The sequence below is a fragment of the Pleurodeles waltl genome, chromosome 3_1 (assembly GCF_031143425.1).
Source record: "Pleurodeles waltl isolate 20211129_DDA chromosome 3_1, aPleWal1.hap1.20221129, whole genome shotgun sequence".
In the NCBI taxonomy this organism is placed as follows: domain Eukaryota; kingdom Metazoa; phylum Chordata; class Amphibia; order Caudata; family Salamandridae; genus Pleurodeles; species Pleurodeles waltl.
In genome coordinates, this window is record NC_090440.1 from 968889805 (window position 1) to 969178162 (window position 288358).

At 45.0% G+C, this 288358-nt stretch overlaps 1 protein-coding gene across 1 annotated transcript; it reads right to left on the minus strand.

The window, feature by feature from the left end:
• Window positions 1-379: 379 nt before the first annotated feature.
• On the minus strand, window positions 380-198919 carry LOC138284835 (pancreatic secretory granule membrane major glycoprotein GP2-like). Its single transcript, XM_069224024.1, has 9 exons — window positions 198864-198919; window positions 161437-161557; window positions 143986-144087; window positions 142609-142814; window positions 137204-137346; window positions 126229-126474; window positions 25468-25618; window positions 24774-24824; window positions 380-934 (listed from the first exon to the last, which is right to left on the minus strand). The coding sequence occupies exons 2-8, from the start codon at window positions 161483-161485 to the stop codon at window positions 24804-24806; spliced, it is 918 nt and encodes a 305-aa protein (XP_069080125.1). The 5' UTR covers window positions 161486-161557; window positions 198864-198919; the 3' UTR covers window positions 380-934; window positions 24774-24803.
• Window positions 198920-288358: the final 89439 nt, after the last annotated feature.

The window sequence follows — 288358 nt, forward strand, 5'->3', positions numbered from 1 at the left end:
GCTCTGACCTGGTGCAGTCAGGATAAAACTGCAGGTGGTATGGTAATGCTCCATATTGTAAGTATCCCACCCTGAGATCTATACCTCATTTGGTTATTACAGCATATCCTGTTTTTACAAGGATAGAAATCTACTTTATATATCATAAGCAAGGCATTCTCTCACCCATAACACAAATAGGGAAATCAGATCTAAGACTTTACCATTGGGATCGGTAAAACAGTTTAGTAGGTTGAGCACCTGGCGTATAGATATGTCAAACCTGCTCCTCACAGGTCTGAATCGAGTCTAGTCCAACTTCTCATTTCATTTCTTCTTCAGTGTCTAATTGTTTCAGTGCTAGAACTTGTCTGTCTGTTTTGATGAAATCAAAAGTCAGTAATGTTACATTTCATTTTATAGGCAATGTCTTTTGAAAATACCGAAAATACTGCTACCTTTACAAATTTGGCAACCAAAAATTACTTTCGTATTGTGGGGAACACAATAAATGTTAAACTACATGAAGGTGCATAGATTGTCATCCCTCCCTCTTTTTTCACTTATAAACTTGAGGGTTATGCGTTTTATCCAGATTACACTGACTGTTATCATAATAGTTGAACTGTTTAGTTTTATATTAATGTCTTTTTAGAATGGCAAAGCAGACACTTTTAGAGAAAAATGTAGAGTGGTGACCCCACTGGCATTTTGACGTTCGTTGTTGGCATTTGAATGCATCCCAGATATATGTCAAACAATACGTTTCTGCCAAAGAAATTTAAAGGAAATATCGTTGTGTGAATGTTCTTCAACTCATGAGGTCATCAAAGCAAAAACGAAGTCATCATTTACAGCACGTCGATGTTTCTAACAGGTTCTTCTTTAAGGTACTAGGAAGGTTTTCGAGCAAGGCAGTCTTTTACATGTATCTGCAGCATCCCTGGTCCAGCGCCTAGCAACAAAACACATCCATAGTCAGACTCAAGTACAAAAGACATTCATCATCGCTGTGAGGCGAACTGTAGTGAAAAGACAGACAACAAAAAAAAAGACTATAACAATGATAACATTGGCTAGTGAGTAAAGAAGACAGCAAACATATCGACCATTGAAAAACGATCAATCACAACAATATCTGAATGGAGTCAAATACTCCCCCAAAATGTGAGAGATAGCCCTTGAGTGACAACAGCGTTCAATTAAATTCTACAAAAAGGCGAGGGACCTTTGTCTGAGTATGGATATTTTGAGCATGTGAGTTTTGCTGTAAAATATTATATTACATATGGCTTATATTTTTGTGGCTAGACATTATTGCATGGTTGGGGGGTGTGGCCAACATGGCGACCGGAGTGGCAGCATAAACTGCAGCTCCGCGCCCGGCCCTTTTTAATTATCCTGATTGTGACGCCTTCAACTCTTTTCGAGGCAGGCGTTGCTCTTTCGGCTGCCCAGAACCTCAACTAGAAGCGGCGCTTCACTTTGGACGCCGACGCTGCCCATCGCACCTTGAAACGACCGAGGCGCTGCTGTGCGAACACCTGCGAATGAGACCTGGGCGAGTCCCGTCCTGGGCCATAGGCCGGCTCCGCCGTCGGCGCACTAAGGCCTCGCGCGGATTCGAGGAGCACGGACGTGCTTGTGAAAACCGGCTTTGTGAGGGACCTGGGCTCGGAGCCCACGCAGAAGGTGAGCACTGGACCGGACTCCCCTTTCCGTGGTGCGGCGCGGGCTAGGCGCCGGACCCAGCTCGCGGTAGCGCTTTGCCCGCTGCTGAGGATGGACGCAGCCCGCGCGCCAGTGCGACACTGGTGTAAACCAGGCCCCAACTCCCCTTATTAAAGGGTAAATTAAATCCAGCTGAAAAGTCTCCGTAGCACCGGAACGGCGTGCCTGGCCAGGCTGTGGTCCGTGGTCGCAGTTGCTGAGGGACGCAACGTGTGGCCTGGGCACAGGAGAGGTGCGGCCACTTGGGATCCAACAGAGGCGAGATAACGATGAACTGACACGAGATCGACGCTGTACATGTGTTTGCGCTCTTCGGTGACATAAACCGAGTCGCAGCGTGTACAGGAGGCCCTGGCCCCCCTCTCGGTCAGCATACACGGTGCTGACAACTGCCCCTTAAAAGCACAGCAGTAACCACTTCTGATCCCCCTGGCTCCATAAATAAACTTTCTCAGGAACGAAATTTGCTTCAAGCTGGGCAGAGAGTCGGCACAGCCCTGTGCCCCTTTCCATCTCCTCTTCGTCAGCCCACTGGTGCCCTGACTGTCTGCTGCAATTATGCTGATTTGATCCTCTGAGCCAGAGTGACCCCATTTACGCCCACACACAGCACCCCCCACGCCGCGCCAGTGCTCCGGCATCGTGTAGGACGATGCCGCCTGTGTGGCTTCGATTGAACTACGTATTTACCGCTCGCATATGTAACCCGGATGCACAGCTGCAGAACTGGGCATCTGCACAATAATACCGCCAAGGACCTGGAACCAGATTGACTGATATACTAATACCAACACCCCCGCCTCGCCCGAGGCGGTTAGGAAACTGTCCCGGCTGACGCAAGACACTCCACCACACTGGCGCTGCAACTCCATCCTTTGCCTGGCACTCATGGTAATGTAAATGGACCCTAATCGACATAGTGCCACAGTTCTCTAACATTGCCGCTCAGCCTACGACATATCTAACCGGGCACACACCACTAGTAAACCTCCGGTGCCTCAGACACCAAATGGGCAAACCAAAAACCCCATGTGCACCCTCAGGGAACATGGATTCTAGTGCTCCCCCTTCTTCCGGGGAACACTCAACTACGCACCAGGCTCTGCAGAAGATGGAACTTACTCTACAGGCTCATATAACACAATTCGAAAAGATATTGCAAGCTAGCCTTGAGACCAAGTCCACCCTCAAAGCCAAAATAGTATCAGTTGCAGAAGATGTCAACTTATTGCAAACAGACCAACATGCACTGGCTGATAGGGTAGCGAAACTGGGAAGAGACACCGTGTCCCTTCCCTCGACTGTGAAGGACCTACAAGCGCAGATGACTCACCTGACAGCCGAAGTGGATGCCTTAAAACGCAGAGCTGGATACGCAGAGGGAAGATCACGCCGCAACAACATCCACCTAGTGGGGTTCCCTGAACGGGCCGAAGGTCCATGCACAGAACTATTTATAGAACAATGGCTCACGGAAACAATACTAAAAGACAATATCCCAAAGTTCTTCTCAATAGAACGCACCCACAGGGTCCCGGGCAGATGCCCTCCACCCAGCGTGCAGCCTCGCCCACTAATAGCAAGACTCCTCAACTACTGTGACAGAGACCTCATCCTACAACTATTCCGTAAATCAGGTCCTATACGATTTGACAATGCAGAGATCACAGCCTACCCAGACTTTACCGCGGAAGTGCAGAAGAAACGCAGCTCTTTTTACCGGGTTAAAGAACGCCTACACGAGCACAACATCAAGTATGCGTTGTTGTTTCCGGCCAAACTCCGCGTACAGGACGACTCCCGAGCCCTCTTTTTCACAACTCCAGAAGATGCATGGACCTGGTTGCATGCCAAGGGCCTGGTTGATCCAACAGACACAAGTAACCCTGCGGAAAAGTGGTCCTCCCCCGAGGCAAGACGCAGGCAACGCAAAAAACAAGGCATGAAACCCACACCCGAACAGTCTCAAACGGAGCGTTCTCTCCTCCTGCAGGCTACATCTCAATTTGTCAATGCATCACCAACAACCCTATCCAGCCACACAGACGGAGAACCAGACCAAGACGCAAACTCTGACTCCGCGGATTCTATCCGTTGCCCTTCCCTCACACCACACATGGCAGACGATATTTGCTAAACATTCAGGAGCTACACATCTCAGTGCCCCGCGCCATGACTAATTTGGAACGACAGGGCCCAACCCGAATATTAATTTAGGAACTGTTTGAGAGGACTTGAGGCCCTTTATCATCACACGCCACAGCAGACCAGTCACTTGAGGTCCCGGGCAGAATATCCAGCACTAAGGGCAACCCGGGCCGGGCATCCTCATGACTTGGAACCAACAACCTAAAGCACGCCCACTCCATATGGACTGTTCTCCCAAGCTGGCAATCGCTGGAACCTCACTAGCCTTGCCACCACTACAGTTAATGTTGTATACAGTTATTGATTTTATTTTCACTCAATTGTTCTCTCCCACGTTGTTTAATAGGGATCACGTTTACAGTAATTCACGTCACATTTGTTTAATCATTAAGATTACACTCAATTACACCAAGGGCACATACTGGCTAACCTCTGCGGGCACATGGCACATCACTAACACAAATGTAGCAGGGGCCACACACCTCCCTCGATTAATTAAACCCATAAATACCTCATGACCTCCCAAAACCAACAACATATCCCAAAATAGAAAGTACTCACATGGAACATAAAAAGTATGGCATCATTGCGCAAGAGGCAACAGGTTTGCACATATCTCAGGAGACACCAGATATATCTAGCCATGCTGCAAGAGACACATTTATCCAAGTCCACACTGGAAAGTACACGCGTAAAATGGAAAGGGCAATTACACGGAACCACATCCTCGTCATTCGCCTGGGGGGTGGCGATCTGGATCGCCCCAGGGGTCCCATTTATCACGTCCTGTACGCAATGTGATCCCAATGGGAGATATGTGATACCGGAGGGCTACCTTGACGGCTCCCCCCAGCATTGGTGGCGTTATATACTCATAACACAAATCAATGCGACTTTCTGAGTACACTTAATACTGGTAACCTTAGCGACCCAGCGTTAGATTGCATTTGGGGAGGTGACTTTGATTGCGTCCTAGACACCCACACAGACCGCTCATTTCCCCCGCTCAACACCGCTCCGTCCAATCGTGCTTCACTTGACCTAGCAAATTGGGTTTCCAATAATGGTCTGGAGGACATCTGAAGAACCGGACACCCCACACACCGTGAATCTTCCTATTACTCCTCAGTGCACACTAGAATAGACATGCTGTTCGCATCAGCGGTTGTAATTCAGAAAGTAAGCACATGCGAGTACCTTGCTCGCACCATCTCAGACCATAGCCCGTTATATGCAACTCTGGTATGGGGCCGCACAGCACACTCGCATACCCACATGGCGACTGCAGACAGAGGCTCTCACAGACCCTCCCTTCCATGCAGAATTGGCCAAGTGCCTGTCTGACTATTTCTCCCTGAATAAGAACTCAACCTCGTCTCGCGCCATCGAATGGGACGCCCACAAAACTGTGATACCCGGTCACTGTCTCGCAGCCTCAGTGGGAGTAAGACAGATACTTACCAAAGAGCTGCAAGTGCTTGAGATTAAACTAAACAGAGCTGAGGTAGCAGTATCCAGAAATGAGTCCTCGTTAGAGGAACTGAATTTTCTCAGAGCCAGCCACAAGGAGGCAGACACCAGGCTATGTAAGCATGATTACAGACATTTCTTGGCGCCACAACACGCAGAGGGAGACAGATCGGGAAGATTATTAGCATGGCTAATTCGCCAACCAGCGCTATCCTCACCTATAGGCGCGATTCAATTGCATTCAGGTAACATCATCAACACCCAGGTGGAAATTAATGAGGCCTTCTTTACTTACTATTGCTCCTTATATACGCCTCCCCTCCCCAACTGAACAACAATTGGCTGATCTACTGTCATTAGTCCCCCAACACTCACACATTACTGACAACGCAGACACACTAGATGGCCCCATCACCATAGAAGAAATACGCCTAGCTCTGTCACAAATGGCAAGTAGTAAAACCCCTGGCTCAGATGTCCTGCCAGTAGAGTATCTTAACTCCCTTGCTATTCACCTCCTGAAACTACTTCTAGAGGTGTTCAATGAAGCGCGTAACAGGATGCAATTGCCTGACTCCATGCGCAAAGCCCTGATAGTTGTGCTTCCAAAGCCGGGCCGCGACCCTCTAGATGTCAAATCATATAGACCGCTCTCCCTCCTAAATTCGGACTGCAAACTTCTAGGGAAAATCCTAGCAAATAGGCTGCTTCCCTACCTACCAAATTTAATACACTCTGATCAGTCTGGATTCATCCCAGGGAGAAACACCTTCTTAAATATCAGAAGATTACTCCGCATAATGCACAATGTCACAGAGGCAGAAGCGGTGGCCCTCTCCCTAGACATAGAAAAAGCGTTTGACACACTGAGCTGGGACTACCTCCTGTGCACACTCTGAGCATTTGGTTTTGGACACGGCTTCATCAGTTGGATCAAAACACTTTACTCCAAACCCACAGCTCGTGTCAAGACAGGTCAAGTTATCTCCGAAGCATTCTCTATAGGCAGAGGCACTAGGTAAGGCTGCCCGCTATCCCCCTTACTATTCGCAATAGCCATGAAACCACTAGCAATCAAGCTCCGCAGCTACGCCCCCACATGGGGCATCCCAGAATCCAATACACACCACATCATATCCCTATATGCAGACGTCCCCTTAATATACCTGCGCAATCACACCACTTCCATTGCGGGGGTAATGTTAATACTGGACAACCTCGCACTCGCCTCCGGTTTGCGAATTAACTGGTCCAAGTCAAGTATCTTTCCCCTCACCCCCGTATCAAATGAATTGCATATGGCATTACCCCAATACCAACTACCATGGTCACACACAACCTTTAAATACTTAGGCACACAAATTTACCACACAATGGTCGACCTGAAAGAGGGCAATCTTGACAGAATACTCAGAACCACCCGAGGCTCACTGACATTCTGGAGCTCGCTCCTCCTATCTCCTATGGGTCGGGTAACCATAGCCAAAATGCTCATCCTTCCGAGGTTTCTAAACTACTTCACCGCACACCCGATACTCCTGCCACGCTCGTTCTTTCACAAGCTGCATTCCCTATTAACTGACCTGCTCTGGGGTAAAGATAGGCGCAGAGTAGCTTTACCTATAACACAATACCCGCAAGAGGTGGGCGGATTGGGCATGCCAAATTTCAAACTATATTATGCTGCTGCTAGGTTGCAATGGCTAACTATGTGGCTCAGTGAAACACCCCTGCCAGAAAGCGAAGTGATGCGTGCACAGACGGCACCACAAACAATTCTAACCTCATTATTGGCTGGCCCTCCCCGTCCGACGAAAAAGTCTATACTGTTGGATGTAGCCAGATTCTGCTGGCGCAGATACGTCCAAGGTAGAGCCCCTTTGCCTCCTTACTCCCCTTTGCTACTGATGATTCAACTACTGGGAATCCAAGTACTCTCACTACATCGCGATACACACAACATGAGACCATTAAACGTGGGGGATTACTATTCAAGCTCCACAACATGTACCTTCGAGGAACTAGTGACCGCCGGGGTCACGCACCCTGGGGCCTTCCTGACATACAGTGCCATCAAAAGACTACTCAATAACCTATGGGGGCTCGGCAACGCTGAACCACGCAAATCTCATCTGCTCACTGCAATCCTTACTATAGGCAACACAAAAGGCATCATAACTAAACTATACAAAGTGCTCCTAGCAGAGGTTTGCTCGGACCTGACACATGCTAAATCCCTTTGGGATGCCGTCCTTTCCACACCATTACCACAGAAAATCTAGGTGGCAGCTCTTACCACGATCAAGAACGTATCCCGCAATACTAGATTGCGGTACACCCAATTCAACTACATTCACCACTCCTATCTGTCCCCGGCCCGCATCAATAAAATGTATCCGAATTCAAACCCTGTATGCCCTAGATGTGCCACCCCAGCAGCTGACCTCTAGCACATGGTATGGAGCTGTCTCCCAGTAAATATGGCCTGGCAACGAATCACGGATACCACAGCTGATATCGTCGCGCATACTCTCACACCCACTCCGGAATCATGTTTACTCGGTACACGCCATCATGTTAAAGATGACAAACACCTTCACAGATTTATAGACCTCGCATTTGTAGTCTACAAGCGCTTGATTGCCATGCATTGGAAGGCCCCACATGCTCCACCACACTCCACCTGGGTCCGCGACATGCACAGTCGCTCACAAGCAGAGGCTCAGACACTACTCCAGCTACAACACAAGGGACTGATACAGGATGGTGCTGAAATTTGGGATAACTTTGTGGTAAACATAGAAGCCATAGATGACACATACCCCCCCTGAACCAGCCATTATCCAGAGGTTGACTCCCTGCTTAGCTTCCACACTACACAACCCCCTGCGGCCCACCAAATACTCAGCCCAGACAGCTGCAAACTCAACTGCAGCACAGCAAGGCATAGCTGTGGGAGCTTCTCCCAGCAGCAACCCCATGGAATCAGCATATTGATTTGTTTCCTCCATTCTTTGTGCCATGGGCCCCCCACCCCAGCTTTGTCCCCTGTCCCATAGCTCACATATACAGCAGTAGTGCCATCCCCAACCCCACCACCTCTGTTGCCAGCATATATAATTTTAGTACTCAAACGTGGCTCTAATTATAAGTTGTATTGTTATAAGTTGCACTCCAGTACGTTAAAATGTAACCGCATTGTACAAGACATCATATGCATGCAGCTAGCTTGCATAATCTTTAATAGTAAAATGTACTACTGTTTGTGCATAATGTTTAATAAACAGATTTTTTTAAAAAAATTATTGCATGGTTGGCATATTGTAGATAAAGATTATACAACTAATTTTGGCAGGTTGCAATTGTATCATGGATATTTTAGAAGGTAGATGTTACGGCACGGCTGACTTTTTTGTAGATCAGTGTTACACAGCTATTTTCAGGTAGGTATTGTATGGCTGATATATTTATTTCTAGGGATTATTGCATGGATGACATGCATTAACGGCGGGAGGGAGGGTGACATTAAATTTAAAATACTTTTAAAAAGAGCATGAAAAGATATTTTGTTAAAATGCCCTAGCGCATTATGGGGCACTCCTTGCTAGGAGAGGTGAATAATAAATAGGCAGCTATTGCCGCTCATTTGTTATTCACTTTTAAAATATATATTTTGGGTGTCCTGGAGCTCATTTAGGACACCCAGATTACTTTTTCTTTGAGGGTTACAGGGGAAACCCCAGGGCCCTGACAGCCCCTTGCCAGCTCTCCATCAGTACCCATGCTCTCGTGGGCAGAGAAACATTGCCCTGGCAGTGAGCTCCCTGGGAAACATTATTTGAGCTAGCCCTAAGGCACAGGGTCACTGGGGTCTTACAAGCCTTGGGGAGGGGGTTGAAGGCCTCGTCCTTATTTAAAAAACCTGCCCTGGAGGGTGGGGTGTGTAAGGCCTTTGCAGGCTCGTGGAGGGGGGCCACATGCCAACCTTCCCTTTATGAAATAGCCACCCCAGTGGATGGGTGACCAGGACCTTTGCAGGCTCGGGCAGGTGGACCACATGCCACCCTTCCCTTAAAAAAATAGCAGACCTAGGGATGGGGTCTCTGGCCCCTTTACAGGCTCAAGGGTTGCTGTGCTCTCTTCCCTTTTTGAAACCAGCAGAAGAGGTCCCCAGGAGTTGGAAATGCTCAATGAGGAGGGGGCCGCACACCTCCCTCCTCTTTTCGAAATGCAGCAGGTTCAAGGGGATAGGCCCTGGGGCCTTACGAGGCTTCGGGCTGGATTTCTGACCCTATGATCACGTGCCCCACTCCCTTCTAAATAATATGACTGGCCTCAGGGGAAGAGGCCTTGAGGTCCAAAATCGGCTCAGTGAGGGCGGGAGGCATTTTGTTATTGCAGTCCTGCTGGAATACTGTAGGATCACAGCAAAACAAAAACGTTTCTTTAAACATTTTGGCCCCAGGGCTAGTGGGAGCAAGGTATGACTACCTAGCCCCTTTATGTTCTTTTTTAAAACATTTTCAGGACAGGACATAGGACTAAGTCCCAGAGTCCTGTAATAGCTGCCACAACATTTGTTTTCATGTTGCTGACAGCAAATCAGAGCACCCACGCTTGGAGGACCCTTACTACTGTAGGAGGCAGGTGCTCAAAGGGGGGAAAAAAGCCCTGTGGCCATTCATAATGCTCTTTTTTTTTTTTGAAAGTTGTGCTCCAAAGACTCTATTGGGACTCCCCCAAACTCAATCCTTCAGATAGACTAATATTTTTGAGCCTTACTTAAAAAAAAAAACTTGTATGGATTTAAACAAAATCACAAAAAACAGGCCTTCTAGACCAAGATCTACTTCCTGCCAAATACGGTGTGATTCCATACAGACATTTTAGCTGTAGTGCATTCCAAAAATCCCTAAAGAAATGGCATGGGGAAATTGCATTTTGGGACCCCCTTTTACTTGGCCCCCGCTTGACGACCACATAATGTACCTGGGTACCCCATCTCCCAGGGCCATCTCCCAGGCTATGTCCTGGGAAGCCCACCACCATGACATTGTGGTTTTCCTACCCATGCCACTGACACCCTTGTGTTTCCTCTGACTTAGTGGGAGTATTTTCAAAACCCTGGCAAGAGGGAGCAAACATCAAGTGCACTCCTAGTGGGTGGGAGCTTCGGAAATGTTCCTACCTGCTGGGAGCGGTCTTTAGATTAGTTTTCCTGCCTGCAGTGATGCAGGTGGGAAACAGATCTTGATATTGTCCCCTCCCGCAGTGAGTAGCCTTAGGAGCTACTCTCTGTGGGCAAGAGCAATGTCAGCTCCTGCTGAGTGCATGAAGCCGGCTGGAGCCTTGGGGGACTTGAGGCTGCCCTGGAGGCCCCCAGTGACACTATGGTGGGTGCCCAGAGTGCGCACCAGGGCACCCACCTTTGACTGCGCAGGCCCCAGGGCATAGGGTTCCTGTGGCTGAAAGCAGCCTGGGGGGGCATGTGCCTCCTGCCCCTTGTGAAATGCACATGGCCCCAGGGAATGGGGTCCCCAGGGCCGAAAGCAGCCCAGGTAGGGGGCCACGTGCCCCCTCCCCCCTGAGAAATGCATCCAGTCCACAGAGATGGAGGGCCCAAAATCAGCCCATGGAAGGGAGCTGTGTGACCCCTCCATCTAAAAAAAGGTTGCTGGACCCTAGGGGATGGGTTCACCGGGGCTCAAATGCCCGGGGAGGGGAACATGTGTACTTCTAGCTAAAAATGCAGCCAGGCCCCAGATGATGGGGCCCTGAGGCCGAAACCGGTCCAGAGAGTGGAGTCCCATGAACCCCTTTCCCATAAAAATAACACAGGGCCCCAGGAGATGGGGTTTCCAGGGTTGGAATCAGCCTTAGAAGTGGGGCCATGTACACCTCACCTCCCCCTCAAAATAATGGCATGCCCGGAAAAGATGGGGTCCCCAGGGCCAACATTAGCCTAGGGAGAGAGACTACATGCCCCCCCTTGCTAAAATAAATGGGCCCAAGGGGCCCCTTTCGTTTCTAAAAAATAGATGACCATGGGGATGAGGTCCTCATGGCCTAAAGAGGCTCAGGGCTTGTCTTATCCAGGTGACTGGTTGACACCTGTTCGGTTTAGGTCAATAAGGACGCTCAATGAAGGACCACACGCTAATTATGAATACAATTTAGATTTACTAGAATTTCAGGTGAATATATGTATTTAGCACATCAACAATAGTAGAATAAGCGCAGCAATAAAAAGCATCTATTTATATATGAGTACACTACAAAGAGCATCTATGCATATATATAAGCAAAGAGTTAATTGACAGATATAAGCTTTGATTAACTGTATACCAAAATGCATCATGCTGCGATGTTCAGGAAGCAAAATATAAACGAGTTGAATACTTCAGATAAGCTTTGATTTACTACACACCAAAATGCATGTTTCAATTACTGCAGGAGGCTCACACTACGGTGTTCAGCAAAGCAAAATATAAACAAGCTGAAGTCTTCAGATTAGCTTTGCTTAACTGCATACCAAAATGTATGTTTCAATTACTGCAGCAGGCTCACACTACGGTGTTCAGAAAGCAAAATATAAACAAGCTGAATTCTTCAGATTATAAACACAGTACAAGCATAATAATCAATCATAATAATAGAGCAGAGAAACAAAGGCCTTTCATCCCTGTGTGGAACTTAACTTAGTCCACGAAATGCTGGGAAGCCCTCTACCGCCTGCTTGGACCTCTCTCCCCCTCAAGCGTCACGGTCTCTGAACAGCAAAACAGGGAGGCAGCGCTGGGCCATGGCAGCTTTCACAACCCCATCTGCGAGCTTCAAATCCCTCACCCGCACTTCAGTGCTTAAATAACTTGAAGCTTGGATTCTATCTCTTTCTGGCATTTTCTAGCTATCTTATCAGCACTTGGCTGCTCTGCCCTTCCCCAGACTTTGTTTTCATTCCATCTTCTCCCTGTACTCTCGTTCTCAAGGTTGAGATGGAGTCTTCTAAACAAACAAGCTTGAAAATAATATCATGAACTTTTCCACGTTGTTCGGGGGTTTCAGCAGGCATCACGCTCATCTACACTGCTCAAGCTAATTAACCCGTCGCGTCACAATGTCTTCTGCACCTTTCCCTATACTGATCAGGGCTCAAGGCTCTTTAGGCATCCCCGTCCTCTTTAAGAAAAAAAACCTACGGGATGGGTCCCCATGGCAGGACCATGTGCCCCCCGCCCCCCAAAGCACAGCACAGCAGGGGGTTCCATTTACCCATGGTAATTAAATATTACTATACAATAAAAAAACTGGAAATTTACTAAAAAAAAACAAATGTTGAAGTACTTTTATAGTTAGGTGTGAAAAAAATATGTGTTTTCTTTTTAAAAAGAAACCTAGAAATATACTGAAAATTTTGAAGCACTAACTATAACTTGTGCCCCCACCATAACACTCATAACATGTTTAATGACATCACTGATATCTTAAGTTACATCATTGATTACATCACTAATGACATCACTGATGACATCATCCAAGCTTTATTTTCCCACATTTTGCTCTATAAATTATTATGGCATGAGAGACCTGGTAGTAAGTACAAAATCAGTCAGGAGAATAACAGTCATCATAACTGCCATCACAGCCACATCTCTCTGTTGTCAGACCTTCTTGGGCCCACTCTTGTCCTTCATTTTATCTTAGTTCTATATTTTATATTTCACACATTTTAGGCTATAACTTTTTAGCAATTATATTTAGCACTTTATGCCTGCACAATACTTTTCCGAGAACACATTGTACATGCTGCTTGTTTTTAGTTAGCCTTTCTTGGCATGTAAGCTCTACACTCTGTTCAAGGTTAGGAACATAGAACAAGATATCCTAGTGCTTGTTTTACCTGTTTGGAGACAGCTCCTAACTCATAGACATATCATTGCATCAGAACTGTGCCTCTAACACAGTGTGGGTTTGATTATATAAATGGTTCACTGCCCCAGACGGGTCAGGGGAGCACTCCAGCCACTAATGTCCTGGAATGAATCCTGTGGTTAACATGCAGCTCTGCTGATGCTGATCTTCCATCTTGCAGAGAAGGATTTCCAACTTCACTTAAGACCACTTAAGATTTCCAACTTCACTTAAGACCAGCACCCTGGCTCAGCTCTCCAGGTATGGTGGTCTCAGGCTATCCTCTCAGATCGGGCAGAGGGTATACCCACTATACTCTCAGATTGTAGATAGTGCTAGTTAGTAGTTGTAAGAATTACCATGACGGGCCTGTTTATTATTTTCACCATGTTAATACCACTGATTACAATGCTTTGATTCACATGCCTAATAATTGTAGCACATTCCCTCTATGCAAGAATACAATTGCTTCAATAAATGTTTGAAAACTACTATTTGTATCATTATTTTGTTTACTCTGGGCATGCTTGACCATAGCAATGAAAGGGCTAAGATCTATTTCCACAATTTACTTGGGAGACTGAGTGCCATATCCAAGGTTGCTGTAATCATCTGTTACCCTTAGAAGGTTGGGGGTTTAGGTGAGGCACTGTGAGCTAGCGATGAATTTGGTTGACAGTTCCTGATGGCGCAGCTGGATTTAGTCCTCTTGTCCAGAAGTTCTGCTGCTCTAATCCACACAGTCCTACCTTTTTTTGGAAACAGTATAACCTGGTGCCACCGATGTCTATAGGTCAGGTACTTATTTAACAGTTCTCTTGAGTAGTTATTGTGTGTGTCCAAGGTCCTCTATTCACCCTGAAATGGAGACGTCCGTGGTGTTTGGAATTAAATCCTCCTCAGCATTATAGGAAGTACCATTATTTGTCTGTAGGTTGTTCAAGCTTGAACATTTAAAAGGATACCCCAATGTACTATATTCCCTCTCTGAATTCCATTCATTAAAATGGCAAATGTAATTAATGTAGGAGGCTGGCCTGGCTTATAGTGGGTACCTTGTGGTACTTACACCTTGTGCCAGGTCCAGTTATCCCTTATTAGTAGATTAGTAGTGTTCTAGCAGCATAAGCTGATAGAGGTAGCTATAGCAGAGCAGCTTAGGCTGAACTAGGAGACATGCAAAGCTCCTACTATACCACTTATATCATAAAGCACTATGTCATAAGAAACACAATACTCAGAGTTACTCAAAATAAAGGTACTTTATTTTAGTGACAATATGCCAAAAGTATCTCAGAGGATATACTCCCTTAGAAGGTAAGTAAAATACACAAAATATACACACAAACCAAAATCAGGTAAGTAAAATACTTAGAAAAGTAGTGCAAACACTGTAGAACACAATAGAATGCAATTGGAGACAATAGGCCTAGGGGCAACACAAACCATATACTCCAAAAGTGGAATGCGAACCATGAATGGACCCCAGACCTAGTGTAGGGTGTAGAGGGTCACTGGGAGTGTAAGAAAACACTAAAGGTGTCCAAGATACCTCACCCCAAGACCCTGAAAAGTAGGAGTAAAGTTACCCTACTACCACAGAAAGACAGTAAAGTCGAGATAGGGGATTCTGCAAAGGCAACAATTGACTGCAATGCACTGAAGACGGATTCCTGGACCTGAGGACCTGCAAAGGAAGGGGACCAAGTCCAAGAGTCACGCAAGTGCCCGGGGGGGGCAGGAGCCCACGAAACCCCAGATGAAGGTGCAAAAGGGCTGCCTCTGGGTGGAAGAAGCTGAAGACTCTGCAACAATGGAAGGTGCCAGGAACTTCTTCTTTGGTCAGAAGATGTCCCACGGTGTGCTGGAGGATGCAGAGCTGTTTCCACGTATAAAGACTGCAAACAAGCCTTGCTAGCTGCAAGAGTCACGGTTGAAGGTTTTGGGTGCTGCCAGGGCCCAGGAAGGACCAGGAGGTTGCCTCTTGGAGGAGGAGACAGAGAGGGTGCTCAGCAACACAGAGAGCACACACAAAAGCAGGCAGCACCCACCAAAGCACCTGAACAGGCATTCAGGAAATCTGAGCATGGTGGTCATCTCAGCACAACAAAAGAGGGTCCCACGAAGTCGGAGATCAACTCAGCAAGTTGAGCAATGCAGGATGGAGTGCTGGGGACCTGGGCTGTGCTGTGCACAAATGAAGTCTTGCAAAAGTGCACTGAAGCCCTAGCAGCTGCAGATCACGCAGTACACAGGATTACTGTCTGGTGTGGGGAGGCAAGGACTTACCTACGCCAAATTTGGATAGAAGGACCACTGGACTGTTGGGGTCACTTGGATACAGCTCCTGTGTTTCCAGGGACCACGCTCGTCAAGTTGAGAGTGGACCCAGAGGACCGGTGATGCAGAAATTTGGTGCCTGCGTTGGCAGGGGGAAGATTCTGTCGACCCACAGGAGATTTCTTCTTGGCTTCCAGTGCAGGGTGAAGGCAGAGAGCCCTCAGAGCATGCACCACCAGGAAACAGTCGAGAAACCCGGCAGGATTAGGCGCTACAATGTTGCTGGTAGTCTTCTTGCTACTTTGTTGCGGTTTTGCAGGCGTCCTGGAGGAGTCAGCAGTCGATCCTTGGCAGAAGTTGAAGAGAGAAGTGTAGAGGAACTCTGGTGAGCTCTTGCATTCGTTATCTGAGGAGAAACCCACAGGAGAGACCCTAAATAGCCCTCAGAGGAGGATTGGCTACCTAACCAGGTAAGAACCTATCAGTAGGGGTCTCTTACGTCACCTGCTGGCACTGGCAACTCAGAGGTCTCCATTGTGCCCTCACACCTCTGCATTCGAGATGGCAGAGGTCTGGGACACACTGGAGGAGCTCTGGGCACCACCCATGGGGTGGTGTTGGACAGGGCAGTGGTCACTCCCCTTTCCTTTGCCCAGTTTCATGCCAGAGCAGGGGCTGGGGGATCCCTGAACCAGTGCTGACTGGTTTATTGAATGAGGGCACCAGCTGTGCCCTTCAAAGCATTTCCAGAGGCCAGGTGAGGCTACTCCTCTCAGGCCCTTAACACCTATTTCCGAAGGGAGAGGGTGTAACACCCTCTCTCAGAGGAAATCCTTTGTTCTGCCTTCCTGGGACTGGGCTGCCCAGGCCCCAGGGGGGCAGAAATTTGTCTGAGGGTTGGCAGCAGTGGTAGCTGCAGAGAAAACCCCAGAGAGCTAGTTTGGCAGTACCCGGGGTCCATGCTGGAGCCCCGGGGATGCATGGAATTGTCCCCCCAATACCAGATTAGTACCGGAGTGACAATTTCATGATCCTAGACATGTTACATGGCCATGTTCGGAGTTACCATTGTGAAGCTACACATAGGTATTGCGCTATATGTAGTTCACACGTGTAATGGTGTCCCCGCACTCAAGTCCAGGGAATTTGCCCTAAACAATGTGGGGGCACCTTGGCTAGTGCCAGGGTGCCCTCACACTAAGTAACTTTGCACCTAACCTTCACTAAGTGAGGGTTAGCATATAGGTGACTTATAAGTTACTTAATTGCAGTGACAAATGGCTGTGAAATAACATGGATGTTATTTCACTCAGGCTGCAGTGGCAGTCATGTGTAAGACTTGTATGAGCTCCCTATGGGTGGCAAAAGAAATGCTGCAGCCCATAGGGATCTCTTGGAACCCAAAATACCCTGGGTACCTAGGTACCATATACTAGGGAATTATAAGGGTGTTTCAGTGTGCCAATCGGAATTGGTAAAATTAGTCACTAGCTTGCAGCGACAATTTTAAAAGAAGAGAGAGCATAAACACTGAGGTTCTGGTTAGCAGAGCCTCAGTGATACAGTTAGGCACCACACAGGGAACACATATAGGCCACAAACCTATGAGCACTGGGGTCCTGGCTAGCAGGATCCCAGTGACACCTATGAAACACACTGGCAACATAGAGTTTCCACTATGAGCACTGTGCCTTGGCTAGCAGGATCCCAATGAGACAGTAAAAACACCCTGACATATACTCACAAACAGGCCAAAAGTGGGGGTAACAAGGCTAGAAAGAGGCAACCTTCCTACAATTAATATTCCTGCTAATTGCAGACCTGCTGTTACAGCACATTTAATGTAATATGGGCTACCTAATGAGGGTGGAGATGTTACCTTCATGGTTGAGGCTCACAATGCTTATAGAGATGAAGTATTTTACTAATGGGAAACTTTCCTGCAGTTGATGCTAATACAAACACATTCAACAAATGCACTGAAGCTGCCTTACCGGCCCAGTGTACTGCTTAGGATGGTTTAAAAATACGATTAACATTTGAGGAACATCAAAATTGGTCCCAAGGCACCTTACCACATGTTTTTGAAAATATTAGACTGGGTCCCCTAAAAAATGAGGGGCTACATGGCCATTCCTAGCCTGCTATACACCATATTCTACTATATAACTAAAGGGGGCCAAGTTACAGCAACTAAACAATGGTCTAGTGAGTCTATATAGACTTCTAACACAGTTTGTTATGCATACAATAACAAGAGCTCCAGTGAGGGCTGGTCAAGCTGTGCAGCTGCAGTTAGCTATGCCGGCAATTAGTCCAAAAGCAAACCAGCTTGAAACTGTTTCCCCATAAGGAACCCGGGCTAACCATAGAATTCTCACAAAGTGCTATTTACATGGGATGGTTCTCCCTTAAGAAGATTGTGCAACTTGTGGCTCAGTCTTTGCTGCAATATATACCATAACACATGGTACACCATTGCTTTCTGTTTTGCCTCAAATGCTAAAACACATTCAAAATGAATACGGGGCTGACCCTGACTTGGGTTTGGGCATAAAATGAATTGCCAATTTTTTCACAGTATCCTCAATTATATCAAGCAATACTAAAAGGGAATTTGTTGTGCTGGCAATTTGCCAATGCCTCGGGCAGGTCACGGTTGCAGGCAGACCAGGAGTGTGAACCACCAAAAATTATTGCTGACATCTATCCATCCACAGGCCAAGATAATTTGGGAGCCAGTCAAAATAAGCCACAGCTTAAAAGTAGTTCTGAAAAGGACAATACCAAACAAGCACCTGAGTTTTCTAACAAATGCTGGGACAAACATAACATTTTTAAAAAGTAAAATCACAGGGTGGATTTCTGCAACCAGTGGCCTCAGAAAAATGGTCTATTTCTGCAGCCATGATATATTAAAACAACCTGATTGGTATCCTTATACCTATACAAGCCCTTCTCATTCCTTTCAGGACTCATCGGACAAATGGTCTGAGAGGGTGGAGAGTTCAGAGCGCAGACAAGAAAATTATGTGAAACTGCAAAAGGACTCACAACACTCATCTGGCATCATCACAAAAAGGAAGATAAACTATTGCAGCTAAAATTCCAATTTAAAAAGAAAAAGGTTGCAGGCATTTCGGCTGAATATGCTACACATATTGAGAACACTCCTTCAGAACAGGTTGTGGGCGGTGGCTTTGCTAGCCAGTGCAGTAGAGGTCATGAAAGTTCACCAAAATCTTCAAGAGTTTTTGCATATTAAAGCAACTACTAGAAGCAGAAACCCCAGATCAGCATGTCAGCCCTCCAGCAAACCATATAAACAAAATATACAATTGAGGGTGACATAATGCAGACATAATGTGGACAATTAAAGTAATATTCTGAGAAAGTTTAACACTCAGCTATGACATTGTCTAGGCAGAAAGAGATTGGCCCCTGGAGTTTGTTAGAACACTCCGACGAGAAGATTAAATACTTCTGTCTTTTTCTGTCCTTGTTCCTGAAGGTGTTAAACAAGCGTATGCACAGAATGGGCTCCTGCACAAGTCCCAGCACTATACCGCAGCCATGTGGCTGTGATAAGAATTCACCTTATCATGTTATACCCGTAAGGTCTAGCCCCACAAGTGCAACCATAATGCACAATTAAACATGAAGCAAAAGCTCTTGTGAGGGAAAACCTCTCACATATAAGGTACCAGGGAGTAATTGAACCCTGTGCATCTCCTATGAATAACCCTGTTTTCCCTGTAGTTAAACCCAACCAGTGCTACTGCATAGTCTTAGATTACAGATATTTAAGCAGTTACACATAATTGCAATTCAAAAATCACATAGTATGGCTTTAATTAACAATATTGTTTGTAAAAAATACAAAACAACCCTGGATACTTCCAATGGGTTTTTCTTCCAAAATATAGCACCTGAAAGCAGAGATTTAACTTCCTTCTCTGCACTAGGCTCACAGCGTACTGGTCTACTTGCAGCCAGAGTAACATCAATTCAACATGATATTGATCCAGAAGCATTGTCCTATACTAATGATATACATCTCAAAGATGGTGACTTAAAAACACATTTAGCCAGAATAGAAATGTTGTACTGCTGCTACCATGCTGTAAATAGTTGTAGAGAAGAGTGTGCTGCTGATGCCCAGTGCACCCGTTTTGTGATGGCTGCTTATAATGATGATGGTGGACTGTACCTGTTCTGTAAGGGAGGGGCTTGCACTTCTGCTGCTGTGCTGTACCAATTTCGTGGGAATTGGACAGTATAACTGAAACTGTGGATAGAATGGCATACCTTTTATATGACAGAGTAAAGCTGCTGTAGCGTACTTGTTCTGTGAAGGAGCGAAACGTGCACAGCTGTAACTGTTGTATGAGGGATGCTTATATGACTGATGGGGTGCTGAACCCATCATGTGAGGTAGGAACGTTGCAACTGCTCTCCATTGTTTCAGAAGAATTAGGGAAACATGTTATGGTCTACCTGCCTGTTGGTGCCCACGGTGTGTATCTAGCTACGGGTTTTAAGCATGCAACCTTGACAGTAAGCATTAAGATTGTGCCCCCATCTTCTTTGAATATCTGTGGTACTGGCCTTATGGACTTCTACTAGGTCATTGCTCACTGCCCTCCCCAAGCCTAGCCTGCTCCTGTTAGCATGTTAGGTCTGTGATGGTGCCAGGTCTTCTCTCCTGCGCCTCTCACAGCTAAATTGCTGTGTGGAGGAACTGGACTGGAGCTCACCAAGACAACTAATCTATCTCACTGTAGCCCTGTGCTGACTTTCCCAATTTTTTTAAGTAACTAAAACTAAAGTTCCTAAACATGCCTTTTTACCCTGCCAATACCCCCAGTCTGACCTATTTGTGGGTACACCATGTTGCTTTTTGGGAAATCTCAAATTTACAACCCTCTAAAATTATTGCCTAAGCTACACCCCTGGCTATGTGCAGCCTTGTGTTTATGTGTTCATGCATTCGTGTGTGCATGACTGTGTGTATATTTACACGTGTGTTTAGCTATCCTTGCATTTGTTTGGGTTTGGCTACGCATGTTGGCATGACTATATCAGCATGTTAAAAAACATGTGTGATTGCAGGCCTGGTTGTGTTTGTGTGTCTGTTTTTGTGCTTTGTGTTTGTCTGAATCTGTTTTTCAGCATGCACCTGATATTAGTAAATGCAATACTATAAAGCGGGCTAATAGTAATACCAGTTATTTACAGTGCCTAATGTTGCACCTGGCCATTTCTGCAGTGTCATCCCCAAATTGTTCACCTTTTTCCTCCTGTTGTTGCTGACCGGTTATGTTGACTTTAGGACTTTGTGCACTTTACCACTGCTAACAAGGACTCCCTCCTTAAAACATGGTAGAATTGGCTTATACGCCATTGGCATATTTAATTTACTTATATGTCCCTATGAAAATGGCACTACATATGCCCAGGGCCTGTAAATTAAATGCTACTAGTGGGCCTGCAGTACTGACTGTGCCACCCATGTAAGTAGCCCTTTCAACATGTCTTTGGGCTGTAAACTGGCATTTCAACCTGGCAAACTAAACATTTTGCCACCACCAACCCTTCCTTTTTAATATATATGTCACTTCATGGTAGACCCTGGACAGCCCAGAGGGCAGGGTGAAATGCATTTTAAGCATAGGACATGTGCTTATAGGTTTTACATATCCTGGCAGTGAAAACCCCTACATTTGTTTTTCTCTACTGCAAGTCTTATCTCAACCATAGGATAACAGAGTAGTTGTCTCATTATATTTTATAAGAGTAATTTTCAACTGGGAAGAGATGACTGATTCATGTTTCGTGACTCTGCAATCCTAATTTAAAATCCTACCTTATAGTGAAGTTGGATTTTAAATAATAATTCTGAAAATGACACTTTTAGAAAGTAGCATTTTCTTGCCTTAGTTATTTGGTGCCTGTAGCCTGTCTCTGGTCACATGACTGGGTGTAGTTGGCAGTTGGGCTTTTTGTATTCCTCCCAGACAGCCACACACAATGGGAGACTGGATGTGATTGGATGGGTCATCACTGGCAGGACGGGAAGGAGGAGTTGGGCACAGCTTACTTCTGACTAGGTGGTGTCCTGTCCCCACACAAAGGTCTGCATACCCCCTGTAGTTAGTCTGTAGCCAGGCCGGGGAAGGCAGGACATCTGTATACTTCACTGGCATGCCTCTAGAAGCTTCCCCCATTTCAAAGGCACAACTGTGCATAAAAGAAGGAACTTAGACACCACCAAACCTGTGGATATTCTGCCAGGAAGAAAGACTGCTGGGCTGCTGAAGGACTGGCATTCCACTGGACTCCTGCTGTGCTGTGCTGATCTGCTGCCTGCTGCCCTCTTGCCTGAGTGAGAAGGACTGGACCTCCTGTATCTCTTGAACCCAGGGGCACAGTGACTCAAAGGGCTCGTTGGCTGGCCTCCTGATCTGAAGCCTCAGGGGACACAACAGGCTTTCAACAATCTTGCACCTGCACCTGGACTCTGCCATTTGTGAGTCTACCTGCCAAGTGGTGCCACCCCAGCCGTGGACCCTTGGAATAGGCTTAAAGTGCTTACCAGCCTCTGTGGATCTGGCTGAACCAATGCATCTCCTCCACTGAGCAGCGCAACACCAAACAGAACTGACACATTACCGCTGCTGCCTGCATTGGGCCTTTGGCAAAGGCTTGCATCATCCCCACAACCTGCATTGCTTTCCAAATCGCCACTGCATGGCTCATACTTAGCATAGACCCTCCCATACCTCGTCAATGGCAGCCTCAATGACTCTGGACTCAGCATCGCAGCCTCACAGCTCTTCAGAACCCATGTATCGTCTCAACGTGGTGCTGCATCCTCGACACCGGACTTCACATCAGAAGCCCCATCCACAGTATCCTCGAAGTCAACGCAACAGGACCTCATACCGCATCCTTGCCACACCTTGGAGCCAACACATTGATTTGGCAGCGCAATGCATCTTCAAAATGGATCTATGCAACGCTACGCAAAACCAGGATTTAAGGTAGTCTGTTCAGCAGGCCTAACTGGGTCACTGTAGCTGACCCATGCTCCATCTCAGTTGTCCTGACCTTGTGACTTTGTCTGGGTCCAGCACATTTGGGTAACTCCAGTAGGTGCTGTATGTCTTTTGGTGATATTCTCTAAATACCTTAAAATTCAATATCTCTGGTTCTACTAGTTTATTTTTATTGTTTTGGTCTTGTTCTATTTATTAAAAATCACTCTATTTTTCTAATACTTTTGTGGGCTCCTTTTGTGGTATGTTTCCACTGTGTTACTGTTTAAAGTGCCTCTAAGTTAAGCCTGACTGTTCTGTATGAAACTGCCAGGGGCTGTGCAGAAGTTAATTTGGGGCTTGTCTATGCCTTACCCTAAAGATTATGGTCTTTGCTTGACCAGGGCTCACACCCCAGTCAATCAACAACCCAATTTCTTACACCGAGAAATTGCAAAACCTGAATTTGTAAGTAATATATAGAAAGTATATTATACCTCATCTCCTAAAGAAATGTCCACTAGGCTGTGAACACCTAACCCTAGAGCACACACCCATCTGTGCAAACAGTATATATTTTCCCAAAACACCAAGAAAAATCACCCCCTTTAAATCTTAGCCGAAGGTTATGTTTGAAATGCACAGTCTTACTTTCCTCAACATGTACTGTCTCCAGCCCCCCATGCAGTGCTCACTGCAAGAAGACCCTGCCCATGCCCCCATACATTACCCTAGCCCTCACACATTGACATTGGTACTACACACTGACATTACTTCATACTTCTCTACTTTTGATCTACTTACTCCTATGCCATCCTTGCACCCCCCATTACTGCTACATCCATCTGCTCTCTCACCTTTCTTCCACCCAAACATGCCTTCACTCATACTTGCAATCATTAAACATTGACTCATTCTTACATTTGCTCATTCATCCGTGCCTTAATTCAGTCATTGACTCCTTCTAACATTTACTCACATATCCGTCTCATAACCACAAAAATACACTTTCCAGTCACTGAAGAAGCACTTCCACTAATGACAATTACTCTTTGGCTTCAATCAATGCATTGCAAATCAATTAAATCAATGTGTTGCAAATCCTTGAACGTTAATTAATTATAAACAATTCCAAAATCATTCAAAGATAGCCAGCCATGCGTGCACTCGCACAGGTGGCCCATCTTTGTATGATTTCTAGCATACTTTATTTATAATAAAGAACGGGAAACGCGTTGCCTGTGCGTATTCAGTATTATCAAAGCCAACAGCTCAGGATGCCTCCATTAGGCCAGACCTATTGTTTTTTTTCAGTGCTTGTTGCTGGTGACACCCGAATCTTCTTAAACTTTTGCTTCCTTCCCTCAAATCTCAAACACCAATTGGCCAACTGCATGACTGCTATTCAACAATCTCTGCCCATCTCCATCACCCCAATTCTTCATTCTCCTACTTCCATGTAGTTAACATTCAGAAAAGCTGTGTTCAGCTCAAGTTACACAATACTAAAACCTTAAGATCCTGGTCCTCAGCAAACTGGGCTACAGCACCCGCCTCCTTATGGCCTGCCACGCTACTTATTACCCTTCAAGAAGTCCTCCGCTTTTCCTCCAGGACCTTATTCAACCACTCCATCTTGTTCTTCATTCATCAGGCATCAGGCATTCTGTACACAACAGGACCATTGTGTACAATTGGCTCATTCATATTTTGCCAATAAGGCCTTAAACTCCAAATTACCACCGAAGGTCCTAAGCCTCATTATCCCAAACCAAGGTCCATCTACAGCAGAGTCTATGATGTGTTGGCCTACACTGAATGTCTTTGTGACATGTGGGCATCTCTCTCCTTCCCTAGCAATAAAGAAGCACTCGAAAGTCACCTACCCCTACTTTGGGAACCTTAATGGCTATTATGATGACTACATTCAGCTGCATTGACAAAAGCAGCCTATGATTGCCAGCATGCTGCGCTGGACTAATCCTGCTTACTGCTTGGTTCAACATTGCCCCACTTGTCTCCCTGTATTCCCCATATCCAGAATCATGTTTTATGCCACCAGTGTGCCTCCTTGTGCTCGTGTATCATTCTCAATGAAGCTTGAGTGCAGCATTTTCCATCGAAATGTATGAGAATTCAATAAAAAAATTACAGAATTCTGAGACATTTCATTTTCAAAAACAAATATGAACCTTTAAGAAAGTGAATGCACACTACCTTATACGGTTCAGCTTCTCCATGGAATAATCAGGCATCACTAGGGCAATTCTGTGGAAAAGACAAAATTAACAGGATTACATTTCTGTCAAACTATGTGCATGATACAGAGTGCCTGCAAGGGTGGTAAGGACCAAGTTTCAAAAGTCATGGTATCAGTAAACCACTTCCAAAAGTGGCCGATAAAGACGTCGAGGAAATAATAATTTAAATGAGCGGGATCTGCCAATCGGGATACAGGGGGATCACATATTACTAACAGCCACAGGATATTATCGTCAGAGGCGCATGTTAGGAACGAATGTTGATAAAAATAAAGTGTAACATGGTGTAATTGAAAGGCTAGGTATGAGTTAATATTGAGCCATTAACGGAAAGGGACGAGAACACAGACATAGGTCAAAACTGGGGAAGAAGTAGGATTGTGTACATAGTTCAGTGGAACTCTTTAAGTCAATGAAATAGAAAACAGGGTTTCAAAAAGACACAAGCAACTAAATCCCCCAAAATGCTGTACACCTAAATTCATCTAGTGTAGTTCCTCAGTGCCAGTATTTCCACTTGCACGAGACAGGGCATTAGATGATTTATGCATTTAGTATATTTTTCTCTATTTTAAGATGTATGTGTTTGTTTCTATTACTAAAGATCTGAGTCTTTAGATAAAGCTTAAGGCTATACAATGGATTCTTACCCGAGAGCAGCTACTCTCACATAGATAAAGATCGGCAAAGAGGATGAAGGAGTCGTAGTTCACAAACTTAAACATGCTCATCTCAAAGCTCGCAAATTTAGAGCGGCCATTTTGATGTACGACTAATTCGACTCCCAAGTCATTCGGGCATCTGCAAAGAAAAAAAGGAGAAGACATTAGAGTCAATGTTACATTTTATATATCAGTCTGAAGTTCAAATCCTAAATCTAAAAGGAGCAGGCCAATAATGCTACCTTTAGACACCACTAAAGGCATAATGTGTATCCTTGGTCCTATGGCCCTTAGAATAGTCCCACTAACCACCTTCTGCACATTTTAACTACATTTACTACATCAACTTGAAACAGCCCTTTCACTCTGCTCTCTATCTCAATCAGCAGTGAAGCCCTCTCACTCAACATTAGTCACAAGTCCCATTCTGAACTGCCCCCTCTCAATCTTGTTACAATAAGACCCAGCATGACAACCTTGATGTGGCTCTACAGCCTTGTTTAAGCCAATAGCATATCCGACCCGATTCTCCACAACTCTGGCATCTAGAAAACCCTCTACTCCCTGATTCAAACCTGCAGCCATCTATTAAAAGCCCATAGTCCTTAACAAAAGCCTATACTCCTGTTTCACCTCTTCAGCCCTTATGCTCAACACTGCAGCTCGCAGATCTAGAGCTTGAACTCCCCTCCAACCAAACGTTGTATCCCTGACTCAGCCCCAAACCCCTCGAACGTTATCCTGTATCCTTCTGGCTCACCTATAGGGGACTCAGCTCTGGAACACTCTAACTCAATCCTGCAGCCCTTTAACGAAACCCTGCATCCTTCTAAGTGAACCATGTAGCCTTTAAGTAATACACTGCAGCCTCCTAACCTAACAAAAACCTGTAGCATTCTAAAGAAAGTATTCAGGCCTCTGACCCAAACCTGCAGGCACGTCACTCAGCCTTAAAACACAGACATATATGGTATGAGAATGTACTTTTTAGAGTAGGAGACATTAATGGGCCATGGATCACCATATTTTCATAAAATACTGAAGGGCCTTTTGAAACAAAGTTTGACCGTTCTATGGACACATACAAACCTCAGCAAAATGCTCCCCGACTGGGGTCATTTGTAGGTGGTATGCAGAGCATTACTGTTAGACCTGACAGCCTTAGGGTGGTCTTCCCCCAGACTTTTTGCCTTTACAACCTGTTTTTGCTGTATCTTTTTGGTGGCCTTAGGAGTCTGAGCACTTTACCACTGTGGGCCAGTGCTAAAGTGTATGTACTCCTCCCCTAAACATGGTAATACTGGTGTATCCACAATTTACATATTTAATTTAGTTGTAAGTCCCCTAAAAGTAGTATACCATATACCCAGGGCCTGTAAATTAAATGCTACTAGTGGGCCTGCAGCACTGATTTTGCCACCAATATAAGTAACCTTCCAGACCTGTCTCAGGCCTGCTAATGCGCAGCCTGTGTGTGCAGTTTCATTGCAACTTCCACTTGGCTTTTAAACATCTTACCAATCCTTAAACTCTCCTTTTATTAAACATAGGGCACCCCTGAGGTAGGCCCTAAGTAACCCATAGGGCAGGGTGCTATGTAAGTAAAAGGCAGGACAGGTACCATATCCTGGTAGTGAAAAACTCCCAAAGTCGTTTTTCATTACTGTGAGCCTACTCCTCTCATAGGCCAACATTGGGAATTCCTTAATATACTTTAAAGCTGTAATTCCTGATCAGAAAGGAGTAGCCACTCATGTTTCATATCATTAGAATGGCAATGATAAATTATCTTTACTGGTAAAGTCAGATCTAACATTACTATTTTAGAAATGTCAGTGGGCATTTCTCTGCTCTTACTGACTGTGTGTGCCTTGCAGCCTGTCTCTAGTAGATGTCTAGGTTAGGTGATAGCTACACTTTGTGCATTCCATCTCAACAGCCACAAACACAGGAAGGGTTGGTGTGACAAAGGATTCATCTGCGTTCACCCTTCATTCTGATGGGCCTTCCTGGGCTGGAAGTGTGGAGGGGATTTAACACTTACACTTCAATAGGGAAGTGCCTCTCACCATGCAAAGGGCTGATTACCCCTACTGACCGTTTGGAGCCAGTGCTAGGAAGAAAGGATCTCTGTGTACTTCAAGGAGCTGCATTGAAGTCACCCCCACTTCAAAGGCACATTTGGCTATAAGTACTGGGTCTCTGACCAACCAAATCAGTACATTTCTGAACTTGGGAAGAACTCTGCCGTAGTAAAGACTGCTACGCTGTAAGGATTGCCACTTTGCCTAGACTGATTGTTCAAAGGAACTGCTTCTCGCTTTGCTGAGCTGACCTGCTGCCTGCTTATCTCTGCCCTGCTGAGGACAAGGACTGGACCCATCTTGCTGGATCCAGACTGACTCCAGAGCTTGCTAGCTTGCCCCCTGTCCTTCTGCAATCTCAGGGACATCAAAGACTGTCCATAACTCCTCTGATGATTCTGGACTCTACCATCTGTGTGCCCTTCCCTTACCTGAGGTACCCCCTCCAGTCTTGGGCTTCAGAAGCGTGTTCTGCAGCTGATTTATGCAAAAACAGACGCATTGCCTCAAGTGCATGAGAAATTCCACAGCATCACTCCTTCGGTGCCAACTAAGAGGCTGTTAGACATCAGTGGATTCACAGCCTGCACTGCCCGACGACGAGGCTCTACGTGGCTCGACAATTACATATTTCCTGTATTTCTGCACACAACTGCATGGAAAATACCACCAAATAGAGCCCTCAACGATGATGCTTTGCTTTATCAAAGGTACTGTTTCAGCCAACCCTGCATGGGTTCTGTAGCCGACCTATCCTCGATCGCAGTAGGCCTGAATTCTGGAGTTGCATCAGTCACTTGCGAACTCAAGAAGGGTCCCTCGTGACCTCAACAAACCTTTTAACCTCTAGCGATTTCTAAGCACTGTTTTCACATTTTGGGGCAGCTTTATGGAAAGTGGCCTTGCACTGAGTGCACCGCCACTTTCCCTGCACCCCTTAGCGCCCCCCTACCACGTGTGTGCCATATTTAAAATAAGGAGCACCATGGTGCAGGGTAAGGGGCAATAGCGTCATTTTTCATTACACTATTGATGTACTCTGCAGGAGTAGCGCTAAAATATTGGTGCTAGTCCTGCAGAGTTCATAGGAGCCCATTATAAATAATGGAAGCCCCCTTTTAACGCCTGCTCTGAGCAGGCATTAAAAGTGCTGTTTGAAATGATGTAAGGAAATCTGTTAGATTTCCTTGCACCCTTTTTTCACCCCCTCCCCAATGGGGGAACACCCCCTTTGCATACATTATGCCTGGCGCAGGCATAATGTAGTGCAAAGGGTTACAAAGTGGCTCAGTGCGTGCATTGCGCCACTTTGTAAATGTGGCTTTAGGATTTTGGCCTTGTTCGGCAACATTAGCATTTAAAAAATGATGCTAATGTGGTGCAAGGTGGCGCTAGGGACTAATAAATATGCCCCTTTATCTTTAAAAATTGATATATCGGCTTCTACTGATTGGATTTTTGTAATTTTGGTCTTGTTTTACTTAGATAAATATTCTCTATTTTCCTAAACATGTGTGGAGTCTTTTGTCATGTTTTCATTGTGTTACTGTGTGCGTATTGCAGAAATACTTTACACATTGCCTCTTAAGTTAAGCCTGCCAGCTCTGTTACAAGCTACTAGATGATGAGCAGCACAGGGTCATTTAAAGTGTGTGTCTGACTTACCCTGATTAGGATTGTGGTCACTACTTGGACAGGGTGATTACCTCTGCCAACTAGAGACCCAGGCCCATATTTGTACTTTTTTGTGCTGCATTTGCGTCATTTTTTATGCAAAAGCGGTGCAAACGTACAAAATATAATTGTATTTTGTAAGTTTGCACCACTTTTGCTTCAGAAAATGACAAAAAAGCAGCACAAAAAAAGTATAAAGATGGGCCCCAGTTTCTAACATTTGTGATCAGTGGTAAGGATAGGACTTGTGTTTGTGCAATGCCACATAGTAATTCAGGGTACACTACTACTCACACATAGACCAATTTGAATCCATTTTGTCTGATCCCCATTGGCATTTTTCTCTCATTTCTTCAATTGGCAATTTTTGAATTCTCCCTAACTGACATTTCTGCCTTTTACTCTAAATCATGTCTCTGGTTGGAGGTTCGGCATCTGGACCTGCAAGAATGGAGTTTGAGCTGGCCACACTTGAGGGTTACGCTATGGCCCAGCTCAAAGATTTCTGCAAGGATTTTGGGCTTCCTGTAAAGTGCAGCACCAAGAGGGTGGAGCTGAAAACGGCACTGAAAGTCTATTCAAGAGCCCATGTTGCATTAAATGAGACCTCAGATGAGAATGAGGCTGAGGAAGAGCTGGATGTGGAAGATGATTTGGAACAGAGTATAAGAGGAGGCCATGGGAGAGGAGAGCAACTTACTTCCAGGGATGAGGGCCCCTTCCACAGCAGGGAGCAGCGTGTCATCCAAAGGCCTGACCCCAGAGAAGCTGGAGGACAAAGGGGATTAGGAGGAAATAAAGAAATGGAGCTGGCTAAGCTCAAATTGGAGAAAGAGATGAGGCAAAAAGTTTGGCTATGGTGGAGAAGAAAATGATGTTTGCTCAGGATTTGAGCCTGAGGGAGCTAGACATCAGAGCCAGGAGGGTTGAGTCCAGTAATGATGGTGGTAGCATACTTGCAGTGGCCTCACAAGTCCAGATATCATATCCCAAAATATATGGTATGGTGCCCAATTATGGAGTGGGGGGTGAGATAGATAAATGGTTGGCAGCCTATGAAGTGGCTTTAAAAGTACAGTGTCCCAGAGGAGTTCTGGAGGGAAGTAGTCTTTGGCAGTATATGCACTGAGTGAGGAGGGACACACTCCTTAAATTAGAGGTGAGGGACCCGACCAACTAAATTGCCATGAAGACCATTTTAGTCAGTAAGTTTGGGTTGACACCTCAGAAGTATAGGCAACGATATATGGCTAGTCACTAACTCTCTACACAAACATGGGTGGATTTCTTTGACTATTCTGGTAAGGCACCAAGGGAATAGGTGAAGGGCAGTGAGGTTGATGATTTTGACGGGGTGTACAACTTAGTTTTAAAGGAGTACATTCTTGATAATTATTTTTCAGAGCTGTGCCAACACCTGGTGGATAGCAAGCAGACTGGCTCTGTGAAGCTTGCTAATGAGGCAGGTACCTGGGTCAGCACCAGAGTGTCCAATAAGTTATCTGGTTGGAGGACTACCAAAAGGGAGGTCAGGGATCCCAACAGAAGGAGGGGGGATAAAAAGGAGTTCTCCAAAGGCCCCAAAACAAGTCACAGGGGAAAGGGCCTGTTTCTCATTCCCAATCTGGTCATCAGAAGCAAAACTACCCTGACAAAGGTCAGCAGCCCAAAACGTTCAAGTGCTACGAGTGTGGCAAATATGGATTTTACAAGGGGGATCCCAAGTGCCCAAAAAGACCACCCCCTCCCACTGGAGTTAAGAACCCAGGAGTTGTTAGCATAGTGCTGGGAGGGGTTTGTCTCAGTTAAGGAGTGGGGTGTTAGTAGGATTACCATAGTGTCCCTGGGTGATAGTGAGATGGTTCCTAATATCCATGTGCCATCAAATACTACAAAGTATAGGCAATGGGTCACAATCAATGGGCAAGGTTTTGAATCTCTGAGGGACACAGGTGCCAGTATGACTATGGTAAGGAGTCAGCTGTTGTCCCCAGAACAGGTTATTCCAAATGCATTCCTCCAAGTTGTAGTGGCTGACAACAGAGAGGGTCACCACTGTCCAGTGTCCATGTTCCATTTGAGTTGGGGGGGAGTTCAAGTCTCCTGAAGGTAGCTGTGAGCCATGCCTGTGTACTGTTTGTTGGGTAATGACCTGGAGTCCACTATCTGGAATGAAGTGGAACTCAAATGTTCATGTGGAGGTGTTGGGGTTACCATGGCTGTCCGAGAGGAGAGTGAGAAAGGGCTGGAGCCTTGAACAATGGCCCAGTCAGCTGCTAAAAAAGGGAAAGACCGAGGGCATGGGAAACCAGCCCCTGAATGTACCCCCAGTGAGGTGGAGGGGGCACCTGCAGTGGCCACACTGGAGTCCACTGAGAAAGGCACTGCTTCCCTTCCTGTGATGACCTGCCTACTCTTGCTGGATGGCTTGTAGAAGGAAGCCCCACCAAGGAAGAGTTATGCAAGGCCCAACCAATAAGGGCATGAGAAAATAGGCTGAAGCCCAAGCAACAGGTGATGTCTCTGGGAACTATCAAATTTGCTGGAAGGACAACCTCCTTTACAGTGAACCTAAGGTTCCTTAGGCTAACATGGGACAACAAGGCCCCTGGTGACCTCCCAATGCTACAGAGCCTTCCTACCGGAGCTGGCTCATGAATGTCCCCTTGCAGGATACTTGGGTCAAGACAAGACCTTTGCAAGGCTTGGCCCCCCAATGCATTGGCCTAAGGTCAAGATTTCTTCAGGTGCGTTCTATAGAAACTGTGTGACCTGTGTGGCACGTGGGAAGACAGGACAGAGGATGAAAGCCCCCCAGTACTCTTTTAACTGTCATTAGCAACCCTTCTGAGAGGGTGAGCATCAATAGTTTGGGCCTATGGACACAGAGGCTGCTTCAGGCAACAGGTTCATACTGATGGATTATGCCACTCAATACCCAGAGACCATCTCTCTGAGAACCACCACTGCACTGGTGGTGGCAAAGGCTTTGATGGTGACTTTTACCTGAGTGTCTTTCCCCCAAGGAAGTAGTGTCTGACAGGGGCACAAACTACATGTCTGCAAATATGTAGTCTATTTAGAAAGAGTGTGGAGTAACTTACAAGTTCTCCACCCCCAAACCAATGGGTTTGTTGAGAGGTTCAACAAGACCCTGAAAGGTGTGATCAGACATCTGCCTGATGGCCTCAGAAAAAAGTGGGATATCTTCTTGCTCTGTTTGAGTTTGCCTAAAGGGAGGTATCACAGAAGGGAGTGGGCTTTAGCACCTTTGAGCTTCTGTACGGGCACCCGGTCAGAAGACCTCTCACCTTGGAGAAGGAGGGGTGAGAGCAAGCTCCCAGAAAAGTTCCCCAGGATGTAGTGAGCTACATGCTGATGCTGGCCTTCTGAAGCCAAATGACTAAGCTTTGGAACCAAGCTTATGACAACTTAGAATAAGCTAGTCAGGCTGCGTTGAAGGAGTGGTATGACCGTATGACCAAACTTCGACCACTGTGGAGTTACAGCCTGGACAAAACGCGTGGGTCATGGAACCCATGGAGCCCAGTGCCCTTCAGGACTGATGGATTGGGCCTTATGAGGCAATTGAGAAGAAGGGTAAGGACACCTATGTGGTGGATCTTAAGACCCCCAGGCAACCCCACAGGGTGCTTAACATCAATTGCCTGAAACCACACTTTGAGAGGTCTGAGCTCACCATGCTGTTGGTGACAGATGGAAATGAGGAAGGGGAGAGTGAACCTCTCCTTGACCTCTTGGCCTCCAAGGAGAAGGATGGGTCTGCAGAAGGAGTAATCTTTTACCCCACTCTGACTCCTGAACAGCAGAGGGACTGTCAGCAAGTGTTGGAGTAGTACTCTTCTCTTCCCCCCCCACTCCTGAGATTACTCACCTGTGTACCCATGATGTGGACACAAGGGACAACCTCCCTGTCAAGAATAAATCTTACAGGATGTCATATAAGGGGAGGGCCAGCATCAAGTGCGAAGACTTTAAGTTGCTGGAGTTGGGGGTGATAGAACGCTCCAGTAACCCCTGGTCCATTCCTGTGTTTCTGGTACCAAAAGCTGCCCCACCAGGCACCACTTCTGAGCTGAGGTCATGTGTGGATTATAGAGGGCTCCAATCTGTTACACAGACTAATGTTCACCCCATCCCCCAGGCAGCTGAGGTCATTGACAACTCAGGGGCTGCCCAGTACTTAAGTACCTTTAAATTTACATCAGGGCCCTGGCAGATTGCCTAAACGGAAGAAGCCAAGTAGAGGTCAGCCTTCTCCACCCCAGAGGGCCACTATCAGTTCAGGGTAATGCCCTTTGGATTAAAGAATGCTCCTGCCACTTTCCAGAGCTTGGTGACATTGACACTTTGCTCCATCAAAGGTACTGTTTCAGCAGACTCTGAGTGGGTTCTGTTGCCAGCCTATCCTCCATCATGGTCTGCCTGAACTTTGGAGTAGCATTGGTCCCTTGCGACCTCAAGAACCTTTTGACTGCTAGAGATTTCTAAACACTGTTTTAATCTTTAAAAATGAATATCTCAACTTCTTCTGATTGCATCTTTGTTGTTTTGGTCTTGATTTACTCAGATAAAAATTATTTGTTTTTTTAAAACTGTGTGGCGTTTTTGTGGTTTTTCATTGTGTTCCTGTGTGTGTGTGTGTGTGCTGCACAAATACTTTACACATTGCCTCTAAAGTTAAGCCTGCCTGCTCTGTGCCGGAGGGTGAGCACAGGTTAATTTAAAGTGTGTGTCTGACTTACCCCCACTTAGATTGTGGTACGTACTTGCAGAGGGCGCATTACTCTGCCAACTGGAGACTCAATTTCTAACAATTACTACAGGTGGTGACAAAAGTACGAGAGTACGTCAGAAATATGGACTGTTGGAAGTGCTAAAATTACTTTGTCACATCATCACACTCACATTGTCCCATTGTAGGCTTCACTACGATGGTGTGAGAAGCAATCCTCAGACTGTGGAAGCAGTCATATTGTGTCTTCCTCATCCACTCTCAAGGTTCACATAACTCTCCTCCTGTGAAGTTACAGTGACTGTCCTCGGACCTTGAAATGTTTGGGCATCTTGAACTTTCCATTAAAACGCACTGGTTTACATTTTTAGTTTTAAGATAGGTGAAAGTAGCATTTTGTAAATTCAAAACGAGGAAGAATGAGAATCAATTAGGAGCAATATATATTGAGCGTTCAAACAATAGCCCCAGTCACTTGGATGGTTTTGAGTGAGCAACAAGTGCTGATATTGCAGCTATATGACTTTGAGGTCCCATCCTAACTTTACTACACACCCATATAAGGGGTGGTAAAAGGTAAAAAATATAAAAAGTTAAGAAGTAGGGCTTTGAAATTAAAATTGTGAGACATCTGGTTTCAGTGGTTTGGGGTCTCTGAACACACAATTTAAAAATGCATCTTTGGGTGAACTTGGTTTTTAAATGATAAATTTGAAAATGCCACATTTAGAAAGTGGGCATTTGCTTGCTTAACCATTCGGTGCCTCTGCCTGTCAGTGTAATACACATCTGGTTCAGCATGACAGTTGGGCTGTTTGTGAATTCACTCTAGACGGTCACACAAAGGAAGCCGAGGTGTGCCCTGCATATCCTGATGGGTCTTCCAGAGCTAGAGTAGTGGGAGGAACTGACACTTGCACCTGAATAGGGCTGGGCCTGTCCTTACACAAAGCAGTCTCCAACCCCCTCCCCTTATAAATAAAATTCAGCCTCAGGGAATGGGGTCCCCGGGGGGCCCGAGAAGGCTCAGGAAGGGGGCCACATGGACCCCTCCCTTTTGAATTGCTTTTGGCCATGGGGGATGGAGTCCCAGGGGCCTAATAAGGCTCAGGCAGGGGTCTGGGTACCCATCCCTTTAGAATTTGGTCCAAGGGGATGGGACCACCCTGGACTTAACAAGGTTTGGGGAGGTGGGCCACGTGGTCCCCCTCCCCTTTTTTCTTAAATTCTGCCCCAGGGGAGAGGGTCCCTGTTGTGGGTTTTCCTGTAAAGAATCATTGGGTATGCATGTTCCATCATGAACTCCAATTATGTCATGGGATGGGGAGTGGGAGAGACAACTGGAGGAAGGAACGGTAGGAGCTGTGGGTTGAAGTTGTATTCCAGCTGTGTTTGTTGGTTGAATAAACTAATATAAAAAACATTGAGAATTGTGAATATGTTAACATAACAGGCCCCCAGGGCCACTATTGGCTTGCAGACTGGAACCATGTGCAGACTAGGCTCTGCAGAGAACCCTCTGCTGCACACTACTGAAGGCCGTGTGCAGTGTGGGGTCGTTGCGTACAGTTAGGGATGGCCACAAGGCCCTTCGGCTAACCTCCTGCTGTGCAGGGCTAAAGTGGATATTCTACTCATATCCACTTAATTTCTCACTGTAGTTTTGGTATGACTGTGAATGGTTTCATAGAGGTAAAGAGTATCCTTAGTAGGACATTAGTTATGCAACCAAAGTTGAGTATCTGGAGGAACTTGGTTTTCTCTCAAAAGTTGTTTACATATTAAAAACTGTCTACAGTAGGGGGGTTACCTTTTATCTGTGGTTGATTGTTAATAGGAACCCAGCTACCCATGAAGTATATGGTATAGGGTCAATGTTGCACATGCCACAAGCTTGCTTCTTCTAAGGGGGTTGTATCTGTGAGAGCATTAATGATGCTTCTTATGATTCTGAGCTATTTTGTACTTCCGTTCATGCCTCCAATGCCATATTCATTTATAGAGTAATCTGTGCTAAAGAAGCTTGGATGAGGTTCAGATGTAATGAGTTATGTCATGAATGATGTCATAGAACATTTCATGAGTGATGTAATATGTGAGGTCATAAATAGTGCATGTTGGGGGTACAAACCTTTGGGTTTTTTCAATAAAATTCTGTGTTTTTTAAATTAGTATTTCCTAATTATAATTTTCCTGTAACCTTTGGGTTTTTTAGTAAATTTCAGAATTTTTTTAAATATAAATTGTACTACAATTTCACCCACAAATTCAGTTTAGTAGTACAATTTCCACACATTTATTAATACATTTTATTCACACATTCATTTTTATACATTTTAAAAGTAACACAAATCAGGGCAAGGTAACTTATGTAGTCTTTCTATAAATGCAGTGCACAGAGATTTTCTCTCTTTGTTCATTCATTTTATGGATTTGCAGATCTGCCACAAAATCGAGACAGGGTCTGCTGACTATGTTGAAGGCAGATCAGTGACAGATCTGCGGATCAGTTCCCAACCAAAAGCACACTCTCACTACAAAACAACAACATATTTAATACAAACGAATCATATTGCAATTATATAAATATATCACTGCCTGTGTGTGGGAATAGCTGTGGAAGGGATTGTTTGGGTATGTACATAGCTGTCTAGTGCCTGTATGGGTGTGCAAGTGGTTTTCTGGATTCTGGATCTGAGAGTGCGTGTTTAAGTGCTGTAAAGGTGTGTGAGTAGGTGTGTGAGTGGTTATGTGAATGTGTAAGGGGTCCTGTGAGTGTATTAGAGGGTGTGTCACTGGCTGTGTGATCTGTAAGCGGGTGTAAAAGTGTGTGAGAAGGCTTGTGAGTGGTTGTGTGGGTGTGTAACCGGTTGTGTGACTGTGTGGTGGGTGTGTGAGTGGGTGTGTTAGTGTGGGTCTGTGAATGGGTGCATGAGTGTTCTCTGGGTCTGTAATTGGATGTGTGAATGACTATATGAGTGTGTGAATTGGGTCTAGGTGTCCGAATGGGTGTGTGACTGGTTGTATGGGTGTGTGAGTGACTGTGGGTGTGTGTGAGTGCGTGAGTAGGTATGTAAGTGCCTGTGTGGGTCTGTGAGTGGATGTGTGAGTGGTTCTCTGGGTCTGTTAGTGGGTATGTGAGTGATTGTATAATCTTTTTTAATGGATCTGTAAGTGGTGGTTTTCTCACTAAGGCCCTCATTACAACATTGGCGGTAAATGCCGCCTACCGCCGTGCTGATGGCCGTCAACATACGGTGCCCATGGCGGTATTCCGCCACGGATCTTATGACCCACACTGAGAATTCCGCCACTATACAGACACCTACACAAGTCCGCCACACCAAAGGTCAGTGATAAACTGGCGATAGCAAAACCCACACCTTTACGCCAACAGGAATACGCCCACAGTATCACGACCCACGAATCACCACAAAATACACACACACTAACAAAACTTCACCACATTTGACAATTCAAACTACACACACCTGAACCACATACACACACCACACCCACACACTCACACCGCTATAAAACACCCACCCACATTACCCACAACCCCTTACAGTGAAAAAATAGATATCAGGCAGAGAGAGACAAACCAGGAGCACCCACTCAATCAGAGCCACATAACACCATCACCATACACCATTCACGCACATCACAGCATATACCCCAACAGATCACCCCACACATCACCCCACACATCCTCACACATATCACTCGCACCACATGCATGGCACCCCAAAGACACCCCAGGTTTTCTGAGGAGGACCTAAGGGTCATGGTGGAGGAAATCACCCGGGTAGAGCCACAGCTATTCAGATCACAGGTGCAGCAGACGTCCATTGCAAGGAAGATGGAGCTATGGCGGAGAATCGTGGACAGGGTCAATGCTGTGGGACAGCACCCAAGAACCAGGGATGACATCAAGAAGAGGTGGAACGACCTACGGGGGAAGGTGCGTTCCGTGGTAGCAAGACACCAGGTAGCAGTACAGAGGACTGGCGGTGGACCCCCACCTCCTCCCCCACAACTAACAACACGGGAGGAGCAAGTCTTGGTGATCATGCATCCTCAGGGCCTCGCAGGAGTAGCAGGAAGACTGGACTCTGGTAAGTCGAATCTTAACTACTTTATCCCCCCCACCCTACCTGCATGCCATCACAAACTCATACCACTACCCTCACCCTATCACTCCACCACCTCACATATACCCCACTAACACAACCCACCCATCCCAAATACCGAGCCCTGCATGCAACAACAATGCATGAACACCCATCACAGACCTGCATGGACACCCATCACCACAGCATGGCCAGTAGAGAGACTCACCTAGCCCACAGTATGACCACTCACACAAAGCCAAGCTGACAGGGAAACCACAATCATACAGTAAAACACACCCAAGCACAAGATGGCACACACAGACACATTAACAATGCATTTGCATGTCCAGAGGACCCATACCTCACGTCACCGGAGAGGAGGTGCCAGCCACATCCAGTCCCCCACCTGAAGAGGCCCACAGTGACAACAGCAGGTCTGCACGCCTGGATCAGGATGACAAACTGGCCCATCCGGAACCTCTGGACAGTCGGTTCCCCTGCCACAGTCCCAACCCACCACAGAGCCTCCCCCCTCAGGAAACGCCAGCACAGCACACACCCAAAGGGCCCATGCCACTGTCCCCAGGACACGTTAATCAGCAGTATGTCCATCACTACAGGGACCCCAGGCAACCCCACAAACCCAAGACAATCTGGGGTCAGTGGCAGTGGGCACACGGTTCAGGGGACAGAGGCACAGCACAACAGGGAAACTGGGAGGACTGCTATGCGGCAGGGGGAGGACAGGCCCAGGGAACCCACTCTCCACGAGGCAATCTCCAACATCCTTGGAGCATATCACCATTCCCAGGAGACCATGGGGCAGGAGACCCAGCGGCTGCAGGAGGGACAGTACCTGGGGATCAGGGAGGACCTCAACCACATATATACCATCCTGGTCACCATTGTAGGGGTGCTGGCTGACATGGGCAAGACCATGAGGGAGGCAGTGGCACAACAATGGGCACCTGACACTAGCCAAACCGAGGAACAGCCTTCCACCTCTGACGCCGCTAGTGGACAGGAGGCCCTGCATTTGGAACAACAGGCCACCAGCACACCACCCCCTGCAGAAGGAGAATCACCCCGAAAACGGTCCCTGCGATCCAAGCAGAAGCCAGGGAACAGTGCCAAGACCCCCACCAGAAACTAAGAGTCTCCTGATTGTCACCCTTCTTTCCCACTCTGTCACCCTGTCCACCTTGAGCTGCCATTACTCCCCTTCCTATGCCACACTGGACAATGCACCTGTGATACCAAGAGACTGGACTTTACCCTGGACTTTCCTCCACCATCACCCCAGCCCCTTGCACATCTCCCTCTACTTATAAGCACCTAAATAAACACCGTTGGAACAAATACCAATCTGGAGTCTGTCACATGATTCACAAATGTTTTAGTACAACATTATCAAAGCATTGCAACTCAAATGTACAGTGAAACATACTTTAGGATGACCTTTGATGGGCAGCAGTACACATAACAAGAGCCAGAGTGGGGCACAGACATCTGAAAATAGAAATTCCAAAGGGAACAATCAATGGACACTGGGAAAGAGGCTGCCTTGTACAATGTCCAATAGATAACTGAAATGTAAAGTGAAGTTACAGTGTCTTACCTGTGTGTCACTGGAAGTACTGAAGAATTATATTGGTTCTGTTGTCCACATGTTCTTCCTCTGCCTCCTCTTCCTCACTGTCCACAGGCTCCACCGCTGCCACAAGTCCCTCTCTAGGCACATCCTCCTGCAGAAAAGGTACCTGGCATCTCAAGGTCAGGTTGTGTACCATGCAACATGCAACGATGATCTGGCACACCTTCTTGGGTGAGTAGTACAGGGAGCCACCTGTCAGATGGAGGCACCGGAACCTGGCCTTTAGGAGGCCGTAGGTCCTTTCTATAATCCTCCTTGTACGTCCATGTGGCTCATTGTAACGTTCCTCTGCCCTGGTCCTGGCATTCCTCACTGGGGTCAGTAGCCATGAGAGGTTGGGATAACCAGAGTCACTTGTAATTATCGAGGGATACCTGTTAACCACACACTCACCCTTAGGGACAACCCCATACCCATACACCAATTCATGCTGGGTGGGGACCTTTGCTCACCTATTAGTCACACTCGGTGCCTCTGGAGTTGGCCTATCACATATGGATGCTGCTATTCCTCAAGATAAAGGCGTCATGCACAGAGCCAGGATATTTGGCATTCACATGGGAGATGTACTGGTCCGCCAAACACACCATCTGCACATTCGGAGAGTGATAGGTTTTTCTATTCCTGTAAACCTGTTCATTTCTCCAGGGGGGACACATGCCACATGTGTACCATCAATGGCACCAATGATGTTGGGGATATGACCCAGGGCATAAAAGTCAGCCTTCACTGTGGCCAAATCCTCCACCTGGGGGAACACGATGTAGCTGCGCATGTGTTTTAGCAGGACAGACAACACTCTGGTCAACATGTTAGAGAACATTGGCTGATCCATCTCTGATGCCATGGCCACTGTTGTTTGGAAGGAACCACTTGCCAGGAAATGGAGCACTGACAGGACCCGCACTAGAGGGTGGATTCCTGTGGGCTGGCGGATAGCTGACATCAGGTCTGGCTCCAATTGGGCACACAGTTCTTGGATTGTGGCACAATCAAGTCTGTAGGTAATGACAATGTGTCTGTCCTCCATAGTCACAAGGTCCTCCAGGGGTCGGTACACCGGAGGATGCCGCCATCTCATATTCTGCCTCAGCAGTTGAAGCCTATGGAAGAGAACTGTGAGCAGAGGGTAATATCACAACACACCCTTCACGAGCAGTCACCACCCCCACAACCATGCACACGTCCCCTGTGTCCTCTCCCAGTGTGTCTGTGACCCCTCCTCCCAAAGTACACGAACGCAAGTTCCCACCCACCCAACAGTCATTCACCTCACAACAGCATCGAGCCCATGCACCTTCACCCAAACTCAGCAGACAGCCACTTCCTACAACCACTCCCTCTTCCTCCACTCCCAAACCCTCTGCACTCCATCTTCCCATCCCAGTGAGTCTAAAAAACTCTTCCTGGCAAACATTGGCCTGTTCCCTGCCCCGCTCCTCTCCCGTCCTTCCCCTCGGGCCAGGGTGTCCAGAACCCAGGCCAGCACCCCAGCCACCAAGTCGGCGTCCGCTGTGGTACCTGCAACTCCCAGAGGATCAAAGGGGGCACCATTCAGGCCACCAAATGTGCCACCGACCCCTGCAAAGGACCAAACCATTCCGCCACCTGCCAAGGTGAAGAAGGGGACAGCATGCAACAAGGGAAAGGAGCACGACCCACCCAGCAAGTCCTCCTCCAAAACTCCAGCTGCCAGAGCCAAGGTCCCAGCAGCATCTGCCAAGGTGAGGAAGGGGAAGAAAAGCCAAGGCATTTCAGGCCTCTGAGGCTCCAGGTGAGGGCCTGGTGGCCACCATCAGAACCGAATGTCCCGCCACCTGTACCACAGGCAGCATCGCCAGCATCTCCACCGCAAGAATCGCCACCTGCACCGCTGCTGCTACCACTACTGTCAGCAGCAGCATCCCCAGTGGGCAGCTGTCCGAGGCTGCAGGAGACGGGCTGGTGCCTCCCTCCACCACTGGGACACCGGCACCTGCACCACGGGCAGCACCGCCAGCATCCCCGCCGCAAGCACCGTCACCTGTACCGCTGACAGTAGGACCACTACCAGCAGCAGCAGCCCTGGTGTACATCCGTCCAAGGCTGCAGGAGACATGCTGGAGCCTCCCACCACCACTGGCAGCACCCTCACCAGCACCGGCACTACCACCAGTTTGCGGCCTTAGTCGCCGCAGGATGGAGTCTAGCCCTGCCTCCATGGAGTATCATGCTACCTCGTCCCTGCAAATCTCGTGCCCCAGACACCCAGGTGAGGGAATGTGAACTGCCACCCCCAAGTGCTGCATCACTTGGCACAAAGCCCCCTCCAGAACCAGTGGAGATCTGCATCCACTCACCCTATCCTTGGCAGGATGAAGCACACTGGGCACAAAGCCCCCTCCAGAACCAGTGGAGATTTGCATCCACTCACCCTATCCCTGGTAGGATGAAGCACACTGGGCACAAAGCCCCCTCCAGAACCAGTGGAGAAGCCATCCACTTGAGAGACTGTGGCCTTGCACTCCCCAGGACCAAGCAGTGGGCAACCCACCCACTTAAGAGACTGTGGCTTTGCACTCCCCAGGACCAAGCAGTGGGCAAACCACCCACTTGAGAGACTTGAGAGACTGTGGCTTTGCACTCCCAGGACATCACTGTGGGCATGGAGCCCGCTCCAGGAGCAGCTGCGTTATTCCATCTTCTGGCTGAGGTGCCCCCCCTTCCCTATCCCCCTGAGGTGCCTGTGTGTTTATGACCTGATGCCCCTGCAGTGTTCTCTCCGCATTGAGGCAGGAGTCAAGTGTGGGCTTGGCCCATGATTTTTGGCCCAGTGGCCCACGGACATTTGCAAAGGACAACGTACGGCCTTCTGTACATATTGTAAATATTTGTAAATACTGTTTTTATATTTGTTACGCATATCTGCCTATATCTAATATATCACTGAGTGGACTCTATTCCTTGTGTCCTTGCATTCTTCCAGGGGGTTACGGGGTGTAAATGTATTGTTGCTGCATGAGTTTGTGTGTATGGTGTTGTGGGTGAGGGTGGGGATGTTGCATGTTACATGTGTGCGTCACTCTCTTTTTCCTACCCTGTGTGCTAGGTGCAGTACTTTGATATTCCTCGTGTATAAGGAGGTAGACCATCATGGGAAGGACCTGTAACTCAGGCTCAATGGCGTCCTGGTTCTTTGTTGAGTGTCGAGAGGTGAGTGGTTTGCCTTGCAAACACTGTTTCTGCTGTGCTTTTGATGGCGTTGGTACCACCCCGAAAAAGCTGGCGGATTGGCAGGTTGTAATGGGGTGGGCGGTACATTGTCTTCCGCCTGTCTGTTGCCGGTGACCGCTGCGGTGTTTGGTGCTACCGCCATGGTGGTCGCAGTGTTAAAGTAGTTGTCTGTGTTGGCAGTTCCTGCTGTGGTCGTGATCCAATTTTTTTTACCGCCGGCCTATTGGCAGTATTACCGACATTTTAACACCAACCGCCACAGTTGTAATGAGGGCCTAAGTGTGTTAGTGGCTATATCGGTGTGTGAGTGGATGTTTTAAGGGTTGTGTGGTTGTGTAAGTGAGTGTGTAAATGGGTGTGTGAATGTCTGTGTGGGTCTTTGAGTGGGTGTATGAGTGGTTCTATGGATCTCTGAGTGAATCTATTAAGGACTGTACGGGTGTATGAGTTAGTGTGTGGTTGGCTGCATAGGTGAGTGAGTGGGTGTGAGTAGTGGTTTCTTGGGTTGCTGAGTGCTGAGTGCTCACTCAGCAACCGAAGAAACCACTACTCACACCCACTCATTCACCTATTAATGTGAGTGTGTGGTATGAAGGTGTATTAGTGGGTGTGTAAGAGGATGTTTGGGTCTCCGAGTGGTGGGTCAGTGGCTGATGGGTGTGTGAGTGGGTGTGGCAGTGACTTTGCTGTATGGTGTGTGAGTGGGTGTGTCAGTGGCTTTGCTGTATGGTGTGTGAGTGGGTGTTTAAGTGTCTGTGTCAGTCTGTGAGCGGGTGTGTGAGTGGTTCTGTGGGTCTCTGAGTGGATGTATCAGTGACTGTGTGAGCATGTGAGTGGATGTATAGATGTGTGAGTGGGTGTGGGAGTGGTTGTGTGGGTGTGTGAGTGGATCTGTGAGTGTGTGTATGTTTTTTTATTTGGGGTCTGGATCCACGGATTTGCTGCAGATTCACATGGGGGCAGTGTTGAGCACTGAGGTGGATCCATGTGCAAACCAATAAAAAAACAAAAAAAATTGTACGCAAAATCTTGCCCATGAGGAATCCCTCACAGACTCCTCCATCAGTCCCATGGAGTCAGGATACCTATATCCTACCCTCTTATATCCCATGTATTCTTTATTCCATACCCTCCCACGCAGCCATGTCCCAATTCACAAAATGGCAACAGCAACTTTTCTCTCAGTTTGCAGACAGCCAATTGCGATATTTCTGTTGGTGCAACAATCTACTGTGGTAGATCTGTGTCTCTAGAGATACATAAATCTTTTTTTTTTAATAAATCCAAAGCTATTGAACAGGCTAACACCAAATTACAAAAATCACTCTTTCTGGACCAAGATCTAGCTTTCTGACACATTTAGTGTAATTCCGTTCAGCAGTTCGAGTTGCAGTCATTTCTAAGATCCCTATGGGAAATTGCATGGGGAGACTGTGTTTTGGGACCCCCCTTTTTCTCAGCTTGATGAATCACCCCAAAGCTTTCCAGACAGAAGCTGAAGTGAGTGGCAAACTAGTTTTCAAAATTCCATTAAGATTCGTCAAACGTCGAGAAAGTTATTAGCAAAACAAAAAAACACTTTTCCTATGGAAACTAGGTCATAAGCAACTATAACTCAAGGCACAGTTTTCACATCAGTTATTCCACTGCAATTGTTAAAGAGATATTATCAATGATGTCATAGAAGAAGTCATGAGTGATGTAATATGTGAGGTAATTAATGGTGCATGGCAAAGACGTGAGTTATAGTTACTTGAGATAACTGAAAGTATAACAGGTGAATTTCTGTGGTTTTTAGAGTTTGAAATGTTACGCTGTTACTGAACATTTCACCTGACCATTGCATTACTTTAATTTTTGTTTTCTTCAGTGAATTTCTAAGGTTATATAATTATAAAGTAATATTTTATTACCATAAGTAAATGTAACCCCCACTCCCGCCATGCACATCTGCAGCCAGGCACTGCGGCCAACCACTTGCATGTACTCAACCCCATGCTATGCACAGCCTTGGTCTACAGCCAAACCCTGTGGCCAGCTCCCTCAAAGGCAGCCAACCCATGATATGCAGGGCCATTATTCATTCACAGTTGGGTCTGGCCAAGGGATTTGGCCTGCGGCCAAGCCTGCAACCAGCTCCCTACATGCATGCAGCCAACCCCTCCAAAGCAGCAAATGCCACGCAGCACATGGTGGGGGTTGGCCACAAGGCCTGACCTCTGGCCATGCCCCTTGGCCAACCTCCCCAGAGGCATTCAACCAAGGAGTGGGTATTCAGCCCCCCCCTCCCTGGCCCAAACTTGGCCTCAGGGGCCACATCCCCTGGGCTCCACTACCTTTTGTTAGAGGAGAAGTATGTGGCCCCCCTTCTCTGGGTCATATTTGACGGTGTCCATCATTTAAATTATGGGGAAGAGGACGCACAGCCCCCATTCCGCAAGCTGATTTTGGCCTCCTGTGGTCCGGCCACATTGTAAAGGGGAAGAGTGGCACGCAGCCCCTCCCCTGGATGACTTCTGACCCCGGGGACCCCATCTCCCAGCCATATTAACAAGGCATGCAGCTCTACTTCCTGGGTCATTCTTGGCCCCGGGACCCAATCCCCCAGGGCCGATGCATTGAATAATTGGGAGAGTGGGGCTGCGTGGCCCCCCTCTTAGTGCAAATTCAGCCTGATGACCCCATCTCCTGTGGTACGGCCACATTAAAAATAGTGAGGCTCCTTGGGCCAATATTGGCCTTGGGGACCCCATCCCCGGGGCTCAGCCATATAATAAAAAGGGAGAGGGCATGCAGCCTCCCTGCCTGGGCGAATATTGACCCCAGGCACTGCATCCCCTGGGGTCTCACTAATTATCAATGGGTAAAGAGGGACAAGCAGCCCCACTCTCCCAGCCAATTTTGGCCCCAGAGGCTCCATCCCCAAGGGACCAGATAATTAATTAAGGGGCCATGCAGCCCCCTTCCCCAGGTGATTTCGGCCCTAGGGACCTTATCCCCTGGGACCCAGCCAATGAAGAGTGTGCCCCATGGAACCCCCATGGTACCCACTTCACCCATTGTTGGGGGCACAGAGGGAGCCTCATGGCCCCATAGCCCCAGCCTCTTCCCCACCCACCTCCAGCAGGAGCCAGCATTGCTCCCACCTGCAGGGACAAGCTAAAAACGATGCTCTCTGCGAGCAGGAACAATTGTTTCCTTGCCTGATTCACAGTTGGCAGGGAAACAGATGAAAAGACTGCTCCCAGCGCGTAAGAGCATTTTTGATGCTCCCACCCACTGGGGGTGCACTATTTGTTCTTGCTTGGTGGGAACTTAAAATTGCTCCTACCAAGCGAGAGAAATCTGAGGTTTCCCTGGACTCACCAGTGCAGGCAGGAAAACTGCTGAGTCCTGGGGGTGGGCACACAGGGCCATAGCTGAGCCAGCCCTGGAGGATGGGGTTCCCAAAGCCATTAATGGCCCCCTCCCTTTTTCAGTGTATGGCAAAGTCCCAGGTGTTAGAGTCCACGGGGCCAAAAACAGCACGGAAAGAGGGCTGCATCCCCCCCTCCCTATTCTGTGATTCTGCCTGATCCTGGGGTATGGCATCCCCAGGGCCATAATTGGCCTCAGGAGAGGGGCCACGTGCTCCCCCTTTTCTTAATTATAAAATTATATTCCCTGGAGGAGCAAAATGAAAACAAGCACAGATAACGCCACTTTTTTAAAGTTTTCCTGTGGATTTGGGGATCCTCTATGAAATACTGAGAAAACTGAAAAAAAGGTTTCAGCCACCAGCAGGGTCCCTGTGGAACCCCAGCACCAGGCCTAGGGAGTCAGCGTATTCCAACTCTGCCTATACTGTTTTGTTTCCTTTTTTCTTGTGACTCGGCTGAGTAAGATGGCTGCCAACACTCCCTTGTTGATGTGTTGGCAGCCAATCATATCTCACCAGGAGATCTGTAAGATCCATAAACCCTCCGCATGCCTAACTATACATCTTTTTTCTTTAATAACTCAAAATCTACTTAATGGATTTACACCAAATTAGAATAAACACTCTTTCTAGAACACGAGCTAGCTTTCTGCCATATTTGGTGTAGTTCCGTTCAGCAGTTTGGGCTGTAGTCATGTTCAAAATCCTTAGGGGAAACTGCATTTTCACAGCCCCCACTTGATAAATCACCCGGAAACTTTCAAGACAGTAACTGAAGTCAGTGGCAAAATAGTTTAGAAAATTTCATGATGATTTGTCAAACATCACCAGAGTTATTATCAAAATAAAAAACACTCTGGCCCTCATCACGGTTGTGGCAGTCTTAAGACTGCCACACTCGCAGTTATCACCCCAGTCCTGGCAGTGTAGACCGACCACCGCATTACAAGTTTGATGGTTTGGCTGAAGTCATACTGCCCCAAAGCCGCCAGTCCCGCTGCACACCCGTTCTGACACACACACACACACACATGCTCCCACACATACCTGCACACACCACACGTGCACCTACCACACACACACACCCTTTCAGTCGGTCCACCTACCTGTCTGGGCCTCACAGCAGCCCATGTCAAGGTGGTCATCCGGGAGGGGGTGGATGTTGGCGGTTCCACTGCCAATGCCACACCACTGTGCAAGGACCTCTGTGCCAAATTACTTATCGCAATATGGCAGACGGAGTTCTTGTGTGGTGGTGCTGTCATTGGAACCATCTTTCACCCCCCGTCGGTCAAGCGACGGTGTCAGATTTCTGCATGTTTTATGGGTGGAAATCCATTGGTGAGACGTAATACGATGGACTTTTGGTGCCCACTTCGTAGTGGTCTTAGCAAAAGACCACCAAAGTCGAAATGAGCACCTCTGTCTGTGGAAACTAGGTCCAAAGTATAACTACCTATGGCGACTGGATATCTATCACCTAGTGGTGGTTGCCACTAGATAGTTTTAGTTAGGACAAAAAAATGTTTTTTGACTTGCTTATATCTGTGGCACCGTTAGATGAATCTTCACAAAATGTTCCCAAAAAGGTGTCAGGGTTGATTCTTGTTGCACATGGAAAGTTTCAGGGTAATCCGTCAAGCGGGGGATGAGAATATTGGGTGGACAAAAAAGTTGTGTTTTCCATGTTATTTCCCATAGGACCTTTTTAGTAACTACACCAAATTTGGCAGGAAGCTAGCTTTCACTATGCAGAATGATCTTTTGCTTATTTGGTGTAAATCCATCCATTAGTTTTTGAGAAATGTAGGGAAATCCAAATTTGTATATCTCTGGCCGCAGCATCTTTGTGAATAATTATCGAAAATCACGAAAATGCGCATGCGAAAGGAAGCACTGTAATTGGCCCACCACAACCTGACTAGAATGTTGTAATGTTGTAGCTGGCATTTTATTTCACAGGACACCGTCCCCGGGGGTGCAAATCCTCATTGAAAGTGACAAAGGGAGTCAGGGTGTAGGTACCATGAACCAAGGGGTGTGATAGAGGAGTGTTTTAGGGACAAATTATGAGTTTCAAATAATTTTGCGTTTCCATGTGTGGTATTCATGAAAAACCATGAATTTTTGCGAAATATTTGCAAATATGAAAACATTTGAAACAAACACCACTGACTCATCCATACAGTTTTTCATTAATTCCCTCGTACATGCACTCAGAGACTTATGTGCTCACTCACACACTCACTCAGACCCACTCATAGACTCACACACCCACTTTCAGACCCACTCAGACACTCACACAACGACCCACAGATCCACTGACAGAGACTGGCCCTGTGGCCAACCTGCGCTGTGCACGGCCAAAGGCCATGCGTAGTGTGGGGTTGGGTGGTTATAATCGCTTTACTGTAGGGCCTGACTGCAGGCCAGGCCTTGCGAACAACCCCCGATATACATGGCCGAAGGCTGTGTGCAGCTGGGGTTCGAATAACGTATAGTAATTAAAATTACTTTACATTAAAAAACATAGAAATTCACTGAAAAAACAAAGGTTACAGGGACGTTATAGTTAGGGTCACATTTTAAACACACAAAACCATAGACATTCACTTGTTATAGTTAGAGTTATTTCAAGTAACTATAACACGCATTCTAAGGTATCTATAACTCGAGCCCCCACCATGCACAGTTATGTGATAAATAATTTTAGCGCAGATGTTACAGTGACATTATTATTGATGTTATCACAGATGTCATGAGTGCTGTAATTTGTCGTGAAATTAGCATCTCCACAGGCAGAAAAACAGAGGAAACCTCCACTCGCAGTGAGGGAGAGCTGTTTGACAGCTCTCCCTCACTGCGAGCAAAGTGTTTGCTCTGACTTGGTGAGAGCTGTCAAAACTCCCACCAAGTCAGAGCAAACAGCTATGTCCAAGGATTGGGCACCCTAGGACATATCAGGAGCAAGCCCTGGGAGGTGGCCATCCCCAGGGCCATCAGTGGCTCAGGGAGGGCCATGCAGTCTGCCTCCAACTAAGATAGTCCTGGGGAGTTAGTGGTCCTTGGTGCTCAGGGGTCCGAAAAGGACCCCCTATCTGTTTTAAAAATTGTACCCCGGAAAAGTGGTGGTCCCCAGGGTGGGGTGGCCTGTGTGGCCCCCCCTGCATATCATATTACATTTGCCCCAGGGTGATGGCACCCCCGCATACCATATTATATTTTCACCAGTGAGGCGGCAGTCGCTGGAGCTGGGTGGGCTGGACGGACCCACTGCATATCATATTACATTTGCCCTGGGGTGATGGCGGTCCATGAGGCTGCAGGGAAACCGTGTGGCCTTCCATCCACACAAAACGTAATCTTTGTCCCGGGGAAGTTGTGGTACCCGGGGCTGCAGGTGGGCGTGCAGCCCCCATTCACAACATATTATATTGTTCCTGTGGAGGTGGTGGTCCCTGGGACTGTGGGGAGGCCACACTGCCTCCCCAAACACATATAAATGTTTGCCCCTGGGAGGTGGCGGTCCCTGAGGTTATGGCAAGCCTGGAAGGGGATGCCGTGCGCTCCTTTCTTATTTTTCACTTGCCTCAGGAACTTGTCCCACCCCTGGGCTTCATGAAAAGGGGCGGCAACCACCCCTGTTTTTTTAAAAACATTGGACAAATCTGAAGATCCTGATCCGTAGATCTTTCTGACATTTAAAGAATGCTTTTAATCTCTGGTGGGGCGTTAAAGCACCAGAGATAAGGGGTCAGAGTGTCCCTACCCTGGTCACTTTTTGTTTTGTCTTCTGGGACTCGGCTGAAGGTGAGTACGAAGATGCTGCAAACACTTCCTGTTTGAAGTGTTGACAGCCAATCAGATATCAGCACTGGGAACTGCAGAGGATCCATGTCCTTATATATCTATATTTTTAAAACTCTAATTTCTCCAAAACTACCCAATGGATTTACACCAAATCACAAAAAGTGTGCTTATGAGACCAAGATCTAGCTTTTTGCCAAAAAATTCCATTCAGCGGTTTGGACTGTTGTCGTGTTCAAACTTTTGAAAAATCCATTTGCCATAGAATAGAGAAAAAGTGTTTTAGATGGCTGAACTCACCAAGTATAGGTTTTGAAAATTTGGTGAAGATTCGTCAAGCTATTTGCAAAACAAAATATGTTCTGTCTATTGTAAAAAAAAGTCCTAACTATATACATATATATATATATTAGTATGCTGCAGAGTGGTAGTAGCCACTTTGAAGTGATAGTTAGGATGACCAGCGATAGGGATTTTCTTTTTGTACCTTTATACCTTTCCATTTCATTTAGGGAGAACTGAAATTTGTTGCTCAAATGTGGATTTACCTTAAAAAAGAAAAGAAAATTAAAGAGGTGTCTGGCAAAACAGGAACGAGTTGTTTCATTAAACATTACGGCCGGGAGAGCAGTTACCGAGGTCTGAGGACTGTCTCTCAATTTACATCAGTTTGGAGAAGGTTTTTATACATTTTTCTGAGTATCATAAAGTAATAAAAAACAGAATGCAAACAGTTGTCATGGAGTCGTAAAAATGGTTCCAGATAAAGAATGCAGGTGGGCCTCGACCATGTGTGGACATAATGTGGGCAAGTGGGTACGTGTCCAGATGTACAGCCTGTGTGTGCTGTGTTCTGACTGGCTAAGTGTTCCTAACTACATGCTGCATCTAACTTTATGGTGTTTTTGGAAGTTCATGCACCCCTCTGGCCATGTGTGTTTTATTGGGGTCAATCTCCGGAGACCATTGTAGTGTTGATGCTCCTATCTGTGAGATCTGATCTAAGCTTTCCTGTTTGCATGTTTGCCTGCCAGCTAAGTGTTACTCCACCTGTGATCTGTCAGTCAGTAATCTCAGGCCTAGGTGTCAGAGGCTGCCTGACCACATACCTATGTGCTGGGGTTGATGAAGAGCTCACAGCGGAGGGATCTAATAAAGGTGATGCAACTTCAGTCATGTAAATGTATCACTCTGTCATGTAAATGTATCACTCGGTGCTTTGACAATGATTACTTCAACATTAACAAAGTTTTGCGAGGTATGGTCAAGGGGACGAATAAAAGGAGGTTCCCAAAACAGGCTTCAAATCCAATGCATTTTTCATAGACATTTGTAATCCGTATAGGGCAAAAACTGCTAGCCCTATTTTTATTAAAATTGGCAGTATGACATATTAGGTGACACAGGTGATTCTGTGGGGAACTGCAGATAAGTACAGTTAAATTATAAGGTTTTCAACTTAGGGATATCTTGTAGCACAATACTTCTAAAAGTAACAAGGAAGCTCAAAAAATAAAGTAGATGGCATATGTAAAGTTTCAGATTTCCTACATGAGCAACTGAAATACCCTTTTATGGGCACATGCTAATGTAAACCTATAAACAAATATATAACAAATAGCATACATCTTAATCTACATAAGTATTCTTTGCATGCTCACTGGCTCACAAAATAAAGCTGTGTCCGACAAGCAAAACAAAAACCTTCTTCCCTGTGTACTTATATGCAACAAAATGGAAAAGTGACCTAGCAGTAAGCTTCCCAAACTACTATATGGAGGACATGATAATTTGCCATAAGGGAAAAAATTATAATCTTAATTTTTATAACAAAAATTATTGCCTATTATTCACTTTTGGCTTTATAGGTAGCGCAATTCCGCTAAAAGTACAAGGAAGCCCAAAAAATAAACTAGACTGCATACATAAAGTTTCAGAATTACTACAAGAACAACTGAAAGACACATTTGCCACATGATTATGTAAACCAATAAACTAACACATAACAAATCAAATGCAATAGATACAAATTAAAAGAAATGACATTAAAACTGATTGCCATTCTGTAGTAATAGTTAGAGTTCCCAGAAGTAGCAATACCTCTGATATTACCTCCCTAATACCTTTCCACCAGTTTGACTAATCACCGCAAAAACTTTCCAGACCTAAAGCATTTTCTACATTTCCAGATTATATAAAATATTTTTTTCCACCAATACAGTTTTCATCCATCGACTATTGTATTTGGTGTAGCACAGAAACGACTAAATGGATTTACATGAAATTTGGCCGGATTGTACTTTACGGTGCGGAGTATGCCATGCCACTGTAACCACTCCACTATACGCTATTCCATTCTATGCCACTCCATGCCTCTCCACTATACAAGACTTCACTCTATGTCATTCCCCTCTATGCTATTACACTGTATGCCAAGCCACTGTATACCGCTCCAGTCTAAAGGTGTCATTACAAGGCTGGCTGTCTTCAGACCCCCAGTCTCGCAGTGGCGGTCAGGACTGCCGCTGCTGTAGCAGTCCAATCGCCACATAAAGACACTTGCGGTCAGACCATTAGGGTTCCACCAGCACTGCCGGGTTCCATGATCCCGACGGCCTAGCAATGGCAGAGATCGTAATCAACTAGGGCAGCGCTGCATGCAGTGCTGACCTGCGGATTCCGACCTTGTTCTCCGCCAGCCTTTCCATGGCAGTTTAACCACCATGAAAAGACTGGCAGGGAACATGTGCAGGGAGCCACAGGAGGGCCCCTGCACTGCCCATTCACTTGGACAGTTAGTGAACATTGCGAGGGTGCTGGTGCACCGGATCAATTATGCTGTAGCCTGTTTCCCCGCTAGGCCAGCAGGCGTGAATGGAGGTTTCCATCTGCTGGCCTAATGGGACCCTTCTAATAGGTGCGCCAAGATGATCACCACCACAGAGGCGGCCATCCTGTCAGGAGTTTGGAGGATGGGCTTTCCCATCCACCAAACTCAAAATGAGGGTCCAAATCTCTCCACTCTATGTCACTCCACTGGACACTTCTCTACTATATATTATTCCACTCTATACCATTCTACTGTATGCCATTTTACTCTACTCTATTTCACTGTATGCCACTCCACTCTATGCCACTCCAGTGTACACCACTCCACTCTATGCCACTTCATTTGATGATAGTCATTTTACACCGCCCTACTATACACCACTCCACTATCTGATATTTCACTCCACCCCACTCCACTGTACACTACTCCAGTTTAAACCATTCCACTGTATGCCATTCTCCTCTATGCTATTCCACTATATTCTATCCTACTCTACACCACTCCACTGTCCACCACTCCACTGTACTCCACTCTAGGCTACTCCACTATATGCCATACTATTCTTTGTTATTACATTGTATGCAACTTCAATCTTTACAATCTTTATCTTTCTACTGTATGATATTCCACTCTATCCCACTCCACTGTATGACACTACACTGTATGCTATTACACTCTACACCACCCCACAATACACCACTCCAGTCTAAACCACTTCCCTGTATGCCACTCCACTATACACTATACACTACTACGCTATACTCTATTACTATTAATGCCACTCCACTATACGCAACTACATTATATGCTATTACACTCCACACTACTCCACTGTACATCACTCTAGTCTATGCTACTCCACTCTACACCACTCCAATGTACTCACCTCCACTCTATATAACTCAATTGTAAAAAACTCTACTACACTCTGTGACACTTTAGTAGACTCTACTCCACTCTATCCCTGTACACTCCACTGTCCAAATTGGCATTCAATTCCATGCCAGTACACTTTATTGTACAACACTCAACTCCGCTCTACCACAGTTTCCAACACTGTACAACACAGCACTCCACTCTACTGTGTGAGACGTCACTGCAATTTATAACAGTTTCCTCGACTACATGCTATACTACCTAAATGTACACCACCAGTCTATGCTAATTCACTGTACCCTACTCCACTCCATGCCGCTCCATTGTACACCATTCCACTTTACGCTATTACATTATATGCCCCTCCACTCTTCTAATTTCCACGGTACAGTATTCTGCTGTACGCTATATCACTATATGCTACTCCACTTTACGGTAATTCACTCTATCCCACTACAGTGTATACCACTACACTCTACGACACTCCATTGTATGACACCCTCCTCCACTATATATAACCCCACTCTATAAAAGTCCACCACACTTCATGGCACACTACAACATTCTACTCTACTCTATGCATGCACACTTCACTGTTCAACTCTATACTGCATTCTATGTCTGTACTTGCCAATGCACAATGATCTATTCCAATATACAACACTTTTCTGTTTTGCACAGCACTCCACTCTACAGTACAAGACCCCACTCCACTTCATAACAGTTTACAATCTACACTATGGCAGTATACTCTACTCCATGTCACTGTACTCTCTGTCACACCAATACACTCTATAGTACTTTACTCCACACTACATTACACCACTTCACTTGAATCTTCACCACTGTACGAGACTTAACTTCATTATACACTACTATACAGCAATTCACTCTACCCAACTCCACTGTTTCACACACTACTGTCATCTATGCAACTCCACTCTACAACACTCTACTACACAGAATGCCCTTCTCCAACACTTCACTCCACTTTAAAACACAATGCTATACTGTATATCACTGCACCATACTCCACTATACTCTATGACAATCTAGTCCACTTAACAACAATGTGCACAACTCTTTGTAAGTCACTGCTCCCTACTTTACTCTTACACGGTACTCCACTCTACACCACTATGCCACTGTACATCACTCCCCTGTATGCCACATAGTGTCATTTTACTCTGTAACACTGTATATCAATCCATTATCCCACACTCTACAACACTACGCTGCACACCACTCTGCTCCACAAAAATGAACCAGACTGTATGCCACTCTACTCTACAGTACTCTTCATCACTTCCAAATACTATATGACACCCCACTACACTCTACTGAACAACACGTTAGTCCAAATTGTGGCACTTTACTTGGCTGCATGCTACACCATGCCAACCCACTCTACTGTATTCCACACCACTATAGTCTGACTCACCACTCTGCTCCATGACACTTTACCCCACGTAAAACTACCACACTCCAGTGTACTCACCTCCACATTACTCCATTCTACTGCACTCCACTCTACCCCACTGTACTATTCTCCACTCTACGCACTTCACTCTCCGACCCCATACTCCACTGTATGCAACTTAACTCTACAACACTGTACTACATTCTATTCCACTCTGACACTTTATGATCATCCACTCTGTGTGACTACTACACTCTGTGACACTCAGCAACACACCACTCAAGTTCTCTCTATGATACAACATTCCACTATATGAAACAGTACTCCACTCTACTGCAATCTCCTTCACTATACTCTGTGACATTCCAATTGATGATACGCCACTCTATGACACTCTACTTCACCCTACTCCACTCTAAAACACTCTACTCCACTCCATGACAGTCATAAAACACCCTACTTTATGTTTGCCACACCATTCCACTGTACAACTTGCTGATCCATGCTAACTACACTTTTCTACGTTGTACAATATGCTCCTACACTCTGTTCTACTTTACCCCTTTCCAATCTGCAATACTGCAGTCTATGACAACAGACTTTACAACACTCTACTCCACTGGTGTATGACACTCCACATAACAAATCACCACGTGCAACACTAGACTCTCTGCCTTGAAATACATTTTTATTAAAAATGTAAAAAAACATTGAAATTCAACGAAACCAAAGGTTACAGCTTAGTTGTAGTTAGGAAAACATATTTTACCTATGCAAAACCAAGCTTAAACTGCACAAAATTCTAAAGTTTTAGTTAGAACTTTCATTTACAATTTATCCACCACCTTCAAATTATTAAAAGTAGCAGACCTCCTTACACACTAATTTTAGCTGGCTAACCAGACAACACTAACTGTAACTCCCACTCTACCATGCACTGTTGTGACAAATCATGTAATTTGAGAAGTTCTAAGTGTTGTTTTGTGCATGCTATGAATTTACATGCTATAAGGGATGTAACATGCAAAGGTATTTGATGGCAGTCCATAGCTCACTGTGCTAGATTATGATTGTAATTTGTGAAGTGCACAGTAACAAAATTATCTCTATGACAAAAGCAGTATCCCACTGATTTATGCACATAAAATAGTATTAACGATCCTCACTAACTTAGATGAGTCAAAACTGCCACTAGATAAAACTCCATCTCTCTCCAACAGGTACATAAATCACCAGAGCTATCTTGGCACTTTTATTTTTGGCTGAAAACTGTTGGATATACTAGGAACTCCGCAGTGCTTTTAAAACTGCTGACCTACTACAAAACCGGCCTCCTGTAACAAAAGCGACCCCCCACACTTTTTGCCTTCCAGAGAAACGCCCATGCCGGGTAGGACCAGTTCGGCCATGATGTAGAGCCCTAAAGTTACCAAGAGACATAGGTGCCGGTCAGACATGCTCACAACGTTGAGCGTTTCGTGTGAAGGGTGAGAGCACTTAAATTAAAAGTGCCTAGTGTGGCAGTCCAGCGACTAGACTGTGGAGGTGAAATTGCTAAAGAGGCCAAAAGCACACTCTGCACACCTGATGCTTTTAAGCAATAGTTCGTATTTTTGAAGCGCTTTCCCAAAATATACCGCCACCACTAACTGGTTGTTCTTAACAAAGGAACTGGAAACTTTCAAAACAACAGATTAGGCATAGCATAGCGGTTCTAAACCATATAATAAATAAATAAATAAATACTCCTTAGTATCAAATATATGAACCTGAAACTCTCCACCCAAGAAATCTGCTGCATCATCCCAGTATTTCATGCTAAAGAAGAGTTGTGCTGAACAATTCTATTTTTTAAAACAAAGTGCCTGTAGACTATTGACAGGCGCAATTATTCTTCAGACAGGTCCGGTAGCACAGCAGCATTGCTTTAATCTCCTGACTATAAATCCTCGGGTTCCGACACACGAAGCAAAAACCTTACTTTCCAATAAAAATGCGTTTATATCCAATTGTTAAATACAGCTGCAAACTGTGAATGGCCTTGCTGTGTTTAACGCGTAGGGGGCGCTGGCTTTCTTGCTTGATACATTGTATGCTTTTCAAATAATCCTCATTAGCAATAAATGAGAAATTTAGAGATTAGATGAGGATTACTTATTCTTCCGATGCTGGTTGAGGCAGAGGGGCGACGCTCCATCCCCATTGCGAGGGAGCCACTCCTGCACTACCTACATGAAAAAATATTCTCACTTCCATTCACAAAGGGAAGGTGTCGCAAATGGGTTACCACCAATTTGAAATGCAGTCACAAAACAATCATACATGCCACTGCGACTCGGAATTAGTAAGGGATGGCTTTGGAATGGCCCTTCCTAATTGTGAGTCGCAGTCCCTATTTTGTGAGCTGGTATTTGCATGCTGACTCACAAAATAGCAATGGTACATTTGAAAAGGCCATTTTGTGCTTGCAGTAGGCGAAATTTGCCTTTTATGACTGCAAAATCACATAGTACATCGGGCCCCTAGTGCTTAGAAGCCTCTGCATTCTTTGTTGGGGAGAAACTGAATAGAAATAAAGTCTTGTATACACACTCAAATCCATATATACATATTTGTGTATATGTACATATATGTACTTTAGATATAGTATAAATTACACTGAAACTGGTAGGTTAATTTAGAACTGGAACTTCAAAAATGTTACCTGACTTTGAAGCCGCACACACTGGCACAATAGGAGGGGTGAGGGCCTTTTGCTTATTGCCACATCATAGCTGGACAGTGCATCTTTCTGAGGGATGAAGAGCTGGGTGTACTGCAAACCGTGTATATTTAATATCTATTTATGTACAAGCTACGCATGTGATAGAGCGTGGACCCAGAGCGTTTACAGCACAAGGTCCTCCTTGAAGACTAGACACTTTCTACAGGGCAGGGTACTGCGTGGGATCGGATTTACTCATACCGCAAGCACTGTCAACACTCTGCTCGGCCCGCCATCTGTCGGGCCACTCAGCGAGTCGCCTCACACAGAAAAGTTTTAAAGCATGGCAAAGTGGGCTCTGGGTCAGGGCCCCAGCATTTTAGCAGGGTGCCCGGATAGAGCAAGCTTTATTCTTGATCAGATGACCTTAAATAATCCTTAAACAGATTGCTTTAAATACCGTTTCCCTTGATGTGTTCTTAATGTGAGTGATGTGTGATAGTCCATTATAGACATTTTGCAGATAAATGTGTTTATTTTCATGCAACATCCATAAAAAGATTTCTTTTAGATCACAATAGGATCTCACATATGAGAAATGGGAGGGTGTCACAGAGATTATTTGCAGTAGTAGTATAACATTATTTCGGTTACATATAATAACCATAAAAGTGCATTTAAAATTATTACATGTCCACAAGTAGGATCATAAACTATAAAAGATCACAATAGCATAATATTTATGTGTAATTAGGCAAGAGACAACTAGTAAATAGGTAGACATAAACTGATTATACAATTCAGAATATTTCCTCAAGATTGTTTTTTTTTCATTCTCAGTATCTAGGGGGCATCCAAGGTTTACATAGCCCCCCAAATGCCTACCTAAAGTGACATGTGTCATGACCAGTCAATGGGATCGTAAATGACACTCAGAAGACTTGCTATCTTGTGGCGATCTAAAATATATAACACCAGAGAATTCTCAAACTGAGACCCCTGCATAGAGAACAGATGCAGCTGTAAAGAGATGGATGCAGAATAATAAGTCCTTAGGCAGGGAAGGGCTGAGCCCCCCTCTGTCTTGGGAAGTTGAGGAGATTTAGGACCTCATTATGACCCTGGCGGCCAGCGGTAAGCTGGCAGTAACACTGCCAACAGGCTGGCGGTGTTCCGCCAGCTATTATGACCATGGCGCAATAGCCACGACCATACCGCTGGCCCCTCCACTTTACCACCAGGCTTCCGCCTGGAGGTCATAATCCCCGCACCGCTGCCCTGGGGATTATGAGTCCCCTACTGCCAGCCTGGCCACGGTGGTAAACACCACCATGGAAAGGCTGGCAGTAAGGGGGACTTAGGGTGCCCCTGGGGGCCCCTGCATTGCCCATGCACTTGGCATGGGCAGTGCAAGAGCCCCCAGGCATAGCCCCGTCGCGCATTTCACTGCCCGAATTTTGGGCAGTGAAATGTGCGACGAGTGCTACTGCACCCGCTGCACATCAGCATTGCCGCCGGCTCTATTACGAGCCGGCAGCAATGCTGATGTGACTTTTCCGCTGGGCCAGTGGACGGTAACACTGTTACAGTCCGCTGGCCCAGCGGTAAAGTCATAATAGGGAGCCAGAAATACCGCCAGCACTGGCAGTGTTCTGGCCCCCGCAGCCTTGGCTGTCTTTTGAAAAGACCGCTGAGGTTGTAATGAGGACCTTATATAAATGATAAAAAAATAATCTCCAGCTTGTTGAAACAACCTTCCATTCATTTGCAGGGAACATGTATTAATGGGGATAGAAAAAAGGGCAGACCTAACTTCTTTATAAGTGATCATTGAAGCAGGAAGTGATTTCCAAAGATCAAATAAAGAGTGGATCTTGGACAGAAGGGGGACAACATTTAAACAATAACTATCTAACACCATATCAGAATAGAATATCCCCAAGTACCATTTGAGATGCAAATTATAGTTTTGAATAACTGCTGAGGGTGGTATCTCAGCAGAGGTGTTAAACAGCTGTGACTCCATTTTTGATTCACTTATTTTATAGCCTTCCAGACAGTTGTACCACTGAATAGCTTGCAGCAATCTCTATATTCAATCTATCTGGGCGTAAGTATAGGGCCACATTGTCTGCGTATAATTTTATTTTTGTCAAACCCAGGAAAGGGAGATGGATGCCACCATGTGATCGTATATATTCAACCACGGGTTCTATGAATAAGGCGAATACAGTTGGAAAGAGCGGACAACCCTGGCAGGTCCCCGGACAGGGGGCACCACTCTAAAACCATCCTAACACTGGCATTATTTATTATTATTTGGGCAGAAGTACCTATATAAAGTCTGGCTTTTTACCCTGAGAGCTGGGCTGGGAAATTTCATTTCTCCAAGATTTTAATCAAAAATTCCCAGCTCATGAGGTAAAACAACTTTCCACATCTAGCAAGATTACTGCAGTGGGGAATTTTATCAGTGGTTACTACTAGGTCTATAAATTCTGACAGATAATAAATGTTGTTCTCAAACTACAGCCTTTTGTAAAACCACACTGATCAAGATGAATTAATAACATCATTACTACATTGACACTATTAGATAAAAGTTTTGGGAAGCGCATGTAATCAGTATTAGACAGTATAATGGGCATATACGACGATGTGGCAAACTCACCCTTTACCTTTCTTTAAAAAAGTTACTTAAACTCCTTTCTTAAAGATGGGTGGAATAGAGCCCCTACATAAGAAAGAATTAAACAAATTAGAGAGAGCATCAGCTAATAAAGTGCAAAAGCTCTTATAAAATTCTGCCCCAATACCATCTTTCCCTGGAGCCTATGACCAAGGAAGCTCCCTCATGATCCCTTTAACTTCTGGATGAATCATCAGAGCCGCAGCTTCGCTGCTTAACTCTGGTAGATGAACTTTCTGCACAAACGTGTCTGCCAGAACTGGGCCTCATGAGCCAGTGTTCACCTTATAAAGCAATTCGTAATGACATAGAAATATGTGCCCAAACTTCCTATTATCCCTTTCTATCTCTTTCAAGTTCGGATTCCTCATTCCATTAATTAAATGTTGGTTATTTTTTTCCTTGGTCATCCAGGCCAGGAAGTGACCTATTTTGTCCCCCCTTTTCATAGACCTGACAATTATAGGTGTGGCCATTAAGGATTGCCTCTCTAAAAAAGTCATTCAAAGCTACTCTCTTCTCCTGCCATAGATAAAAAGAATCATAGAACGGCTTTGTGGAAACTTGAAAAAAAGCCTCTTTGGCCTCTCTTTGGAATTTAGCCATCCCTTCTTTATCTTTCTTCCATTAAAAGGCAAGCAGGGAGATCATTAACCTCTGAAACATGGCTTTAAAACGTTTCCAAACAATAGCATTTCCACAGTGTGGGCATTAAATGAGAAGAAGTATTTGATCTCTATGGCCAGAGACCAGGCGTCTGAGTATTGAGTCAACAAGGACTTATCCATGACCCATCTCCTCAGTACTCTAGGATGAAACACAGCAAATCTTAAAGACAAGTACCAAGTGGTTTGAGAAGGCCCTGGTGTGATAACGTGAAGAGATATTTGAGAAGGTTAAAGAGGCTTAGAAAAGGCCAGTCCTTGAAGCAGTTCAATACTTCTTTGACTAATAGGAAAAAAACATTGATGTCAGATTCAACTCAGACCAGACATTTTGAACTCCCTATCTGGAGCACCTAACAAGAAAGACCCTTTCCAAATTGCACTTGTACGGGCCCCAGTTAGGATTTGAAGAATCCTTTCCTGGTGCAGGAAGAAGATACAAATTGCCTCCTATAATCGGTATCCCTGGAAGTTTCCAAAACCCCCACAACAATGACTGTAGAGGATAATTCTTGTCTGGAAATGGGCCATAAAAAGAAACAATGTAGTATTGAGTGTTAAATACCATGGTAGGAACTATAACCCGATAACCCCCCCACATCCGTCACAGGGGAAAGACATTGCACCTGAGTTGTGCAACTAAACACCACCACTGTTCCCCTGTGAGCTGAATCTGCTGAGGAAAAGAAACACCCGCTCGTTCAGGGGTGGCAAAGTTTATTACTCTCTTTACCTCAGACAAAATGTGTCTCTTATAAGAGTATAACCAAAGGATCATATTGCAAGAAACTAAATAAAACAGTGTTCTGTTTGTGTCTACTATTTAGCCCGTTAGACCATTACAATATCTGTGCCCTTGTTCGTCATATATTATCTGAATGCGGAACCTCCTTTACTGCACTACAAACATTTTCTGTATTTGACCCTGCAAAAGTATTTAAGCTGTGCCCAGCAGCTGTACTCAAGCAATGTTTTCCCCTTAAGAGCAGTGCCATCATCAACTATCAAAAAATGTGTTCCCTCCACCAATGAAATCAAGCAATAAAACAGACCAATATATCCCCAAAAGCCCCAAGCCAGTGATTCAACCACCAACCCCTGTCACTTGAGCACCTCCTGCAATGGCCCCTCCTGGCACCTTCATACTGTGACCACCAACCCTGCAACCCTCAGCCCCGCTGACCCTCCTGCAAAAACCAAAAAAAACCAAAGTCAAATTATAACAGAAAAATCGACTGAACTATCCCTTAGTAGAAATAGTCTTGAAGAACGCCTTTGCTTCATCGAGCAATGGAAATTAGTTAATCCGGCCACTGTGCAAATCTTCAATTTGACTGGATGGAGAATAGTGTCCTGAGCCCCAGCCTAGCAGAATAGCTTTAAACTCATTACTATGATGGGCAGAATCCATCTGAAAAAATACAGATTGAGAACTGCTTGTCAAATCAAATTATTTTGCCTATATGACCCTGCTTAAGATTTTCTCCTTGATCCGTAAGTCTGCAAAATTGAGCCAAACTTTGTGAGTGTATCTTGAACTTGTCGGCATCTGAGTGGGTACAAAATGAGCCCACGCTATAGTTAGATCTGCCAAATAGGCAGTAAGAGCATATTTCTTGATATGATTGTTCACAAATAGTACCAGCCACTGGGCATCCTTCTTGTGCTCCAGAATGCCTGTTATGCACAGATTGGATCTCTATGAGTGATTTTCTAGCTCCTCATTTTTCATTTTCAGGGCTGCTGTACTATTCCCATCATTTGAGTTATTTTGTCCTCACAGTCAGAAATACATTGTCCCATTGTTTACTTCCTGTCAAGAGCCTGGTAGAGTTTCCACTCCAGATTGAGCAACCAGTCAGCGACCTGTTTGGCAGTCATTTGCTGCATACATTTCTAGTGAGTTAATTTCCTCTAAGATCTCACTTAAGGTTCCTTGGGGGGCTGGGAGTATGGTTGTGACCAATAAGCTTTCAATGGAAGAGCCCCCCAAAATCGAATGAACAGGTTACAGAGCAGGTTCCAAAGGCAAGTGGGTGTCTTCCACACCAGCTGTGGCCCTAAGACTTACAGTCAACTCAACCCGTAGTGGTGTCTCTGTGCTGGGTTGTTGTAGGAGAAACAGGTACTGAACTTCGGGCCAGATGTAGGTACAAAAAAATTAGCGACTCGCAATTTGCGAGCAGGTGCGACTCGCAATTTGCGTGTCGCTAACTGGAATGCAGGTAGAATTTGTGGGGACAAATTGCGACTCGCACCCGGAGTCGCACCGCAGATAGCGAGTCCGCTGTTTGCGAGGTCGCTTTTTGCGACCACGCAAAAAACGGACTCGCAAATTGCGAGTGGGTGTCGCAAATTGCGACTGTGCTGAAAATTGAATGCAGGTGCTGCAGAACACTCTGGAAAACACTCCAGAACATTCTGGAAAACACTATCTGGCACATGATGATGACATCACAGCCAGGAAGTTTACAAATACACCTGGGAGGAGGGAGGACCACACCCTTTTTAACTGCAGCACAGCTAACAAAGCAACAGCAACCATGGCTGACACTCCCAGAAAGAGAAAGCTGAAGTTTGCAGAGAAGGAGCTGGAGGTGCTCACAGAGGAGTGCTGTCAGCACCATGATGAGCTTTTTGGGAAGGCAGCCCTCAATGTGCCAGACTCTGCCAAAAAAAGAATTTGGCAGGAAATTCAGGAGAAGATAAACTCCCTGGGGGTCAGCCACAGGAGTGTGGATAAAATAAAGAAGAGGTGGTACGACCTCCGCTCCCGGACCAAGGAGATGGTGGCAGAAAGGCTCCGGGAGATGAGAGGCACAGGACGGGGACCATCTTCCATACCACCACCCCCACCCCTGGAGGAAAGGGTGGAGGAGACCCTGGAGCCGGAGTCAGTAACTGGATTTGGAGAACTGGACACCTCTGAGCCCAGAACATCAACCGGTGAGTACCATGTGATATGCCTGTACCCCCATCAATGCCATACCCCCACCCACCATGTACACAGGGGCATGCACAACAAAGATAGCTCCATTTCAGAGTAGCAGATACCAGCATGATGCATTATGGGCAATGTAGTCAAGTAGGCAGTTAATAGGCAAATGTTTATTAGGAAGTGTGCAACAGATAGTAGACACTGACAGTGTTTTCCCCATGTCCCACAGGTCTCCCACAAGACACCACCACCAGCCACAGCAGCCAGGTGCCACTGGTCAGCCAGCCCCATGAGGAGACAACAGGAGCAGCCACCACTCCCACCTGCACCACCAACACCATCCCCTCTATGGCAACACCCACTACAACAGTGGTCTCGGAGCCTGCACCAGCAACAACCAGGAGTGCCACATCACAGGGCCTCCACCGCTGCACAGGCGACGCAGGATGAGGAGAGCAGGGCTGCAGGCAGAGACAGGGCTTCCATCCACCACACCGACGGAGGCACAACTGCTACGGGGTCAGCACCTGCAGAATCAAATGTTAGGGCGGATTAGTGGGGTTCTGCAGCGCTTCGAAAGGAACCATGCAAACAGCATGCAGCAGGTTCATGCACAACTGGAGGTAATTGGCAACAACACTGGTGACCTAGCCCTGTCAATGCGTGAACTGGTGGCTGGACTGCTTACACAGAGTGAGGGAGCGCGGAGCAGGGACCGCCAACTGCTCCAAAGGCTGGACAGGATGGCCTCCTCTATTTGCAGACTGGCAGTGAACACTACTGGACTGTCAAGGAGAACAGTCGGCCTCCAGGTTGAAATGGGCCACTTTGCGGGTGATGTGGCAAGGGACCTGGGCCGGATCACCCATGTGCTAGACCTCATGGAGGCACGGCAGGTGTCCAGGGGTACAGGGGACACCCCACAAGACAGTGAGGAGGGCTTCACTGTCAGCAGTGTCTCTGCTGGTGACACCAAGGTGCTAAGGAGTGGGAGTACGAGGCAGAGCACTGCTGAGCAACCTGGTACCAGCCAGGCTGGCAGAGGCCGCCGTAGGCTGTGAACTAACCACTGTCCCTGATGTTGGGGCACATGATGGCAATGTGTCCCATGCCAGGTGGACTTTTTAAAGTCCCTGAACAGTTTTTCATTGTATATAGTTTGGTTTTTGCACATATTAAATAATTTTTTTGTTCCACTTAACAAATGGAGTGTTTGTTCAATTGGTGAGTATGGTAGAAGTTGGCACGTACCGTCCAAAGTATTGGGTTGCAATGTGTTCCCGTCTCAGTCTGCCTTGATTTGCGATGCTCCTATCCCCATGATGGCGATGTGGTTGCTCTTGCTCTTCATCCTCCGAATCTGGGTCTGCAGGGGTGAGAGGTAGCCCACGTCGGGTGGCAATGTTGTGCAGGATAGCGCATGCGACAACTATTTTGAATGCCGTTATGGGGGTATACTGGAGGGCACCTCCACTTCGGTGAAGGCATCTGAACCGTGCTTTCAGCAATCCAAAGGTTCTTTCAATCAGGTTCCTGGTCCTCTTATGTGCACTGTTGTATCGCCTCTCACATTCATTGTTGGGTGTTAAGTACAGAGTCAGTATCCATGGCCGTAGGGCATATGCACTGTCACCTGTTGGGCACAAAAACTACACTGTTAGAAAGTCCTGGTTGGTGTTCACATTGATCTGTGTGCATGTCTACAAGGTGTATGCAGCTCTACCTAGGAGGTATCCGTCTCCAAACTCCCCACGTTCCAGGCGTTGGTATATCCCACTGTGCCTAAAAATGTAGGAGTCATCAGTACTGCCTGGAAATTTAGCTACTATGTCAATGATGACATAATGGGCGTCACAAACAACCTGAATATTGAGTGAGTAGGTACACTTTCTATTGCGGAACAGATATTCCAGGTTTGCAGGGGGGAATATTTGAATCTGTGTCCCATCTACACACCCTATGACATGGGGAAAGTTGGCAATCCGGTAAAAGTCCAACTCTGTGCTGTTGATTTCTGCCTCATTCCTGGGTAGGTATATGTATTGGGACATGTGTGTGAGTAAGGCATCTAGGAATGCCCTGAGGAACCTTGATAGTGCACTTTGGGATACCCCACCTGCCACAGCTATGACCCCCTGATATCTCCCCGAGGCCAAGAGGTGCAGTGAGCATAGCACTTGCACATGCGTAGGGATGGCGCAGCCGCGCAGAGTCTGGCGTTCTAGCTGTGGTTTGAGTATATCTATTAAATCTAGTATAGCTGCGCTGCTAAGTCTATATTTATCGTATATTTCCTCCTCAGTTTGCTGGAAGAGTGTCTGCCTTGTTCTGTAAATCTCCTCCTGTCTCTGGCTCCTCCTCCTCCTCTGCTGGGCTGCATGGGCTCTCTTCCTCACTCCTATCAGGTATATCTCCGCCATCTTGAGTAACAAAGATGCCTTCTGGGTCTCCTTTTATACCTTGGTAATGGTTACCACCTGCTCTGAGTTAGTGGTAAATTGGACATGCAAACTGGGCTTTTTGCGACTAGTCGCAATTTGCAAGTGGCTATTGCATTTGGTTTGCGACTTGCAAATTGTGACTTCCAATTAGCGGGTCGCAAAATGGGGTCGCAAATTTTGCGAGTCGGTAACGGCTCGCATCGCTTTTTGCGAGTCGGAAATGGGATTTTTACATCCCATTTCCGATTTTGCGGAGTCGCCATTAGCGATTCGGCCATTTGCGACTCGCAAAAGTTTGCTACATCTGGCCCTTAGTTCTGAGCTTGACATCAATGTGCTGCTGAGTGCACTATGCCTGTTGTTATTATTAAGAAACAAGGGTTAAAACTCAGAGGCTTTATTCAGGGTAGCTGAGTCCATGGACGAATATTTACTCAGTCCCACAGAGTTTGGCAGGCTCTTGATAGAGTTGATAATCTACTCTGTGTGAGGTAGAATATACTTTGAGCGGAAAAATTGATACTTAGCTCAGAATCCTTAATATTGAACAAACTGGACAGTCCTCAGAAACACCATTGTCCCCCTTCCATTTTGCAGTCAACAAATTAAGAAGGAGGGAACCAATTCTAAAGTGAAAGTATAATGTTTTAGCTGTATGGAGGATGATCTTGTCTATGTAGGATTCATATTTCCGTGAGCACTTGTGGACTAGGACCCTATTTATGAGGCCCTGCAGTCGTGATTCTCGCCAAGCTTGAATTAGAATGTGTTCCCAATATAACCTCTCTATCTGAGTATTCATATTACTTCCCAGATATTCTCAATTTTCCCACACTTCAGAATGACGTAATCAACGACAAAGGTCCTTAACCTCCTTAATCCAAGGTGTAGAGCAGTTCTTAGTGATGCCAAAAAGCTCCTTCAGAGCTATGCTGTATGAAGCCAATTCAGGTGTGGATCATTTTCTGATCCAATACTTTAGGATACTTAGGCCCATATTTAAACTTTGTTAACATCGCATTTGCGCATCTTTTTAACACAAAAGTGGCGCAAACTTACAAAATACAATTGTATTTTGTAAGTTTGCGCCACTTCTGCATCAAAAATGACGCAAATGCGGCACTAAAAAAGTATAAATATGGGCCTTAGATGGGCAATATGATCAAACCTCTTTATATTCAGGTCCCATCTCATCAGTAACATCAGGATACTACTTGGCAAGTTGAGTAGAGACCTTAAAAATCTGTTTTAGCTCGTACTAGAGGTTTAATACCACTAACTACATCCCAAACTTTCAGCCCCATACAGAGCTCCGCCCAGCACGATGCCTCCGTAGACCTTTAGAACTGGAGAAAACGTCCTAATGGAAGCAAATCTGTACTTTTTTTTAAATAACTGCAAATCAGTGTTGCAACAAGGAGTTACTTTTGGGGCATCCAAGAAAATTTGTTTGATAGTCTCACACCTAAATAATCAAAGCTCCTGACCCACTCAATCAGTGTACCATCTACCTTCATCTTGCTTTTAAATGCACTGTGGGGATATAACATCATACATTTCCCTGCATTTGTTTTGAGACCTCTCATTTTACAGAACTTTTTGAATATCTCCTAACAGTACTTGAAAACCCATAGGGGTACATAGTAAAAGTAGAGTGTCATCGGCAAACAGCCGCACAGGAATGCTGATGTTTGCTAATTTTGGGGCATCATGTTGGAACCTATTCAACCATTACGCCAGACCATTTATAAATAGACTAAAAAGGGTGGGGACTAGTACTCACGCCTGTCTAACTCCACTATCTATAGGGATTTTGTTTGAGAGGTCTCCACGTTTATTCCACCTGACATGAGCATAGGTACCAGTATGAAGTTTGATTAAAATAGTTAAAAGATTTTCAGCAATGGCATATTGTTTCAGAACATCCCACAGGCCTTTCCTGGCAACTAAATCAAATGCGGCCCTCAGATGCATGAAGGCCACATAAAGATGGTCTTTCCTTAGTGTGATATATTTCCAGCACATGGCTGAAAACTGAAACACCTGGTCCAGGGTACTTATTTTCTCTTGGAATTCAGCTTGGAAATCAGATGGAATCTGATGTCCTTCCGTCCAAGCCTGGAGTCAAAAGAGAACATGCCTGGCAAAGATCTTTTGAGAAATATCTATGAGACTAATAGGCCTGTAGTTTTCTGGTTTATCTCTAGCTCCTTTCTTGTGGATAGGGACAATGATTACGCCTCTCCACGTCTCAGGCAAGTCTTGTTCCCTTGTAACAACATTTGTAAGAGTATTAAGATGTGGGATCCAGACCACAGGTTTCGAATGAAACAAATTGCCTGGGATGCAATTAGGCCCAGTTGCCTTTCCCACTTCATTGAATATAGGACAACCTCAGTCTCTTTTAGTGAAAAGGTACACACGCAAGGTTTACTATCGGACATCTGTGAGCTCACAAAATAATGCTCTTGCGCGGTGTTAATTGAAATAAGTGAACTAGACATTTCACGCTCTTTACAAAGGGAGATAAAATTATGAAACCACTGCTCAGGCGGGACAGATGAATCGGGTTGGGAGACATGAGTTCTAGTTCCAACCACAATAATTCTCCAAAATGCTTGGGTGTCCTTCTTTAATTAAGGACTCCATGAGATCAACCCACTAAGCCTTTTCACACTCTCACTCATTGGCCCTCGGATTTTATTTATATTGTTTTCTAGCAGCGGTTAATGCAGATTTTAGACTCTTTCTTGCAGCCTCAAGCAACCTCTACTTAGCTTTTATAAACTCCCTAGTAAACCATGGCAAGATAGATTTGAGTTAGATTTACTTTTAACACAAGATGTGGAAATAGTCTTAATGTGGCAAAAAAATCAGTATGACACAGATCAAATGTACTGCCTACAAGGCAATCTGTGTCATAGTGGCTGAAAAAGTCAACAAAAGCCGGATATATTATACTCAACTTAGAAGTATCATTAACAATATCAGCCCATTTTGCATTCCTTTGGTTATTACGGAGTACCAAGGGCACTGCGTAAAGCTCAATTTCAGTAGCGCGAGATAGAGAAAATATCTCTGTTGATAGATCCAAGACCAGGGCATTGTCATCACTATCTGGGAGACATAACACTCAAAAAGCACTTAAATAACTCCACAGTCTAAGATGAAAAATAAATGAAATCAATGTAATTAAAAGATCGACCCTCTTAAAAGCGAAGTTGGCCGGTTGATTTGAGTTAGAGCATCCGTTGACAGCTTTTAACCCGTATTCGAGTGTAAGATGAAAAAGTTGTTTTGCCTCCTTTGACCATATGCTAAGGGGGATAGCAGAAATCCCTGGAATTCCCCACTTCTTATCTTCGCCTGACAGCAGAGATGAAAGTGTCTCGTTGGGTTCGAAGTGCATGTTGCAATTGCCGGCTAAAATCACTGGGCAATCATATTTGCATTAATATCAGTGATCTGCTGCTGAAATTGAACCATAAATTCAAGCCTGTTCTGAACAGGGACCCCCAAATCAGATTTGTCCCAAAAGACCCCAAAATCTTTAAGATGTCCATAGCCTCACACCCCTTCTTTAAGTGTCCCACCATCACACCACACATTGCTTGTCTTACCCAGTAAGTTGTGTCAGTGGCTTCGCTCCATGATTATTAGACTAGCACTTTTAGCATGCTTTTTGAAAGCAGCTCCTCTAACTTTCCAAAGAATACATAATTGTTTTGTCTCCAGCACTTTGATGCTCGAATGATGAGAGTTCCAACCATACCATGCATTGGTTTACATTAGTGAAGCACAGACATGTCAAAGTGACATTGACTTACAGCTCTATGCACCTTGTGAAGCCAGATCCACTTAATCCATGTAGTGATTGACATATGAAAAAGTTGTGAGGGAGAATGAGATCTACCATGCCCTGCACCTGTAGGCACCTGGCATCAGAGGCTGGTGAGTTGCACATTGTTTACACTCTGATACCAAACCTTAAAAGAAAAACAAAACAAAAAACAGCAGGGGGTGGGGAGATTAGGTGAATGTGACAGAAAAGTTTGATGTATACATGGACAAGCGGAGGGGGTTGGGGAGGTGAGGAATAACAAGAGTGAAGAGGGCGAGGGAAAGCAACACGAAGGAGCTGTAACAGTGGGAAGAAGGGGACAGGGAGTTGGAGTGCAGAGGCATGCATTCTATAGGAGTGCATGTTAAAAAGTGAAAAAAATGCCTACTGGAGCCTGTGGCCATTGGAAGGACACTGCCCACAGGAACCAATACTTGGTTCATGCTCTACAACAGGACGAACACTTCAAGCCTAGCAGGAAACCTGAGGCAAGGAGGAGGCACTGAACAATAGGAAGCAAGGAAACGAGTGATGAGGGAGCCAACCAATGGTAAGCAAAGGTAAGTGATGGATGGGGACTAAGCATCTTTCAAGATTTTTATTTTTGTTAACAAGCGATTTTGCATGCACAGTGCAAGCAAAACCTAAAAAGGCTATCATTGTAGCAAAGCTACATGAGCTCCTCCCACCAGCCCAGGCACAAATTTGCATTACTGGGAGAGAATAAGGAGATCACTCCCCTCATTTGTTTATAAAGGGTGTCTCCACATAGAAAGACGTTCTCATTGAGACAAATGGTAAGCATTTCTAACAGCATTTTAGTATGCTCGAGGAACTACAATGGTCGGGTCCTTAAGAAAAAATGTATAGCTTTCATTCCCTTCTCATGTGGTATACTTGTAAACAATGAATTAAGATCTAATGCTGTTAATTTCCCATGTCCTCAAAATATAAAAAATAAGGAGGCAGCTACGAGTATACTGGCCCCCTGAACCTTGCAAGGTGTCCCAGACCAACCCAACTGGCATCAAATTAAAAAGGTAAGTTTTTTGGGCTGCTGAGATCTCACTGGAGTGCCACCAGAACCAGCACTGCCCCCTGGACTCCAGTGGGAGTCCCATGGGAGCTACAGAGGCTTTGCTTCTCATGAATCATGGCCCCATCCCACACTAAAGAACAATAATAAAAAGCATATTACTCTCTGCGCATCTGCATGTATACTATACATGGCACGGCACTGAAAAAATGTGACCCAATAGCACGTTATTTGAAGCAACTGTAATGAAAGTGCACATTCACCCTTTTATTACTTCTGTTCAAAGATCAATTTTGAGTTTATTCTCAATGTGAGAAAAAGTGACATGAGATAAACACTTTTTACCGCTTCACAATTTGCATGGCACAATTACTTTTCACAGGAACCCTTTGCATCCTGGTTAAGTAAGTATCTTCTTTCACACAAAGTACACATGGACAATTTCTCGGCATAAACTACATATGCAGATGCGCAGAGTAGAATTTGCTATTAATTACAACTGTGATTAGATAGATAGATAGATAGATAGATAGATAGATAGATAGATAGATAGATAGATAGATAGATAGATATTTAAATTTTTATTTTTGTGTGTTCCTTGCTTGGAGCCAGATTCAGAAAACTTTATTTCGGCCACAGGTGCGACCATAAAGGTGAATACAATAAAAAACATCCCAGTATCAAGTAATACATCGATAAAAAAGCACCAAATGCAGTGTAAACATTGAGGTTCCAAATCAAGTACCCAGAAGTCCATCAACAAATAAAACCACAATACTAAAGATTTCCTTCAGCTGAGGGTACATCTCAAGAAAGAATATATATTCAGACAACTGGTGAGGGAACCCAATTGTGGTAAATATACCAAAGCTGCTCCAGCAGATCTGAACCCCTTTCTTCTGATAATCAGTATTAAAAACTGCATTGACAAATCGTTAAAAACGTACAAAAGAAAAAGTGCACGATGCTTTGCGGGGAGGTTTCTTCACATGGCATGAGAGTACCTTGGTGGATTCAAATTGCCCTAGAGAAATCCCCAGTGCTACCTCATGAAACCCAACGAGAACCTAGTGAGCAACACCTATCACAGGAGTTATCAGGAGTTATCCACCCATTCAACATAGGGCTTCATGGTGGGACAGAGATGGACCTCAACATAATCTCTGACAGATCGCTTTTCAAACTCACAACACTCCCTCGGTGAGCTTGAACTGTCCATGAAGGCGGTTTTAACCAACAATAAATCAGATTTCTGAATAGTGGCTGGACTAGTGAAAAGGAAGGGCCTGGCCAATTTAGATAACTTGGCTAAAATATAACCTAGCCACAGGATTTTCATACCCTTCTCACACCCCAGACAATCAGAGATGATTTCCTTATTTAGTACAGCATAAGAGCTGGCCCAAATGGAAGAACAGAGGAGCAGGAGAGCAAGCTTAACAGCATCCTCTGTGTACTCAATCCCATGTTCACTAGAATCCACATACCCCCAGATCCCAGCACCCTAAAAAAGGACAGGACGGCATTTCCTCATGTACACTTCCAATAGAGGAGCCACAGGCTTCTTGCCAATCTTTTTGGCCAGATTACAAACACAACCCACAGCACTACCAAATCTATTCCTCACCCTGATTATACATGGCCCCCAGCTTGACCTGGCATCCAAATACGAAACTCATTAACCTGGGCAATGGGCTGACCATTCAGTGCTATACCAGCTTGCTGTTATTCTTTGAGTTATAAACCATGAAGAAAGTTTTCACTTGGTTGGTATCCAAGCCTAAAGACTCCATGAAGGAAACAAATTCCTGGAATGAAATATGGAGACCACTGGGAGTTCTAGATGATAAAACTGCATTATGTGCATTAAAAAAAATAGTTTTTTCCCTAAATTCAACGGATACACCCAAAGCGACACCAGAAAAGCCTGCACCTAACCCATTTCTATACAGAAGAAGCAATATAGAGGCCAAAACACTGCCCCGGCTCACTTGCGTGGCCCAACTTGAAGCTATCCGTCCTCTCACCAAGCGGGTCATACCTCATGGATGCGGACATATCAAAATGGAGAGCTCTCAGACACAAAACCAAATCAGCCTCCACCCCCAAATCCAAAAGGATCTCCTGCAATTTAGACTTGACAGCGCTATAGAAAGCACAGGGTAGATCCATAAAAGCCAGGCAGACCAAGCCCTGCATAGCAATTTTGTATTTTCTAACCAGAAGATATAGGTTTAGGCGTTACTCAATCATGCCGAACCCCTCCAGGAACTTATGCTGCACGTCTGACAGCGTGCCAGTCGCCTTCAGCCGAGTAAGGAGGCATTCCAGGATTATTCTCCCTGCTAATTTAACTGCAGAGTCCAATAGTGATATCGGGCGATAACACCCTGGTTGTGAGGGGTCACCCTTCTTGAAAATAGGCAGGATAAAAGCAGAATGCCAAGGTGAGGGCTACTTTACAAATTTCATTAAAGGAATTAGAGAGGAGAGGGGCCCAGAAATCCGGTGCAGATTTGTACAAGTCCATTCGGACTCTGTCACAGCCTAGGGCTTTATTTGATTGACTCTAAGATTGCCTACTGAACCTCTTCATAGGTGAAACGAATGGCACCTTCTCCTCGGCATAACACTGATCGTCCCTCGAGCTATAAACTGCCCTAAAGTGGTCATCCCAGGCCTCCTTGCTGATAGAAGACATTACTATCATAGACTTGGCCTCTAGGGGCCTGGCCCTGTTAACAACATGCTAAAAAGCCCTGTTGTCATTCAACCTACATGCCTTAATCAGGTTACCCCAAGACTCATTTTGCAGCTCCTTGGTCCTATTCCGTAGTGCTAACTTATATTGAGTTCTGCAACTTTTGATATTATTTATATCCTGAGGGGACTCCTTTAGGGTCTCATGGTCTAATTTAGAAGCCAGCCTACAAGGCCGGCCAAACCACCCGGTATTTGCCTGTCCTGTTTTGCAGGGCTTCATAAGCTGCTGATTGAGTCCCACATTCAGCTGAACTAAAGAGCTAGCTTGCTCACTGTAAGCATTGGTTAGACTAAGGCAATCAAATACCAGTGAGGAATGTAAACAACACCAACTGGAGAAAAGAGTGTTCAAATTTGCGTTTTTCCAAGCTAACATCTAGCCTTGAGTCTTGACTGATAAGGTAGCCCGACCATACTCTTAAGAACCCTTCCCCCTTTTGAAATATGAGGACTTAGACAGAGGGGGTTGTGATCGCGGTGGATACTGTGAACTATCGCAGCTCCTTCAACCTTAGTTAGTAGAGTCCTGGTTACAAAAATATAATCAATAACAGAAGAGTAATCTCCCCTCTCCAAAGTGGCACTGGCAATGTAATTTATATAACAGATCTCAATAGCATTCACCATACCTAAAGACTCAATTAACAACAACGGGATGTTGCTCCTTCCATCTCTGTATAAGTAACCATGCTCACATTCAGGATCAATGCCCAAGCTAGGGTCCTCTTCCACCTGCATCAACCCCAGTCTGTCATTAAAGTTGCCTCCTAGGATGACTTCATACCCCTTACACTGATATGCAAATTTGGTCTCCAGGCCCTCAATGAAATCATGGAAAAAAATAAAATTAATAAAAATCTGATTCATAAAAACTATTATAAAAGGTAATGAAAACAATATCAAGATTATCAAACCACCTAATAAGAAGTGCTTATAATAAAGAACAATTAGTGGTAATCATATTACCTTTTCAGTCTAGCGTAGTTTTAATCCAAGACATAAGCCTCACCCTGGCTCACCCGGACAAGGAATGGACTGGAACGAGGAAGTTACTGCAGGAACATGGTAAAATTAATACCCATCTAGGCACAATACATCAGTCAACCACGATTCCTGAAAAAATATTATATTGCGGCCAGAAACAAACTGGACTCAGTCCTCACAACCCATTTATTTAGCAAGCCCTGCAATGCTCCAAAAAATAACTTTAACAACTTGAGCACATGACAGCAGCAATTCAGGGTTTGCCACATAACTAGACCGAAGCAATTCAGGGGAGTTAGGGTCAGACAATCCCTCATTTACATGTTGTGCGCATACTGAATCAGGGCCACAGGCAGATAAAAACTCAAGATATCCAATCTCCACTAGGGTCCAATATTACACCTCCTCACTAGGGACCAGTCAGTGGTTGTCTGACTGGACCCCAAGTGTGGGGGTGGGGGAATGGAATGATTATACACCGGTAAGTTTAAAGGGGTAGGCTGCACCAATTTTCTAGAAGAAAACGTCTCTCTGTCACCCACACACTTGGCCAAATCTCTATTAAAAAAAAACGCAAGGGGAGCAATTTTATCCTGCCATGCTTACTTTCTCGCGGAGTCTAAATCAACTCCCCTGAGACCTTAGGGTGCCTGAAAGCAACAATAATACAGTCACTATCAAATTCCTTTTGCAACTTCCCCACCCACCCCGCTCTCGTGGCCATGATGATCTCTTGAAAGAGGTTTACCGACCTCTAGCATTCCTGTGTAGCCATATTTATTAGGTCAACTGTAGACTCTTTGGCTTGGGGTTGTAACCCCAGGACATCAGCAAGGATGATCACATATGGGCTAGCAGCAGGTGGTGAACCACATAAGGTGGAGTTAATGTGAGCCAAAACTTCCTTATTGGGAGCCGATTCAAGGTGACAAGTGGGATTTGGGCCTCCTGCAGGAGAGCCTCTTGGCACAGGCTGAGGGGTGTTAATATGGATGCAGAGGGGACTTAACCGATACCTAAGGCATAGGGGCAAAGGGGATCCCCACCAGATGAAACAACAGATGCAGAAGCAGCCTGGCTAGGAACAACGCCAATCCCTATCCCCTCATTCCCAGCACCCGCTTCCAGAAGGCTGACCCTATTAAGGTGACTAACACTTCCCTGGTCGGAAAGATAGTTCAACTTAGCTTCAATGACTCCAGACAGGCAAAAATAGAGTCATCTTTTCTAGAAAAGGAGGCTTAAGGATTTTCAAACAATATTGACATTTTCCCCAGGAGCAAATCTTCATCAGGGGCCCCCTCTGGTGAACCAGGAATAAGACTAGTCACACAAGGCCTCTTGGTTCTGGAACCAGCAAGGGCTTTCATCCATTTCCCAGACAGAGACCTGGTAGCAATGCCTCCCTGATGGGTAATCCATGAGTCCCCCTGCTCCCAGCCTAGAAAGATTGCCTTCTCACATGCTTATTTGGCTGGCGCTGATGCCACAGCTAAAGTATCTGTCACCTTACAAAGCTCCCACACTCGAAAGCCAGAGCAGGACTAAAAGATATACCAGGCGAGGAAGAAAGAGACAAACAGTGTTCTGTCAATCCCATCTCTATCAATATAACCCCCACTGTCCGTACAATAAAGCCATCAGGAGTAGACCCAGAGGTAGTTGGAGGGCATTTACAATTTTGCACTTTCCAGTGCTGTTAGTAGGTAAATCCAGTAGAACAACTAAAAAAAGGCAAACACTGAACATTATAAAGAACAGAAAAAAGAGGATGGGGCCAGCCCAGCCTCATCCAGGTGTGGACAGGTGCAGATGTGCCCAATCTTGGCTCTGCTGCCATGGTGGCCCTCCCGCCACAAGGGTTCCTGGGGCTGAGAGTCCTTGCCCTCTGACAGCACACTCAATTGCGTCCCAAGCTATGGGAGCCTGCAGAGCCTCAAAAAGCACCTACGGGTATGCTGATGGTGTGGTGACCCTCCTGCCGCAATGGTTCCTGGGGCGAGAGTCCTTGCCCCATGACGGCACACACAACCACATTCTTTTTTTGTTGTTCCTTGCTTGGAGTCAAAGTCAAATGATGAAAATAAGTCTGGATACCTAAAAGTGAGTATTAGTGCCCAAAATCTATAACCATCGACACATATAAAGCAGTAGATGTAAGTATTAGAGATGCTCACTTGCAAAGATGCCCAGTATTTTGCAACTGCAAGGATTAGACACAATTATATATGCATGGTCTATCTCAATCACATCTGTGAAAATATGTAAAGCACTATTACATTTACATTTTCCCCAATCTACTCAGTATTAATTAATACAATTTAGGAATCTGGTAAGTGAACTAACAAGAGATAAGATTATTCTTTTTTCCCACATTTAAAGAAAGTATGAACTGCTGTAGTTAAGTACATTTGCTGCTGTGTTGGGAGAGATGAGTGTTGTGGGGCCCATTCATAAAAGCATTTATGATTGCGGGAAGCAGTACCGCAGAATTACTCATTTAGATACTCTTACATGTCTTTGTGATTCTGTACTGACAGTAAATGATTATTTCCTGAATGTTCTCATGTTATTGCCATTTCCTTAGATGAGTGACTTGCCTTTGTAATGGATGAGGAAGAAAGCTGTGTCCTAGCAATTCTAATCTCACTCTTATAATTTCTAAATGCTGCATTGTACCGACTCTTAGTTCCCAAAGGACTAGTCATGTCGCCAGACTCGTTTCAAAAGAGTAAATAAACCAGGAAGTAGAAGGTTTCATTCTATGAGAAACAACATTTTTAGTGGGAGCCGCCAGTCTAGAGATGAAGTCAGAAAGCACAGATGCGGTTATTATTGACACACTAAGGGGGTCATTCTAACCCTGGCGGTCGGTGATAAAGGGGCGGCCAACCCGCCAACAGGCAGGCGGTCCAAAAATGGAATTCTGACCCTGGCGGGAACCGCCAACACAGCCCGCCACTTTAACACTCCGATCACCACAGCGGGACAAACAAACAGCGCGGCTGTCACCGCCAACAGGCAGGCGGCAGACAATGTACCGCCCACCCTATCACAACTCACCAATCCGCCACCTTTTCCGGGGAGGGAGCCCCGCCGATAAACACGGCAGAAACAGACTACGAACGGGAAAACGCTCACCTCTACACACTCCACGAGGAATCTGGACAGCATGGAACCCGAATTAAACATCCTACCAGCTATTGTCTACCTGCTCTTCTACCAGGAGCACGAACGCCGGCGCAGACGACAACGGTGAGTACTGCACCTACGACACAGGGGAGGGGGGAGGAGGAAAGGTTACGGGCACACACATACGCGATACACCTACCCCCCCACCCCAAATACCTACACACCAATGCAGAGCAATAATGCAAAGACAAAATAAAATGATCATTAAAATAGAAGTATATTATAGCTCAAATGAAGTAATGGGAAATATGAAATATGAAATATACATATTAAATAATGAACATAGTTAAAAATATATACATAGGCTATAAGTCCTGCACATTTTGCCAAAGTTCCATTGTCCGTGGGCCAATGTGCACAAACACATGGGCAAAGCCCACACACGAGACCAGATACCATTGGAGAGAACACTGCTGGGGCATCAGATGATAAAACTGCAGGCACCTCAGGGGGAAGGAAAGGGGGGCACCTCAGCCACATGAGTCCACAACGCCAGATCCACGAGGGGCCTCCATGGCCACTGTACCATCCTGGGAAATGCAAAGCCACAGTCTCTCAAGTCGCTACAGTGGGTGGGTTGCTCACTGTTCCATCCTGGGGAGTGCAAAGCCACAGTCTCTCAAGTCTCTACAGTCGGTGGGTTGCCCACTGTTCCATCCTGGGGAGTGCAAAGCCACAGTCTCTCAAGTCTCTACAGTGGGTGGGTTGCCCACTGCATAATCCTGGGTAGTGCAAAGCCACAGTCCATCAGATGGATTACCGACTCCACTGGTCATGGAGGAGGCATGATGGCCAGAGTGCTTCGTGAAGCCCTGCTCGACACAGAACCGGCACTGCCAATGGGCCAGCGGTGCATGAGATGAAGGGCCCATCAGAGCAATACATAGACGGCGGTGCCAGGCGGAGCGGTGCTTGAGATGAAGGGCCCAGCGGAGCGGTGCCTGAGATGAAGGGCCCAGCGGAGCGGTGCTTGAGATGAAGGGCCCAGCGGAGCGGTGCTTGAGAGGAAGGGCCCAGTGGAGCGGTGTTTGAGATGAAGGGCCCAGCACAGCAGTTCAGAGACGGCAGTGCCCAGCGGAGCGGTGTTTGAGATGAAGGGCCCAGCGGAGCGGTGCTTGAGAGGAAGGGCCCAGCGGATCGGTGCTTGAGATGAAGGGCCCAGCGGAGCGGTGCTTGAGAGGAAGGGCCCAGCGGAGCGGTGCTTGAGATGAAGGGCCCAGCGGAGCGGTGCTTGAGAGGAAGGGCCCAGCGGAGCGGTGTTTGAGATGAAGGGCCCAGCAGAGCTGTTCAGAGACGGCGGTGCCCAGCGGAGCGCTGTTTGAGATGAAGGGCCCAGCGGAGCGGTGCTTGAGAGGAAGGGCCCAGCGGAGCGGTGCTTGAGATGAAGGGCCCAGCGGAGCGGTGCTTGAGAGGAAGGGCCCAGCGGAGCGGTGCTTGAGATGAAGGGCCCAGCGGAGCGGTGCTTGAGAGGAAGGGCCCAGCGGAGCGGTGTTTGAGATGAAGGGCCCAGCAGAGCTGTTCAGAGACGGCGGTGCCCAGCGGAGCGGTGTTTGAGATGAAGGGCCCAGTGGAGCGGTGCTTGAGATGAAGGGCCCAGCGGAGCGGTGCTTGAGATGAAGGGCCCAGCGGTTACGGTGTTTGAGATGAAGGGCCCAGCGGAGCGGTGCTTGAGAGGAAGGGCCCAGTGGAGCGGTGTTTGAGATGAAGGGCCCAGCAGAGCAGTTCAGAGACGGCGGTGCCCAGCGGAGCGGTGTTTGAGATGAAGGGCCCAGCGGAACGGTGCTTGAGAGGAAGGGCCCAGCGGAGCGGTGCTTGAGAGGAAGGGCCCAACGGAGCGGTGCTTGAGATGAAGGGCCCAGCGGAGCGGTGCTTGAGATGAAGGGCCCAGCGGAGCGGTGTTTGAGATGAAGGGCCCAGCGGAGCGGTGCTTGAGAGGAAGGGCCCAGCGGATCGGTGCTTGAGATGAAGGGCCCAGCGGAGCGGTGCTTGAGAGGAAGGGCCCAGCGGAGCGGTGCTTGAGATGAAGGGCCCAGCGGAGCGGTGCTTGAGAGGAAGGGCCCAGCGGAGCGGTGCTTGAGAGGAAGGGCCCAGCGGAGCGGTGCTTGAGATGAAGGGCCCAGCGGAGCGGTGCTTGAGAGGAAGGGCCCAGCGGAGCGGTGCTTGAGATGAAGGGCCCAGCGGAGCGGTGTTTGAGATGAAGGGCCCAGCGGAGCGGTGCTTGAGAGGAAGGGCCCAGCGGAGCGGTGTTTGAGATGAAGGGCCCAGCAGAGCAGTTCAGAGACGGCGGTGCCAGCGGAGCGGTGTTTGAGATGAAGGGCCCAGCGGAGCGGTGCTTGAGAGGAAGGGCCCAGCGGAGCGGTGCTTGAGATGAAGGGCCCAGCGGAGCGGTGCTTGAGAGGAAGGGCCCAGTGGAGCGGTGCTTGAGATGAAGGGCCCAGCGGAGCGGTGCCTGACAGGAAGGCCCCTGTTCAGCGGTGCTTCTCACGGCGGCCCCTGTTCAGCGGGGCTTGTCTTGGCGGCCCCTGTTCAGCGGTGCTTCTCACAGCGGCCCCCGTTCAGCGGTGCTTGTCTTGGCGGCCCCTGTTCAGCGGTGCTTGTCACAGCGGCCCCTGTTCAGCGGTGCTTGTCACGGCGGCAGCTGTTCAGCGGTGCTTCTCACAGCGGCCCCTGTTCAGCGGTGCTTGTCACAGCGGCCCCTGTTCAGCGGTGCTTGTCTTGTGTTTCTAGGGAACCAGACCTGGCCAATACTTCCCGCTCAGTCGCCATCCGACCTTTCGGTTGCGGGGCCCTCCTGTGATGGAGTCCTGGGCCCGTGGGTGTCCTCCGTCACACCCGGAATGGGGCTGGTGGGGCCCTCCTGGGCAGCTCGCCTGCTGCCGGACTTGTCCGCCCTGCTGCCCTTGCCCTCCTTTGCTGAATCTCTGGGGCCCTTGCCTCCCTTTGTTGATGTGCCAGGTGACGGGGCAAGGCTACTGTCCTTGGTGGCAGCCGTCTCAGGCTTGTCGCGCCGGCCCTTCGCTTTTTTGGTCCTCTTCCCAGGGGGTGGGCTGGCTGTCCCCTTGCTGCTGGCCGATGTTCCTGCCCTAAGAGCTGGTGGACTCCAATAGCCCTGAACTATGGTCCTAGTAGGTGCAGGGCTTGTGGTGGCTGAGGTGCTGTTTGGACTCTTACCAGATGGAGGGGGTGGGTCAGGTGATGCAAAGAGGTTAATTTTGGAGAGGAAAAGTTTTTTAGGAGCAATGGGAAGGGTAGGTGCAGTGGGTATGGGAGTGGAGGAAGAGGATGTGGTTGTAGGAGAGTCAAGTGTGCTGTCTTTGGGTGCAGGTGCTTGTGACGGAGGCTGTTGTGAGGTGGATGGCTGTTGGGTGGGTGGCTGCCTGCGTTTGTGTGCTTTGGAAGAGGGGGTGACAGACACACTGGGAGAGGACACAAGGGACGTGTAAATGGCAGTGGGGGTGGTGACTGCACGTGTGCGGACTGGTCTGGAGGGTGTGCTGGTGATGGAAGTACTGGCTGATGGGGGTGTGCATGCAGGTGTGAGTGGAGACGTCACAGGGAGGGAGGAGGGAGACGAGGAGGTGGGGGACACAGAGGAGGTAGTGACTGGTGGCATGTCTGCATCTGGATGTTGCTTGGGTGAATGCTTGTGTGATCTGTGGTGCTTATGTCTGGATGAGCTGCCCTTGGGTGTTGAGGTGTGTGCAGGCTGGTCTGATGGTGTGGATGGGATAGGCAGAGGAACAGGAGACTGGGACTGGGTGGAGGGAGTTTGAAGAGGGAGGCTGGAGACAGGGACAATGGCTGCCATCAGTGCTGAGGCCAGAGCGTTGAACGATCGCTGATGGGCAGCCTGACCCAAATGAATGCCCTCTAGGTATGCATTGCTCCGATGCACCTCCCTTTCTACCCCCTGGATGGCATTCAAAAGGGTAGACTGCCCAACAATGAGCGTCTGGAGGAGGTCAATGACCTCCTCACTGAGGGCAGCAGGGGTAACTGGGGCAGGGCCTGAGGTGCCTGGGGCGAAGGAGATGGCCGGCTTCCTGGCCGAGCGGGCACAGGGCGAACGCTGAGGGGCTGCTGGGAGGGCGGAGCTGGTGCGCTGGGTGGCGGCTGTACTTGTTGTGGCGGTGGGCACGGATGTTGCCGCCACCGCAAGGGAGCTCCCTTCCGAGGACGTGTCTGTGTCGCTGACGTCTCCACGGGTCCCCGTTGTGGAGCTCCCCTCGCCCTCCGTCTCACTGGTGTACTCGGAGTCGGTTGCATGGACCTCCGGGGCCATGTGAGATGCAGCTCCCTCGTGCGCCGATGCCACTTCTCCTCCGCCTGATGATGCTAATGCACACATGAACAGGAAGACAAAGAAAATGGGGGGGGGGGGAGAAATAAAGACAGGTTGAGTGCATGCATTGGCAACACCGTTGTCGGAGAGGACAGACACAGAAGCCCCCAGCACTACGCCGCGCAATCGGGGTACACTACTCAGTTATTGTGACTTGGCCTACAGGTCTATGGACGACAAATGCACACATAGGTGAGGCTGGACCATGGATATCTGTCCATAGCACCCTACAGAGGTGGGGGGCGGGGGCACAGGGCCATGCCTAACAGAGGGGCCTAGCCGACAGAATGCGTCCTGGCCTAGAGATAGCCACAGCCCTCCTCCCCCACCCAGACACCTCCACTGCGCGCAAAGAAAGCAGAATGTTCTGATACTCACCCCCTTGTGTCTGCTGTGATGTCCTCACGCGCCCATCCAAATAGGGGTAGGCCACCGCCAGGATCCGGAACATCAGGGGGGTCAATTGGCGGCTGGCACCCCTCCTACGTTGGGAGGCCATCCCCAGCAGAGCCTCGGCGGTCTTTCTGGTCCCGCGGCGGATGTCCTCCCACCTCTTTCGGCAGTGGGTGCCCTGTCTGTTGTGGACCCCCAGGGCCCGGACGTCCTTGGCGATGGCACGCCAAATTTCGATCTTCTGATGGGCGCTGAGCTATGTGACATGTTCAGGGTGGGAAAGGAAATACCATCAGTTTTCTGCATGGTCAATGTGAGTGGCCCCCCCCTCACCAACCTTGCCATGTGGCACATGCTCTCATCTGTCGTGCGTTGCACTCCTCATTCGCTCACCTCCCCACCATCTTACATTCACCCCACTCAACACAGGCATAGCCCATACAACGTGCACCCTGTGTACTAACCTGTTGGTCTGGAGGACCGTAGAGTAGCGCCTACTGGGGGAGGACCCCATCAACAAGTTTCTCCAATTCCTCAGATGTGAAGGCAGGGGCCCTTTCCCCAGTCGCAGCAGCCATTGTATCTCCCAGACTGAGGTCACAGCAGCACTTGCAGTATAGGTCCTCTCCTGTGGATGATCGGGTCTCGAGTGATTAATCAGATAGAAAATGGCGGTCACGCCCGCGGCGGTGCGTACCGCGGCGGTGCGTACCGCGACCGCCGGCGCACATCGTCATTGGCTCCTGAAACCCATAGGGTTCAATGTTAACCAATGCGGCTTTGCACCGCGGTCTTCGACTGCCTACCGCCTACCGCCATGGTGTGCTACGCCAGCGCATTGACCTCACATCCCATTGTCACACTTCACAGGTCAGGCAGCCGCCATTTCAAGGGCCCACATGGCTTAATTTCTACTGCGTCACACAGGCCTAGGCCTTGCATTGCCACTCATACAAGCCTTTCAATGCATAGCGAATTGTGTACTGTGCAAGCTGTGTGAACGTACCTGTGGGTTGCTTGACTCTGTGCTCCATTTTGTCCTTCCTAGGCACCGTCCACTGGGACTTGCGAGGAGAAGGATGAATCCTCCTGTGTACAGACCGCTGGTGGACCTGTCGACAATGGAAGAACGACATATCATACTTACATACAGGCTTGACAGAGCCACTATACATGAACTGTGTGCCCAGCTGGAGCCAGACCTGATGTCCCCCATCCGCCAACCCACAGGGATTCCCCCTCTGGTGCAGGTTCTGTCAGTACTCAATTTTTTGGCAAGTGGGTCTTTTCAGACAACAGTGGCCATGTCATCAGGGATGTCTCAGCCTATGTTTTCTAAGGTTTTGTCCAGAGTGTTGTCTGCCCTGATGAAATACATGCGGAGCTACATTGTGTTCCCTGACGTGGGCGATTTGGCTACAGTGGAGGGTGATTTCTATGCCCTTGGACATATTCCCAACATCATTGGTGCCATTGATGGGACCCATGTGGCTTTGGTTCCCCCCAAAGAAAGTGAGCAGGTGTACAGAAACAGAAAAAGTTATCATTCGATGAATGTCCAGGTGGTCTGTTTGGCTGACCAGTACATCTCCCATGTAAATGCCAAGTTCCCTGGGTCTGTGCATGACGCGTACATCATGCGAAATAGCAGCATCCCTTATGTGATGGAACAGCTACAGAGACACCGTGTGTGGCTAATAGGTGACTCTGGTTACCCCAACCTGTCCTGGCTACTGACCCCAGTGAGGAATCCCCGGACCAGGGCAGAGGAACGGTACAATGAGGGCCATGGGCGAACTAGGAGGATCATAGAAAGGACCTTCGGGCTCCTGAAGGCCAGGTTTAGGTGCCTGCATATGACAGGTGGATCCCTAATGTACTCACCAACGAAGGTGTGCCATATCATCGTGGCCTGCTGTATGCTTCACAATCTTGCTTTGCGACGCCAGGTGCCTTTTCTGCAGGAGGATGGTCCAGATGGTGGTGTTGTAGCAGCTGTGGAGCCTGTGGAGAGTGAAGAGGAGGAAGACGACGGGGACGACACGGACAACAGGGATACAGTGATACAACAGTATTTTCAGTAGCACACAGGTAAGAGTCAACCACGCCATTTAACATTTACTTTAGGCCTCCTGCCTCTCTACTGTCTGTGTTTCCCCCCAGTTCCTGTTAACTGATTTGTGACTTTCCCTTCCCTTTTCAGAGCTGTATGACCCACTGCGTGACTTCTGCTTTGTTTGCCCATGGACTAAAGCTGTATGACAGTGGTATGTTGTCATCACAATGTAACTGAACATTTTTGCACCGTTATGTCTAATACATTTGTTAAGAATACAAGCAGACTCCTGATTTTTTAAGTGCAATAAGTGATTTTATTACAGTTCTACATTTAGGTACATGATTGTAAAACGGTGATGGGTGGGGGTGGAGTAATGTCCATGGCAGAGTCCAGTTCTCAGTCTCACAGGTGCATTGTCCATATGCCTGTGGAAGGATGGAGCAGGGGCAGTTAAAGGTTGGACAGGGTGACAATGTGGGACAGTGGGATGACATCAGGGGGTATTGTTTGCTGGCGGGGGTCTTGGCATCCTACTCTGTCTTCTTGTGAGATCTCAGGTTCCGCTTGCGGGGTGGTTCTTCTTCTGCAGGAGGTGGGGTTCTGGTGGCCTGTCGTTGTGTGGGGGCCTCCTGTCCACAAGCGCCGGCGGAGGTGGTAGGCTGTTCCTGGTCTGGGTTAGTGACAGGGGCCCTTTGGGGTGCCACATGGTCCCGCAATGTGGTGACTATCTGGTTGAGGGTCATGACGATGGTCCCCATTGCGGAACCAATGTTCCTCAGTTCCTCTCTGAACCCCATGTACTGTTCCTCCTGCAGTGCCTGGATCTCCTGGAACCTGCCCAGTACCGTAGCCATCGTCTCCTGGGAGTGGTGGTAGGCTCCCATGATGGAGGAGAGGGCCTCTTGGAGAGTGGGTTCCCTGGGCCTGTCCCCCCCCCCTGTCGCACAGCAGCCCTCCCAGTTCCCCTGTGTTCCTGGGCCTCTGTCCCCTGGACGGTGTGCCCACTACCACTGCCCCCCGGTCCCTGTTGTTGTTGGGGTGGTGGGTCAACCTGGGTGCCCTGTAGTGGCGGACACACCGCTGATTGACGTGTCCTGGAGACAGAGGCATGGGCCCACTGGGTGGGAGCTGTGCTGGTGTTCCCAGAGGGGGTTAGGTCTGCTGTAGCCTGTGGCTGTCTGTGGGGAACCGACTGTCCCGAGGTCCCCGATGGGCCGGGCTGGTCATCTGGGTCCAGGGAGACAGAGCTGCTGTCATCACTGGGGGCCTCTTCTGGGGGTGGGATGGACATCTCTGGACCCATCGTGGCAGTGTGGTGGCGTTCGGGTCCTGCAGGGGTATAAGGGTATGGTTATTGCTTCTGTGTGTGGCATTTCGTGTAATGGGTGGGTGGCCGTGTACCCAAGTGCAGGCATTCCCTTGTGGGGGCTTTTGTGAGGGTGGCTTGTGGGGGTGATGTGTGTGTGCAGTGGGCATGCTTTGGTGATGGGTGTCCATGCTTTGTGGTCGCATGCAGGGCTTGGTGTTGGGATGGGTGGGTTGTGATGGTGAGCCATTTGCAAGGAGTTGGTGTGATGGGGGTGGGGGTGAGGGTGGGGGTATGTGCTGGCATGCAGGTGGGGTGGGGTGGGAAGAAGTAGTTAAGATTTGACTTACCAGAGTCCATTCCTCCGCCTACTCCTGCGAGGCCCTCAGGATGCAGGATGTGCAAGACTTCCTCCTCCCATGCTGTAAATTCTGGGGGAGTAGGTGGGGGTCCGCCGCCAGTCTTCTGCACCGCAATATTGTGCCTTGATACCATGGAACGCACCTTCCCCCGTAGGTCGTTCCAGCGCTTCCTTATGTCATCCCGATTGCGTGGATGCTGTCCCACAGCGTTGACCCTGTCGACTATCCTTTGCCATAGCTCCATCTTTCTGGCAATGCTGGTGTGCTGCACCTGTATTTCCTCCACCATGACCCTGAGTTCTGCGTCAGAGAACCTGGGGTGTCTTTGGAGTGCCATGGGGTGGTGTGGATGAGGTGAGGGATGTTGTATGTGTTGTAGAGTGTGATGTGTGTGGAGGTGTATGGTGTTTTGTGCGTGGTAATTGTGTGGGTGATGTTGTGATTTGCCTCTGTGTGATGGTCTACTCTAAGCAGTGCTGTCTCTCTCTGTCCTTCAGTCGCTATTGTGGTCGTAAGGGTTTGTGGGTGATGTGGCTGTGTGTTTTATATTGTATTGGGTGTGTGGGTGTGTTGTTTGTATGTGTATCAGGTGTGTGTATTTCAAATTGTCCAATGTGGTTGTGTTTTGTAAGGGGGTGTGTATTTTGACCGCAGCGGTGTGTACCGCCAATGGAATACCGCGGTTGAAAGACCGCCGCCTGGATTCGTCGGTCGGAATGGCAGGGGCGCATTTCTGTTGGCTTGACGGTGGAGGTTTGGTCATCGCCAGTTTTTCGCTGACCTTTGGTGTGGCGGACTTTTGTGGATGTCAGGTTTTTGGCGGTTTGCCAGTTGCGGGTCAGAATGACCCTGGCGGTTTACCGCGGCCGCGGCGGTGTTATGGCGGTCTTCTGACCAGCGGTAAGCGCCTTTTACCGCCGAGGTCAGAATGACCCCCTAAAAGTGTTAGAATGTAGAGTAATTGATTTCAGAAAACGTACGCTTGACCCTAGTGATGGAAGGAAGGGGCAAAAGAACGGAGTTAGGGTCACAGCGAATTAGAGAAAAAAGATGGAGACATGATCAGACTATGAGACAGGAGAATACACCAGATTAGATACAAAGTCCTCTGAGGGAAAAAAGCAAATCCAAAGTGTATTCAGCCTCCTGTGTAGCTTTAGTGACTATTTGGCTCAAAAGAAAGGTTGCATATGCCTCAAGGTGCCTATTAGTAGTTGGGTGCATCAGCGCGAGTATTGAGGCCCCCCCAATGCCACAAATGTAGTAGTATCCGGAACATATGAGGAAAATAAATTGGCAAACTCCATGCTGAAATCTGTGGGGTACACAAAGGATGATACACCAGGGTTAACCTGATATCCATCTGCCCGACCCACCAAAGAAGAGGGTGATTTCACCATCTTTGTTTTTAAAGATCTCTTCACCTCAACCATTTCCCCTTTACCTGAAGTAGACGTATTCAGCCTGAAATTAGCTTTGTCCAGCAAAAGCATGATTCATTTTATGTCGGCCCACAGGAGCAGTCACTAATTTTAATTATACATTTTAATACCTAGTGCTATTAGTGCAACCTTTGGCCAAATGGTGTCACCAAGACTCGCAATTATTACTAAGATAAAACATCAACCCATTGGTGTAGGAGACTGGACTGGCTTGTAGTGAGTACCAAGGGGTACTTACACTTGCACCAGGCCCAGGTATCCCTTATTAGTGTAGAGGGGTGTCTAGCAGCTTAGGCTGATAGAAAAGGAACTTAGCAGAGCAGCTTAGGCTGAACTAGGAGACGAGTGAAGCTCCTACAGTACCACTAGTGTCACTTGCACAATATCATTAGAAAACACAAAACACAGATATACTAAAAGTAAAGGTACTTTATTTTTATGACAACATGCCAAAAGTATCTCAGTGAGTACCCTCAGTATGAGGATAGCAAATATACACAAGATATATGTACACAATACCAAAATATGCAGTAATAGCAATAGAAAACAGTGCAAACAATGTATAGTCACAATAGAATGCAATGGCAGCACATAGGGATAGGGGCAACACAAACCATATACTCTAGAAGTGAAATGCGAACCACGAATGGACCCCAAACCTATGTGACCTTGTAGAGGGTCGCTGGGACTGTAAGGAAACAGTGAGGGTTAGAAAAATAGCCCACCCCAAGACCCTGAAAAGTGGGTGCAAAGTGCACCTAAGTTCCCCAAAGAGCACAGAAGTCGTGATAGGGGAATGCTGCAGGAAAGACCAACACCAGCAATGCAACAATGATGGATTTCTGGACGAGAGTACCTGTGGAATAAGGGGACCAAGTCCAAAAGCCACGATCAAGTCGAGAGTGGGCAAATGCCCAGGAAATGCCAGCTGTGGGTGCAAAGAAGCTGCCACTGGATGGTAGAAGCTGAGGATTCTGCAAGGACGACAAGGGCTAGAAACTTCCCCTTTAGAGGATGGATGTCCCACGTCGTGAAGAGTCGTGCAGAAGTGTTTTCCCGCAGAAAGACTGCAAACAAGCCTTGCTAGCTGCAAAGCTCATGGTTAGGGTTTTTGGATACTGCTGAGGCCCAGGAGAGACCAGGATGTCACCAATTGCGTGAGGAGACAGAGAGGGCGTCCAGCAAGACAAAGAGCCCTCTCAAAAGCAAGCAGCACCCGCAGAAGTGCTGGAACAGCCACTACAAAGTGGAGTGAATCGGTGCTCACCCGAAGTTGCACAAGAGAGTCCCACGACGCCGGAGGACAACTCAGGAGGTTGTGCAATGCAGGTTAGAGTGCCGGGGACCCAGGCTTGGCTGTGCACAAAGGAAATCCTCGAAGAGTGCACAGGAGCCGGAGTAACTGCAAAATACGCAGTTCCCAGCAATGCAGTCTAGCGTGGGGAGGCAAGGACTTACCTCCACCAAACTTGGACTGAAGAGTCACTGGACTGTGGGAGTCACTTGGACAGAGTTGCTGAGTTCAAGGGACCTCGCTCGTTGTGCTGAGAGGAGACCCAGAGGACCGGTGAAGCAGTTCTTTGGGGCCTGCGGTTGCAGGGGGAAGATTCCGCCGACCCACGGGAGATTTCTTCGGAGCTTCTAGTGCAGAGAGGAGGCAGACTACCCCCACAGCATGCACCACCAGGAAAACAGTCGAGAAGGCGGCAGGATCAGCGTTACAAGGTCGCAGTAGTCGTCTTTGCTACTTTGTTGCAGTTTTGCAAGCTTCCAGCGCGGTCAGCAGTCGATTCCTTGGCAGAAGGTGAAGAGAGAGATGCAGAGGAACTCTGATGAGCTCTTGCATTCGTTATCTAAGGAATTACCCAAAGCAGAGACCCTAAATAGCCAGAAAAGAGGGTTTGGCTACCTAGGAGAGAGGATAGGCTAGCAACACCTGAAGGAGCCTATCAGAAGGAGTCTCTGACGTCACCTGCTGGCACTGGCCACTCAGAGCAGTCCAGTGTGCCAGCAGCACCTCTGTTTCCAAGATGGCAGAGGTCTGGAGCACACTGGAGGAGCTCTGGGCACCTCCCAGGGGAGGTGCAGGTCAGGGGAGTGGTCACTCCCCTTTCCTTTGTCCAGTTCCGTGCCAGAGCAGGGCTGAGGGATCCCTGAACCGGTGCAGACTGGCTTATGCAGAGATGGACACCATCTGTGCCCATCAAAGCATTTTCAGAGGCTGGGGGAGGCTACTCCTCCCCAGCCCTGACACCTTTTTCCAAAGGGAGAGGGTGTAACACCCTCTCTCTGAGGAAGTCCTTTGTTCTGCCTTCCTGGGCCATGCCTGGCTGGACCACAGGAGGGCAGAAACCTGTCTGAGGGGTTGGCAGCAGCAGCAGCTGCAGTGAAACCCCGGGAAAGGTAGTTTGGCAGTACCCGGGTCTGAGCTAGAGACTCGGGGGATCATGGAATTGTCTCCCCAATGCCAGAATGGCATTGGGGTGACAATTCCATGATCCTAGACATGTTACATGGCCATGTTCGGAGTTACCATTGTGACGCTATACATATGTCGTGACATATGTATAGTGCACGCGTGTAACGGTGTCCCCGCACTCACAAAGTCCGGGGAATTTGCCCTGAACAATGTGGGAGCACCTTGGCTAGTGCCAGGGTGCCCACACACTAAGTAACTTAGCACCCAACCTTTACTAGGTAAAGGTTAGACATATAGGTGACTTATAAGTTACTTAAGTGCAGTGGTAAATGGCTGTGAAATAACGTGGACGTTATTTCACTCAGGCTGCACTGGCAGGCCTGTGTAAGAATTGTCAGATCTCCCTATGGGTGGCACAAGAAATGCTGCAGCCCATAGGGATCTCCTGGAACCCCAATACCCTGGGTACCTCAGTACCATATACTAGGGAATTATAAGGGTGTTCCAGTATGCCAATGTAAATTGGTGAAATTGGTCACTAGCCTGATAGTGACAATTTGGAAAGAGAATGAGAGAGCATAACCACTGAGGTTCTGGATAGCAGAGCCTCAGTGAGACAGTTAGTCATAACACAGGTAACACATACAGGGCACACTTATGAGCACTGGGGCCCTGGCTGGCAGGGTCCCAGTGACACATACAACTAAAACAACATATATACAGTGAAATATGGGGGTAACATGCCAGGCAAGATGGTACTTTCCTACAATTGGTTCTCAGCAAAACTTGGGAGGTCAAACGGATGTGCAAAAAAGAAGAAAGATGAACGGCGCCCTGACTATTCAGCTAACAAATCAGTAACCTTATTAAAAACAAATAAGAACAGCTAGGGCCAATTATTTTGCTCTACAAATAGATCTAGCCAATAATTCCTCAAAAGCCATCTTCAAGATAGTTTCCAATCTCCCAAATCCAGATTTTTACTGAAATCCAATACCTTACCCGCAAGCACTATGCAATGACCTCCCTTAAATTTTCAAAAAAACTCAGCATAATTTCTTAGTCTGCTAATTCTTTTTTTTTTAAAGATGTTTTTTATTGAGTCAAATACAAGAACATTAACTTAACATTGCCAGGACAGAGATATGCAGTTGTGAATATATATGCATAAGGAATATTGTACTTGTAAATGCATATTTAAACATGTATATGAATTAGGCATATACACCAATATAGTATCAAAGACTCCAAGTTTGAATAAAGAAAGAAAAAAGAAAGAGGGAGAGGGAGAAGAGCTTTAGGTATAGAAAAGGGAATCAAGTGATAGCCATGTGGAGAGAGAGGCAATAGGCATTAGTTACAGCGAATGTAAGATGAAATAAGTATATATAAGAAGAAAAACTGGAAATATATTTACATTTTTTAAAAAGGAGGAGAAAAATCAATTTCCTTCGCAGTGCGTGAGAGATAGTTACTTAATAGCAACCATAGCTGATGACGTTTGAAGAAAGTTCCTGTTGAATCAAGCTTGTAGCTGTCAAGTCTATGATGATAACATACAGAATTCCACCACTGTCTGAGAGTAATGTTCTCCGAAGATTTCCAGTTAGAAGTAATAATAGAGATTGCAATAGAAAGCAAAAGGTCCACCAATTTTCCAAGAGGCCTGAATGAACTCCAGATATTGTGTACGCCTCCCAAAAACAGTAGTTAATATGACATTGGTAAGGAGATCTGAGCCATTGCTGAAATGCGAGACCATATTGAGGACCAAAAAGAAGATTGGGATGGACAGGAAAAAAACATGTGAAAGTCAGTACCCTGATGAGTGTGGCAGCGCCAACAATTGTCATTTTGTGCAAGTTTGAATTTGTAAACGCGTACAGGAGTGTAGAAAAGTCTATTATAAAAAAAATATAGGGTCTGTGTGAGGCTTGCAGTGCGTGCAGTGGAATGTATCTTATACCATATTCTATCCCATAAAGAAGTTGGCCAAACAACACCAAGATCTGATTCCCACAATGTCTCAATAGGTGATTTGAGTCTAGGTGAAACAGACGTTCTTAAAAGTTTATAAATTCCAGCTGCCCTAGGATAATTAGAAGTTACAATCGGGTGTGGAGATGATGCAAGAGAAGAATGATTATGATGTATAAGTTTATTGAGGGCCTCTTGGACTAGAGTAGAAAGAATGATATATTGGGATTTCATACGAATAGGGAGATTATAAATTGCTGAGAGAGTAGTAAAAGGGATGATAGAGTCTTTATGATACAATTGGGAAATGAGAAGAATACCTTTAGTCATCCAAGTCTTCCAACACAAGGTTTTACCTTGTTTCCTAAGCGAACTATTGTGCCAAATAGGACTGTTAAAGAATTGATTAATGGGGGTAAGATGCAAAATAAAAAAAGGTTTCAGTAAGTTGACTGATTGGGATATAGTGCTGGGCAACCAGAATTTTGGGGGGTTAGACATAAATATAATGTGTTTATGGGAAAAGGGAGAAATAAATGTTTCTTCCAAAGAGAACCATAGCTTTTTAGGGGCATCATTGAGTGTAGATAAATAGGGATGTATTTCCTTAATGCCAAAAGATTTGTGATAAATTATAAAGTCAGGGAAATTAACTCCACATTGTACTTTAGGAAGTTTTAATTTCGATAGAGAGATTCGGGATTGTTTACCGTTCCACAGGAACTTGGATAGAATTTTATCAATTGAACTAAAAAATAGTTTAGGTATCTTAATAGGAAGCATCGTAAGGAAGAAGTTAATGATAGGGAGAAGCATCATCTTAATGATGTCCAAGCGGCCCCACCACGTGAGATATAACGTAGACCATTTCTGTGTGAGATCTACAAGCTTTGCCAATAGGATTTCTAAATTAGTCCTTAATGTATCCTTGAGAGTAGTGCAGTGCCATACCCCTAGGCATTTAATCTTAGAAGAATTCCAAGATGATCCTGCATCAAGGAATACAGAGCCAGTGCAATGAGCATTAAGTGGTAAGACCACTGTTTTGTCTATATTAAGTTTATAGCCAGATACAGCAGAATATAAGTTGAGCTCATGCAGGAATGCAGGAAGAGAAGTGTCAGGGTGAGTCATGAACAAAATAATATCATCAGCATATGCCATAAATTTGATGTGTGCATTAATAATTTGAAACCCCGTACATTGTTCAGACGTTTTTAATTGGTATAGAAAAGGTTTGAGAGCCAAAATAAATAGTAAAGGAGATAATGGGCATCCCTGACGAGTACCCCTTTTAAGAGGGAAAAAAGGTGATCGTATACCATCTGTTATAACCGAGGAACATGGTGAGGAATAAAGAATGGATATAAAATGTCGGAATTTAGTACCTTGTTCATGCCATTCCAATGCTTTCGACAAGAAACCCCAGTAGACCCTATCAAAGGCCTTTTCTGCATCCAATGATAAAGCTGCCAGAGGAATCTTAAGTTTAGATGCCTTGTTATTTAAAAAAGTACGGGAATTATCTGCTACATTTCTATTAGGGATAAAACCAGATTGATGAGAATCAATAAGGTCAGGTATATATGGGAGTAAACGGAGAGCTAAAACTTTGGCATAAAGTTTACAATCAGTATTAATTAAAGATATGGGTCTATAATTTTTACAGTCAGTCGCATCCCGATCTTTTTTGGGAATAAGACAAATCATGGGCTCCGTAAATGAGCCAGATGCAGAACCTGACATTATAAAATGATTAAGTAATTGAAAGAGTTTGGGGAAAAGAGACTTAGCAAACTGAATAAAGAATTCTACTGTGAAGCCATCTGGGCCTGGAGCCTTACCCTTGGGGAGAGATTGTAAAGCTGTATATAGTTCGGTAAGTTGTAGGGGTTGGTCTAAAGATGAGAGGTCAATCTACAATGGGTCCCTTGGTTTGAGATTAGAGTAATATTGGTTGAGAGATTCAACTGTTGGTATGTGTTCTGGAGTGTACAGCTCCTTATAGTAAGAAGCGAAACACAATGCTATATCTTTATCTCTAAAGTTTTTAACACCATTGTTATCTGTGATAGATTTAATAGTTGTTTTTTTCTTTTCTTTGTTTCAAATATCGAGCTAGAAGAGAACCAGCTTTAATGTTACCACCATAATATCTGGCATTTAATTTCAGGAGGGTGCTGCATGCTTGTTCAGTGGTATATTGGTTAAACTCCATTTTAGCTGAGACTAGTGCTTCAAGGTGTGATTTACTAGTTTTGTGAGTATAGTACTCATGTTCTAGGGACTTTATATTTTCAAGGAAGAAGTCGATTTTTGTTGAGCAGACTTTTTTTTTGAGTGAACGTAACTTATGATGAAACCCCTAGAGACTGCTTTGAATGCATCCCACACAAATTAAATGATAGTTGATCACTATCATTGATGTGAAAGTATTCTATAAACCTACTGTAGGAAGCGATAAAAGTAGCATCTGAAAGTAGAGAGTTATTAAACCTCCATGAAGATGTTTTAGAACCATTAAGAAAAAGATCAAGGTCGGTAATCACAGGTGCGTGATCTGAGATCAAAATAGCACCGATTTCAGAGTTGACCATATGTTGCAATAAACCTTTACTCAGAAAGATATAATCAAGCCTGGAATAGGAATGGTGGGTAGGAGAATAAAAAGAGTATTCCAAGAGGTCGGGATTGCATAGTCTCCAGGAATCAGAGAGAGAATGGTGTAAAATAAAGTTTTTAAAAGCTTTGTGGGAGGCATGTGGAATGAAACGTGACTTGGAAATGTCTGTCCAAAAATGGATTGAGAATTTGGTTGCAGTCACCACCTATTAGTAAATTGTTTGAGGAATGTTCAAAGACAATATGTGAAAGATTCTTCCAAAAATTTGGATCTGGATGTGTGGGGCCGTATATATTAAGGATAGTAAGAGATATATTGTCAATTGTAAATGTAACAAGTACCCAGCGGCCTTCTGTATCTTGATGCTGTGAAATTATGGTAGGTTTGAGAGATTTATGACAGAGTATAATTACCCCATTTTTGTTTGTGATGGAAGGGGAGTAGAAAATGTCCCCCAACCATTGTTTTTTAATCTTAATTGCCTCAGAGTTGTTGAGGTGAGTCTCTTGCAACAAAGCAATGTGGCATTTCAAACGAGCTAGGTGAGATAAGACACGCTGACATTTAATGGGGTGTTTAAGCCCCTTAACATTCCAAGTAACAGTTCTACGTTGCATAACAAGAAGTATTAATAAACAACTGCTGTAACAATGAAAAAACTAGGCATATCAATTTTGCAAAAGCAAAGAAATGAGGAAGAAACAAGATAGTAAAGAAAAAGAAAAGGAGGAAGATGACCTCCAGAAGTTGTATATACATGGATGTGGCAATACAGGGACTAAAGTCCACGAAAGCTAAAAAAAACAAGATAGAAAGTGAATACCCCGAAAGGTAGAGGGACAGCAGAAAACCTGAAAAGACAAGCAAGAGTGGCTTCAGCACAAGAAAAGTTATATTAGATATTAAAACATATGAAGGCGAGTTTCATGGAAGAAAAAAAAAACATACAAACGAAAAATGTACCATTCAGGAGACCAAATAACGTAATAACTACAGTAAAGGACTGTGACATGAAAAACAATAAAAATCAAAGCTTAACAGTGGAACGTGTAGGAGAACAGTTTGGATGGTGAGAAAGGGATACGGTTGGGAAAGGAACATGAGGATTGCACAAAGAACACTATCTAAAAAAAAAAAAATATATATATATATATATATATATATATATATATATATATATATATATGAAAATAAGAAGATGCAGAGATGGAAAACCATGGATATAAATATTAAACATAACCGTTACTATAAAACTGTCCAGAAATAAAAAAAGAAGGACATTAAAGACAAATTAAATTATATCTTCAAGTAATTGCAGATGCTCCTAGTTCCATTGCTTCTGTTTTGTGTTGGTTAATAAACGTTTGTAGTGCTGAAGGTTCCTCAAACGAGTAAGATTTGTCCTTGAATGTAATTTTGAAAAGGCATGGGTGAAGAAGACCATATCGAATATTCAAGGATTTGAGTTGTGGACGTAAGTCCAAAAACTGTTTGCGACGTGCAGCTGTAGCAGGAGAGAAGTCTTGTGTGAAAAATACTTTATGACCTGACCATAGCAAAGAGCCCATCTTTTTGGCTTCCGAGAGTATTTGCATCAAGTCAGTAAACTGGAGAAAGAGAATAATAATTCCTCTAGGATGTGCATGTGGGCCAGTTGAAGTCTGTGGACCTAAACGATGTGCCCGTTGGTTAGAGAGGGGAGAGGTAGGAGGCAAGCGAAGAATTGAAGGTATTGCTTTTTGAAGGAATGCAATCATGTTAGAGCCTTCAGAACCTTCTGGAATCCCAAAAAGGTGAAGATTATTTCTCCTATTTCTGTTTTCTAAGCTTTCAGTATGCCTTTTAAGTTGAGCTATGTCTTTAGAGATCTGAGGATTGACAGTGTTACAACCTTCAAGGCTACTGACTCTCTGTTCCAGAGTACAAATTCGTTGTTCGTGTTGGGACCATTGCTCCTCAATACGTTGCAAAGAGGCATTAGTGTCCATCATAAAGGGCTTTAGTGCACGCAATTCCTCCATTACATCATCTAGAGTAAGATGTGTAGGTGATTTTGAGGGAGAATCAAGGTCTTTTTTTGGGCGCTTGATGGAGGAGGTGTTAGATGTTTTTTTCGCAACTGCGCCAGCAGCATGAGATGAAGAGGCGCCACCCTTTAAAAAGACTGCAGCACTATCCATTGTTAAAGTTGATGGTAGAGAAGATTTAGTTATATGTGTGCGCACCACTCGAAGACGATTATTAGACTTGGAGAAAGATGATGACTGGCAACTCTGAGAATTATGTGGTCTCCCCATAAAAGCCAGCAGCAATTTGTTAATAGGAAGCCAGCAATGTGAGGTGTTGATGAAATTATATTACAATGAGAAGCTGCTGCCAGAAGTTTCCAACAACATAGCAAAATATAATAAAAAATATATAAATAGAAAATCCTAAATTATTCTCTCATAACAGGCATGACAGAATACCACAAGAGCAAAGCACTTTACTGCACATAGTCAAACAATTGGTGACTAGTTTTAAGGGAATCTTCTGAAAAGGAACAAAATCCCCTCTGTCAAAGGAAAGCATTTACCATGTTATGAAGAGCAATTTCAAAGAATTCAGTGAATACTGAAAGTTGAAAAACTCAGCTAAATGTGTTTGAAGAGAGAGGTCAAAAGTTCAGCTGGCTGTCAGATGGTAATAAATATTCCATTGCAGAGGAAACTAGATTTGTAGAATCACATCCGGAGTGAAACAAATGATGACACAGATAAATAATTACCTCAGGCACTCACATGAAGTCTCTGAAATGACTTCAAAACTTGATGTCTCTGTAAGATAAAGGCATATTTATGCAGCTGCAGTGCGGTGCTCAAAAATGCTGTAGAAATTAATAATTTTGATGTGAAAACATCTCCTTCTTTCCAGGAAGAGCTGAAGCCTCACAGAGCTCTAAAGAGCAGCGGCCATCTTGCGTGACCTCCAGCCACGCCCCCCAAGTCTGCTAATTCTGACCCTACCTCATTGCTAGGAATAGCTACCAATTCTGTATCTAGCCCATCAATAGAAACTAATTTTCATGAGGACCACCCAGAGTTTCCACCCCTGGTACTGCTTGGTACTGAACAATTTCAAACACTTTGTTCTACCTGTGAAATCTGGCTCACCAGGACTACTGCCATGGTGATTTCTGTCATCTGGATTTTAAAACATTTACACCTCACCTAATCAGTCTTTGCAACTGTTTTTTGGATGACGGTCAGTTCCTAGGCCTAAAGAATCTGTGGTTCTCCCTTTTTTTAAAACCCTGGGCCAATACTTGCATCTTCAGCAACTTTAAGCTGCTTCCTTTCCCAATTAAGTTACTCGAAAAGTTTAGTTATTGTACAATTCACCTTTTTTCTCGAGAGTAACAGTATTCTGAACCCAGCGCAATATGGTTTTTGTGCCTGTTATAGCACTAATACAGCCTTATTAACCATCTTGGATTTTATCTGTTTTCAAGTAGACAGAGGGGGTGATTCTGACCCCGGCGGTCAAGGACCGCCGGGGCCAGGGTCGCCGGGAGCACCGCCAACAGGCTGGCGGTGCTCCGCAGGACATTCTGACCGCGGCGGTATGGCTGCGGTCAGAACAGGAAAACCGGCGGTCTCCCGCCGGTTTTCCGCTGCCCTGCTGAATCCTCCAAGCTGCGCCGCCATGGGGATTCTGACACCCCATACCGCCATCCTGTTCCTGGCGGTTCTGCCGCCAGGAACAGGATGGCGGTATGGGGTGTCGTGGGGCCCCTGGGGGCCCCTGCAGTGCCCATGCCAATGGCATGGGCACTGCAGGGGCCCCCGTAAAAGGGCCCCACCCTGAATTTCAGTGTCTGCTTAGCAGACACTGAAATTCGCGACGGGTGCAACTGCACCCGTCGCACATCCTCCACTCCGCCGGCTCCATTCGGAGCCGGCATCCTCATGGAGGGGTGTTTCCCACTGGGCTGGCGGGCGGCCTTTTGGCGGTCGCCCGCCAGCCCAGTGGGAAACCCAGAATACCCGCGGCGGTCTTTTGATCGCGCAGCGGTATTCTGGCGGTTCCCTCCAGGCGGGCGGCGGGAGCCGCCCGCCGGGGTCAGAATGACCCCCAGAGTCATTCTGTAGCCCTGGTTCTACTTGATTCATCAGTGGCGTATGATACTGTTTCACATAAAATCCTTCTGGTATATTTCTCTGAAGCTGGTACACCAGGGGCGGCTTCTCCGTTAGGGCGGAGGAGTGTCGCACCCCCCCACCAGCAGCAGCTCTGAGCAGCGTCAGGATTGGCTGCAGGGTAGGCTGGGATCCCATGCCTGCAACAGAGGAGCAGCATGACGCGGCAGCGAGGGAAGGTAAGTGGTTGTTTTTAAAAAAAATGGTTTATTCTCCGCCTTCCCCCATGCCGCACCGCCCCATGCGCGAGCCGCTAGTGTGGTACACAAGGCAAAACGTATGACTGGATTGTTTCCTTTCTTACAGACAAAGCTGAAATAGTCTTTCTTTGTCCCTTGCAGTCCTAATTCTAGATGCTTTAACAAGCAACTCCACAGGGCTCTTCTTTATCTCTAACTCTTTTAATGTATATATGTTCATCCTATTGCTAAGCTCATTTGTTTGCAGGCCTTTCGTTTATAAGCTATGCTGACAATACTCAAAATTTCTTAAATCTTCGTGAATATCCGGGATAATGCTCACTCGAATTTCCAACACCCGTTGCTAGAAGCAATTAAAGAGATGAGCAACATCTTTCTTTAAATTAACTCATACAAGACAGATATCCATCTACTGAGAAAGGGAGCCTCTTAGTTATCGAAATGGTGTCTGCTCTGTACTCCTCCCCCACACTAAGGGCCAGATGTAGCAAATTCCGATTTTGTGAATCGGAAATTGAGAGTCGGTGCGACTCACAATTTCCGAATCGCAAAATCGGATGCAGAACGGTGTCTCAGACACCGTCTGCGAATCTCAATGGGGTCGCAAAGACCTACCTCATTAATATTAATGAGGTGGGTCGCATTTTGCGACCCCATTGAGATTCCCTGCACTCACAGGGATGGTGGCCTGCTGGAGACAGCAGACCTCCATGTCTGTGACTGCTTTTTAAATAAAGCAGTTTTTTTTTTGTATTGCAGACCGTTTTCCTTAAAGGAAAACGAGTTGCAATACAAAAAAGTAACAAAACCATTTGGTTTGGGTTTTTCAGAGTAGGCAGTGGTCCATTGGACCACTGCCTGCTCTGAAAAAACATTAACGGCGACATTCACAAAGGGGAAGTGGTCCCATGGGGACCCCTTCCCTTTTGCAAATGGGTTACCATCAGTGTGACACTAGTGGTAACTGCAAATTGCTTTGCGACCGCGTTCGCGGTCGCAAAGCAATTCTGCATCGCGGTGCGAGTCGCAAATAGGAAGGGAACACCCCTTCCTATTTGCGAGTCGCATTCCCATTTTGCGAGTCGGTACCGACTCGCAAAATGGGAATGTGCATCGCGATGCGCGTTTTGCATGGGGCAAACTGCGATTTTCGCAGTTTGAGCCATGCAAAACGCTTACTACATCTGGCCATAAATGATGAAGTATGAATTTTAGGTTTTCGGTTTAATCGAAATTGCTCACAATCTACACAAATCAGCAAATTGTCAGCCTCACACTTTCTTCATTTGCGTCGCTTCACAAAATGTGTCCACTGCTACCGGATATCACAAATATACTATAATTCAGGCTCTAATTATATATTCAGACTGGACTGTGGCAATTCACTCTATTGATTTCTAGATCATCTTCAGCGCATCCAAAATATGGCAGTTCACATGATTTTCAGGCTCCCTTGAAACTCTCACGTCTTCCTTTTCAGTGTCAACTTAACCTGGCGATCCATTGTCAAATCATTTTATTCCAAAACATTCCGTCTGACTCAGCATGCAGTTTATAACTTTGGTCCTATTTACATTTGCAAAAAGGTGGCTCGCCACCAGTCAACATGCACTCTGAGATCTGTATCACTTCCTCCTATTAAGATACCTAAGATTCACCTTCTAAATGTTGGTGGTCACTCTTTTACCTACTTCACACCTAAACATTAGAATTAACTTTTGTCCCCTTAGTGCTCAATCACACACCACTACGCATTTAGGAGAGCCCTCAAGATTTGACTTGTTGCAAAAAGTGTAAGACTATAGTATTGCTTCAGTATATGTTAACTTATTCTCGCATCTTTCCCATAGTGCTAAGATACCCTTATGTGTGAGTGCAGCACTCTGTAAATGTCATTAACATACCATAGCATGTTTGTAGAAGCATTAATGAAGATGTTAAAAAAATGCTACTCTCTGATCGTAACCTTGGTTCTTGGAGTGTGAACGGTCAGAGATTCCGGATGAATATTTGCCACCCAGACCTGTGTTTGTCTAGTGGCCAACATGGGTCATTTTGTAGCTAGAAGGTTGTCACCTGCAGCAAAGCTTTTTTATTATGATAATTGTACGTGAAAGGCAAGACAGGCCTCATTGCTTGTGCACATGAATAAATACATTATTGAGAAGTGTGAGTAAAAGGCATGGGGCCTAGAAAAACAGACTGTCTGTTTGAATGCAAATGTTAACAGCGTGTGCTCGATTGACATTTTTCCTGCTTAGAAACTCCATGTTTTCCAATGCTGCTCAAAGTAACGAGACAGGGAAGAGAAACTTTCCATTTCTCTGGTACACGTGTTGGAACTGCAATGAAAAACAATCATGTTAATGATCGGCTTCGGATAGAAGGGAAAAGTAGCAGTTGCCGTTTTTGCTTCCGTGAGCTACTGCAACGAGGCACCGTTTGCCCATTTTTGTGGCAAAACAAGAGCATAACTGGTTGATTAGAAGGACTGTTGAAGGTGTGAATTCGGAGCCAGTGACAACACAAGTGCTGGACCTGGCTATTTTTGCAGGGACAGCCACAAACGTTTTGCCTTTTCCCCCTACTTTTTCTGACCTGTTTTTGTTGGATTTAGGACTCTGGGCACCAGTGCTAAAGTGCATATGCTCGCTGTCTAAATTGTATTGGTGATTGGTTTATCCATGATTGCCCCATCTGATTTACTAGTAAGTCCCCAGTATAGAGCACAATGTGTGCCCAGGGCCTGTAAATCAAATGTTACCAGTGGGCCTGCAGCACTGATTGTGCCACCCAGATGAGTAACCCTGTAAACATCTCAGACCTGCCATTGCAGTGTCTGTGTGTGCAGATTTGCACTGCCAATTCGACCGGACAAGTGTACCCACTTGCCAGGCCCAAGCCTTCCCTTTTACTGCATCTATGTCACCCCTAAGGTAGGCCCCAGGTAGCCCCATGGGCAGGGCGCAGTACATTTAAAAGGTAGGCGATGTGCTTGTGGGTTTCATATGTCTTGGTAGTGAAATACTGCCAAATTCAGTTTTCACTATTGCAAGGCCTAGCTCTCCTGTAGGTTAACGAGGGGATAGCCTTTAAGTATCTTTTAAGTGTAATTTCCCATTGGGAGCAGATAGAGATCTGGAGTTTGGGGTCTAGAAACTCACAATTTAAAATTACAGTGTAATAACCTTCACAAGATACAAGGTTTTGATGTGTTTATTCTGCTCGTACATAAATTCCGACCCCCAGTTCTGAAGTCCCAGGGACATCAAAGACTTCATCTGCCAGTGCCTGGGCTATTCTGCTGAGAGTCCTGTCTTGCTATGTGGTGCCAAATCCAGTCACTAGGACCGTAGAAGTCAAAGCTGGTAACCTGCGGGAGAAAATCCATGCACTGTGTGTGCATCAAAAAAAATTCTGCAGGGCCTGTCCCATGGCTGAAAATGCAATGCAGCACCTGCCTCGCGGCTGGAGAGTCCACGCAGCGCCTGTTCTCAACATGGACCCTTCGCAGAGCACTTCGGAATTTTCCATGCATCGATCCTGGGCATCAAAGTCTTCAACATCACTGCACGGACCTGAGGCTGCTTGTCCAAAAATCAACACATCCCTTCCTTGCAAGTATCGATGCATTGCTTGCCCGGCGGAGAAAGAATCGACACACAGCCTCACTTGCGAGTAAGGAATGGATGCATCACTTACTTTTCCGTCACACGCTCACCCGTGCAGCATTATTGTTGATGCATACCACGTACTTTGTGCTAGAACAACGCATCCATTGAATACAATGGATTAAAACTCTTTTTTACTTTAAAAATTCATATCTTTGCTTGTGTATGTTGAATTTTTGGTGTTTTGCCCTTGTTTGCTTAAGATAAATATTGGCTATTTTTCCAAAGTGGTGTGGAGACCTTTTGTGGTGTTTTCACTGTGTTACTGTGCATGTTTGTACAAATATTTTACACATTGCTACTGGGGTAAGCCTGGCTGTTTGTGCCAAGCTACCAAGGGGGTGAGCAGGGGTTGTCTGAGTTGTGTATCTCCCTTACCCTGACGAGAGTGAGGGTACCTACTTGGACAGGGTGTAAACTGACTGCCAACTAGAGACCCCATTTCTAACAACACGGTTCAAAGAAAAACTATGTATAGCTTTACATAATTAAGGTTTGGTAAACTAATACAGCCATATATGTTTAATCGTTGAAACATTCCACACTTAGGGTAGGGGACTAGACTAGGGATGTGTGATGAAAATATGATAGCAGGTTTTCTAGCATTCACTCTGATTTGCATATCATCATTCTGATTCACATGATTTTCATACACAGAATGCATAATGAATAATTGTACATAGCGAAATACCAATCATTGTGTGTGTTTACTGATTTTGGGGTACAAGGGCAGGGTTCCGTCATATCATTTCCTAAAGATAAGAGATCTATGACAGATTTGTCTGAGTCCTAACACCCCTTGCTAATAGAGCATAACTCACTAGAAGAAGTGTGAAAAAGTTGTGGTTATGTCTCCTATTTTGTTTGTTTATCTTTAAAATGTACTTACTTTGTTACTGAATTAGTTTGCCTCATCTCAATGGACCCTGTGCCCTTTATTCTCTGTCTCATGCTTCCCTGTGCCCTTACTGTCATTCCATTTTTAGGGTTGAGCCTGTGAGTGCATTTGCTAGCGCATGTGCTTCACTTGCAAGACTCTATTGTGTACAGTAAAGGGCTCAGAGCCTGCCTGTCGCTCACCATTTGTTGGCTTGCATAGCACTCTTTTTTACAGCCTTGTAAATTAGTCCACTTCAAGCCTGGCATCATTTCCATTCCTCACTGAGGGTAAGGGAGCAAGCACTGACTGATTAAACTTAATTAGTGCCCATCCGCTGATCCCGACATGATCAAGGTACTATTTTGTTCTTTTTAACTTATGGTGCCCTGCCAACAGAAGGTGTGTGGCTGTCAAAAACGTGCACAGCAGGACAAACAAAACTGCAAAGTTTTCTTTTTTATAGCTAACTTTCTTTTATTTTGCCAAGGTTGCCAAGTCATCTTTTCACTTTCTAATCATGTTTTATTTTGTTTTTGCTCATGAGTGATTCTTCTCAAAAGATTATCTTGTTTGAAATATTGCAATTCAACATTGTTTCTTTATTCTAAGTTACGAAATGATACTTCAACTAATAATCGTGGAGTGCACTTCAATCCACCCCACTTTACACCACACCACTCCACCCCACACCACTCCAGCCCAAACTACTCACCCCAATCCAGTGCAACCAACCCTACTTCAGTCCTCCCAACCCACTTCAATCTAATCTGCCTCACTCCAATCTGCCCAACTCCAATACAAAACAATCTGCAGCACTCCAAAACAATTTGTTCCCTTCCGAATTCAAAACAATCTGCCTCTCTAAAATCCAAAACAATCTGCCCCACTACAATCCAAACCAATATACTCAACTCCCATCTACCCCACTACAATCTGCCCCACTCCAATACAAAACAATCTGTCCCACTCCAATACAAAACAATCTCCCCACTACAATACAAAACAATCTGCCCCACTCCAGTCCACCTCACTCCAATCTGCCCACTTTCAATCCAAAACAATAGGCCCCACTCCAATCCAATCCACCTCACCTAAATCCAATCCACCCACTCCATCCCAATATACCCTACTCCAATCCATCCCACTCCCATCCAACCCACTCCACTCCCATCTAATCCACCCCACACAAACCCAATCCAATGTGCCCAACTTCAATCCAAAACAGTCTGCCCACTCCAATCCATCGCAATCTGTCCTACTCCAATCTGCCCCAATCCAATCTTCCCCATTCCAATCCTAAAACAATCTGCCCCACTCCAATCGAAAACATTCTTCCACACTCAACTCCAGTCCAAAACAATCTGCCCAATCCAATCCAAAACAACCTGACCAATCCATTTCAGTCTGCCCTACTCCCATCTGCCTTTACTTTAGTTCAAAACAACCTGCCCCACTCCATCCTGCCTCACTCCAATTCCAAACAACCCACTCCAATTCAAACTAATCTGCCTCACTCCAATCCAATCCACCTCACCTCACCCCAATCCAATCCAATCCATCATACTCAAACCCAATTCACCCCACTCCAATCCACCACAATCCACCACACACCCATCCATTCCAACCCACTCCAATCCAATCAACCCCAAAGCATCCCAGTCCAATCTACCCCACTCCAGTCCAATTCACCCCACTCCAGTCCAATCCACCCTACTCCAGTCTGATCCACCCCACTTCAGTCCACCCCACCCCACTTTTCAATCCATCCCACCACACTCCAAAGCATTGCACCCCAATCCAACCCACCCTACTACAATTCAAAGCCACCCTACTCCAATTCAACTTACCTTACTCCAATCCAACCCACCCTACTGCAATCCAACCCACTCCAATCAAACACACTTCACTTCAATCCACTCCAATCCATCTACCCAAATCATATCCACCCCACTACAGTCCAATCCAGCCCACTCCAAACCAGCAAATTCAATCCACCCCACTCCAGTCAATCTAATCCACTCCACTCCAATCCAATGTACCCCATTCTGACCGAATCCACCCATCCCACCTATATCACTCCAATCCAAACCACCCCAAATCCAATCTAATTCACCACACTCAAATCCATCCCCCAATCCCATTCACATCAACCGGTTTCATTCTACTCACTCCAGTCCAAGCCATCGCATTCTAATCTACCCCACACACTCCAGTCCACCACAGTCTACTTCAATCCATCCACTCTATCCCAATCCAATCCACCCACTCCAATCGATCCAGCCCACCTGCAGCAATCTATCCACCCCACCCACTCCAATCCAATCCAATCTACCCACATCCAATCCACTCCAATTCACCCACCAAACTCCAATCTTATCTACCCCATTCCAGTCCAACCCACCCCACTCCAATCCAGTGAATCAAATCCACCCCACTCCAGTTCAATCCTACTCACCCCACTCTACGACACTCTACTCCCCCACTCCACTCTGACATTCCATTCCACTAACTTTTAGCCATGCTGAACAGAGGCCATACTGGCTTACAACATGGCAATACACATTGCCAAAGCCACTAGTTCTTATATAGGTGAGACCTATCGGCTTTACCAAAGCTTGTAATTTCTTGCTGTTAATTTTTTAGTGCACGCAGTTACCTGTCAAGCGCTGTAATAAGCATCAGGACCACTAGCTGTTGTGCTGAGCTAATTTTTAAGAATCTGAAAAGAGAGATGTCTTAATATTCTTTAAGTTTCAGTTACTTGCATTTGTCAGGAAAATGAAATAATTGGAATGTATGAGTAAGCCAAACGGAGACTTCTGTTCACACCACCATCATTATTGGCTATGCTGGGCATAAAATGAGGATCTCATTTATTGAAATTACTTGTAGCAAGGATACATCTGACTTGTCAGACTCATATCTGAGATTATTCTACCCATCTATTTCTATTTAAGGTAAGAATTCCATTCACATCTGGTATGAAACGCTTTCACTGGCCGGAATTAATGGCACCTTTTCCTGCCATTCTCATTCCTACCACAGAATCAAGTGAGTGAATTGTTTTTCACCATTTATGTGCCAAAGGGATTTTTTTTAGATAATAATCAGAAGTTATTTTTTCATTATTGGGTGTCAGTTGCCTCTACTGATGAGACCTGCAGACATTAGACAATAAAATCAAATTGTCAAACGTAAACCTCTTGGCAGTGTGCTCCCAACTTTCTCCCCTTCCCCCACATGAATGTCAATTCACCGAAATGCTAGGAGTAGCGGAAGTGATGTCACACACCCATTTTGACCTTCAATTCCACTCACACACAAATGCTTACACATACACACATTCACACTTACACACACACACTCTATTATCTAAACACACTCACCCTCAAGCACGCACACAACATACATTTAAAAGCATTTTTTTTGCTTACCTCAACTGTGCGGGAGAGGCTAATCCAGCTAATTGTACTCCATTTTTTATTACACTAGTAGGGAATAATTACACATTATTCACTATCAATGTAATAAAAAATTAGAGAATGGAGCCGCAGCCAACATCCATAAGGATGTGCTGCCACTGTGTTTCTGGCACTGCTTTTGTCACCTTTGAAGCCCAGGGGTTGCAAAGACAGTGCCAGGGGTCGCAAGAGGCAAGCCAGGGGTGGCAGCTGCGACCCCTGGCGACCCCTAACTGTTGTCCATGCTCCCCACATTCTTTATAAAAGGCTCCCTTGAGCCAGCAAGCTGACGAGCTTTGGAGGTGCACCTGTGTACCTGTGAGTGGTACTATAGCCTGAGAGGAATTTGGCAGCATTTCCAGCAACCCCAGATGAATTTCCATTGCTCTCTACTACTTCTGTTCTCTACTGATGAAGGGATAAACCCTGAAACGTGTCTAGAGATATACAGCAATGTCTGCACCAACTTTGGTTGAAAACTACAGCTCATTTTGAAGTAACTGCTAATTGATAACTGCATTTATCAGGATGCAAAGGGGCAAACTGTGCTGGGATGTGAGGCAGTGTGCTCACAACCCCCTTCTTTTTAAACACTATGGGGGTCATTCCAAGTTTGTCGGGCGGCTATTGCCGCCCGCCAAACTTACACCGCCAATTGGCCGCTCTGCGGTCAAAAGACCGCGGGGGCCATTCTGACTTTCCCGCTGGGCCGGCGGGCACCCGCCAAGGGAGTGCCCACCGGCCCAGCGGGAAAGGGCCTGCAACACAGAAGCCGGCTCCGAATGGAGCCGGCGGTGTTGCAGGTGTGCGACGGGTGCAGTAGCACCCGTCGCGCTTTTCACTGTCTGCTAGGCAGACAGTGAAAAGCTTAATGGAGCCCTGTTAGGGGGCCCCTGCACTGCCCATGCCAGTGGCATGGGCAGTGCAGGGGCCCCCAGGGGCCCCAGGACACCCGTTCCCGCCATCCTGTTTCTGGCGGTGAAAACCGACAGAAACAGGCTGGCGGGAAGGGGGTCGGAATCCCCATGGCGGCGCTGCTTGCAGCGCCGCCATCGAGGATTCTCCCAGCCGGGGCTAATCCGGCGGGAAACCGCCGGACCCGGTTTTCCGACCGCGGCTTTACAGCCATGGTCGGAATGGGCACTGAAGCACCACCAGCCTGTTGGCGGTGCTTCCTTTGCCCCCGGCCCTGGCGGACTTTGACCGCCAGGGTCGGAATGAGGGCCTATGTTTTGCTCTGAGTTCATCAGGGTGTTATTCTCAAGAATTCATATTTGAATGCGCACATCAGTCGTCAGCCCCTAAGCCTTCTCCAGAATAACACAGCCCAAAGCGAATCATTGTCAAGGTTTTAAATTATGAGGACATAGACTCTGTTCTGTGCCTGGCCAGGGCTCAAGAAAAAATCCAGCATGACACGTTATCTTCTTTCTCTTACCAAAACTTTACAAAAACTGTAAGAAGCCAGAAAACTATATAAGTAAGCAAAAAGCAAGTAGTGATTGCTCGACATTAAGTATGCAATGATGTGTCTTTCTTTTCGGAGCATTGAATATTCTGAAAACAAAATCATTTCTTACTTTCTTGCTACTTGCCAACACAGCACAGAAGTTACTGACATAATTACGAAGGCCAGAAGTCCACCTCCCCCGCTTGGAGACTAATAGACACAACTGGCAAATGTTGGTGCCTCCAACTGCGATCAATGACCTCACATTCAAAATATTCTGCATTTTCCTACCTACTAACAATGTTTAATGGACCGATAGCTCGGTGAACTAATGCATCCAACCTAGAAACCTTCGTTTGTCCACATAGCCTAAGGGTCAAATCCCAGCAGGTCAACTCAGACTTTATAATTCGTGGGTTTATGCTTTGAACTACAATACCTTAAAACATTATGCTTTTGCTTGCCTAACAACAATGATTAATGTGCAGTTGTATACTCCTGTTTATAATTTATGGCCTTATGGCAATGCACTAACGCTACCATATATAGCCATTAACTGCCTCTGCAGCATTCGTTCCCAAACATATGTGATAACCCGATAAATGCAATAAGTGGACTGCCGTACACAACAACTCTGTCTTTTTTAGGCTTTTGAGGCCCCACTCCCAGTGCTGGCTGTGCCAACCTGGCTCCCTGCCCCTGATGACACAGCATGGTGCTGTTATTTGTTAAGCGTGTCGTGTCCAGCTCCTTTTAAAATTGGTAGGTTGTAAATTGTAATATCGGGGGGTGGAGGGTAATTAATTCTTTCACGGGTGAATTAATTCTTTCACCGAATACCACTGGAATAGCAGGCATACCCAACTCACACATGCTGCTTTGTTGAGATGATGTCCCCACATTAGTATAGGCAATCCTCAATCCAGAACTCAGCCGAGAGACACAAAAAGATCACCATTTTATGCTATGATGTTAACCCAGTGAGATGGAATTGCAGGGACTAAATAACATTAAAAAATTAATTCAGCTCCTTACGTATCCAGATCACCATAAACTAGATATTGCAATGGTGCAAGAAACTCACCAGGATTAAAAAAACACTCAAGCAGCATTTGTTCTCAAATAGGAACAACACAGGTTCTTCACCTCCTACAACAATGGATCTAGAGGCGATATAATTCTAATATGCATTTCCCTTAATTTCAACTCACTTGTAGTGACACCTGATGAAAATGACCTCTGTGTTATTGTGGTCGGCAGAGTGAAAACAAAACAACTGCTACTATTGAATATATATGTCCGATAGCGGTTTGTTGGAATTGTTTGTTGAAATTCATGCCAAACGTGATGTATACCATACATCAAATATGATATTGGAAAGGAGATTTTATTTAAGACCATTCTGCACACCATACTTGATCATTTGATCATTAGCACAAGCCACAACATAAATTAAACAAACAATGCATAGGAAGGATGCATTGGTATTTGGTGTGCCCACCACCCAACAAACAAATAACACACTTTCTATTTATTGCTACACATCTCCAGCTCGTATATAGAAGTGATGGTTGATACATAACAGTTTGTCCCCCTGGGTTGTCAACAACACTCTACTCCCCTGAACATTATCAGACTATTCCCGATCACCCAGAGATCAGGGAAACTGGCATGACACTTTCAATCAGAAGAATTACAGGATACCTTATGTGCCCACTAAACTTCATAATGTTATCATCAAATAATTCCAAATAAGTATCAGATCCATAGAAAGTACAGCTACTATGTAGGAGGTGTTTAAACCTATATACATGGGGGGGGCTGCATTTTGAAAAAAAGCTAGCATGCACTACTCCATTTGAGATTGACTCAACAAACTCAAGGATAGATTGACTCGGACAGTGAAAAAATAAACCATCCTGCGATCAAATCAAGCAGTGTCCAAATCAAGCAATACTATCCAGGGAACCTGCAGATCAAGAACTTATTTTTATTGGGGATATTACATAAAGCAAGAACATTTAGGGAAGGTTGCAGGCTGAAATATTTGTTTGCTAATGATCACTCATATTGAGACCCCAAACAAGAAAATCACATGCAATCCTACTAAATCCCATACTTTGCTCACACACTCATTGCTCAAACTTACATAAGACCAGAGCTACAGCTACTATGCAGCGAATTAAACTCCCCATTAAGGAGGAATGTATCAAACAAGCAATCAAATCTTTGGACATTGTCAAAGCCCCTTGATGAAGCTAGTGATACACAAAGTTGTGTGATCTGCTAGCACCTCATTTATAAGTATATGCGAGGGACCAATGCATAGAGATACACTTCCATCATCTATGCGCCCTTTCTTCTTTGTCTCATGCCTCCCCATGCCCTTATTGTCACTCCATTTTTAGGGTCGAGCCAGTGAGTGCATGCACTAGCAGTCATCATGGTTGCTCTCAAATCTGGCGAGCCAACTAAACAATACTCATCATCTAGGCCCGTTTCATAGTTAAATCTAGACAACAAAATACTGGCTGAATTGCTTGTGAGAAAATTGTACTCCCTCATGCCACTGTTGGTCCTACCTGAACAAATGTGTTCCAGGAAAATCCATACTGTATAATTCCCGGACACTAAGGCAATACTAGATCACATTGACCCGACTCTCCCAACAGCAGCATTTTGGATGCTGAAAAGGCCCAAATCCCTGGAGTGACCTTTTGTGTAGGAGATTCTAAACCATATGGGGCTACGGAAAACATTCCTATGATATATTGCTGTACCTTAGATGGACTAATATCAGACTTAATAATGATAAAGTGGGCACAAGGCATGGATATCTCCTTTCCACCATTTGCTCACTGTGATGTTATCTGTATTTAACAACCATGTCCATCTTGAACACTGACACCACTTTGTGCTTAGCCTAGCCTCCAATGCCAACACATCAGTGGCACAGGTATTTTTCCACACACAGCTTGTTAATGTGTTTTCACTTTTCTGACCAGGGACAGGAACATAACATGGGGGATGCAATGCTGCTGAGATTGTACAAGGATGAGAATGTTTATAGCAGAGAAGGGTACGCTTCTCTCTTGGAAATACACCATGAGATCTGGCCAATCCTTTGCATGTGTTTTCACCAAGTACAGCCAGCGCTTCAATTTCACAACTTACTCAAAGGGAGGGAGATTACCAGAACCTTCCTCTTAAGTTTGCTTAAAGTATATAAGATGGGGAAACTTGGCCCTGAGGCAGAAGGAACTCATTTCAGAGAGTCGATGCATTGCTCAGAACAAGCCCATTGGGGAGAATTTCTCCTGTCTCAGCTGTCCAGGGTTCCGCAGCTTGACGTGGGAAAAGACAAGGATGATGTTGGATTCGATCCCTGTGGTGATGAATTTTTAATTCTTAAATATCTAGCTTTACTGTGTGCATGTATATATATATATATATATATATATAGTATTTAGCTGCTCTGATTATTTTAGTAGCTGCACTTGTTTTGCTGCATTCAAATTAAATGCTCACATTACTAATTTTGTATAGTCATGTTTGAACCCTGGGAGGTGCCTTAATAAATTAAATACTCAAATCAAATCAAATCATTAACATTTATAAAGCGCGCTACTCACCCGTGCGGGTCTCAAGGCGCTAGGGGAAAAAAGGGGGGGTTATCGCTGCTCGAACAGCCAGGTCTTTAGGAGTCTCCGGAAAGCAGAGTGGTCCTGGGTGGTCCTGAGGCTGGTGGGAAGGGAGTTCCAGGTCTTGGCCGCCAGGAAGGAGAAAGATCTCCCACCCGCCGTGGAGCGGCGGATGCGAGGGACAGCAGCGAGTGCGAGGCCAGAGGAGCGGAGGAGGCGGGTGGGGACGTAGAAGCTGAGGCGTCTGTTGAGGTATTCCGGTCCCTTGTCGTGGAGGGCTTTGTGTGTGTGGGTGAGAAGTTGGAAGGTGATCCTTTTGCTGACTGGGAGCCAATGCAGGTGTCTCAGGTGTGCGGAGATGTGGCTGCTGCGGGGTATGTCGAGGATGAGGCGGGCCGAGGCGTTTTGAATGCGTTGCAGGCGGTTTTGGAGTTTGGCTGTGGTCCCGGCATAGAGGGTGTTGCCGTAGTCCAGGCGGCTCGTGACAAGGGCGTGGGTCACGGTTTTTCTGGTGTCGGCGAGGATCCAGCTGAAGATCTTGCGGAGCATGCGGAGGGTGAGGAAGCAGGCAGAGGACACGGCGTTGACTTGCTTGGTCATGGTGAGAAGAGGGTCCAAGATGAAGCCGAGGTTGCGGGCGTGGTCTGTGGGGGTCGGTGCGGTGCCGAGGGCAGTGGGCCACCAGGAGTCGTCCCAGGCGGACGGGGTGTTGCCGAGGATGAGGACTTCCGTTTTTTCTGAGTTCAGCTTTAGGCGGCTGAGCCTCATCCAATCTGCGACGTCCTTCATACCCTCTTGTAGGTTGGTCTTGGCGCTGGCGGGGTCCTTGGTGAGGGAGAGTATAAGTTGGGTGTCGTCGGCGTAGGAGGTGATGATGATGTCGTGCTTGCGTACGATGTTGGCGAGGGGGCTCATGTAGACATTGAAGAGTGTCGGGCTGAGTGATGAGCCTTGGGGTACGCCGCAGATGATCTCGGTGGGTTCAGAGCGAAACGGAGGGAGGTAAACTCTTTGGGAACAGTTAGAGAGGAAGGAGGCGATCCAGTCCAGGGCCTGGCCTTGGATTCCGGTGGAGCGGAGGCGGGTGATTAGGGTGCGGTGACAGACGGTGTCAAAGGCAGCCGAGAGGTCGAGCAGAATGAGGGCGACTGTTTCACCGTTGTCCATCAGGGTTCTGATGTCGTCAGTGACTGAGATGAGGGCGGTTTCAGTGCTGTGGTTGGTTCGGAATCCGGTTTGTGAGGGGTCGAGCAGGTTGTTGTCTTCCAGGAAGGTGGTCAGCTGTTTGTTGACGGTCTTCTCTATTACTGTGGCTGGGAAAGGCAGAAGAGAGATGGGGCGGAAGTTTTTCAGGTCGCTCGGGTCAGCCGTAGGTTTCTTTAGTAGAGCGTTGACTTCGGCGTGTTTCCAGCATTCGGGGTAGGTAGCAGAAGAAAAAGAGGAGTTGATGACGGTCTGGAGGTGCGGGCGATGATGTCGTCGGCTTTGTTAAAGATGAAGTGCGGGCAGGGGTCCGAAGGGGCGCCGGAGTGGATAGAGTTCATGATGGATTTGGTTTCTTCCGTGTTGATGAAGGACCAGTTGATGAGGGTGACGGCCGTGGATGCCGGTTCGGTGGTGTTTGGTTGGGTCTGGTGTCCGAAGCTGTCGTGGAGGTCGCTAATCTTGCGATGGAAGAAAGTGGCAAGGGATTCGCACAGATCCTGTGAGGGCGTGACGGCGTTGGCGTTGGCGCTGGGGTTGGAGAACTCCTTGACGATGCTGAAGAGTTCTCTGCTGTTGTGTCTGTTTTTGTCCAGTCTGTCGGTGAAAAAGTTCCTTTTGGCGGCGCGGATCAGGTGGTGGTGGAGAGGTTTTTTGGTGTTGGTCTGTCGATGCATGCGTTTGAGGGGGGCAAGGATGTCTGTGCAGTTGGAGATCCAGTTTGTGAGGTTGAGGGCTGCGTTTTTGGGGTCGGTGGTGAGGGTGGGTTGGTTGGCGGCGAGTGCGGAGAAGAGTTGCTCTTCGGGGATCTTGTTTCACTGTCGACGAGGGATAGGTTGGGTGCGGAGGTGGCGGGTCTCGCGTCGGAATGTGAAGTGGACGCAGCTGTGGTCGGTCCAGTGTAGGGCGGAGGCGTGGCTGAAGAAGACGTGTTTGCTGGCGGAGAAGATGGGGTCAAGCGTGTGTCCGGCGATGTGGGTGGCGGTGTTTACCAGTTGTTTGAGGCAGAGGTTGGCGAGGTTGGCGAGCAGGGTGGTGGTGTTGGGGTCGTTGTTTTGTTCCAGATGGAAGTTGAGGTCGCCTAAGAGGATGTAGTCCGGTGAGGCGAGGGCGTGCGGGGAGATGAAGTCGGCGATGGCGTCGCTGAAGGGGGCGCGTGGCCCGGGAGGACGGTAGACGAGGGATCCTCTGAGGGTGGTCCTCGGATCGGTGCGAATCTGAAAGTGCAGGTGTTCAGCGGCGAGAGGGGTGTCTTCGGTGGAGGTGGTGACGCAGATGGAGTCTTTGAAGACAATGGCGATCCCTCCTCCTACCTGGTTGGTGCGGTCTTTTCTGGAGATCTTGTAGCCTTCGGGGATGGCAGTGGCGATGTCGGGGGCCGAGGAGGCATTCATTCAGGTCTCCGTGATGAAGGCGACGTCCGGTGCTATGGAGTCCAGGAGGTCCCAGAGTTCAACGGTGTGTTTGTGGACGGAGCGGGCGTTGACTAGGATGCACTTGAGGTGGTTGATGGCGCGTGGGCTTGTGGTCGTGGTTGTTGCGTGGTGGAAGGTGCGTTTGCAAGAGCTGCAGGCGAAGGGTCCATGGGTGCGTTTGGGGTGAGCTTGGAAGCAAGTTTTGGAGCGTCTTGGGTTGAGGGCGTGGAGGGTGGTGGGGTCGTAGCGGGTCAGCGGGGCTTGGGAGAGCTGGGGACCAGGGGTCGTGGCGCTGGGTGCGGGACAGGCGCAGACGGGCGCAGACGGGCGCAGACGGGCGCAGACGGGCTTGCCTCTGGCGTGCCAGCGGCTCGCCCGCTGCGCAGTCGCGCAGCGGCCGCCATATGAGGTAGGCGGGGGGGAGGGGTCAGGTGGGGGCGAATGGGAGCTGGGGGGCGGGGGCGTGCAGGAGGTCGAGGCGGGAAAGCGCGAGGGAGGGGGGACAGGTAGAGTGAGAAGAGCTGGGGGAGGGGGGTTTAAGGGCGGAGGGGGGTGAGTGTTAGGAGGTTTAGGAGATAGGGGAAAAAGATAGGAGTAGGGTTGAGAAGATAGGGGAGGGGGGGTTGTAGAGGTGGGTGAGGGTGAGAGGTAGAGTGAGAGGATAGGAAGATAGGTAATAGAGGGGGTGAGGGAGGGGGGGAGAGATAGGGAAATAGATAGAGAAAATAGATAGGTAGGGAAATCGATAGATAGGGAAATAGATAGAGAGATAGGAAGATAGGAGGAGGTGGAGAGTGAGGGAGTTAGATAGTTGGGATAGAGAGATAGAGAGATAGGTAGATAGGAGGAGTGAGGGAGGTAGATAGTGAACGGGTTAAATAGGGGAGATAGAGAGGGGGATGCGAGTGGGGGAGGGGGATGAGGCAGGAGCAGGAGGGCAGGCGCGAGGAGAAGAGGACGGAGGAGGCAGAAGAGCCAAAGGCAGAAGACAAGAAGACAAGAAGAACAGAAGACAAGAAGACAAGAAGAACAGAAGAACAGAAGACCGGAAGGAGAGAAGAAAGGAAGATCAGAAGACCGGAAGGAGAGAAGAATGGAAGACCGGAAGAACACAGAAGAACACAGAAGAACGCAGCCGAACACAGAAGAACACAGAAGAACACAGAAGAAGATCCAGAAAACGGAGAACAGAGGGCAGAAGACCACAGAAGAAGATGAGGAAGAAGAGAAGAAGAGTGAAGACGGGGGAAAGAAGAGTACAGAAGAAGATTACAGACGCGGAGTGAGGAGGAAGAACAGAAGAACAGAGAAGAAGAAAAGAAGAAAAGAAGCAGGAGCAGGAGAGAGGGTGAGTAGCGTGGGGCAGAGCGAGGGGTTGGGAGGGGGGATGGTACTTACTGTTAGGTGGGTCTCAGGAACGCAGGAACTCAGGAACCTGGAGGGGCTGCAGCGGCAGGGGGAGCGACCTACCCTTGGGTCAAGGGTCGCTACCACTGTCGCGCAGCGGCCGCCATATGAGGTAGGAGGGGGGGAGGGGTCAGGTGGGGGCGAATGGGAGCTGGGGGCGTGCAGGAGGTCGAGGCGGGAAAGCGCGAGGGAGGGGGGGACAGGTAGAGTGAGAAGAGCTGGGGGAGGGGGGAATACTCAGACTAAGAGTGCTGTATTCTTTTCATTATGTAGCCTCTTTACCTCTTAGTTTGAAGCAAAGCAGAACAATTTGGCGTAGTCAGCAGGATACGAAGCGAAAGACTTAAAAGTGAAAAATGTTTGGTAAAAAGTCAAAGGCAGTTTCCCACGTTCCAAATGATATACCAGGTTGGGAAAAAGCACTCTATAATGTTCTTGCAAATGGATGTTCTTGTGGAGAAGGTTTATGTGAGAGCTGGGATGGATGTCTTAGCGATGGTAAGCCAAAAACAGTTTTACTCTGTTTACAGAAAGTACCTCTGGAATGGGGATTTGATTTATCTATTTTAGGCAGACCAAGCTAGATCCTGTTATCTGCTTATAGAAAAATGCACAAAAGATATACGCAGCTGGAACAAGAAAACCAGCAATTAGAGAAGTAGCTGGTGGAAGCTAAAAATAATGTACCCTTGCAGTTAAAAAAGGTGGGGGCCAGCTTGAGCCATACAAACAGAAAGTGGTTCATGCACAGCCAATATTTAGATGGAAAATACGGGGCACTCCACAACACCTGGGAGGGATTGAGATACACTCCTTTGAAGATTACACCCAGCAGGACGTTAATGATATTATAGGCAGATTCAAGCAGAGATCTGGGGAAACATTACTTACATGGATGGTGTGATTATTTGACACAGGAGCCTCTGGAGTAATGTTAGATATACGAGACGCTCCTAAGTTTTGTACTCTCAGCATTGCCCTGATAATACAGGAGCAGTTTAGGAGTTATCGGGGTAACCAACAGATCACCCTACTGCAGCTAGCAGTCATGAGGTGTAATCATAAGTACCCTACAGAATCAGATTGGCCACAAAATGACAAGCCCTGGTACACTTTAAGAGATGCAATTCAGAGAATTAACGATGAGGGAACGAAAACTGCTATTTTCCTGGTTGATTCTAACCATCTGTTAGATGGACCACTCTCTGTGTCAGTGCGAAATAAAATTATTCGCCTTGCTAGTCCAGCTTACAAGCGGGTAATAATGACTCTCCTAATTAATCAGACAGGGCAGGCATTGAAAGATGTACTGGAGGCAGTTTATGAGTTAGGAAAGCTTGGAGACTGGACAAAACCTGAGGGAGCCTCAAGATCTGAGGGTCACACAGATATCAGGCACTGAAACAAAGATTGCCTGGGACCTGTCACATTAATACTAATTCTAGGTCTACAGCCAATGGGTTAGCCACCTGGCTTCCCACATGACATGCACATAACTGGCAAATACATTCAAGGAGGTTTGGGGAAAATTATCATATTCCATGTTGTCCACAAGCTGCAGGAGACGATGAACGGCTTGCTGAAAGCCCAATTACAAAAAATATCAGATGTTACTTTGGGAAACTGGAGACAGTATTTAAATGAAACCCTCTAAATTCTGAATAACAGACTATCGATAAATGCAGAGACCCCCTTTAATGTGAATGTTGACCCCAGCATTACAAATACAACCCAATGTAGCGACCAACACCATCATGTATTGGGAAATAAAACCAGGAGCCTTAGTTCCTTACCAGGCCACACCAGAATCAGCAGGTCTTTATCTACATGCCTTAAAAACCCACCAATTGAAGCCAAGAGACATGGCACTTCTTGAAACAGGTGTTGGAATACATATTCCCCCGGAGCATTTTGGATTGATTGCTCTTATATCTTGGTTGGCACTCAAAGGCATTCAGGTCTTAGGGGGAGTGATTGATGCAGACTACCAAGGACAAATACAAACTACACTCTTTAATAATGGAGACACTGACTTGATAACACAACCTGGAGATAGAATTGCTCAACTAGTAATTATCCAAGTGTGTGGAGGAATAGTGAAAAGGGGGACTTCCCTAGCCCTGCTTACAGTGTGTGGGGAGTGAGGTTTTGGCTCAACTGACAAAAACCCTGGTGCTAAGTTGTGGGTAGAATCCCCAAATCGCCTTCCTTAACCAGCAGAAATCATAGCAAAGGGCAAAGACAATGTCTTGTTAGTGATGAAACCAGGAAGGGAAAAATGAGAATACATACCAGTGGATGAATGCTATTTGTGAGAATGATCATACTTGTCTCTTTTACAGATCATACTATGAGTTGTCTTTTTGCTAGCTGTTCTACGTGGTCTCCCTTCAGGCATGTAGGGTTGGGAGGGACCGAAAGCCCAGAGCTCCAACCAACCATGCCGATTGACACTTTTACTGCACTTGACCTGAAAATGTCTGGACTCATCTGGCACAAGTCGTGCTCAACAGATCGGACTTCTGTATGAACAACATGCAAAGTGCAGTTGATGTTATCTCCACTTGTTTGGTTGCTATACCAACTCCTGCCAGTGTTTTGCTGCAAATCTTTAATGCCACGAACAAAGATAGAGCAGTTCAAGGGACTGACCTGTTGTCACACTTTTCTCCATATCAATATTGCAGGTTTTGCCAAGTGGTAAAGGTTTGGAAATGGGATAACCTAACCCATGTGAATACTTACACTATTACTACCGGTGATGTCTGCTACAACTTAACTTGTGATTCTTACAAAATCGGAAATTGTGCTCAAATTCACCTAGAGACAACAACAAGGTCTTCTCAAGAGATCCCGTGGGAACAACGAGTACTGTGACAGCATTGAAATGATAATCTTTGTAAAAATATTGACAATAGCATGTCTTGTCAATATAGTGTAACTGCTGCTAGCCACATCAAGCATGTCAAACTAAGAGTGGGGTGGTTGTTCTCTTGTGGAAATTCCACTTATAAAGTACATTCCTGCCATTATAACTGGCGAACCATGTGCTTTTACATGGTTAGGACTCATGATGTTTTCATTTCACTCTGTACATACTCACTATCCAAGGGAAAGAGTTCAATTAAGCAAAGACTGTGAATCAGATATCCAATTATTACCTACACCGTCATCACCAGGAAACTTCAATCAAGACTACAAAGAGTTGAGAATGCAGCAGCCAGACCCATCCTGGACATCACCTGACACAGCCACATCTCCTCCCACCTCAGAGACCTACACCGGCTCCCAGTCAACAAGTGCATCACATACAAACTCCTGATCCACGCCTACAAGGCATTGCAAAACATAGGACTGGCATACCTCAACCACTGCCTCACCTTCAACATACACAACAGACATCTCCGATCCTCCCAGCTTGCCCTTGCAGCCATCCCCAAGATCCAAAAAAAACAGGAGGAGGATTCTTTTCCTACCTGCAGACCGGACATGGAACATGCTACCTCTCAAGCTTAGGCAGATCGCACCACTGAAGCAGTTCAGGAAGGACCCCAAGACCTGGCTCTTCGAACAGAACACCCACAAACAGCGCCTTGGGACCCTATGAGTGATTAGCTGCGCTCTACAAATCTATGATTGATTGATTGCATATGTGAGTTTAAGCATTTCTATAACAGGAGTTCCAGGATTAGCTGTTTATAACACTCGAGTTATGAACAAGTTAGCAAGGCAAATGGTTAAAAACATTAATCATACGTCTATCTCTTTAGCCGAGTTATTGCTAGATATATGAGATACTAGAAAAGCTGCAGTGCAAAACAGGGCCGCCATTGACTATTTACAGTTAAAGCACGATCAAGGCTGCGCAGAATTTGAGGGCATGTGCTGCTTTAACTTATCATACCACTCTAAATCTATCCAGTCTCATATTGACCCTTTACACGAATTGGTGAAAGGAGTAAAGTAAGATGTGAACAAAGAGTGGCGGGACTGGTTATGTAACTGTTAACCTGATTTGTAATGATTACGCAATATTTTAAGCAGAATACACATAGTGAGTTGTATTATAATAATGCTATAATGCTGTGTACAATGCATACCTAATCTACTTAAAATGTTTAAACCACAAAGGATTACTTTTAGACCAGTATGTTATGAGAGTCACTTGTCAAAGGGTGGAGTGTAATGCTATCTGTATTTAACCACAGATTCAGTCTTGATCACTGACTCCATTTTGTGCTTAGCTTAGCTTCAAATGCCATCACATCAGTGGCACAAGTATTGATATTGATACATGATAAGAGTGTACAAGAATGAGAACATCTATAGCAGAGAAGGGTACGGCTCTGTCTTGGAAATACACCGTGGGATGTGGCCAATCCTTTGTGTGTGTTTTCAACACTAACCAAGTACAGCCAGCGCTTGAATTTAACAACTTACTTGGAGGGAGGGAGGTTACCAGAACCTTCCTCTTAAGTTTATTTAAAGTATATAAGGTGGGAAACTTGGCCCTGAGGCAAAAGGAACTAATTTCTGAGGGTGGACGCACTGCTCAGAACAAGCCCATTGGGGAGAATTTCTCCTGTCCAGGGTTCCACAGCTTGACATTGGCAAAGACAAGGATGATGTTGGATTCGGTCCCCATGGTGATGTACTTTTAATTCTTAATTGTCTAGATTTACTGTGTGCATGCATAAATATATATATATATATATATATATATATATATATATATATATATATATATATATATATATATATATATATATATTTATTTTTGCTTTGTTTTTTTTTCACTGCATATATATTCATTGTTGAAATATTCTGTTTTCTTTGATTAATATTATTCAACTGGTGTAATTATTTTAGTAGCTGCATGTGTTTTGCTGCATTTAATCGAAATGCTCAGGCTAATATTTTTGTATACTTATGTTTGAACCCTGGGAAGTGCCTTAATAAATTCATTACTCAGACTAAGAGTGCTGCATTCTTTAGCCTTGTTCCCTCTTAGTTTGAAGCAAAGCAGAACACTCCCTCTAGCTGCTATGGAACCATTAGCCCTCCTGATACTAATCTGAACAGAAAAAGAGGCTCAAGTGCAGTAGGAAAGGCTAACTAATGCCACAGATACAGGCAGCCTGGCAGTGCCGTTCCCCTATATATCTATTTAACAGCTCAGGCACCCTGCCCATATTATTAGTACCATCCCGCACCAATATGAAGACATATTCACTTGGAGCAGAAGCTAGTAGAGGCAGGCACTTTGCAGACAGTTCTGTGCTCAGTACCAAAATAAAAACTCGAGCCCATTAGCATGATCCACACTACTTACCTATTGTGTGTTAGAATAGTATTTATTTTAAATATACCAAATATGCTCACATCTGATGCCACTGCTACCTACTCCATGTTGACCCCCACCATGAATTGGGTCTAAAAATATTCTATGAAGCACAGGACTTCGGAAGTTAAGAGATCTCTTTGGTAAAGATCAATTCCTTCAAGAACAGAGATGGCAAATCTTTGTTAGTGATCTGGTTGTAGTACACTCATACAAGCAGCAGGGTTGACATGGTCGAAGTTCCCAGAACCCTCAACTGACTGCTGAATCCTAATGCAGACAGTTCTAACTATATATGAGGAAATAACCAAATTATGTCAAGGATTAGAATATATAGTTAAACAACACTCAATCAATCAAATACTTGTAGAGAGCGACTTATTACGCATGTGGTCTCTAGGCGCTGTTGTGGGTGTCCTGATCATTCGAAGAGCCAGGTCTTGAGACCCTTCCTGAACTGAACTGTTTCTGTGAGGGGGCCTGTCTGAGTTTGAGTGGGAGCGTGTTCCAGGTCTGAGCTGCGAGGTAAGAGAAATATCTGCCTCCAGCTGTGCTCTTCCCAATTCTGGGGATGGTGGCAAGACCGAGTTGGGAGGATCGGAGTTGTCTGGCAGGATATAAAAAGTCAGATGTGGTTGAGGTAGGTCGGTCCGATGTTGTGCAGTGCCTTGTAGGTGTGTGTCAGTAGCTTGAATGTGATTCATTTGTTGACAGGGAGTAGTAGAGGTCTCTGAAGTGGGTAGAGATGTGGTTGTGGTGGGGGGTGTCCAGGATGAGTCGGGCTGCTGCATTTTGGATTCTCTGTAGTCTTGCTTGTAGCTTCTTAGTGATGCTGGTGTAGAGTGTGTTGCCGTTCTCCAGTTTGCTGCTGACAAGTGCATGGGTAACTGTCCTTCTTGTTATGGTGTGGATCCACTTGAAGATCTTCCCAAGGAGATGGAGAGTCTGGAAGCATGACAATAAAATGGCATTGACTTGACGGGTCGTGGATAGCATGGAGTCCAGGATGATGCTCAGGTTATGTGTGTGGTTGGTGGGAGGGGGCGTTACGTAGGGCGGTTGACCACCAGGAGTCATACCAGGATGAGGTGGTGGAGCCCAGTATGAGGATCTCTGTCTTGTCTGAGTTGAGTTTGAGGCAGATTACTTTTATCCAGGTGGCGGCTGCATTCATTCTGTTGTGAAAAATACTCTTGGCGGTTGATGGGCCATCGGTCAGCAAGAGGATTATTTGAGTATCATTTGCATTGCAGACAATGTTTAGGCCATTCTGTCTTCTGATTTTAGCGAGCGGGCCATGAGAATTTTGAAGGGGATCGGACTTAAATAGGAGCCCTGGGGTACTCCGCAGGAGGTTTCTTTGGGTGCCATGGTGGAAGGTGGGAATCTAACACTCTGGGTTCTTCCGGTGAGGAAGGATCAGATCCATTCCAGTGCCTTGCTGCAGATGCCCGCGTTGTGTAGTCTGGTGCATAGTGTAAAGTGGGAGACTGTGTTGAAAGTGGCAGAGGGGTCGAGGAGGATGAGGGAGACCGTGTCTCCGTGGTCCTGTATGGCGCGGATGTCATTGGTGGCTGCGAGGAGGGCCGTTTTGGTGCTGTCTTTGCTCCAGAATCCATACTGGAATGGGGCTAGGATGCGGTTTGCCTCGAGGAACTCAGTTAGTTGCATGTTGAGCAACTGGCAGGCACATATTGGCATTATGATAACTGACAATGTTTGGGATTATTGCAGGACTCGGATTAAACACACGTGGTTCAGTAGCCTCCTCAAATCAATACATTTCGCATAAATCCATGGGACTTAAATTACACCCTTGGCTAATTGCTCATTATGTTCAAAACATATCAACAGTCTGTCATAGATGTAATGTAGAGAATGCAGATTTCTTACATCTTGCATGGTTCTACCACGGAGTTGCAAGATTGAGAAAGAGGGTGTCGGGTTTGAGAATATATGGAACTGTAAGGGTAACTACAAATTAAATGTTTCCTAGAAATTAACTGGCGCCATTACTGGGATACATTATAGATGTCTCAAAATACAGCAAACAATTTATGTCAATTGTCTATGATATTGCTCCTGGCCAAACGCAGAAGTGATATGGGCTCGATGAGTAAACGTTCCCTCACTCCTGACAAACAGACCCTGGACTCGATTTATTGTAAAAAACTGACGTAAACATGTTCCGAAATGTTTCATTCTGCATCTAAGCCACATGAAGTTTGGTGCTCATTAACGTCATACATGATATAGTGATATAGAGAAAATTATTATATGATGATGATAAAGGTGCTAACCAAGCTGCTACAATAGTAAGATAGGAGGACCATTAGAGGCAATGGACTCATTATGATACATGAATGAGGTAGGATACAGCACACATGATGGGCTAAGCTAATGTGATAAATGGACCATTGGAAGCAATAGACTCTCTATGGTATATGAATGAAATAGGAGGTAGCACGCATAATTGCATAATGTAATCTAACAGGATGACCAAGGGATGCAGTAGAACCTTTATGTTATATGACAGGATTAGGAGGTAGCACAAATCATTGGCTACGGTAATGTGATGTTTAGGTGAAGGGTGATTTATTTCAGTAAGATTCAGTCAGAATGAAAATTCATTTTTGGGTGGTATTTTACAATCTATTTAGGAATGTGTGGACAGCATCCTTTTTCTAATGAAAATGTGTCACATTCATAAAAGGATTTCAATAATAGGACTGTGCCAGCAGGTTTCTCACTAGTGAAAAGTCTGCCATTTTCATATTGATGATGCTAACATTATATTTGCTTCACCTAGGCCTTCATCCATGATTCAGGAAATGTTTTACTCTATCACTGCTCCCTTCCTCTTAATTAAGTAATCTATTCCAGAAATCCCAAACCACTCATGGTTGGCACAGGGTGCTTTACATATAGTCATTAAAATAGCAATTTAATATTGATTGGTACAGTACTCCACATTATACACATTATACTACTGACCAGGTGGTCAAGGTTTGTTGTGTTTGAACTTTAGTCACCATTTGTAAATTATGGCTGATGCACAAAATAACAATTTCCATTTAAATTTGTTGCTTATAGGTTTATCTCATGAGGATTTCCTGTAGCACTAATCATACGATAGTAGGTCGGAGTTGGACAACTGAAGCAAAACAAAAAAACTTGAGTTGCTTGAGCTGAAAACTGCTCACAAATGCACTATAATAATGTACACATTACATCACTGAGGGAACATCCTAACACAAATGCCAACTACTAGTAGTCCTGTGAAGAAGGTATAAGTATTTTATGAACAAATTGTCCTCACAAAAATGTTGATTTCATAATAAAGTAGAATTTTGCCCGGCTCAAAGATGGCACAAATTCCATACAAATTGACGTTCAATGTGCAAATTATATACAAAAAGAAGATACAAATCTGCTCAGTATAACCAAGCAACAGGGATATTAATAGTATATAATCACTAACCAGGCCCTGAAATGCCCATCAATTAAACATGGCCCCAAGAGAAACCTATTTTTCACTGAACCCTCTAACAAAAGCTGTAATGTTATTTCCCTTAGCTGCATAGCAAACCACTTGGACAAATATAAGGCATGGCAGAGAACAAATATGTTATTAGTACTAACCTGGACGAACATATCACACTCACTTCTGGCTGCCCAACTCAAATTACATTGATTCTATCTTGACTCTATCGTTTATACAAGAAAACATCAATACTCCATTATTTTAGCCACTTTGTACAAGGGCTGACACGTCCTAGTCAAATACATGGTATGACCTACTAGCTGGTCATTTTGAGGCACTGCTTTCTCATGCATTATCTTATAGAAAATACACAGAAATGAATGCACTGCACATACCCTTCTGTAATCAGATTGTATCTAGGAACGGAGCTGAGATTCGCAACTGGAGCGGCAAATAGTGACGTCACCAGCATGGAGAAATGGTTCTCGTCCAGATCTGGCACTTCCACACTGAGGAACACCTTGTCTCCCACGTAGAGAAGATCTGATGACTTCACAGGATCTTGCAGAACTAAATCTCTATACAGAGACATCTGTGCTGAGAAACTTCCAAAGCCTTTCAGTTGATTTGAGATTGAAGTGCTACAAGAATGGAAAAAAGTGTATGATTCAGCAAACACCAATTGTGAAAACTGCAGACGGTCGAACTTTGCAAATGGTTAATCACCATAAACCTCAGTATTCTTCAACATTATTATTGCAATCAATTCTAAACGTAGGTATCTCATAATGACCACAGCTTTCTACAAAAGGTCCATAACCGTTCCTCCTCTCAAAAGTGCAGACTACACTGTCAAGCTTTGCCGGCAGCTTTCTATGGAAATCCTACCACAATTATTCTGTAGGTGAGTGAATTGAATTTCATCCCAAATAAATTGATTTTCTATGCTAAAATACCATATTCATCTGGGCTATATGCATGTATAAGCAGGCAAAAGCAGAGATGTCCACTTCTTGGAATTCCCAGTGAGGCCTAATTTCCCCTCATTCAGTACTGATGTCTATTGTGCTGTAACACTGTCACTTCCCAGCAACTTTTATAAATAAGGTATGTCAATCTAGGCTTCTTCTGTACTTCGTCTCCCTCTCAGATCAACACTTCCTTTACATTCAACACATTCCTTCTTACCCAGCGGCTCCTGCACACAGGAATTGACTCTTCCCAGCCTATCCACTCTGCCAGGATAGGAGGGGTTGGCTTCTAGAAAACGAAAGAATCTGCACACAGCTTTGGATGCAAGATGCTGACTCCTTTGAAATGATGGGCCAGCCTCAATCAGGGACAGAAGGGGCCTAGATTTGCCCTGGGATTTAAGGCACATAACTTCTACAAAGGAGTAAAGAAACATTGGTACTCCCGAGAAGGAAGGTTCATAACATCTGTAGTACAGCTTTCCTCAGTGAAGAAAAGTGATGTGGAATCTCCCTTGGATAAGGAAACGTAGCTTCTTTCATTAGATGGAAGAGGCGTTAGCTTATGTTCCTAGGTCAACGATTCAGTCCACCTAGTTACGTATTCACTCCTTTCTTTCGTAAACTAATTGCACTTCATACTTTTCCTTCCGGTGTCTTTGTTGCAGAGATGCCAACTCTGTAACAGCCTTATACGAAATCAGTGTTTTGCTTTGTTTCTCCAGGTCTCACATTATCTTAAATTATATTAAGAATTATTATGCTACATACTGATCTGGTGTGAGCAGTTAGTATACTTTAACTTATCTGAAAATGTGTGAGCCACGTGCTATCCTGCATCACAGAAAACAAATTGCACCATAGAAAACATTAGAAATTGGAACCAATGTCTCCCCTACTGCTTAGCCAATAGCTATCTGACATGCACAAGTATACTGCACTTCTATGAAAATTAGTGGTTTCTGGTCACATACTTTGCAGGCACGAAGAGAACGGAGCCCAGCAAATAATTACCAGGAAATTCACAAAAGTCCTTTCGAGAGTAGGCAGGTAACACTCGCAAGCAGGTTGCAGTGTACATATTTTTGAGTCACTTCAGCCTCCAGATTACACTGCTTGGAGGAAACAGTTATGTTGAGTGAGTTTCAAAGCCTGCATGCAGGAGTGGGATGTGGACTCACCAATAGGCTGTTTCAGCCTGCCCCAACAGGGTGAATCTAAGGTCAATTGTTGTGAGATGCCATGTTGTTTCTAAGCCCTTTTAACCTTAAAGTGAGTAGGGGTGGGTGTAACTTGTGGAGGTACATAAAAACTCAGTGAGAATCTGTGGCATTTCAGCAACAGATGGAAAATATGCATGTTGCGCTGACAGCACTGCAATTTAGCACCAGTAGCATATGCAGCACTGAAAGAGCAGTGCAAAAGGCACCATGCGGTGCGCAACAGTGCACGGCCATTCGAATTGATTTTGCTGCCGCTCGAGTAGAAAATCTACCAAAACTGCATGAAAAGCAGCCATATCACCGCAACCACTCACGACTGTTAGAAAATGGTGCTAGGGGATGTCAAATGTGACTTGCGCTCACATTTCTGGAGCCTTACGGGGAAAAATAATGCCACACAGTGATTAGCAGTATTTAGCTGCAACTCTATGTTACAAGAGTAATGTAGAGTCTCCAAATTCCGCCAATTCTATGGGTGGGATGAAACATTCTGCACACTCATAACAGGGAGACATCAGTCACTCATAGTCCAACGAAGTTGTCCGTTTTCTGTAGAAGTAACAGCAACAACATTCAAAAAAGCCAAATGAGGGGAGAGTGAGGTTAGCTTTAGTGAAGCAGCTACCATAAGGGCTGGTCAAGCCTTTCTCTGCAATCAGTGCCTGATTCCAAGATCAGTTGCCTTGCTACTCAGTGCACAAAATGGTCTCCCAGTAACACTGTACCTCGCCTGCAGCTTGGCAGTCACTATCGAGTGTTTGAAGAGGGATCAAGTTCTGGATAATAGACATTCTTCGTAGAGGCTAATGCTGTGCACTCACATAATATTGAGGCTACTGTAACCTTGGTTCATGTCATAACTGATCTAGTGTTTTTTATGAGAATAATCATATGTTCACGTTAAGGAAAAATGCACGACTGCCGTGACTGTCGCTCCCCGGAGGATAATTCATTGAGAAATTAATTTGCCAATAAAAAAATACCCATAACTCTTGCAGGATCAACTAAGAATACAGAGGGTAAATGTGTTGATTAACTTAAGAATACGTTAATGACTTGAACAAATGGTATATCATTAGTGGAATAAATTTAAATCTGATTTTAAGGAAAATACGAGCAAAAATGCACGACTTGCATGAAGGCACATTAATGACTTAAAAGATGCCACATTTATGTCATATACAGCCACACATTCTTGGTTTATATGAAAAGATTGTAACTTCATTAAATTAAATCTGTTTATTTTGGAAACAACATGTCCATCAACCCCTTAACTCTCTGTACTTAGTAATAAGTAGAAACTGTTGTCAAGACCCTTCATTTTTAAGTGTTTTTGCTCTATCAAGTAAATCACATTGTACATAAACAAGTATAATAAAATATTACAAAAGGAGGACCTTAATCCCAAACTATTATTTCACGATTAGCAAGAGCAGCTTTGGCCAATTCTGCCTTCTTATAAATTGCTTCCATTTATAGATGTTTATCAAAACGTATTCAGAAAAAGTACACTAAGCATGTGAAGAGACATATGATAAGGGCTTACACGGGTTACATTCTTGCTTAGAGACAATCACACATATATAAATCGTTGCTGATCTATAACATAAGGTGCCATTTGCAGGAGTGCACAGCGCAATAAAATCCTACAAAGAGAGGCCCTTTCAGCAATATCTTTAGTAAAGTCCATACATGTCGAACAGGCATCCATAAGCAATCAGCACATAAAAAATAATTTCACAAAATAGTGTTGCTGGAAAGAAGTGCCAGATGGTGTTGGGGCAGAAGTGGGGTTCAAAAGCTCTAAGGCGTGTTTGTCGGCCAATGAAAGTCAGAAGAACTCTTACCTGATGGTTGGAGGACCTACCTGGGGATCTGGAAGTGGTGAAGGAGTAGGCCGAGATTGCAATACTGGCTGTGGTGGTAAAGTAGGAGGGTATCTCTGGGACATGGTGCCTGGACACAGCGCCTCACACCCCTCCCCCATGGCTGTTGAGAAAACCAACATCACCACAGTGCTTATGAGGTGCTGTACAGCAGAGAGCCTTACAGCATGGCAAGAAGCACCCAAGAGCAGAGTCCACTGTGTTCCTGGATCACGCAGGGGCAATGCTGGAAAAGAGAAATGCCTGCAATATTGAGATTGCAGAGTTTGTCGATCAATGAGTCTAAGGTGCCAGCCACAGTATCTGCCTCATCTGGCAGAGACTGGGAATGGGGAGGCCACAGACAGAGCTTATGACAAATGAAGGTGGCACTGTAACTGGTGCCAAGCACCATGCAGGGTACAGTGCCTTTCTGTGAGGATAGCCAATGCAGGCACTCTAGGGCAGTGAACAGCCTGAATGAAATAGAAAATGCGAGATGGACGTGGACTGAGTTAAGGGCTACAATCAACTGAGACATTTAGATGGCTGATGACAGATATGCCTGAGTAGCAAATGGTGAGCACCCCTGGCTTACTTGTTAGAGGGCAGTGACTGCTCAATTGTTTTCTATTTTCCAGTATCAATTTCACAGTCATCCAGAACACCATAATAATGCAAACCTATATCGATTGTAAAACATCAACTGTTAAGTGCACAACTTTAACAAGGGAGGCTCTTCAAAGTGAAGCTAAAAATGGAAGCTCACAAAGGATGATCTATTGTCTAGCAGGCCTTTAGGGTGGATTCAGCAAATCACTGGCACATGGTCTAGCTCAACGTAGATCCAACTTGGGGAATAAAACCATTGAACTGAAAAATTACATGCAGAGCCTAAGCTCCTGGATGCGAGAGGCAGAACAGATGATTCAATTAATGTCAGATAACAGCTAGGTGTGACAAACTCATTTGTGACACTGATAGCACAGCTCAAACCAGTGCTTATTTCGAGACAGTGGTTTTCAGTGCTCAGCACCAGCACTAAATTGTCAACACCAGCACTTATGACAGTCTGCTGCATGGTGGCGCTGTTTGTCTAATTTAGAGAGACACCAAAAGTTGTCAAATAATTCAATATTTAATACAAATGACTAATACCTGCCGCCCAATCCATTTTTGTATCTTTGGAAGGCCTTCTATATTCTGATTTGTCACGCTTGCAGGATTGTGCTCATTAGTACTTCTGCTAGTACTGTCATTGGCAGCGCTGGCAGGGGCAATGGGATGGCCCAAGCTGTAGTAGCCTCCTGATGAGGGCCTTGGCTATCATTTCTTTTTTTTTTACAAATTAAGCACCAAGTCAAACTTTTCACTGAGAAACCTAAGGGTTGGGAAACAGTTTGAATTGAAACAACATCACTACTAAGGAGCTGAAGGAGGAAGCAGAAAAGGAGAATATCACTGTCTGTGTTTTGATCAGCTTCAGAAAAGCACTGAAGAAAGATGACTCTTTTACGATCAGTGTTAGGTGTGCAGAGTAAGAAAGAAATCTAATAAAACCACTGACTACTCATGAGACATTGTGGTAAGGCGCTCCTCCTAACCGTATAAAGAAGTGAATTCTTGAAGCAGCAATATAACAAAAATGAATATTTTCTTAGAGGAGTAAGGTGCAAACCTTTCAACACCTCACCGCTGTGAAGTTGCTGAAGCGAGAGCTTATTGCCCATGGGTAACCACTCATGGACAAGCAGTTACAATAGAAATGGGCCTTCCAAGGGGGTCTGTAATTTAGATGGAGGAAGCAGAAATTGCAATCACGTATGAACTTGAAAAAGAAGACACTAGGCATCATTAATGAGCATGAGTAAGACAATGGCACTAACTAAAGACGCAAGCTGAGAGATCATCGATGGGTTGCGGGTGGGTCTATATGTCACTGGAGACTGACAGGCACTCATATTAAACGACAAGAAGATATAGCAAAAGATACAACATATTATGTTACGAACCTGGACACATGAAAATTAAGCTGTTTGAACTGTCAGGCATTTTATTGAAACAATTAAATGCCCCCAATGCAGCTTAGGTGACATCTCTGTTGAATGACCACAGTGCACATTTCAAAAGAACATGTATACCGTTCAATGATCGTCCAACAAAGATAGACAAGTTACAGATGGCAGATAACTTATTCACCACTAAATGACATGGGAAGCTCATCAGGGCTGTGTAGGCTACGGTTTGCTCAGAATGACTTGGTGGAAGCACAAGACTGACTGCCTATGCTCCATGGATTCTGAAACTTCTTTAGATATTGAAGTGTTTCAAGCTGTTTCCCTGCCCGCATTCTGTGCCTGACATCACACCTGGGTGGGACTACATTCCCCACACTCCATGGTGCCAAGAAGGGACTGGCCTCACAACGCACTAAAAGCATTCCAGGGATCCCACTGCATGGGAGTTCCAAGCTGTTTCTCTGCTCGCGTTCTGTGCCCGACATCGCCTCTGGGGTGAGACTATGTCCCCAGACTCCATGATGGCAACAAGGGGCTGGCCTGACAATGTGCTAAAAGTGCTCTGGGGATCCCACTGTGTGGGACGCACGTGGGACGTGTCCAGGTGAAGACTGGGACAAGAACGGGCTTGTTGGTACTCCTCTGCTTCTGGGCTGGTCCTACCCTCTTTGGGAGTACAGAAGGGTGTGAACTTTGGCAGTACAGAGAGGGAGCATTGGAGGTAGGCACCATTTTAACCCTAATATGGTTAACTGCAAAGCTGCCAGAGTGGCTCCGGGTGAAAATGCCACCCCACGTGGAACAGTGACAATTGACAGTATGCTCGAGAGGGCAGTGGGGATAATTTCAACTGAAATTGCATTGACTGAGCATAGACTTTCTTTGGCACATTGCCCTGGGATAAAATAATTCAGGGCTTGCATCTATCCCAAGTTTAGCACTCTTTGCCCCCCCACACCAAAAGTCAGGCTTGCGGAGTCAACCAGTGACCACAGCTCAATGAGCCTAAATGCAGATACTGAGTCAGAGCCACTGACTATCCCTAAGACCCAGTCACAAAGAAGAACAGCCACCAAGAGGAGGAAGCCGGCGGGAAAAGCCCCTGCAACAGAAAAGGAAAACAAAAGATCGGCAACAGGGCCAACTTCCCCTTGGCTCCAAGCCCAGAATCAGTCCCAGCTAGTCTAGACATGTGACGCTGTGACTTTGGACTTTATAAACTATGATGTTTTATATGATAAAATTAGTAGCATTTTAGAGGTGAAATTGAAACCAATTCTGGAGCGCCTCGAGCGCTGAGTGGCAGATTTACTTTAAGTGCCTACCAGCACTTTTTATGTGAATGCTTCCTCACAGCAAGTAAGTAAAACCGTTAAATGCACTAGGGATAATAACACACAGGAATCTACGAGGGCCTCAGAAGCAGTGTGGAAAGGTTGCCAAACCTCCGCTCACCCTGTAGCATCTGAGCCCATGGATGAACCCTGTAATACCATGAAGGTAGCTACAAAAAAATAGAGGACTACCTGAGGGCAGAGAAATTAGTGCAGATCCCTCTGAAGTAAGCCCAATCCCTTACAAAGAGATACTGAATTTGCCCCTCACAGCTTGACCCTATGCCCTGGTTTTTGCAGGAGTGCCCCCTCTCAGACTTGGCCAAACAGAATCATGGGTGAAGCTTCGCAATAGAACTGCTCACAGACTGGGCAACCCCTAAATACATTAACCCATGGGGTACAAATGATATTATTATGGTGCAGAGGTTGGGTTGGGTGGGATGCTCAAGAAAGGATATTAGTGGGGATTGCATCATGGTAAACCTTCGTAATTCCTCCTGGGTGAGGCATATTCTGAAGGATGAAGAGGCAAGTAACTGTAATGGCTCTAGAACTATACCGCTCCCCTAGGCTATTTTTATAAGCCAAAAGCGCTGAATGTCTCTCCAGGTACCTCTGACTCACTAAATCTTGGGTCCCTGCTGGTTCATCAGAATCCAGAGATACCCAGAATCTCCCTTCCCTCCTTTACACAGATGATGCCATGCTGTTGGCACGAAAGCCAAAAGTCCTGGTTCTGCTGGTGCATGCCTTTGTGAATTTCATGGAAACCCTGGATCTACAAACTAATTTTGCCAAATCCCATATCATGGCATGTCTCCTGAATAGTAAGCAGTTAGCAACCCTTTCTGTAGGCACTAACAGTTTAAGATGCACCAGCACCTTTTTCCTATTTGGAGCTCACCTTTGCTGTTTCAGGGTCCTGAGGTAGGTCTAGGCTGTCTAGGAAAGTTAGCTTACTATGTAATCTACCCCAGCTGCCTGAAGGAGGCACTCTTAGCCCCTGCTGCATATTTACAAAACTCAATGCACACCTGTTGCAACATATGGAGCTGGGATATGGGGTACTTCCTATTGTGATGCTATTCAGATTGAAGAGGACAGGTTTTGTAGGAAGGTGTTGTCAGTCCCTATATCATCTTCTTATGTGAACTGCCACCAAGAACTGGGTTTACAATATAGAAGGCTATATTACAGTACACCCTTCATTACTGTGGTTAGTAGTATGGGGAAGTACAGAGGCCACTTTAACCACGGATATGATCAGGGACTGTCTTTCACTGGTGTGAAAGGGGACATCAAATCCCATTGTTAGCAGGTGTGGAAAGATTGGTGAACAACATGTTTTCACAGACCCTGAAAATATTGCGAATGTAAAAATAAAATTGTGCAGCAAACCCTGTTTAATTTTGACGGTTCCACAAGACTGAATGAGGATGGGGGAAGTCAACTATGGCATCCTATCTGAATATGGTTGCAGGCATCCCCCCTATTGGCTGCCTCTTTACAGTGAGAGGGTGCTGGGAACGAAGTTTGCTGTTTCAGTTTAGGGTTGGCACACGAAAGTACTTATTATGCTTTCCACTGGACTTCCAAATGAACATTGAAGCATGCCCCTGTGATGGGAGCTCTGGTCAGTCATGCAGCACTGCACACTTTTTTGTAAAGTCTACTCAAGATACACGAAGCACTTTTTACTTCCACTTTTGAGGTCGCCTTTAGGTTCCTGTTCCAAATGTTGGATGCCGAGACAAGTCTATATCCAGGCTCTTTAACCAAAGCAGCTGTTCCGGCTCGTCCTACCATGCTCTCTGATTAAGATGGCCCTGTTGAAATTGTAGTGATTATATATGCTGTCATAGGATATGTTTTATTTTGTGTGTGATGAATTGTGTTTTATCTGGTATTTTAAGTTTTTATCCGTTCTAATGCGATGGTTTCTTTTATGGATATTTGATTATCAGAGTAAAGATGTTTTGATTTAACTTGACTAACTTATTCACCTTAAGGCCCCAGACCTTCACTACTCTTCATAAACCCATGGTCAGCATGCAAAGACACCTTATCCATGGCTAATGGAATGGACATTAACAACTGAGTCCTGCTCACAAACAGGAACTAATGCGCTAATGGGGAGAAGGGGTAGGATGGCAGGGAAGGGCAAGTTTACATTTTCTTCCCATTCTAAAAATGTGAAATTATGGGGCACATCCAATCTGAAGTGTGTTGTGCGTTGTTCTCTGACAGTGTAACAGATAATGTATGTCTTATTCTCGGACCTCTTATCTCCTAATAAATGTGTGATGTTAACAAAAATAACTTCACAGATGATAAACGCATTACATCACCCAAATGGAACTATTTATGTTGAGGTTATTTTCTCTAGATGTTACTCTGTTTCTCCAGACCAGACCTTGAAAATTCACATTGTCAGAGCACAAGCTAAATTTAAGTACGGCTTTTAAGATTTTGCTCAGTACATTCTTTCGTTATCCAGCTCTGATGACTCACATAATAGGCTGATCTAGAGTCTGCCCAAACACAATGTAAAACCAGTTTAAGAAGTGTGTTCCGAATATGGTCTTTTGATGACAAATATAATGCATGATTAAAAGGTAATAGGTTTTGCAGCTGCACACTATTGACGCTGCTGGATTTAGCCAACATTTTGCCCAGAATAAGATGAGCTTAAGGGCAGTTTGCTGGGCTATACAATTGATCCTTACTTCATATTTCAGCATCAGCAAAGGAGTAGGTTTAGGCATTCTTTTTAAAGAAAACATTTTAGGGGTGATCCAGACACCACACTCCTACAAACACTCAGAGCACTGCTCCATGTAATGCCTCACCTTGAATTTTGGCACAGAATACTCTGAGAGGAGCAGATGAAGTACCACCAGCCTGTCTTTCCTTATGGATCAGTAAAATATTATCACATTTAGTAGGATGTAACCTCTTGCTTTCTGGGCAGACCATCTTTTTAAGTGAATATAATTCATGTCGAAATAGTGAAATCTACGTGTATCCATCCTATCTGAATCCTAACTATCGGCATAAGTCTCATCTACCATTATAATTTAGTATTTTGCATTTTTTCTTGTTCATATCAGGTTTATAGTTTTTATGACAATACCGGATATCACATTCAAGATAAATTAACTGGTACCGAAATTACTGTACTTTCCAGGATCTCTTGAAATAACAGCAAACCAATAAATCATGAATTCAATATCACTCCTTTGATAGAATTCCAACCCTCTTGTGGTGGGCTGGGTCATTTGAATTGCTGATTAGAATGCCACTTTGTGGACATTTGTAGCAAATTCCACTACATTTACATCAATTTGGTGGCAAATTTCATAATGATGTACTACCATGCATTTACTTTTAATACTTATCTATGTGCAAGTCGTCAAATTTGAGTATCCTTTACTATATAAATATTTTTCCAAAAAATAATTGTGTGTGTGAATTGCGATCATTCAATTTACTTGTGATGTAACATACACTGTAGTCAGTTGCTGAGGACCACATCATCTGTTTAAGGCCCTCTGCCCAAAGTGTAAGCCTAAGTCACAGGCAACAGCATGTAACGAGGGAAAGGGCTTTTAACAACTGGGATAACCAAAGGCAGAAAGGGATAGAATGGTATTAGAAGATTCCAACCAACAAGTATGGAATGTTCTAAATTAAACAGAGAGAAACAGAAATCAACCATTTTAATTAGCTATGGATGTAAGGTCTACACTGGCCATTATTGATCCTCTGCTTATGTATCTTTAATAGGGCTCACAACATTCCAGTAATAATTCACTTGCTTATTTAAAGGTGCTACCTGCCACAGTTTTGTCTAGCTGTGAAAATAATAAATGTTTTGATGACAAAATATTGCAGGGTATATACCAAGAGCAAGCAGTGTCTCATGGGCACAATCACCTGTATCTGAAGATACTTACAGGAGCATTGGCACAAATATAGTTTGCTCGCTAGTGTTCCAGCTACTGTCATATGTGCAGGAGATGTTCACAGTTTGGCTGAACCCTGTCACATAGGTTGCAATTGTGAGGGTGTTGGAGACGGTTACATGGGTCCCATTTTCCTGAAAAGAAGCACAAGTGTTAGTAAATTGTGAATCATGGTCCCCGTTTTCTCTTCAAAACTAAGCTTGGCACATTGCTGGACCAACCACCACAAGTCTGGAATCAGTGACCATCTACAAATGTACAGCACAACAACTTAAACACTACTACACGATTCCCACCTTAGGTATATCGGAAGACCAGAGACATAAGCGTACAAGAATGCATTCTATAAACACTGCATATATACTAGAAGACTGACCAATAGAGCGCCTTCTACATACCTCCTATAGCTCAAATCTCTTTGAGAGCAAGTCTCAATAGAAGGTACCCCATTCTCACCTTTATGCTAGTCCTTCTTTAGTCAAGGATGAAAACTGAGTCAGCTGATGGTAAAGAACGTGTCCGCTAGCTAAAAAATGCTGGAATAAACTGATTGTACCCGAGTTTTCAGATAAAAAGACACATTAAAAGTTGATCAACATGCTCAGGGCCTGATTATGATCTCATCAGTTAATTCTGACCCAGGAGTAAACCCCTGTTTACATATGGGTCGGAATTACAAGTGTGAAGGTTTTTAACACATCCCATAATTTTCGGAAGCGTTAAATAAGTCAGACTTGATTACATTTCGGGAGTTCGAACCTGCCAAACTTTAACGGGGGGGAAAGCGTGCAGTATTTACTGTAGCATGCGGATTTTGGTGCCTTAAACACCAAAATCTGCATGTTATTCCCTAACAATTCATAATAGGTATTATTTATCACACCCGTTAAACAACGTACCCCGTAGCATCATTATTTATTAGGTGTGATAAATAGCACCTAAACTGGTAATCAGGCCCATAATATGTAAATATAATTCAGAAGTGCTGGCCATTCAGGAAATATGCATCATTTTCTTTATACACTGAAAATATTATTTTACAAATTTCTTGTAATTTCCATTCTGCTGCCTTGTTCTTTGGTTCCCCTTTTGTCCCACATGATGTCTCCTGATCCCGCCGTGCTCCATCCATATGGGGAGAGGGGTCACGTCCCATTACCTTTTTCTGGAAAATAACAGTGTGTGTCAGCTGACAAACACTCTTCTTCTTCAGGTCAAGCAGCCAGAAGCTAGACATCTGCTAAATTTGCAGGCTCCTGGCTGCCTACACTGGACTTTGCCAGTCTGAGGATTTCAAAGTGTTGTGGGTGTGACCTCCTCAACCTGGCACCTGGCAAAAGTGCTCCAAAGCCCTCCCCCTGACGAGGGGGAGCTCACTGGTTGCCTCGGACATGGGTCCTTCAGTTTGAAGCCCTGAAGTACCCAGCGTCAAGTGCCACCTCATCACAGAGTGGGGTCAGCAAGTTTCACTGACTCCATCCCACTCTGTGACGAGAGAGAGACTGTTGCCTCTCCTCAATAGCTGCGAAGGCTGCAGTCTCAACCTTTCTGGAACCTCTGAGGCTTTCTGCTCTCTGAGCTGCAGCGCATGTAAGTTTTATGTTTTTGAATTTTTGGTGCATGCAATTATGTATAAATGTGTGAATTTGCTGTGAGTGAGTATTGTGAATGGGTGTGTGTGTGTGCATTTGTGGATGTATTAGTGTGAGTGAGTGCATTTGTGTGCATGTGTGACCTACCTCTCTTCCTCAGTCTTCTCCATTTGTGTGTTTTTCCCTCTCGTATTCTCTGGAAATGTCTGATGAGGAAAAATAGGTACAATTCCCCAAAAATGGATGCCAGTAGCCCCCACATGCAACCACCAGCTCAAATTAAGCACAGCTGGAAATGAATGTAAGTAACTTGAGTTCTAGCCTTTTACTCTACGTCAATTCTATCATAATTCTGATCTTCTGGAAACAGTGCAAAAGAGATGGTTTGTTACAATAGCGGTGATGTGACCAAATTAATAAGATGGCGAGAGTGTAACCTACTGCTTATTTTGGAGACATGGTGCATTAGTTCAGTTGGAAGTAAAGCAGTTTAGTGGTGTCATTGGAAGTGATGTGGTCCCGTTGTTGCAGTGGAGATGTGGCTTACAAATTACATAGCAAATTTAATCTAGTTGTTGCGTTGGGCTACAATGGGAAAGATTTGTACTTCCTAATTGGGTGATGTTGTCTAGCTGTTAAGTTGAAGATGTGTTATGGTGGTTAAGCTGAAGAGGAGTTGGTCTAGCTGCTAATTTGAAGGTCATGTGGTCTTAAGGTGTAGGTGACTGTGCCCATTGCTTATATTGGAGGTGATGCTGTCCAGTGGTGAAATTAAAGATGATGTGATCCGATGGTACTTTTGTTAGATACTTCACCTAGAGGGTAAATTGGGGGAGGTGTGCCCTAGGATTGAGCTGGAGAAATTGTGGTCTACTGGGTACTTTTCCAACTGTGACACTAGACATTATGATCTTATGTTTATGAGAATCAAATGAGCCAGTAAAAAGCACATATGTCACATAATGACCTAATTTTCTTATTTCCTAAACAAGGAAGAGACTAGAACTAGGCATACATAATTATTAAGCACATTAATTTGGCATGTGAGAGTTTCAGAGGCTGAAAGGGGTTTTGTGTCTCTCAACACTTGCTGTCCCGGCCAAATACCTAGGTGTGCCATGTTAGGGGACTGGTTCTGCTCACTTTAAATAGACAGGAGACTAAAGGGCCTTTATGAAATCTAATCTGATTCAAATTCTCCCAAATGTTATCCACTTTGGGAAAGTGATAAAAAAAAAACTTTTCATTCACTAGATCACAGGTGAAGTTTTTGGTCCATTTTATCAGTTCTGGTACAATTCTTCTTTTTACCAAGTGACACTATACAACAACAGGGTGCAGCAGGCCCATAGGAAATGCATTAATCCCTATAAGGTCCCAACCATCCAAGAATAAAATATTCAGGTATCTATAGTGTGCAACTCCACCAAAGCACCTGCTGCAAAGGAGCTCAATAGGTTATAAAAACCTAATAATGAAAACTGCATTGGCGGTGCACCACTTTGTTAGCAATTATTGAATCAAATACTTTGTTAGCAATTATTGATACCAAGTATCATAGTGTGAAGTTGCCTCTTGACCGACTTGATTCCTTCATGCAATCCTAGGCTACTAACAGACAACACTTTGCATGCCAGAATATTTGAACCGATCCTTAAATTGTTAAGCAAAACATGACTAGTGCAGAATGTGTTAAAAATAAAAAAGTCAGGAGTCATAAATGATACAACACATGAGATGGAGGTACATGGCAGCCAAGCGATTTTCAAATGTTTCCTAATTAGATTACAGCTCCAATATATGAACTACTTCACAGAATGCGCCGTAAAAATGTCCAACTAAATCCATCAAAATTCTGTCTCGCTTTTTGTGCCAGTAGGCAGTTATAGTTAGGACCTAGTTAATAAATAAAACATATGTATGTATATCTAGAGACACAGATCGATCATGCCCTCGCCATGCACTGCTAATTACTCCACATATTACATCAATCATGACATCGTCTATGACATCATTGATAATATCACTGCAACGTTTGCAAAAAGATTGTTGATGAGAGAACTCTGCATGCGGGGGTGCGAGATATACGCATGCTACAGTAGTGTGCACCCACTTTTTGCACCACCGGGGCACTATGGTATTACAGAAGGGGCTGCAGATGCTCATGCGACCCCCTTCTGTAAGACTGATAGCGCTGGAGCTCATGAAGCTGTATTCAGAGGTGAGTTTGTGGCTGCACTGGAGCCAGCATAATCATTCTAAGAGAGTGTACTGCCTCTGCACCATGGCACACTTGCTTATAGGTGAGTCATGGTGCAAGCAAGGACAGTGCACCCAATATGTAATACTGGCCCTCGTCTGCATTTCAAGTTCTCTAATGAGTTTGATTTTCTCCAGCACCTCTAAGATCCTGTACCTTATTACTGTAGGAAGATGACTTTTGAACCATTTGTTTGCTTAGCAGCTGGTAGAAGTTTATTTCTTTTGATTGAATTTTTCACAGTGTCAGTAGTCTGAGTCAGACAAGAAGGTAACGCTCCAACCCCCACTTTTTTTTTTACAGATTTCACATTGCATTCCACATTCACTGCAATTATTATTTTTATACCAAAATGTAACAAGAAACCATATCTGTGCAAAAGTTGATCAATAGAAGGTGTCCTAAACTTGCTGAGCTATGTAGTAAACAATGATCCAAGAGATATAAGTAAAGTCAGATTATCTGCTCCCCCTCCCCAGTTCCAGTACTTGTTTAGTGTATCCTTGAAGTAGTAGTAGGGGAGGCTTCAGGGGCATTCCTTAAAATTATTTAATGCCAATATGAATACCCCTACAAAGATCACCAAACATCTATCAAACACTGAGCAATCAGAGATCCACAGGGCTCAGCATATTTAAACAGCTCCAGGGTGAGGATATTTAAAGAGATGTGAAAAACTATATTTTGCTATTTGGCCACTATCCCTCACCACAGCAACAGTGATAATATTATGCATTTTCTTTGCAATCTTGTGCCATTGTGTGGTCTCTTGTGGTGGTAGTTCAATACAGCTGCCTACAATATCCTTAATGTAGTACCCTTCCAGAACATCAAGGACTTGGGCTTCTTTAATACCCAATCCAGCAAAGAAAAACAGGCAAATACTAAGAAGACAGATTGTTTTGTGTCAAGGAGTCTCAGCTTTGATGATCCGTTTTCAACAAAGCAAAATATCTACATATGCCCTTTTGACTGCAGATACATTTGCTTGTCCTAGTAATTATTGGGTGTCTTTCCATGTTAAATTCTGGCAAGTAGGCCTACCAGAGGGTGCAGATGGGGTCTAATTATTGGGCGTGATAAACTCAGCATAATTTACAATTCCGATCCCTGTGCAAACGTGGATTTTCTCAGGATTCTCAGTGTTCCAGCCCACTAGTAAGTTAGGCCATGGAGGCTATTCAAGTCTGGAAAACATATCAATTAGACCATCTGCCAACACCTCATCTATGAATTGAAATCATGTGCCTGTAGATTTTAGGAAAATTAATTTAAACCTTGCACTTTGCTGGGAGAATTATTTATATGCTTTGATGTCACAGCTGACACATACACCAAGAGGTTAACCACCCATAAAGTGGCTCCTGAATCATTACAAATCCAATGCACATTTGTGTTACCATGCAATATAATAAGATTTTGTAACCCTTTGATTTTTGAGTTATATTTCATCAAATACCACATAAAGCCAAGACTGTATTTTAAGGACTGGTTTCTTATTCCCTAGTACTTGCTTTCTGTTTTAAATCCCTTCACTGTCTCACCGATAAAATGTTGCCACATGATTCATTCGTGCTTGTAGTGCGGAGTAGGACCAAGGCCTGAGGTCCATTGATACTTATTTCTCCTTGGCAGTCACGATCCGTGAGGTGTAAGGTGTTGGGGTCGTACATGTCTTTCTCCAGCTGGCATGTGGTCAGGACTGCTTCCATAAAATCAGCATAGCAATTAATCAAAAGGCTGAAACCACCTGAAAGCAAGACAAATGTCCTTGTGAAGAACAAAAAGGGGTATGCAAAGTTGTGAAGATTTTATAAAGTGAAAAGATTCCATCAGAAATTATAAATAATCAATGCATTTACAAAACAAATGAATCCGAATTGTGTATTCTTTTACTGGAAGTGTAGAAAATCAGCAGTGTTTCACATTTTTGAGCCACATTTCTAATTAGACACTCTAGGTTTCTAAGATTGTAATCATGATGTATTTGGGTAAGGATTCAATTCCAGTCACAACAGAGCTCAAGATTTTCATTTAGTTTTAGAACTAGAACACCAGAAAGTGCTGTACTTAGAATGTTAGAGCAGCGGGATGTTAGAGCAGCGGGATGGTGGAAGCATGTAAGAATATGTCTGCAGAGACTTGGAAACGGGTTAAAGGTGGAGCTCAGGAGTTACAGGTCAAGGGGAAACTAGCACTGGAAATGTTCTGGATCTATAAAGTTAGCCAAGAACAACTTGCCAAACAACTTTGGTATATTGTAAGGTTTTTGCCTCTCACAGCAGTTTACGCTCAATTTGCTCCTCACGTTTGCTTTGTCTTGCTGGAGTTTTGTGCTTGTTTTTCCCTTTTTTTATTTTTTTGTATGGCAGTTCTCCATCCTGCTTCTTCCATGTTTGAGGGTTGTATCCCAGCCACTCATATTGGAAAAGCAGATAAGACCTGAAACAACTTTTCTTATACAAGTTGATGTTGGAAGGGGTGGTCAGTTCTAAAATTAATCATATGTTCTGATATGTTCTGCAATATGTATCCTACAATGGTTCCCTCACTATACGTCTGTGGCTGTGATGTCCACACTTTTGTTCTGGTTGAGTCTAGTCCAGATTTTTGCACTCATCACCCTGTCCTCCCCTTTAATTATATCCTTGGAAAAGCTTTTACATTTATTGTTCTGGAGTATACCAGGGGAGAAGTTTGAGACCTTGCTGGGCAAACCCCTCAGTTCTGACCAATGGAACATTTTAATTTGAAAACCTCAGTCTTCTGGACTCTCAGAACCCCTTCCAGTGGATGAACAATCTTGTAATTGCAACCTTGCCTTCAGTATCAATCTATATGGCTTTAGCATATTGCAAAACATTATTTCAAATTGAGAGATTTAATAGGCAGTTATGTGATTGCTCTATTTTATACATTACCTAAAGGCTCATGTTTGGAGAGGTCACAGTCACACGTTCCGGTGTCAATATTGCAGTACTGATCAGCTGCACAGGTAGAACAGCCAATGGGGGCTTGGAAGGCTGAAAAAAGCTTGGGTTAGTATTATGATCAAATGCAACAGTACAAAGCACAATACTATGCATTATAAGCAAGAAAAGATACCATAGTTAAATTATTATTATTTCCTATATGTTATGTTAAAAGTGAGATAACGTCTCATTGCCCATGTTTGAGGACCATTTGGAACTAATTGATCATATCATCTAAAGTGCCAGAATTTTGTTTAAATCTTGAAGTAAAATGTCAATTCAACTATAAGTTTTCCAATGTGTATTACTAAAGAGCCATGAACATGGAAGGTCATGGAGATTTAGACAGTCCAGTATACAATCTTCTGTATAACAGAATAAATTCAATAGTGAATACTGTTCGAATATAGGGTTCAAGTTAATATATTAAGAGCCAAGAATACCATATGTCACGAGGAGCATTTGCCCATAGAAGCAAAAGCCCTCTCCCACTCAAAGGTGGCATGTTTTATCATTTGGCATGATCCTTGTTGGGCTGGCGATGGGGGACTTTGCCGCAGATCTTGATTAATTTCATATTATGTAGAAAAAGCTGCAGCCAATGAATTGCTTAGTCTTAGTGGCCCCAATTGTAACCAAATGCTCATTTTCATGAAAAGTATGTCAGGTAATGATTCAAATTCAAATCCAGTACAGGCATCCAATGTGTCCGCCACAAATTTGTGCATATTGAGAGTAACCACATCAGTGAATGGATGTTATCAAATAAAAATGTAATATTACAATCGAATGCTGTCAAGTACTAGAAATTGAAAAGAAATCAGGACTGTTTCGATGCTGAATTTTAAAGGAAAATGTTATGACATTTATGGTGTACATCTAAAGCTGCAAATAATGGAGTTTTAGTTCTTTTGTTGTATTTAATTCATCTAGTATTCTGCACACCAAATTGGAAGTGATGGAACTGTAAATTAAACCTCTAACAATAGACAACATTCTCAAAACCAATTTACTTAATTAGACATATGGGTTCCTTCATTAACAAGTAATCAAGAAATACTATAAGGCTGCTATATATTTTAAATGTTAACTTTGTTAAGGTTAGAAAGTTATAACTTGTATTTGGGACCATGCATGTATTATAGGGTATAAAATGGTGAAATGTTCTATTTTAACGTCATAGATTAGAATAAGAGTAACACAACTGCCACAAGAGGTTTTAAAATATTTGGAATCCCTTAAGAAACTATAAGCAGAATTAAAACAGCTTTTTGAAGATGGTAAACCTCTGATAAGTTCAATTATGTGCACATTATCCCTATAAATATTATATTGTAACATGTACTATCTATTGTATAATTGGATGTATGTTGTAATGTAATATGGGCTACAGAGGCAGTATGCATTTCAGATCTTTAAAGCTCACCCCCTGTCCCTTACAGTTACATCCCTGTATATCATATTATGTCAACATGTCCAAACTCAAAAAGCATGAGGCAGGATTTGTTTATGATAATACTTTAAGCAACACAAATACAGTGATTATGTGTGCACATTTCCATTGGTGCTTGAATAAAATGAATATAAACACAACAAAAAGTTAATTTTAGGCACAATACATGTGGCTTCATGAATACTTACTAGACTGCAACTCATACTGTAACCATAACTTGGTATAAAAAACACATATATTGCCAAGTCTGTGATAAAGTGAATGAAAACCAGTCAGACGAGTAAAGGCATATTCATTTCTGAAACAGAAATGAATATGCCATTAGACAGGGCTTGATGAGTAAAGTCATAGCACATGTAACGGAAGCAAGGAAAACGCCCCCTGCCATCCATCTGGCTAGTAAATAAAAATTGTAATTGGGGTGCACTGGGCATCTCATATACCCTTGTTCACATCCACTGCACATGATGAATCAAGAATAGATACAACGTTGTGACTAATTAGGAAGAATAAATGGTTTTAGTGTGTTCAGAAAAAAAAACAATATTTCCCTTTAAAGTAAACTACATATATTTTACATGTTTGACAAATATCACTTTTCAACTATTTTATGTAGACTTGGCTCGAAGCATGCTGGGCTTTTTGTGGTAAATCGCCTCCTGCCTCCTTGCCATTCTAGCTGATTGTTTTGCTGCTGTGAGGGTGTTTCCAACAGCAGAACAGCTGGTGACCCTAAAAGTAAAATCAGTGGTCCCATCACGTCTAAGTGAGGTGTGGGGAATAAAGTTTAGGCCACCATGTTGAAGTGGCCCACTCAAAATGTTAAAATTCTCTTTTGCTTTTCGAGAGCACACTGTACAAAGCACATATTTGTCTCCAAAAAAGAAAAGAAAAAATGCCCATCAGGTGCAAGGTGTTTTTCTCCTTTAAGTCAGGGGCGTTTCTCACTTTTCTTGCCGGGGTCGGCCACTCCTTGTAAAATGGCCCAACACAGGCCACTGCAGCCCAACTATACAGGTGTGGTCCACCATTTTGCATTATGCCACTGGCGCCATTGCCACCACTGCCACCAGTTGAAGGGTTTGCAATTGCTTAAGCGCATTAACTGGAAACCAAGGAGTTATCCACCACTTAGTGTGTTAGGGTAACCAAAACTTTGGAAGGGAGAGAGCTCTACACAATCTATGGCTGAACACCCAGTCCTCCTAACTATAAATGGGGCCATTAGGAATGTAACCAAATCACATCACTAGTAATAAATTCCCGATGTTCGGGGCAGTACATTTTCCCGCTGCTTTTCACCTTTGCTTATCAAAATAGAAAAAAAGGTGAATACCGTGGAAATTGATTAAACTCCAGCGCTGCGAAAGGAAAGCAGCCAACAGAGCTGCAGAAAACGAACCCCAACGCTCGCGTATGTGTCAAATATGTGTCAAATACTTCTAATCTATACCGTAGTGCTCCTGGTTGTAAGACTTTTATCACACCTTACCCTCGTAGAAAGGGACTTCCTATTTAAATGAAAATAAATAATGGAAGTAAACTACTATATTTCCCTATGACTTGTTCACGAGAGCACGCTCTAAGATATTCTGCCTAAACATGATAGCTAATGTGTATAAGCAGTTGTCATATCAGGATAGCCATGGTATGTTTCATCAAGCGAGCTTGGGTTTACCCTTCAGACTGGGAACACCATCGGGGAGAAAGAAGGCAAGTGACAAGAAGGCAGCTTCTCTGAGCTCTAAACCTGATTTGAAGCCAGAGAATTAAAATAAATAGGAGGCGTATCACTAGGGGCATATCTACCATTGGTACAGAGGGTCCAGTGGCACTGGGGCCCAAAGCCCTGAGGGTCTATTGCTTTATTGTACTCCCACACCAAAAGTCAAGGGAATCGTTTTTCTTGCTTGCACCAGACACCATAGCATATTTGCTAAGCTGAGCACCTTAAATCATGAAGTGCATGGTCTTAGTCTGCGCTGTGCAAGCACCCTACTGATGGCTGGGGCTGTGCATCTCCATGCACAAACAGAATATACACTCCCCAATGAGAACACAGCAGTGAAAGACAGAGGTGGTTTCAAGCTAGCTGTGCACCACTTTGTAGGTGGCACACGGTTAGGGTACCCTCTAAAGGCCTCTTTGCTTCTAGGCCCACGTCAGTAAAACAGCATGTATGTGAGAGAGCACAGTTTATATGGTCTATATTAACATTAAACATTCACATATTAATGTATAAAGATGCTACATAGAAAACGACAATACTAGCGGTTTTGCTTAAATGTGCACTTAAAATTATGATTACGGTGTGTGGTCACCAATGTATACGCAAACTAACAATGATGAGTACAATTGTTCATGTTATGATTAATCAAGTTTATATTAACATTTACGATATTGCATTTATATTGAAAAATCTTATAGGCCTTAAGTTAGCGTGAGCTGTGGGTTTTTAGCTGTTTAGCTCTCATATTAAATGCATTTTTCTGTTTTCCAGTGTGCTGACTCTCAAAGGGTCATGACCCTGCAAATGTTCTGTTTCTTCAACTTGGAAGATGAATGTATCTTTGTAATTCGGTTCCCAAGCGCATATTTGGTGCCTTGGTTTAAGTTTTGTATAACAAATTGAAACAAATGTAGATTAATGTAATGTACAAGGACGTTTAGACCAATGGACAATGGAACTGCTGACCCGAGAAGACGTGCCAAGTTATGAAGTAACACGGGACGTGCCACTTCCGAAGATGTCAATTATGAAGACCAATCAAAATGTTATGGATAAATGTGGGGTGACAATTGGGATTACCTAATGTTTAATTTGATAGGTTAATGATAGTGGGGTATAGTAAATGTCCAATAGAATCTAGGGGGAATGTATTACGAAAAGGGATAAAAACCCATGTCACAGGAGGGTCATTAGAACTAGGTAGGGAATGCTATCGATTTTATCCAGAAACTCTGTCACTCTGTTTGGTGACTTTGAGACTTATTGAACCATCTTTACCCATAGACTGCCCATTTTACATTTCTCCTCCTTATGAGGGAAGTGTCCCCTGTGCCTTTAGTTGAGTCTAGAATGATGGCGTTTGACTTATGTCCTGAAGACGAAGACTGATCCTGTGTGCTGACCTAATCCTTGGAGGGTAATTATGACAATGCAGTTTGTAATTTGTCTGTTTGCTTTTCCTTTCTAGGTACCAACTGCTCATTTTGATAGAGACCATAGCTAGATGTTTTCCAAATTGGTGTTCTAATTTTTTTTGCATGAAGCCCAACATGCTAATGCTAATCAGTGGTTAGGATAGGAGTTCATTTAGACTGACGCAAATAGACAAACAACTGATATCATGCTATGCTGAATTGAGACGCATATGACATCTGCTGTGTTCTGATCTATGTTTACGCCGTGCTATGTTCTGATGTTTGTGATTCTTGCATTAATGAAATCTTATCCCAGTTGCCATATCGTGACTATGCTATTATGCTTCTTGGTATTGAGATAAACTCTTTTGCTCGTAGATTGTAATCAATAGGGAATAAAATTCATAAAAATTCTATTAAAGGTGTGGTTATTCATGGCTGAAAGGTCATGGTTGCGTCAACAAATTGATTAATGTCTTTAACCAAAGTAAGGTGCATTGTGGTGGTAAATATTGATGACATTATTGATATATTGCTTGACATATTGATCAGTTATCTTGCCCTACGGTGTCTCTCCACTGGGTCACAAGATTCATTGGCCTAAAACGAGTCCTAATGTGTAATAAATTAACATAAAAGGACGCGTTATCAGTTCTGGTAGCAGAGCGACGGTTTTGGCCCTTGGGGGCCCTAGGACTTAGAATCATTGTTTAATTTGTTTTTCTGTGATAATGCAAATTGGAGGTATGATGGGTTTCTAAATTCGCCATGACTTTCCCGGGACCTCAGAGCCTGCCTAAGTGAGATGGGGATGTTCTCGGTGCCATAATGTGTGTGGTTTAGGGTTTTTTGCGCTTGCTCAGCTTACACCTTTTTGCAAGTGATTGTGAAATCTGCGGGTATTTAGGTTAGGTAAATGTTGTTTTAGTAGGAGTGGGCGTACTCCGCAGTACGAGAGTAGGGAAGTCGGCGTACTTCATGTGAATGTGGCGCTTTGTGCTCAAAATTATCCACGTGGTTGGTTGTTTATGTACGGACCCGTCGTGGTCTAAGACTCGGAGTATATTGACAAGTGTAGGAGACACTTGAGTTTATGTTGTAATCTGTGCAGTTTAATAGGTCAATCGGGCGTGGTTGACAAGTCAAGTCTGAGTCGAAATGTATGTGTGAGACCTTCGATGGAGATTTGGCGAATTCTAAAGTGCACTAGGACAAGCCATTGACAAGTCGAGAGTAGAATTTGTGGGTCGAATTCTGCTTGCGTATGCGGGAGCTGATAAGGAGAAAGTAGCAGCCGAGGCTTCAAGTGAAATCTCTGTAAAGTTCTGAAGCGAATGTGTTACCCTTCCTGTAGTAAACCGACAGATTTGTGACTGTCATTTAAGGTGCTCGCAATAATTTGCATTAGTTTGTGTGGATTCAATGAGGAGTGGACGACCTGCAAGACTTTTTCAGCTGCAGTGTGTGAGTGTGACGTCAGTGGTGCCGCGCTGAGAGAGGTCGGTTGTCGAGAGGGGTCGCGCACGGATTGGCTGCCATCCATGAGAGGCAATAGGTTGAGAAAGGTGGGTGAAGAGTGTCCTGGGAACTAAGTCACTTTCTGACTAAATACAATTAAGAGAAAATCGCAAAATGAACTTTGGGGAGCCTACACCACCCAAGGGTACTCCAGCTTATATAGTGATGGAAGAGAAAGGTGTCACGCCATGTTTATGGATGAAACAGTGGCGCAAATTAATAGAGAAAGAGGGATGTTTAGCGTTCCCAGAACATGGGACGTTCAATACGAGGGTGCTAGAGAATTTGAGGTGGATGTTAAGTGTACAGAAACCACCTCAGAGGCCAGCTCAGTATGAGGCTCTAGCGGTTTGGGATCTAATGGCTCTTAAACAGAGGGAAGAAAAGTTCCAGAGAAGACTAAAAAGGGCAGAAAAATCTTATGCAGAGGCTAGATGGGATGATGAGAATAAAATGTGGAGAAGGGGAATTGTTGACGGATTGAAATTGTTCCCAGCGATAGCGCAGGGAGAAGAAACACAGGGAAAAAAAGCCTCCTGTAAATCAGATAAAGATTCAAACAAATCTAAAGAGAATAAAAGACCTTGGGAAGAGGAAGATGATTCAGATGATGAGGAATTCATGGACAGAATATTACATGATCGCCCGCCACCCTATGCGGTGAGCGATAGTGCTCCAAGCACTAGCATGGATCCTGGGAACCAGACGCAGGAGAAGGGAGTTGCTGATACGGTACAGACTAGTGATACGGTTTTGATACAGAATGGTGTCAGTGTACCCACTGCACCAGACATGCCGATACAGTTGCAACCTCCACCGCAGATACAGAGAATCTACCCAGACGTTCCTGTACTTGAGACTACTACAAATCTGATAGTGCCGCCAGACCGGATATATACGAAATCAAAGTTAGTGCAAATTGAGTCAACTCTGAAATTGCTGTCCCAGCCGCAACCAAAACTGGTACCAGGGTATAACCCAGTAGCTGGTCCACCATTAGTGCCTGTCCCGGGTACTTTGGACAGAACTATGGAGTTACTGCTCCACAGAGTTTGGGACCAGGTCAGACACCTGCCGCCATATCGTTGCCAATTACTGTCGGTCCACCAGTGCCATTGTATGCTCAAGGCAAAACTGGCATATGTGATCAGGGAGTAATGACCCAAGATATGATAAGAAGATGGTCTATAGGAACTTCCCAGATAATGGCCCCGGGAGACCAAGCAGTTGAAAAGCCAAGGTCTTTAATAGACCTTAGCCCAGTGGGAGCACCCATAGAAGCAATGCGTCAAGCAGGGCTAGGGGTTTTGACTCCACAAACGATGAGTACGAACGCCTCACAGTCGCCAATGATACATGCAGGAAACATTTCACTGCAGGGTTTTACAGTGCAACAGCTAAATGAATGGCTAGAAAAGACTTATACTTCACAAAAGACTACAGTGACTACAGTCGATCCGGAAAAAGAAAGGCAAGATGAGTACCTAAATCTTGTAAGATTGGGGGCAGAAGCTGCTGAATTAGTGGAAGGTACAATGGGAGTAAATAGATTGGAGTCATACACGGAAGCAGAATTGAGATTCCTGTGCCCTAAGATTACCAAGGAAGTAGGCAAGGTGCATCAGAGATTAGCGAACCTAGCAGATAAATACAATATTGATATCGAAAACACTAAACATTTGAAAAGAAGTTACAGATTAGATTTTGACTCCAAAGATTTTGAGCACATGAGGTCTGCGGGAATGAAGGCACATTTAAAAGAATTGTTACAAAGTGTGCAAATTTGGGGTGCACTAGAAAATTGGGAAGGCAGATGGGCAAAGAAAAGAGATAAAGAAAAAGGTGACAGTCCAGGGTCAAATCAAGCCAAAACTTCACCCGATGTGGAATCGGTAAAAATACTACCCATGAGAGAAACAGCTGGTGGTGTCTTAGTTCATGTACCATGGTCCAGGGGAGACATCCTATCCTTTACTAATGATTATCCCAGATTGATGGAAAAACCGATCGAGTGGTATCACCAGACAGACAGGTTTGTGAAACTTGCAAAGTGTCTTTGGGAGGACTTGAATACCTTGTTTGAGATCATTGTTCCGCCTGATTTGTGGCTCGAATACAAGAGAGGGGTAAATTGGCCGACGAAGGAGCCAGCAAGGGATAAGGTGACAGGAGCACCCTCTGAAGAGGTGATGAAGTACTATCATAAGGTAATTGAGTTTTTGAAACAAAAGGAGTCGCCGAAGGTGACTGATTGGCAGAAGCTTGACCTCTCAAGAGGTTAAGGAATCGATACATGCTTACTATAAGAGATTGTTAAAGGCATTCAAACATTTCAGCGGTACAGAGGCTATTGAACCGAAGAACATGATCCATCTTGTGTTTAGATTCGTTGAAGGACTGAGACCAGAAGTTAGTCAGATGATTAAGAATCATTTGATTTGTTGGCAAGCGAAGCCGATTGATGAAGTGTTGCAGTATGCGAAATACTGTAGTGATGAGATTGAGCTGAAGCAGAAAAAGCTGAAAGAAAAAGTGATGGTGATGCAGATAAGAGCTGCACAGGCAGGAATACAGGGAAATGGAGTTCAACAGATGATACAGCAACAACTGCAGATGAATGGTGTGTTTCAGGTACAGCCGAGAGGTCGAGGGTTTGTGAATCGCGGTCCAGACTTGAATACTGTTGTGGTTCAAAATGACGTCCAAGGGGCAAAAAAGATGTCACCATGTCACGCGTGTGGGGGCGTGGGACACTGGAAATGGGAGTGCCCGAATGCGGTGCAGGAAGGTGGTGTTCAGCAAAGCACTAATGTCGGCACATTGCAAATTGTAAGAGGCCCAAAACTGAGACATCAGAACCCGGATTTTCAAAATAACTTGGTACAGATGCAAGGGGTACAGCCCATGCAACAGATGCAAATGCCGCGTTTTCAGCCAGCGCAAATGCAACCAGTACAACAGCAGGTTCCGATGGTACCTAGACAGCAAATGCAATTACCAATGGCTCCGATGGGACAGCAACAGGTGATGCTTCCTCAACAGGTCACAGGTCAGGTAATGAGTCAAAATAATACAGTACAGCAATTCCCATTACGAGGTGAAAATGGCATGAATGGAGAGTGGTCAGATGACAGCTAAGATAGCGAAGAGTGCAGGCTTGCAGCATCCTTAGAGATGGATCAGAGGGGTCCATATGTGGAAGGAAAGGTGATGGGCTACAAAGTCTCGTTTTTGGTCGACACTGGAGCTACACGCTCTACAGTCAGGAGTGCAGAGGTTCCGAAATTACCACTTTCGGGGCGTGCCATAAGGGTAGTCGGAGTAGCAAATCAATACCTGACAAACCCGATTACAGATCCAGTACAGGTTGAGATCGGCAACTTCCTAGGGCTACATAGATTTGTAGTCTGCGATTCAAGTCCAGTATCCCTACTGGGAAGGGACTTACTATGCAAGACAAAATGTTTGATTACCTGTTCCAATGACGGTATCTAAGTGCAGACAAAGAGTGACGATGAAGGAGACGAAGGTCAGTTCTCAGAGGAAGAAACAGGGACGGCAAATGAGGATTATTCTTTAATCACCTTGTTCCCGATGCGTACCATGATTGATCTACCTGTCGAGTTACTGGGGACAGTAACAGAGAAAGTGTGGGATCTGACAGGAAAAGAAGTAGGGCTAATAAAAGGCGTGGAACCAGTTAACGTACAGGTAAAGGCGATTGCAGTGTTTCCTCAGGTGCCACAATATCATATGGCACAAGATGTTCTTATCGAAGTGTCACAGATAATTGCAGATCTTCTGAGACAAGGAGTCCTGAAAGAGGTTTTGAGCAGTCCATGTAACTCTCCCATAATGGGTTTGAAAAAGCCTAGTGGGAAGGTCCGAATTGTGCAGGATTTGAGAAAAATAAATGAGATTGTGGTAAAATGTTGCCCCATAGTGCCCAATCCAGCAGTAATCATGTTTCAGGTTCCATGTGATGCTGAGTGGTTCACCGTTATAGACCTGTCACAAGCTTTCTTTTCGATACCTCTTCATGAGGGCAGCCAATTTTTGTTCAGCTTCAAATTCTTGGATAAGGTGTACAGTTGGTGCAGAATTCCTCAAGGGTTTTCTGAATCACCCTCCATCTTTAATCAGATATTGAAAAAGGATTTGGAGTCCTTGGTACTGCCTTTCAATTCGACTTTAGTACAGTACATCGATGATTTGCTGATTGCATCCAAAACAAGGGACAACTGTAAATACGATACCATTGCCTTACTGAATCATTTGGGAAAGAATGGGCGTAAGGTGTCACCTAAAAAGTTACAATACTGTCAGAAAGAGGTGAAATACCTAGGGCATCTAATCGAAAGAGGGTCTAGGAGAATATCAAAAGAAAGAATAACAGCCATATTGCAAATGAACCTTCCTACGACAAAAAGGGATGTCAGGATGTTTCTGGGAATGGTGGGCTACTGTCGCCAGTGGATACCCAACTTCTCGATCATCTCAAAACCTTTGATAAAACTAACAGGCAAAGAGGTCAAGGATGAGCCATATACCATAGCTTTGTCCAAAGAAGAGCTTGAGTCATTTATGGAATTGAGAGAGTGCATGTGCAGGGCACCAGCGTTGGGTATGCCTGATTATACGAAGCCTTTTCTACTGTTTTGTCATGAACGTGATGCTTCTTCTTTGTCTGTCTTGACACAGGTCCATGGAGGTGCAAATCGCCCTGTAGCATATTTTTAAGCTACCTTGGACCCCGTCGCAGCAGCCTTACCAGGTTGTTTGCGCGCAGTTACAGCAGTTGGTCAGAGCCTTACGCAGTGTGAAGGCATAATCATGGGATACCCCCTAACAGTAATGGTTACGCATTCAGTTGAAATCTTGTTGACTTGAACCAAAACTCAGCACATGACAAATGCTCGTCTTACCAAATATGAGACAATCATACTGGGGTCACCAAATGTTTCACTAAAACGATGTACTCTATTGAACCCGGCAACTTCACTTCCTGTTGAAAATACTGAAATTAACAATGAGGAAGAATTCGAACATGACTGTCTTGAGGTAACAGAATTGTGTACTAAACCACGACCAGATATTCAGGACTGTATCATGTTTGTCGATGGGTCCTGTTTAAGAGATTCTGTTGGAACACTGAGAGCTGGTTATGCTGTGTGTACTATAGCTGGTATCATTGAAGCTTCTTGGCTCGAGAGAGTGTTTTCCGCACAAGTGGCAGAATGAATTGCCCTTACTAAGGCATGCCACGCAGCTGTGAATTTGAGAGTCATTATCTATACTGACAGCAGATAAGGATTTGGAATTGTACATGATTTTGGCCAACTATGGTCACAGAGAGGTTTCATGACCTCTTCTGGTTCTCCTGTGAAAAATGGTGAACAAATAAAGGATTTGTTACATGCAATTCAGTTACCTCTTGAAATTGCCGTGATGAAATGCAATGCTCATGTTAAGTCACAAGACTTTGTGTCCATGGGAAACGGTTATGCAGATCAAGTCGCAAGATTTTGCGCATTGAACTGTATATCGTTCAAGGAACATTGGGAATTGTTACCGCAAACTGAAAACGACACATGTTTGAACCTTGCATTAAGGGTGGTCGATACCATAGATGAGTTAAAAACATTACAAGGTCGTGCTAGCAAAGAGGAAAAACAATCCTGGCAAAGAATGCAATGTGTACAGAGGGCCGATGATCTGTGGGTCTCAGAAGAAGGGAAATTAGTCTTGCCAAACAGCCTTCTGTCCCAGTTTGCCAGGCTATACCACGGACAGGCTCACCTTGGGAGAGATGCAATGATCAGGTCATTTAAAATCGACTGGTTCAACCAAAAATTCACACATGCTGCCGAGGTTATCTGTCACAGGTGCATCATCTGTCAACAGATGAATGCTGGAAAGGGAACTGCGGTAACTTTGAGCCACATTGGGAGAGCTGGTGGTCCGTTCAGCAAAATGCAAATGGACTTCATTGAAATGCCTGCTTGTGGAGGAATGAAGTACGTGTTGATGATTGTATGTGTTTTCAGTCACTGGATTGAAGCCTACCCCACACGTAGAAATGACAGTCTCACAGTTGCAAAGCTGATACTAAGGGAACTAATACCAAGGTTCGGGTTTCCGGTCTCTATAGAGTCAGATAGGGGCAGACACTTCGACGATGAGGTGATTAAACTCCTGTGTGCCGCACTAGACATCGAACAAAAGCTGCATTGTAGCTACCGCCCTGAAGCATCAGGACTAGTAGAGCAAATGAACGGTACTCTGAAATCGAGAATGGCAAAAATGTGCGCAGCTACCAATATGAAATGGCCAGATGCATTGCCCTTAGTGCTGATGTCAATGAGGAACACCCATGACAAGAAAACAGGACTGTCCCCCTATGAGATCCTCATGGGTAGAGCTATGAGGTTGCCAGCAGTACCTGCAAATGCTCTAGTGAATATCACAGATGATATGGTGTTGGACTACTGCAAAGGTTTGGCTGATGTGATTCGCTCTTTCTCTCACCAGGTAGAAGCTAACACATTGCCACCGATTGGAGATCAAGGCCACACACTACAAGCCGGTGACTGGGTGGTTGTCAAGAAGCACGTGAGAAAGTCGTGTTTGGAGCCACGCTGGAAAGGGCCGTATCAAGTAATCTTGACAACTACCACTGCCGTGAAGTGTGCAGGAGTTCCAAATTGGATACATGCCAGTCACACAAAGAAGGTAACGTGTCCTGCTGATGAGGAACTTGAAGTTTCCGGCACAACAGTTCCAGGAAGAGAAGTCTCAGGGCCAGAAAACAGCCAAGAAGGAACTAAGACTGCAGGGTGGCCCACTGAGAACAGCCTCGTCCCTCAAACAGTGAATGAGTTCGAGAAAGGTGACAGAGTGCCTATCTCAGTAGAGGCAGCAGGAGAACTAAGTCAAGGAGAGGTTCTCCCAGAAGTAGACAGATACGGGTTAGAACTTGAACCTGGTACAGATCCGGAAGAAGAAGAAGAAGGAGAAATAATAGAAAGAGGTCAGAGTGTGCCAGCATCCCCTGAGCCAGCTGCAGGTCCATCAAGTGAAAACACCATATCACAAGAGGAGGGTGCTGTCCAGCGTCCTGAAAAGACACATCGAAAGAAGACGCATAAGGTTGATAACTGGCCAGAGAAACCACTCTTAAGAGTAAGAAACATACCAGATGAAACAATAATAGAGGAGACCGATACATCCCGAGTGGAAGACCTAAGTGAAGGAAAACAGCAAGGTGAATGAAGATTGAAAAGAAAAAGAGTCGCAAACAGAAGATATACAGGTCCTGAATGGGCGTATGCTACAACATCTGAATGGCAACCAGAATTCCTAGCATTCTGTTTTGATCGAGAAGTACCAAGCCAATACTACGGTACCTGAACTAATCAAAAGGAGAGACCTGGTTAAAATCAAAATTTGAAAACTGAGAAAAGAGACTTATAAATTACCGAATGTGACACTAGAACCGGATTCGACTTTGAGAAACCTGATTATGACAAGCTGCTAACCTGATTTGACAAAGGGGCCCTGGAGTGAGTGAAGACGCTGTAAATACACGCAAAGAGCAAGAGAAAAGTTCTAAATCATCCTCAAGTTGATCATTATTCTGCTATCTGATTCTATACAGACATGGCTTATAATAGAGGTAGTAACAAGGGGAGTAAGGTGTGTGGTTGGTTAAGCCTTATGATAGGTATTGTGTGTGCGATAATAATTGTGGGAGTGATTGTGGGAATGCCGTGGTTGGAGAAAAAGACTATTTACGCTACTTCAAAACTTGAAACTACAACACTAGCACCGTGGGAAAGATATGAGCAGGATGCAAGACACTTGCATGAGGGAACTAATTCAAAGGGGGAACTTTCTACTAATGTCTTCTATCGCTTGCTAAATGAGTATGTGGAAACCATGGATGCGAAAGACTGTTATGTGTGCACCAAAATTCCTTCATCTGTACAAGAAGGGGTTACCTACCATAGCCTTCCTTTAACCTACGGGATTAGCTGTAGTTTACTACTAACAAGATTCTATAATCAAGAACATGTGCAATACTTTTATTCAAATCTGAATGTTGTGTTTTCTATTGTGCCTGTGATTGAATTCTTGAACAAATTAGCTAAAGAACATGATATAAAGATAGAGGATTCTTTGAGCCGACGCTTACATTTGGAACTGCTTATGCCCATCGCAATAATTTTACTTGCTTATTATCACCTGTAGGAAAAAGCTTTTTAGATCACACTGATGATAGACGCAAAGCATTGAAAGAGAGATTAGAAAAAGGATTAGAGAAACGCTTATATGCAAATGATTATGCTTACACCACAATTAAAACACAAGGCAAATTAGCTATAGATGCATTACATGTAGGCAGGCTTTGTATATATAGGCCAAAATCTGAGCAAGACAATTTGTTTGTGGGAACGAGTGAATGCAGACATGTGTTTTTGTTTCAGAGTAAGTGGACATTTATGTTGAATGGACAAGATCCAGCGATCCCTGGGATCTATTACATTTGTGGACTTAATGCTTATTACCGTCTCCCTAAGGGATGGTATGGGACATGTTATTTGGGAATAGTTTTCCCAAAGATTTAACAGATTGATGACTTAAAACAAATACCTAAAACGTCTGAATTACATGTTAGGCAAAAACGAGAATCAATGGCTGCTGTCATTGGTGATATATTTGGAGCTATAATCCCTTCAGTAGGGGTTATCTTGAATTCTATGAAGATTCAAAAGTTGTCTACTATTGTGGATAACATGCTGACAAATTTCACATGGGCTATACCCCTGATGGACACTGAACTTGCTGCAGAAAGGGCCATGACTCTACAAAATCGGCTTGCTTTAGACATTCTTTTAGCAAAGAGTGGAGGGGTCTGCAAGCTGCTCAACGAGCGTCATTGTTGCTCGTTCGTTCCGGACAATAGTTAAAAGATTAGAGGTATGCTTACTAACCTAACTAGAGATAGTGCAGATTTGAAAGATTTTAAGGAACCTGGAGTTTGGGAGAAATTTGGAAAAGGAATTGCCAGAGTAGGGAGCTGGTTTACCAACATTTGGAATGGGGTACTTGCTAAAATATTAATGGGTCTATTAATTGTTTTGGCCTGTCTATTAGGATTATGGGGGGCATGCAAAATCAATGAGAAATTGGACTAAAAGAAGCAGAAGAAATGAAGAAAGTGAAAGAGAGAAAATGTTCAATGAAATCTGGGAAAGTTCACAAAAGGGACAAGGCGTTGAAATGCGCATTATGCGTAAAGTGAAAAATTAAACTGAAAGGTCAAAGGGAAAAGTTTGTGTGATGATGAGCGTCTTCAGAGGAGGGACTGAGAGAGCCTAGTTTATATGTTCTATATTGACATGAAACATTCACATATTAATGTATAACAATGCTACATAGAAAACAACAATACTAGCGATTTTGCTTAAATGTGCACTTAAAATTATGATTACGGTGTGTGGTCACCAATGTATACGCAAACTAATAATGATGAGTAAAATTGTTCATGTTTTGATTAATCAAGTTTATATTAACATTTACGATATTGCATTTATATTGAAAAATCTTATAGACATTAAGTTAGCGTGAGCTGTGGGTTTTTAGCTGTTTAGCTCTCATATTAAATGCATTTTTCTGTTTTCCAGTGTGCTGACTCTCAAAGGGCCATGACCCTGCAAATGTTCTTTTTCTTCAACTTGGAAGATGAATGTATCTTTGTAATTCCATTCCCAAGCGCATATTTGGTGCCTTGGTTTAAGTTTTGTATAACAAATTGAAACAAATGTAGATTAATGTAATGTACAAGGACGTTTAGACCAATGGACAATGGAACTGCTGACCCGAGAAGACGTGCCAAGGTATGAAGTAACACCGGACATGCCACCTCCGAAGACGTCAATTATGAAGACCAATCAAAATGTTATGGATAAATGTGGGGTGACAATTGGGATTACCTAATGTTTAATTTGATAGGTTAAAGATAGTGGGGTATAGTAAATGTCCAATAGAATCTAGGGGGAATGTATTACGAAAAGGGATAAAAACCCATGTCACAGGAGGGTCGTTAGAACTAGGTAGGGAATGCTATCGATTTTATCCAGAAACTCTGTCACTCTGTTTGGTGACTTTGAGACTTATTGAACCATCTTTACCCATAGACTGCCCATTTTACATTTCTCCTCCTTATGAGGGAAGTGTCCCCTGTGCCTTTAGTTGAGTCTAGAATTATGGCGTTTGACTGATGTCCTGAAGACGAAGGCTGATCCTGTGTGCTGACCTAATCCTTGGAGGGTAATTATGACAATGCAATTTGTAATATGTCTGTTTGCTTTTCCTTTCTAGGTACCAACTGCTCATTTTGATAGAGACCATAGCTAGATGTTTTCCAAATTGGTGTTCTAAATTGTTTTGCATGAAGCCCAACATGCTAATGCTAATCAGTGGTTAGAATAGGAGTTCATTTAGACTGACGCAAATAGACAAACAACTGATATTATGCTATGCTGAATTGAGACGTATATGACATCTGCTGTGTTCTGATCTATATTTACGCCGTGCTATGTTCTGATGTTTGTGATTCTTGCATTAATGAAATCTTATCACAGTTGCCATATTGTGATTATGCTATTATGCTTCTTGGTATTGAGATTATCTCTTTTGCTCGTAGATTGTAATCAAAAGGAAATAAAATTCATAAAAATTCTATAAAAGGTGTGGTTATTCATGGCTGAAAGGTCATGGTTGCGTCGACAAATTGATTAATGTCTTTAACCAAAGTAATGTGCGTTGTGGTGGTAAATATTGATGACATTATTGATATATTGCTTGACATATTGATCAGTTATCTCGTCCTACGGTGTCTCTCCGCTGGGTCACAAGATTCATTGGCCTAAAACGAGTCCTAATGTGTAATAAATTAACATAAAAGGACGCGTTATCATATGCACGGGCAAAGGTGGTCCCTGATTTGCAAGAGGCAACACACCCATTAAACTGAGAACGATCCTGTGACACTGCTTGGTAGTAAGCGTGTGCCTCAGAAACTGTTCTTACAAAAAGGGGCTACATGTGAGTCTTTGGTCCATCTTAGAGTGCGAAAGTGCCAGATGGTACAAAAAAGTGGGTCCAGCCCTGAGGCCCTGCATACCCTCAGCACACTGTTGACCTCATGAACAAAGCCTCTGCTTTTCTTGACTTTTTACCCTGAAACCACATAACTCAAGAATCACTTATAGTTAATATACCAGGTTGCAGGAACCAGCAGACCACAGAGAGAAAAAGCAGTGTCTTCATTTTGCAGCGTTCTCCCTTCCTGGGGTCTTTGCAGTCAGAAAGTGCATGCGTGGGCCACTTCGAAAGGGATTCCTGCAGAGACGGAAAGAAAAAAAAAGGTTATCTTTGGTGTTTAAAATAAAACTCACCAACTTCGGTAACAATGCACAATGCATTGTCAATATCAGAGCTGAATTTAGACAATTAGGGCACTGGGTGATCGGCCCTTTTCAGTGGCACGATGGAGGCCTGAAGTGTTGGCTCTCTCATGATGTCCGGTGAGCTGGGCTCATGCACCCATCTATTGAGTGTTGGCCTTCTGCCAGAGCACAAAGAAGCTGAACTCAACCACCCAGCCGGAAATATTGGCACTTTTCATGACTCAACCGAAGCTGCAGTGTAGGTTTCGGGGTGCACTGCGTTATCATAGGACAATATTTAACCTGCAGACAGACCATGAAGATACCAAGAGTCATTAGTTTTCATATTCCGATGTCCCGGGGTTGACTGCTTACCACCCACCAAGCCACAATGGCAGAATAGAAGCTGCACTCAGGGATTCATGCGCATAGTATTTCCTTATTGCAGTCCAAAATGGAAGAGTCACTCTAAGATCAGGGATAATGGGTGAGGGTCCTTTTCCAGGTCACAAAAGAAACTGCCCTCAGAGATCCAGGATAGTTAATGGCTGGCCCTCTGCCAGGTCACAATAGTATCAGGAATGCAGACACTAAAGCCCTCCTTCCGAGTGGCCTTTGAATTCCATTGGGGCTGGTAACAGCATTTATCGCCATTAATAGAATTATGAGATTCTCAGTACTTCCGCTGATCTGTTTACTTTCACACAAAGATTTCAGCTTTTGAAAGCAGCTGAAATCATAGTCTGAAATTTCAGAAGTAAAGGAGGACTCAAGGGGGAATAAGACCTGAAATTAACAATTCCCTGGGTAATTCCTTATTTCAAAGAGGGCCCTCAGTATCCCTCTTGTAATTTCACAGATTGCCCCCACCACTAGATTTACCAATATCCTTGATATCAATAACTATGAGGATAAGAAAAATCCTATCTAATTTTTGGGCCACACATAAGGAGGGCCTAAGTGTTGGCTTATCACGGTGAGCAATAGATGATTGTTAGAAATGGGGTCTCTAGTTGGCAGAGGTATACACCCTTGTCCAAACAGGGACCACAATCCTAGTCAGGGTAAGTCACACAAAATCCAAATTATCCTGTGCCCACCCTCTGGTAGCTTGGCAATGAGCAGTCAGGCTTAATTTAGAAGGCAATATGTAAAGTATTTGTACAATAAATCATAAAGTAACACAGTGAAAACACCACACAAATACACCACAAGGGTTTAGAAAAATATATGATATTCATCTGGTTAAATTAAGGTCAAAACAATAAAGATTCAATACGCACAAGTTGAGATATCACTTTTGCAAGATTAAAAGAGTCTTAAATCTTAGAAATCAACAGTTGTCTCTTGTTTGCACAAAGTACCTGGTTTGCGTCAAAAATACCATGCACGGAGACCGCAGAGGAGGAGATGCGTGCAAAAATAGGATGTGCGTCAGATTTTCCGACATGGCACAGACCATGCATTGTTTCTTTCCACGCTGCAAGGGGTTTTGTGTCGATTTCCCGCACGCAGTCTTGGTTCCTCACTGCGATAGGGGGATTTTTTTGACGTCCAGGGATGATGCAGGGAAATCCTGGGCATGCGGGAAGAAGTCACAGGCGTTGCGTCAATCCGGTAGGCAATGCGTTGAATTCTCCGTCACATGGTAGGCGCTTCATTGATTCTTCACTCGGGAAGTTGGGCTGCATCATTCCGGCTCGGCTGTGCACTGATTTCTCAGTCACAAAATGGCTGCGAGTCATTTCCGGCAGACTGTGCATCATTTTCCCGTGCACAAGGAGTTTCCTGAAGAGATGAAGTCTTTTTGGCCCTCAGACTTACAAAACAGGAGGAAAGCTCAATCCAAGCCCCTGGAGAGCACTTCTCAGCAAAGTCAGAGGGCAGCAAGGCAGCAGGGCTGCAGCAGGGCAGCAGTCCTTCTCAGCAAAGCAGTGCAGATGAGTCCTTTGGGCAGCCAGGCAGGTCCTCTTGACAGGCTGCGGGTTCAGGTCCAGAATTGTTTGATTTGGTGGGGTCAGGGACCCAGTTTAAATACCCAAAAATGCCTTTGAAGTAGGGGAGCCTTCAAAGAGTAGTTTTGAAGTGCACAAGACCCCCTTTTAGTACAGGTCTGTCTGCCTTGATCCCAGTAGGGGATTTGGCAGTCCATTGTGTGAGAGCAGGCCACTAGCCTTTGAAATGTGTCAGGCCATCTACCCTTCCAGCCCAGGAAGACCCATTCAGTATGCAGATGAGTGCAGATGTGACTGAGTATCCTGTGTTTGTGGTTGTCTGGGTGAAATGCATAAGGGAGCTATCAACCAGCCCAGCACAGAAGTTGACTTGAGTCAGGCTGTAAGGCACAGATGGATTTTAAGTGCAGAGAAATGCTCACTTTCTAGGGGTGGCATTTCTAAAATAGTAATGTAAAATCCAACCTCACCAATAAGCAGGATTTTTTTCCCCATTCTGGCTGTACTAAATATGACCTGGTTACCACTTTCTGATCAGAATCTACCACTCAAACAGTATATGAGGGTAGCCCTAATGCTAGCCTATGAAAGGAACAGGCCTCCCAGTAGTGGAAAACGTATTTAGGAGTTTTCCACTACCAGGACATATAAACCACACGTACACATCCTGTCTTTTACCTACATAGCAACCTGTCCTATGGGTTACCTAGAGCCTACTTAAGGGTGACTTATTAGTAGAAAATCAGGAGTTTAAGGCTTGGCAAGTACTTTTAAATGGCAAGTCGAAGTGGCAGTGAAACTGCACACACAGGCCTTGCAATGGCAGGCCTGAGACATGGTTAAGTGGCTACTTATGTGGGTGGCACAACCAGTGCTGCAGTCCCACTAGTAGCATTCAATTTACAGGCCCTGGTCATATGTAGTGCACTTTACTGGGGACTTACAAGACAATCAAATATGCCAATTGGGAATGAACCAGTGTTACCATGTTTAAGGGAGAGAGCATATGCACTTTAGCACTGGTTAGTAGTGGAAAAGTGCACAGAGTCCTCAAACCAGCACAAACAGGGTCAGAAAAGTGGAGGGAGGCAGACAAAAAGTTGGAGGATGACGACCCTAAGGCTGTCAGGTCTGATAATGATGCTCTTTGGGATCCATGTTACTGAGTACTGCCTCTCTCCTGGGTCACAATGGAAGCAGCACTGAGTAGTCTGGGGTATTGGCTGTCGGTCCTCTCTGGTTCACATTAGATCCAGACATCAACTGAGAGTTTACTTAAACTTATCCAGGTGCAAAGAGTATTTAATATTCAAGCACGTCTTCCATTACCTGAATGAACTGCAACAGGCCTGCCAGAAACCACTTCAAAGTCTGTGTATCATGTATAAAGCACTCCACTTGAGTTAACTTGTCTACGAGCACTTACTAGGCCAGGCTGTAATTCTAGAAGACTAACAAAGAATGCATAAGCTGTGAGACCTTCTGTGCACTTTATACTTCCCTCTTCGTTGGTGCAATTAAGTAAAGTTCTCAAAACCTATCTCCTCTCAATATCTGTACCATTCCAGACTGTGCCACTGCCCTCCCTCACATTAACTCACAGTAATGTAATGCGTGTATGTATCTATAAACGCATATTGTACTTGCTCTCATTGTAAAGGTGTACTCATCTCTTTATCCTCACACTTTGACTATGTATCCTCTTGCTATCATATATATATATATATATACATATATATATATATATATATATATATATATATATATATATATATATACATATAAATCACCAAACGTATTCACTGCACTCCATGAAGTTTCAATAGTGCCTATTTATTTATGCCAAAATAACAACCACCAATAGGTGTCATAAATAAATAGGCACTATTGAAACTTCATGGAGTGCAGTGAATACTTTTGGTGATTTGTATTCTTCGAGATTGGTCTTCTCCGTCACTGGCACCGGCAGTGGAGTGCACCAGCCAGCAACCTTTAGACCATCTTTGTTTGAAGATATATATACATATATATATATACATACAAACATGTACACAAAAGCAAGCATTGCTAAATTGCTAACGTGAAGAGTTTAGGTTTTTGTGTACTGAAAATGTTTACTCATGCATTTGTAACTCACAGAGAACACATTCTGCATGACCAGTTATCTTCCCTAAGTACTAGTTTGAACTTTATTCAGACACACATAACAGGTTCAACAAGGAATGAGACGTGCTGCCTGGCTCCGAACAATCCGGAGATTGGAAATTAAAATTTTTGGTAAACCGCTATAATGAGAATTGGCATAATCAAGATGAGAAATAACTAGAGCCGTGACCACTTGAGTAAGGGTTTTGAAAGTAAGGAATCTGGCCATTTTTTAATCCATCAGAGATATAAGAAACAGGACGAGATTACTGCTTTTAACTGAGATCTTAAGGATAACTCATTATCAATAATGGCTCCCAAACGTTTGGCCAATTTCTTTGGGGACAAAGAATCCCTCATTGTGGCAGGAAAATTTGGAAGAATTGTTTTTTTAAGTAATAGCTGCTACTAGTGTGGAATATGTAATATTTGTCGGGGAGAGCCGCTAAAATACCAGATGCGGATTCATCTGTAAGCTAGGTTTCTGACACAAATAAAATTCCAGGATTTTCTGAGTCTAACAAATGGAAAATCTCTATTTTATGAATGGCTAGGTTCGGGTTTTAAAATGAATAACCAATAATGTACTGAGTTGAGGGGATGGTCTAAAAGTGTATGTTCCACTGCTAGAGGTCCTATGGAACTATCCAAAATTGAACTGGTTGTTAAAAGTCCTAAGGTTTTCAAATTAGTGAGAGACTGGATATCCAAGGGTTAACTGACTGAAAAGTTATGAGTTTATCTGAAGAGTAAATGTGCCATCTGGCATAATGGCTGTCCTGGTCCCACCGGATGCGGACGGGGACAAAAGGGCTTGCCTTTGGCAATAACTCAGAAAACTGTGCAAATCAATTTACAGAAAATAATGACTACAAGGTGAAGGATTTACATGTCATACTAAATGGTAGGCATTAAATGCTAATATGGCTTGGTCTAGAGAAATACAAAATCAGAATTTAAAATGAAGGTTGTCTATGCTAATCAAACTTAATTACTACCCAAATAACTCTTTCTAGCACTTTGGAAAAATAAAAGTTTCAGAAAAACAATAAGATTCTAAACCTGTGCCTCACATTTTGCAGATAGCTCCTTGATGTGGCATGGAAGAGTAAGAGTTTTGCTCTCTCCTATTTTTGAAGCCCATGGCTCCCACACTCAGACCTTTCCGACCTTCAGCAGTTGTCTCCTGGGCCTTGAGCTGCCTAACTGCTTTCACGCATAAATTGGTTCCTTTTTTATTGTATACCTATATCAATACAATGATTGGATTCTTTGCCATTGCTTATTCACACGTTGCTTGTAGGGCTAAAGTGAGCTCCATTTTAGTTCTGCTGCCTAGTATTATGTTTCATATAAAACCTGTTTCAGTTATAAAATACAATGCAGGCTTTAAATGATGAATTTTACTGTGGTTGAAAAGCTACCAAGAAACATCACTGTTACAATTGTAATAATAACAGTTACTGTTCTTTTCCTAATAAATTGCCGTAATAGGTGTACCTTGCCTAACCTAATGGTATTTGTATTTTAGACCTAAGAAGGATGAAAGGTCGAGTCATCCATGCCAGGATTCAACACTTTGCCCTTTGTTGTTAAGTTTGCTGCAGCATCTATGTGAACTGGACATCCTGCAGCCTCATATTCGAATACAGGAGGTGGATTCTTGATTTGAGCAAAGGTTTTTACCCATTCTGTGTCTATGGGAAAAAGTGTTCGTACATATGGCCCTTAGGGCCAGATGTATGATTCTGGCCCATTGCGATTCGGTAATTGCGATTTTTAAGAAATCGCTATTACCGACTCGCAAAGGGCCATGTATCACATTTGCGAATCAGTAATAGGGATTTCTTACAAATCGCAAATGCAATTACCAAATCGCAAATTGCGATACTGGCCCCATTCGCAGCTATGGGCCTGTTGGCCCATAGCTGCAAATTTTTTGCATTTCCAAAATTGCGATTTCTGAACAAAGAAATTTTGGAAATGCAAAAGGCCAGGGTGCTGGGGGCCCCCTCTCCTGCACCCCAATTTTTTTTTTTTTAACATGTAAAGTACACACATGCCAAAAGGGCATGTGTGCTTTACATGTTACATTTAAAAATGCAGTCTTACTGCATTTTAAAAATTTGCACCAGGTTACCACCTGGTTGCAGACCATGGTATTTTGCACGTGCAAAATACCATTCTGCGAAAAATCTCAATTTGCGATTTTTTGCAGAATTGCTTTGCGACCTGGATTTTGCGAATCGCAGGTCCAGGTCGCAACGCTAAAAATCGAAATTTTTGCGATTTCTATTTTGTGGTCTGCGAATGCCTTTGATGCATTGCAGACCACTATTTTGCACTCGCAAACGGCCGATTTTGCCATTTGCGAGTGCAACATTTTTTGATACATCTGGCCCTTAGTTCCTTCTACATTGAAAGCATTTGCACTTGTAAATAGATGCACCATCAAGCCGCTTGGCTGACACAGCAAGCCCTGTACATGGAGCCACTTTTGTTTCAAAATGCAAAGTGGTACTGTAAGGTCAGTGAAAACAACAAATTAGTAAAACATATTTCTCAAACACAGGAAATTTCGTTAACAAAAGAGTGACAGAAAAACGTGTCAAATACTCTCTTACTTTTTTCAAGATGTGATGTGCAAATGTGGCTGGCTGCCACGCATTAAGAAACCACAGTACATTGCATTTCGTGTGTGCGTATTGTTACACACAAATAACCCTTGGAGTAGCATTACATTGTGTGCCGGTCTGACCGGTTCCAGCTTCACTGTGTGGGGTATGACTCACAGAGTGTTCCTAGAATGCAGTGGCCTGAACCCACTGTAGCTCAGTGTTCATACTGGACGCTGATATTACACCAGAGAGCTTAAAAACTTAAACAGATCTCAAATACAGGTGAAAATCCTTGGAGTTATGTCACTGTCTTTCGTCAATGCCACTCTATTCCTGTGGTTTCGAGCTTGATGCTGAGTTTTGTGTGTGCCACAGGCAGTGGCGTTGAAACCAAAGGTGATGGAGGTGTTGCAGCACCCCCATAAATCTTGAAAGATTATTTCAGCATGCTGACACTTCTGTGTGCTTTTACATTGCATGGCCAGAAGGTTCCTTCAGTTTGCTTTTGATTGATTTCTTTACATTTGAATGCGCCAAATTCCAAATTCCACATACTTCTACTTGGTATTTTGGAGCTAAACATGTACATGATTTGGTCCCTGATGTTTCTGGGACTAGCAGCCAAACGCAGGAAGTAATACTGGCTGTGTGGGCTGCCAGTTGCAGAGATTTTTGGGGCCAGATGTATCATACATTTTTGCAGTCGCAATGGGCCTGATTGGGCTATTTGCGAATGCAAAAATAAATTTTGTTATGTATGAATTCCAATTTGTGATTCAGTTACAGGTTATCGAATCACAATTTGGAATTGCAGCTACATACCGAACCGCAGCAGTACGTGGGAATGTTTTGTGACCGAAATGTGGTCGTGAAACATCCAAGTTTTACCACCTACTTCAAGGAGGTTTTGACCCATTTGCAAATGAAAATGGATCCCCAAGGGACCATTTCCCCTTTGTGAATGCATGCAAAAACTTTTTGAGAGAAGGCATAGGCCCCACGGCCACTGCCTACTCTTAAAAAATGAAAAGAAACTTTTCAATTTTCTTTTTTAAATCCATCCCATTCACCCTTAAGGAAAACGGGCTCCTTTTTTGTTAAAAAAAGATTGCTTTATTGAAAAAGCAATCACAGACATGGTAGTCTGCTGAGCCCAGCAGCCCACCATCCCTGTGAGTTTAGCATTTCCTAATGGGTCACACATTCTGACCTACCTCATGAATGAATGTTATTAAAGTAGGTCAATTTGCGAGTCATTGGGAAATGCTAAATGAAACTCTTGGAGTTTCATACATTTAAATAGTGATTACCTAATTGCAATTCACAGAAAATCACAATTAGGTAATTACTATTAAAAAAAACGATACATCTGGCCTGTGAAGACCTCACTCCTGTGGTGTTTCAACTGGAGGTGAGCGGTAAACTCCGCTCCACCAGCGGGGTTGACAGAGTTTTGCCACTCTATGCTTCACTTGGAGCACGAGTTTGGCAAAAGTTCAGCCATCAGCTGCATGGCAGAGCTTAGAGGCACCAACCGTACAACACAATAAGCAGCAATACATTTTTAACATGGTTTAGTTTTTAACATTATTTACCCCTTCACCATTGTTTCTGTGCAGGGATTGTGTTAGGTTTATTTTCACAGGCACCCACTCTTACTCTGCAACAGGCGCAAGCACTGCAGTCTCTAGCAGCTCCCCTGCTTGGATTTACTAGGTCATGCCAGTGAGCAGCGGAAAGGTGGTCGATTTTGTGCCAGGGATAAGGTATGTAGAGAGAGGCCTCCAGGAAGGAAGGAAACGGTTGTGTTCAGTGGTTGGTTCAGTCTCAGCAACTCTAAATTGCTTTGTCATATGATTTATTTGTCCCATTTTTAGGAGGTATTGGGACAATTAAAGGGCGAAGAATGGAATTAAGGTGTCAGACTGGGTTCACTCCAAGAAGGACAGTTATGTTATAGCAAACAGATAGCTGGCAGCCTGGGAACTGCTGCTGTTCTGTCTGCAATGTGCCCGAGCCCCCCAGCGGGTGGGGCGGTGGGGGGGGGGGAGAGAGAATGACAAGTGCGGGCACCTCCACCCTTAGAGGGTAATTGCTAATTGGCAGAACAAGAGTGCATCAATGATCAAGGCATATATAGGAGGGAGCCCCGCGCTGGTACTTAATGTGTGTATGGGCAAAAAGTGTTTCACTTCTGTGTGTTCAATGTAGGCTTAGTCAAATGCCTCTCAATTCTCAAACTACAGAATACAGAGAATGCCAAGTCCAAATCTGAAAAGTGGTGTGTTCGTGTCTATTTGCCTAAGTGTGCAAGTTTAAGTGTGCGTGGGTGTGTGCTTCATAGACTGTGTGCTACTTTGTGTGTGCAACAGTGTGTGGGTATGCACCACTGTACTTTTGAGATATGCTGTTTGCAAGTGGGTGGGTGCCACTGTGTGTGACTGCGTGTATGAGTTAGCCTCACTCCGTGTTTCTCTATGCGCGTTACTGACCGTACTGTTGTGTGTGACCGACTCTGTGTATATGTATGTGTGTGTTAATGTGTGTGCGCTGCTGTGTTCGTACCACTGTATCTGTGCATATGTAAGTATGAGTATGTATGCTTGGGCATGCACATGTATAGATACACACGTGCGGGTCTGTCTGTGTGTAGTGTACATCAACGTCTACGGTCCTACTCCACTTTATTTTACTTTGATTGTGGTATAAAACAGGTGTTACAAAAGCTGTACAAAATAAATGTCTTGTGACAGCTCAGCAGGAGTACTAATATTTGATGTGCATGTCTGATGCATACAAGTGTATTTCATCTTTTTTTCTGTCTCTTCATTGATCCAGCAATTCAGAGACCTCTATTATCTGTACAGAGGACTGCCCCAGATTAGAGACCGGCTGTCTCCTCCGGTCAGGCAACATAACCGCAGCCTAGCAAGATACTGCACAGAAAACAGAAACGGTGCAGTCTGGCACTGTGGGACACATGGTGTGTAATAACACAGTAGTGCCTCTGTAGGGTACTCAAGGTGGTGCCCAGAGGGCTCTGTGAATAATTAGGAGTGGACAGAACTCCGCGGAGTAAAACTCTGCAAGTTCTGCCCACCCCTTGTTGCAACATTTTTTGAAGCGGGGGGTTCTGGCCAATAACATCACCTCGACAAGGGGGCATACAAGCATGTGACAGTCTTTGAAAGCAGTGCTGTCAGATGGCTGCTTCCCAAGTAGATTTTCTATTCGAGTGGCAGCAAAGTCAACTAGACAATAGTATGGTGTCGATCACACTGATTTTTCAGCAGGGAACGCACTACCAGCACTTAAATTAGAGTGTGCTCCACGCAACGTTTTTTTTTCGCCTATTGCTAATGTTTGAGTACCGAAATTAAGTTTGATATAACTTGAGGCCTGCTGTTCCCTGTTGCTTGCCATCATGATGAGGTGTCATTTTGATAAAAACCTGGTTCTGACATCTGTTGCGGTAGGCTGGAGACACACACAATACATGCCCACATTTTGTTTTGTTAAAACAGGGGGAATGTATTTTCCTCATAGACAAATATTAAAGCAGAGGCAATTTTAAGAGGGAGATACCTACAATAAAGCTATTTCTGGCCTTAATATGGTCTGTTTACATGTATGCGCACACTAACACAAGTGTAATAGCCCGACATGAAGGCAAGTAACAGGTTGAAAAATATAAAAACAAGCTCTGTGCTTCAGCTGCAGGGTCTGTTGATCACTGCCAGGTAGGACCATCTGGTATTGCTGGAGGCACAGTTTAGGAGTACCAGTCCTCCACTATGCAAATCTTAACTTATGGTGTGATTGAGAGGCTCTTTTCCTAAGCTCTCTTGATAGTTTCTACCTGCTGAAAGGAACGCATTTGTTTGGGTTCCTCTGTTAACATAAACAGACAAATGACTGAAGTGTTTATTTCGGTCAGGGCACAAATGGCACTACAAACCCAGATGACTCACATCTTGGTGCAGTGGCACCAGAATCGGTGTCACTGGCATAAAGAGAACTTTCAGAAGAAGGGCACATGGAGCTCTGCCTCACAAGTCGATAAGGTCACACAATGGTCAGTAGAAGACAACTGCCTTAGAAGCACAAAGTAAAAATACAAGAGTGTAATCTGTGCATTTTCTCATGAAAGTGTTGATTATAGTGGTGTCATCTGTAAAACGTCTGCCAAATTGTATTAACATTGCTTATTTACAATATTTGCACTGCATTTATTAATTTCATTGAAGGCAGCTTCTACATCCACTGCCTTCTCTGTTCCTGCTGTGGTCTGATTGTGTTTGAAGGAAGCATGCCTTACTATGTATCTGTTCTGTACTGTGAGGGAAGTCAGAACTGCTACTACACATGTGCACCCATTCAATGTATGATGGAAGCTTGCATTCAACTGTTAGGCCTGTTCCTTTTCTGTGTATCAAAGAGTTACAGATTTTACAAGACCTTTCCATAACTACTACTGTGTATGCCCTATAGGTTTGCAAAAATACGTTTTAAATGTTGATACCCTTCATCAATATGCAGATCCCAAAATGTCTTCCAACCTTGCCCAAGCCCAGAAAGCCTTAGAAGCCACAGTACCCCTCACTGAGTGAGCCCCAAAACAATCCGTACCTAACCCCGTCATGATCATTATTCTTTTAACTGACTGACTAAGTGTATTAGAAGACACAGGCTTAATTGCCTTGCGCAAAGCTATCAAAAAATGAGGCTCAGATGTGCTCAAACTCTCCAATACAAGCACATACTGCTTGAGAATCAGATCACACACAACATAGGTTGTTGAGGAAAGGCAGGGAACCCAATGGAAAAAAAGGCTTTTTTGCACATCTTAATATCTAAACTGAACACCTACAGGAGGAAAATGAGTGGGTGAAATATCTGGTGCTCAAACATCTGATATCCTTCAAAAAGAAACCAAACATAACAAGATTACTGGTTTTACTGACAAACGTTTCAAGGATAACATGTCATTGTCCTCTCATGACAGAAGAAGCTGGACAACCATCTCTACTTCTCATAAAGTAGAATACCTTGGCTTAGATGGATGCATTCTTCAATATTTTACAAAGCAGCAGGTTCTCTCCAACTGATTTACCTTCAATTGTCTGATGCTCTACTGACACAGACTATTCTTAGCCATTAGTAGTTCTATAACCAATTCATAATTCTATTAGTAGTCTATCCCACAGCTAAGAGTGCCCCACTATTTAACACACTTGTGACATCAGAGAAAAATGGGTGGATTTCTCTTCCTAAACACCTTCTAGTTCAGGTATCTCATTCTGACTAACAGGCCCTTGTTGTACCTTTCGCCCAGGACGAGCTGATATAAGTCAAAGCATATTCCAAAAGATCTGACATGCCTGTGAGCACCTTAAAAGGCTCTCTACCACCAGTGTGCTGTTGTCTTCCAAAAACGGGTTCTGAATCCACCCCACAGAGTCCTTCAACAACTGAGTAGAGGTTGGAATAAGAATCAGGCAATCAACTGACAATTCTAGGAGTGAAGAGAACCAAGGCTGCACCCTTCACAATGGAGTTACCGATGTGACCTCTGATGAACCATCTGCAGATCTGAGAAACACATATTGTAATCATAATAAATAAATGGTGGAAAAGCATAAAGATTTCCACTGGACCAGTCCTGAAACAATTCTATTGCTAGAGCTTCAATATCCCATCTCCAACTGTAAAATCATTCTAACTGAGCTATCAAACGGGATGCAAAGAGGTCGCAAAGGAACCTGTGTCCTGTTCAGAGTCTGAAATACTTGGAGATCCAGACACCACTCGCTGCTGTTGTATGTGGTGCTTGAATGCCAATCTGCTCAGTATTGTTCAGTCCTAAAAGGTACTTTACAACATGAGATAGTTTCCATTGTACACATAATTCCCAAAATGACCTAGCTAGGCCCACCAAAAGCTTTAACCATGTTCCTCCCAGTCTGTTTATATACCGGCCTGCTTTAATGTTGTTCATGCAATGGAGAATTTAATATTTGACTCTGATGTTTGCAAAGCTTTGGATTGCAAAGGAGCCTGTAAGAACAATTTATGAGCATTAAGGATTGCTTACTGGACTATCCATCTCCAGTTGAGTAGCTGCCACATCTTGGACCGCAACCCCTCGGACTTTCATCTGTTTCTAAGACAAGATGTGGGTCTGTTGGGAAGATGGCCCGCTCATTCCATGTATCTACACGAATTAGCCACCAGCTTATCCCCTCATTTGACTACTAAACTAAACAGATTGTTTGTAAGCATTCTAAACCTCTCTGAAGGTGTCTTATCTTCAGGCGCTGGAGAGTCCTGTAATAAAGGGGGCCTGGAAAAATCACCTGAATTAGGGACAAGAGCAGGTCCACCAGCCTTGCTAACTGGCAGAGAGAATTTTGATATTGGTGACATCTTCACATCTAACAGAAGAATCTCCTTTTTTAGAATCTACCAAAAACTCCAAGAATGTCATCCTTCTTGAGAGCACCAACTCCAGTTTTTCTAAATTGATGATTAAACCCAATTACTGAATGAACTCTTTGGCTCCCTGAACTTGCTTCATCAAACTCCCTCTCTCCTGTCCCAGGACCAGAACATCATCCAGGTACATCACCATACTCAGTCCATCTGCTCTGAAGGCCATTGCCAGAAGCCTCATCATCTGATGGTGAAGCACAATTGAACAGAAGATAGATTGATTGGAAGGACTTTGAATCTGAACACCTGTCCTTGCTAAGGAAACTTGCTGTTACTTCCTGTGCTCAACATATTGGCACTGTCAGATAGACGTCTTTTCAATCCAGGTGCTAATCCACTCCCCCAGAAGAAGGATGTCCCTCAAGCATATGATATTTTGCATTTTTAAATAGTGGTACAGAATATATTGGTTGAGCTCCCTCAAATGTATTACTAGCTGATGTTTTTTAGTCTTCTGCACTAGGAAGATGTTGCTATCGAAAACCTTGGCTAGTAAACAACATGGTTCAACAGCCCCCTGCGGCAACAACTCCTGTGCTCTGTGGGGTGACGAGATCTGAGCCTTACTGAGAAAATATTTGCAAAGACCTACTAGTATGTATTGGGGTAGCATAGATGTCTACGTGGAACCCTCTTACCAGCTGGCATACCCATGGGTCTCTTTATATTAAATTATACCTATCCAACAAAAAAGGGCCAACCGCCTCACACTATCACTAGGGGAGAGGATAATGCACTTGTCATGAGTTTCCTGTCTTCTGGCCTCTGATTATGACAAAGTGTGCCCCCCTTCTTCTTTTTTTAGGGCAGAATATTGGCATTGAGTATCCACACTGTTGGCCGTAGGAGAGCCTGTAGATGGTCCCCCAGACACTGAAATGACCCCTATCTCCACTAGTCTTAAAAGAGACCCATCCAAAATGGAACAAAGGAATGATTGTGCCCTGTCCAGAGAGGCAAAGGTCTGAACATACCACCCAATTTCTTTAATGAATTAATCCCCAGAAAACCCTTGAGAATTGACCCCTGCATATGTGCCTGCGAGCTTCCCATATTTGAGATCAATACACATCAACAGTCCTGTGCAACTCTCAAAAGAAAGCCCGGTGTTTGTCTTTCGAAGAAAGTAGTTGATTCCAGGGCCAACTGACTCCCTGACTTCCTCGCCTCCTCAAAAGCCCATAAAATACAGGAAACAGGACTCCGGCATCCAGTAATTTATCTTGCTACAAGGACAATGCCCTGTCTACACTTTTTCTGGGGTCCTTCCCACCTTTGCCTAAAAAAAATAAAATGTGAGAATACAATCCCAGAGTTATGGCTGTATTCTCTGTTATTATTGGCCTTGAACACTTCATACTCATTTTAGAACTAACACTCCTGTCCTCTGAACTTTTTATGTTGGAGTGAATGTATTCCTCAATAAATGGTGAAGGAGCCCTCTCCGCTGAATCTGGATGCTGAATGAGCCCAGGCTCAAACATGGGAGTACCTCCCTCATCCAAAATAACTATGAGGCTTAGCCCCATTTGTCATCTTTTCCAGGACAATACTGCCATCATCAACATCATAGTAATAGGTTGTTTTTTTGTGTTTTCTCAAAACTCAAAAGTTCTTCATATGTGAACATTGTTTCTTTTTTTGTATATTTATTTATGATTTTGCAAAAGAATATATACAACCAAACTTCATGAGGTACAATCATTATATAGCCAGAGATGCTTATCGCCACTCAGTAAAGTTAAATAAATGCATCTGTGAGTACAACATGTTGCACCTGGTCCAAAAAACAAACCACTGTCCTACGACCTATAGCGCTATGCTTCTAATTGAAATTTGGATGTCATGGACATGTAGTCAAATGATGCAGGGGAAATAGCAAATTGCATGTAGAGTTAGCACACCCTTATTTGAAGTGATGCAAGTGTGTCGATTCAGTGATTTGACACACCTGGGTTTCTACCCCATCAACGGTGGTGTATCGACAGCTGCATTAGTGGCTAGTGGAGGGGGCAGGTTTTGGACGTGTAGGTATGATCAGAGGGGGCACCATATGTCTCTGGGTCGGGAACGTGGTGGCATTAGGTACCAGTGTGCATTTAATTGTTCCTGGCAATATGTGGCGTCATGTAGCTAGGTGGTAACAGTGGGGACAGTGCGCCATCCCCAGTGCATGGCCACTCTCCGTTTACCTAGCAGGAGCAGCATGGCTGTGAGACGTCTACTGTTGACGGGTATCTCCTTTACAAAGCCCAGTAGCACCACCAATGGCATTGGGGAGGGTAGGTGTCACGTTTTTTCTTGTATGATTCAAAAAACCTCCTCCCAGAATGACATTATTTGTGGACAGCACCACACCAAATGCAAGAAGGATCCTTGCGCTTGTCCGCATCTGATGCAGTGTGCAGAGGTCCTCATCCCATTTAGCACGGGTCATAGATGTAGAGAGTGGGGCAGAAGCTTGGGTGTATGTGTAGAGACGTAATCAAACGTCATGGTGACGGGGATGCCAGAACAAGTTCTAGGGGTGGCAATGAAGGTGGTGATGATGGGAAGGTCGGGTGTAGGGAGCGACATGCTGCCCACAGTTGATAATACATAGGTGTGTCTAACGGTGTGTGGCACTCCCCTTCCACCTCAGGCAGTGTGCCGATGAAGTGGCCATCGGGTACAAGTCTGCAAAGTGAAGAATGTTGTACTTATGTGCTCGTGCTGTGGTACCGGGTTCCTGAAGAAGCAGAATTGTTGGGTTATTGAACAAGGGGATGGAGGGCACGTACAGTATGGGTAAGCCAGCTTGTCTTCACAACACATCCCATGGCCAGCAAAAACTTGCAACTGTGTCAATATTGGCTTTAGGTGCTTTATAAGGAAGAAAGGGTGCCATCGTAAGAGGATGTGGTGCTGATGTATCCGCCTCAATAGCAGTGTGTGGTTGAAATGGGGTGGGATGTACCCAGAAGTGTAAGTACAGAGCTTGCCCACAGTATGCATATAAGATCATGTCTGGCGCTCCCAATGCTTCCCTAGCCGGAGGTAAAGTGAGAAGTTACCAGGATGCCAGAGGCTGTCTGCCTGCCCAGACCAGGGTGATCAGGTTAGATTTTAAGCGTTTGAAGAAAGAGGCAGTCAGGGGGATAGGAATGTCAAGAAAAAGGTAAAGAAATGTTGGGAGCATCACTATCTTCACTATTGAGATACGGCCTATGAGAGAGAGCGGCAAGCGGGTCCAAAGTGGTATCCTATCCTCTAGCCAGGTCATTGCCCTTCCATAGTTCGCTTGCCACGAGGTGGCAACGTCGTGACTGAGCAAAATACCAAGATAACGGACCGGCTCTTCAGCCCATTGTAGGGAAAACTCAGGGGAGAATGGCTGGGTACCATATGTAAGAGGAAAAAGCACAGATTTTCCCCAGTTTACCTGACTACCTGAATGGCAACTGAACCAAATTATCTTTTTTAACATAGGAGTCAAATTTTCTTGTGGATTACAGGTATAGAGCACAATGTCATCAGCGTACATTGAGACAACCAGATTCTGGATGTGATGCCTATGCCCCTGTGAGCATGATGTTGCCGAAGGCATGCTGCCAGAGGTTCCATCACAATGGAGAATAGTAGGGGCGACAGCGAACAGCCTTGTCTCGTTCCCCGACTAATTGGGAAGGCATTCGAGACAAGCTCATTTGTGCGTACTCTAGCCAAGGGTAGTGTATACAATAGACAAATCTTTTTTATGAATAATGCACTAATTCCTATTCAGGCCAGAAGGGGGAAGAGGTATAACCATTCTAGCATGTCCAACACCTTGGGGGCATCTAGTAGGACCGCTGTTGCCGGAATATAGGGAGCAAGATGGTGCATAATTGCAAAAATGATGCTGAGATTTTGGACCATACTGTAATGAAACCTGCCTCATCGGGCTGTATTATTTTCCATAGGAATGGTAGTAATTGATTAGCTAGCACCTTGGCATATTTTATTGTCAACATTAATGAGGGAGAGAGATCGATAAGAATCGCAATGCAATGCTGGTTTGCCCAGCTTAAGTAAGGTGACAATAATGTCTCGTAATGAAGAGGGGAGGCAGCTCGTATTTAGGGAGTCCTTGTACATGGCCAGGAGGTGTGGGGCCAGTAGGGGGCATACTCTTTATAATATGAAGTTGTGGCGCCATTTCCACCAGGGAGGTTCACAATTACCTGTGTGATTTCCTCAATCTTAATAGGGGCCTCGAGGTAATCACGATGGGCACGGTCTAGCCACACCAGCTGTATAGTGTCAAAATATTCAGTAAGTTCTGGACCATCAAGAACAGAAGTCTCTTGTTGTAGTAAAGCACAGAATGAAGAAATTACACATGACACATCTGGTGTGGTGGATACTAAGGCCCTCATTATGACATTGGTGGTCTTTTCCAAAGACCGCCGTGGTGATGGATGTCAACAGACCACCGCAGAGGCGGCAATACGCCCACCAGATTATGACACACAAACATAAAACCAGCAGAAAACAGCCAGAACAACAATTCCGCCAGACCCAACGGAGGACAAAAACTGTCTGACTCACCACCCTCCCCTCTACGCCTGCAACACATCGCCCTCCAAATTAAAAACCACAAATCACGACAGCGGACAGTCAACGCGGTCAGCCATCGGTGGTGTAGACCGTCACAGTCGATTTGGCCACTCCACACCAACAGAAGCCAACATTGGCCAGATTGGACAAATCGAACACCTGACACATATACACACACCGTACACACCCACCAACAATACTATAATACACACCCCCACACAACCCACAAGCCTTTGCAATCTCAACAGTTCTGCTACACAATGTCAGCACATACATTGAAAGAACTGTGCACACACCACAACCACCTATACACCCACCATTCATCACACACCACACACCATACCTCAACACTTAACAACCTCTGCACAACACACACTACAAAATAGGCATGTCCCCACAAAAGAACCCCCGTTTCACTGATGAGGAGTTGCGGGTCATGGCGGAAGAAATCGTCAGGGTAGAGCCACAGCTGTTCGGTGCACAGGTCCAGCAGATATCCATTGCCAGGAAGATGGAGCTATGGCAGAGGATCATGGATAAGGTGAACTCTGTGTAAACCTATCCACGCACAAGGAAGGACATTCGAAAGAGGCGGAACGACCTAAGGGGAAAGGTGTGTGCAGTGGCCACCAGGCACCAAGTTGCCATAATGAAGACTGGCGGTGGCCAATCCAGAGTTGGATGGGCGCTTGAGCGCAGCACAGCCGACACAAGGGGATGAGTACACACTGTGTGGAATTCCTTCTTGATGCCTGCCATGTTGAATAGGTGCAAGGTTCTAGTCAGAGTATGGCCCAATATGCCTTAGCTAATCTTGTATAGTCTTGTTTAGCAATTTAGAGTGGTATGTACATTTGGTATTGGCAAATAGCTGTCATACCATGGCAGGCATGGCTTAGTGAGTCCCAATAGATGTGCAGATGGTAGTGTTTGAGTTCATTTCTGCTGTTGTTCCCAGGTAATGGTTTGGTATTGTGGTTCATACTGCACAGTGTTAGTCCCAGTGAGTCATTGTGATGTGTATGCCATATGTGCTGTTGTTGCTGAAATTGACCCTGTGCTCCCTTTCTTTCTCCTCCACCCTCTCTCCTTTAGTCATCCTGTGCTTGTGTGAATCAGCATCATCTTGCGAAGGAGCAGGGGCACCGGTGAGTGGGGGAGCTGCAGCACACGGGACCCAGGAGGCAGAGTCCACTGACACCTAGGAGGCCAGTGGTTTGGAGGGTGAGGGGAGCACCACAGGGGAGACAGGACCTGATACTACTGACTCTGATTCCTCCTCTGATGGAAGCTCCCTAGTGGTGGCGGACCCCTCTGGGACCACCCCAGCTAAATCATCTTCCACCATCCCCTGTACCAGCACTGCTCTCTCAGTAGCCCCCCACCCAGTTGCCCGTGCCCACTCACCCAGGAAGCTGGGCCTCTTCTTCGCCCCAGGCACCTCAGGCCCTGCCCCAGTCAGCCCTGCTGCCCTCACTGAGGAGGCTATTGACCTACTGAGATCCATCGCTGTATGGTAGTCAACCACAGTGAATGACATCCAGGGGCTGCCATACCAGATGCAGCAATGCAATGCCAATCTGGAGGGCATTCACGATGGCTTGGCTGCCCTACAAAGACCATTTCAAGCTCTGGCCTCCTCTTTGATGGCAGCTAGTGTCCCTAGTTCTTCTCTCCCCCAGCCAACTATCTGTTCCCAGTTCCAAAGCCCTCTACCCCATCCAACCTAAGCACACAATCAGACCAGCATGCACCAAAAACAACATACAGGACTCGCAAAGACAAGCACAGGCACCACATATCATAACACAAGTATACACACAGCCAACACACAGAAGCACACACAACAGCCACTGCCTCCACTGTTTCCCTCTCCTCCTCCCGCCTCACAGTCACATCAGCACTCACACCTGCAAACACTGCATCCTCAGTCCCAGATCCTGCCACCTGTACAGCCTTGCCCACAGTCACCACAACAGCAGACATGCAGACTATCACCCCATTCACCACACCACCATCACAACCACATGCAGCACAACCACCTCACTTGCAGACACCACCACAACATACAACCTGTTTGTTCTCTCCCATCCTCTCTGCCCCACTCCAAAAACACATAAAAGCCCCCATTCAGAAACTCAAATGCCATCCACCTCACACATGCACATTGTACATGCACCTGCAACCCAGTCCAGCCAGCACACCTATTCCTCCTACAACCACTCCCTCTACCTTAACTCCCAAGCCTACTCCCACAGCCCGCCCCATTGTACCAACAAAAATTTTCCTTGCTGCCTTGACCTCTTCCCTCCTCCTCCCCATCCTGTCTTGTCTGTAAAAGGAAGGTCCCACTCCCCCAGCCCAGTACCTCCAGCTCATGTCCCTCCCTCTGCAGCAAAAGCTCCCACTAAGGGGCACAAGACTGCCACTCTGACCCCGCTGCAAGCCCACTCCTCTGCCCCTAAACAGAAGAGCAAAGGCCCGACCCCTCCCAAACCCAAACCTAACGCCCCCTTCCCAAGAAGAAATTCCCCTTACCCCTCACCCTACCCCCCGCCCTCTGAGGTGCCTGCCTTGCAATATGATGTCCCTGCCCAGTGGAATGACTTGGGCCGCCAGGAGTCAAGGTAGGTGTTGTTTGTTGCCATGTGGGTTGTATGTGACATCAGACTGGCCAATGGCCCTTTGAATATGGTTGCCTCATTTGTTGTGGGTGCTATTCCCACCCAAATACAGTGGTTGGACCAAAGGTATTTGTCCTGGCTTTCTTTACTTCTGGCTTATCTTGCTCTTGGATTTATCAGCGGTTTGTTTGCGGTGTGTGGTATGTGTGTATGGTGTGTGTTGAGCGTGTGGGTGTGTCACTCTCCCCTCCCTCCCTTGTGTGCTAGGCAGCTGTACTCACCCTCGTCGCAGCATTGCTGCTCCTGGACTGCCATCACGTGGTACAGCATTGGCAGGACTTCCAGTTCAGGTTCCATGGTGGCCGCAGACTCCTCTGTGTCCCTGGAGGTGAGTGTCTCCTTTTATATGCTTCATTCCTGCCCCAGAAATCCTGGCGGTCTGCTATGTCATACTATGTTGGGCAGGGAATGGTGTTCCGCCAGGCTGACGATAGCAACCGCCATGGTCGGTGGTCAGACCGCACTGGTGGGTCAGGTGGTACATTGGCTGTATATTGGAGGGATCACTGCCGTGGTCATAATTTGGCAGTCTTCACCGCCAGCCTGGCATGGCGGTCATCTGACCGCCAATGTCATATTGATGGGCCTGAGTTATCGTCCAAATTGAAAAGTTCAGGGATATACGGGGAGGCATGATTAGGGTGTAGTGATCTCGCTAGAGTCTCCCCGGGTGGTCACCCTTGCAACATCATCACACTTGAGCGTCCTTATGTAAAAAATGCGTCTCCCGGATAGCCTCCTCCTGGAATTTTTTTAATTTGGAGTTGATGTGGGCCAGAAGATCAGGACTTTTTGAGTGGAAATAGCAAGTCTCAGGGGTTCAGATCTCTTCTTCAAGGTTGGCCAGCAACCAACAGATGGATTTCAAGACCCCACCCTGCTTAGCTATGCAGGTGCCTCTCACAACCACCTTAAAAGCCTCCCATAGCAACAAGGGTGATTCAACAGAGTTCACATTATGGGAGAAGAACTCAATGATCTCCTTATGAATCTCTTTGTGAAATATTTTGTCCCGTAGTGTACCCAAAGATAATCGCCAGGAGAAGGATGGTGGCATGGAGTCAGAGAGCTGGAGCTCCAGTAAGACAGGCGCATGATCAGATAAAGTGTGAGTGAGATGAGTGACCCTAACCGACCATGCCCTTACCTCTGGGGCCACATTCCAAAAATCTATGCAGGACCAAGAGCTAAAATATATTGAGATGCATGTTCCTTCGAGTGTGTGTGGGTGTGTGAGTCTCCAGATGTCCTGTGACTGATTGTCTTTCATGATAGTGTGGAGCATTTTCGAGGCATGAGGGTGTAGACCTCTGGAAACACTGGATCTGTCCCGCCAGTCCTCCGGGACGGCATTGAAGTCGCCTCTCCAGATGAGGTCCTGCAGACCAAGACCCTGTATCTTGGACCAGAGCATGGAGTAAAATTCAGGATCATCCACATTTGGTTCACACACTGCCGCCAGTATAACGAGATGTCTACACAGTGATCCCATAAGGAGTGCGTATCTGCCTTCCGGGTTGAGCACAGTATGAGTCTGTTGCCAGGCAAGCCCCCTGCGTAAAATTATTGTGGCTCTGCTGGCATAATTTGAGTATGTTCAGGAGTAAGTGGTGTCCCAACCCCTGGCTTGCAGGTGGGGGGATTTGGGGTCAGACAGGTGTGTTTCTTGTAAAAAACATATAACATTTTAATGTCGATGTAAATAAGAGTGTACGAGGCGAGCCTTCCTGCCATCATTAAGGCAGCATACATTCCAGGTTAAGCACTTTAGAGTGGCCAGAGCGATGGAGCATGTGTTATCCTGATGACCATAGGTGCATCATCTGTGGGTTATTGTGTGGTATCGCACACTGTGTGGGGTACAAGCCTAATTATGTACCTCAACATAAAGGGCAAAAACAGAGAAGCAAAAAACATAACTGAAGAACAAACCCCCAACCCTCCCCCACTCACTCCAACCCCCAAACTTGGTTGAGACAGAATACCCACTCCCACCCTGTCTTCCCCATACCCTTAAAGAGGAAATAACGATGGGAAACATCCTTTGGGGTGCAGTGACACCAAGCAGCAGCCCAACCTAGTAGCTGGGTGGCCGAGCCTCAATACTGAATATGTAGCAGGCGTATAGTAGAAACAGTACTCATGCAAACAATAGAGTGAAGGCGCCGACCAGATGGTTCAATCATTGTTACTCAGGGAGGCATGCTCTGCAGCTCCAGGTGAGCCCCCCAGGGGGTGACGGTTTTTGATTGTGAGTTTGTAAAGTTCAGAGCCAACCTGGCATCCGTGAAGAAGTGTGCCATCGATGGAGATCCTGAGCTTGGCGGGGTATAGTAGAGCGTACAAGAGTTCTGCCTTGTGCAAGAATATTTTCACAGGTATGAAGTTGCGAGGGACAGCCTGCACGCTCTGAGTAAAGTCAGGAAAAAACTATGGGCCTGATTACAACTTTGAAGGAGGTGTTAATCCGTCCCAAAAGTGACGGATTTACCACCAGTCGTATTACGAGTCCATTATATCCTATGGAACTCGTAATACGGCTGGTGGTATATCCGTCACATTTGGGACGGATTAACACCTTCTCCAAAGTTGTAATCAGGCCCTATATGTTATTGCTGAGGTGGTGCATTGGGCCTTTTTCGTGGGCCAATCGTAGAACTGTGTCCCTGTCCCGGTAATTCAGGAGTTTAGCAATTATCAGTCTGACTGGTGCACCCGGGGGAAGCCAAGGGCCAAGCAATCGATGGGCCCATTCTACAATAAATACAGGAGGCAGATTGTCACCAAATAGGCTATGTAGCATTGTCTTAACAAAGTCTTCCATTTTTATATGGGCTCCGGGACACCTGTGATGCAAAGTTTACTATGTCAGGACCTGGCCTCCAAATCCTCATTCTTGGCCTTGATTATTGCAAGTAATTTGTCCATTTTTAAAAGTTGTTCCTTGGATTCTAACAGTTGGTCATCGATGCAAGATATCCAGGTTTCCAGGTAGTCCAGTCTGGTTCGTGAGTGTCTTGAGACTTGAATGGGGCGAGCAGTGAGGAGGTCCAATTTACCATCAATGGTCCTGAGACTAGTTTTCACAGCCAGGAGTATTTCCTTAAGGTAAAGCGCACCAGAGTCCTCTTCCTCCTGAAGATTCATTGCTGCTCCATAGGTCTTCTCCCCCTCCGTAAGCCGGATACTTTTTTGCCCTCAAATGTGAGTTTTGCCCTTTTTGGCATCCATCTTGCCCATGATCCAGACCAGCAAGAGCAGTCCCAGAGAGAAATCCGGCCTCCACACGCACTCCCAAGCAACACCAACCTACGTGCCGGGAGGGGTTCTGCCAGCAGTGGGTGTCAGTCCAGAGGTCCAAGTGCATCGGCCCGGGGGCCCCGCCATGCCCGCCACAACCTCTTTGGCGGGGGCACGAGCAGGCCCCCACAGCTACCTCGAATGAAGAGTGGGCCCTGGTACAGCAGGGGTGTACTATACCATGTGTTTGTCTAGGACAGCATTCCCTCAGCACATAAGTATGCCCTCACTAGGCAAAAAAGTCAGCAAATCTGACACAAAACATCTTTCAAGGAAACATAAGGAAGTGTCAATGCGGTCAGGTAGAAGTACTTGGGATGACCATCTCCAGCAGGGAGCTAGTGAAGGGGACTAGCAAGGTCCTTACAAACAGTTACCTCCATTGAAGAACAGTCCTTAAGCAGATCCAGGCACTTTATCAGCATTGCAATGGGTTCCTATGGAATGGTCCTAATGCAAGGTGTGAAGGATGCTGAAGATGCTCTCAGGATGCAGTGGATGCGATGTGGTCAACAGGAGTCTTCCTGCAGGTACTCTTAATTGAAGCTGGTGTGGGGCTCCTGGTTGCCGGTCGATGCCCCACGAGGTCTTCTTTGGTGTGGCTGAAGTCCAGTCACCACCGGACTACCAGTTGCCCAGCATTGTGGCCACAGGCAACTCCTACCTGGTCGATAACTCATTTTCTGAGGGTCACAGCAACTCTCCGACAGTACTCTCAAGGTCAGCGAACTTAGGTGCAACTTTGCACATAGGGTCTTGGTCCCTGTTGCTGCATGGCACTGTTGGTAGTGGTTTGAAGCCTAAGGTTGATCACCTTGTTCAAGTAGGCTTCTTCAGCTGTTGTGTTCCTATGCTGCGGACAGGAGGCCAGTCAGCTGGCCCTTGCAGTCTCTTTAATTTACTGGGAGCTTAAGAGGACTTCTCTTTGTGCAGGACATGGCAGGCACAGCGCCTCTCTTCGCTAATCACCAAGTGCAGCAGGTGATGTCCTTGATGGTGCACCTTCCCTTTGCTGGTCCCTCGGTACAGCAGGGCAGTCCTTCTCCAATCTTCCTTCCAGGTCAGTTGAGATCATGGGTGCCATATTTATCTTCATATAATGCCCTCAGGGTAGAATACAGCTGGTAACCAATGGGCTTCCAGGTTCCCTCCAACCTCATGACCACTTCCAGGAAGTGTGGCAACTGGCTATCCCAGGATGCACCATTCTGCCACTCCCAACATGGTGAGACACCTCTCATGACTCTCAGAGCACCTTAGCCCACTCCAAGCCACGTGGTGTGGTTCCCAAGGGGCTAAAACCCCCTGGACAAATCGATTTGACAACCGGCTTCAACTTTCCTGCCCCCAGTGCCAGTCTGTCTGTCTAAACAACAAACCACTCTGCTTCTAAATCTTACCCATTTGCCCTTCAAGGGCAGCATCTCCTTTGAAGCTCGAATTTTGGGCTAACCCCAATGTGGCTTCCTGCAGGAGGGAGGTACCACTTCTCTTCCATGCAGGCCCCTACTTTGTCCTTTCCTGTGAGCCATTGGCATGTCTCCTCATGAGGGCAGAAAGCTGTCTCCAGGACAAGACCTGTGTACATCAGTATGCAGGCACTAGAAACCTTGGGCAACTAAACTGGCACTTTCTAAAGTTGCACTTGACCCACCAGCGATATTAAAGTCGATTTAACCATTAAATTGGATTTAATTAATTTAATTTACAGACTCTTTTGACACCAAACAGTACCACCTTTAGTAGTCCCATTCAGATGTTAGCAGGTGTGAAATGCCAGTCGGTAACTCTGTCTCTGCCAATGTGGCTACTAGCCTTTCCACAGCGAAAATAACAATTTAGGGTTTTTACTGCTGGAACATGCAAATGTACAGTTTCCACTTTTTAACATACAGAGCCCTTCTTTTGGGCTCTTTAAGTCTGTCATGGGGGTGACTGATATACATTAAAAAGGGAAGATTGGGATTTCCCATTACTTTAAATGGCAAAGTTGAGTTAGCAGTTTTAAAGTGCCTTTCCAGTCTTCAGTACCATATACTAGAGACGTACAAGTATTATACTTATTCTGTGTGAGAGGGAAGAGAGCACAGATACGACTACATAATGGTGACCCTTTGTCGGACTCCACAATTGACTAGGGGAATACCAGGCCTAGAAATATTCACCATATATGTCATGGAGCCCATCTGAGCTCAGTACAAACACTCTAAGTTGTTCTTCATGTATTGCAGATGTGAAGTGACTGTGTTCGCTAGAAGCCTTGATAGGCGAGCAATTAGCAAAACTAGATCCGAAGCTAGGTCTATGGCATCCAGTGTGGTTTTTTTTTAATAATGATTGGACAGTGATTTGCTAGGAATCATCAGGGACCCTCTCTCTTCTGAATGAAACACGTAGAACGTCTCCAAATAAGGATGCTATTTTGTCTTCAATCCTCTTAAGATATTTCCTTAAACAAATGTCAGGAGGAGAACATGATGGCTGAGTATTCTCTATTTTCATCAATTCATTATTGTTAGTTCTTAAAAATCAATAAACTGAGGTTGATGGGGGTTGTCAGGCACTCACTTCAATAAGCAGGAACCTGCCCTGCTTTTGTCCACTGTAGAAGTGTGTTTTGCACACGTTTCTGAACACATAAAATGTCTTCATGTGCTTTCATTTAATTTAAGATGACAATCACATGGTAGTATTTGCCATAAAACTATTTATGATAATCATTTGCATGTTGATTTGGAGTGGCTCCACAACTCAATCACTGATATCTGCCACTTCTGGTTTAGTGGTGATGCCAAAAATCAATAAGATGAGATCAGGTGGTCGTTGCTTCCAGTGGACCTGGAACTACGTGTGTAGAGGGTGCGCCCCCACAACATTTGAAAACGTTTAGACACAGAATGAACTTCAAACATTTTTCTCCTGGCAGGATTTTTTTGTTTTACAATAGACTCTGTCAAACTTCGTCTCGGACTTTACTGAGGTGACATTTTTGGACAGTACACTCACTCCAAAATTAATTCTAGCACCACTGTTTCCTTCACTTTTCATGCAGGTAAACTGAAACTCCATATCACTCGAGCTGCACATCGCTCCCAACTATCTTGCTCTTAGAAAAATTCTAAAAAACAGTTTAGTTTAACATTATTTAATAACAGCCTAGAGCAGAAGGATAATAGTAGCTAATAGTTTTTAACGTCCAGTCACACTGTTGAGTATTTGCGTGCTTTATCAAAACCGTAAATAATGAGCCATCCATTGATCTGCCCAGAACTCCTCTTGATCTATTTTGGTGTAAGTCAAGATTGTTGTCTTTCAGAGATGCTTTCACTTGTGCTGGATAGAAGCATGCTTGTTCAGTGTGTGGAAGGAAGTCCTGCATTGGTACAGCCCAGGACTGTACCATTCGCGTCTTTGAGACAACCTTGCACAGCTGCTGCTGGACACTGCTGTACCTGTTATGCATGTCAGAAGACGGACATTTGCAGAACTATACCTGTTCTGTGTGTGAGTGAAGTTTACATTGATCATTCGCTTCACTTTATTAGCTGTAGTCTCTCCCCAGTGAGTATATCATACGTCACTACCCGGTAGAGACTGGTAAATGGGTGGTAAGCACCACTATGCTGACAATAAACAAATAGAACCCAATGAAGTTTCTGGAATGTGACATACAATAATTTTAGATTAATGCAATGCTTGCAGGACAACTAGGTTGTCAGACAGAAAGTTTAATTCGTGAAAACAGAAAAAAGAAATGCTGTAGTGTAGGTCCCTGTGAACTCTAGACAGGAAGTGAGTATTCCTCAAGACACAATTTAAAGTACACAGACGCCAACTGATCTATGCCATGAAGGTGACCTTCTGATGGTCACAGTTTATAATAGTGCTTTACATACTATAGCTTGTATGATTGTTTTAATCATTATAAGTATAGTCCCCCACAGTCCTGTATGTTATGTGCTACTGGATAACAAAACAAGATTTGCAGAGGCGTCCTTCATGGCGTGGGGCAACTTGACAGATATTTCAATGCTCAGGTGGCCCCTGCCCACTAGCCTCACTCATACACACTGCTATACATCTGTGTGTCAAAGTCACAGTGATAAAATGTGGTCCCTCAGCAGCAATTTCTAATCTGACTGAGGTACAGAATGAAAGTCCTTATTCATATTGGTGAGATTTCACTCTTGTTCCAAAATGTGACCTGAAGAGTTTTTAGAGGTATTTATGATAAACTTGTCTTTGAAGGCCATTTTCCAAAGTGCCACGCATAGGTACACCGTTAAGTTCTCTATAACATAATGGAAGCACCCCTTGGAACCTCAAGCATGGCATTACAAGGGCCACCCTATGAATCTAGTCTTCCAATCCAGGGAATTCTACCCAATCCCTCAAAGTTCTCAGCACATCATCACTGGTATTAAGCAACAAACAAATGACCTACAACACAGTACAGTACAAAATCCAGTAAAAAGGTCTTCAGCATGAGAGAAGTTTATTGAAAATGCTAACAACTGACATATTCCAGAAATAAATCTCTGTGGGAAGGGAGAACATCCTTGCCTCACACCAGTTGTTAATCTTTTTGGTGCAAGTACACATAGCATTCCACCACCACACTGGCTACGTTCTCACTAAGTAGATGCGTACATGTTTCAATTCCTCTTCCGCTAACAGCGGACTACCCTACTTCCAGAAAATCTTAGTGGGCAGAACATCTAGCCCAGGCTTCTACAATGAGTAGCTGATAAGCTATGTGTAGCTCTCCAGCTAATTGTCAATAGCTCTCTTGCTTTCAGCTCAGAGTACTAAGTTTGAAGTTTTGGCTTGGTTGAATAAATCTATGTATACCAAAATTGAAAATGTGTATCTGGGATGAAAATGTGTGTATTTTCAGAACTCGTAACTGGCTATTTACTAAAATGTTCAAAATGGAATAACTCCAGTTATACTAGTTGGAATTTTGTTGTTCCAGTCTTGCTTTATTTTTATTTTTAATTACTCTATTTTCCTAACTCTGTTGTGGGGTCCTTTGTGGTGTGTTATCACTGTGTTCCTGTTTGAGATGTTGCACAAATACTTTACACGTTACCTCCAAGTTAAGCCTGACTGCTCTGTGCCAAACTACTGATGGTTGAGCACAGGTTAATTTAAGGTTTGCTTGTGACTTCACCCTGAGGAGAATTGTGGTTGCTACTTGAGAAGGGTTTCTCCCTCCTTAACCAGTAACCCAATTTCTTAGAGAAAGTCACACAACACCAATGAAATCCAACAATTTATAAAACTATATTATATTTTTATGAATTTTTAGACACCAGATGAGCAAAATCCACAGGACTCTTCCAGAGATATAAATTTTTAGATAAAACATAAATCTTTGCTTTTTAGTTCAAAACACAAACAAGTGGTGGTAACTGTAAAGTTGTTAACCTTTGAAAAGTTTGAAAGAGTTGTGTTTAGCTACTCTGGCCCAGAGTGGGTGACCTATTCTGACGTGGGGAAGGTCAGGGTGGACAATAAGGAGTATTTAGACAGTTATCTAATCACCAAAGCAATCTCAAGTCCAGTTCCACACTTTACATCAGTACTGCCATAGACTTCAATGGAGTGGTCCTGATGCTGGGGATGCAGAAAGCTAAGGATGCTGATAGATGCTCTGGGTGCTGTGTTGTTGACAGGAGGCCTTTCTGGGGTCATTCCTTGGTCCAAGGAAAAGGTGGGACGACTTTGGCTACAGGGGTTGGAGAGCATCAAAGTCCTTTTTGAGCAAATAAAAGCTCAGCAGCGGCTGGGCTAAGGATCTCCAGTTTCAGCGATATCCTTTGATGAGGGCTAGTGTCCATCTTTGGCAACTGACTCACACTTGGATGAGTCTCTGGATCCTGCAGACTTAAGTACAAATTTTGAGTCCAGAGTGGGGGCTTCTTGGCTGCTAGTCGGCAATCAGTGGGGATTTCTTCTGAGTGGTGGCCAGTGACTGCTCAGGAAGGGCTTTAGGGCCCTGGTGCTGGAACAGGGGTCAAAAAACGGACCCTTGCAGTCACTACTTCCATCTGGGTCTAACTTTCCCCTGGGCCAAATACCATGGGCACTGTCCTCTCTTTGCTAGCCCAAGAAGCAACAGGTGCAGTCCCTCTTGCCAGGTCCAGGGGTCAGCAGGGTAGTCCTTCTTCAGTTCTCTCTCCAATCCAGATGTGATTTGAGGTTCAGGGTGTCAGGGGTGCCATATTTATGCACAGAAAGTGCCCTGGAAGGCTGAAGAGCTCACTAGCCAATGGGCTACAAGGATTGGTCTTGACCTACAGTGACTTCTGGCTAAATGTAGTGTTTCACAATCCTAGATTGCACTATTTTGCCTACTCCCAAGATGTCTGGACCCTTCCTTGGATGTTACGAGCTTAGTAGCCCACCACAGAGGTGTGGCTACTTGTGAGCTACACACCCATGGAAAAAATGGTTTGGCAACTGGTTTCCCCTCTCTGTTCTCACTGCCAGCCCACCTAACTGAACAAAGGGGCTGCCCTTCACAAGTGTGATTGTCATTTGCCCACCAAAGGGGGCTTCCCCTTTAAAGCTCATCTTTTGGGGCAACACCCTGTTTGGCTTCCTCTATGTCAGGCCTCTATGATTCCCGAGGCTGGGAGTCGTTCATACTATTACCTGGGAGGGCACAAGGCTGTCTGGTGACTAGCAACTACGAACAAAAACCACTGAATAAACTGGATAACAGAGTGACAACTTTCTAAAAGTTGCCTTTTCTTAAAAGTGACAAAAAGCTAGACTTGGGCATCAAGTTGGTTTAATGCCAAGATTAATTTGATACCTTTAAGAACCCATTTGAGTAGTCCCATCAGATGTTAGTGAGACTGACACGTCAGTCTAGCAAGGCTGACGTGTCCGTCGGAAACTCTTTGTTAGCCAATGGGGCTACTAGATTTTCCATAGCAAAATGACAATTCAGAGGTTTTACTATTGGGTCACATTAAAGTATATGTCCCACTTAAGAATATGAAGCTTCCTGCCTTAGGGCTTGATGGACCTTCTTTAGGGGAGATCTATATGTTGTTTAGAGAACTGGGGGCTTTAAGGCAAAGTCACTCTAGCACTTTTAAAGCTGCTCTTCCAAACTACACTTGCAGCGCGGAAGCCACTTTGAAATTTGTCATCTGCATAGTGGCACAATCAGTGCTGCAGCCCTGGGTGGACACTCTAACTAACATGCCCTAGGTACCCTGGGTACCATATACTAGGGACTTATAAGTCAGTTTATGCCAAATGCAGGTAGCCAATTCCACATACATTTTGCAAAGGGGTTCGAATACTGGCACTGATGGCTGGTTAGCAGGCCTCAGTGCACTCTCAGAGTAAAAAAAAACAGCAGATAGTAGTCTAAATGTGGGCAAAAGGTGTGGGGCTGCAAAGAGCATGTTTCCTCACAAACACATTCTACCAAACACTCGTACGCAACATATTATGCACTTCAACATTAAGAGCTCTCAAGTTTCCTAAGTCCATTTTGAGTAGCAAATCCTGCCCCGGTTTTTATTTTGCATTCTGGGACTTGCAATCTGGGGGTAATAATGGGATAAAAAGGACTACAAATTACAAAATGCAAATCAGAACCTTGGACAGCAGGAGCTATTGACGTAGGGCTATGGGAAATTGAGAGCTCCGCACATTACTGATTATCCCACTCAAAGATCCGGAAATCAGACTCCGGTCTTTGATGGAGTCATTGAGACAGAAGGGTCAATGCATCTGAATTATAAAAGCTCTACGAGGCCATATGAATGTCACAACAGGCGCTGTACAAATCATATGACATACTATTACCCCACAATAACCAAATGATACCAAACCCACATAACATTGATGGGAAACCAGCAGCCATCAAATGTACACAAAGGAAGAAACAAAGGAATTTGGTGAAAATGTCGTCATCTGCCTCTGCGTTCAGGCCGAAAGGCACCATGTGCCTCAGGGGAGGCCAATGTAAGTCTAAGAAGGTATACATCCGTGTCATATTTTCAGGAAATCCACATAGGATAAATGAACAGAAAATGAGTCACCAAGGATGTCCTTAATTTGATTAACTCTATCAACGCTACCGATAAGGTACAAGCTCTCATCACCCTTCATGTGAAAGCTCTTTACACCAACATACCTCAGGGAGCCACACTATGGGTGATTGAAGACGCTTTATTTAACAGGCCATGGACTTCACCTTCCCCAGTTCACTTCATCATGCAATGTGCTTCTTTAGCCCTGACCAAGATTTTTTTCCAATTTGAAAACCAATTGTACCATCAAATACGCGACACATCGATGGGGAGTACCTTCGCTCCTAGTTTGGCCTGCCTGTACATATATCATTTTGAACAATGTTTCAATCTTAACAACACCAATCCCTTTACTGACAACATCAGATTATGGAAAGCAAAACACAAACGCTGTGGGATAGCGTAACTGGATGGACAGAATGCGGAACCAATCAAACATTCACCCCCAGTCACAGATCTGGGTTTAATCCATCCATTATTTTGCTCACCATGCCACCCCAGTTTGAACCCAGCCATATGCAAATCAGTCTTGACCCTATTCCTCATGGGAACAGTCCAGCCCGAACTGCCAGGCCAGGTTCTCCCTGGACCGGAAACAAGCATCCTGGGACCGGTTTCAGGGTTTCACCCCTCATCAGCCAGGCTAGCTTGAATCCAGTGGCACAGTGAGCCCGAACATCAGGTTATGGCACCGCTACATCGATGATATTCTCATTGTGTAGCGGGCCAGTTACAAATGGTCGATTCATTTACAAATTGGATCAACAGACTTGATCCTTTCCTGAAGTTCACTTCAACTGTTTCCTCAACTAATATCTCCTTTTTGGATCTGACGATCACTATCAATCGTGGTAAATTAGAAACCCGTACCTATCAAAAAACAACAGAATAGTACCACAATAGTCTATTACTGTATGAGAGTCACCATTCTAGAGCTCTACGTGATAATTTACCATACGGACAGTTTTTACGACTCTTTCGTAATTGTAGTAATATTTCGACTTTTGAAGCACAGGATAATGACCTATCGTGAAAAGCTGTATGAAAGACATTACCCTCACAAAGCCATCAATACAGCCCACAATCGGGCCGCAACAACAATAGAGAGGCTTTATATACAACCGAACCCAAGGACACTGACATTAGTCTTACCCGTGACTCCACATATCCTCCACTGTCTAACACCTTAAATTTTTTTATCAATAATCGCTGGCCGATCCTCACAAGTGGTGGAGTATTAATCCCTAAACCTTTATCCGCTTTTAAAAGGACCACTTACATCAAAGACTTGGTCTACACACCAGACCATTGACAATACCACAAGAACCTGGGCAGACGTCAATTGGGTGACTCCCACCAGTAGTTGGTCACCATCCATGTGGTAATTGCAACGTTTGTTCACTCACCAAACGAGTAAACACCCTAACTTTGGATCCAATTAGTACATGGAACCTTGTGAGACACACTCACTGCAATACTCGTAATTGTATTTATATGATTACTTGCCCCTGTGACTTATGGTATATTGGAATGACCACGAGATCGGTGAAGGTCAGAATGAATTAGCGCTGTGGTAAAATTAGATGTGGACGCCTCACCACCAAACTCAGTGTCCACTATCTTGATGTACACCACACCCCTGACAATATGTGGTGGGTTGTTCTTGACACTCCAAAATGTTCTTCTAAATCTCTGTTAGAAATAGAACTATGCTGGGTGTTTAAATTGGGGCCCAATATTCACGAATTGAGTGATGAAATACCCTGGATGAGCTTCCCTACCATTACTTGATGGGCCTCTTACTTATGAGACATCCAGTCCCTGACATTTTCCTATTTGACTTTGGATTTGCCATGATTCATACAGATCCCTTTCATCACTAATACAAGCATGATAGCCAGTTGAGCACCCTTATATGACATCTACTGAGTCCATTCCACACTTTCTGTTGTATTTCCCACATGACTTCCACATAGACTTCTTTACAGTGGATCGTAAATATAAGACCTCTATTGTCTAACATATTAGTTTCCCTTTCATATAGTCATGATTTATTTAGACATTTACACAATCATGTGTGCTTGTTGTATAAATAATTGTTTCCATTGCGCTCATATTATTTTTGGACCAACAAGGTGTTTCTCTTCCCCTCTCTGCTTCCAACTACAGTAGTCCATTGTTTGTTTCCCCCTTTGTTTGTTTTCATGTGAGGAACATTGTTTTTTTTTGTTTCCAATATTTTCCCAGAGCACCGTCTCGACACTTTTGAACTCCTCCGCTGATTGGTTGCCCACGCCTCGACCTTTCTATTTGACTCGTGAGCCGCATTTGCTTCTTGTTTTTCGGGAACTCGGCCCCTGGGTAGATCTCTGGCTACGGACTGTCTATTGCAACTGTGAGTAGTCCTATCGATCCAACAGGGCGCTTTTATTCTTTTGGTTTTGCTTGGACTACTCGCACTCTGGCCAAATAAGGCATTTATCCAACCGCGCATTAGTGGAGGACGACGCGGTCCCACTTCTGAGATATTGCCCCCATTTTTTTTACATACGAGCATTGTTCACCGAGCCTCGGCTTACCAATTCTTTCCGTTTTACCTTGAAGTACAATATACCTATGTTGAGTGAATAAGTAAGATAGAGTCTTGCTCCTTTTCATTTGCAATTATTTTTTCTTTTTATATACTTATTGGCTCAGCCTGTGTTCCTGTTGGCATATGATAGTTAATACAAACGTAGTGGCTTAACAAAGTGATTGTGCCTTACCAGAGTCTACTAACTTACCACATATTGACAATCTGCATACTGTACACTATACATGTATCAATATCCATGTATATATTACTAGACCATTATTAACTCCTTTTTTGAGTATATGTTTGTCTCACAGTATTATCTTACATTTTTCCTGTACCTATGTAGATACAACGACAGCCTATTGGCACGCTTTTTCCCACGGAGCCCTGTCCCTATTTGCGGATGGTAAGCAGTTGTGCGCCTAAGTATTTGTCTACCACTCAGCATGTTATCACATCAGCACAGAAGTGCCTACTGGTCTTTTGTCATTCTTTTGGAACAGTGTACTCTATTGTTTTAACGTGACTGTTAGGTTGTACACTGGACCATTTAATCTCCCTGTCCCTCATATGATTATACAGAAAATGAGTCTATACATACGACATTTACAGAATCTGAGTAAATCTTTAAAAAATCTGTCATGAGACATTGGTTTATTTGGCCCTCCAGGACATACGCTGTGCGTATACTCGAGGCCTACCACCGGCACCTGATCCAAAGATATCAACCCTCAAACAATAACAAAGGACATCAATTAGACCTGCCAGAGGATGGGGATGAGACCGCCAGCCAACCGCACAGGAGTGATTTCCGGAAGTTAAATAATAGGGACACCCCGACTACCTACTCCCCCCCCCCCCAATCAAGGCGACTAATTCGGTTGGAATCGGGGGAGTGAAAGGAAGGTTGAGTTGGCCTCAACAGGGCTCAAACCCCTGCTCTGCTTCTTAAGTGTTCTCGGTTGCTTAACCTACAATCTTCCTGCATATTTACCGTAATTTAAGACTCACGACTGAATGTGGCAGCTTCGCAGGACGCGCCAGAACAACAATAATACTTTATTTTAATAATAACAGGAAGAAATATGCTTACTTTGAAAATGTACACAACTGAACAGAATGAAGTAAATGTTACTCGCCCTTGGCTGAGCTCCACGCACTCCTCGCCGCCTCTCGCTGTCCCCCCGGTTTCGGTGCAGTTTCCACTGTCAACGCGCCGGTGTTTATGCGTGGCGGAGCGCCTCAGATTCCAGTGTCTCTGAGCTCAGTCAGACCTTTCAGATGAGGCGAGACCTAGAGCACCACCGCTGCCTCTGCGGTAGGGGCAGTGCTGAGTCCTACCCGACTGGAAGTGTGTCCCCGACATACAGATTAGAGAATTAGACGCTTTCCCCAATATAATGTGTGACACTTTGCCAGAACAACCCTGAAGTGTGGCGATAGGGCACGCTGCAAGTTCCGACAGGTAGGTCCACAACTAGTTTATTTAAATTATTCGGGGTTTTGCGTAGCGATGAAAAGACCCGCCAACAGGGGGCCAGAGGTTTACAAAAACAATAAATGTATTACAGGAATTACAGACGTTCACAATCTGCCATTACATTATATGGCAGTAAAGCTAGGATTAGGAAAACTGCAGTAGTTTTCATGGCTGGAAAATTTTATTTTTGAGGCTTTGCAGGAAGATGGGAAAATAGATGGTTCATAGAAAGCAAAACTGCTAATGCCAAAGCGCAGAGCACTGTCGGCTGTAAAAGCTACCATAAACTCAAGGCGTCAGGCAAGACATGGGTCTGTTGGCAGCTATGTACCTTTTCTAACTGTGTAACTGTAGTAGACGAGGGGATAGCAAGGAACCGTATAACTAAACGAGGCTCCGTGTACGTGTCACGCTCTCAGCCAGTTCAGACTTCTTCGAAAACACCACTTTGCATGTTGGTATTGTTCAGGACAGTAGTTTAAATGAGCAGGTACTGTCCGGTACTGAGTACCTTCACTTCTTTAATTTGGAAAGGAGAGTAGCAGCACTTCTCAACACTGCTGCAATACATTTAATGGGAGAGTACCTGCACTTCATAGAGCAAACAGGTACTCAGAAAAGTGGGTACGGGCACACCGACATTTCTATTTAAAGCATAGGTCTTAATGAAAGCATTGAAACTAAAAATCCCAGAATGCAATGTGCTGCTGACTAAATTCGTAGGGCTACCTGTAGGTATTGCACAGCACACTATTTACTTGGTAGGAAGGTTGTCTGAGGTTTCAGGGGATGGGAGGTGAAGGGGAGGGCAATTGGGCAATAAGGCCTCCGTATAACCGAGCTAAATGCCACAAAAGGCTGTGGCGTCACACTTCTGGCTAGTCCCTCCTAACATATAGCCAACAGGGCTTGGACAGAAATAGATGCAGATGATATGCCTCTAAAATATCGACTCTGCGGAGGGACAGGCTAAGTCAAACTTTCGGCTCTAAAAAGACAATGGGCTGCATGAGAATCTGACGCAGAAGGCGTGTCTCTCCAAGGTCTACTTAGTTAAGACAGTCATATGTTATTGTCGCCTCTGAAAGCTCCTCTAGTGCTAAAACAGGGTAACTTGCATTTGAGGTGATGGATTACGTGTGATAGGCCAATAGAGCCAGGGTATCATCTCTGCAACCCAAGAAGAGTTGGGATCGGCGATCGGAACTGGACTTTGTTCGGAGAGCGCCCTGGCTAACACCCAGTTTGGCGCCCACTCCCAAGAAGAGACTGCAGGCAGGTCACTCACCCCTCTAAAGTATGCACCCTGTGAGTAGGTTCACATCGGGAAACCCTTAATACCTGGAGAGAATCAGTAGTATTTCAGGACTACCTCTGAATCGTCCAACAATGCTGGAGCGAAGTGGCTGCCAGGATCACATCTGAAAAGTTTTTGGAGCTGGGGTCAAGTCAGATACGCATATATAATGGGGGGGTGTCTGTTTGACACGACCCAGCCAAGCCCTAAAGGTATCATAGAGGCTTTATGAGACCTGTAAGGTTTGGTCAGAGCCGGGCCTGTGTCAGGCTTGTATAAGTAACCCTTTCAGTTCCATCGTGCTTTAGTCTCTTTCGTGCTGCGTATTTTAATAGTTCTGTGGGCGACGGTCTAATTTACGACAGAATCGGTTGGTTGGCGAGAGCACTTTAAACTCTGATAGGTCCACGGCAAGGAAGGTGGGTGGCCCGAGGCCTTCTGTGCCGCTCCTCTGTTATTCACGTTTCAAACATTGAGCCTCTTAGTCTACCCGTCAAACATTTTTTTTCCAGGGCCAGGCTTGCACTGCTCAGAGAATGGCTTTCCTGGGGGGCATTCCACACCAGCAGTGAGATGTGACGACGAAGCTGTCACCAGGGCCACATGAACCGGTTGGGAGAGCTATTCTTGACATCAAACGTCAGACAAGAGAACCTGTTGGAAGACATACTGCTAAAACAACGTTCAGACTGTTTCCTCGAGTCTCTTATGAGAAAAGCTTCCTTGACGTGTGTATTACTGGTTTATTTCCGTGAGTAGAATCGGAATGTCCTGTAGGGCATGAACACAAATACCACACCTCCACCACAGATTAATTATTATACTTATATGTAGGCAACGTAATTATACCACTCCTCTTACCAAGGACTAATCACAATGTCTTTTTGCGAAAACGATTACTTTATCATAGGTATCCTCCTGCTACTATGTTCCAAAAGGTCAAATGGGTATGTTTCACACCAACAAATGATTTACACTTTAAAGAATTTTTCGCTATGAACTTTATCCATCAGCAGTTTTTAAAAAAACAGTGCATATAAACAAAACTTTTGTACAAAGATTTTGATATACATGTAAGTGACCATGCATTTCAATACACATATCAACATGTAAACGTGTCCAACAAGTAAATAGATGCTTTAACCCCTTATTTGCTGAGCTTTACCCCCACCATTTCCCTTACCCCCTCCTCTCTTCCCCACCAGTGCTGAGCCCTTTGTTGGCTATTTGGGGTAGTTCACGCTTAGAGCTCCATAGCTTTTTTTCATTATAAAATATCCACGACAAATTTGCGTCCTTCTCGAGGATTGTAACAATACCCAGGTCAGTTGATTCCCTGGATGGGACTGAGAAAATAGGCATCATATAGCAAAACTTTGAGTTTTTTAAAGAATAATAGGCAAAAGTGCTCCAGATAAAAGTGTCTGTTTTTTCCCTAAAAATTGAATGCACAAACGGTTTGCTGTACTAAATTACAATCTGCCAGCTTTCAGGAACATGCAGAGCTGAATCCAAAAACCTAATTTTGTATCACAGTTTTGGCATTTTAATAAGAGGTAGCCTATTTTCCCTATTATTTGTGATCTTAACTTCTTTTCAGTTTGTGGTGGAAACCAGAGTAAAACCCATGGTAGAGCTAGAAAAGCTATATGTTTCTGAAACGTAGACAGAATCAATTCCAAATTCAGCAATCCCACAAGGTTTTGGCAAGGAAAAGAACTGTTGAAATAAAGAAATATTGAAAATGAGTAGGACAAAATGGGCATTTGTGACAACTTTTCATCTGTAACTCTTTGTCACAATGACAGATTGACAGAAGCAGTACACCATTATGTCCGCTAGACCCTTCTGGTTGTGGGGGTACATAGGGTTTGTAGGTTCTCCAACCAGACCAATTATTACAGAAAAATAGGAAGAGTGAAAAATGGGTGTCAAGGAAACGTACATGTTTCTGAAATGGGCACAGGATATATAGTTTGGGAGCAGTGGTTTTTTCTATACCTTTGGATTTGTGGGTACCCGTACCAGCATATGATGTGGAGGGTATTTTTCAAAATTTTATCTTTCTTATACACTTGCATACATTGGACAAGGCACAAATGCAGTGCAATCCAATAGATAATAACAAATGTTCTACTATTTTATGTTCACACAAATATCACAATAAAAATGGTACCTCACTTGTGTGGGTAGGCCTAGTATTCACTACAGGAAATGGCCCAAAAACAACATGGATGCAGCACATGTTTCTACCCAAAACTGCTCCTTTTCCAGTTTGCGTAGCTTGAGTGTGGACCCTAGCTCTGCCGGAGCCTAGGGAAACCTAGCCAACCTGTACATTTTTGAAAACTAAGTACTAAGGGGTATTCAAGGTGGGCTGACTTGCATGGGTCACACCAAGTTTTTCACCCAGAATCCCTTGCAAACTTCACATTTTCACTAAAAACACACTTTCCTCACATCTCTGTGATGGAAAGTTCTGGAACCTGCAGGAAGCCACAAACCTCCTTCCACCCAGCATTCCCCCAGGGTCTCCTGATAAAAATGGTACCTCACTTGTGTGGGTAGACCCAGTGCCCACAAAAGGAAAAAGACCCAAAACGCAACATCAACACAGTGCATTTTTCCAAGGAAAATTGAACCTTTTTTTTACCAAAGTGGGTAGCTCGAGGTTTTGGACCCTAGCTCTTTCGGCACCTAGGGAAACCTGGCCAACCTATACATTTTTCAAAACAAGACATCAGGGGGTATGCAGGGTTGGCTGATTTGTATTGCTTTTACCATGTGAGTTTTCCCAGAATCCCTTGCAAACTTCAAACTTTGACGAACAGAAAAAACACAGTTTCCTCATATTTCTGTAATGGAAAGTTCTGGAATCTGTAGGAAGCCACACACTTCCTTTCAAGTGGCATTCCCCCAGGTCTCTCAATAAAAATGATACCTCACTTTTGTGTGCAGACCTAGTGCCCACAACAGGAGATGGCCCAAAATGCAACATGAACGCAGTGCATTTTTCCACTAAAAACGGAATCTTTTTCCAAAGTGGGTAGTTCCAGATTTGGACCATACCTCAGCCGGCACCTGGTAAAATCTAGCCAACCTGTAACCTTTTTTAAACTAGATACCTAGTAGTATGCAGGGTGGGCTGACTTGCATGGCTTTCCCTATGGTTTTTAACTCAGATTTCCTTGCAAACCTCAAAATGTGATTAAAAAACACATTTTCCTCATATTTCTGTGCTGGAAAGTTGTGGAATCTGCAGGGAGGCACAAACTTCCTTCCACTCAGCATCCCCCCAGGTCTTCTGATAAAAATGGTACCTCACTTGTGTGGGTAGATCTAGTGCACACAACAAGAAAACTGCCCAAAATGCAACATGGACGCAGGGCATTTTTCAAAGGAAAACTGGACCATTTTTCCAAAGTGGGTAGCTCGAGATGTTTGACCCTAGCTCAGCCGGAACCTAAGGAAACCTAGCCATCCTATACAGTTTTAAAAACTAGACATCCAGGGGTATGCACAGTTGGCTGATTTGCATGGCTTTCATCACGTTTGTGTACCCAGAATCCCTTGCAAACCTCAAACTTTGACTAAAAACACACAGTTTCCTCACATTTCTGTGATGGACAGTTCTGGAATCTGCAGGGCGCCACAAACTTCCTTCCAGCTGGCTTTCTTCCAGGTCTCCCAATGAAAATGGTACCTCACTTATGTGTGTAGAACCAGTGTCCACACTAGGAAATAGCCCGAGTGCATTTTTCCACTGAAAACTGACTTCTTTTTCCTAAAGTGGGTAGCTCGAGATTTGGGCCCGAGCTCAGCCGGCACCTAGGGAAACCTAGCCAACCTGTACATTTTTTCAAACTTGATACCTAGGGGGAAACCAGGGGGGGGGGGCTGACTTGCATGGCTTTCACCATGTTTGTTTACCGAGAATACCTTGCAAACCTCAAACTTTGACTTAAAAAAACACATTTTCCTCATATTTCTGTGCCGGAAAGTCATGGAATCTGTGGGGAGCCACATACTTCCTTCCACTTAACATTCCCCCAGGTCTCCAAATAATAATAGTACCTCACTTGTGTGGGTAGACCTAGTGCCTGCAACAGGAAATGGTTCATAATGCAACATGGATTCAGTGCATTTTTACACTGAAAACTGAACCTTTTTTCCAAAGTGGGTAGCTCAAGAATTCAAATCTTATCTCAGCCGGCACCTAGGGAAACCTAGCCTACTTGTACATTTTTGAAAACTAGAGTCTAAGGGGTATCCAAGGTGGGCTGATTAGTTTGGCTCACACCACATGCATTTACCCAGAAACCCTTGCGAACCTCAAACTTTCACTAATAAAACATTTTCGTCACATTTCTGTGATGGAAAGTTTTGGAATCTGTGGGGAGAGACAAACTTCCTTCCACCAAGCATTCCTCTAGGTCTCCTGCTAAAAATTGAATCTCATTCGTGTGGGTAGACCTCATGCCACAACAGGAAACAGTCCAAAACGCAACATGAACGCAGTGCATTTTTCCACCGAAAACGTAACTTTTTTTCCAAAGAGGGTAGCTCAAGATTTTGGACCATAGCTCAGCCAGCACCTAGGGAAATCTAGCAAACCTGTACATTTTTAAAAACTAGATACTTAGGGGAATGCAGGGTGGGCTGACTTTCATGGCTTTCACATCATTTTTTTTACCCAGAATCCCTTTCAAACCTCAAACTTTGACTAAAAGCATATTTTCTTCATATTTCTGTGATGGAAAGTTCTGGACTCTGCAGGGACCTCCGAACTTCCTTCCACCCGGCATTCCCCAAGGTTTCCTAATTAAATTGGTACCTCACTTGTATGGGCAGACCTAGTGCCCACAACAGGAAACATCCCAAAATGCAAAATGGACGCAGTGCATTTTTCCACTGAAAACGGAACCTTTTTTACAAAGTGGGTAGCTCAAGATTTTGGACTCTAGCTCAGCCAGCACCTATGGAAACCTAGCCAACCTGTACATTTATGAAAACTAGACACTTATGGGTATGCAGGGTACACTGACTTGTCTGGCTTTCACCATGTTTTTTTCCCAAAACACCTTGCAAACCTCAAACTTTGCCTACAAAAATAAAATTTTCCTCAAATTTCTGTGATGGAAAGTTCTGGAATCTGCAGGGAGCCACACACTTCCTTTCACCTTGCATTTCCCCAGGTCTATGGAGAAAAATGGTACCTCACTTGTGTGGGTAGGCCAAGTGCCCGCAACAGGGAAGGACCCAAAGCATATTGTAACGATAATGATAACGAAGGTGCGTGTACTAATTAGTTCTGGGATTGGGAACATTGTAAAGAAACCAATCAAACCCAGACATTTCTAAAAAGTAGACAACAAGGGGAGCCCAAGGAGGTATTGCTTGTGTGAATTCCCCAAACTGTTGTTACCCAATATACCCTACAAATGTGAAACATTGAATAAAAACACTTACTATTTTATCTTGCATTTCTGTGACATCAGTTACAGGAAAATGCAGGGATCCACAATATGTCTTACCATCTAGCGTTTGCCAATTTCTCCCAATAAAAATGCCAACCCACTGGTGTGCCTGGGCCTAGTGCCCATGACTGGAATGGATCACACAAGGGTCAATGGTAGTCCTTGCATGAGTGCTCCTGTTGACCCTGTGCTAAATCCAGCTCCTTCCAGTTTTTGGATGAAAGCTGGAGGTGTCTGAGGATGCCCTGCGATGCCTATTCCTAGAAATGAGTGAGCATATCTATCATTGAAACTAAGGCAGACATGCTGGGGAATTTTCTTGAAGTTCCCTAAAGAGAATGTCATAAACTATGAAGAATGGTATTTTTTGACACACAGGGGAGTCCGTGAGAATGTAGCATATGTTCCATCCAACGTTATGTGCACTGCTATGACTGTAATGCACTCATCATACAGGAAACTGAACAGGTACTAAGTTCTGAAGTAGGATTAACTTGGCAAGCAAGTCAAAGATTGACCCATATGTGTTATAGTAATTCAGTGTAAGCGAAGCACCAATGGGTTAGAATCCATAGGTGAAGATTAAATCATTGAATGGGTATCTGTACTACCTTTAATATCTGCCTTCTATCTTTGCAATATCCCTGGGAGAACACACCTACAGTAAGCTTTTCTTACCGTTTCATATCTCTGTCCTCATCAGAGTCCTGACTAATCCTATATTTTTGCCAAAGGAGCCTATGCTAATGCCTCCAGCCCCTAGCTACTTGAAGGTCACGAAAACATGTCTTTCATGCGCCATCAGCCCGCTTACTGTGTTAAAAACAACTCCTTCCAGTTTGTGGATGCAAGTTGGGGTGTCCGAGTATGCTTTGCAAGGCCTATTCCTTGAACTGAGTGAGCATATTTACAGTTGAAACTAATGCAGACATGTTGGTGAATACTGCCTAAGGTCTCCAAAGTAAAAAGCCAAACAAATATCCTGTGGGACTCATTCACCGACACTTCTACTTTTGCTTTGAAAGTGTGAAAATTCAATCACTAACTTGTATCATACCCAATGTTATTGACAAATGGTACAGGACATAATACCTTGTATGATGATTGTCATCTCATCTTATACTAAAGGTGTGAAAACAATCATCATACAAGATATTGCGTCCTGTACCCCTTTTCAATAACTTTGTGTAAGGAAATGCCTCCTTGGCATGGTTACGCCCTAACGTTTTGCCTTTGCTGATGCTAAGTTATGATTGAAAGTGTGCTGGGACCCTGCTAACCAGGCCCCAGCACCAGTGTTCTTTCCCTAAACTGTACGTTTGTCTCCACAATTGGCACAACCCTGGCACTCAGGTAAGTCCCTTGTAACTGTTACCCCTGGTACCAAGGGCCCTGATGCCAGGGAATGTCTCTAAGGGTTGCAGCATGTCTTATGCTACCCTAGGGACCCCTTACTCAGCACATGCACACTGCTTCACAGCTTGTGTGTGCTGGTGGGGAGAAAATGACTAAGTCGACATGGCACTCCCCTCAGAGTGCCATGCCAACCTCACACTGCCTGTGGCATAGGTAAGTCACCCCTCTAGCAGGCCTTATAGCCCTAAGGCAGGGTGCACTATACCACAGGTGAGGGCATATGTGCATGAGCACTATGCCCCTACAGTGTCTAAGCAAAACTTTAGAGATTGTAAGTGCAGGGTAGCCGTAAGAGTATATGGTCTGGGAGTTTGTCAAACACGAACTCCACAGTTCCATAATGGCTACACTGAAAACTGAAAAGTTTGGTATCAAACTTCTCAGCACAATAAATGCACACTGATGCCAGTGTGCAATTTATTGTAACATGCACCCAGAAGGCATCTTAGAGATGCTCCCTGAATACCTACCCAACTTATAGTGTAGGCTGACCAGTTTCTGCCAGCCTGCCACACACCAGACATGTTGCTGGCCACATGGGGAGAGTGCCTTTGTCACTCTGTGGCCAGGAACAAAGCCTGTACTGGGTGGAGATGCTTCTCATCTCCCCCTGCAGGAACTGTAACACCTGGCGGTGAGCCTCAAAGGCTCACCCCTTTTGTTACAGCGCCCCACGGCATCCCAGCTAGTGGAGATGCCCACCCCTCCGGCCACTACCCCGACTTTTGGCAGCAAGGCTGGGGGAGATAATGAGAAAAACAAGGAGGAGTCACCCACCAGTCAGGGTAGCCCCTAAGGTGCCCTGAGCTGAGGTGACCCCTGCCTTGAGAAATCCTCCATCTTGAGTTTGAAGGATTCCCCCAATAGGATTAGGGATGTACCCCCCTCCCCACAGGGAGGAGGCACAAAGAGGGTGTAGCAACCCTCAAGGACAGTAGCCATTGGCTACTGCCCTCCCAGACCTAAACACACCCCTAAATTCAGTATTTAGGGGCTCCCCAGATCCCAGGAAATCAGATTCCTGCAACCTGAAGAAAGAAGAAGGACTGCTGACCTACAAGCCTGCAGAGAAGGAGGAAGACGACAACTGCTTTGGCCCCAGCCCTACCGGCCTGTCTCCAACTTCGAAAACCTGCTACAGCAACGCATCCGACAGGGACCAGCGACCTCTGAAGCCTCAGAGGACTGCCCTGGACTACAGGACCAAGAAACTCCAGTGAACAGCGGCCCTGTTCAAAACCAGCTACTTCTTTGCAACTAAGAAGCAACTTCCAAAGACTTCACATGTCCCGCCAGAAGCATGAGACTCTACACTCTGCCTCCGACGCCCCCGGCTCGACCTGCAGAAAACCAACACCTCAGGGAGGATTCTCTGACGACTGCGAGCCCGTGAGTAACCAGAGATGACCCCCCTGACCCTCCACAGCGACGCCTGCAGAGAGAATCCAGAGGCTCCCCCTGACCGAGACTGTCTGTAACAAGGGACCCGACACCTGGAACCAACACTGCACCCGCAGCCCCCAGGACCTGAAGGAACCAAACCTCAATGCAGGAGTGACCCCCAGGTGACCCTCTGTCTTGCCCAGGTGGTGGCTGTCCCGAGAAGCCCCCCCTGTGCATGCCTGCACCGCTAGAGTGACCCCCGGATCCCTCCGTTGTTTCCTACCAGAAACCCGACGCCTGCTTTGCACACTGCACCCGGCCGCCCCGGTGCCGCTGAGGGTGTGTTTTGTGTGCCTACTTGTGTCCCCCCAGTGCTCTACAAAACCCCCCTGGCCTGTCCCCCAAGGACGCAGGTACTTACCTGCCGGCAGACTGGAACCGGAGCACAACTGTTCTCCATAGGTGCCTATGTGTTTTGGGCACCTGTTTGACCTCTGCACCTGACCGGCCCTGAGCTGCTGGTGTGGTTACTTTGGGGCTGCCTTGAACCCCCAACGGTGGGCTGCCTATGCCCCAGGACTGAGACTTGTAAGTGTTTTACTTACCTCCTAATCCAGCCTTTACTTACTTCCACCAGGAACTGTTGATTTTTACACTGTGTCCACTTTGAAAATAGCTTATTGCCATTTTTACAAAGACTGTACATGATATTGTTTTCATTCAAAGTTCCTAAAGTATCTAAGTGAAGTACCTTACATTCAAAGTGTTTAATGTAAATCTTGAACCTGTGGTTCTTAAAATAAACTAAGAAAATATATTTTTCAATATAAAAACCTATTGACCTGGAGTAAGTCTTTGAGTGTGTGTTCCTCATTTATTGCCTGTGTGTGTACAACAAATGCTTAACACTACCCTCGGATAAGCCTACTGCTTGACCACACTACCACAAAATAGAGCATTAGAATTATCAACTTTTGCCACTATCTTACCTCTAAGGGGATCCCTTGGACTCTGTGCACACCATTTCTTACTTTGAAATAGTATGTACAGAACCAACTTCCTACACTTTGGTTATGATACACGTTTCAAATTGAGTTTGCACACTTTCAAAGCAAGTAGAAATGTTGGTGAATATGTCCCACAGGACATTTGTTTGACTTATTACAGATTCTCTTGTTCTAGTTGGCAATTAGGATGGTCCTTGTGTAGCATACATAAGTTCCATAACAAGCACTTTAAAATTCAGTCACACCTTTAACATTTTTCCACACAGGGTACTCCATGACAACGTGGCATATGTTCTGTTCACCAGTAGGTGCATTGTGGGGACTATAATGCACATTAATCGTCAAACAGAATGCTAACATGTTCTGATAGCAGATAAAGGTGTCAAGAAGGCCATAAGGAAATCCATGATTTCCTGAAGTACAGGAACTAAAATTCTGTGGCTGCTTGCCTAACGAAGTAGTGGCCCATAGACATTATCCATGCACAGCCATTGAAGGGTTTACCCAACAGTAGCTCCACCTCAGTCAATTTACCAGAAGTTTGCTTTAGTATGATACAAAATAAAGCAAGTAGGAAAACACAGGCCAGGCTGAGATGGGCACGGGGGACAGTAATAACAACTCTCCTGCCACTTTCCATGCTTCAAGCACACTTTACAATATAGATGATCCTTTTTTGATGTTTAAGGAATGCAATCAGAAAGTGTTGATCCTGCAGCCTTGCCGCACCCTCCAAAACATCTGAAGTGGAGGCTGCTGCTTCTGTAGCAGCAGTGATACTTTCAATCACAGACAACTGAAAGTCAGGGAAAGACATGAGTCTTCCTGTAGTTGTCTGATGACAAACAACATACGCATTGTATGTTGCCATCTGGGTCAGGTGGGTAAAGATTTTCTTGTACCAAGTGTGAGTTTTACGACTTGCATTGTATGGTTCAAGAACATGGTCGCTCTTGTCCACTCCACTCAGCTACCTATTGTAGTCAAGTATACAGTAGGGCTTGTGGACTTCAGCCATCTGTCCTCAAACCGTGATGGGGGAAGTGCTCTCATCATGAGTTGTAGTGAACACGTTCACATCAAACCTATCCGAGAACTTGACTGTGAGAAGTTGTTTAGGACGCAACACAGTACTCTGGGATACCTGGAGCTTCTCACAAACAAGCTCCTGTGGGAATCCTTTGTGGTGTCACAGTGCCAGTTTTGTAGCGCTCACTGAACAGCCTCTACTCTTGTATAGAAATTGTCCACATAAAGGTTATATATAACCTTTGTGAAGGAGTGACTTGACCAGCAGAAGCTCCTCCGCCATGGCAGAGGAGCGTTGCCCTCGCGAGCAGCAGCAGATACAAATCTTTAACAACAAAAGGATAATAAACTGTTTATTATCCTTTTGTTGTTAAAGAGGCTGGGCCAACAACCTTTCATGGTCTGGATGGTCCTGGGGCAATACAGCAGAATTGTCACAGTGCAAAGATGGAGGTTACCCAAACCGTGCGACTTGGCCATTAGAACTGCAAGGTTGTTTTTTGCACTAACTCCATTTTGAGTGCAAGCCCCAAAAATATCTTCCACTCCTGCAGTGAAGTGGGAGTCCACTGGTGTGCCCTAGAACAGGGGCCTAGAGTGCCTCCATGCTCCCTCAGAAATTGTTTGACACATACATTTGTTTGCTGCACAATTTGCTGAAGGAAGTCAACATCCAAAAAGAGATGGACATAGTCAATCGGCAAAATTTTGGCCGTATCGACTTTACATCCAGTGTCGCCAGGTGGAATTTGGGGCTGAACTAAATTGGGGTCTGCCAGGAGAGCAGCTGTCTCTGCTTGCTGCAGTACACACCTTCCTCTCTGAGTCGGGCTAACCTACTAATGTTGTCCAGCTGCAAAGGCTGTGTGAAGGGACAGCACAAATGTCCTCATCATCTACATCAGAATCACTGGAAGAGGAGTTGCTTGATGATACTCCGCCAACTGAAAAATCACTCCCAGATTCTGCTCCATTGTCCTCTCCCTCCGATGGTGTCTCAGTATCTGCTGTCTCAGTCTCTGATCCTACCTAAGAGATGTCCTCCATAACCCAAGAGCTATGTTTTTCTCATTCTCTCTCTATAGATATATCTATATATGTGTGTGTGAATATATATATATATATATATATATATATATATATAGAGAGAGAGAGAGAGAGAGTCTCTCTCTCTCTATAGATATATCTATATATGTGTGTGTGTGAATATATATAGATATATATATATATATATATATATATATATATATATATATATATATACAGAGAGAGAGAGAGAAAGGGAGAGCTGGTCTCTCTTTTCATGTATGTATGTATATATATATATATAATATTTATCAGGATAATTGTAGGTCAAAAAGAATAAAGTTGCAATGGGAAATTGTAGAGATATCACAGAAAAGTGATATAAAGTGTCTTAAGTCTTTAGAATATAAACAAAGTCTCTTTCAAGCACAAGTACCTGGTTTAGAGTGGAAAAATCTCCTCAGAGGGCCACAAAAGAAGAGGTGCGTGGAAAAAGGGTGTGTGCGTCGATTTCTCCTCAGCACACACGGACTTGCGTCGTTATTTTCCACGCGGGGAAGTCGTGCGTCGTTTTCCGGCGCGCGGACAGTCTCTTTTCGTGGATCACGGGGATTACCAGATGTCCCGGGTCTGTGCGTGGATTTTCCTGCTTGTTTTCCGGCAGCGCGTCGTTCTGCGGGGCTGCGCGTCGAAATTACGATCTCACAGCAGGCGTCGCGTTGATTTCTCCCCTAGAGGTCGGGCGGCGTTGTCCTTGCGAAGCCGTGCGTCGGATTTTCGGTCGTCCCAAGAGCGTCGCGTCGCTCAGCGTCGGTGTACGGCGTTTTTCTCACCGCGGAACAAGCTGTGCGTCGAAATTTTCGGCGCACGGAGCGTCCAAGCGAAAGAGGGAAGTCTTTTTGGTCCTGAGACTTCTGGGAACAGGAGGCAAGCTCTATCCAAGCCCTTGGAGAGCACTTTCACAGCCAGACAAGAGTTCAGCAAGGCAGCAGGCCAACAGCAAGGCAGCAGTCCTTTGTAGAAAGCAGACAGGTGAGTCCTTTGAGCAGCCAGGCAGTTCTTCTTGGCAGGATGTAGTTTCTGGTTCAGGTTTCTTCTCCAGCAAGTGTCTGATGAGGTAGGGCAGAGGCCCTGTTTTATACCCAAATGTGCCTTTGAAGTGGGGGAGACTTCAAAGAGTGGCTAAGAAGTGCACCAGGTCCCCTTTCAGTTCAATCCTGTCTGCCAGGGTCCCAGTAGGGGGTGTGGCAGTCCTTTGTGTGAGAGCAGGCCCTCCACCCTCCCAGCCCAGGAAGACCCATTCAAAATGCAGATGTATGCAAGTGAGGCTGAGTACCCTGTGTTTGGGGTGTGTCTGAGTGAATGCACAAGGAGCTGTCAACCAAGCCCAGCCAGACGTGGATTGTAAGGCACAGAAGGATTTAAGTGCAAAGAAATGCTCACTTTCTAAAAGTGGCATTTCTAGAATAGTAATATTAAATCCGACTTCACCAGTCAGCAGGATTTTGTATTACCATTCTGGCCATACTAAATAAGACCTTCCTGCTCCTTTCAGATCAGCAGCTGCCACTTCAATAGTGTATGAGGGCAGCCCCAATGTTAGCCTATGAAGGGAGCAGGCCTCACAGTAGTGTAAAAACGAATTTAGGAGTTTTACACTACCAGGACATATAACTACACAGGTACATGTCCTGCCTTTTACCCACACAGCACCCTGCTCTAGGGGTTACCTAGGGCACACATTAAGGGTGACTTATATGTAGAAAAAGGGGAGTTCTAGGCTTGGCAAGTACTTTTAAATGCCAAGTCGAGGTGGCAGTGAAACTGCACACACAGGCCTTGCAATGGCAGGCCTGAGACAAGGAAAAGGGGCTACTTAAGTGGGTGGCACAACCAGTGCTGCTGGCCCACTAGTAGCATTTAATTTACCAGCCCTATGCACATAAAGTGCACCTTACTAGGGACTTATAAGTTAATTTATTGGTCCAATCAGGTATGATTCAAGGTTACCATGTTTTAAGGGAGTGGGCATATGCACTTTAGCACTGGTTAGCAGTGGTAAAGTGCGCAGAGTCTAAAAACCAGCAAAAACAGTGTCCACAAAGTGGAGGGAGGCAGGCAAAAAGTTAGGGGTGGCTACCCTAAGGCTGTCAGGTCTAACAGCGGGGAAAAAAACAATATTTTTATAAATAAATATGCCCACAGATGCCCGTTACAACGAGGGCCGATCCCCCTCCCCCACTTGAGTTATCCCTAATGGCCAAGTGTGGCCTACTGGGATTCCTGATAATGGATTGGGGTGCCCCGCGATCCATGATCAGGAATCTGTTTCTGAGAGAAATTGCTAGAAAAGGGAGACTCTCCCCTTTCCAGTGATGCCTCCCACAAACATGGGGGGCATCTAAACTCCCCCCAAAAGCCCACCAGACAGTGAAACAGACCTTACCTCCTCTCAATGGCCTCTCCGATGGGCGTTTGTGATGTCAGCGCCCCTTGTGGCGTGCCGATGTCACATGTGGGGAGGGACGGCAGGGGGGACAGGAAAGCCATTCCATGTCTCTCCAGGGCTTTAAAACAAAAATAAATCCTCCGATGACAGCCAGTGGTCATGATACACACCAAGGAGGGTGTGCATTTGATGGCCATTGGCCATCACATCCACTAAATGAGTTAACAACACATGTAAGTATCAACAAATAAAAGTGTCCACAAATATGTGTCCATCATCTCGCTTGAGTCAGTACAGTGTCCACCAGTTATATTTCCTGAAGTTAGGGGTGTATTATTATCAGCGGTCGAAGTGCATTAAAAAAAGTATGGGAACTGTGATGCAGCATGAGGTGGGGGCAGAGTCAGTGAGCATGGCGGCGGGGTCAAAGATGTGGTTAAAAAAATTAATATATTCTGTATGTTTTTTTGGTCTTTCACCATCAAGTAGCTACATATAAAATAACATGCAGCTTAAATGAAACATTTATAAAAAAAAGTTGTTGCTCATTGGGAAATGCACTATAACACATTGCTCACAGTATAAGATGGACTGCTACAAAATATGCAACATGTTTAAAATAAAATGTTCTTCCAAAATCTAGACATAGTAATAACCAGAGAGCAACATTTTTACATTCCTGTCCCTTCAACACCTCCAGGTGTAGTAAGCCTGATATAAATACATTTACAAATAAAATCACACACTTCATAACCCAGTTGTTAACTCTTTGCAAAACGTCTTAAAAAGAATAAATCTTTGTCATCACAAAGCTTTGAGTGATTAGGGCAATTAAAGCCAGTCCTGGCTCCAAAGCATCCTTTACATTTGCACATTAACTTGAAGCTCACATTTGCATTTCTTTCAGGAAAACAAGCACCCTGACAGGAAGGCTTTTTTAGCTGTCTGTCCAGCTTCGGTTTCACCGCACAAGAGACTCACCGAATGACACTTCAGCTAAGGCACTTAAACTGTCAGAATTAACCGTGCCGGTACGTCTGTCTTTTTACAGAAAATAGGAGAAAGATGTTTCATAAATCATAGAAGTATGGGCACGTCGTGCCCCTCCGATCCCTTCCACTGCAACCACTGGTCATTATCATTCTTCACATACAAGGTTCTCTAGGTGCCATAGGCCCTTAAAGCACTTGGAGAATGTTCTTCTTTAAATGTTCGCACTCTCAAAATGATATAAATTCTTTCAGTCTCACTCGTATGATTCTTAGACTAGAAATGCCCTCAAAGCCTCACTGTAAAATATGCCGACAGGTTTTGACTTTCTGGATGGGCCCGTTATTCCTAATGAAGTTCTTCCTCAGGGCTAAAGTATTAGTTTTCTCAAAAAGGCATTGTGAATAATCCTTCATAAAAGGCATGGTGTAATTACGTAGCCTGTATAAGTATTATTAATCAATGTTTGAGGGGGTATTACTTGTGTATATGATTTGTTTATCCCACCCCCTGCTCCTGTAACCGGATTGCTCCCCCTTTTTTGGTTGATACTATAGGGCAATCAGGAAGCACCCAATGGGCAGGTCTGAAAGATCACAGTGTAGCCCTGTTTTATTGTCTTGTACACCGATTCTTACTGGTGATGCTCCTGACCTGCAGCAAGCACAGATACATTAATTCCCACATACCTTACAAAACACCTCTGTAGCGTGTCTTTATCAGTTCAAAATGAGCCCAATGTGCAAATGTTGGCCACATTTTAGTTATCTGATTTGGTAGTGGGGCCATTTGTATTTCGGTGCTAGGCCTAATTTTTGTCTGATTCCTAACCTGCCCGTAACTGACAACTTATTGCAGTGTAGTAGATGGAACTTCGGGTTCCTTGTAAGAAAGGTAGAAACTACAACTAGAGAGAAGGGGGTGATCAAAGCCTCATGTGAATAACATGCACCCACTAGAGCAAGGTACCACTCTCACCTTTTTAGCCAGAAGCATGAATCCTCCTATAGAAAGGAGAGAGACATAGGATCAGGTTAATGCCTGCAGGGATATGGACACACACACATCCTTTGTAGCGATGGGCACATTGACAGCTCTTTCAGGAGAAGCCATGAAACATCACTGGAGAACGGGATCACCATATTTCATGATCAAAACATATAGCCGCTGACCAAAGGGACCATCTCACAATTCTGAGGCCTGAGATGTAAACACTCCTGGAAGCAGAGAGATAGTGGGTAGAGAGGCACCTGAGTAGCAAGGGCAAGCAAATGCCCCTTGGATACAGGGGCCAGCTGGCACCTTTTTCGGAGTGTTGGAAATCCACCATTTCTGCATGGTCACCCAGGAAAGGTTAACTTTTTCTGGACCCTACTTTTGCCGGCTTTAAAACTTTGTGCACTTTGCCCCTGCTAACCGGTAGTAAAGTGCCTGTGCCCACACTTTAAACATGATAAAACTGACTTATTTCTAATTGTCAGTTCAGCCTGTTAAAATAACACTTTTTCATGGGTAAAACCTACCTTTTAAACATTAGTAATTCCCCGCATGTGAGGCTTGTAACCAAGGAGGTAGGGTATTTTGTTTTTAAAGGTAGGACATGTAGAAAAGTAATATCAATATGTCCCTACAGTGACAAGGCCCTAAAAGCTATTGTCACAGTGGCAGACCTAGTTTTCCTATGTTAGATCTGACATCTTTGGTGTGGTATTCCCTCAAACTTTGTGCCTTTACCCCTCCTGTTTGCTAAATTCGTTTTTGTTGGTTTTAGGAGTCTGTGTACTTTACCACTACTAACCAGTACGAAAGTGCTTGCGCTGTCTCCTTCAAATGTAGTAACGTTGGAGTACACCTAATTGGGACATTAATTTACGTGTAAACCCTACTGAATGGTACTACCAGTGCTCAAGGCCTGTAAACTAAAGACTACTATTGGGCAGTAGCACCACTAAACTAGCACTGCAAGACATGCCTCAGGCCTACCATTGCTGCCCATGTGTGCAGTTTTAAGCTGCCATTTCAACCTGGCAAAATAACCCTTTTGCCAGACCTAAAGCAGCCTTTGTAATACGTATCAGTCACCCCTATGGTAGGCCTTGAAGGCTCATAAGGCAGGGTGCATTGTATTTAAAAAGTAGAACATGTATACTTAACTCTTATATGTTCTGACAGTCTAAAACCCTCAAATGTGTTTTAACTGTTAAGGGCTGTCTCTCCCATTGCCTAACACTGAGTTAACTTCTCACATTTAATAAATACTAACTTTAGATTGAGAGCAGGTAGAGACATGCTGTTTAGACTCAAATGAAATGTCATTTTAAATCCTCTTTAATGGCAAAGTCAAATTTTAAGATGCAATTCTGAAAATACTACTTTTGGAAAGTTGCCATTTTTTAGCCCAACCATTTGTGTCCTGGGTCACATGACTATGAATGGTCCTGTTGTTGGGATGTGTTTATTTCCTCCAGACAATAGCACAAATGGTACTTAGTTGTGGACTGGATGGGCCCTCCTGTCAGGATAAATGGGGATGGGCTGCACCCAGCCCCACTTACACTTCAAAAGGCATTGCCTCCTGCACACAAAGGAACCTTACACCAAGCCTGCCATACCTTTTGTTACCTCCAAACAGTTAAAAGCCCTGACAAGTGAAGGGGAATAACTTTCCAGAACCAGATGTGTCTGGGCATATCTATCCCACTTATGGCATTACACTGAAGTATAAAAAAAAGTGATGGATGAAATACTTAAATTAATCTCTGCTACCGGTAATTATGTGAGACCACATCCCAGTCCTTCGTTTTTTTGGACACCATAACACCTCATCATGGACCCAGTCATATGCAAATTAGCTTTGACCCTACTTCAATGGGAACAGTCCAGCCTGAACTGCCAGGCCATATACTCCTTGAACTGGAAAACAAGCAACCCAGGACCAATTACACAATTATTAGAACTCATAAGCTTTTGTGTATACTCCAATGTGACACACAAAATGAGATGGGTATGCCCAGATGCGGGTCCCATGCATGGTGTGCCATTGAAACCAAGCTATACCAGTGTGATTAAGACAAATAAGGGCAAAACCGGTCCTCAGTTGTATTCTGTTTAGAGAGGACCTGGTTTGGCAGCACAGGATGGACTGGTAGACAACTTCTTCTCACTATACCACAAAGCTCCTTAATTTGGCTACCACATAGAGTACAATCTTTGAAAAATATGATGTTAGTCATAACTCAATATTTCTTTGCCAAGAGCTGGTCTTCTGGACAACGCTTGGCTAGTCTTCTTAGTTCGTAAAATAGTCCATTTATCTACAGAGACTGTACCAGACACCTGATTGGAACAGTATGTCTAGCAATGCTCCAGAAAATAATCCAGCAAGAAAGAGAAAAAAGTGGAGACCAGAAAAAACCTTCTAGCTGATCAGGCAAAACAGTAGGGGTAAGAGCAAAGATTGGGAGAGAGTGTGGAGATCCACAGAGTTCAGTGAGCGAGCAATGATTTGTAGACAATCGCGTTGCAACTGGACTTCTAGGGCACAAGTACTAAAAAAAGAAGTGAGGGGACTAACAAAGTTAAGCAATATAAAAGTGACATCATCGTGCATGACATCACCTAGTGTGACATCACAACTTGTGACATTGCATGTGTAATCACAGGAAGTGGCATCAGAACCCAGGACCTCACAGGAAGTGACATCACACAGAGTGACATTGTATCTTAAGACCTCACACATATGTTTAGCAGGTCTAACATGAGTACATCTGAGCGCATTACAATGTTTAACAAATGGGATAAGGTGTTGAGGTTGTGCCAAAAAAGTGAAGCAACCCAATGCAAAATTTGGGCCTCAACTTATACACTGAGGGCCAGATTTATAATGCACAGGGCAGTGCAGCAAGGCTTCTTGTTGCACTGCCTTGCGTCCAAACAAAAGCGCAGGAAAGCACCGTATCTACGAGATGCAGCACATTCCTCTCCTTTTCCCCTATGCTGGTGCACAAATTGCTGCAGCGTGCATGCAGACACCCTTGGCCCATGGTGGAAGGGTGCCTGCATTGGTGGGATGATTGTTTTTGTGCAGGAAGGGGCACCTTTTTGCACAAAAACAATCCCAACCGAAGTTTTCCTCTTTCTATGTGTGCTGCAAAATTCCCACAAGGCCTCAGGGATTGTGTGTTGTGTCTGTTTTGTGTCTTGGGGGCACCCCTTGGGCAAGGGTCACCACCCCAAAGGGGGGAAATTAGTGTTGGCCATTTCTGCCCTCCTTGGGGGCAGATGGGCCTATTTCTTTTAGGCCCATCTGTCCCCCAAGGAGGGCAGAAACCACCAATGCACCAGGGATTTATTTTTTGTGGTTCCCCCTTTGTTTTGTGCTGGGGTGCCCCCTTTCGCCCCCTTTGGCAAGGGTCACCCACCAAAAGGGGGCACAGAGCAGTTGGCCATTTCTGCCCCCCTGGGGGGCAGATCGGCCTATTTTTGTTACGCCCATCTGCCCCCAAGGGGAGCAGAATCAACTTAGGCACCAGGTATCCTGTGTGTGTGTGTTTTGTGTGGGGGGTGCGGCACCTTTGCAAGGGCCACCCCCCAAAGGGGGCACGTTACTAATGGCCATTTCTGCCCCCCTTGGGGTGCAGATCGGCTTTTTTTGTTTAGGCCCATCTGCCCCCAAGCGGGGGCAGAATCCACTTAGGCACCAGGGATCTTGTGTGTGTATGTTTTGTGTGGGGGGGAGGCCTCTTTGGAAAGGGTCACCCCTCAAAGGGGGGCACATTTCTGATGGCCATTTCTGCTCCCCTTGGGGGCAGATCGTATATTATTTTTAGGTCTATCTGCCCCCAAGGGGGCAGAAACCACCAAGATGTGAGAGAATTTTTTTTTGTTCCCCCTAGTTTGTTTCTGCTGGGGGTACCCCTTTCACCCCCTTTGGCAAGGGTCACCCCCCCAAACGGGGTACAGAGCTGTTGGCCTATTCTGCCCCACTTGGGGGCAGATCAACCTATTTTTTTATTTTTTAGGCCTATCTGCCAGAATCCACTTAGGCACCAGGAATCTTGTGTGTGTGTGTTTTATGTGGGGGGGGGGCGGCCCCTTTGGCAAGGGTGGCCCCCTAAAGGTGGCACATTAGTGATTGCCATTTCTGCTCCCTTGGGGGGCAGATCAACCTATTTTTTTTAGGCCCATCTGCCCCCAAGTGGGGCAGAAGCCACGTAGGCACCAGGGACAATTTCTAAGTTCTTGGTGGCGGGGTGTTTGTCAACTGGCAAAGTTTTTTGTATTTGTGATTGTAACAGTTTACTTCTTCTTTTTGTTCTAGTTCAAAGCTTTTGCTTCCTTTGCTGTGGATCCTTGCGGTTTTGGCAGTAGTTGTCCTGCGGTTTGCATAGTTGCATGTTTTAGGTAAGTAAAAGCAATTTAATCCAAAGGAGTATTGTTGATATGCATGAATGACATGTTTGTAGGTGGTGTACTAAATGCAGGATTATGTGTGAAATTGTCCTTAGATTTGATCACAATGATATTTGTGTTGTCATATGTCTAATTTTCTTTTTTCTTTTTTCTTTTTAATGGGATATCATTGGTGATTGCTTTGTCTGTGCAGAGTAGTTGCTGGTGAGTAGTTTTTACAGGCAAGTGAGTGGTATAGTTTTTTAGTACATAACTCTTTGTGGTAAAGCTACACTTGTTTATCATTTATTTTAGTGTTGGTTGCTGTTGGCAATCCATTTGTTGTTAGAAAGGATCATGGCTAGCCGCAGAGTGACCTCTCAGCAGGTTGTTGGCATGCTTTTTGAGTCGTCTTCTGACCATATTTATGAGACTGACTCTGCATTTGAGGCAGAGGAGGAAGTGAGAGATTCTGGCAGTGAGTTTTCTGCCTGAGAGGATTCTTCTGATGAGGAAGCCACTCTCAGTGCAGATGAAGGGCCTGTTTTAGAGGAGGACATTGATGTGCCAAGAGTGCAGCAGCCTGGGGCTGAAGGGTTTCCCATTAGAAGACCTGACACCTGGATTGCCCCAAACGTGGAGCAGCCACAGTTACCTGCATTTACTGGTCTCCCAGGGTGCAGAGTCAATACAGAAAACTTTTTGCCTGTCAATTTCTTTCACTTGTTTATGGACGATGTAATTTTGGAAGAGATTGTTGAGCAGGCTAATTTGTATGCAGAGCAATATTTGAGGGACAGTGCTGCCAGACTTAGGCCTCAGTCTAGAGCTACTCAGTGGATTACCACATATCTGGAAGAGATGAAAAAGGTTTCAGGTTTGACTTTTTTGATGGAGTTGATAAGGAAGCCTGGCTTCTTATTGGTCTACTAGTCCCTTGATGGCAACGGCTATATTTCCTGCAACTATGACTCATAATCGCTATTTGCTTCTTCTTCGTATGCTGCATTTTGTAGACAATGCTTTAGCCTTGCCACAAGAGCACCCTGATTGTGACCATCTTTTTAAGATTAGGCCTGTCCTTGATCATTTTGTAGTTCTGTTTTCAAAGGTCTATGTTCCAGGCAAAGAGATAAGTGTGGACGAATCTTTGTCCTGTTCAAATGGCATTTAGTTTTTAGGCAGTACATTCCTAGTAAGAGGGCCAGGTATGGAATTAAATTGTATATGCTGTCGGAAAGTAGTCAAGGATACGTGTATAATTTCTGGGTCTACACTGGTAGCGATTCCAGTATTGACCCCCCTGGTTTTCCGCCCACTTTCGGAGTTAACGAGAAAATTGTGTGGGAACTTGGTAGACGACTGCTTAACAAAGGTCAGCATTTGTACGTAGATACTTTCTACATTGGAGTGCGGTTGATCAAGGAGTTGTTTAGAGTGGACACTGTTGCTTGTGCCACAATTCATTCTAACCGGAAAGGCTATCCAAGTGAGCTTGTCTGGAAACAACCTGAGAGGGGACAGTGCAGTGCCTTGCGGAATAATGAGCTGCTAGCTCTGAAATTTTCAGACAGGAGGGATGTGTACATGCTATCTACCATCCATGATGAGAGTACTTCCCCTGTGACTGTTTGGGGTCAGGTTGCCAAAGTGCGCAAACCTGCGTGCATTTTGGACTACAATGGGCACATGGGTGGTATTGATAGAGTAGGTCAGAGGTTGGGACCTTACACTGCTCTCCGTAAGTCTTACGTGTGGTATAAAAAGTTGTCCCTACATTTATTTCATTTGGCAACTTTTAATGCTTTTTTTGTGTTTAAGGATTGTTCACCTGAGACAAGGATGAAATTTGTTACATTTCAGGAGTCAGTGATAGAGAGCCTTATTGTGGTGGAACAGGCAAGAGTTCCTAGAGTAGCAGTGGTGGAGGATGTGGCTAGATTGAAAGATCACCACTTTCCAGGTCACATTCCTCCTACTCCCAAAAAAGACTTGCCCACTGAGAAATGTAGAGTATGTGCCCGAAAAGGAATCCAGAGGGAGAGCCGGATGTACTGCCCCGATTGCCCTTCAAAGCCTGGGCTGTGTGTGGCTGGCTGTTTCAGGAGTTACCACACCCAAAAAACTTTTGGGGAAATACCGTGAGCGTAAACTGCCTGTTTTATATTTTCAGATGTTCAGTTTCACATTTCTGTCATGTTTTCAGTTAAAGCTTTTGTGTTTGTAGTTTTGTACTTATTTTATAATTAGTTAGTGGTTTCTTTGTTGTTTATAAAAAAAAGTGATGGCAGTATGCAAGGGGTGGCGCTTGGCTGGCGGTGTGCGTGGAGTGGCACTTGGCTGGCGGTGCCAGCCAAACGTCAGTCCACACATCCCCATCAACTAGTGTGATTGCTGAATCAGGCCTGTGGGTGTATGTAAGTGATGGGCCCTTGAGTAGCACTGTCTGTGGATGCCAGTGTTGTAATGTGCTGGGCCCATGGCTGGCGGCGTGAATGGTCTTGTGCATGTCATGTATGAAAGGTGTATGAATGGACTGTAAAATGGTTGGTGGCTTGAGGCGGCTTTACAGCTTACGAGCTGTGAGTCATTTCAGTTATTAACAGTGCATTTCACTTTTGTGAAATCTCTTGTTAATAAAATTTGATCTACTGAACCATCCATCACCCTCATGCCAAATCCATCCAGTATGTGTGGTAAAAATGACAAAACCTGCTCTGCTGTAATCAGGCGTCGGAAGCACACCTGTGACACACTAAGGGGGTGATTCTGACCCCGGCGGTACAAGACCGCCGGGGCCAGGGTCGGCGGGAGCACCGCCGACAGGCCGGCGGTGCCCCGCAGGGCATTCTGACCGCGGCGCTTCGGCCGCGGTCAGAAGAGGCAAACCGGCGGTCTCCCGCCGGTTTACCGCTGCCCTTAGAATCCCCCATGGATGGGGGATTCTGACACCCCCTACCGCAATCCTGTTCCTGGCGGTTCGCCCGCCAGGAACAGGATGGCGGTAGGGGGTACCGCAGGGGCCCCCGTAAGAGGGCCCCGCAAAGTATTTCAGTGTCTGCTAAGCAGACACTGAAATACGCGACGGGTGCAACTGCACCCGTCGCACCCCTGCAACTCCGCCGGCTCAATTCTGAGCCGGCGTCCTCGTTGCAGGGGCATTTCCTCTGGGCCGGCGGGCGCTCTTTTGGAGAGCGCCCGCCGGCCCAGAGGAAATGTCTAAATGGCCGCCGCGGTCTTTTGACCGCGGTGCGGTCATTCAGCGGCGGTACCTTGGCGGACGGCCTCTGCCGTCCGCCAGGGTCATAATCAGGCCCTAAGTGTCTTAGGTGGGACCCCGATGATGAAGCATGCCACCAACTTGGTTGGTGGATGAGGAGTCTTTTTAACATAACAAAAGAGCGTTTCTTTACTCTATTTTAGTGTTTGGCACATCACTGAAGTACGTGGACACATCAATATGATATATTACATAACTACCTGTGTTTTGGGAGGAGGAGGCACCTATGCTTTTGGTCCCGGGTTTGGCCTTCATCTAGGGAAATCTACCAAACAAAGGAGGTGTGGTTTGCATGGATCTCCCAACATTTTCTTACCAAGACTCCCCTGCAAACCTCAAAATGTGCTTAAAAAAGCATATTTACCTGACTTTTCTTTGTAGGATCACCGCTCCAGCACAACATTCCTACTCCCCAGCATTCCCCTCAATCTCCCAAGTAAAATGACACCTCACTTGTGTGGATCCCCAAAGCAGAGTCAGCCCAAAGATGCATAAAAGAAAAATATGTGCTTATCAACTCTGTGGTATCCCCTCAATCTCTACAGGTTTTTGGCCTTTTTCTGTTGTAGACAACTGGCCCACCCACACAAGTGAGGCATCATTTTTATCGGTAGACTTAGGGGGAACACTTGATGGATGGAAATTTGTGGCTTCTCTCAGGTTCTAGAACTTTCTGTCACTGAAGTGTGAAGAAAAAGTGTTTTTTTAGCCAAATTTTGATGTTTGCAATGGATTCTGGGTAAGAAAACACTGGGAGATCAACGCAAGTCACACCTCCCTGGACTCCCTCGGTTGTCTAGTTTTCAGAAATGTTTGGGTTTGGTAGGTTTCCCTATATGGCTACTGAGCCCAGGACCAAAAACGCAGGTGCCCCCCCCCCCAAAAAAACAATTTTTTAAAATAATTTTGATGTATCCACGTTGTGTTTTGGGGCATTTCCTGTCGCGGGCACTAGGCCTACCCACACAAGTGAAGTATCATTTGTATCGGGAGACTTGGGGAAATGCTGGGTGGAAGGAAATTTGTGGCTCCTCTCAGATTCCAGAACTTTCTTTCACCGAAATGTGAGGAAAAAGTGTTTTTGGACCAAATTTCGAGGTTTTCAAAGGATTCTGGGTAACAGAACCTGGTGAGAGCCCCACAAGTCACCTCATCTTGGATTCCCCTCGGTGTCTAGTTTTAAAAAATGCACAGGTTTGGTAGGTTTCCCTAGGTGCCGGCTGAGATAGAGGCCAAAATCCACAGGTAGGCACTTTGCAAAAAACACCTGTTTTGTTTGGGAAAATGTGATGTATCCACATTGAATTTTGGGGCATTTCCTGTTGCGGGCACTAGGCCTACCCACACAAGTGAGGTATCATTTTTATTGGGAGACTTAGGGGAACGCTGGGTGGAAGGAAATTTGTGGCTCCTCTCAGATTTCAGAACTTTCTGTCACCGAAATGTGAAGAAAAAGTGTGTGTTTTTAGCCACATTTTGAGGTTTGCAAAGGATTCTGGGTAACAAAACCTGGTGAGAGCCCCACAAGTCATCCCATCTTGGATTCTCCTTGGTGTCTAGTTTTCAAAAATACACAGGTTTGGTAGGTTTCCTTAGGTGCCGGCTGAGCTAGAGGCCACAATTCATAGGTTGGACGCTGCAAAAAACACCTCTGTTTTCTTTGGGAAAATGTGATGTGTCCACGTTGTGTTTTGTGGCATTTCCTGTCGCAGGCACTAGGTCTACCCACACAAATGAGGTACCATTTTATCAGGAGACTTGGGGGAACATCGAATAGCAAAACAAGTGTTATTGCCCCTTGTCTTTCTCTACATTTTTTCCTTCCAAATGTAAGACAGTGTGTAAAAAGACGTCTGTTTGAGAAATGCCCTGTAATTCACATGCTAGCATGGGCACCCTGGAATTCAGAGATGTGAAAATAACCACTGCTTCTCAATACCTTATATTGTGCCCATTTTAGAAATACAAAGGTTTTCTTGATACCTATTTTTCACTCTTTAAATTTCAGCAAATGAATTGCTGTATACCCGGTATAGAATGAAAACCACTGCAAGGTGCAGCTCATTTATTGGCTCTGGATACCTAGGGTTCTTGATGAACCTACAAGCCCTATATATCCCTGCAATCAGATGAATCCAGCAGATGTATCAGTATATTGCTTTCAATAATCTGACATCACAGCAAAACGTTACAGAGTAAAACGTGGAGAAAGATGGCTGTTTATTTCATCTCAATTTCAATATTTTTTTATTTCAGCTGTTATTTTCTGTAGGAAACCCTTGTAGGATCTACACAAATTACCCATTGCTGAATTCAGAATTTTGTCTACTGTTCAGAAATGTTTAGCTTTCTGGGATCCAGCATTGGTTTCATACCCATTTCTGTCATTAACTGGAAGGAGGTATGTCCCAGTAAAATTCCATAATTGTGTTGAAATATTGGGTTTTATGATTCAAGTCTGCCTGTTCCTGAAAGCTGAGAAGATGGTGATTTTAGCACCGCAAACCTGAAGTTGATGCCATTTTCAGGGAAAAAAACACAAGCCTTCTTAAGCAGCCCTTTTTTCCCTTTTAAAAACAAAAATGAAATGTTTGCTGTATTTTGGATAATTTCTTGGTCTCCTTCAGGGGAACCCACAAACTCTGGGTACCTCTAGAATCCCTAGGATGTTGGAAAAAAGGATGCAAATTTGGTGTGGGTAGCTTATGTGGGCAAAAAGTTATGAAGGTCTAAGTGCAAACTTCCCCAAATAGGCAGAAAAGGCCTGGCACCTGAGGGGGAAAAGGCCTGGCAGGGAAGGGGTTAATATGCACCCTAAAACACTTACTAACCAAAAACCCATACCCACCCCAAACCTGAAAAAACCCTTACCACCGTACCCGCGCTAAACCCTAAAAATACCCTTTCCACCCAAAAGCCCATACCCACCCTAAACCAGAGGATTCAGCACTGAGCAGGGCACTAGTCAGGGGTACACGTGGGTAAACGGCGTCCACCCACTATTTTCATAGGATGGACTCTGCCAAGAAGTTGGGCTCTACCATAAAATAAGCTGAACCCGCCCCGGTGTAATTTTTAAACACCAGGGCACATTCAGCTGCGCCTGCACATTGTCTGCTTTTGATCTGCAACAACGTGCAGGCAACGAGGGGGCTTTGTATTTCACGCTCCAGCTGGGCCCATAACAAAGGCAGAATCTGAGAGGTCATCAGGCCTTTTGTTCGAGTCTGGGGAGCTGGGAAGTGGTCTGAAGCCTCACACCTAGATGCAGATGTGGTGTAGGGGAAACAAAGATACACACCTTGTTAACACTTCACACGTACTTAAGAGACGCATAATTTTGACTTTGTTCAGTCCATGTGTACCAGATATGCATGCACTGCAAGAGTGTCTGATGTGTTGGTCTTTCCCAGCATTTAAACAAAATAAATTGCATTTATATAGCACTTACTATTTCTGATGAAGGGTTGAAATAACAATTTAAATACCACTATTTATTATTTTATAGCACTACTCATCCCAATGTTGGGTGTCAGAGAACTTTACATTACATGTACAATTTACACTTACAATAAATTATGTAAGTTTGTAAATCAGTGTACAGGATTTGTTACATAAAACAGTGGGAGTTACAATGTGTAAAACTCACATATCGTCCTTCATAGCTAACTGTGCTAGATAAGAAGGATTACAATACAACTGCAAGTAAGAATCTCGGAGTTCAAAGCAGTAACCCATTTACCTAGTTCCATAAAATAAAATCTGTGATCTGCATGCTACATGATGTGCTTTGCAGGGGGAAACATTGACCTTCTTTGCTACTTTCAGACAAAACTGGGGCTAAACAAAACACAGAGCTTTCCAGCAAGTGCATTAACCCCCAGAGTTATGTTACCAATATTATCATTCACTGTATTGCCAGGTAAATCACAGATCTCTGCAGCAGGTGTCTTAGCCCAATGAGATATTTTAAAGTTCATGCCTTACAACCAATTAAGCAGAACAGATTTACTGTCAGTTTTCTCCTTGTTGCCAAATTCTTTGCGGCAGACTTAAAAAAAACACAAGGGCCATATTTATGGCAAAGTCATGCAGTGCAGCTCAGCAGGTCACCTTGCTGCAGTGCATGACAGGGAAAGGGCAGGAATGTGCCATATTTAAAAGGATATGGGGCAGTCCTGACTTTGTCCCTGCACTGGCACTGTTTTGGCTGCCTAGCGCCAACGCAGGCAACTTTGCACAATGGTGCAAGGGTGCCTGCATTGTAAGGAGGATTGTTTTTGTGCAGGAACAGGGCCCATCCTGCAAACAACACAATACCCTGATGTATTTTCCATTCTATGTGTGTTGCAAAATGCAGCAGATATAGAAAGAAGAACTAACAACGAGAGATAAAGATATTTCTCCTCGTTACACCTCACCTGAAAAGGAGTAAGATTTTGGGACATTCCCAGGTCTACTACTTCTGGTAAATTTCGCAATGCATCAAAATCCATGGGTGTTGCATGGAAACACCCACGCAATACCCTGGAACATTTCTCTGGGACAGAGTAACGTAATGCAGTAATCTGTGTAGCTTTGCATCACTCCAGATTTACAAAGCCACTCAGGGCCACACAAGGTGGCTTTGCGTGGCTTGATAAATCGCATTTTGGGGTTGCGTCGTGCATGCACCACACTGCGTGGTGCAAGAGCGACTCAACCCTAGAAATAAATATGCCCCTAAATGTAGAAGTTGAGGCCTGGGGTTAGCATCAGGTTGCGTCACTTTTCTGGCACAGCCCTGATGCAAAATGTATTTTGGGATTTACAGTGCAACACAAATCCCATTTGTGTGGCTTTGAAAAGAAAAAAAACTGCCTTGTGTTAGCTTACGTCAGGTAGGCATAACATAGGTGGTGCCTGGTGAGTCTATCTGAGGCTGGCATGACAAGGAGAAATATCCTTATTTCTCCTTGTTATTTCCTTTTTGCACATATGCTACATACTGCAGCACACATACAAAGAGGACCTAGCCTCATAGGATAGTGTTTGTGCAAAAAATATTTTGGGGGTCATTCTGACCCCGGCGGTCTCAGACTGCTGGGGCCAGGGTCGGCGGGAGCACCGCCGACAGACCGGCGGTGCCCCGCAGGGCATTCTGACCGCGGCGGTTCGGCCGCGGTCAGACAAGGAAAACCGGCGGTCTCCCGCCGGTTTTCCGCTGCCCTTGGAGCTGCGCCGCCATGGGGGATTCTGACACCCCCTACCGCCATCCTGTTCCTGGCGGTTCGCCCGCCAGGAACAGGATGGCGGTAGGGGGTGCCGCGGGGCCCCTGGGGGCCCCTGCAGTGCCCATGCCAATGGCATGGGCACTGCAGGGCCCCCCATAAGAGGGCCCCACTGTGTATTTCAGTGTCTGCAAAGCAGACACTGAAATACGCGACGGGTGCAAACTGCACCCGTCGCACCCCTGCAACTACGGCGGCTCAATTCTGAGCCGGCGTCCTCGTTGCAGGGGCATTTCCTCTGGGCCGGCGGGCGCTCTTTTGGAGAGCGCCCGCCGGCCCAGAGGAAATGTCTGAATGGCCGCCGCGGTCTTTTGACCGCGGTGCGGTCATTTGGCGGCTCCCTCCAGGCGGGCGGCTCCCGCCGCCCGCCGGGCTCAGAATGAGCCCCTTTGTGTTAATAAAAAAAAACATAACACAAGGCAGTGCAATGCACTGCCTTGCATTACCATTCATCAGGTAGGCATCAGGTAGGTGGTGCATTGGCATTCCCACACATCCACCCATGTGTTTTGTGTGCAAGTAATACACACATTCTTCTTTAGGCAGGAACACTTGCTTTCCTTGGATCAGGTCTGGAGTTCCACTTTTCTTTAAAGGATTAAAGTTATTCCCTGTTTATGTCAGGTGACATTCTAGTAGACCCCAGTAGTGAGTCCTAGTCTGAGAATTTCTAAAGTCAAAGTGCGACCGCGCTGTATTGTGTCAGTCACAGCAAGCACAGTACTGGCAGCACAGTATACAGTCTTACCTGCTCCTGCTGGAGTGGAAGTTTGAAGTGCCATGGCAGGCATCTGCTGCCCAGCAGTGAGCCGAAGACTGGATGCTAAGGTAGAGATGGCAGACATCCACAGTCTCCTCTGCCCACGTGGTAAGCCTCTCTGAATGTGGCTGCAGGTCTTAGGTCCTCTTGGATTGTTCAGTATTTGAATTGTTGCTCTTCCTCCGCAGGTAATGACTTGCTTCTCCTTCACAGCTGCATGCTGCCCCAGGGCAACAGCCCTCTCACTTAACCATGCCCCCTCTCCTGGAATACAGGGTTTTTGACAGCGCAAACAGGAAAACTGCACATTCAGGTCATAGCATGGCACAGGGTGATGGCCCTCTTCTCGATAGAGCAATGCACTAGGACGACAGCCTTCAGTCATCATCACAGCCCCCACCTGGAATATAGAGCTCATGGGCAGCACACAAGTTTTTTGCATTCACTTTGTGCAATTCTGCCACCAAATGGACATCTATTTATTTCTCCTATTTCACACCAAAGAACGTTTTCTCTTTAATTTGTGGTGCATGAGGTTAGACTGCGGCTGGCAGGTATAAGACACATGAAAGTCAAGTGTCAAATGCTTCCTATACTGTGACCTAGACTCTTATTACTATATTCCAAGAAGGAGGGAGTGAGAAATAATAGTTCACTCGCCTAACCATATGAAAACAACAAGAAGGAACCCCTACAGTGCCTAGCCTTTCTCTCCATACCAGCCCAAGGGGATCACCCTATGCTATTAAAAGAACTCTTACCCCCTGGAATTCCAAGTGACATGTTTTATCATAGAGTCCTTGTCCACATACCTAGTGTATCTAGGGGGTTCAGCCTGAGAAGCCTAGGGAGCTCTTTGGTTATTGGGTGGGATCCGAGATTTAATAGAGTCTAGGGTGTCCATAGAATTTATTTTGTTTCCAAAGGGCACCCTGACGGATTTGAAGACACGTGGGGATGCACTAAGGAAATTAGTATCCTCTGTATCCCTGGGTCAGCATTGCATAGGCACCACACCAATATCTCACCTGGCAAGTTGGCTTTTGTCAGGACCTCACAAGAATCCCATTTGTGTCCTATTTGTTTGTATGCAATTGTGAAACTCCCATTCACCATACTCATACATGCCTTACATACTAATCCACCCATTTTCTTTAGTGGTGTCCTATTTAGAGCTTCATGAGTGTAAGGAGGCACATAGACCTTATAGTCAAACTTTCATCAAAGGCCTCTTCCTGGCAGTGAACCTATTTGGTTTCTTCTTCTCCTGCATCCAAGATTCGTATTATACATGGTGCAACATTATTGCCTAATATAGAAAACACAAAACAGATATTTGCCTAGAATTACAGAATTTAGTCAAGCTAGGAAACTGGGAGAGATCCCACTTTGAATGCTTTCACATTGTGTATTTCAGCCATTAGATAGACTTCTCTTTCTTTCTACTATTTCTCCTGTTTTATAACAATGTTAATACTTTGTCTTTAATTCTTGGCACATGAGGTTGAAGCTTGGGCGCCAGGCAGATATCACAACTTTTCACTTCAAATAAAGACTGCCTTGCACAATCCTGCTTGCTTCTCCATGACCCAGATATTTCAGTTTTGTACAGGAGTATCTAAATCTGCCACACCACACACAATATAATTTCCAAACATTTGAAATTATGTGTTTACAGTTCCAGTCACTATATGTTGATACTTGTTTTCCGAGAAAGGAAGACAAGTTGCTTTTTTGTATCTCTGGAGATTCAAGAGTGCTGGGATACGGCTGTGTTAAATGTTGCCAAAATGTTACCATGCCAAGCTACAGGTGGTCTTGTTTTTTGCATTTCTTACACCTCCCTACTGCAGCTAGGTTGCAAAGATTGCAATGTGCTGTATTATAACACAATAACACAGTGTAGCTTTGTTGTTATGGTTCTGTTAGTTCTGGAAGACTGATATAATTCAGAGTTATGCTATGTATAAAGTAAAAGATCATGTGTGCTTACTTAGGGCTGGTTCCTTCTGAATGAGGTTACTGTTAATAGGAGAGCCCATAGGTCAGTGTTACTGTAAACAAGTAGGTCAAGCAGGCAGTCTCCAGTGCACCATGTTTGCAGTGTAATATGTCTAGGAAATTCATAGATCTTGTTAGCAAGCATAGTCTAGTGTAGATTCTGATTGCTGGCCATAGTTTGTGGTGTCTCTTGCTGTTCCTACATCTCACCACTTGGGTAGTTTCTCTATGCAAACTAGTAATATTTCCTCCTGAAGGATAATATTTTCTTGAAAGTGCTAGTTGCGACTGGAATTGCATGTGCCTTTTTCTTGCAAGTTGCCTTTCTCACCATACTCTACTCATTCTTGGATAGAATGCAGATTATCCTTAGTCTGATGTGGAGCTGATACCTCTTACTTTGAAATTTATGGCCAATACTTGATGGTACTGATTCTAGGGTGAGTTGTCAGGTTGTGCTGGTGAATGTGAGGGTGGTTTAGATATAGTTGTGCAAGCAATACGAACATGAGAGATACCTACTGCGAAGGTGACAGTGTGTAATTTGTAAACACATAAATGCAGAGCTCCAAACCTTTTCATAAGGTTCTATTGCTGAATGTCAAGGCTGCCATAATCTTTCTCATTCACTGCCCTACAATTGCTTATTCTTGCAGGATCTTTCTCAGTCCCCTTTTCTGCCTCCATCATTGTTTTCTTATCTCTCTTCCCCTTTCTTCCCTTTAAGCCTTTCTATCTTGCTGTGGGTCATAGTCTGCTGGTGAAAAATTAGCCCAGCCTCCTAAAATGAGTGCAGGTGGAAAAAGATGCGTATGAATATTTCACATTGGAGAGCAGTCTCACCTCTAGAGAGCACAGGCAGCTAAAGCAATTACATCTGCATGGAAATGAGCTGCATATGGAATTTTAAGCATGGTTAAGTAGGCTGGCGGTGGAGTTTGTTCAATCCTTGTGTAAAGGAAACATTACGCTGACAAAAAGCAACATTGGTTTATGTGTAGCTTACAAAAGTGTGAGTCTTCTGCCTAAATGAAGAGGCTTTGCATATATATTTGTAAGGTGCTCAAATGTACTCATGATAGACCTGCTAAACTTGTGATGCCACTTCCTCTAATGTCATGGCTTGTGATGCCACTTCCTCTAATGTCATGGCTTGTGATGCCACGTCCTGTGATATCACGGGCTGTGATGTCACGTGCAGTGATGTAACTTGCATACTTCCTAACTAGGTTAGTCCCCCCGCTTCTTTTTTTAGGACTTGTGCCCTAGCGCTGAGAGTCGATGGTCTCTATTTGCGGGGGCCATTCAATCCCTGCAGTAAGCCTTTTCTCCCCCACTCAAGAATTACAACATAGTTTGGAGCTGGGCACCGCAGAGGCAATGTGTCGGAGCAGTGGGAACTGGGGACACTTTTAGGTGAACAGACTTTACTGGACCTGTGGTTCTTCAGGTGCTGCTTGATTTGAAGAACAGCGGTGGCTTTGTTGGGATCCAAGAGGGTGATACTCTTTCAATGCAGCTTATTATGATAAGGTTTTAACAATGAAATGTGAAGTGAAATGCTGTGTGAGAAAATGCTGCTGTTATATTTAAGCATTTGCTCCTTATAGTTTATATTTACCTATTTAAAGGTTGATGCACTGTTTTAAAATTTATCTTTATTGATTTTTAACAGCAAGAAAGAAACAGTCAGATGATTAATATCAATACAGTAGTCTTGTCCTAGGGCAAAACCAAGTACAATAGTACAATATAAGTATGCGTGCACAGTGCTTAACATATAGGGGCACATGTACGTACCATGGGCCAGATGTATCAAACATTTTTGCGTTGGGCCGTTTGAGATAGCAAAAATGCAATTTAGTATGTACCAAGTCCAATTTGCGATTCGGTAACTTGTTCCTGAATCCCAAATTGGATTTGCAACTACATACCGATTCGGTATTAGGAAGGGGCGTGTCAAGGACGTCCTTCCTAATACCGAATCGTAGAGGTATATATGATTGTCTTGTGTCCGTGAAACAATCGCAGTTGCCACCAATTTCAAATTGGTGGTAACTCATTCGCAAACTTTCCACTGCCTACTTTTAAAAAATGAAATAAAGACTTTTCGTTTTTCGTTTTTAAACGCATCCCGTTTTCCTTTAACTCCTTCGCTTCCAGGCCTTTTTCCCCTCAGATGTCAAGCCTTTTTTTGGCTGTTTGGGGCTGTTCGCGCTTAGGCCCTCATAAGTTTTTGTCCACATGAGCTACCCATGCCAAATTTGCGTCTTTTTTTCCCAACATCCTAGGGATTCTAGAGGTACCCACACTTTGTGGGTTCCCCTGAAGGAACTAGCCAAAATACAGCGAAAATTTCATTTCTTTAAAATAAATAGGAAAAAAGGGTTGCAGAAGAAAGCTTGTGTGTTTTTACCCTGAAAATGGTATCAACAAAGGGTTTGTGCTGCTAAAATCACCATCTTCCCAGCTTTCAGGAACAGGCAGACTTGAATCAGAAAACCCCAACTTTCAACACAATTTTGGCATTTTACTGGGACATACCACATTTTTACTATTTTTTTGTGCTTTCAGCCTCCTTCCAGTTAGTGACAAAAATGGATGTGAAACCAATGCTGGATCCCAGACAGCTAAACATTTCTGAAAAGTAGACAAAATTCAACATTCAGCAAGGGGTAGTTTGTGTAGATCCTAGAAGGTTTTCCTACAGAAAATAACAACTGAAATAAAAAAATATTGAAATTGAGGTAAAAAAACCAGTGATTTTTCTCCATGTTTTACTCTGTAACTTTTTCCTGCGATGTCAGATTTTTTAACACAATATACTGTTACATCTGCTGGGCTCTTCTGGTTGCGGGGATATATAGGGCTTGTAGGTTCAAGAACCCTAGGTACCCAGAGCCAATAGATGAGCTACACCTTGCAATGGGTTTTCATTCTTTACCGGGTATACAGCAATTAAATTGCTGAAATATAAAGAGTGAAAAATAGGTATCAAGAAAACCTTTGTATTTCCAAAATGGGCACAAGATAAGGTGTTGAGAAGCAGTTGTTATTTGCACATCCCTGAATTCTGGGGTGCCCATACTAGCATGTGAATTAAAGGGAATTTCTCAAATAGAGGTCTTTTTTACACACTGTCTCACATTTGGAAGGAAAAAATGAAGAGAAAGACAAAGGCCAATAACACTTGTTTTGCTATTCTGTGTTCCCCCAAGTCTCTTGATAAAAATGGTACCTCACTTGTGTGGGTAGGCCTAATGCTCGCAACAGGAAACGCAACATGGACACATCACATTTTTACATTGAAATCTGACCTGTTTTTTGCAAAGTCCCCAGCTGTAGATTTTGGCCTCTAGCTCAGCCAGCACCTAGAGAAACCTACCAAACCTGTGCATTTTTTTAAACTAGACACCTAGGGGAATGCAGGATGGGGTGACTTTTGGGGCAATCAAGATGTTCTGTTACCCAGAATCCTTTGCAGACCTCAAGATTTGGCCAAAAACACTTTTCCTCACATTTTGGTGACAGAAAGTTCTGGAATCTGAGAGGAACCACAAATTTCCTTCCACCCGGCGTTCCCCCAAGTCTCCCAATAAAATGGTACCTTACTTGTGTGGGTAGGCCTAGCGCCCACGACACAAAATCCCCCAAACACAACATGGACACATCACATTTTCCAAAAGAAAACAGAGCTACTTTTTGGAAAGTGTGTAGCTGTGGATTTTGGCCTCTAGCTCAGCCGGCACCTAAGGAAACCTACAAAACCTGTGCATTTTTTAAAACTAGACACCTCGAGAAATCCAAGCACAAGTGACTTGTGGTGTTCTCACCAGGTTCTGTTCCCCAGAATCCTTTGCAAATCTCAAAATTTGGCCAAAAACACTTTTTCCTCATATTTTGGTGACAGAAAGTTCTGGAATGTGAAAGAAGCCACAAATTTCCTTCCACCAGCATTCCCCCTAGTTTCCCAATAAAATGGTACCTTGCCTAGCACCCGCAACAGGAAATGCCCCAAAACACAACGAGGACACTGTGAAAAATGGATTTCTTAACTTGGCTTGAGGGCTCCATTTTGTCCATTTGTTCTGTGCTACGAACCCAATTGTATGCCTTCATCACATGTTTCATTTAATTTGTTGGAGATGTGAAACTTTGTAGATGTGTTAAACCGCCCTATGTTCTAGAAATGTTATCTCTGTGTTCAAAAATCCTTTTCTTGTGGTTTAAAGGTGCTACAGGAAATGTTTGCTTGAAGGTGTCTGGAAATTGTGACGCATGTATAGTGTGGTGAAGTGTTTTTTTTTTGCAATAAAAGACATGAAAGGCTGAGGGAAAGGTCAGTTGCTTTGACCAAATAGTTTCATTTTGATACTCTTTGGAGGTGACCCGCTGCAGCGAATAAAATGTGGATCGTGTGGGCCCATGCTAAAAGAAAATTTTCTTGCAGCTGCCATCTGACGTCCCCAAATTCCATCCCCTGTAAAGAATTTCTCCTACTGAGACCCAGTTGAAGGCCGAGGAGACATTTGACCTCAATAATATGAGGATCCGGACCCGACATATTTGGTGATGCTGTTCTATGTCACTTGTAACTTGTAAACTCTTAAACTTGTATCCTGATATGGACGTCATATTCATCTTGGCATTTGATCTTGGTACTTGTTGGTGACCTTTTCATAGGTGAACTCCGTAATGAGGACCACCATGAGTAAGTTCAAGAACTGCATTTCTAAATGTTGTTGTTTCTGGACCCCTTGTCTGGACGAGTTTATACCCGTTCCAGCCGAAGGTAGTCCAGCCTGGATAGTAATGAAAAAATATGGTGCAGGCCCGATTCTCTGGGGCCCAGTTTGGCTCATGTATACGAAGAAAAGGGGAGACCGACAGTGGCCATTAAATGGATCCTTTGACAATGACAAATTACATTTTTTACAACAGACATTATTTAAGAAAAGTGTTAGAGAGACAATGTGGGGCAGTTATTAGACCTGGGAAAAAGAGGCTAGAAAAAGGGCTATGAGAGAGGCCAGGAATTTGAACAATAAAAAAATAAGAAAGAAAAAGAAAACTGTCAGCCTTGACACTGAAAGAATATAGTGACGTTAAAAGAGGGAGACAGGGAATTTAGAATGACTACAAATGAAATGTATCGGTCAGAAAATGACATACGACAAGGGACTACATAGGACAAATTGTTGGAGAATATTTTGGACAGTACTCCGCCTTATGTTCCCGTCCAGCCCAATGTTCCAGTGCAAAATGTTAACGTTAATATCCCTAATCCCTTTCCTCATGGTACTATTCCTCTTCCCCCTGGATCTGCCCCTAATGTCCCCAATGTTGGCTATCAGTTTCTTGGCCCTCAAATATTTAACCTAGCCCAGGCTATAAATATTCCTCCCAACCCAGTCCCCATACAAGCTATACAAAATGCTGCTATACTAAAGACTACAATGGGAGGAATACCTCAATTGAATAATACTCAAAGTATAATGTGACTCCACAGATTCCTTCTAACATGCAACAAGAAACTATTTCCTATACTCCACCACAGTCACCATACATTGGTAACAATGTTAAATATAAGAAATACAAGAAGGGACATAGGCCCTCTTCTGTAGGACACACTGTAGACACCACTCCATTTTGGACTTGATGTCTAAATGGATCAAGGGGGACCTTTTAACATGCCCCCTATTGGCAGAATAAAGGCAGTCAAGGAACAAACTGGCCAACAAATGTTTGCAGATAAATTCATTAATATCATGCAAAAGGACCTCTGCGATTATTTAAAATACTGAAAATATATGGCCAACTAAGAGCTCATCAGAATTCCTAGTTATGGCCACTTATTATGAAAATGTGTTCAAAAACAAGAAAGAGGTTTGTGATAAGAAAACTAAAGGATTTGAAAACAAAAGTGTTAAAGCCACAGGCTTCCCTAATCAGGCCCAAGGTACAGGACAGATGGAGAGGGCAAGAGGACGTGGACGGTGGGTTGGCAGAGGACAAACAAATACTCCTGCGCAACAGGGAATGAGAGTCATAGGATATAATACCTGTGCATATTGTAAATAAGAAGGGCATTGGAAAGACACTTGTCCAGAACTACAAAATTCTGGCCAAGGAATGCAGAGAGGAATGGGAAATAGGAGAAAACAGGGAGGAAGAGGTGAACGATCTAGACAAGATTTTGCTGCACATTTTCAACAACAGATGCACTCTTAATTACTTTGACAATATGGACTAGGGATGCCCATGAGAGGGAGAAGGGAAATTGGAAATTCCAGTAGATCAGCGGGCACCGTATGTTGACATGCAGGTGTATGGTGAAGAGCAGCCTTTTTGTTAGACACCGGAGTTACCCGCACCTCCGCCATCCACAGCCATTTTCCTGGGGCTCCCCTCTTTGGGTCTATTAATACTTCACTTGTGTGAGAAACTGGGGCTGATTGCAGAGGCCCCATAACTATTTGCCCCCATTTTCCACTTTATGCTGGTGTTTTCCTGACTCTGATGGTGCCCTGGGTACTGCTAACCAGTCCCAGGGCCTGTGCTCTGTGTAAAATGGATATGCAAATTAGGCTAATTATAATTGGCTAAGTTAACCTACCTATAAGTCCCTAGTATATGGTAGGGCATGTAGGTTTAGGGACCACAGCATAGGTGGTGCACACCTAGGTGCATTGCTGAGGTGCCCAGTGTCATTTTAAAAGCAAGCCTGCCTTGCTGGCTGCTTTTAAATTAAAGTTATATGCAAATTCGACTTTGGAATTAAAGGTACTTCCAAAGTCTTAAACTACCTTATTTTTACATATAAGTCACCCCTAAGGTGTGCCCTATGTGCCCCTAGGGCTGGGTGCCATGTAACTATAAGCAGGGACTTTATAAAAATAGATTTATAAGCCCTGGTGAGGTAAAAACAGCCAAATTCGTTTTTCCCTCATTGAAGTATATGGCCTTCATAGGCTAGAATGGGCAGACTTTATTTTAAATTCTAAAGTCTCCTTAAATGTTACATACCAAGAATTTGGTATCAAATTGATTGTTATAATAAATCCCACAACTTCCAGTTGTTGGATTTAATATAACTTGTCCAGGTAAAAAGTTTAGACTTTACCTAAAAAGTTGCCAATTTCAGCTCTGCATTGTTTTTGCTGCTGTGCTCTGATTGGCCAGCCTGCAGCAGCTTCTGCCAGGCTACTTTAATGAGGTGTGAAGTGGCCTGGCTTCACACAAAGGAATGTGCTTGGGGGAGAGAATCTCCCCTCAGCAGATGGTGAGGCAGGAAGGGGGAGGGCTGCCAAACTGGTCTTCAAAGGCAGAGAAGGACATTTGCAGCACCCAGCAACACCCCCACATCTTGCAACCCCAGACAGCTAGGTGCCCCCTTGATTAGATTAGGAGAGGGCAGGAGAGGGGTGTGTTTATGATTTTTAGCCACACCAGTGGGTGGGCTCAGCCAGATGTAACCTCCAAAAATCAGATTCATCCATGTTGGATTTTTAGAGACTGTTGCCTTCTGGGATGGATTTTTGCCACACTTCCCAGGAAGTGGTCATCACAGGGGGACGACCCTGTCCCTGATTGGAGAACCAGGGCCCCCCTGCTTTTCACCCAGGAGCAAGGATAAAACTGGCAGACCTGCACCCACGCCTCAGATCCCCTCCAGAATTCAACAAGAAAGGAACTAAAGAAGAAGAAGGACTGCCCTGCTGGACCCCTGGCCTGCACCTGGACCCTGCACTCAGAAGGACTGCACCAGCTGCACACTTGGGCTTCACCACAAGAAGGACTTTGCCTGGCTTCAACTGGTTCAAGGAGGGACTCCCTGTTTGCTACAGGTGAAAAATTGCTAAACCAGAGTCCCCTGCACCAACTCCTGAAGAAAGCGACCAGCTGACCACTGTCCAGTGGCCAAAAAGGAGTTTGCGCCAGGTGCATTCTGGGAGTTGAAGTCTGCACTTCCCAAGGACCATCACAGAACTTCTGGACCCTTGGGGTGAGCTGTGGACCCCAAAAGAACCTTAAAAGAACATCTGGGTGAAGCCCCTGAAGTTTGGAAAAGATTGGAGAATTTTTGAAAAAAAGCTCCTTAAAGTGACCGACCCGATGCGGAAATTCTAGCCGGCTTGCCTCAACCGCGACCCGGCCTGACTTCGTGGTTCGTCCCGGTAAAGAAAAACATCCAAAAAAGAGACTAAGTCCGAACGTAAAAAGTTGACCGGGACCTTCCAGCCATCGTATCCGAGAAGGGCTCCACAGACGTCGGATCAAAATCCAGGTTTACCCCGGTCGAAGGATTTTCATCTCGAAAAAACGACTAAGTCCGAAGGTAAAAATCACCACCGAGGAAACCGACTTCGCGTATCCAGACAAGGGCTCCAGGAGGTCGGATCCAACTGGCAGGTTCGTCCCGGGGAAGAAAAACATCAAAAAAGAGACTAAGTCAGAAGGTAACTTTTTAACCGAGGCCTCCCGCGACTTGTAGCCGAGCAGGGCTCCATCGCGGTCGGCCTGAAAGTTTGACTTTGCCCCGGTCCTGGTGCAACCAGATGACCCGATTGGCGCTTTTTGTTTCTAAGCGCTAGAAAATAATAATACTTTAAAAATTCATATCTCCGGTTCCCCTGAACCGATTTTAATCGTTTTTGTGTCATTTTAAAGATAAAAATATAAGCTATTTTTATAAATTGGTTTTGGATTTTTAAACTGTTTCCTGTGTTTTATTTAATTACTGTTTTGTGATATTTGAATGCTTTACACTTTGTCTCCTAAGTTAAGCCTTGACGCTCGATGCCAAGCTACCAAGGGTAGAGCTGGGATTAATTTACTGAGACCTAACTGTACTTATGTGGAGGTTTGTGGCTTGTTGCTAGGTGTAGGTACCTACCTGCCCTACCAATAACCCATTTTCCAACAACTTGGATTTGCTGGAATGCCCGTACGAAGCCCAATTTCAAAGTCTTAGGATGTTTCTATTGGACCTTACAGTTTTCCCCATTCCTTGATTTTCACTGAAGCCTGTGATGAAAAATTGTTGTGGTTGGGTTTGTTAAAGAAAGTGCATGCTCATATTTATTGTTCGCCTAATGGAGTATCTGTGACAATTACTGTATTAATACTTCCATTTCAAAGAGTTACCGTGTTCTTTTCTCATCTAATTTACCCCAACAGTTGTCACATATAGATCTGGGTTTTTTTGAGCTACAGGAAAAAAAAGATTTGGGTTTCATAAACATGGCACAAGTCAGGATAAGCGTTAAAGAAGGAGCATCCTTACCCCTCATACCACAATACACATTATTCCCTGAAGCTGGGGAAGGACTTTTTTTCTGTAGCACAGGACCTCCTTGATAAGGGTATTCTGAAAGAGAGTTATGGTAGTCTCTGTAATAGTCACATACTTCTCGTCATCAAGAAAATTCCTACTGGACCACAGACAGAATATAGATTGGTTATTGGCCTGCGAGTTATTAACAAGATAGTAGTACCACAATACCCAGTTGTATACCAGATGTCACTACACTGTCACATGATTTCAGCCACTGCTACATTTTTCTCTGTAAAAGATTTAAAGAATGTTTTCTTTAGTATCAATTGTGCTCTAAAAAGCCAATTGGACACTTTAAAATTACCGGATGGCAATGTCCTTTTACAATACATTGATGATCTCCTCATTGTACCTGACACACTTGAACAATGTGAACAGGCCACATCAGAATTGCTGTCACATTTAGCCACACATAAAAAAGGGTCTCCCTATCCAAGTTGCAATATTGACAAAGAATATCAATAATTTGCAATTTACAACGCCCATAAACACAGAAAGATGTTGGAGATTTTATAGGCATTACATCATATTGCAGACAATGAATACCTAACTATTCCCTCATAGCGAAACCTTTGGTTGCCCTCACTCTCAAAGATGTACATGTCCCAACCACTTGGAATGAAGAATGTGAAAGAGCCTTCTGTGAATTGAAAAAGGCTTTGTGTAATGCACCTGTGTTAGCCTCCCAAGATTATCAGAAACCATTTACCCTATTTGTACATTAAAACGAAAGTTTCAGTCTTGCATTATTGACACAATCACACGGAGACAAAAACAGACAATGTGCTTATTTTTCATCCAGTTTAGACCCAGTAGCACAACCATTGCCACGTTGTCTCAGGACTGTAGCAGTAGTGGCGACAACAGTAAACAGAGTGAAGGATATGTGCTTGGACATCCATTAACAGTAATGGTACCCCATGCTGTAGATGTCCTACTGAATAAAACACAGACATAACATTTGACAAATGCTAGGTTGACAGGCTACAAACTCACTTTGTTTTCTCCGCATATCTCAATATGGAGATGTAATATTTTGAACCCGGCAACTGTGTTACCTTTACTTAATGAAATGTTACCAGAAGAAATACATGACTGTATTATCAGAACAGAACAAGAGACCAAAGGTAGAGTGGACCTCACTGACAGGCCATTGGAAGAGTGGGATGGCGAATTGTATGTCGATGGTTCCTACTCAAAATTATCTGAAGGGACCACAATTGCAGCCTATGCTGTTACTACATGAAGATACTTTACAACTCTGCGCAGGCCGCAGAATTGATAGCCTTGATGCAAGCAAGTGAATTGAGTGATAGTTTAAAGGTTAATGTGTACACTGACAGATACTATGCTTTTGGCGTAGTACATTCTTTTGGCAGATTGTGAAATAAGAGGGGGTTTATGACTTTTCATGGCACACAAATACGTCACGGTGAACTCATTGTAAGGTTGTTAAATGCTTTAACGTTACCAAAGAAATTGGCTGTGGTAAAATGTTCAGCTCACAAGAAAATTGAGAATGATGTAGGAAAAGGAAATGCATTTGCAGACAGGACAGCGAAAAATACTGCACAAACTGAGTACAGAATAATGTATGTGACAGGGACAGTAAGATGGTTACCAGAAGTTGGTATGATGAACCAGACAATAGATTGTGTAAGGGATATTTAGGAGGCAGCTACTCCGGAGGAACTTGCTGAGTGGTATATTTGTGCCACCTTAGATAGTGAAGGATGTTGCATAGACAAGACATAGGCCCTCATTACAACTTTGGCGGGCGGCGGAGGCCGCCCGCCAAAGTTGCGCGTCGTGAATACCGCACCGCGGTCGGAAGACCGCGGCGGGTATTCAGAGTTTTCCCCTGGGCTGGCGGGCGGCCCCCAAAAGGCGCAGTAAGTGCATGCAACTCTTTAAGGAGCAACTATGCACCATATGCTGTTTTAATCGCAAGACCCCAAAAGACAACTTTGAAGGTGTCCCCATGCAATGACTGCATTGGACAGCGTGCCCTCATTATCAGTAAAGTAAGAGGTAATATTCTCTGCCAGAGCAGCATGGAAGGCTTCATCCTGTAGAGCTTCTGCAGGCAGGTGCCAAGTGGGCTCCAGGACAATTGGGGCGGTAGAGGACAGTGTTTAGATAGGGTGCGACCTAAGTATTCTGCCTGCTCCATGCTCATGAGTGCCTCAGGGCTACAGTAGTCAAGGTTGATTCTTCTGTGGAGATCATGTTATCCAGAATAAAAGAAAATTCCAAGATTAGAGGGTATAAACTGTGCCAACCCTCTGTTACTTGACTATGTGTGGCCCAGTGCATAAGTTGTTGAGTGAGTGTAAACAAGTGCACCCTTGGCACTGGTGTTCAAGAACGGTCCCAAGTGAGGTCTGGGACCAGTTAAAGTCTCCGCCTCAGTACTAGTGTATTCCAGAAGAGCACCGGGGTGAGGGATTGTAAAAAGGGGGCCTGGTTGGAGTTCAGAGCATATATTGAGACCAATAACACTGGGAAGTCCCTCTAAGAGTCCCTCTAATACTACATATCTTCCCTCTGGGTCAATCCTGGGGTGTAACACTTCTAGCGGTGTCCCCAGTTCCATTCATATAAGCGCTCCCCTGGCATATTGAGAATATGTAGTTTCCAACAACGTCAGCACTTGTGTATGCGCTCAAAATCTGGGTGTGTCAGGTGAGTCTCCTTTAAGAGAGACACTTGTATTTTACGCCTGCATAGGTATTGATGAATGCGATATATCTTAGTGTAGTTAGTCATCTCTCTAACGTTCCAGGTCAGCATTAAATATTGCATGCCTGTTCCATTAACTGGTGTACTCATTTTGAACTATAATCAGATAGAACTACATTAATAGTTTCCTTACCTGCCACAGCCCCCACCCACTTATGCTAACCTCTCACCCCACACTTGGCACACCAACTGGTGAGAGAATTAAATAACAGTATAAGAAAATGCAAAGGGAATACGTTTAGAACAAGACCCCCAACTCTGGGTCCCAGGCAGGTTCACCAACATGTCTCTAGCCAATAACACTAAGATGCAATAATAGAAATATTCCACTAACTAGCCATAATCAGCAACACAGTGCTTATAACATTGATCTGGGAGTCAGCAGCCCTTAGCCACAACAATTATGAGGTGGATCTCACCTCTGCCTCCACAGTCACCCCTGGTTCATGACAGCAGGGGGTGCAATCATGATCAGCATCTAGAATCTATATCTCCTCATCCGATAACTGTCCTCAACCACCCTGAGTAATTCATCCACCAGTTCCAGGGGGCCAGTGGTGACTCCTCATCAGGTTCAACAGTTTCTGTCTGAGCTGGAGATTGAGTCAATGCCCTGTGTTCCACCTCTGTCATGACATGCGCCCTCTCTTTAGCTGTTTGTTCCTCGAAAGACCCATCCTGGGCATGGTTAGCGAGTTCGACAGCACCTCTGTACTTTCCAAGCAGCTGAGGTGTCTGTTGATCCCTGGGGTGGAGTAGTTATTCCTTTACATTCCAACCAGTTCCAGGCCTCATCTGGGGTTGTACAAAAGGTGTTGCTATCACCTTGTATTGTTCTGAGCGTAGCCAGGAATTGTAGGGCATACTTAATGTTGGGGTGACAGAGGCAGCGCTTCTCCGGTGAAAGGATGACCGCTGGTATTGCACTTCTAAGATATAATCAGTGAAGATATTAAACGGAGCATTATCCACTGTCCATGGGCCTCTCACCCGAGTGTCTTGTAGGGTGTGATCTCTTTATCTGTAGATGAACAGGCGGGTGACCACTGGGCGTGTAGGGGCTCCAGGAGGCAGAGGCCGACCCAGAACCCTAGTGGCCCATTCTACTGACAAGAAAGATCAGTGTCAGCCCTGCAAGAGCATCTTGGTGAACCATTCCTCGAAGTACAGTTCTCACATGTTCTGGAAGGCCCACGATTTGTACATTGTTGCATCAGAAGCTGCCTTCCTAATCATCAGCACATTTTCATAGGTAGTCCACTTCTTCTTGTAAATCTCTAATATGTGCTGTTGTATCAGATACTGTTGGCTGAAGTGATGCGAATGTCGATTCTGTTGACTCTACACATTCTTTCAACTTTTTATGGTCTACCCTCAGTAGTCCAATGTCTATTTGTAAGGCACCTATCTTCAGTTCCAGTGTGGTCTTTGGTCTTAATATTGCATACAGCCGCCAGGATCTTATCACATCTGTGTGAGTGGCCAGCCAGCTTTGCCTCAAGTGTGCCACTGACTATGTACTATGGGTCTTCTTTTGATGTCCCCTTCCAATGAGCCCATCGCCTGAGCCTTCTTGTGCTTGTTGTGGACCTTTGGGGTGGGGCTTAATGCCAGCTGGTGATGTAAGGGAAGAACATTGCATGGGGGCCAGATGCCAGGTTTCCAATGCTAAACTGTTGAATAAGTCCATTCTCATATAGGGTAGCCGAGAGACCAAGGCAGCAATGTGAGGGCGAGGGAGCAAGCACTGTTCTCTGACCCATCCTTGAGGAGGTATACCTAACAAGTGCTCTTCAACTGTGCAAGAGAGTCACTGTGATCCAGGTATCACAAGTAATAAACAGTCTCAATGGGGCGAGGGTGGGTATCTTTGAGTATCATCAGCGCTGTGGTGCTGACAGAGAAGGCAAGAATGCAAGGGAGGCACAGTACCTGGTGCATTAGAAGCGGTGTGGTATCGACTCCAGTTCTGTCAAGGGTACCAGATGTCCACTGACAGCTAGTATAGATCCCCAAGAGCGACAGATGTTGTCCGGTGGCCTCGTGGAATCACAGGGGACAGCTGATGCCGCTATCCAGTGTGTTGCAAGAACACAGGTTTAGAAGGAGAAGTCAAACGATCCATCTAGCAGTCAGGGTCTCCCAATCCTTATGGGTTGTCGGCCTATCCACTGGGTGAGAGCAGGAAGGGAGCGAGATTCTGGGGGTGCAGTGCTGGTTTCCAGTTCCTTCACACACAGCATTCTGCTCAATCACACTGTGCAATAATGCTGTTGTGCAGTCATATCATGCTGCAACTTCCATCTTCATCATGTACAGTAATGAGGCTTCACCCACTCTTGGTTACCACATGGTGGAAGGGAGCGTAAGCCTCCGAACTGCTAAGTTTTTTGGAGGGTATATTAGGGTGCCCTCTTGTGCCTTGGGAAGTCCAGACAGGATGGCGCATGGCGCTGGCAGGCCCCATGGAGAACTGAGAGGGGTTCTTAGCACTGGTAAACTTCCACCAACCTGAACTGTGGCCTTAGAATAAGGAGTAAGGGCCAGAAAAGTAGTCTTATTGGATGCTCAGGGGACCACACTTGTGAATCCGCTGCACTGTGGGGCGCACAGTAGGGATGCGGTCTGTTTGAGCCTTGATCAGTTGCAGCCAAGCCACACCAAATACACGGCTGTTTGACAGCAGGAACTGTAAAGTAGGTCCCACTGTCAAACAGAGGCACTTTCATCTCTGTCCCCTGCAGGTGTGCAGGGAACAGAGATTAAATGCTTCAGCAAGCACAGAACTGCTGTTAAAGCAGCTCTGTACTTGCTGAAGCAATGGCACTGAGGGGGAAAACTTAAGGCTTCCCCCGCGGTGCCAGATAACCCTTATAGGGCATTTGTTCCAATTTAAAAAATAATAATAAATAAATATATAGGGATTGCGGGGAGCACATGAGGGCTCCCACACAGTCCCAGATTGCCCATAAAGGGCTAAAACAAAAAAGAAGAAGAAAAAAAAGAAATAGCTGTTTGTGAAAGTCGCAGTCCTTTAAACTGAGCATTCGGGGATTGAGTCCAGCCGGACTCGATTCCTTTTTATTTTTAAAGTACAAATATTTTACATTTTAAAAAATTACAGATATGTATTTTTTTGAATTATAGAGAAATATCACATTTTAAGTATATCATACATCAAAGCCTAAAAAACTTGCTCTCTCTCTCCCTCTCACTTTCTCTCTCTCTCTGTCTCTCTTTCAATCAATTTCTTCCACTCACACACCCACTCAGACACTTATGCACCCACTCACAGACCCACTCATACACTCACCCACCCACTCAAACCATCATGCACCCACTCACAGCCCCAGTCAGACCCTGGCGCACCCACTTACAGACCTACTCAGACTCTTACGCACCCACTCCCACACTGACACACCCAATAAAACACTGATGTATGCACTCGCACACCCAGACACTTTCACAGCCAGTCTCACCCCCAGATTCATCCTCTCACACCTATTCTCACACCCAGAGAGGCTGTAGCCAACTCCCACCGCACATGCCTAAAGGGCTGTGCAGAGCATGATGTTAGGTGGTTACGGGATTGGCCGCAAGGTCTGGCTGCAGGCCAGGTCTTGTGGACAACTCTTGCTGCTCATGGGTGAAGGCCATACACAGTGCAAGGTTGGGTGCTTATAGGGGGTAGGCCTCCGGGTCTGGCCACAGGCTGTGCTCACCGTTGGTTGGATTAACGTATAGTAATAAAAATGACTATATTTTTAAAAAAACATACAAATTCACTGAAAAAACAAAGGTTACAGGGACGTTATAGTTAGGCTTACATTTTCAACATGCAAAACCATAGAAATTCACTAGTTATAGTTAATTACCTCAACTAACTATAACTCGTACCCTAAGGTAACTGTGACTCACGCCCTCACCATGCATTGCTAATTAACCCACAAATCACGTCACTCATGACATCTTTGATAACATCATTGATAATATCAATGTAATATTTGCTGTAAAAGTTTTGATAAAAAATCTGTGCATGGCGAGGGCTCGAGTTATAGTTGCGTTAGAGCATGAGTTGAGGTAACTCTTATTATAACTGGTACATTTCTATGGTTTGGTATGTTTAAAATCTGAGCATAACTAATGTCCTTGTAACCTTTGTTTTTTTAAGTGAATAAATATATGTATGTATATATATATATTCAGTTAAAAAACCAAGGGTTACAGTAAGATTATAGTTAGGCTCACATTTCAAATGTACAAAACCAGAGAATATAGCACTTATAGTTAGAGTTATTTCAAGTAACTATAACTCGCGCCCTAAGGTAACTATAACTCGTGCCCCCACCATGCACAATTTTATCATCAAAAATTTTGAGGGAAATGTTGCACTGATAATTTTAATGATGCCATAGAAGATGTCATGATTGATGTAATGTATGGGGTAATTAGCAGTGCAGTGCAAGGGCACGAGTTATAGTTACCGTAATCCAAGATTTATAGCTACTTGATATAACTCTAACTACAACTGCTGAATTTCAATGGTTTTGTATGTTTGAAATGTAAGCTTAACTAGATCATCCTTGTAATCTTTGTTTTTTTAAGTGGATTTCTATGTTTTTTCAGATTCTATTTCCTAATTATAATGTCCCCATAATCTTTAGTTTTTTTTCAGTTAATTTCTATGGTTTTTTGATGTTAAGTCATTTTAATTATGTTACGTTAATCCAAACTCCGCCATGTACGGCCTTTAGCCGTGCATGACAGAGATTGATAGCAGGGCCTGGCCTGCGGCCACGCCCTGTGGCCATCCCCCTATAACCACCCAACCAAGCACTACCTGAACTGCCATCAAAGAGCTGCATACAAACAGCATGGTACAGGTTAGAAAGTTATGTTTTTTGCCAGTCTTTGACTATCCTATTTTTACTTAAAAAAAAGGTTTGTTTGGGTAGAAATACATTTGTTGTTGTTAGTAAATTCAACCCTAACCACTGTGCCTCCTGCATTAAGGATAACTTTGCCCTTGTCCTCTTTCCGTGCTAAGAACAGAATGCTCAGACAATGCTCTTTAATTTATCCATCTGTTGAAAGATTTATAAATTCATTGGAGGTTTCCATCGTCCACTTTGGTATTGTCTGCCTGTCTGTCTGTTTTATTAATTGCCCATATCCCTTTCCTTAGAGTGAAGTGAACCAAATTGTTTTATATTACTTTTAGTACTTTCATTGCTTGCATTAATGCCGATGATGACACCCTTGCTACGCCACTGGACACAGTGATTTCTCAGGTAAGCGTCCCTGTGCTAAGCACTATAACAAAGTTTGAAAAGCGCCTCCTTGTGCCACGCTAGTGTCATTTTTTACATAGTACATACAGCGCTACCATGGTGACGTTAGGGGGGGCTAAGGGAGATGCAAGAAAAGTGGTATATCAGAGCGATGCACCACTTTCTTATAAATGTGTCCCAGTGTGAGATGTGTGATTTGCCACTGTGTCAAGTTGTTTGATACCTTTGCAGTAGGCCAGTGCACCCAAATATCTGGCTGCATGACTATTGAGTTAAACAGAATGTTTGAATTCCTGCCTTTACATTTATATGTGATTGTTAGACTTTTCATCCTTGACGTGGTCTCCCTTAACTTTTTGCCTCTGTTCCCCAGGTTGCTGGTGTGTGCTGGACTCAGATTTTACTGTTTTTGTTACTCTGGGCACTTTACCACTGCTAACCAGTGCTAAAGTGCAAGTGCTCCTTTACAAAATATGTATGCAATTAGCTTATCCATGATTTGCATATTTGATTCACTAGTAAGGACCCTAGTAAAGTGCACTAGAGGTGTCAGGGCCTGTAAATCAAATGCTACTAGTGGGCCTGCAGCACTGGTTGTGCCACTCACATAAGTAGCTCTGTAATCATGTCTCAGGCCTGCCAATTGCAGTGTCTGTGTGTGCAGTTTTAACTGTAAACTCGACTTGGCAAGTGTACCCCACTTGCCAGGCCTAAACCTTCCTTTTTCTTACATGTTAGACACCCCTAAGGTAGGCCCTAGGTAGCCCCAAGGGCAGGGTGCAGTGCCTGCTCTGGTACATTACAAGGGGACCTTCATTTCCATTTTGAGAAAGACCAGGACTGGCTAGTGAAAGCACGAGGAGAAGAGAAATCCCCCCAGACACATTTATGCACTGCTGCATTGCTGTAAGCTGGGTGGAACATGCACTGGAGGATGGAAGAAGCAGGCTGTCCCTGAGCATTTTAAAGGGCTCTTTGAATTAGTGACAGAGCACAAGGCAGAGTCTTGGACACATCCCAGGAAGAGGGAGATAAGGCAGATAAGGGAATCATAAAGGGTAGGGCTGAGGGCCCAGGATTAATCTTTTGATTTACATATCATTGTGGCTGACATCCAGGTGTGAAATCTGGTCACCCCCATGGTAGTCAGCTTCGGAGTCCTGACTGCAGTGGGACATCCTTCAGAAGGAAGAAGAAAGGGAAAGTTCTCCATTTTAAAGAAGCAGAACCTCAACATAAAACTTCAAAGACTCAGACACTAAATTACATTTTCTGTCTGGAAATGAAATATTAATAAGGAAGTTTGAGACCCAAAATCCTGGTCATTGCCGAGCAGCAAGATGGGCTGTGTGAGGAGGGGAAGCTCTGCAAGACTTCTGCCTGCATCCAGGACTACGGGCCCAGCCAGCTAGTTCTCTTGCTGGGTGAGAGCATTGATCAAGCCGTCATGGACGCCAGCTTCAGGTCAGCATGATCGGACTTGTGAGGACTGGTATATGGGGTAGCAACACTGTATACCAGGATTTGCCGCTAGAGATGCTGAAGTTAAGAGTCAACAAATATGGAATTGGTCTGCAAGTAGGAAATAATCTATCACTTTAGTTCACACACAATTAGGTTGTTAATCCATCATTGGTAATGAAAATAAATGTCAATGTTTATTAATTCATTGGAAAAAAGGAAGAAAAATCGCTAAAAACAAGCATCATAAATACATATACCCCTAACACAAATTCAAACATATATTATCAAAGCTTATATATCACAAAAATTGTATACATCATAGCGCTCCTAATTTGAAAAAAATGTGGGTATATCCGCCGATTATACTATAATCCACATGTGTACGATGGTTGTACTCAAGAAACACACATCTCAAAATCTGTGGATTTGTCATCCTAAACTATAGAGAAATGTGTCTCAACGTCCTTAAAGGTAAAATTAATCTTCCTTACAACCTCGCAATATATCACAAAAGTTGACGCATTTCGGCCCCTTCCTATTTGGGCCTCATCAGGACTAATGGAGACAACAATGCCTATTAAACATATACAGAACCAAAATTATAAAAACTATAAAAACAATCTATAATTCCTCCACCATATGAGTGCTAATTAAAAAGACAGATGCTAATCTACCACACCACCTACATGTCAAAGTGGTGCTCATACTCCAGTAATTAAGGAACAAATGTGAGCCCTTTCTGCAATTCATAATCCCTTGTGTCTATATATAGTGACCAAACAAATTGTCTCCTGTTAAATAACTCCAATATCTTTACCTTTTGTAGCAGTAAGCCTTGGGTGTTTAATGCACTTGCCACAAATAGCTTTGTGTAATCTGCTAATCACAGGTTTAAATAGTCATAAAATATCTTAGTTAATGTGCCTACTGAAAAGCTATCTATAGCCAGTAGATCACATGTTCCAAACCTAATAACACAGAACAGAGTGTTTCAGCATGTTTTGCGGAGATGTGTGTGTACCTATATCTCTGCTGACACCCTAATAGCTCTGAGCATGCCTATGCTTCTTCTATCTCATACTTACTGTACCTGAATTTACTTTGGTACAGCTCGACCTAATTGTAATACACTCGACCTATTACCTGGTATCACCCATCTTTTCTTAAATCATTAGCAGAGCCACCAACCCATGAAAGTGTGGACCACCATATTACTAGCACACATTAAACAATGGGAAGCATTGCCTTAAATCTGAGCACTGGAGAGTGGCAACTCTGTGCTAGCATGGTGCTAGCTAAGGACTGGGGCACGGGGTGCTTCTTTGAGTGCTCCCTCTCACAGCTTTGTGTAGCATCTTCAAACGGGACAGAGGCAATATGGGTGGAGGCTAACTGGCAGAGGGTGTTGATGTCTGATCATGCAGTGCACCTGGAGAGAGGCACAAAACGTTGCACCTGCTGCCCCTAAACCCTTGTGTGAGGAGCGGATCTCTGAACAGCCACAGTGTGCCAGCTGTCTGACAAGACATGAATCTTACGAAAGAGCCAAAAAGCCATAGGCAGGAATTGGGTGGGGCACCTTTTTGAGGTAAAGTCAAAGAGAGAGAGAGAGAGAGAGAGAGAGAGAGAGAGAGAGAGAGAGAGAGAGAGAGAGAGAGAGAGAGAGAGAGAGAGAGAGAGAGAGAGAGAGAGAGAGAGAGAGAGAGAGAGAGAGAGAGAGAGAGAGAGAGAGAGAGAGAGAGAGAGAGAGAGAGAGAGAGAGAGAGAGAGAGAGAGAGAGAAGGTACGAGCAGAATTAGTAAAGACGTAAGAAACAGTTACATGAAATTCATAGAAAGAAATTATCAAACTAGAGAACAATATCAGAAAGAAAGCTAGAGTCATCCTTATGCAGCACAGAGTTTAGGAGAGGATTATAATAGAAAAGTAGTCACTGGTATGCACAATGAAGGTTAGAAAGGGTTATTAAAGTCTTCCATTCTCTCGAACAGCTATTACAATGGGCACATATGGCAGCATCGCTCGATGAGATCAGCAGATGGTTCAAAGGAGTTACTGAGCATTGTCTGAACACGTTTATACTACACAACTGTGATGGCACACTGTGCTTCATTAGCCTCTGGTACCATTGTTAATGGAGCTAAATACAGGGCGGAGGCCACTTGGCAAGGTATGTTGGTGTACAATGCCTCTTCACTCAGGGGGTAAAGCACTCCTCCAGTAACTGTTTTCCTATAAAGAAGGTCTCAACAATTAGCAGCTTTTTTTATTCATATATTTCTGGTCTGCAGGTTAGATTGCCCAAGGATTTAAAACCATGGAGTTAATCAGCAGGTAGTCTGAACACCTTTATAGATACCATCACTCAGTGCTCACAGCAGAGGCCAATGAGTGAATGAGAATGTAGCCTGAGAACCAATTTGCTCCATAACAGGCCCTATAACTGTCAATGCCTTCAACTTCACTTGTCAAGAGTAGCCATTCACATATTGGAGACATCTTAGCTTGCGTTTTGGGAACAGGGAACAGGGGGCAGGAAAACAAAACATACAAAAGTACAGAATCAAAATGTTTACATAAAAAGCACATTTAGATCTAAGCTCCTAGACCCTCTATGCATGCAAAGTGTGCTAGGTTTGGTAATGGATGGCCTGCTCCACAACAAGGGCTCCGTGCTGCATTCAGTGGGCTGCAGTAACCTTGTACACTAGCATGGCAATTTAGTTTTGGGATTCCTTGTCCAATTGGGCACGTAGACCGGAAAACTGACTTCCTGCACAAAAACAATCCTGAAATGTTTTTTTTTTCCTTTGTGTGTGTGCTGCAGAATCCCAGGTTTACAAGTTCTTGGAAATCTGGAAATGCATCCAAATCCATGGATGTTGCATGGGAACACCCACACAACACCCATGGACATGCCTCACTGGCAGCAGAGTAATGTAATGCAGCAATTTGCACTGTGTTACATTAGTCGAGATTTACGAAGCCACGCAGGGCCATGAAAGGTGGCCTTGAGTGGCTTCATAAATCTCACTTAAGGCTTGTGTTGCTCTTGCACCATGTTGCGTTGTTGAAGAGTGATGTAAACTAGGCCATAATTATGGTCCTTAATTCAAGAAGATCTTGATTCATACTACAGAAATCCGTGGACGAACTAAGAAACTCACGTGTCTTCAGTGCAAATATTTGAGATATGATTTGGCATAAATATAAAAAATACTATATGAAGAAAAAAACATCATTTTCTTGATAAATTCAACACACTTGTCCTTGGATACTTTGAGTCAGGGCCAGCTTTAGCAGTGGTTGTGCCTGGTGTAACAATATTTGATGGAGCCCCCCAAAGACCTCATCCACCACGGATTCCTTCACTACCATTAATAGTGGCCCGTGAGTCTCCATAACCGCTCTCTATCAGATGAATTACATTAGTTTAATAGCACCACTCATACTAGTGTAGGGTGTAAAAGCACTTTACATCCCACACACATTACATTACACAGAGACAATCATACATGTGTAAATCACTGTATAGGAATGTTACATAAAACAGAGGACTGCAAGGTGTAGGAGTCATTATGTCATCCATACTAGTAGGCAGTGTAGTGCTTAATCGCGAAAAGCACAAACTCAGAATTTTAAACATTACAACATGGTTGGGGGGTCTCTTTAATATTAAGAATTGATTTTGATTTCTACCCAAATTAAAATCATTTTTATAACTATAGGATAATGAAAACTGGGGAAAAAATCTGAATGCTCTAATCTATACCTTGCAGTTTGCATAAAGCTCTCTGATGACAATAGCTCACTGTTCTATATTTAAGGATTTTAACTTACAAATTGCAAGTAACAAAAGGATCTTTTTTATAAAAGCAGTACCCCACTGACCTATTTACCGTATATACACTTTGTGATCTGCATGGTACAAATTATTTGCTGCAGGCATTTTAACCCACTAGACAAAACTCCATCTCTCTCCAAGAAGAACATTAATAACTGATGTTATCTTGACATTTTATTGTTGCCAGAAAATTGCTGCAGGCAAGGAGCACAGCCGCAGGTGTTTTAAAAACTATAATATACTTGCAAACACGTGACCCCACCCAACGTTAGCGACCAGTGCATAGGCACTGGTCGCACCACCCTAGAACCGGCAACTCCATTGCATGGCTCTTATAAGGAGCGCATTTTATTCTGTGTCTCGAGGTCTTCAGGTAATGAACATCAGCTTTGATTGGGAAAACTGCATTTTCTGCAACATGTCAGAAATTCTTCTGCCTCTGATTACGACTACAACAGGGCGATCCGATGTTAAGGGCAAGCACGTCCCTGTGCAGAGAGTTTGGATTCCAGAAGACAGGGCACTCCTGGGCCATTCTAATGCATAAATGCGGCAGCCAGAAGAGTTACAAAGCACCCTGTGAGGCCAAGGTCAATTTGTATGTCAGAGCACAAGAGCAGCTCGGACTGAGACTGAATTTCTCCGATCAAATGTAATGGGATGCCATCCCCTCCTCCCACAGCCTCAGCCTTAGGCTAAAGGGAACACTGTCACCTCTGACTCTCTGATGGTAAGGAGACAAGATCTACTCCTGAACAACTTTTCCCCTTCCAATTCTACCCTGTATGGAATGTGAATAAAGTACATTCATTTTGGAGACGTTTTCGTATCAGATTAGAAAAGCCTTCACTGCCAAATTATAGGGCAGTTCAAACACAGTGTGCCTCGGCAGAGCAGCACTTTTAGGTACATTCTTCTCTTTGGATCAACTGTGAACTTTTGGGCCAACTGCACTTTTCCTAGGCCTAGTGTCTCTCATCACCAAGCTGCTGCATTGTGCTTTAAAATGACAGTAATAGTTTTGTTCTTAACTGCGGACATTTATAAGTGCTGTAGATAATAGGCTTACTGTTATCTAAGATAATTATGGTACTCATTGTATTCAACCTCACAAGGATGGAAGCCTGAGTTCGCCTTGGCAGGATTCCAGCAGCTTTGAACTCATCTAGCCATGTTGTCCTCTACAAATTCTATTTGCACACATAAAAAATGTTTCAAATTAGGGTTGCTTGAAATTTGAGTATTTTGCTTTTGTGTAATTATTTGAACTTTCTGCATTATTTTGTGAAATTACATGTAATAACGCAAATCCATTATTTAATGCTAATTTTAACGTGAAATGTGTCCTTGGGTCAGTTTTCACATTTTGCACTAAATTGTGCAAAAATGCACTATGAACAACAACCACTAGCTTTCTGTTGGTCATATGCATTCATAGTAAACCTTTACAGTAAATGGCGCATTCACTGCAAATGTATACAGTAAATGAGCTTTAATTGCGCAAAGTGTCGTAATGGCATAAGTTCGGGAAATTTGCACTGCAAGCTTAATGCAAAATTCCCAACTTTACACAAATTACACGGTATAATTCAAATGTTGCTGTGGCCTACTTAAAATTAGCAAGTTAAGCAGTTTTGGTTTCACCATCTTGCAAACATCATTTGAATCATACAAAAACGGGTCCATCTTAATCTGCCTCCGTGATAAAATACACAGCAGGAACATTTGATTCGCAGCTCTCTATTGTCTTACAGAAACGTGCAGGACAGCCGCACAGGAATTTTCTAAATCACATAATTTCCACCATTAAAAGACCTTTTGGCGGCCATCACAAATTGCGATTGCACTGTCTCAAAGATTTTTACATTGAACACCTGTAAAATACAATAAAAAACGTGGGTCAAATGCTGGCACCTCAAATAACCTTCATACATAAAACACCATGCATATTTAATGCCAGCTTCAAGCATCTTTGATGACTCCTCAGTTTGTATCAGATTCCTCTCTACAGCTCTATGCTGGAGGCTGAAGTCAGAGCTCCCAAGTTTCTCAGTTTCATATTAGTTTAGCTCAGCTAGTTCAGAACTTTTAACTTTTCATTTGCAATCTTGGATTGTAACCATGTTTAAACCATAATGCAAAATCAGTGAAAGAAAAGGATATAAATGGATGCCCAACAGCACAGCCTTCCCCGGTAAGTAGCATCGCCCACATGCAGATGTAACTTGGCTGTGATATCTCAAGTGGAGCTACAGGACATTTCAGACAGTGGTGCATGTAAAAGAGGCTGATGACTCCGATCTGGTCACCATAGTAATCCACATAAGTGAGAAGATGGGGAAATGGATCTGTGCTGGCTATGGCAGAGGAGTGTCTGTTTTAAGCATGCCCTACAAAATGCAGTCATTTGCATGGGGGCTCTGGTTTGCTTGTGTTGACATTCAGGAAGGACCTGGCCTAGCAAATTGGACTGCACTGTTCCTATTGGAGCAGAGTCAAGAATGATTATCATATTGCTAGGCCCCAAAAAGAGATTGCATGATGTGTGCAAAATAACGATGTACTGGGAAGCAGCTCCAATTAATTACCAGTGGCTGAGATTTATTCAAACATTCCATCCATTACTTGTTTTATATTCTTCAGTGCTACTCTGTAAGAAGGATGGCTAGATTCAGACATGGGTTCTGTGCACACCGTTCCACCGGAACCAAACTATACTCGGCTGATGATCCCTAATAAGTGTAAAACCAGTCCTGATTTGCTTGTTTTCCATTTCTGGGAAAACCTGGCCCGACATTTCGGACTGGACTTTTTCTATTGGAGCAGGGTCATTGGTGTTTTGCTTATGGCTGGTCAGTAGGGTAAGGGGGAAAGTGTTATGATAAGGGCAGTGTTTGCACAATATCTGTCATGATTGGAATTACAGCACTAGTGCCTGGTTGACCCGGAACAAGAACTGGAGAACTCCATACAGAAAATGCAATGGAGTGGGGAACAAAAAGGGGTAGCATCATGATCAGTATTTTCTAGCATTATGAGATCTGGGAGGGTACGGGGAAAGATGGGTTGTATTGGAGAACTGGACCAAATCACCTGTGCTTCTTTTCTTCCCTGTCCTACCCAGATGCTTGTCATTCGCAAAATTTTAAAACTTCCAGGGAATTCAATTTGTCACTCTGAAAATTTTGTAAATAGTAGTCATACAAAAGAGGTCACTATGACTCCTCAACTTGGCCATTTATTAATAGAACTAAATCTTCAGATCCATCAATGACTTCTCCATAAACAACTTAATGCTTGAAGTCATCTCTCACTGTATCATCACCACATTTGACTCCAGCAACCCTCTAAACAATTTCAGCATTTTTTGTGGAAAACTATGTGAACCTCCTACCCCAATTAAAACACTCAAGTGCAAGCCAAAGCCTTCAGCACTCTGATATGAATACCTTGCTGACAATTAATGATCCATTCACAGACAGGAAAGAAAATGAAAGAAAAACAGACATCACAAGGAGTGGAATCCCTCCGAGTAACACACAGACAGCTCATCACATCAACCACAGTACATAACTATACCAGCACAATCAATGAAGCCACCAACAGAAGCAGAACACTTTTTACAACAATCATGGAGTGCATCAACTCTCTGCGAAACCCACCTATACATCACTTATTTGAAAAGCGCAATGCCATCTACCTCTTCTTCAGTGAAACAAATGCAGAAGCTCTGACAGCACATTGACAACTGCAAGCCTGCTTCATCCCTTGCTCGCACCCCTTCCTGAAGAATCGGCTGTGATCATCCTTCAAAGCCCTATCTCTCCTAGATCTCACCAACCTACTCAACTCCCTCAAAGCCACTTCTTCCAAAGATGATTTCTCATCCTCTTTGATCATCAAAGCTTTCTCTGGGGACACTCTTTCACTTCTACTCACCATTCCTCGAGAAATCCTCCCAGAAGCTCTTGAGATAGGGTAAATCCTCCCACTCCAAAGAAACCCTCACTAGGCTGTGATTACCTCACCATCTACTGGCCGATCACTCACCTACCGTTCATCAGCAATATGATTGAAAAAGTAGTCCATGTTCATCTCCAAAATCACAATAATGCTAACCATCTCTGCATGGCTACCAGTCAGGCTTCAGATGACCCTGCAGCACAGAGACTATTAATTTATACAATTAGATGAAGCCCTCCTGACAACAGAGGGAGATAACCCCTGCCTGCTCAAATTGCTGAACCTCTCAGTTACCTTGGACTCCATCCACCATCCTTCCCTAATATGCCCCTTCAATTCTTAAATGGAATTCGCCAGCAATGTTCTCCTACCTTTCTAACCAACACCAGTTTGTTGACATGAGCACTTTCATGTCCCAAAAGATCCCTATCACTTGCAGAGTCCCCCAATGTTCTATACTCTCTTCTGTCTACTATAACCTCTATCTGGAGCTGCTTGGTGGTCTTCTTAACGATAATAGCATTAAGATTCATCAATACGCAGATGATATACAACACTACTTGAAAGTCTTCTCTGCTGCTGACATCCAGCAGCTCAAAAACTCCTTGCACATCATCGGGATCTGGATTTCCAGTGACTTCCTGAAGCTCAAGAAAACCAAGACAAATTCCTGATATTTGCTAAGAACAGCAAACAATAAACATTACAAGCCTAGCTCAATGACATGAACATTGACAATTTCAACCCCCAACACTCACCAAATGGCAAGCCATTTGGATTCACACGGATCGTGAGCCTTATCCTCAAGGAACACATTGGCAAAAAATAAATACAGCCTGGTACCAGCTATCTCTTCTAAAGAAAGTGATATTTTTGTTTTTGAAAAGGACTTTAGAGCTGTTTTTGAAGCCCTCATGCTTTCACATTTGGATGGTGGTGACACCCTGATTGATGGCTGTCCAGGCTCCAGGATAGTACCATGAAGGCCCCCCTACATCCCGAAGCATGTCTCAACCGGGGCCTGAAGAAATATAATTACATCACCACATTCTGATGAAATTAGGACTCCCCTTGGTAGCCTACACCATCTTCAAAACTAACTGCATCATTTACAAAGCCATCACAACCAGCAACCCTGCTTATTTTAGAGACAAGCTCACCGTCTCTACGGGTTCTTGGTACACCAGCAGACAGGATATCATCAGACCGAAGACTAGTATGTATAAAATAGATAAAACCAAGGCAGCAAGCATTTTCCATCTATACACCTGGGATCTGGAACAACATCCCCATATCTATCAGGACTGCCCCAACATTGCTCCACTTTAGAAAAGAGTTGAAAACACACAACTTTGAAGAAAAATGCATTAACAGCTGGCAAATCTCACCGATAACTTGTTCACTTTATGATTATCTTTGACCCTATACAGCAATCATCTGTTTTTTGGCTAGATTTGTGCTATTGAAGTGTCACATAAATCCATACATACATTACCATGTGTAGCTCCAGCTGTCTGGACAGAGTGGAGGGATTAGTGAGGGTATGTCATTGCAGCTCTTTTCTAAGATTAGTTTCCTCTGACTAGACGTTTGTCGAAAGCTCCCTCCATGTCATGGGTTACCCTTCTGGTTCTTGTGGCCCTGCAAGCACCCGTTGGAAGGTTGTGCTTCAATAATGTTTGTTTCACTAGGTGCTCCCCTGCACGAGGGGCCATTGTTGTAGTTTAAGTTGAATACACCATCACTCCACTTTGATACTGGGTTGCCCTGACATAGTTATTCATCCCAGGAGTATAGATATATTGTTTAAATTTTGTGAGATCCCTACTCCAGTAGACAGTCAAAAATACCTTTTATTCAGTTCAAGCATGTTGAATCCTGGAATGGTTCTCTGGAAGACCAGCGTATCTGTTCATTTCACTTGTAATAATGAGTCCATGGCAGTTTGCTTCCAGGGTGTTAGAAGGATTCTGGGATAAACGTTTGCTTTTACTCCACCTGATGTAATCCTCTCATTTAGTGGCTCATTGGATGGATCATGGCTGTGGTGCCGTGCTGTATCATGGGCTGTATCATGGGCTGCTGCACATGGCATGCTTTGTTCTTCATCACATGTTCATAATGTTGAACATTGATGAGCGAGCTTTGGATGTGATTAATTACCACTTGCTGGCTCTCTGGATTTTAATAGATTGGTTTCAGAGTGTTTATGCTTGAGAGGCCTGTTTATTTCGTTGTGGCGCCATATGCTATCCTGTTTGCTTTGGTGCACTTATTTGGTAATGACTGGGATGAGAAGCGGGGACATAGAAATAATACTCAGATTACCTATCAGTAGGCACGTTTGTGTGTGATCCTGGTATTTTTTGTTGTGCCCTAATTGCCCATACCTTTGCGTTTTCCCTTCATAAATTTTGCCAGAAAGTACCTTCAAAAATTTAAATTGTGGAAACTGGTTATGAAAAGGGAAAATGTGTGGAACTCTAAAGTGATAACCCAGATTCCACACGTTATTTCTCATTCTGAGAGAAAAAAATCACATTTGTGCATAATTTTATTCTCTGGAAAAGCCACCAAGGACCTCATTAAGAGTTGTCGCAAATTTAGTTCCTGGGGGAATACTGCTCTAAAGAACCACAGGTTTTCTGGTGTTTTTGAGCCCTGAATTATCAGGTCCTCAAACTCCTGAACCAAGATTTTCAAGCCAACACACACAACTCGAACATTTCGGAGGAGCTGTGGGGGCTGCAGGCAGCTACTGTGCCTAGACCCTCCCCACCCTCATACTTCATCATGGAGGGAAAGAACATGCTTTCCTCAGCTGAAGTTAAGGAAACTGTACTTTCGAGCCACCCCTGACCCTGTGTACCCTCCCACCCCGAGAGCCAAGAAGAAAAAGCCCTCATGAAATCTACTACCTGCTGTAAGCATGTGGTAAATGTATGTGCATTTGGGCCCCTTTTTTTCAAGAAGGGTGAAAACATGCACATTTGAAGCAGGAATGATAGTGTCTGCATGTTATTCCCTATTCCAGGGGTAAATTTGTAATCCCTAGTAATTTAAGGGAGACACCAGCCACTATCTCCCCAGAGACACAACAGGGAACTGAGAATGAGGCCCGACGTGTGATACTGATTTTTTCCTGCCATGAAATTAGTGCGCAGTATTTCTTCTAGGATCAGAATGCAGACCTAAAAGAAGCAATGATTACCAGTAAATTAATGGTAATTAATCCAGACATTTGTATGACCTGAGAAACTTTACAGCAGAGATAAGTCATGATTGCTGTGCACATATTGACATTGAGGGAATTTGGAACATGCCATTCAAGTTGCAATTAATATCTCATTGTAAACAGCAGATGAAAAAACAGCCCAGCACAAATTACATTTTTGTTGGATGTTTGGTGCATCTTTACAACGGATTTACAAGTGTGCGAACAATCAGTTTTTGCATTTCACCATTTCTGTGCTGTATTTTGCAAAAAAAGGTGGTAAATCCGTGCACAAAATGCAAGTGGGGGCAGTCTGTAAACTAGTGGTAATTAGGGGAGAGCAAAGAATACATTCTTTATATACTCTTTTGTAATCCAGGTCAAAATGATGCTACATAGCTAATGTGTGCTGTTTATCCCTAAATGATAGAGAAAGAAGTGCCACAATAACAACTATTCTTCCCGCAATTTTGCCATGTCAAAGCGCTGTAAAATAACAGGCATTACTATTATCCACCTTAATCTGTCCAGTTTACAAACTTTAGAAGAATGGAGGGTTGAGTAGGTTTTGTTGGGATTTCAACACATAACCTACGGATTGGTGCACTTTTGCTTAATTTGTAAATTAAGAGGTGGCGGTGCTCAAAGCCCTTCTCTTAAACACGAGGCTGCAGTAATTACATCTGCCAGCACTGAATACTGAGGGAGCGTAATCCTGAAGCCATCCCGGGCCTCTTCAATCCAATTACGGCCACCCCTGCCCCTTCAGCTCATCCTGCAACTTTCTACTTTCTCCCTTTATGACGATTTTTAGTTTTTCCTGCTTCCGTCTTTCACATATGTGTCTTTTGCTCGCAGCAAATGCTTGAGGCAGAAGAATAAGCCCCGGCCCTCACAAATAAGTGCCGGTGCTCAGCACCGGAAACAACAGGCACAAATTAAGCACTGATCCTGACAAAGGGACCACAGATATTTTGACAAAAGGCGCGGTTTAAGCATTGTTTTCTTAACATTTCTAACAATGCAAACTGTAATGCAATCGAAAAGACTCACTTCAAAAAGTCTTGATGTCATGGCTCTCATTATTATTTATGAACGAAAACCACACTGCTGACCACTAATATAATTGGCTACGCTACACGCTATACCACGAGGAACAAGGAACCAAATGCAACATGCTCTTAGAAAAAATGCAAAAACACTGTACTAGTTCAGTTAGATTATCAACTTATACAATAGACAAAATAAGGTGTTAATAATCAGTTGCAAGGCACAACAAAATCAAATCAAATGTTCACTGTTGTAGTTTAGTTGGTGCCCATAAACTCATACCACTGGATGCGGTACACACTATTTGACTGGTAAAAATGTGCTGACTGTTTTAATGTTCTGTCATTTATACAAGGAAATATCATATAAATATGCTCCCTCCCTTCATCTGAGTACTCCCCACTTTATAATGGCATGATTTGTTGCATCTAGGAAGCTGGAATACAAAGCCCTACAAGTAGTATGGAACCCCTCCATAAGGTGGCATTAAACATAATGTAAATTCATTTTACACACATTTTCTGAATAAACTGGAAATATTTAATTATTTACTGTCGAAATGCTTTAGCCGTTCAGAGAAATATACTGCTGAATTAAATATGATTAACGTATTTTACACATTCCATGTAGGTTCCTGCATGGTACCGGGCTTTCTTGAAGTTTGTGAAGTTTAAAATGTAAGGATTCCTTGAAATTACAATTGGCCTGAACGTGACCTCATGATGACTCAGACCCCAAGTCATGGCATGAAACAGCTACAGTTGGCACATGTCTTCACTTGGCCTGGGCTGCTTGGCACACCCTTGACACAAAAAAAGAGGTAAACGATTTCATTAACATATCTGTAGTTGCTAAGCAACGCCCCCCCCCCCACTCCCACCCCGTGCAATCACAGAGGTTTTAAGATGGAATTCAAGCAGATATATTGAAGCCCACAGCCTTTGAAATTGTTGTAATGCACAGAGGCCACTAGGGTTCTAGTTAAAGTCTACCTGTAGCAACAGAAACTGGCTAAATAATGGAAATATTCTTCATTTTTGTGATCATGCATAAACTCTTTGCATGAAAATGCCACCAATATTGAGATGAAAAAGGGAGAAAAAACACAACCTTTAAAAACATAGGTCATAAGCGCTCAGGTTTACTTTCTCAGTTTTTATTTAGCAAACAACCTGTTGCCCCTAACATAAGGATATAGGGGGTCATTACAACATTGGCGGTAAAAGCCGCTTACTGCCGTGCAGAAGACCGCCAACACACCGCCGCAGCCGCGGAATTCCGCCACAGCTATTATGACCCACAATTCGGAATCTGCCAAAATTCAGACACCCACACAAGTCCGCCACACCAAAGGTCAGTGATAAACTGGCGAAAACAAAACCTCCACTGTCACGCCAACAGAAACACGCCCATGCTATCACGACCCACGAATCCACGCGGCGGTCTTTCCACCGTGGTATTCCATTGGCAGTACACACCGCCGCGCTCAAAATACACACACATCTCCAAAACACCGCCACATTGGACAATTCGAAATACACACACCTGATACACATACACACACCACTCCCACACAATCAATACTATATAAAACACATACCCACATCACCCACAAACCCCTACAACCAAAAATTTAGACGAAGGCCAGAGAGACAGCACAGCATAGACAACCCCACCATACAGAGGCACACAACACCATCACCCACACTACTTCCACGCACAAAACACCACACACCACTACATATCACCCCATGGCACGGCAAAGACACCCCAGGTTCTCGGAGGAGGAGCTCAGGGTCATGGTGGAGGAAATCGTCCGGGTAGAGCCACAGCTATTCGGAGCACAGGTGCAGCACACCTCCATAGCTAGGAAAATTGAGCTATGGCGCAGAATAGTCGACAGGGTCAATGCAGTGGAACAACACCCAAGAAATTGGGAGGACATCAGGAAGAGGTGGAACGACCTACGGGGGAAGGTGCGTTCTGTGGTCTCCAGGCACAACATCGCAGTACAGCGGCCTGGCGGCGGACCCCCACCTCCTCCCCAACAACTAACAACATGGGAGGAGCAGGTCTTGACTATTATGCATCCTGAGGGCCTCGGAGGAGTCTTGGAGGAATGGACTCTGGTAAGTCAAATCTCAACTATCACATGCCCCACCCTACCTGCATGCTATCACAGACCCCCACCCGCACCCCCATCACTCCTACTCCTCACATATGTACTACTAACACAAACCACCCATCCCAACACCAAGCCCTGCATGACACAACAAAGCATGGACACCCCTCACTAAAGCATGCCCAATGCACATACCCATAACACCCCCTTCAACCATCATCACACAAGCCCCCACACAGGAATGCTAGCACTGGGGTACACACTCACCCACCCATTGCACACCATGACACACACAGATGCAATAATCATGCTTTTTTACCCCTGTAGGACCACTACCCAACGTCAACAGACAGGAGGGTCCAGATATCTCTACCCCACCCACAGAAGAGGCCCACAGTGATGACAGCAGCTCTGTCCAACTGGATCCAGATGACCAGCCCGGACCATCGTGGGCCTCGGGTCAGTCGGTTCCCCACACCCAGTCACAGGCCACCACAGACCTTCCACCCTCTGGTAACACTAGCACAGCACCCACCCAGCGGGCCCATACCTCCGTACCCAGGACACGTCAATCAGCTGTGTGTCCACCACTACAGGGAACCCAGGATAACCCACCACCCCAACAACAACACGGACCTGGGGGCAGTGGTAGTGGGCACACGTTCCAGGGGACGGAGGCCCAGGAACACAGGGGAACTGGGAGGGCTGCTGAGCGACAGGGGGCGGACAGGCCTAGGGAACCCACTCTCCACGAGGCCCTCTCCTCCATCATGGGAGCCTACCACCACTCCCAGGAGACGATGGCAACGGTCCTGGCCAAGTTTCAGGAGACCCAGCGCCTGCAGGAGGAACAGTATTTGGGCTTCAGGGAGGAACTCAGAACTGTCAGCACCTCCCTGGGCACCATCGTAGGGGTGCTGAAGGAGATACTTAACACCAGGAGGGACACCGTGGCACTCCAAGGGGCCCCTGACACTAGCATGGACGAAGAACTGCCCACCACCTCCGCCGGCGCTAGTGGACAGGAGGCACCACCACACCAGCACCCCACCCCCTGCAGACGGAGAACCACCCCGCAAGCGGTCCCTGAGATCCAGGAACAGGACAGAGCACAATGGCAAGACCCCCACCAAGAAATGAGACCACCCTGATTGTCACCCCACTGTCCCACTTTGTAACCCTGTCCATACTGGAACTGCCCCAGCTCCACTTCCTATGCCCATATGGGCAGTGCACCTGTGAGACTAATAGACTGGACTCTGCCATGGACATTCCTCTACCATCACCCCTCACCATTTTACCACCCCCCTCCAATATTTAGCACTTCAATAAACACCCTTGAAGCACAAAACAATCTGGAGTCAGTCTGTGATTTTGAAAATGTGTATTAGCAATGACAGTGACAAAATCCGTTCTCAAATGTAATGTCAACATACCTATGTCACACATCTCAAGTCCATGAGGAATCTAAGCAGATGACACACGTTGGTAACCAAACCTGTGAAACCGTAATGGAAATGTACAACTCAGTTACCATATACTGGTTGAAATCGACAGACAGAATAGAGGTAGAAGTGTGAAAGTACTTGTAGTAGGCAGGAATGTGTTCTTACCTGCGTGTCACTGGAAATATTGCTGGATAACTGAGTCTCTGTTGTCAATGTCTTCTTCCTCTGCTTCCTCCTCATCACTGTCCACAGGCTCCACAGCTGCCACAACACCGTCATCTGGACCATCCTCCTGCAGAAAAGGCACCTGTCGTCGCAAAGCCAGATTGCGAAGCATACAGCAGGCCACGATGATCTGGCACACCTTCCTTGGTGAGTAGAATAGGGAACCTCCTGTCATATGGAGGCACCTGAACCTGGCCTTCAGGAGGCCGAATGTGCGTTCGATCACCCTCCTAGTCCGCCCATGGGCCTCATTGTAGCGTTCCTCAGCCCTGGTCCTGGGATTCCTCACTGGGGTCAGTAGCCATGACAGGTTGGGGTAACCAGAGTCCCCTAATAGCCACACCCGGTGCCTCTGAAGTTGACCCATCACATAAGGGATGCTGCTATTCCGCAGGATGTAGGCGTCATGCACAGAGCCAGGGAACATAGCATTTACCTGGGAGATGTACTGGTCTGCCAAACATACCATCTGTACATTCATCGAATGATAACTCTTCCGGTTCCTGTACACCTGTTCACTCCTGTAGGGGGGGACCAGAGCTACATGGGTCCCATCAATGGCACCTATGATGTTGGGGATATGTCCAAGGGCATAGAAGTCACCTTTAACTGTAGGCAAATCCTCCACCTGAGGGAAAACGATGTAGCTCCGCATGTGTTTCAGCAGGGCAGACAACACTCTGGACAACACGTTGGAAAACATAGGCTGGGACATCCCTGATGCCATGGCCAGTGTTGTTTGAAATGACCCACTTGCAAGGTGGGTCATTTGATAGCACCTGCACTTGAGGGGGGATCCCTGTGGGATGGCGGATTTCTGACATCAAGTCAGGCTCCAACTGAGTACACAGTTCCTGGATTGTGACACGGTCAAACCTGTAGGTGATGATTAAATATCGCTCCTCCATTGTCAACAGGTCCACCAGCAGTCGGTACACCGGAGGATTCCACCATCTCCTCACATGTCCCAGCGGACGGTGCCTAGGAAGGACAACAGCGACCACAGAGTCAAACAACTCAGAGGTATGTACCCACAGTCTACACAGAACACGAAACATAATCCAAAAAGTTGCCTGTATGTGTGTTGAGTCTAGGCCTAGGTATGTGTGACGCAGTTGAAAATGAAGCCATGTGAGCCCCTGAAATGGCAGCTGCCTGACCTCTAAACTGGGACAATGGGATGTGAGGTAACTGCGCTGGCGTTGTACACCGTCGCGGTAGGCGGCCGAAGACCGCAGCGCAATGCTGCATTGGTTAACATTGGACCCTATGGGTCCCAGGAGCCAATGACGAAGTGCGCCGGCGGTGATCTTACGCACCGCCGCGGACGTCACTGCCGCGGACGTGACCTCCATTTTCTAGCTGTTCAATCACTCGATACCTGATCTTTGACAGGAGAGGACCTACACTGCAAGTGCTGCTGTGACCTCGGTCTGGAAGAGACAATGGCTCGTGCGTCTGGGGAAAGGGCCCCTGCCTTCACTGCACAGGAGTTGGAGAAGCTCGTGGACGGGGTCCTCCCCCAGTACATGCTGCTCTACGGTCCTCCAGACCAACAGGTAAGTACACAGGGAGCACGTTGTATGGGCTATGTCTGAGTGGAGAGGGCTGGTTGTAAGAAGGAAGGGGCCACAGTTCTGCGTGCATGAAGGACTGTGAATGCATGTGCCACATGGCAAGGGTAGGGATGTGGGCCACTCACTTTGACGGTGGAGTTGGTAATGACTTCTCTTCTTCCCCTGTACATTTCATGTAGGTCAGCGCCCACCAGAAGAAAGATATTTGGTGTGCAATCGCCAAGGACTCCCGGACCCTGGGGGTCCACCACAGACGGAGCACCCACTGCCGGAAAAGATGGGAGGACATTCGCCGCTGGAGCAAGAAGACGGCAGAGGCTCAGCTGGGGATGGCATCCCAACATGGGAGGGGTGTCCGTCGCACCATGACCCCCCTGATGTTCCGGATCCTGGCGGTGGCCTACCTTGAGTTGGATGGGCGCTTGAGGGCATCACAGCAGACACAAGGGGGTGAGTACAACATAATTCTGCGGACTTTGCGCGCAGTGAAGGTGTCTGGGTGGGGGAGGAGGGCTGTTGGTTCCCCTAGGCCAGGGCGAGTTCCGTAGGCTAGGCCCCTCCATAATGCAGGCCATGTGGCACTCCACCCCACCTCTGTAGAGTGCCAAGTACAGGTATACATGCCCTTGTGTCATCTATGTGTGCAGATGTCCACCATAGCCATGTAGGCCATATCCCAGGAACTGCATCTGTAGAGCCCAACAGTGCGGCGTAGTTCAGGGGGCTGCTGTGTCTGTATTGTCCGCCAACAGTAGCGGTAAGCCATGCACTCAACCTGTCTTTCTTCTGTCGCCCCTCTCCCTTTTTGTGGTCTCCCTGTTCTTGTGTGCATCAGCATCATCAGGCGGAGGTACAGTGGCACCAGAGCACAAGGGAGCTGCATTCCACATGGCCATGGAGGGCCACACCACGGACTCTGAATACACCAGTGGGACGGAGGGCGAGGGGAGCTTCACGGTGGTCACAGGATCTGCAACCAGTGACACAGACTCGTCCTCCGATGTGAGCTCCCTTGTGGTGGCGGCAAAATCTGTGCCCCCCACTTCTACAGGTACAGCCGCCACCCCCTTACCAGCACCGCCCTCCCAGCAGCCCCTCAGCCTTTGCCCCATGCCCGCTTACCCAGGAGGGTGGGCATCACCTTTGCCTCAGGCACCTCAGCCCCTGCCCCTGTCACCTCTGCTGCCCTCAGTTAGGAGGCCATTGACCTCCTCAGGTCACTCGCTGTTGGGCAGTCTACCATTTTGAATGCCATCCAGGGTGTAGAAAGGGAATTGCAACACACAAATGCATTCCTGGAGGGCATTCATTCTGGTCAGGCTGCCCTTCATCGAACCCTGCAAACTCTGGCCTCAGCAGTGATGGCAGCCATTGTCCCTGTCTCTAGCCTCCCCCCTCCAACTTCCTCCACCCAGACCCAATCCCCTGTACCCCAGCCTATCCGAAGCACACCATCAAACCAGCATCCACACACCTCAACACACAAGGGAAGCTCAGGCAAATATAAGCACCACACATCCCACAGGCACTCATGCAAGCATCACACACATACAGACACAGCAACATCCACTGCCTCCACTGTGTCCCCCTCCTCGTCGTCTCCCTCCTCCCTCCCAGTCTCGTCTACACTCTCACCTGCATGCACTACCACTGCAGCCACTAAGTCCCGCACCAGCACACCCACCACCACACCCCGCTCACCTGCACTCACCACCCCCACTACCATTTACCCATCCCCTGTGTCCTCTCCCAGTGTGTCTGTGACGCCCCTCCCAAAGTATACAAACGCAGGCACACACCCACCCAACATAACTCCACCTCACGACAGCCTCCAGTGCATGCACCTGCACCCAAAGCCACAAAAGTTACACCTCCTACAACCACCTCCTCTTCCTCCACTCCCAGACCCCCTCCAGCTACCCGTCCCAGTGTTCCTAAGAAACTTTTCCTGACCAAGCTTGACCTCTTTCCCACCACCCCTCCAATTCATAGGTCCCGTACTAGCACCTCAGCCAAAAAATCTCCGGTACCAGTGGGGCCTGTTAGAGGTATGTAGAGTGCACCGGGCACCAGGGCGGCCAGTGTGACACGGAGCCACAGCACAGACAGTCCCCCCCCTGTGAAGCACCAGAGGTTGGACAGTGCCCGGCGGGAGTGGGGGAAGACTCCAGCCAGCAAGGCCGCTCACAAGGGTCCCGGAGGGAGTGTCCACTCAGCTGTGACTCCTCCCAAGGTGGGGAAGGGGCAGAAGAAATCGCCAAAGTCTGGGAGGAGCAGCACGGCAGAGAAAAACGCCATCATCCCCGCTGCCCAAGAGGCCACCGCCAGCCCCATCGTCATTGGCCAGGAGGCCACCGCCAGAGTCAGTGCCCAGGAGGGCAGCCCGATCGTCAGTGGCCAGGAGGCCACCGCCAGAGTCAGTGCCCAGGAGGGCAGCCCCATCGTCAGTGGCCAGGAGGCCACCGCCAGCCACAGCCCAGCTGCCCAGGAGGGCCCCGGCAGCCACAGCCCAGCTGCCCAATGAAGGACGCCAGCCCCAGCCCAGCTGGGCAATGAAGGACCGCCATGGCAAGCACCGCTGAACAGGTCAGAAACTGCAAACTCAAGCACCGCTGAACAGGGCAAAGACCGCCATGGCAAGCACCGCTGAACAGGGCAAGCACCTGAACAGGGCAAAGACCGCCATGGCAAGCACCGCTGAACAGGGCAAGCACCGCTGAACAGGGCAAGGACCGCCAACTCAAGCACCGCTAGCCCATGAGCGGCAGGGGCAGTGACGCAACTGGGACCGTCACGGGGAGAGTGATGCACTCTGGGCACCAGTCCCCCTCCAGAACCGGTGGAGACATGCATCCACTACCTCTGTCCTTAACAGGATGAAGCACTCTGGGCACCAGTCCCCCTCCAGAACCAATGGAGACTGTTATCCACTTGAGAGACTGTGGCTTGCACTCCCCAGGATCGTACAGTGGGCAAACCACCCACTGGAGAGACTTGAGAGACTGTGGCTTTGCACTCCCCAGGATGGTACAGTGGGCAACCCACCCACTGTAGAGACTTGAGAGACTGTGGCTTTGTACTCCCCAGGATGGTACAGTGCGCAACCCACCCACTGTAGAGACTTGAGAGACTGTGACTTTGCACTCCCCAGGATGGTACAGTGGGCAGACCACCCACTGTAGAGACTTGAGAGACTGTGGCTTTGCACCCCCCAAGATACATCAGTGGGCATGGAGCCCCCTCGTGGATCTGGCGTGGTGCACTCATCCGGCTGAGGTGCCCCCCCTTCCCTTCCCCCTAAGGTGCCTGTTGTATTTCTATCTGATGCCCCGGCAGTGTTCTCTCTGTTTTGATCAGGTATCTGATGTGGGCCTCGCCCATGTATTTTGGGCCCAGTGGTCCACGGACAATGAATGGTGCATTACCTGCACTACTAATCGTAATGTATATTTTGTTGAATGTGTATATATATCTGTATATATTTGGTTACTGTATTTTGATATATTACAATGGTTGAACTCATTTCCTTTTGTCTTTGCATTCTTCTGGGGGGGTTGGGGGTTGTTACTGTAATGTTTGGATATGCATTGGTGTGTGTGTTGTAGTGGGTGAGGGTCGGGGTGGAGGTGGGGGTGTTGCTTGTGTGTGTCCCTGACTATTGCCTCCCCCTCCCCTATGTCGTAGGTGCAGTACTCACCATTGTCTTCGGCGCTGGCGTTGATGATCGTCGTATAGGAGCAGGAAGACTATCGCAGGGAGAATTTGGAGTTCCGGTTCCATGGTGTCGTCGTTCCTCGTGGGGTGTGTAGAGGTGAACGTTTTCCCTTTGAAATGGCTGTTTCCGCCGTGTTTTTATCCGCGGTTAATCCGCCCCGGAAAAGGTGGCGGATTGGTAGGTTGTGATACTGTGGGCGGTACTTTGTCTTCCGCCAGTCTGTTGGCGGTGACCGCCAAACTGTTTGTCTGTACCGCCGTGGCGGTCGGAGTGTTAAAGTGGCTGTCTTTGTTGACGGTTTCCGCCACAGTCATAATTCCCATTTTTTTACCGCCGGCCTGTTGGTGGTCTTACCACCGCTTTAACACCGTCCGCCAGGGTTGTAATGACCCCCATAATGTGGAACAGCCATACACAAACTATTCATTAGTAGAATTCCACATCACACAAGCACTAATATATTTTGTCCCTGCACACAGACTGACTATGCTGCGCACATGAAAGAAAAACATGGCACCACCAATGATTTTCCTATAGCGGAGCTTAAGAAGATTAATTAATACACAAGTAATAGATTTAGGCTCTCGTTATGATACTGGCGGTAAAAAACACCTACCGCCACGGCGATGGCCATCAAAGGACCATCGCCGCAGCTACCAGCCGTAGTATGACCGTGGCCGGATTTCTGCCAGAAGGACAGTGGAAATCCGGCTGTGGCCATGCTGGCGGATGGCGGTAAGGTGGCGCTGCTGCCATCAGCATTGCAACGCCAGTAGACCGCCGCCAGACGTATTATGAGAAATAATACGGTCTGGTGGTGTTCTGCTGGCGGATGCTGCTGCTGGCAGCAGCGCCCCGTCCCGTCTACTGTCAGAGGACCCCCTGCTCACAGGTAAATGGGTGCTCCGACAGGGGAGGGTGTGGGGGATGTTGTGTGTGTGTGTGAGTGTATGTTTGTATGTGCGTGTATGCAGGTGTGTGTTGCGTGTTGGATGCAAGTGTGCATGTATGAAGGTGTGAGTGCGTGTATGTTATGTTTTGTGAATGCGTCTGTGAGTGCATGTTTGAAAATGTGTGTAGGTGTGTGTGAGTGGAAGTATGCATGCGTGGGTGTTTGTGGGAATGTGTGTGTGTATGTGTGTGTGAAGGGGGTGTGAATGTGGGAGGGATGGTGCATTGGAGAGGTGGGGGGCAGGGGGTAACTGGAGAGGGAGGGGGGGAACCCCTATCAGTGACAGGGAATGAACTCCCTGTCACTGATAGTGCCTAACACCATGGTTTTCGTGGTGTTAAGGAAGCTAAGAAAAACATGCCGGAAGGCAGGGTCATAATCCCGCGGTTAGAACAGTGACAGCTGCTATGGCGGTCGGAGTGGTACATTGGCAGGTTGGCTTCAGCCAATGTCATAATGACCCCCTTAGTCATATATGAGAAGTTACTGATTGTCATGTACAGCAATTACACATTATTATGCTATTTATCAATTGTTCCTGTGTCATTGATGAAGTATATGATTATAGATTGTTGTGCAAACTTCTTAAAAGCGATTTTCAAAATGTTTGAAACTTTAGGGCTTATTTACAAGCAGCTTGTGCCGCCAGTGCATCACTTTTTGTATGGAAAAAAGTGACGCACCAACGGCACAAGTAGCCTCTTTATTGTGCATAATAAATTGCAATTGTCATGCTGTGTGTCACACAGTTGTCATGAAGTTTCCAAAATATTAAATCAGACAATAGTTGCCAGATGTACAAAGCTCGGTTGTGGTTTCAAACCTTTTGAATCACAAAGGGCAGATGAACATACCTATTTTGTGGACTCAAAAGCTTTGATTAGCAAATTAGCAATATTTGCAACAGCAAAATAGGTACTCCATGTGCACTAATTCCATTTTAGGAAACTGTAAACTTTTACCAACACCGAAAGTGGGATTTGGAATGGCTGCTGACTGAGAATGTGCAAGAGACATGTTGTAGATGTCTCTTCTAAATGATGTGAGTATGAGAAGTATCAACATTTTGTGACCTAATCCTGGTGCAAAACTTTTCTAAATGATTGAGTCCTGAGTTTGGGTACTAATCCATTCACAAAAGTGGAGGGTTCTTTATGGGACTTCATTCCCTTTCTGAATGCAAAAAGAAGTTTGCTGGGGAGTAGACTGGTCTAGGGGACTAGATCCAGCTCTCAAACAAACTTTAAAAAAAGTCTGTTTTTTTAACATAGTCCCATTTTCCTTAATGAAATGGGCTGCATTTAAGAATAAACAGTTTACTGTACTGAAAGCCAATCACAGACATAGTGGGCTACTGACCCTAGTAGGCCACCTTCCCTGTGAAGGTCACCAATTGGACCAAGTCACAATATGTGAACTATCCCATTATTATTCATGAGGTAGGCTGGATTGTGACTCGCCTCCTTTGAATAGGAAGTTTGCAAACTTGCCGATTATTGCATAGGTCAGTTTGCATAATTAGATAGATTCCCAAAAGATAGTGTGCAATTTGCAACTCATTTTAATGAATCCAATCTTAGTACATCTGGCCCATATTCAGAGGGCTTGAGAATGCAAAAGGGCTTTTGCAATTATTTCTGTAATGTAAACAGGTGAACAGGTGGGATCATGAAAGAGGTGTGAATAAGTACCAAACTCTTGTGTTGGGGTTTGAACTGATTCGCAAAGGGGTCACCCTCCCTTATGAATCATGTTGGTGACAATAGGGGCAGTGGGAGATGTCAGGAGGAAAGATGTCTTTTTTAAAAACAGTCTCTGAACTTTCAAAGGATATCAATCTGCTGCTTTTTAAAAATTGTTTTCCTTTATTTCAATAGGAACAAAAAGGAATTGATGTAATGCTTGAATTCATCTCTGTCACTGGAATTGCTCGGGCTGCATCAAAGGCCATCATTTATATCCCAACATGCTGCCTTAGTTTGGATCCAACCATATGCAAATCAGCCTTGACCCTGCCCCAGATGGTAACAGTCCAGCCAGAGCTGGCAGGCCAGGTCTTCCCTGAACTGGAAAACAAAGAACCCAGGACAGGTTTTGCCCATAATAGGGGCTAATCCGATAGGCATAGCTGTATTCCAGTGGCACAATGAGCACAGGACCCACGTCTATGCATACCTGTCACACTTAGGGCATCAAAACAAAAAGTGATGGATGGAATGCTTAGATTAATATCAGCTACTGGTGATCACTCGGGTCGCATCCTAAGCCATTATTTATCTCCCACTATGCCACTTCAGTTTGGATCCAACCATATGAAAATCAGCCTTGACCCTCTTTAAATGGGAACAATCCTGCTCACCCAAACTGCCAAGCCCTTCCTGAACTGGAAAACTGGCATCCCAGGACCAGTTTCACACATATTATAGGGGGTCATTACGACCCTGGCGGCTGGCGGTATGTTGTCGGTAACACCGCCAACAGGCTGGCGGTGTTCCGCCAGCAATTATGACCGTGGCGGAAAAGCCACGGCCATACCGCCAGCCCCTCCACTTTGCCGCCAGGATTCCTGTTGGCGGTCATAATCCCCAGGGCAACGGTGCATGCACCGCTGCCCTGGGGATTATGAGTCCCCGACTGCCGGCCTGTCCATGGCGGTACACACCGTCATGGAAAGGCCGGCGGTAAGGGGACTTGGGGTGCCCCTGGGGGCCCCTGCATTGCCCATGCACTTGGCATGGGCAGTGCAGGGACCCCCAGACATAGCCCTGTCGCGCATTTCACTGCCCGAATTTCGGGCAGTGAAATGCGCAACTTGTACTACTGCACCCGCTGCACATCAGCATTGCCGCTGGCTCTATTACGAGCCGGCTGCAATGTTAATGTGACATTTCCGCTGGGCCAGCGGACGGTAACACTGTTACCGTCCGCTGGCCCAGCGGAAATGTCAGAATAGGGAGACAGAAATACCGCCGGCAATGGCGGTATTCTGTCTCCCGCGGCCTCGGCGGTCTTTTGAAAAGACTGCCGAGGTCGTAATGACCCCCATAGACTTGAAAGGTGTACCTTGTTTCCAGTGCCACAGTAAGCATGTGATCTACATCTGGGCATTGCTGTCACACTTAGGGCTACAAAACACAAAGGGCCTGATTACGACTTTGGATGAGGTGTTAATCGGTCCCAAATGTGACGGATATACCACCAGCCGTATTACGAGTTCCATAGGATATAATGGACTCGTAATACGGCTGGTGGTAAATCCGTCACTTTACCGTCACTTTTGGGACAGATTAACACCTCCTCCAAAGTTGTAATCAGGCCCAAAGCGATGAATGGTAACCCAAAAGCGATGGTTCAACTTTAACAATGTATTAGATGGGATTCTGTAGGTCTACCATAAACTGTCTTACATATTCAGTGTTGGTGCACTGAACCACCTATGTCATCCGCGGGTGAGAAAGCAAATCCTGTAGAGTTATGCCAGAGTCATGGTTTAAACAACAAGAGGAGGGAGATGCCAGCTGAGTCCCTATCTTTCCTGAGCTTTTCATTCTGTACATATTATCAAAGAGCAAACCCTTCTGTTTTAGTGCCAGACATGGACAGACAACAGTGGAGGCTCTGTTGCCAAAATTCCAGTGCTCTCCATCCCAGAGGAACAATTAACCATTAAAACATGTTGATGCTTTGTCAATAAAACATAATCTTCCCCCTGATCCTGTCCTTGTCTTCAGAATTTGACAACCAAGAAGGCACCAAACAATGACAGACTCATGAAAAGTTCCTTATTCTTTGCCAAATGAGTGAGCTTGCATTTTTTTCCATTCAGCATATTTTAGACTTGACATCATTGGCATGGTCTCCCCTAACTTTTTGCCTCTACTTCCCAGGTTACTTCTGTGTGCTGGACTCTGTTTTGTGCTGGACTCTGTTTTTTGCTGTTTTTGTTTGCTCTGGGCACTTTACCATTGCAGACCAGTGCTAAAGTATAAGTGTTCTCTGTATAAATTATATGTGTGCATTGGCTTATCCATGATTGGCATATTTGATTTACTAGTACGTCCCTAGTAAAGTGCACTAGAGGTGCTCATGGAATGTATGTTGGAACGACGCCTACCGGAATAACGAATGCCTGAACAACGAGGTCAGAACAACTACCTCGTTGTTACCACTAATGACTTTACCATGAATGCCTTAACAACGATTTTTCATTGTAAAGGCATTCCTGGTAAAGGCATTAGTGATAGGCATCCATTGTTCCTGCATGCGTCCCCCCTCACCCCCCCACCCCTAAAAATTACCGCGATCCCCCAACCCCCCCTAAAACCACACCAAACCCCCACCCTTGCTCCTAAAACTACCCGCCCCTAAAACTGACCCCACCCTACCCCCAAAACCGAAAACAACCCCAACCCCCACCCCATCCCTGAAACCTAAAGTACCCCACCCCTAAAACTACTCCAAGCCCCCCACCCTGCCACTAAACCTAAACCCCCAACCCCCCACCCTGCCCCTAAAATTACCCGACACCCCAACCCACCCATAATACCTAAAACCCCAACCCCCATCCGCCCCTAAAACTGACCCCCACCCTACCCCCAAAACCTAAAACAACCCCAACCCCCACACCATCCCTGATAACCTAAAGTACCCCAACCCCCACCCCTAAAACTACACAGAGCCCCCCCACCCTGCCCCTAAAATTACCCGACCCCCCAACCCACCCCTAAAACCCTGAAACCCCACCCCAGCCCCCTGCCCCTAAAACTGAAAATACCCCACCCCTAAAACTAAAACCGGACCCCTCACCCCTGCCCCCGCCCCAAAAACTGAAAATACCCCAACCCTCCACCCCACCCCTAAAACTAAAACCCCGATCCCCCACCCCGCCCCTAAAACTAAGACCCCGAACTCCCACCCCGCCCCGCCCCTAAAACAGAAAATACCCTGACCTCCACCCTGCACCTAAACCTAAAGCCCCGACTCCCCACCCCTGCCCCCACCCCTAAAACAGAAAATACCCCAACCCCAACCCATCCCTAAAACTAAAACCCCGACCCCCCCACCCAACCCCGCCTGTAAAACTGAAAATACCCGACCCCCCAGCCCCGCCCCTTAAACTAAAACCCCGACCCCCCGCCCCGAAACATAAAATACCCTGACCCCCCTCCCCGCTCCTAAACCTAAAACCCCGACCTCCCACCCCTGCCCCCGCCCCTAAAACAGAAAATACCCCAACCCCCCAACCCCACCCTAAACCTAAAACCCGACCCCCCACACCCACCCGCCCCTAAAAAAGAAAATACCCGACCCCCCACCCCTGACCCTAAACCTAAAACCCTGACCCGCCACCCCTGCCCATAAAACAGAAAATATCCCGACCCCCAGCCCTAAACCTAAAACCCCGACCCCCGCCCCTAAAACAGAAAATACCTCGACCCCCCACCCCTGGCCCTAAACCTAAAACCCCGACCTCCTACCCCACCCCACCCCTAAAACAGAAAATACCTCGACCCCCCACCCCCGGCCCTAAACCTAAAACCCCGACCTCTCACCCCGCCCCTGCCCCTAAAACAGAAAATACCCCGACACCCTACCCCCGCCCCTAAAGCTAAAACCCCGACCCTCCATCCCACTTACCTGAGTCACCGCCTCGTTGCGCCGTCCTCCTCAGCCGACTCCCTTGTTTGTGCCTTAACCACGCATGTGCGTTGTTCAGCACATGCGTGGTTAAGGCACAAAACAACAAAGTCGTGGTTAAGGAAAGTGTTGTTCCGGAGTCGGGTTTAAGGGCGTTTCCCTGCTCATGGACTGTAAATCAAATGCTATTAGTGGGCCTGTAGCATTGGTTGTGCCACCTACATTAGTAGCTTTGTAAACATGGCTCAGACCTGCCACTTCAGTGTCTGTGTGTTCAGTTTTAACCTGCCAATTCGACTTGGCAAGTGTACCCACTTGCCAGGCCTAAACCTTCCCTTTTTATACACGTAAGGCACCCCAAAGGTAGGCCCTAGGTAGCCACATAGGCAGTGTGCTGTGTATGTTAAATTTGGGACATATCCTTATGTGTTTTACATGTCCTGACAGTGAAATACTGCCAAATTTGTTTATCACTGTTGCAAGGCCCATCTCTCTCATAGGTTCACATGGTCGCTGCCTTTAAATAGTATTAAAGTGCAGATTCCCTTTGGGAGCAGATAGACATGTGGAGGTTGGGTCTCTTAACTCACAATTTAAAAATGTATATTTTAGTGAAGCTGGTTTTTAAATTGTCTGTTTGAAAATGCCACTTTTAGAAAGTAGGCATTTTCTTGCTTAAACCATTCTGTGACTCTGCTTGTTTGTGGATTCCCTGTCATGGGTCAGTTTGACAGCTCGGCTGTTTGCACCTCTCCTCTAGACAGTGACACAAAAGGAGCTTGGGTGTAGCCTGCATATCCTGATGGGCCATCTGGGCTGAGGGGAGGGGAGGAGTGGTCACTTACAACTGAAAGGGCTGTGCCTGCCCTCAGAGAATGCAGTCTCCAACCCCCTGGTGCGTGTCTGGGGCCTGGCCTGTGTAAGGCAGAATCTTGAAAACAATAGAGACTTTTCTTTGAAGTAAGCCTACTTCAAAGGCTGAAAGGGGTATAAGAAGAGCACCCAAAACCCCTGAAAATCAGATTACTTCTGGAACCAAGAGGAACCTCTGCCAAGGAAAAGAGCTGGAGAAGATGGAGGAGGACTACTGCCCCTGAGCCTGTGACTGTGATTTGCTGGGTTCCCCTGCAGTAGCTGCTTCTGCCTGAGAGAGGACAAAGACTGACATTTTTGTGACTTCCCACTGGTAAAGAATCTCCAAGGGCTTGAACTGAGCTTGCCTCCTGTTGTTAAAGTGTCAGGGACATCAAAGACTTCTCTCATCCGGCACCTGAGCTTTCTGCTGAGAGTCCTGCCTGCCAGGTGGTGCCCTAATCTGTCTCTGGGCCCTTGAAAGGTGCAGCGGATGGAAAAAGACAGAAATCCACGCAAAGACCGACGTGTGGGGAAACATTTGATGCACCAGCCGCCTCACGGCTGAAAAACGACACGCCGCCAGCCTCGTGGCTAACATCTGCATCGCGGATGAAATATCGACGCAACGCGGCTGGAGAAATGATGCGCAACACCTGCAGCAGCTGATATTAACAACGCAAGCCCCCATGCAGTGCGTTTTCTTGACACCGTGTGATCGAATTTCAAAGCAACATCGCTGGGCGTGGATAATCAACTCAAATTCTGCCCAGACCCAAGGCGCTCATACGGATCGACGCAACGCTCTCTTGCGGGAGAGAAGAAACAGCGCACGCCAACCCGACCAGAGAAGGAATGATGCACGATCTTGCTTGCGGGTGAGAAACTGATGCATTGCTGGCCTTTTTCGACGCACACTTGCCTGTGCAGCTTTATTTTAACGCTACCCAGGTACTTTTGAATTCTAACAACGTTCTCACTGTTTTCTAAAGGATTTAAGACTCTTTTGCTTTTTAATTCTTAACTTGACTTGTGTATGTTGGATTTTTGTCATTTTGGTCTTGTTTTGTTTAGATAAATATTACCTATCTTTTCTAAACCTGTGTTGTGTCATTTGGTAGTGTTTTCACTGAGTTACTGTGTGTGTTGGTACAAATACTTTACACCTTGCTTCTGAAGTTAAGCCTGCCTGCTCATGCCAAGCTACCAAGGGGGTGAGCGGGGTCAACTGAGGGTGATTCTCCTTTACAGTGACTGGAGTGAGGGTCCTTGCTTGGACATGGGGTAACCTGACTACCAACCAAAGACTCCATTTCTAACAGCATACATATGCTTTTTTCATTATGTAGAGGGGAGTGATGGAAATATTTATTCACTGAAAAAAACAAAGGTTAAAGTGACAGATATAATTAGATATTCATAAAAACCTTATAAATTAACTGAATAAAACAAAAGATAGAGGGACATTATAGTTAGGTGAAATTGTCAGTTAAAACATACCATTTAAAACTAATAAAACCACTGAAATTCACCAGTTATAGTTATCACAAGTAGCTATAACGTATGCCCTAAAATATCTATGACTCACCCCTCACAATGCACAGTGTTGTCATCAACAATTTCATTTCATATGTTGCAGTGATAGAATCAGTGATGTCATAGAACATGTCATAAGTGACGTGATATGTGAGGTAATTTTCAGTGACTTTCTATGTTTTGTTTGAATACCTAATTGAAACAGAGAATTGCTAGGGTTATTTAATGTAAGCCACTGTCAATATGTACAAGGCAGGCTTATTAGTTTAGTTTCATAGGAATATCTGTCAACAAACAGTTAAATGAAGCATTTATGGAGAAAGTAACAAAACAAGTGTCAGAGCCTTTCTTCTACACATTTCAAGCTGCATAATGCTGCCATAAGACCAATCATGAGGAATCCCTACATTCCAAAGTTTAAGAGAAAAAGCTCCAATGCTGGGAATCCTAAAATATATCAACACATTATACAGGGCTTGTGCTCCATGGATCCCAAAAAACACACAGTTAGTTTTGTGTTGCTGAGGGACTGCTGTACTCCCTGCAGCCTGCGATAACACTATATACTTGTTGTACCCTCCCAAGATTGGAGCACCACCACACATCCAAATTAGCCCACGAAGGACATTACAGGGCTCTGCATCTCGGAGCAGTGAATGATAAATAAGCAGCTCTGGTTGCTCATTTATTATTATGTTTTTGTGTGTGTTTTATTATTCATTTTAGTGGGTGTCCCGGTGCCACCCAGAACACCAACAGTTTTTTTGTTTGCTGGAGGCAGCAGATCTAGCCACAGAGCTCTAATGACCCCTGTCAGCTCCCTTGCCATCACTCATCCTGGGTGCTTGTAGAAGCTGGCAACAAGTATGCTCTCACCGTGCGGGAGCAATTTCCACACTTCTCCTGCAGCAGGAGCACACAGCCAACATTCTTCCTTGCCTGCCCTGGCTAAAAAAAACAAGCTCCAGGCGATGGGGTTTCTCGGGCCAAAATCAGCTCAAGGAGAGGGGCCCTATGACCACTCATTAAAAAACAGATGGGTGCTGGGTGAATCTGGTCCACAGGACTGAAATCAGCTGGGGGGGGCACAAGCCCCCTCTCCTAAAATTAGATTCAGGGATGGGGCCCCTGGGGCTCAGGTATACGAGCTGCATACCCCGCTACAAAATGTAACTGATAAGCCCTGGGGAATTGGGTTCCTGAGCCCTCCCGAAGGCGCAGGGAAAAGGGCAGCACGTACGCCTTCCCCCAAAAAATCTTTCCAAATCCCCAGACCTGGCCCATCCTAAGGGACTTGTAATCAAATATAGCGGGAACCTGCCTCGTTTAAAAAGTTTTTTACAGCGGATAAGTGGATCCTCAGCCAGAAGGCCTGTTTTATTTAACATGGTACTCTCTTATATTGTGATATCTGGTATAGATGGTATGAATATGCACAAACTAGTCCAGCATTTCAGAAGTGAAAGTAAACACTGAGTGGTGGAGAATTATGTAAAGCTTAATTTCCCTTCAGATACAGAAGCCCTCTTAGACAACCAATCGCCTTCTGCATGCAGCATTCACTCTTTACCAAACAGTTTGTAGACAGATGCCATCATGTGGGTAATCAATCAGACACAAGTGGGGCAGCCGCTGCTGCACATGATCTTCAATGTGTGAATAACTCTCTATGGAGAAAACATTCTTTCAGACACCCCAGTCCCAGATGTCCAAGCCCCATACTATGCACAGACCTTGCCCTGTAATGAAACTGTTTGCAGATAGCCAACCTCTTGTGGGCAATGAATCAGACATATGTAGAAAAATAGTAGTCTTTGCTTCACTGTGTTTAGAATCCTTCCAGGGAGAGCCGCTCCCTCTAGACACCCAAGGCCACTAATGCAGTGAACGACATACTACGGATGGTGTTTGTCCTGTACCAAGAAATCTGGATGTAGTCATGTTCTTGTGGACAATCAAGTACACATGGGTGAGTAAGTACTTGGTTCATACTCTGTTCACTCCTACGCACTTCTCTACATGTAGTTGACCTCTTGTGGATAATCAATGAGGTATGAGTCAGCAAGTGTCTGTTATGCATGGGGTTCACTTAGCACTCAACCATTCATGGAGAGCTGACCTCTTCCACACACTCAAGACCTATTAGGAGGTAAAGAATATTGCAAATATTTACACCCATTAGCAGTAAAGAGGCTACAGAAAATTAGGTCAAATATCCTGCAGTATGATAAACATCTATCAAACTGTCACACTCATTGGATGATCTCATGAGTGAATTCATCAATGATGTAATTGAACATGTCATGGACAGTCTAACATGTAAGGTCGTAAGCAGTGCATGGTAAGGTGCAAATTATAGTTAGGTTGCTGCACTATAATGGGCAAATTTCAGTGTTTTTTGTTGGCAAAAACATTAAGTTACTACTGACATTGTCACCTAATTATACTGCCCCTTTAGCCATAATAAATTGTATATGAACAATTTACTTACCTTCGGTAACACTTTTTCTGGTGGATAGAGTATCTACTTGTGGATTCCCCACTGTTTGAATTCCCCCTATGCATCAGCATTCGATGGACATTTTTTCTCTCTCTCTAGCTCTCCAAGACAAGGGTGTCTCAAAATGGAACAGCTCTGCACGCGACTCCGTCTGACATGATTGGAGCCATAAGAAGTCCTTGACGGCGTGCTGAGATTAGTTTCACCCACTTTTTTTTTGTGCCTTCGAGGTGCACAGGTGAACACCAACATCACAAGCACAGTATGTGCGTACCCAACTCAAAGATTTATATGCACTTATATGGAAAACCTATATTCAATATCGACCAGTTTCAATACAAACACAATATACAACCAATTTCCTTCTTGGTATATCCAGACAGGCAACAGGGAGGTGAGAGGCTCAGTGAGGAATCCACAGATAGATACTGTATTCACTAGAAAAAGCATTGCCAAAGGTAAGTAACTTGTTCTTCTGATGGATACATCTAACTGTGGATTCCTCATCTTTTTAAGAGAGTCCCAAATCAGTCCTGCACTTGGAGGTAGGTACCTGTCTGTTTATACCAAGAAATCCTGTTGCATTGATTAGGCATAGTGGCCATCCTGCCTGAATTCTGAATCTAAGCAGTAATGCTTTGCAAAACTGCAGAGCAAAGCCCAAGTCGCCACTTTTCAAATGTCTACAATTGGCACACCTCTAGCCAAATCTGATTTAGCAGACTTAGCTCTGGTCGAATGAGCTCTTATACCCTCAGGAGGTTCTTTCTTTGCCATAGCATAACATATTTTGATGCAAAGGATGACCCACGTTGACAATGTTCTTTTGTGGATGGCCTTGCCCTTCATTTAGTCTTTGTAGCCAATGAACAGCTGATCGTCCATTCTAAATGCGCTGGTCCTGTCCCTGTAGAAGCTCAACGCTCTCTTAGGATCCAGATGATGCAGCCTTTCCTCCTCCTTAGAGGGATAGGGAGAAGGGTAAAAGGACGGAAGAGTGATAGACTGCCCCAAATGAAAAGGAGTCACTACGTTTGGCAGAAAAGCCACCCTAGTTCTCGAAACCACCTTGTTGGCTAGAAAAGTGGTAAACAAGGGTCTAACACTCAGAGTTTGCAGCTCACTAACAAGTCTAGCAGACGTGCTTGCTACAAAAAAACAGTTTTTATCATAAGGAACCTCAATGGACAACTATGTAAAGGTTCAAACAGTACACCCATGAGGTGTGATAAAACACAATTTAAATCCCACTGAGACATAATGAATGGAGTGCGAGAATACATATTAGTCAAACTTTTAAGAAACCTGAAAACTATAGGGAACTCAAACAATGAAGGTTGATCAGGTAAACAAATAAATGCAGAAAAAAACCCTTCACCTTCCCAACTGCACAACCTTGTTAAGCTAGGGAAAGAGCAAATTGCAAAACATTGAATAAGTGAGCCTTTAAAGAGTCAACATGCCTTCCTTCACACAATTTGACAAACTTGGCCCATCTACCAACAGAGACAGTTTTGGTGGAGTGTTGCCTGGCCGACAGAATAACATCGATCACATCTGGAGGAAGAGAAAAGGAATTCAGGTTTCCCCGTTCAATCTCCAGACATGTAGGTGCAGGCTCTGGAGGTGCAGGTGTAGAACCAGCCCCTGCAACTGTGAGAGGAATTCTGCCCTGTGAGGTAGATGGAGCGGAGGGCACAGTGAGAGCTGAAGGAGGTCTGTGTACCACACCCTTCTTGATCAATCTGGGGCTATGAATATGACTTGGGCCCGGTCTTGGCGAATCTTCCTCAGAACCAGAGGAGTCAAGGGTGTGGGGGAAATGCATAAAGCAACTGGATGCTCCATTCCAACTGAAATGCATCCCCCAGCGCTCCCTGCATCATATACTAGAGGCTGCAGCACAACGGGCAGTGTGCATTCTTGCGAGTGGCAAACAGGTCTATCTGAGGCGTTCTCCATAAGTGGAAGACGTGAAGAGCAATAGTCTGATGAAGTTGCCACTCTAGGTGAGATGAAGAGTGCTGTCTAAGACTGTCCCTACGTACATTGAGAACTCCTGCCAAATGGTTTGTTACTATGCAAATCCGATGGTTCTGAGCCCACGACCAGAGTTGTAGAGCCTCTCTGCAGAGAAGATATGGCCCTACTCCTCCCTGTTTGTTGAGGTACCACATTGTGGTAGTGTTGTCTGTCAAGACTTGTACCTACTGACCTTGAATAGAAGAGAGGAAGGCCTTGAGAGCCAGACATATCCCCTGTAATTCCATCAGATTGATTTGTTCTTCTGGAGATCAAAGTCCCTTGATCTCCAGATCCCCTAAATGTGCTCCCCATCCTACAGTGGAAGCATCTGTTATCACTGTGGTCACCAGAGGTGGTGGGCAAAATGGTTTCCCTTGTGTCAGGTTACTATCCACAGCCCACCACTAAAGATCCGCCGCAGTGCTCCTGGAGATCCCTATTGACTCCTTGAGATCGCCGTTGTGTTGAAACCACTGCTTGTGGAGGCACGACTGGAGGGCCCTCATGCGCTAGCGTGCAAAGGTTGGTACTGCCAATTATAATTATCCTAATTTACATACTCATTTTACACAGAGCACAAGGCCTGGGACTGGTTAGCAGTACCCAGGGCACCATCAGATTTATGAAAACACCAGCAAAAAGTGGCAAATGAAGGCAAAAAGATTAGGGGCTACTGCAATCAGCCCAGTTTTCTCACTTTATCCCATCTCTGCTTGGACTTGATCATTAGCTTCAGACTTTCTGTGTGTGGACTGGAGCAACGTCCTTGCAATCTATTTCATTGGGTAATTGAACACAATGATCTTCACAAGTTATCTCAGCTCCCCTCTTCTTCGTGCCCAAGAAGACAAAGGATTTACGTCCCTGTATAGCCTTTTGTGGATTAAATAAAATCACTATAAAAGACCGATATATACTACCTATCATCAAAGACATATTGGACGCAGTCAGGGGGCACATATCTTTTCAATATTAGACCTTTGGGGAGCATAACATCCTTTAAGAATTAAAGAAGGTGATGAGTGGAAGACTGCTTTTCGTACACCTTTTGGTCATTACGAATGTAGGGTAATGCCCTTTGGTTTTAACAAACGCCCCCTCTATTTTTAAAAGATTCATGATTCAATATTTTTTGACCTGTAAAATCACACCATTGTGATTTATTTAGATGAGATCCTCATATATTCCAGACACCCTGAACTCCACACCAAACACGTAAAGCAAGTATTAGACAGACTTAGGCAACATCGGCTCTACTGTAAACCTGAGAAATATGAATTTGACAAGAAAGAGGTAAAATATTTAGGATATCACATTAATCAGGTCGGTATCTCCATGGATCCAGAGAAAGTTCAGGCCATTCTAGATTGGCCATCCCCCTCATCCATCAAAGAAACTCAGTGTTTTTTTAGGTCTGGCCAACTTTTATCGCCAATTTATTTTCAGACTTTGCTCAACAAACTAGTCAAATCACACAGACTCTTGAAAAAGAGAGTTTTTGAAACGGTTTTCTCTGGACAGATGTGGCTGAAAACGCTTTCCAAAACTTAAAATGAGCTTTTACCCAAGCACCTATACTACGGCATTCGTACACCAGCAAACAATTTATTGTAGTCACTGATGCTTCAGAAAAGGCTATTGGGGCAGCATTACAAAAATAGGACGACGACGGATTAGAACATCTGATATTTTATCTGTCTCATGTGTTCTCTGATTCTGAGCAAAATTATTCGGTGTTGAAAAGAGAACTTCTAGCTTTAAAGACAGCTTGTCAAGAGTGGAGACAATTCCTTATGGGTTCTAATTTGAAGTGAGAACCGACCACCGAATTTGCAATGCCTACGAAACTTTCAGTGCTGTAACAGTCGCCAAGCCTGTTGGGCCTTTTTGTTTAGCCAATTCTATTTTTATGATACCTATATTCCAGGTTCTTAAAATAGGTTAATGGATGCTCTGTCTTGATGCTACCCTGAAAGTACTAATACCCCTTCACAGCACCTAATTGAACCAGACAAAGTAATTGGTTTGGTACAGACTTTCCTTGATGAAGTACAGTATGAATACTCAACCCTCTCAGAACAAGAGATGAAGGAACTGCATCCAAAATTGCGCAAGTCTAAAAGGTACGACTACCATAAAGATGCGTTATTCCTACCTTCTAAGATAGTACAAAGAAAGGCACTACAAATGTGTCATGACTCCCCTGTGGCTGGTCATCGTGGTATCAAAGCCACGCGGGAATTACTCCTTCGTTCTTTTTGGTGGCCTACACTTGAGCAAGATACTGAAAGTTACTTGGTATCTTGTCCCATCTGCGCCCATGTAAAAATACCCCATACAAGGCCTTCAGGACTACTTCAACCTTTACCAGTTCCACCAGTCCCTTGGCATACTATATCAACCGATTTCATGTGTTCATTCCCACCCTCAGCAGGAAACCGAGTTATAATGGTGACTGTAGATTCGTTTACAAAAATGGATCATTTTACTGCCTTGAAGAAGCTACCCACATCCAAAGAATTAAGCCAGGTCATTTTCCAAGAATTCTTTCATCTCCATGGCCTTCCTCAAGTTATTGTTTCAGATTGAGGCCCTCAATACATATCACGGTTTTGGATGCACTTCTGTAAAACCCTAAATTTCAATGTAGCCTTATCTTCTGGATTTCATCCTCAAACTAATGGGCAGACAGAACGCCTGAATCAAGGACTCGAGCAATATCTCCGCTGTTTTTGTAATACCACTCAGAGTAACTGGACCACGTATTTACCCATTGCTGAATTTTCCTACAATAATACCGTACATAGTGCCTCAAAAGCCACTGCTTTTTTTCTGCTCATATGGATCTCATCCCACATCTTTTCCTGCCACTCCTAAGACTCTTCTACACTTCCTGCAGTCACCTCCTTTTCCCAAAGATTACATAGAATTCAACGTCTTATACGGTGTAATCTTTTGTTAACTAAAAGGCACATGAAAAGAATGGCTTATAACAAATGATGTGAGGCTCTATCTATCAAATCCAAGATAAAGTCTGGCTTTTCTTCCAGATTTTTGCTCCTCCGTCTATCACAAAATATGTTTAAACCCCACTATTATGGACCCTTTTCAATTCTTCAGAAAATGAATCCAGTGTCCTTCTGTCTCCGTTTACCTCGAACATGGAAAATCCATCCAGTTTCTCACGTCTCTCAATTGAAACATATTGAATATAAGCCTGCCCCTTTTCATAGACAATTCACATGTCCTCCCCCTTTGTTGGTGAATGGCATATCCGAATATGAAGTTCAAGAAATATGTGATTCTCATGTCCAGTATCTTATTAATTGGAAAGGCTATCCTCTGAGTGCATGTTCTTGGGAAGATGCTTCTTCTGTTCATGCCACACTTTTGATCCGTTGTTTTTTTTGTCTGTAGCCACACAAACCCGGGACTCAGAGGGGGGACCTGCTGTCGCCCCGCAGGCGGACCGCAGCCCGAGGCAAGCGGTCGGCTCGGGGCGCGGCTGTGGTTCCTGACGGCAAGGCGTGCCATGCCTCTTCTGTTCTTTTTTCCTTGCACAAGGCCCCAAAGTGGGCATGGGGCCTCGGCGAGTCTTGGCACAGCACGCCCACAATACTAGACGTGGGCACCTTCCCCCCAACCCCTCACTTACCTGGTGCAGCCTGTTTCTTTCTTCTTTTCTTCTTTTTTTCTTCTCTCTCCTTTTCTTCTTGTTCTTATTTTCACACTTAGCATCCATGTTCTTCTTTCTCTCATTATGCGTTTCTTTTTCCCTGCATGCCTTAGGACCTTTTTTCAAAATGGCACCTTTTCTCTATATGTTCCTATGATTCTTTCCCAATCCAATATGGTATCTTTCTTCTTCCTGTTGGTCATTTCCTGTTTTAGGGTAGAAAAGGTGTGTGATTCTTGTTCTCCTTGTGCTGCAACACTTCCTTTGGTGGTGATCTTCGCTCCTGTTATTTTTTCTCCAGTTTTTTCCTTCGCTTGTTCCAGCTTCTTCCAGTATTGTTTTTTCTTGTTGAAAGACTAACCTTTATGCTTATTTTTGTTCAAGGGTGTTCCTACTATAGAGGTTTTTCCCTTTGGGATTTTTTCCTCTCGGACTCCTTCTGGAGGGCACGTACTGCCCACCAGAAAGGGCCGCCCTTACCTTGGTCAAGGCAGAAACTACAAGAATTAAGACCACCCTGTAGTTCCAGTGGGCCAAAGACATAAATGACGAGTAGCCTGTTACACATTAATTAAATGGCGTCTTACTGATATTGGCCATGAGAACGCATTGGTCAGCCCTGCAGAGCGCTTGTTCAGTCTAAAAAACTGTGCTTGAGGGAGATTATTGCGGTATGTGGATGAAAGATTTCTTAGGCACAGGTGGGAATTCAAAGAAGACTATAAATGAGAAGCCTATTCGGATGAGAAAGAGCCACCATTGGCAAAATCACTTTACGTGAAATTTCATATTGGGTTCCTGCCCCTACGTACAGCAACAGTAAAGTGGAATCAACCTGGTCCTGACTTTAATCTGTACTTTCCTTTTTGCCTTGAAGTACCTGAATCAATAAAAAATATTCTTATCTTTTGTCCAAAGTAT

Bases quoted from the DNA above. Each gene is read 5' to 3' on its own strand.
- LOC138284835 (XM_069224024.1), bottom strand. From the start codon at position 161,485: ATGAAGACACTGCTTTTTCTCTCTGTGGTCTGCTGGTTCCTGCAACCT. The intron at 144,088-161,436 runs GTATATTAACTA...AGCTTTTTTCAG, and splicing joins CTGCTGGTTCCTGCAACCTG to CCTTCCAAGCCCCCATTGGC. The intron at 126,475-137,203 runs GTAAGTATCTTC...CCATTCTTGTAG, and splicing joins ATATTTGTGCCAATGCTCCT to CACTTCAATCTCAAATCAAC.